Raw genomic sequence first — 275602 nt, 5'->3', positions numbered from 1 at the left:
TCTGAGGGAGGAGGGGCTGGGGGTCTGGATCCTGGGTCTAAGGGAGGAGGGTTGGGGGCTTGTAACCCTTCATTTTGGGGGGACTTGCATTTTGGGGACTGTCTACCCCACTCGCCCAGCACTGTGTTCTAGTCTGAGGTGGGCACACGTGGTCTCTGACTTCTCTTCCTTTACCCTGACACATGCTACCTGTATGGGACCATGCCTCCAGACCCAGAGAAGCAAACATCACCTCCTCCCTGAAGCCTTCCCTGACCTGCACCCCTGCCCCAACAACATGATCCCCCCACCCTCAGCCTCAAGCACCTCCCTGTCTCCCAGCCTTGGTCACTCTGGGTTAGGCTAATGTCTGTCTCCTCCATCAGGCTGTGAATTCCTCAGGGGTCGCAGGGGATGTTTGTGATGATGTAGGAATGAGTGAGTCAAAGACCTGACTGACAAACTGACAGGGAGACAGAGCCTCCCAGAGAGGCAGTTACTCATGGGATGCAGAAAAACAGACACACCCGGTGTGGACAGATGCAAATCTAGACAGACAAATCAGCCCAGACCTGATGAACCAGACGTGCCCACAGAAGGTATTTGATAGATTTTTATTAGATTGTTTTAACTATTTTATTGATTTGGCAGTGTTGGATCTTAGTTGCATCACGTGGGATCTTTGGTTGTGGTGCACGGACCCTCTAGTCACAGCACAACTGCTCTGTGGGATGTAGGATCTTAGTTCCTGGCCTGGGATTGAACCCATGTCCCCTGAATTGCAAGTCGGATTCTTTTTTTTTTCCTAATTTGGCTGTGCTGGGTCTTAGTTGTGGTACACAGGATCTTTAATGACTGCATATGGGGTCTAATTCCCTGACCAGGGATCAAACCCAGGCCCTCTGCATTGAGATAGTGGAGTCTGAGCCAGTGAAAGTCCCTAGATTGTTTAGTGAATGAATTTAAAAACACTGGAGGGGACACACAGACAGATGATTGGAAACATACACTGTCGCCCAAGGATGCAGACACACCCACGTGGACGCTCAGACATTGGGCAGATGGGGACTTCCAGATGGGCAGTGGGGCCTGTGATAGAGACCCCAGGTCCTCACCGCCTGATCTGCCTTGCTTCTTGCTGCTTGAAGGCACTGCTTGCTGGGGTCATACCCACTCACTGTGCCATACGGGGTGGGTACCAAGCACATGCAGAGACCTAGGGTCATGAGCCCACAGATGGATGGGCAGAGGCAGTGACCAGGACAGCCTTAATGGTTTCCTGAACTTGACTAAACTTGACACAGGGTTTCTTCCTGACTACAGGAAACCCCAGCCTCCCTTTTCTTAGAGCATTTACTTTAGAAAACTTGTCATTGCCGATTCTTTCCTTGTCCCTTTGAAATGTAGGTAGATCCTCTCCCAGCTGCTTGCCAGTTTTACAGCCCAGGAATGTCTTTCTCAAGGACCTGGGTGCCGTCACTTCGAAATGTCATCATTAAGGAAGATAGTACCCCTGTCCCGCAGGCTCTGTGTATGGCGGGGCAGGAACCAAATTAGCAAACACAGATGCCTAATCACAGCGAAGAACATTTGCAAACACAGGAGTAAGTCATTGTGCTGGACCAGCCCTTGGACCAACCTCCTCTCTGTCTCTGGCACTTTCCCACTAGTTTGTCCAGCGCTGAAAACCCCTCCCTCGTTTTATTTCAGTGGAACTGAGTTCAGTCTCTCTGCATTGGGAACACAGTCTTAGCCACTGGACCACCAGGGAAGTCCCTGCCATAAATGTTCTTCACATACATTATCAGAACTGTGGAGTTTTCTTCTGGGACTTTAGTCACAGCCTTACCCAAAGCTGAACTGTGTATATTGTGTGCCAATATTTTCTCTTATTTTCACAAAGACTCTGCTTATTTCTTTTTCAGATCAGACCTTAATTTGTTTAAACAGATCAGTAGTGTTAAACATATTTACATTGTTGTGCAGCCAATCTCTAGACCCTTTTTATCCTGCAAAACTGAAAATTCAGGCCCATTAAACAGCATCTTCTCTTACCCTCTCCTCCCAAACCCTGGCATCCGCCATTTAACTTTGTGTTTCTATGAATCTGACTACTTTGTATGAGTGAAATCAAACAGTGTTTATCTTGTTACGACTGGCTTATTTCATGTAGTTCTCAAGGTTCATCCGTGTTGTGGTATGTGTCAGAATTTCCTTTCTTTTTAAGGATGAGTAACAGAAATGGAGTAGCCATCATGGTCAACAAAAGAGTCCGAAATGCAGTACTTGGATGCAATCTTAAAAATGACAGAATGATTTCTGTTTGTTTCCAAGGCAAACCATTCAGTATTACAGTAATCCAGGCCTATGCCCCAACCAGTAACGCTGAAGAAGCCGAAGTTGAACGGTTCTATAAAGACCTACAAGACCTTTTAGAACTAACACCCAAAAAAGATGTCCTTTTCATTATAGGGGACTGGAATGCAAAAGTAGGAAGTCAAGAAACACCTGGAGTAACAGGCAAATTTGGCCTTGGAGCACGGAATGAAGCAGGGCAAAGGCTAATAGAGTTTTGTCAAGAGAACGCACTGGTCATAGCAAACACCCTCTTCCAACAACACAAGAGAAGACTCTACACATGGACATCACCAGATGGTCAACACTGAAATCAGATTGATTATATTCTTTGCAGCCAAAGATGGAGAAGCTGTATACAGTTAGCAAAAACAAGACCAGGAGCTGACTGTGGCTCCGATCATGAACTCCTTATTGCCAAATTCAGACTTAAATTGAAGAAAGTAGGGAAAACCACTAGACCATTCAGATATGACCTAAGTCAAATCCCTTATGATTATACAGTGGAAGTGAGAAATAGATTTAAGGGACTAGATCTGATAGATAGAGTGCCTGATGAACTCTGGACGGAGGTTCGTGACATTGTACAGGAGACAGGGACCAAGACCATCCCCATGGAAAAGAAATGCAAAAAAGCAAAATGGCTGTCTGAGGAGGCCTTACAAATAGCTGTGAAAAGAAGAGAAGCGAAAAGCAAAGGAGAAAAGGAAAGATATAAGCATCTGAATGCAGAGTTCCAAAGAATAGCAAGGAGAGATAAGAAAGCCTTCCTCAGTGATCAATGCAAAGAAATAGAGGAAAACAACAGAATAGGAAAAACAAGAGACCTCTTCAAGAAAATTAGAGATATCAAGGGAACACTTCATGCAAAGATGGGCTCGACAAAGGACAGAAATGGTATGGTCCTAACAGAAGCAGAAGATATTAAGAAGAGGTGGCAAGAATACACAGAAGAACTGTACAAAAAAGATCTTCACGACCAAGATAGTCACGATAACATGATCACTGACCTAGAGCCAGACATCTTGGAATGTGAAGTCAAGTGGGCCTTAGAAAGCATCACTACGAACAAAGGGGGAGGTGATGAAATTCCAGTTGAGCTATTTCAAATCTTGAAAGATGATGCTGTGAAAGTGCTGCACTCAATATGTCAGCAAGTTTGGAAAACTCAGCAGTGGCCACAGGACTAGAAAAGGTCAGTCTTCATTCCAATCCCAAAGAAAGGCAATGCCAAAGAATGCTCGAACTACCGCACAATTGCACTCATCTCACACGCTAGTAAAGTCATGCTCAAAATACTCCAAGCCAGGCTTCAGCAATATGTGAACCGTGAACTCCCAGATGTTCAAGCAGGTTTTAGAAAAGGCAGAGGCACCAGAGATCAAATTGCCAACATCCGCTGGATCATGGAGAAAGCAAGAGAGTTCCAGAAAAACATCTATTTCTGCTTCATTGACTATGCCAAATCCTTTGACTGTGTGGATCACAATAAACTGTGGAACATTCTGAGAGATGGGAATCCCAGACCACCTGACCTGCCTCTTGAGAAACCTGTATGCAGGTCAGGAAGCAACAGTCAGAACTGTACATGGAACAACAGACTGGTTCCAAATAGGAAAAGGAGTATGTCAAGGCTGTATATTGTCACCTTGCTTATTTAACTTATATGCAGAGTACATCATGAGGAACGCTGGGCTGGAAGAAGCACAAGCTGGAATCAAGATTGCCGGGAGAAATATCAATAACCTCAGATATGCAGATGACACCAGCCTTATGGCAGAAAGTGAAGAGGAACTCAAAAGCCTCTTGATGAAAGTAAAAGAGGAGAGTGAAAAGGTTGACTTGAAGCTCAACATTCAGAAAACAAAGATCATGGCATCTGGTCCCATCACTTCATGGGAAATAGATGGGGAAACAGTGGAAACAGTGTCAGACTTTATTTTTTTGGGCTCCAAAATCACTACAGATGCTGATTGCAGCCAGGAAATTAAAAGACACTTACTCCTTGGAAGGAAAGTTATGACCAACAGAGACATTACTTTGCCAACCAAGGTCCGTCTAGTCAAAGCTATGGTTTTTCCCGTGGTCATGTATGGATGTGAGTGTTGGACTGTGAAGAAAGCTGATCGCCAAAGAATTGATGCTTTTGAACTGTGGTGTTGGAGAAGACTCTTGAGAGTCCCTTGTACCGCAAGGAGATCCAACCAGTCCATTCTAAGGGAGATCGATCCTGGGTGTTCATTGGAAGGACTGATGCTAAAGCTGAAACTGCAATACTTTGGCCACCTCATGCGACGAGTTGACTCACTGGAAAAGACTCTGATGCTGGGAAAGGGGAGAAGGGGACGACCGAGAGTGAGATGGCTGGATGGCATCACCGACTCTGTGGACATGAGTTTGAGTGAACTCCGGGAGTTGGTGATGGTCTGGGAGGCCTGGCGTGCTGTGATTCATGGGGTCGCGGAGAGTCGGACACGACTGAGCGACTGAACTGAACTGAACTGAACTGAACAGCCATTGTAGTTATCTGTTTCATTTTGTTTATTCATTCATCCGTTGATGTGCTTCCGCTTACTGGCTGTTGTGAATGCAGCTGCAATGAATATGGTTGTACAAACATCAGTTGGGGACCTTTCTTTCAATTCTTTGGAATTTATACTAAATCCGATCCTAACTTTGAATATTGCAAACTGTTGTGGATTGTTCACCTCCCTCACTTTCTTGTTTTCAAATATGCGATCCAGGCTGTCTGTCAATTTCTGTGTGACTCCTTGAGGGGCAAGTGATCAAGACTGTGGGACTCTACAGCTGTGGAAGGGAAACCAGGGGGGCAGGACTGGGCAGAGGGAGAAGCTGGGCTGTGGTTCAGCCCACGAAGGGCTCAGTCCACCTTGGGGAAGCTCTAGTGTGCGGGTTCTTAGCAGCTTCTTCATGAACCTGCTAAGAGGAGAAGCAAGTTGTTCATCCCTAAAAAGATCTTAGTGATAAATCACAGCAACTACCATCCTCTACTCATTCTCTTTTTAGTATATTTTTTCCATCTCCCAAGCTTGAAATAAAGATGAATTTTAAGAATCTTTGAGATGAAATAAACTCACCTGAATCTGATCATTTATTCCTCAGTGGGAAGGATTTGGTGAGACATTTCTGTCTTTTGGAAGTTAAACGTCCTTATCTTAATTAATTAAGTGACATTATTTTAATTAATTAATTTAGCTGTGATGGGTCTTAGCTGCGGCATGCAGGATCATCGCTGTATCATTCAGGATCTTTCCTTACAGAACACAGGCTTTCTAGTTGTGGCTTGAGGGCTCAGTAGTTGCTGCAAGTGGGCTTAGTTGCTCTGAAGCACGTAGGATCTTAGTTCGCAGGCTAGGAATTGAACCATCATCCCCAGCATTGCAAGTTGAATATACCAGGGAAGTCCCAACATTCTTACTTAAAGCGAATAATTTTTAAGAATTTAAATTTGCATTTAATATCCAAACATTCAAATTTCTAGAGTTCAGATTTGAGTCTAATATTCAAATTACATGGCTAGGTCCTTGGGTTGAATTAAATATGTAAAAAAAGTGAGATGAAAGGATTCTTCATTTTCCTCCTCTTCCAGTTATTTCTTGAAATTTTTCCTTCATAGTTTAAATGGAGGTAGAAGATAAATTCAGATCAGCCATTAATGGATCTGGATTCATCTACATTCACCTGAAATAACACCTGGGACAGTCACTCCCACCCACCACCTTATTTTTCACAAAAATGTATTCAGTGATCCAATTAGTTTTATAATAGCTTTCTGTGTTCTGGTCCTGATTTTTTTTTTTTTTTTGACTTTTCAGGATTTTAGTTTCCTGACCAGTTTGAACCTGAGGCTACAGCAGTGAAAGCACCGAGTCCTAACCACTGGACTGCCAAGGAATTCCCTGTTTTTCCTTCTTGATAGATGTCAGATAGAATTAATTTTTAAAAAAACTTTAACACCTTAAAACAATATGTACATAACAAGTAATTAATTCTTAGAATAGTTTTTACGCTGATGAAATTTCTAAAGCAATAATTAGCAACTAGTGTAATAATATAGTTAACAGACTATTGTGTAATACTCTTTCATTTCCACCCACCTACATTCTTTGTGGATTACTAACACCCTAATCAAATGTTAGTTATTATAAAGTGATTTAGGCCAAGAGAAAGCACATATGGGTTTAAATTCAGAATTCAGTATTTCTAGTCTGGTAGAGTAAATAATTAGCAGAAAATATGAATTGTAATATGAAACAATGAATGTGGCCAAAGCACAGATACCAATAGGGACTTTTTAAAAAGATGCTGTGTGTGTGTGTGTGCTGTGCTCAGTCATGTCCGACTCCTTACAACCCCATGGACTGTAGGCTTCTTTGTCCATGGGATTTCCTAGGCAAGAATACTGGAGTGGGTTGCCGTTTCCTACTCCAGTGGATCTTTCTGACCCAGGGATCGAACCTGTGTCTCCTGCATTGCAGGTGGATTCTTTACCCCTGAGCCACTGGGGAAGACCAATTTATGGTTCAGCTCAGTTCAGTTCAGTCGCTCAGTCGTGTCCGACTCTCCGCGACCCCATGAATCACACAGCACGCCAGGCCTCCCTGTCCATCACCAACTCCCGGAGTTCACTCAAACTCATGTCCACAGAGTCGGCGATGCCATCCAGCCATCTCATTCTCTGTCGTCCCTTTCTCCTCCCACCCCCAACCTTTCCCAGCATCAGAGTCTTTTCCAGTGAGTCAACTCGTCGCATGAGGTGGCCAAAGTATTGCAGTTTCAGCTTCAGCATCAGTCCTTCCAATGAACACCCAGGATCGATCTCCTTTAGAATGGACTGGTTGGATCTCCTTGCAGTACAAGGGACTCTCAAGAGTCTTCTCCAACACCACAGTTCAAAAGCATCAATTCTTCGGCGATCAGCTTTCTTTACAGTCCAACTCTCACATCCATACATGACTATACTTTTGCTCTATTTATCTACTACTGTTGAACCAGTAAAAGCAAGTGGCAGATATCATTTTTGCTTAACTTCTAAATATAAATCCTGGAGTAGGCAGTGGATGTATTCCCGAGTATGACTCTCTCCCTCCCTCTCTAAAGGCTATTTTTTTAATTGAAGTATCGTTGATTCGCGATGTATTGTTAGTTTCAGTTTTTTAACAAAGTAATGCTGTTATACAAACACACACATATTCTGATTTGTATTCTTTTACACTATAGGTTATTACAAGATATTGAATATAGTTCCCTGTGTAATATGGTAGGTCCTTGTTGTTTATCTATTTTATGCATATTAGTGTGTATATTTTAATCCCAAACCCCTGCCTTTTTCTCTTTTCCCTTTGGTAACCATAAGTTTGTTTCTATGTTTGTGAGTCTATTCCTGTTTTGTAAATAAGTTCATTTGTATCTATTTTTAGATTCCATAAATGTGATATCATAAGATATCTGTCTTTCTCTGTCTGACTTACTGCTGTTAGTATGATCATCTCTAGGTCCATCTTGTTGTTGCAAATGGCACTATTTCATTCTTTCTTATGTTTAAGATTACATTGTATATATATATATATATATACACCCCACATCTTCTTTTTTAAAACATTAAAAAAACACTTTTTACTTTATATTGGAGTTTATTCAGTTAACAATGTTGTGATACTTTCAAATGCACAGCAAATCGACTCAGCCATACATATTCATGCATCCATTCTCCCCCAAACTCCCCTCCCATCCAGGCTGCCACATAATATTGAGCAAAGTTCCCTGTGCTATGCAGTCAGCCCTTGTCGATTATCAATTTTATTTATATTATTTTAAAAATATTTATTTATTCATTTGGCTGCACCAGATCTTAGTTACAGCATGTGGGATTTTTAGTTGTAGCTTGTGGGATCTAGTTCCCTGATCAGGGATTGAATCTGGGCTCCCTGAAAGGGGAGTGCCAAGTCTTAGCCACTGGACCATCAAGAAAGTCCCTTGGTTATCCATTTTAAATAAAGCAGTGTGCACACGTCAATCTTAAATTCCCTAACTATCCCTTCCTCCTGCCCTTCCCCCCTGGTAACCATAAGTTTGTTCTCTAAGTCTGTGAGCCCATTTCTGTTTTGTAAATAAGTTCATTTTATACCGCATCTTCTTTATTCATCTGTTGGACACTTAGGTTCTGCAGGCTATTTTTAAAGAGCTAAATGATTTGAAGTTCAGTCATTCATCTCCCATTCACACAATAACTGCAACAATAATGAAGGGCCAATGAAGAGAAATATTCACAAACATGAACTTTTGCCCGCAAAGTTACAGGTTTGAGCCACAACATCCATTAAAACCCTTTGGAGAACCTATTTTATTTGTGTGATCAAGATAAAACTACAACCAGACAGGCCCAGATGCCTTGAGGCAAGAGGTCAGGCATGAGGTCAGGCATGAGGTCGGGCACTAGCATGGGTTGTGCCCATGTAGAATTGACCAGAATTCATGCAGGGACGGGTGCCACAGCAGGGAATCAAGAGAAGCAAGTTTCCAAAGGCCCCCGGCACAGGTGAGGCTGAGAGGCTATGAATAAAGTAGCACCTAAGACCTGTCTGAACGCTCCCCTAATTAAACTCTTGTACACAATTATCCGAGCCTGGTGATGATTAGAGTTTAGATCCTAAACTACTGACACTATTATCATTAGTGATTAACTACCTATTACAAGTTTCTATTTGTTCTTGTCAATTCTTTAAGTTGTATCTTTTTAGGAATTTGTTATGTCATCTGTTACCTTTCTTCCCCCCACCTTGTAAAAAAATTATTTATTTGGCTGTACCAGGTCTTAGCTGTCACCTGTGGGATCTTATTCCCTAATCAGCGATCAAACCCGGCCCCCCTGCATTGGGAGCGTGGAATCTTAGCCGCTAGAACACCAGGGAAGTCCCTTCCTTCCTTCCTTTCAGTGTTTTCTACTTAATCAGTTCATGCTTCATTAATTCATTTGCCTTGCTCCAATTTCTGTTACTCATTCTGGTATTCTGTTTTGAACTTATGTACTCAATATATTTAATACCTAATTTTCTTGGTGTTCTACTTATGTTGTTTGTTGTTTTTGCTACTGTAATGCATAGTGGCTTGTTTCCTTACATTAAATTTGGGGTTGTCTATAAAAGCTCTTCAAAGTATGAATGGAAGTTACAATCCTCCAGAGAATTTCCTTGATGATTTTTCCAAACACCCTGGCACTCCAAGCCCAGGATCAATTTTACACTAATTTCTCAGCCTGACTTTCCCAGAACGTGCTAGCAATATTAATCAAGGTACTAATAAAATATTAAGAGAGGTACACAGTAATTCGGGGTTCCCTGGTGGCTCAGACAGTAAAGAATCTGCTGCCTGCAAAGCAGGAGACACAGGTTTGATCCCTGGGTTGGGAAGATCCCCTGGAGAAGGGAATGGCAACCCACTCCAGTATTCTTGCCTGGGGAATTCCATGGACAGAGGAACCTGGTGGGCTACAGTCCATGGGGTTGCAAAGAGTCAAATACAGCTGATCGACTAACACTTTCACTTACACAGCAATTTACAAAAAGGATCTTATATCATGCCCTCACTTGGCTTATTCCAAAAATGGAAGGTTGGTTTACATTTAAAAAATCAATGTATGCTACCATGTTATCAAAATAAAGAAGAAAAATTTTATGGTCATATTAGTAGACACAGAAAAGACATCTGATTTAACAAGTCAACAGAAAATTATAATAATAATTATGAAGATTTTTTAGCAAACTAATAATTGAAATGAACTTATTTCTTTGGATTAAGAGTGTGTGTTTTTTAAAAAGAAAGTTAGAGCAAACATCATACTAAATAACCCACCCAACAAACAACCCACTCAGCAAACATACACAATGCCCATCACACATAGTCAGAGATATATGCTGACATGTCATATGCATAGATGGTCATACATACACATGTAACACAGAATCATAGAGATATGCCGCAGACCTGTCACTCACCACACAACAGTCACACCCTAGCCCAGTCATGCTACACACAAACACACACTCACTTTCACCACAGTCACAGATTCATCCCAATCCTGTCATCCTGTCTCTTCTCTCTGGTGCACACCCGTGACCTTGTCACACGGTCATAGAAAAACACTCCAGTTCCATCATAAGCAACAGATAAGCTCATACAAAGTTTATGAATGTTGGCTTAAAACTCAACATTCAAAAAACTAAGATTATGGCATCCAGTCCCATCACTTCATGGCAAATAGATGGGATAACAATGGAAACAGTGAGAGACTTTATTTTTTGGGGCTCCAAAATCACTGCAGATGGTGACTGCAGTCACGAAAAAAAAGACACTTCCTCCTTGGAAGAAAAGCTATGATCAACCTAGACAGCATATTAAAAAGCAGAGACATTGCCGACAAAGGTCCATCTCGTCAAAGCTATGGTTTTTCCAGTAGTCATGTATGGATGTGAGAGTTGGATCATAAAGAAAGCTGACTGCCAAAGAATTGATGCTTTTGAATTGTGGTATTGGAGAAGACTCTTGAGAGCCCTTTGGGACTGCAAGGAGATCCAACCAGTCCACCCTAAAGGAAATCAGTCTTGAATATTCATTGGAAGGACTGATGCTGAAGCTGAAGATCCAATGCTTTGGCCACCTGATGTGAATAACTGACTCATTAGAAAAGACCCAGATGCTGGGAGAGATTGAAGGCAGGAGGAGAAGGGGACGACAGAGGATGAGATGGTTGGATGGCATCACCAACTTGACAGACATGAGTTTGAGCAGGCTCCGGGGGTTGGTGAAGGACAGGGAAGCCTGGCATGCCACAGTCCGTGGGGTCAAAAAGAGCCGGACACGACTGAGCGACTGAACTTAATTGAAGCTCATACAATGTATTTTACATGCAGCTACAAAAACAAACTGGCCACTTCGTAGGCACAGATGCCTGCCTACACACACCCACACACCCAATTCCATCTGTCACAGGACATCTCAGCCCTGTCGTGTGCACAGTCATGCAAATACAATATCACTTTTCATACAGTGTGACACACTTTTGGCCCTACCACGCGCACAATGTTCACACACAGCTCTTACACCTCACCTGTCCCTCACCGTCACGGAAGCACACTCCGACCTTGTCCCATATCTGACTCTCCATCACACGCAATCAGGCCATCACCTCCCTCACAGCTCGCGTTCACCTGGACAACTACCCTCCTCTCACCCCCACGGCCGGCTGGGGTCCGAGTTCGCAAAGTCCTCCATTTCACGCCCTACATCGATTTCTGTTTCCACTGCACCGCCTCACAGGCGGAGCACAAGAACCAGAAGACCGCTCTAAGGGGACTTTCGAGACCGCCTGTCATTCGCGTCCTGTGACCTGTGGGAAATGTAGTCCAGAGCCGGGAAAGCAGAAGACACAGGAAGCCCGAGGGCCCTGGGACGACATCCTCGCCGCGGAGTTTTCTGGGAGTTGTAGTCGGGGCTCATAGTGCGCAGGCGCCGGATCTGGCCACCCTTGGTATTGGGTGCCAAGGGTAAGTGTTCCAAAGCCAGCAGGTGCTGGACGATATGAGTGCCTATGCACCTTTGCGCTCCGGAAGGCCCAGTGTAGGCTGAAGGTCCCTCGGGTGCGCCAGCTCCTGGAGGCCCAGCAGGAGTGTGTGAGTGTTTGATTCTGTGTTGCTGTGACAGGCGAGGGACAGATTGAATGGCTTTGGATGGGTGTGGCGGTGTTCTGGAGCTGGTTCCCACAGTCAGATGCTCAGAAAAATTGAAGCGTGTTAACACAACCATTGATCTGGAGTGTCTTGGCCTGCAGTGGCTTGAAGCAAGGCTTCGGTTCCTGGCCAGAGAGCGAGGTCCAGTCCAGGAGGTGAGAGCACTGAATCCCAGCCACTAGACTAATGGTCAGTGACAAGGTTCTGGCCCTTGAGCTTTGCAGAAAAAGAATTCTCACAATGATGGAAAGTAGGGTAACAGAGTATTTATTAGGGGGAAAAAAAGAATACCATATATATGGATAGACACGTGGGCAGACTCAGTTGCTGAGTCTCACCTTCATGAAGTTTGAATTACTTATATGGAGCATTTCTTTTGGTTTTCCTTGTCTAACCACTTTGATTTGTCTGGTTCAGAGTCCATATTTGGTATATCTTAGGATCTTCCCCTCTGTGCATCTCTTAGCCAAGATGGATTCCAGCGAAGAGGCCTATGGGTAGTTAACATCACTTAGCATCATTCCCCTTTTGACCGCCAAGGAGCCTTTCTGTGCATGTGTAGTTGGGGCGGTCTCCTGACTTGGAGAATGAGAAATATGTGGTCTTTTATCTTTTATCTGGGCAGGGCCCAGCCTCCTCTCTCTATCCTGCCGTTCTTGTTTTGAAGTATCTACCCTAGGGAGGCCCGTCTACCTCCTGCCTCACCATTACAGTAGACCCCTCAGTATCTGCTGGGGACCCGCTGTGGATAGTGCTGAGGATGCTGAAATCCCTTTTATAAAATGGCATAGTATTTGCATGTGGCCTATGCGTATCCTTCTCTACACATTGTGATCTGTATTACTTGTATTAGATATTATTACTTGTATTAGATATTATTTACCTAATAACTAATGACACAGTTTTGATCCCTAGGTTGGGAAGATCCTCTGGAGAAGGAAATGGCAGCCCACTTCAGTGTTCTTGCCTGGAAAATCCTGTGGACAGAGGAGCCTGGCTGGCTACAATCCAGGGGGTTGAAAAAGTCTGACATGACTTAGTGACCACATAACAACAACAAAGCAAATCCACGTTTTGCTTTTTGGAACTTTTTGGAATTAAAAAAATTTTTTTTAAATTAATGCTTGGTTAAATCCACGAAAGCTAAACCTGTGATATGGAGGGCTGATTATATTTAAAAGTTACATAGACTTAAAAGAAATATATTTAGAAAACTAAGGAAATAAATACTCAACACATCACTTCTTAACTATGGCTCTTGAGATTATGTCTGTTGTGTCTGTTCAGTTCAGTTCAGTCGCTCAGTCGTGTCCGACTCTCCGCGACCCCATGAATCACAGCACGCCAGGCCTCCCTGTCCATCACCAACTCCCGGAGTTGTGTCTGTAGGGTGGAAATAACTGTATCATGGTGTTCACTGGACATTTCTTTCCAACTCCACCTTCAGTGATACCACCTTGGTAGCTAGAAATTGGCCATCACGGGATACTTAACACCATGGGAATTGGTAATTACTACAAATGAGGACTCGATACACTGTTTCGTTGGTCTGAGGATGAGGGAGCTTCCCAGAGTCCTACCTCCTCCACCTGCAATGTCCTTCTAGTGCCCTCTTTTGGTTAAGCTTACTATTGTGAACTGAGGCAATTATTTAATAATGGGAACAAATGACTTACCACGTCTTCATTTGTTGGTGTTTATCTGCTAAGTCATGTCTGACTCTTTGCAACTCTATGGACTGCAGCACGCCAGCCTCCTCTGTCCTCCACTGTGTTCCAGAGTTTGCTCAAATTCATGTCCATTGAGTCAGTGATGCTATCTAACCATCTCACCCTCTGCCACTCTCGTCTCCTTTTGCCTTCAATCTTTCCCAGCAACAAGGTCTTTTCCAATGAGTTGGCTCTTCGCATAAGGTGGCCAAAGTATTGGAGCCTCAGCTTCAGCATCAGTCCTTCCAAGACTATTCAGGGTTGATTTCCATTAGGATTGACTGGTTTGATCTTGCAGTCAAATGAACTCTCAAGTGTCTTCTCCGGCACCATAATTCAAAAGCATCAATTCTTTGGCACTCAGCCTTCTTTATGGCCCAACTCTCATATCCATACATGACCACTGGAAAAACCATAGCTTTGACTGTACAGACCTTTGTTGGCAAAATGATGTCTCTTAACAAATTTCAAAAACAAATGTAGTATACAGTATTGTTGAGAATGTGGGGGAATGAGAACTCTCATAGGTAATGACTACAGTCTTTTTGCAATTCATTTGGATATAATTATTACAATGTCTGAAAGCAAACCCTAATAAACCAGCATTTTTACATATAAGAATCTAGTTTACAAAAATTCTGACTTGAAAGAATATGTGAATACAGTAAAGCTTACTGAAGCCATGCCTGTAATGCCAAATTAACCTCTGGTTAATCCTTTGAGGAAATGTTAGTCTATGCTGAACAACATGATAACTATTTGTGGCTATTTAAAGTCATTAAAATTAAATAAGATTTAATATTCAGTTCCTTAGTCAAACCAGTCACCTTTCAAATGCTTGTTAGTGTGATTACTGGTTCAGTTCAGTTCAGTCGCTCAGTCGTGTCTGACTCTTTGCCGTTAGTGTATTGGAAATGTTGAAAGCATTAGTTGCTCAGTCATGTTCGACTCTTTGCGACACTGTTGTTTGAATATTTAAAAACTAAAATCAACTCAATATTACTAAGTCCAAATACATGTTTTTACTTGTTTTGAGAGATTTTATGCTGCTTCCTACTCTCTCAGATGCTTACTCTTTCTTGATATACTCAAGCGCTCAACTGAAAGACTTCACTCCTTACTGTTTTATCTCCTCACTGAAAAGCATTAGTAAAAGGAATTGACTAAAAAGTCAAACAGTGAAGAATTGTGGCATCGGAAAATGTGAAATCTGTGAGATCAATTTAAAATCCCAATGGACTTCCCTGGTTGTCCAGTGGTAAAGAATCCATCTGCCAATGCTGGGGACATGGGTTCAATCCCTAATCTGGGAAGATTCCACATGCTGCAGGGCAACTAAACCCATGCACCACAACTACTGAGCCTGTGCTCCACAACAGGAGAAGCCACTGCAGTCGGAAGCCTGCACTCCACAACTAGGGAAAGCCTGCATGCAGCAACGAAGCCCCAGCATGGCCAAAAATAAATAAAATAAAACCACAACAATGAATATTTTTGTAAAATATATTTCTTTTTATTTTGTAATGACAAAAGCAATGGTTGCTCATTAAAATAAGAAGACAATACAAATAAAAGAACAGGAAAAATACCCTTTGCTCCACTGAGCCAAGTGCCAACACTGTCATCACTCTGCAGTAGAGAGTCCCAGGTCATATTTGATGCACCTAATATGGTGTGCTGTGATTCATGGGGTCGCAAAGAGCCGGACACGACTGAGCGACTGAACTGAACTGAACTGAATATGCATCAAATTCACAGGCTTTCCCCCATCATTCAAACATTTTGTACTGCAGTACTTTATTAAACAACGTATCATTGTTTGGATGTTAAAACTGTACCAACAGTTTTCCTTAATGTTGGGCGTTTTAGTTGTTCCTGTTTCCCAATAACCAATCCCAGATGACAGGATGAGGAAGACTACATCAAAATAAAGAAAAGACCTGAAAAATGGGTCTCTGCATTATTTCTTAATGTGGACCAAATCCATGATTTTGACAAGACTATGTCATGGAATCATTTCCCCAGAGATAGCTGCAGGATTCACCCAGGGGTGCTCAGATTTAGAAGCAGGTGCAAGTCTTCAGTCTCAGAGGAATCTGTGCCTAAGGAGTGATGAGTGGGGATAGTAGCTCTAGGGAGCATCGATTCATCTCTTCCTCCTGCAACACAAGGTTCCCGAACTTCTATCCAATATGGCAGCTCCCTCAGTCTTTTTTTCTGGGTAGGGAGTGCTAGAATATAGAGGGGATGTAAGGACAGAGGGGCCTGGTGGGCTTCAGTCCATAGGGTTGCAAAGAGTTGGACATGACTGAGCAACTGAGCACACATGCATGCACACAATTATACATCTGGGAGAAAGTTTCAGTTTTTTTGATACATAGGAAATCTATATATAAAAAAGAAAAAGTTTTTAAGCCAGTGAAAAAGCTGGCTTAAAACTCAACATTCATAAAACTAAGATCATGGCACCTGATCCTGTCACTTCATGGCAAATAGAAGGGATAACAATGGAAACAGTGAGAGACTTTATTTTCTTGGGCTCCAAAACCACTGCAGTGACTGCAGCCTTGAAATTAAAAGATGCTTGCCCCTTGGAAGAAAAGCTATGACAAATCTAGATAGCATACTAAAAAGCGGAGACATTACTTTGCCAACCAAGGTCTGTATAGTCAAAGTTAATGGCTTTTCCAGTAGTCATGTATGGATGTGAGAGTTGGACCATAAAGAAGACTGAGCATCAAAAAAATTGATGCTTTTGAACTATGATGCTGGAGAAGACTCTTGAGAGTCCCTTGGACTGCAAGGAGGTCAAACCAGTCAATCCTAGAGGAAATCAGTCCTGAATATTCATTGGAAGGACCGATGCTGAAGAAGCTGAGGCTCTGATACTTTGGCCATCTGATTAGAAGAACTGACTTATTGGAAAAGTTCCTGATGCTGGGAAAGATTGAAGGCAGGAGGAGACAACAGAGAATAAGATGGTTGGATGGCATCACCGACTCAATGGACATGAGTTTGTGCAAGCTCAGGGAGATGATGAGGGACAGGGAAGCCTGGCATGCTGCAGTCAATGGGGTCAGACATGACTGAGGGACTGAACAGCAACAATAATAGGAAATCACCCCAAAACTGAATGACTCAAAACAAGACTTGGGAATTCCCTGGCAGTCCACTGGTTTTAGGACTCCACACTTCCACTGCAGGAGGCATGGGTTCCTGGTCAGGAAACTAATATTCAGCATGCTGCTTGGCATGACCAAAACAAAGACAAAGCCAGCAGTAATAACAACTGAACCAAACAAAACAAAACTGCAATTCTGTCATCAAAAATGGAAATGGTTATTGGACAGCACATTACCGTTGACTGCCACACTGGGCAAAATAGCCTTCACAATGAAGGTAAAAGAAAGATAATTTTGGTCATGGAGGAGCTCAGCAATCATGTCAGCCAGCTAAACTGTTGGTGGGAACCCTTCAGGGAGATATTTACATGCATGATCAGTTGTGTCCGACTCTTTGCTACTCCATGGACTGTAGCCCACCAGGCTCCTCTGTCCATGGGATTCTCCAGACGAGAATGCTGGAGTTGGTTGCCATTCCCTTCTCCAGGGGATCCTCCTGACCTAGGAATCGAACCTGTGTCTCCTGTCTCTCCTGTTTAGCAGGCAGATTCTTTACCACTAAGCCACCTGGGAAGCCTGTTCAGGGAGGGGATCCAGCCAAACGACACTTACATTAGAACTAAATTTTCATGGAAGGATAGGTGAGGGGCACGCTCAGAAGTGGTGCCCCCACACACCTCTGACCTTTCAGTTCCTCTCAAAATCTCAAAGCACTTTACCCTTGCAAAGTCTCTGCAATGCCAGAAATTCTCTCCTCCATGTCTTCACCTGAAACACTCTTTCTCATCTTTGAAACAGCAGCTTAATCACTAATTTCTCTTTCAGGCCTTCCCTATACTCACATATATATCATGATCACCCATCACAAGTTCTCCAAAAATCCTTTTCTTTTTGTTTTTACAACTCATCACAATGTGTGATTTTATCTTTCTTTATATTTGGATTATTCTATGTCTGTGTTCTTTGGTCAAATAAAGTGTCTATTAGGTCAAACATTGTGACTCTTTGATTTTTCACTGATGTGTGTTAGTTGCTCAGTCATGTCTGACTCTTTCCAACCCTACGGACTGTAGCCAGCCAGGCTCCTCTGTCCATGGGATTCTCCAGGCAAGAATACTGGGGTGGGTTGCCATTTCCTTCTCCATATTCATTGATAGCAAGGGTCAGAAAACCATGGTCCCAGGACTTCCTTGGCAGTCCAGTAAGATTCCATGCTTCCAATGCCAGGGGTATGTGTTCAGTCCCTGATTGGAGAGCTAAGATCCCGCAAACCAGTTGGGATGGCAAAAAACTTTTTTTTTAAAAAAAGACAACAACCCTGGGTCAAGTCTGACCCACCACCTGTTTTGTAGAGCTTATGAGCTAAGAAAAAAAAAAATGGTTGTCATTTTTTTTAAAAAAGAGAGATAAACAGTATTTGTGACAAGTTGAAAATTATTACAATTTGAACTTCACTGTCTTTAAATCAAGTGTGATAGAAGCACAGCTCTGCTGGTTTGTTTAGACCTTGTCTATGGCTGCCGTCCCACTGCAGTGGCCATGTCAAGTAGTTGCAACAGACACGCTGTCTTGAACACTTACTGTCTGGTCCTTTATGGGATAAATGAGCCAATTCCTGCTCTATAGTCAGCACAGAGACAAATATCAGACAGATTTATTTGTCCACATTCAGTGTATCACTTAGATATCAGGCATTTACCTCAAGAGCTAGAATTTTATTTCTATTTTTAAATTTTTATAATCTTATTTATTTATTTTTGGCTTCTGTGGGTTTTTGTTGCTTTGCGTGGGCTTTCTCTAGTTGTGGCAGCCAGCGGCTACTGTCTAGTTGCCATGCGCGGGCTTCTGCTTGCGGTGGCTTCTCTTATTGCAGAGCCCTGGGTTTGAGGCATAAGGGCCACAGTAGTTGCAGCACGCAGGCTTGGTAGTTGGGGCTCTCAGGCTTAGTTGCTCCAAGGCATGTGGAATCTTCCTGGACCAGGGATTAAACCTGTGTCCCCTGTATTGGCAGCTGGATTCTTTACCACTGAACCACCAGGGAAGCCCTTTATTTATCTATTTTTTAAAAATTTTATTAGAGTATAGGTGACTTACAATTAGATTTTTAAAAGCAATCACTTTCTTCCAACAGTGGGAAAACAAGAGGCTCCAATTAGGCATAGGGAATTCCTAGGTGCTGAAAAGTCAGGTTTGCCTCACTGGCTGGTAGGCAATGGACCCAGAGCAGCTCAGTTGGAGGGTTGAAGGGAGAAGATTGTGGAGTTGGATGTGGAGACAAACAACATAGATAAAAGTGTGAGCATGGGGACATGGGAGTTGGTCATTGATTTTGTCCCTGCACAATCTGTGCTCAAGTCGTGCATGTCCCCTCTGCTCCACCCTAGGGACATATCTGTTTCCTTGCATCACAGGAAAGTTTCTCTGCATGGTGCATTGGTCTTCCTGGATTTTTCTCACCAAGCATTAGTAATTTATCATGTTATTATTATTTTTTTAACCAAAGTCAACCATTTCTCAGAGGTATTATCAATTCTCCTGGGAGACAGTGTCACTGCTACCAGTGACATTATAATGACTGCAGTAGTGGGAAATGAGGTCATGGTGTCTCTAACCTATAACCAGGGTGCTCTCTCACACCCCAAGACATGAACCCTGGCAGAGACAGGCTCACCAGACACATATCAGAGGGCTGCTTGGGGAGTATGTTTTTCTTTTCTCTCCTTTTAGAAGAAGTCCCCCGAAGTGACTTTTGGTGTTGGAACTTTATCTTGGAGTCCTACTATGCTTTCTTATTTGGGAAGAAGTGGTGTGTCACCTTAAATATGAAGATTATAGTGAAATCTATGACCTTCATGAGGACTCTACTAGCGCTTGCAGTTTGGTTTTTTTTTTTTTTAGATTTCTTTTTAAAATGTGGACCATTTAAAAAGTCTTCATTGAATTTGTTACGATATTCCTTCTGTTTTATGTTTTGGTTTTATGGCCCCAAGGTATGTGGGATCTTAGTTCCCCACCCAGGAATTGAACCTGAGACCTCCGGCATTGGGACATGACATCTTAGCCACTGGATGGTCAAGGACCTTTTTACTGCATTTACTGTGTTACTCTTCTCTCTCTTTTTTTTTTTTTTTAAGCAAGAGAATAGGATTTATTAGAGAGGAGGAAAGTACAAAGCTCTCAGCATAGACACTGAAAGGTGGTAAAGAGTCCCCATTTTCTTTTCTTTTTTGTTCTTGGCTTCCTGAGACCTCTTTTGTCCATACTTTCTCAATATTAGACTTGCTAGAATTCTCCTTTCCTTCGAACCTTTTAAAACTTTTCTTTAAAACTGGGGACCACAGGACCTCCATTGTAGGAATATTGTGAAGACCCAGGTCTCCCACATTGCAGGCAGATTCTTTACCGTCTGAGCCACCAGGGAAACCAGAGAATACTGGAGCCTGTCCCTTCTCCAGGGGATCTTCTCAACCTAGGAATTGAACCAGGGTCTCCTGCATTGCAAGCAGATTCTTAACCAGCTGACCTATCAGGGAAGCCCATTTTTAAAAAGAAATCAGTAAGTTAAAGTATCGCATAAAGTACTATATTTAAAACATTGCCATCCTCCCTTGTTTTTATGTACTTGGCACACATGCTTGAGTCAGTCGTACCTCCCCCTCCATGACTCCTAGAGTTTATGCTTAGCATGAACAGACAATTTATTTTCCAAACCAGAAAGATTTAGAGTGAAAAGGGACTCTATAATCAAACTCCACGGGTGCATTTTCGCCTTTCTTCTTGCAATATTCCTATTGAATTGCTACTGAATGTGTCTTTTCTACCTCAGTGAGAACGCTGGCTCCCAACATCAACACGTTTATTCATGTTCTTGGTGCAGCAAAATATAGTTTCAGAATTGCTTCAGCCACAGAGAACACACCTACTAAACGGAGTTCCAGATTTGTTTGCAGTTAATTTGCTGTTCTCTTCCACCACCTAACTCACCTGAGACTGGGGGTGTCTATTCAAATACTGTCTTGCTTTCTTTTCATCCTTTCCTCAGTGCGGTTATGGTAGTTATTGAAGCCCAATTGGGTTCACTGGTTTCAGTTTTAGTTTTTTTTAATCCTTTCCCATCCTTTCTGATTTTATTTTATTCTTGGAAAATGTAGAACGTTTTAAACATGGTTTAAAAAAAATCAAAGTGTGTACATTTTTTTTTAAATTAGAGAAGTGTCATTCCCTCCCTTAACTCTTTTAGTCTGTGAACATCTATTTTCCGTTCCTGACTGGTAATCTCTCTTGTAGAAAGGTCACAACAAGGCTCCGGTTTGTGCCCTTGTTGAGTGTAAGCAGAGGAGAGGGGAAGGGCTGTAGACTGAAAAGCCTCAAGTTCCACAGAATGACTGTGGTTCACTCTGGTGGTGGTAGTAGTAGTTTAGTCACTATGTCCTGTCCAACTCTTGCAACCCCGTGGACTGTAGCCCCCCAGGCTTCTCTGTCCAAGGGATTTCCCAGGCAAGAATACAGGAGTGGGTTGTCATTAACTTCTCCAGGGGATCTTCCTGACCCAGGGATAGAACCCAGGTCCCCTGCATTGCAGGCAGATTCCTTACCCACTGAGCCACAAGGAAAGCCCATGGATCACTCTGCTGCTGCTGCTGCTAAGTCACTTCAGTTGTGTCCGACTCTGTGTGACCCCACAGATGGAAGCCCACCAGTCTCCCCCGTCCCTGGGATTCTCCAGGTAAGAACACAGGAGTGGGTTGCCGTTTCCTTCTCCAATGTGTGAAAGTGAAAAGTGAAAGTGAAGTCGCTCAGTCGTGTCCCTTAGCGACCCCACGGACTGCAGCCTACCAGGCTCCTCTATCCATGGGAGTTTCTAGGCAAGAGTACTGGAGTGGCTTGCCATTGCCTTCTCCATGGCTCACTCTATTTATTGCCAATTCCCTGCCAGGGACTCCACTTTACAACCTAAAGAAGCAGAACTTGGTAGGGAGATTTCTTTTTTTTTTTACACTTTTTAAAAGTAACTTTATTGACATAAAATTAATATGCTAATGCAACATAGCCACTTAACATGTATAATGCAATGGTTTTAATATATTCACAGAATTATGCAAAATTCACTAATAATTTTAGAATATTATTAAAAGAAATATACCCATGAGAAGTCATTCCCCATTCTCCTTTTCCCTGAGCTCTCTATTTTCTGTCTCTATACATGAAGCTATTTAACATATTTCTTATAAATGGATTCCTGTATGATTTTTGACTGTTTTCTTTTCCTTAGCATAATAGTTTCATCCATGCTGTAGCACGTGCTACTGCTGCTGCTAAGTTGCTTCAGTTGTGTCTGACTCTGTGCGACCCCATAGACACCAGCCCACCAGGCTCCCCCGTCCCTGGGATTCTCCAGGCAAGAACACTGGAGTGGGTTGCCATTTCCTTCTCCAGGAGATTTTTTTCATGATCTGCCACCCTGGGGTTTTTTGGAGAAAGAAAGGAGTGAGTATCTGGGCAGAGTTGGTAACCCTACATCTGTTTTCATCATTTTCTCAATTCAGCAAGGCTTTTAATTTTCCTGGATCAACCCCTGCAAAGTCATGTCACCTGGGATTGAAAAAATATATTTATTTAATTTGGCTTCCATGGTGGCTCAGTGGTAAAGAATCTGTCTGGCAATGCAGGAGACATGGGTTCAATTCCTGGGTCAGAAAGATCCCCTGGAGTAGGAAATGGCAACCCGCTCCAGTATTCTTGCCTGGGAAATCCCATGGACAGAGAAACATGGAGGGCTTACAGTCCATGGAGTCACAAAAGAATCAGACTCAACTTAGCAACTAAACAACAACAACTTATGTTATTATTTATTTGGCTGCACTGGGTCTTAGCTGTGGCTTGCAGGATCTTTTTTTCTTTTTTATATTATATTTTATTTATTTATTTTAAAAATTAATTTATTTATTATAATTTGAGGCTGATTACTTTACAATATTGTGGTGGTTTTTGCCATACGTTGACATGAATCAGCCATGTTCATGTGTACATGTGTCCCCCTTTCCCGAACTCCCCTCCCACTTCCTTCCCCATTCCATCCCTCTGGGTTGTCCCAGGGCACTGGCTTTTAGTGCCCTGTTTCATGCATCGAACTTGGACTCGTCATCTATTTCACATATGCTAATATAATGTTTTCAGTGCTATTCTCTCAAATCATCCCACCCTCGCTTTCTCTCACAGAGTCCAAAAGTCTGTTCTTTACATCTGTGTCTCTTTTGCTGTCGTGCATATAGGGTCATCATTACCATCTTTCCAAATTCCATATATATTCTATTTAATATACTATATTGGTGTTTTTCTTTCTGACTTACTTCACTCTGTATAATAGGCTCCAGTTTCATCCACCTCATTAGAGCTGACTCAAATGCATTCTTTTTAACAGCTGAGCGACTGAACTGAACTGAACTGAACTTAATGTTCCATTGTGTATATGTACCACAACTTTCTTATCCATTCATCTGCCGATGGACATCTAGGTTGCTTCCATGTCCTAGGTATTGTAAACAGTGCGTACAGGATCTTTTAACTGTAGCATATGAACTCTTAATTACTTTTGGCATGTGAGATGTTGTTTCCTGACCAAGGATGGAATCTGGACTCCCTGCATTGGAAGCTGGAGTCTTAGCCACTGGACCACCAGGGAAATCCCCACCTAGGATATTATTATCTAATATTATGGATATTGGATCAATATATATCCTTGAAATACTATACAGGGGAGCAACAAGTGTAGAATATCAAAGGTCTCTTTCCAAAATTATCATCTTTCTTGACCACATTTACTAATATTAGTCTCATTTACATCTTTTCTACTTTTATAAAGTATAGTTACTTTTATTTCTATTTTATTAATTTATTCTTTTTTCTTCATGCTATGTTCCCTCTACAAAATTAAGCAAAATACGTAAGTTAATTAAATTTTTTTTGCAGTTTAAAATTATTCCTTCCATTCTATCAAATCAGGCAGGCTGAGCATGTTACTCAAATTCTCTATGTTTTGTTTATTTTGGGAACTCGGTGACATTTTTCAGATAGGTATCTGTTAAACTGCATCTTGTGTCCTTCTATTTCCTAAAGCTTTTTACTATAAAAAGGAAATTGTCAGTTCAAAATCCTACAGGGTTAAGGGACTTCCCTGGTGGTCTAGTGGTTAAGACTCTGTGCTTTAATGCAGGGGCCACAGGTTTGATCCCCAGTTGGGGAACTAAGATACCACATGCTGCACAGTGTGGCAAAAAAAAAAAAATCCTACAAGTTTAAGCCATTAACGTGAATAAATAAAGCTTGTTTCATGTAGACTACAATGAATTAGAGGATGCCTTCCCAGTTAATAGAGGTGACATTACCTAGCTCCATTTACCATTTTTCATGGGAAAACACTGGCCATGACTATAGCATTTTCTAATTTTTTAAGAGAAACTAAAAAATCTAGAATGTTCAGAAGTTGGCATTTAATCTAAAATTTATAAACCACAGAATGGGAAAAAGAAGAGACTTATTGGTGCCATAACTGCCCATTTTCTGCCACTGTGTAGCCTATGTTTAAGAAACATCATTCATAAATACATATCCACATTGTTGTTCTTCAATTGCTAAGTTGTGTGCAACTCTGCAATGCCATGGACTGCAGCATGCCAGGCTCCCGTCCTTCACTATCTCCCGGAATTTGCTGAAACTCCTGTCCATTGAGTCAATGATGCCATCCAATCATCTCACCCTCTGCTGCCCCCTTCTCCTTTTGCCTTCAACTTTTCCCAGCATCAGGGTCTTTTCCAGTGAGTCAGCTCTTCACATCAGGTGGCCAAAGTATTGGAGCTTCAGCGTCAGCATCACTCCTTCCAATGACTATTTATGGTTGGTTTCCTTTAGGATTGACTGGTTTGATTGCCTTGCAGGCCAAGGGACTCTCAAGAGTCTTCTCCAACACCACAGTCTGAAAGCATCAATTCTTTGGTGCTCAGCCTTCTTTATGGTCCAACTCTCACATCTGTTCATGACTACTGGAAAAACCACATACCCTACATAAAATGCTAACAAATCATTTACAACTTGGAAAATAGCTAGTTTATTCTTTCAAGATAGTTTTAATCAATGTATGTATACCCAAAAATCTGAAGTAGGATTTTACAAATATGAATCAAGGTAAAATTTGCCACATGAAGGAAAAATAATATACATCTTATCTTTCTCTCTAGACCATCTGGCTTTGAATAAAATAAGCTGCTGGATGTTGACATTATGGCTCCTGGTGAGTTGGTATCGGGGATTCTCTTTCTCTTCCAGACTGGAGTTGGGCTATTAGGGAATTTTTCACCCCTTTATTTTTATATGTTGACTTTGTTCACAAAACACAGTCAGAGGCCCGCAAATGTAATTCTCAAGCAATTGACCTTAGCCAACTCTCTGGTCCTTTTCTCTAGGGGAATCCCTCAGACACTGGATGCTTTTGGTTTGAAATATTTCCTGGGAGAAGCTGAATGTAAGGTTAGCTTTTATACTCAGAGAGTGGTCCGGGGGGTTCCCTCTGTACCACCTGTCTCTTGAGTGGCTTCCAGGCTATCACAATCAGCCCGGGTAATTCCAGGTGGGCAAAACTCAAACTTGAAGCTCCAATATTTGTTCAACCCACCTGTTCCCTCTGTTGGATTGTTCATCGCCTGATAAATGTTATTGTGCCAATGAAACTGACTCACCAGGTAATTACTGAAAATGTAACAGAAAAGCGTTTTGGATTGTGTTCTGCAAAAATGCCTGATTCACTTTTGACCGCAATCTATGCATTCCTGTTTCCTTTCCTTGATATCGTGTGTTTGGTACCCATGGGTTGGGCCAGTGGTTCCATAGTGCTCTTTCTGCAAAGATATAAACAGAGAGTCCAGTATATTTATCATAATAGTGTCTCTCCCAGAGCATCCCAGGAGGCTTCTGCCATTCACACTGTCCTGCTTCTGGTGAGCTCATTTGTTTCCTTTTATTCTCTCTCCTCCATCTTATCACTTTATATGACTTGCTTTGTCAACCCCAACTTGCAACTAGTGAATGTCAGTGCATTCCTGGCTGCTTGTTTTCCAGCTCTCAGTCCCTTTGTGCTCATCAGCTGTGATACTCAAATCTTCAGAACCTACATTGTTATTTGTGGTAAAACAAAAATCTCCAGTCCTTTTACAAATAGCTACCATTCATTCAACACTTTTTAAGCACTCAATATTCAGTGACTGAGTTTAACTGTAGACTCATCTAAAATGTATTATTTTTCAATGTGATTTGTGATTTAGTTTAATATTCTACATGCCTTTGTTATTTTCTATTTGCATATTGTCTTTCAATGCAGCAAATATGTTTTCCTCTACCCAAGAAAAAAGGGACCACTTATATTGACACTTGGCATTATCCTATATGACAGGGAGCTATTAATAATTCCAGTGGAGGACCTACTTGATACTATTCTTGCCCTACTACATATAATTTCATTTAGCTTTTTAAGGCCTCATCCTTAAAATGGATCAGCTAAGGAGCAGAAAGCATTTGAAGAAATATTCTATCCTGAAACAAAGACAAACAGATAAGGAAAAATAATGTTGAAGAAAAAGGATATTAAAGAAGTAAGCTAAAATTTTACAGTTTGTAAGCAATATTGTTGGTGAGATATGAAACTCTATTGCATGCATAAGGCAAGAGTAGTATTCTATCAAAAGAATGATAGAAGACCAAAAAGACTACTGGGACTTAGAAACACGACAGAAGAGGTGAAGTATTCAGTAGAGTGGTTGGAAATTAAAATGGAGGACTCTCTAGGAAATTGGACAAAGGGATAAGAACATTAGAAACCTTAGAAAAGAAACAGAAATGATATATGCACCCCATGTTCACCTTAGTATTATGGAAACAACCTACGCGCCCATTAATGGATGAATGGATAAAGATGTGGGAGATTCATAGATACACAAGAATATTATTGAGCCATAAAAAGGTGAAATCCTGCCCTTTGAGACAGCATGGATGGACCTGGAGGAAATTATGCCAAGTGAAATAAATCAGAGAAAGACAAATAACATACGGCTTCATGCATATTGTGGGATATAAAAAAAAGGAATCAAAAAACAAAATAAATGAACAAGCCAAATCAAACTAAATGTGTAGACATAGAAGACGGAGTGGTGGTTGGCAGAGGGGAAGGAGTAGGTTGGTGGGTGGGAGAAGGTGAAGTGGTTAAAAGGGGTGTCTAGCTTGACCCCACTGACTCCATTTTGTCAGCTCATTCTCAGACCCACAGTCCTACCCTCTTCCCCTCTTGAGTGACTGAACTTTAGCCTCCTCACAAGGAATGCACCCAAGCCAGATAAGTTCTCTATCAATTTTTACCCTTGCCTTCATCTGATAGGCAAATAGACGAATGCTATGCTTGTGCCGATGGTCAGTGGTCATGAGACGCATCAGAGAGAGGAAAAATCCCCCATTCCTGTCAGTGTGGGTGTCCTTTTTACTTGGTAGTCAAATTCTATTTTTAGGTTTGACCCCTTTAAATTACCCCACACCCTTTTTGATGACATGGAGTGCAGCTGTGAATGCTTCTGGATCATCCATCCACCAGATCTTTCCTGCCTGTATGTAAGCTAACCACAATGAACTTTAATATTGCACTTTATGTAATGGCCTGCTTAATATTCCAGTCTCAAAGTTTCTTCTCAGTTCATAGACTATTACTCAATATCTTCACTTCCCCACGGGTGGTCAAATGTAGAGTCATGGATGGAAGCTAAATTTTTGGTGGTAAGGAGGCCTAAGTGCATACAGAAATAGAAATGTAATGTTATACACATGAAACATAATGTTATAAACCAATGTTCCCTGGATTTAAAAAAAAAGAAAGAAAAAAAATAATGGCCCCAAACTTCCCAAATCCAGGAAAATAAATGACATCAAGATTCAAGAAGCCATATAGACTCAAAATAGGATGAATCCAAAGTAATCCACAATGAGATCATGGTAACCTGAAAGAATATGCATATAGAAGATACTCAAAAGAAAATGAGAAGGACAGCAGACCACATCACTACACACACACACACACACAGACAAATCAATGGAACAGAAAGGAAGACAGCAAGAAGGGAAAAGTGACAAAAAAGCTGTAAGACAAACAGAAAACAATTAACAAAATGACAATAGTAAGTCCTTCCCTGTTAATTATTACTTTAGATAACAACGGATTAAACCTCCCTATCAAGAGACAGAGCGGTTGAAAGAATAATCAAAAAAGATCCAAATATATTTTATCTGCTGCTGCTGCTAAGTCACTTCAGTCGTGTCCGACTCTGTGTGACCCCATAGACGGCAGCCCACCAGGCTCCGCCAGATTCAATTTAAATTTAGACACACAGAAGCTGAAAGTGAAAGCATGGAAAAAGACATACCATGCAAATTAAAAATGAAAGCTTGGGTGTTGTTTAGTCACTAAGTTGTGTCCAACTCTTTGCAACCTCGTGGACTCTAGCCTGCCATGTTCCTGTGTCCATGAGATTTCCCAGTCAAGAAATACTGGAGTGAGTTGCCATCTCATTCTCCGGGGGATCTTCCTGACCCAGGGATCAAACCCACATCTCCTGCGTTGACAGGTGGATTCTTTACGGCTGAGCCACCAGGGAAGACCCAAAGCATGGGTGGCAATACTTTAATTACCTAAAATGCTATGCTATGCTATGCTAAGTCACTTCAGTCGTGTCCGACTCTGTGTGACCCCATAGACGGAAGCCCACCAGGCTCCCCCGTCCCTGGGATTCTCCAGGCAAGAACACTGGAGTGGGTTGCCATTTCCTTCTCCAATGTGTGAAAGTAAAGTCGCTCAGTGGTGTCCGACCCATAGCGACCCCACGGACCGCAGCCTACCAGGCTCCTCCATCCATGGGATTTTCTAGGCAAGAGTACTGGATAGATTTTGTCAAAAATTCAAGTAGGGCATAAAAATGTCAAGTGAAAACACCTGGACATCTATTGCCTTGTTGTAATGATTCTTAGTAGCTCTCAGTATCTTCTGACACATGCGTGTGGATGTATGGATTTTACATTTTTAAAAATTTTATTGAATTATTTTTTTTACTTTTGGCTGTGCCCGGTCTTGTTGCTTGCATGGGCTTTCTCTAGTTGTGGAGAGGAGGGGCCTCTCTCCAGGTGTGGTGCACTGGCTTCTCCTCGCGGTGGCCTCTCTTGTTGTGGGGCACGCAGGCGCCGTAGTTGTGGCGCACAGGCTTAGTTGCTCCACAGCATGTGGATTCTCCTCGGGCCAAGTATCGAACCCATGTACCCTGCACTGGCAGGCAGATTCCTATCCACTACACGACCAGGGAAGTCCTGTATTTGACATTTTTAACAGGCATAGAATATTGTTAAAAATCTGGCATACATAACTTTGCCCTTGTTCGTACACTCATACATATACAAACACAGTTGCCTTCAACGTCTATATCAAAAGTTTAAAATTTCAGCACAAATTCTTTGTAACTAATGAATATATATTTAAAAGTATATAATTGTGTAAGTACAACCCAAGAAATAGAAAACACAAAGTAATTTTAACTTATCTCTTCATCTTCCTGTTTTCCTGTAGTTTCCACATTCCTGAATTTATCATGTTTGTTTTTTATTATGTACCATGTGTGCACAAAATATCACTTGTTTTGCCTCTTTTTAAAGTTTTATGAATGAAATTATATTGTATGTATATAACTCTTTGCTCATCAAATTTGTTAAATTCAGTAATTTTCACTACTGTGCACTGTCCCACTGTATAGGTACTCCATACCTAATTATTCATTCCTCTTCTGATGGGCATGTTTCATTTCTGGATTTGTCATTGCAGTGAAATGAAAACAGTGAAAGCAATGTAGTAAAATCAATGCTGTTGATTTTGATGATAGTGAAAATTTTGATGAAACCAATTAGGGTGAAGCAAAAGAGAGACTTTTGGAAGAGAAACAAACCAAACAACAAAAAAACGTCAGAAAAGAAAATCCTTCTTTTTGTCAGGAATGCTTAGAATTTTATTCTGAAATTATAATAAGGGAGGATTTTTATCTTCTCCCCTAATACTATACCCATTAACTGTTTATCTATTTTTATCTACCATTTCAGATAAGGAAAAAAAGTCTGACAGAATAAACTATAGATATTTTGGTTCAGCATTGCAACTGGCACAGGTCCTGCCTAAGAAATGAAAACCTGATTTTGTATATTTAGAATATTTTAAAATGCAATGATCATTTTTGGAAATAAAACAAGTAGTTTTCTGACTAATTACATCATCCCAAACAGATTCCATCCCTTATCTGACCCTATCCCTTATAAGATAGGACGTCTGATTCCCTAATTCTGGGCTCTGCTCTAATCTACCTGCCCCTACCAGTGGGAATTTACTTCTTTAGTCCAGAGTTTTCAAAGTCATTTGCTCAAGTTCCCTTAACATCATAGAAGAGTGGAAGCCAACCTCAGCCATTCCGTGACTGGCTGTTACTTTGATTTCTTTTTTCTTTTTCAAGGTTATGCTGATTTGCATTCTTTCCCATAAAACATCTTTGATTCATTATAAAATATCCAAATCTTTTGGCAGATAAATTTCAAGTCTTTTTCTGCATGTTAAATTTGATTCTCCGACAAGATGAAATAACACTATTCTATTTTCAAGGTAATGAATCTGGATTATTTTCCTGTGTGCTCAGACACACAGTCACGATTTCCCAGGCACATGTAGTGGTTGGTAGATAATAAAACTAAAAACCTAACATGCCAAGTTAGATAAAATTGTACTGTTTTTCAATTCCAGCTGGACAGTGTCCCATTTTCACAATCACCATGGTACACACACAGAAGAAAAACCTATCAGAGAAAACATCTCACAAATACTGTCATGTTCAGTTACTGGCATTAATAGAAATACACAAAGACACAGACCTCAAGTCTCTGTCCTTCTCATAGGTCCCCATGGTCACAATATCCATTCATGACCATTTATTGTTGCTTCTCAACAGTGGCATATAATCTCTAATACAATCACCTTGAAAGTGAAAGTTGCTCAGTCATGTCCAACCCTTTGTGACCCCATGGACTATACAGTCCATGGAATTCTCCAGGCAAGAATACTGGAGTGGGTAGCCATTCCCTTCTCCAGGAGATCTTCCCAACCCAGGGATCAAACCCAGGTTTCCAGCATTGCAGAGAGATTCTTACCAGCTGAGCCACCAGGGAAGCCCAGGAAACAGAGATTCGCATTTGCAGAAACTATCCCATCAATATAAACAACTCTACACAGTGTTCCAGACATCGAATCGCATCCACAAGCTCACCTAAGGCAATATACACTCATCTTTTCAACTGCCAGACCGTACTCCAGTTTCTCATACCCAGGGAAGCTCTTCGTGGCCCAGCTCAGGGTCATTTCCATGACTTTTACCCCAGATGCCTCAGATCACTGAGGCCTAAGTACCCTAACTGAGAGAATCAATTTCTAGGTAGATTGACAAGAAGTCTAGGGTTCCAGAGGAGGAGAGAGGGGTCTGGGGCTCCTGAGGAGGAGATAGGGATCTGGAGTTCTCAAGGAGGAGAAAAGGACAAACATTTTGTTCTTTAAGCACAGAGCTGATGATTGCACAACAAAATAACTCATCTTGCTCAAGGATATGTTTTCCCTTAAACTCTGTACCAATGATAATATAACAACAATGTATCCTTCTTATGGACATATTTCTCCTTCTTGATAACCTTCTGACTAATCCTGTCATCTTAAAATATGTATCTCTGTTCATTTCCAAGGTAATCCATTCAATATCAGTAATCCAAGTCTATGCCCTGACCAATAATGCTGAAGAAGCTGAAGTTGAACGGTTCTATGAAGACCTACAAGACCTTCTAGAACTAACACCCAAAATAGATGTCCTTTTCATTATAGGGGACTGGAATGCAAAAGTAGGAAGTCAAGAAATACCTAATTCAGTTCAGTTCAGTTCAGTCGCTCAGTCGTGTCCGACTCTCCGCGACCCCATGAATCACAGCACGCCAGGCCTCCCTATCCATCGCCAACTCCCGGAGTTCACTCAAACTCATGTCCACAGAGTTGGTGATGCCATCCAGCCATCTCATTCTCGGTCGTCCCCTTCTCCTCCCACCCCCAACCTTTCCCAACATCAGAGTCTTTTCCAGTGAGTCAACTCGTCGCATGAGATGGCCAAAGTATTGCAGTTTCAGCTTTAGCATCAGTCCTTCCAATGAACACCCAGGATTGATCTCCCTTAGAATGGACTGGTTGGATCTCTTTGCGGTACAAGGGACTCTCAAGAGTCTTCTCCAACACCACAGTTCAAAAGCATCAATTCTTTGGCGATCAGCTTTCTTCACAGTCGAACTCTCACATCCATACATGACCACAGGAAAAACCATAGCCTTGACTAGACAGACCTTGGTTGGCAAAGTAATGTCTCTGCTTTTTAATATATTATCAAGGTTGGTCATAACTTTCCTTCCAAGGAGCAAGCATCTTTTAATTTCATGGCTGCAATCAGCATCCGCAATGATTTTGGAGCACCCAAAAATAAAGTCTGACACTGCTTCCACTGTTTTTCCATCTATTTCCCATGAAGTGATGGGACCAGATGCCATGATCTTTGTTTTCTGAATGTTGAGCTTCAAGCCAACCTTTTCACTTTCCTCTTTCACTTTCCTCAAGAGGCTTTTGAGTTCCTCTTCACTTTCTGCCATAAGGGTGGTGTCATCTGCATATCTGAGATTATTGATATTTCTCCCGGCAATCTTGATTCCAGCTTGTGCTTCTTCCAGCCCAGCGTTCCTCATGATGTACTCTGCATATAAGTTAAATAAGCAGGGAGACAATATACAGCCTTGACGCACTCCTTTTCCTATTTGGAACCAGTCGGTTGTTCCATGTCCAGTTCTGACTGCTGCTTCCTGACCTGCATACAGGTTTCTCAAGAGGCAGGTCAGGTGGTCTGGTATTCCCATCTCTTTCAGAATGTTCCACAGTTTATTGTGATCCACACAGTCAAAGGCTTTGGCATAGTCAATGAAGCAGAAATAGATGTTTTTCTGGAACTCTCTTGCTTTCTCCATGATCCAGCGGATGTTGGCAATTTGATCTCTGGTGCCTCTGCCTTTTCTAAAACCTGCTTGAACATCTGGGAGTTCACGGTTCACATATTGCTGAAGCCTGGCTTGGAGAATTTTGAGCATGACTTTACTAGCGTGTGAGATGAGTGCAATTGTGCGGTAGTTTGAGCATTCTTTGGCATTGCCTTTCTTTGGGGTTGGAATGAAGACTGACCTTTTCCAGTCCTGTGGCCACTGCTGAGTTTTCCAAATTTGCTGGCATATTGAGTGCAGCACTTTCACAGCATCATCTTTCAAGATTTGAAATAGCTCAACTGGAATTCCATCACCACCACTAGCTTTGTTCGTAGTGATGCTTTCTAAGGCCCACTTGACTTCACATTCCAAGATGTCTGGCTCTAGGTCAGTGATCACGTTATCGTGACTATCTTGCTTGTGAAGATCTTTTTTGTACAGTTCTTCTGTGTATTCTTGCCACCTCTTCTTAATATCTTCTGCTTCTGTTAGGTCCCTACCATCTCTGTCCTTTATCGAGCCCATCTTTGCATGAAATGTTCCCTTGATATCTCTAATTTTCTTGAAGAGCTCTCTTGTTTTTCCTATTCTGTTGTTTTCCTCTATTTCTTTGCATTGATTGCTGAGGAAGGCTTTCTTATCTCTCCTTGCTATTCTTTGGAACTCTGCATTCAGATGCTTATATCTTTCCTTTTCTCCTTTGCTTTTCACTTCTCTTCTTTTCACAGCTATTTGTAAGGCCTCCTCAGACAGCCATTTTGCTTTTTTGCATTTCTTTTCCATGGGGATGGTCTTGGTCCCTGTCTCCTGTACAATGTCACGAACCTCCGTCCAGAGTTCATCAGGCACTCTATCTATCAGATCTAGTCCCTTAAATCTATTCCTCACTTCCACTGTATAATCATAAGGGATTTGATTGAGGTCATATCTGAATGGTCTAGTGGTTTTCCCTACTTTCTTCAATTTCAGTCTGAATTTGGCAATAAGGAGTTCATGATCTGAGCCACAGTCAGCTCCTGGTCTTGTTTTTGCTAACTGTATACAGCTTCTCCATCTTTGGCTGCAAAGAATATAATCAATCTGATTTCGGTGTTGACCATCTGGTGATGTCCACGTGTAGAGTCTTCTCTTGTGTTGTTGGAAGAGAGTGTTTGCTATGACCAGCGCGTTCTCTTGACAAAACTCTATTAGCCTTTGCCCTGCTTCATTCCGTGCTCCAAGGCCAAATTTGCCTGTTACTCCAGGTGTTTCTTGACTTCCTACTTTTGCATTCCAGTCCCCTATAATGAAAAGGACATCTTTTTTGGGTGTTAGTTCTAAAAGGTCTTGTAGGTCTTCATAGAACCGTTCAACTTCGGCTTCTTCAGTGTTACTGGTTGGGGCATAGGCCTGGATTACTGTAATATTGAATGGTTTGCCTTGGAAACGAACAGAAATCATTCTGTCGTTTTTAAGATTGCATCCAAGTACTGCATTTCGGACTCTTTTGTTGACCATGATGGCTACTCCATTTCTTCTAAGGGATTCCTGCCCACAGTAGTAGATATAATGGTCATCTGAGTTAAATTCACCCATTCCAGTCCATTTTAATTCACTGATTCCTAGAATGTCTACGTTCACTCTTGCCATCTCCTGTTTGACCACTTCCAATTTGCCTTGATTCATGGACCTAACATTTCAGGTTCCTATGCAATACTGCTCTTTACAGCACTGGACCTTGCTTCTATCATCGGTCACATCCACAACTGGGTATTGGTTTTGCTTTTGCTCCATCCCTTTATTCCTTCTAGAGTTACTTCTCCACTGATCTCCAGTAGCATACTGGGCACCTACTGACCTGGGGAAGTCCTCATTCAGCGAAAGACACCAGCCCCGGCGGTGCAGACGCGAGATGCCGGCCCAACCGACCAGGCAAAGAGGCGCAGCCGAGAGGAGCTACCCCACGCCTGAGGCCAGGCCCAGCCGCCGAGAGGAGCTGCCCCATGTCCAACAGGGGGTGGCTGCGTGGGCGCAGGAGGGCCGAGAGGATCTACTCCACGTTCAAGGTCAGGAGGGGCGGCCTTGAGGAGATACCCCTCATCCAAGGTAAGGTACAGCGGCTGCACTTTGCTGGAGTGGCTGTGAAGAGATTTTCAACCACCAAGGTAAGAGAAATCCAAATAAGACGGTAGGTATTGCGAGGGGGCATCAGAGGGCAGACACACTGAAATCATAATCACAGGAAACTAGTTGATCTGATCACATGGACCACAGCCGAATGTGGTCCACTGGAGAAGGGAATGGCAAACCACTTCAGTATACTTGCCTCGAGAACCCCATGAACAATATCAAAGAAATACCTAGAGTAACAGGCAAATTTGGTCTTGAAGTACTGAAGGAAGCAGGGCAAAAGCTAATAGAGTTTTGCCAAGAGAACGCACTGGTCATAGCACACAGCCTCTTCCAACAACACAAGAGAAGACTCAACACATGGACATCACCAGATGGTCAATACTGAAATCAGACTGATTATATTCTTTGCAGCCAAAGATGGAGAAGCTCTATACAGTCATCAAAAACAAGACCGGGAGCTGACTGTGGCTCAGATCATGAACTGCTTATTGCCAAATTCAGACTTAAGTTGAAGAAAGTAGGGAAAACCACTAGACCATTCAAGTACGACCTAAATCAAATCCCTTATGATTATACAGTTGAAGTGACAGATTCAAGGGATTCGATCTGATAGAGTGCCTGGAGAACTATGGATGGAGGTTTGTGACATTGTACAGGAGGCAGAGATCAAGACCATCTCCAAGAAAAAGAAATGCAAGCAGGCAAAATGTTTGTCTGAGGAGGCCTTACAAATAGCTGTGAAAAGAAGAGAAGTGAAAGGCAAAGGAGAAAAGGAAAGATATACCCATCTAAATGCAGAGTTCCAAAGAATAGCAAGGAGAGAAAAGAAAGCCTTCCTCAATGATCAATGCAAATAAATAGAGGAACACAATAGAATGGGAAGACTAGAGATATCTTCAGGAAAATTAGAGATGCCAAGGGAACATATTATGCAAAGATGGGCACAACAAAGGACAGAAATGATAAAGACCTAACAGAAGCAGAAGATATGAAGTAGAGGTGGCAAGAATACACAGAAGAACTGGACAAAAAAAAGAGCTTCACGACCCAGATAATCACGATGGTGTGATCCCTCACCTAGAGCCAGACATCCTGGAATGCTAAGTCAAGTGGGCCTTAGGAGGGCTAGTGGAGGTGATGGAATTCCAGTTGAGCTATTTCAAATCCTAAAAGATGATGCTGTGAAAGTGCTGCACTCAATATGCCAGCAAATTTGGAAAACTCAGCAGTGGACACAGGACTGGAAAAGGTCAGTTTTCATTCCAATCCCAAAGAAAGGCAATGCTCAAACTACCACACGAGTGCACTCATCTCACACGCTAGCAAAGTAATGCTCAAAATTCTCCAAGCCAGGCTTCAATAGTACGTGAACCATAAATTTTCAGATGTTCAAGATGGTTTTAGAAAAGGCAGGGAAACCAGAGATCAAATTGCGAACATCTGTTGGATCATCCAAAAAGCAAGAGAGTACCAGAAAAACATCTGTTTCTGCTTCATTGACTATGCCAAAGCCTTTGACTGTGTGGGTCACAACAAACTGTGGAAAATTCTTAAAGAGATGGGAATACCAGACCACTTGACCTGCCTCTTGAGAAATCTGTATTCAGGTCAGGAAGCAACAGTTAGAACTGGATATGGAACAATAGACTGGTTCCACATTGAGAAAGGAATGTGTCAAGGTTGTATATTGTCACTCTGCTTGTTTAACTTATATGCTGAGTACCTCATGAAAAATGCTGGACTGGGTGAAGCACAGGCTGGAATCAAGGTTGCCAGGAGAAATATCAATAACCTTAGATATGCAGATGACACCACCCTTATGGCAGAAAGCAAAGAAGAACCAAAGAGCCTCTTGATGAAAGTGAAAGAGGAGAGTGAAAAAGTTGACTTGAAGCTCAACATTCAGAAAACAAAGATCATGGTATCTGGTCCCATCACTTCATGGGAAATAGATGGGGAAACAGTGGAAACAGTGTCAGACTTTATTTTTCTGGGCTGTAAAATCACTGCAGATGCTGACTGCAGCCATGAAATTAAAAGATGCTTGCTCCTTGGAAGGAAAGTTATGACCAACCTAGATAGCATATTAAAAAGCAGAGACATTACTTTGCTAACAAAGGTCCGTCTAGTCAAGGCTATGGTTTTTCCTGTGGTCATGTATGGATGTGAGAGTTGGACTGTGAAGAAAGCTGATCGCCGAAGAATTGATGCTTTTGAACTGTGGTGTTGGAGAAGACTCTTGAGAGTCCCTTGGACTGCAAGGAGATCCAACCAGTCTATACTAAAGGAAATCAGTCCTGAATATTCATTGGAAGGACTGATGTTGAAGCTGAAACTCCAACACTTTGGCCACCTGATGCAAAGAACTGACTCATTTGAAAAGACCCTGATGCTGGGAAAGATTGAAGGCAGGAGGAGAAGGGAACAACAGAGGATGAGATGATTGGGTGTTATCACCAACTCAATGGACATGAGTTTGAGTAAACTCTGGGAGTCGGTGATGGACAGGGAAGCCTGGTGTGTTGCAGTCCATGGGTTTGCAATAAGTCAGACACGACTGAGCGACTGAACTGAACTGAACTAATTCTGTCATCTTAAAATGTAAATTGTGGGCGTGGGCCTAGTAAGACCGTTACAACCTTGAGACATTCTTTTGATTTATTGTAATAACCAATTTAAAAAGTATATATCTCCCTTGCTAAGACTAGCAAGGGGGGCACTCTCCGTCCCCCCTTCTGATGTCTATGTCAGAAGCTTTTTCTGTCCCTTTTCATACTTTAATAAAACTCTGCTACACAAAAGCTCTTGAGTGATCAAGCCTGGTCCCTGGTCCTGAAACTAAATCTTTTTCAGCGATCACAAATCCGACATCGTTCAAGGTAAGCTATCATAACCCCCATCTCCACCTGCCCTGGACTTGAGAATGCCTTCCTCGACCTTCGCTGACAACTTTTTAACTCTCCCTCAGCCACGCCAAAGACAACGAAGCCACTAGGTTCGGCCAATACTCGGAACTTCTCTCTCCGGCAGAGATCAGAAATTCAGATTGGCTCTAGAAAAGGCGCCTGTGACAGGCGGAGCCAAGTTGCATGCTGGGATGAAGGTCCAGGTTCCCATCTTCCGGGGAATTCGCTGGCCCCGGACTACATTTCCCAGAAGTCTTTCGGCACAAATCCTCTCCGGGCGGGGCGAGTTTGCGGGAGAGCGCTTCGAAGTGCTGGGCTAGATAGAGCCTCTGAGGTTTTTCCGGCTCTTATTTCCCATGAACCTCTGGGCGTAAACTAAGCTCAGTCTCTGGGTCCCTTTCCGGTGTCTTCGAGATTTTTGGACTCTGCGAGGTGAGTTGGACGCGTTGGAGGAAGTGGTCAGCCCCCGGTGAGGGTGGGAGAGCTCTGTGGACTTCTCCAGCGCCCTGTCGGAAACGGCAGTGAGGGAGGGAGGCGCTCGAGATGAGAAGGCCCGGCGGCTGACAGGTTGTGTGGTGCCCGGAGCCTCAAGCCTGATATGTGAGCGAGAGTCTGAGAAAAATGCTGTGTGACAGACGGCGTGACAGGGCCAGAGTGTGTCTCCCTAACGTTGTGCGAGATTGGGACTGTGTGACAAAGTGACGAGGTGCGTGGTCTTGTTAATACGTGTGATTTGCTTTGGCGGGACGCTCTAGGTTCCCTCTAGACTATCTTAGTCGCTGCCTGAGTTAAGTGACAACAAGAAAAGAAGCCCTGTATTAAGCACTAGAATGTGTGTTTCCGGCAAGAAGACACAGATCGAGTCTTGAGATGAGGATTTTACAGTTTTACATCTGGAAGCGTCCTCATCACAGTCTCCTGGGAAGATGTGTAGGATTCCCCTTTGCGGGGCCAGCTTCATGTGTCAGCACCACTGCAACCAGACCTCTGTCCCCAAGAATTGCTCTTAGCTGAGTTGCAGCTTCCCCTTTAATTCCGTTTGTTTGTATGTGGACGACGGCAGATGTGACCCCGGAGAGTGTTTTGTTTGTTTTTAGTTAGGTCTGTGTTCCAAGGAATTCTGGTGTCTCACGATTTCTTCTCATCCCTTCCCGCCGCCCCTACCGACCCCCTCACCCTCGCCTCCTCCCCCACCCCTGGTGCCGCTGGGTTTCTGAGATGACCCTGAGAAGTAGGAAAGAATTGTTGCATATTTAGAAATCAAGGTTCAGGTGAATTTGTCTTTCTTTTTTTAATTCAGAGTTACGTTTGTTTCTTATCTCTCTCTGCGTCTCTTTTATAAGTCTTTATTGAATTTGTTACAATGTTGCTCCTGTTACATGTTTTGGTTTTTTGGCCGGAGGGATTGAGCTTGCACTCCCTAGGTTGGAAGGCGAAGTCCTAATCACTGGACTGCCAGGGAAGTCCCACCTTTGTTTTTAAATCATGATAATTTTTGTTTTCCTTGACCTTAAATATCTCCATTAGCAGTGTCTGTCCTGGGCCTTCTGGTGAATGACCCACCACGCTGATGCAGCCCTCTCCCCAGAGACTTGTCCTTCTCAGTTAGTAGCCATCTGTTCCTATGGCAAATTATTCAAATCCTCCGATGCATTGGAAGACATTTTTCAAGGATTGTATCCAAATGTTTTAAATTGACCATTCAGTGAAGAATGAGAATGGTGTAGCCACACTTGTTAAGTATCTACTCTGCAGGAAACGTTCTGTTTATATGCGTATATTTCCTTGCTCTGACTTTGAAGGAAAAAAATAATTTGTGTTCATTCACAGGAGAATCTTGACAGTGAAAGTGTCTCACTGTAGTGAGCTACAACTACAAGATGTTGAGGAGCTGGTAGGTGTCATTTGTTTCAGACCCACTGATTTTCAGTTTTGGGCCTGTTGGTTCAGTTTTCTTCATGACTGAATTCCCTGTCACTCAATTTTTCACATTTGGAAATCTCTTTATTTTTCTGACTGGGCTTCCCTGGTAGCTCAGCTGGTAAAGAATTCACCTGCAATTCGGGAGACCCCAGTTTGACTCCTGGGTCAGGAAACTTCCTGGAGAAGGGATAGGCTACTCACTGCAGTATTCTTGGGCTTCCCTGGTGGCTCAGATGGAAAAGAATCTGCCTGCAATTTGGGAGACCTAGGTTCGATCCCTGGGTTGGGAAGAACCCCTGGAGAATGGAACAGCTACCCATTCCAGTATTCATGCCTGGAGAATTCCATGGACAGAGGAGCCTGGCAGACTACAGTCCATGGGGTCGCAAAGAATTGGGATGGACTGAGCAACTTTCACTTTTATTTTTCTGATTACAGAGTTAACGCAGGTTTGTTGCAAAATATTCACCAATCCGGGAAATGTATAGAGAAGGAAGTTAAAAATTATATCCCGTAGAGTTAATCATTCTTATTATTTTGATATCTTTTTATTCAGTTGTTTAAGTCAGGACAGGCTAACGTCAGCACACCTGGACTAAAGCTTCCTTTTCCTTCTGCAGCTCTGGCTTTTCTGGACTCTGCTTCACCAATAGAGGAACCCTATGGAGCACTAATTAGTTCCTTGGATTCTAGAACCATGACTGACGTAAGTTGGTCTTTCTCCTTGACATGTGATGTTTAGGTCGTGTGGATCTTTCCCTGAATTACCCTAAAGCTTTCTGCTTAACAGAACCCCCTCCTTGAACCTCCTTCTCAGTTTTTCCTGTTCAGTAAAGGGTGATGCCAAATAGCCCAGCCTCTGCCCTCTGTGCCATTTCCAATCAGCACCATCGTATTCATCAACCACATGACTCAACATCTCCTGTGGCTCAGTCTTCCATCAAAAGCAGTGAAGGGATGGAGTCCTCTAAGGGAAATATTTGAACATTTGTCCAAGAATAACACAAAGCAATATACTGAACAATCATTTTGCTTTTATTTATATACTAGGAAAACCAACAGTAGGTTGAGTTCATCATCTTTCAAAGGCACGAAGAAGATTCATATATGAGGAGGAAAAAGGAGAGAATGAAGACTTCAGACCTTTGGAAAGCAACAGTTTTCCTTTTGCAAGCCAAGATGCTGATTAATTCATATTCTGTCTAGAAAAAAATAAGGATAAAGTTCCCCCAGTAGTTTTCCTTTTTCAGGCTACTATGCAGCTGTCAAAGAAGTGGGTCGGGATGCTCTGCCTTTAGCCAGTTGAATGGTCACCCATGGGAAGAGTTTCAATTGTGTATTCTCTGGTAGAGCTTTGGTGTTTTACTGGCACAGATCCATATCAGGCTGTCGTATGTCTTGCCTTTTGTTATTACTTCCGTCTTTGTTCAGCCAGGGCTGCCCCGTTTCCCTTATTAGGGTTTCTCATTCCCATGACAAGTCTGTGGTGTGATGAGTTAGTGATGAGGGTTTCTTTGGATCACACAGGAAAACTTGGAACTTCTACACTGACCTGAGTTTTCCAGAAAGATAACATAGAATTTAGGATTTCTTAGTTTCAGCTTCAGTTTGTATGAGATCACATGTTTTGCAAACTTTCAGGATTAGAGTGGGAAGTGAGTGGCTCTTTCCAGGGATTCCCTTATCAATAAACACCAGTGTCAAAGTCCATTTTGTTATTGACCAGGTTGTGACATGTGTGTCATGTCTGATCTTCTGTCCGTATCTTCCAGCTCAAGAATAAGGAATGTGTTAAGCGATGGATGGTTGATGGTACCACATAAGAAGAGGATCCAGATTCTTAAATACTGGATAATAACAGACTCCTGGAATTAAGAAAATCTTTAAAAGTTTTGTTCACCCTAAATGTATAATAGTTATTAATCTTGTACATTCATATGATGAACTGAATTGCATCTAATAAAAATGTTTTATGTATTCAATTAATCACAATAAGAAAAAAATGCTATCCACAGGGAACTATACTCAATATTTTATAATTACCTATAAGGTAAAAGAATCTGAAATCCCTGTGCTATACCTGAAACTAGCACATTATAAATCAACTATACTTCAGTAAAAAATTAATACAAGTTATAAGAAGAAAAAGGAAAATGCCTGTGATATAATCTAACAATGACTCACTTGAAGTTTAATGGTAATTCTTAACTTAATGAAAATCATTTTTCTAAAATAAGAGATTTTATAGTACATTTGGGAAAAGTGGTTTTTTTTCATATTTTTTTAAAGGGATAAGATGTAGTAATTCCTATATATAAAGAATTTATGAAGTGGGCACACAGCAGGTTGTATGTATGTATACACACCCATAAATACCCCTGTCCCTTCCCCCAACACACTTTTTATTTAATAGAGGAGAAACTGGGATTATTTTATGCATATCAGACAGATATGGACAGCTGAGTTATCTCACAGTATACAGGAAGTTCTTTCTGCGATAACAGGTTTCTTCTTGAACATGTAGACACTCTGCTTTAATCATACTAATTTCCTTACTTTTTCCTACCCATCTGTTTCACAGCTGACTTGGCTGCTATATTTTTCTCTTCTTATAGGTTATCCTTCATACTCCTCTCTTTTTTCCTCTTGGAATATTTTTTCAATTTCTTTAATTTCACAAGTAATGAGTGGGTTTTTGGTTTTAGGGCTTGGTGACATTCAGGGATGTGGCCATTGACTTCTCTCAGGAGGAGTGGGAATTCCTGGACCCTGCTCAGAGGGACTTGTATGTGGATGTGATGTTGGAGAACTACAGCAACTTGGTCTCACTGGGTAAGGTCATATGCCTGAAATAATTTACTTTTCTATCTGCAACATCAGCTTTCTCCGCTGGGAATTACAGGGCTGTTTTTTAAGAAACCAGGTGAATTTCTCCTTCATGTTCTCAAAATAATGCTTTGGTATTCATTGGCTTAGAAATGGGTTCATTGAGCACCTTGATCATCCCATCCCTCAGGGAGCTTCAACCCTCCTCTGGCCTTTTCTGCAGTGGCCTCTCTTCAGTGACCAAGGAGCTGGATTTGTATTATGGGGCATATGTTTATTTCACAACTACTGTCAGAGAAACCAGATTTCATACTGTGTTTAACATCAGCATTTCTACAGGTGATCTCTGTCCTTGCTAGTCATAGTGTGGTTCTTTTGTGTGAGGGACCATAGAAAGGCCAGAACAGAATTAGTGATAGAGAGACTATCCAGAAGTGAGTGAGGGAGGCAGGAAGAGCCCAGGTGACAGGCTGTGGTGTTGGTTTCGGGGAATAATGTGGATTGTTCTCTCAGTGATTAGAAGCCATGATTTAGTTTATGTGGGGTTTTAACTTTTTAAGTGTTACACAAACACCTATCATCAGCTTCTTCCAGGGTTTGTTAGAAATTGCAGCTTGTCACGTCCTACTTCAGCATCTGTATTTACTCATGGTCCCTGGTGATTTTTATTCACCTTAAAGAATTGCTCCCCTTTGTTATATTCTGACACATATATGGGAAGTACAGCTAGAAACAAAATCCTGATACACCGTGGCTTTCAGAAGAACCTCTACTTTAATAGAGTGGTGGATTGAATCAACAGAAGTTCATTGCATACTAAGTGAACATGTTCCTTTACTTCCAACATATTTGAAGTTGAAAATTACAATCTGAACTTTGCACTTTACAAAGTTAAATCCTACACTGAGTTAAATCCTAGAAATGTCTCACAAAACTTGTTTTCACCTTAGCAAAATAACAACAGTAACAATAATAACATTAATAGTTAACATTATGCTTACTAAAAACCAGGCCCTGTACTAAGCAGAGCAAATACATGAACGTTTTTAACTTTTACAACATCCCCATGAGGTAGGTACTATTTTTAACCCTTTTTATAGATGAGATTACTGAGGCACATACACAATTTAAGTGACCTCCCAAGGTCACACAGCTGGTGGGGACACAGTGGCAACAGTTGAACCTAAGAAGTCTGGCTCTAGAATCTGTGTTTTAAAACTACCATTATGTGTTCTGTTTGCTCAAAAGAGGTAGAACCTGAATGAGCCTAAAACAAGGTCATTTTTCTACTTTATATGATCTTATGTTCTTCATTCCCACTGTTTCTCTCTTCTCTGGAGTCTTTATCAATATTATTTTTACCTTTATTGCAAATTTAACCAAATGTTTTGCACTTATAATTAAAAAAACAAAAAGCAAATTTCTGCACCATTTGAGATTTCTTTTCCTGCAAGCAGACACTCCATTTCTAAGCCAGATATAGCAGCATTATTGGAGCAAGGAGAAGAGCCCTGGGTAATTGTTGGGGATGTGAGGAGGCGCAATAAGTTAGATCCCAGGAAGGCAAAGGCAGGAGGGAGCCATCAGCCCAGGAACAACCTCACAGGTGACACAGGAGGAGAAAGGGAACAGCTGGGATGGTGTTTGGAAGTTCCTTATGAAGGACCAACGCCTGTGGAGTGATGGCCTGACACCTGGGAGAAGATAGAGATCTAGTTTGAGCTACCAGAGGAACTTCATCTTGATCTCATTTCTGAGACACCTTATTTCTCTTCTATTTCCTTCCCATTTCAGTGAGGAATTCTTTTTTGTTCATATTGGAACCATTTTACTTATATGTTGGATATAGCTATTTTCCAGCTGTTTTGCATTTGTGTATGTGAATGAATATACATACTCGTTCATCAATTCACCACATATTTGGAGTTCCTACTCCTAGCCAGGCTGCATACTGGGCACTATTAATACCATCAGGAGCAAGATTGATAACTTGCTTATTCTTGTGTACTTTGTGTCATTGGGGAGAAACATAAATAAGTAAATAAACAGATAAATAGTATCATGTAATGAAACATGTTGTTTATGAGAGGCAGGCAGCATAAGAGAACAGAAAATGATGGGAACTGATACAGCTAATTCAAATAAGGGGGTCAGGGAAAGCTTTTTTGAATAGAAATGTGAAGTCTAGGATCAGGTTATATGAATACCTGGGGGAGGACCATTTCAGTCACAATGAACTGAAGGGCAAAGGCCCTGAAGGTGGTAAGGAACTTTATTGGAAGAACTCTAAGAAGGGTAGAGTTAATAAAGGAGTGTGTACTGGTCCCGGAGATAAGCCCGGGTTAGATAATATACAGTTGTGTTGTTGTTTTCTTAGGAATTTGGATTGTTTAGTTTCAGTCGGAAACAATTCATTCATCTTTTTTTGATTTACATTCCTTATTTCTTGAATAAAAATTTATATTATGTTTCAAGTATATGGCAAAGTGATTCAGTTATACATATATATGTGTATATATACATATATTTCAGACTGTATTCCATTATAGGTTATTACAAGATATTGACTATAGTTCCCTGTGCTATACAGTAAATGCTTATTGTTTTTCTGTTTTGTGTATAGTAGTTTTGTTAATCCCATACTCTTAATTTCTTCCTCCCCTGACTTTCCCCTTTGGTAACCATAAGTTTCTTTCCTATGTCTCTGAGTCTGTTTCCATTTTGTATATAGATTCATTTGTATTTTGTATATAGATTCATTTGTATTATTTCTTAGATTCCACATATAAGTGATTTCATATATTTGTCTTCCTCTGTTTGACTTAGTATGATATTCTCTAGAGCCATCCATGTTGCTGCAAATAGCAATATTTCATCCTTTTTATGGCTGAGCAATATTCCATTGTGTGTATATATATCATATTCCCTTAAACCAGTTGTCTGTTGATGGGCATTTGGGTTGTTTCCATGTCTTGGCTATTATAAATAATGCTGCTATGAACATGGGTGCATGTATCTTTTTGAATTAGTTTTTGTCTTTTCAAGATATATGCCCAGGAGTGGGATTACTGAATAATAATAATTGCTCTATTTTTATTTTTTTAAGGCACCTCTGTTTTTGTTCTCCATAGTGACTGTACCATTTTACATTCCCACCAACAGTGTATGAGGGTTCCCTTTTCTCCACACTCTCTCCAGCATTTATTACTTACAGACTTTTATGATGGCCATTCTGACTGGTATGAAGGGGTGCCTCAGTGCAGTTTTGTTGTGCATTTCTGTAGTAATTAGTGATGTAGAGCACTTTTTCATGTGCTTGTTGGCTATCTGTATGTGTTCTTTGGAGAAATGTCTATTTAGGTCTTGTGCCCATTTTTTAATTGGGTTGTTTGTCTTTACTGATATTGAGTTGTATGAGCTGTTTGTATATTTTGGAAATTAACCCCTTTAATGAGGCTTTTATGAGGAGGAACTTTGAGACTATTAAATGTTGTTTTCCTCTTCAAACTTTCAGTTTATTCATATGTTGGATTTCTAGTCAGCAGGTTGTAATTTGTTCTTCCCATTATTTATTTTGAAGCTCAAAATATATGAGCTGGTCCCAGATGTGATCCATGGGAACCCTCTAAATAGTAGCTTCTGTGTCCTTTGGCATGTCTCCATCACACTTACAGCACCTCCTTATTTTCTGACATAACTCCATGTTCCAGCCCTAAAGTCAGCCTTTTCTTCAAGGTGCCCTGGTTCCTTTTAGTTGAGTATGGTATTTAGAAGCCAGAATCTGAGTGCTAGATTTGCTCATTGCTGCTGGGGAATGGCTGTCCCTAGGCCCTCTCAGTTAACAGAGTAGGGAGAGAATATGTTTATATGCACGCATGCATATGTGTACACACATTTACATCTATACCATGAGTTCACACAGATGTCTCCAGTTCCTTTTCAACACTACAGGTTTCATTTCAGCTTATTCACCTTCCATATTTCTAACTCCCTTTTCTGACAATGAAAAACCTGGGTTACATTATTCTTAATATATTTATAGTTGACCTTTGAACAACATGGGTTTGAACCATGCAGGTCCACTTATATGCAGATTTTTTTCAAGAAATATACAGTAGACTCTCCATTTCCACAGGTTCTACATCCATGGAAAAGGAGGGTCAACTATGGGACTTTGCATCCTTGGGTACCTGAGGTGGGTTCTGGAACCAGTCCCCCAAGATACCAAGAGATGACTGTACTTACTTGATCAAACTGTCTGTGACTAACCAGTCTTCTGTTACCACTACCACCACCATCTTGATCGTGTGATTGCCTTTCTTATCCCACTTGTACTGTGACAACCCATGCCAGGTCACTCAGCAACATGAACACTTGTCCTTACCTTGCTTGCATTCTGACTCCTGACGTGAGACAACCCTTTTATATTGTGACCGTCCTCATGCTGGCTGACCTTCCGATCCTGCTCTGGGCCTCATTTTATTAAATTCTGATCCTTGAGGATGCGTTTTGAAAATATTCTGTGTGATGAGATGGAAAGTCTTCATTAAGCTCGTCTGCTGTATACTGAAGTGTAGTGGTTATCTTGCAGGAAACTGGCTGTATCATTGTTTGAATTATGAGTTAAACTAGCTGCTTTTTTCATGGAATACCCCCCCTTTTTTTTGCCCTGAAAGAATGACTGACAGGCAAACTAAGGTTGAAGGCTTGAGTAGTTGGAAAACATTTTCTTCTAAATGAGCATGTCACTTTAAGAACAACTAAGAGTATTTATTGCCGATGATAAAATTTAAACTTTCAAGTAAATATTAGAATTGTGTGAAGCTTATATCCATTATTTTGAGCTTTACAGCTTCCCAGTAAATATTTTTCTGACGAGGTAGATGTATTTTTAACTTATGGTTTTCTTCGATATTATGTAATGAAATATATTAGCATTTCAAATATCTGCAGAATTCAGTGAACCAGTATTTTTCAAATGGCCAGTGCATGATATTACAGAATTAAGCATGGATAAAAAAAATCATCCAAAGTGCAATGGATTCTGTAATGTAATATGAAAAGTTCATGGGTATAGTTGCATACTCTACCTAGGAACTAACCTTTTAAGAAACCATCACTTCTCATGTTTTACTGTATCAAAGAATAGCATCCACTATTACCTAAAGAAGCTCATAGAATATTCTGCTATTTTATAATTATATGTCTGTTAGAGGCTGGATTTTCTTCATATGCTGTTTTCTTCAGTGCTATTTCTTCAACCAAAATAGCATTGCCACAGTTTGAATGCAAAAGAATCCAGTTGTCTTCTGTTAAGCCAGAGATTAAAGAGACTTACAAAATATTTTAAGAAGTTATTCATTAATTTTTTGTTTTGGAATTTTTCTTCCAAATATGATTACTTTTCATAAAATATGTTATTTAACATTAATGATTTATCATTTTTAAATAAATTAATAACTTTAAATTTCTCAGTTTTAATTTCTAACATGGTTAATTTCAAAAGCTATAACCTACATAAACAAAAGCTCTTTTGGGTCCTCAATGCTTTTTTTAAAAAACATCTAAAAAGAAGTTAAACTTCTGTTCATTTACTATCACTGTTGAGCCTTAAACAAAAACATTCAAATACCAAGTAATTATAATGCAAGCTCAGTTCAAATTTGTTGAACTACTTATTGAAGCTAAGTTGTACATAAGTGCACTCCTTTTAGTTTACATTTGGTCATCTCAAAGTAATTGTAATATTAGGTTGGTCAGTTTAAATACTGGCTTCCTTTTGGATATACACACAGTCTTCACATCCAAATGTTATTGTATACAAAACAATAAGAAATTATTAAATAAAATAGCAATATTCAGAGCAGTTTAGGTCTGTGCCCAGTTATTCTTGATTAAAATTACATCCCACAATCATTCCCACAGTACTCATCCAGCATTTATTAGCTTACCAAGGTATTATACAATCACCAATAGGCAAAAACACTAGATTTGTATACTTTGTGTTGCAGATATACTTACACATGTGCAAGCAAGGAATTTACCAATATTGAAGAGTATAAGAGTCTACTGAGACCAAAAAGTTTGAGAACTATTCCTCTAGGGTATGGTTCTTACTTTCAATATATGGTCTTTGAGAGGTCTCAAAGTAAATGCTTGGGAGTGTGCATTGAGTTCTTTCCATTTGAATTGGGTTGACTTCCAGTGTGCAACCTCTAGAATCTGATTGTAGTCAATACCCGAGGCACCTTGTGAATACATAACATTTGGTTACAGATCCAAGGGAGAACCCCTGCATAGGTTCCTGGGTCTCCTTTGCATGGCTTCTCCTTTGATAAACCTTGAACCACAAATTCCACTCACCTTAGCAGCCCTGAATTCAGATCCTAATATCCTTTGCCCAGTGAGTTGATTGGTGGAAGGGCACATTTTAGTTTAAGAGACTGTTTACAAAGGAAGATGATGAGGAACTTGTTGAAATGACCTTTGTGGAATCCTCCAGAAAACTGTCAAATCAGAACATGATGATGACAGAAAACAACAAAATTCTGTAAAGCAATTATCCTTTAATAAAAAATAAATTTTAAAAAAGGCCAAAAAAAGAAAAAAAAGAACATGATGAGATCACAAGAGCTGAAAAATCACGACTGAATTTGTTGTTGGATAGGAGAGAGGCTTGTGCTTAGGAATTTACTAAGTCTCCTGGTTCAGTTCACTTATGAGTATTATTTTCAGTTTGTCTTTACTTCTAGTATAAAGGGCATTTTTTTCTGGTAAAGGGAATAAAATCTTGTGGTTTTCTTGTTTTCTTTCAGATTTGGAGTCTACATACGAGAAGAAAAATACATTTTCAAAAAAGAACATTTTTGAAATAAATTTTTCCCAGTGGAAGATAAAGGAAAGAAGTAAAACCATTGAGCTCGAGGCATCCATTTTCAAAAATAACTGGAAGTGTAAGAGCAGATTCAAGGGGCTCCAGGGACACCAAGAGAGAGTCTTCAGTCAAGTGATAATCAGCTATGAAAAAATGCCCACTTACAAAAAGCATGAATCTCTTATTACACATCAAAGAACTCCTAGTCAAGAAAAACCCTACATTTGTAAAGAATGTGGGAAGGCTTACAGTCATGGCTCAAAACTTGTTCAACATGAGAGAATTCATATGACTAAAAAACAGTTTGAATGTAAAGAATGTGGGAAGGACTTTTTAAGTGCCTATCAACTCACGGTGCATCAGAGATTTCATACTGGTGAGAAACCTTATGAATGTAAGGAATGTGGGAAGACCTTTAGTTGGGGATCAAGCCTTGTTAAACATGAGAGAATTCATACTGGTGAGAAACCCTATGAATGCAAAGAATGTGGGAAGGCCTTTAGTCGTGGCTATCACCTTACTCAACATCAGAAAATTCATATTGGCGTGAAATCTTATGAATGTAAAGAATGTGGGAAGGCCTTTTTTTGGGGCTCAAGCCTTGCTAAACATGAGATAATTCATACAGGTGAGAAACCTTATAAATGTAAAGAATGTGGGAAGGCCTTCAGTCGTGGCTATCAACTTACTCAGCATCATAAAATCCATACTGGTAAGAAACCTTATGTATGTAAAATTTGTGGAAGGGCTTTTTGTTGGGGCTATCAACTTACTCGACATCAAATATTTCATACTGGCAAGAAACCCTACGAATGTAAGGAATGTGGGAAGACCTTTAATTGTGGCTCGAGTCTGGTTCAACATGAGCGAATCCATACTGGTGAGAAACCCTATGAATGTAAAGAATGTGGAAAGGCCTTTAGTCGTGGCTATCACCTTACTCAACATCAGAAAATCCATACTGGTGAGAAACCTTTTGAATGTAAGGAATGTGGGAAGGCCTTCAGTTGGGGTTCAAGCCTCGTTAAACACGAGAGAGTTCATTCTGGTGAGAAATCTTATGGATGTAAAGAATGTGGAAAAACCTTTGGTAGTGGCTATCAACTTACTCGACATCAGATATTTCATACTGGTGAGAAACCCTATAAATGTAAGGCATGTGGGAAGGCCTTTAATTGTGGTTCGAGTCTGGTTCAACATGAGAGAATCCATACTGGTGAGAAACCCTATGAATGTAAAGAATGTGGAAAGACATTTAGTCGTGGCTATCACCTTACTCAGCATCAGAAAATCCATACTGGTGAGAAACCTTTTAAATGTAAGGAATGTGGGAAGGCCTTTAGTTGGGGTTCAAGCCTTGTTAAACATGAAAGAGTTCATACTGGTGAGAAATACTGTGAATGTAGAAACTGTGGGAAGGTCTTTGATAGTGACTATCAACTTAGTGTTCATCAGAGATTTCATACTGCTGAGAAACCTTATCAATGTAAGGAATTTGGGAAGACCTTTACTTGTGGCGCAAGCCATGTTCAACATGAAAGAATTAATAATAAGGATAAATCCTACAAATATAAAGAGTGTGGGGAAGTCTTTATATGGACAGCCTATTCAAATGAGGCAGTTGATTCTGGTGAAACTTTATGACTGAAGAAATATGAGAGAATGTGTTTTTGTCTGTGTATAGACAATTTAATGTGAGAAGTCTTACTCTTGAGAAACCTTTTGAATGTAGGGAATGTGCAAAACCCTAAACTGTGTATGGATAACTGATACCAGAAAATTCATATTAGTGAGGAATATTTTGAAAATGAGGACTATGAAAAGGCCTTTTGACTTCTGTATGATCTTGAACATCTATACTGATGTGAATCCATTTAAATGTAGGAAATGTGTAAAGATCTTTAATTCATAATACAAAGTGTCACAAGTGTTGGAAAAATTATGCTCATCAAAAACTCTTTAAGGGATATGGGAAGAATTTAAATTTAGTTTGGTTCTTACATATCAGAGAATTCATACTGCTGTGAAATCCTGTGAATTTAAGGAGTATGGGAAGACTTGAAATCATGGTAAACATCTTAACATACATCAGGGAATTCATCCTAATGAGAATCCATTTGAATTAGGATTGTAGGAAGGCCTTTAGATAAGTGCTACTCCAACTATTGTCCAGAGACATTTTGCCGGTCTATAAAGTCATTGCCTGTCAATCATGAGATAAATGCAGACAGTGAGAGAAAATGTTTGGAAACTTTTATAGAAATTTGATGTTGCCATAACATTATCATTATATTTTATAAAAGTATCAGTCAATGAATGATTGGAAATTAAAAATGAAAAGTTTGTCCTTCCCTCTATAAGTTGAGAGACAACATTCATACTTTAAAACAGGAGACAAGTCACAAAGTAACTTAAGTAGAATAAGAAATTCTTCACTTGTCAGACAATGATTAGAGTAGCAGAATAGTTAATACTTCATAAGATATATATGATGTATACTTCATCAGACTTTGGTAAATCTGAATAAGGAAAAGTCAAGAAAATTGGCAACATAATTAGAGATATGGAGTTTTTTTTTTTTTAATTTAAGGCAACACAATGTATTTAAACATATTTGGATCAATAAGCAAAGAAAAAGACTGAAAAAAATTGCTCCAAGGTCTCTTTTTTAGAAACAATAGTTGGAAATTGTCATCTTCTTAGGTATCAATTTCAAGAGGAAAAAATTTTTTTTGCTATCTCATCTGGATAACATATATATCTAGTAACAAAATTAAATGGAGATAGCCTCTAAAAAGCAAAAGCTAGATTAACTGAATTTACGTGCATGCCTGTTCAGTGGCTTCAGTCATGTCCGACTCTTTGTGAACTCGTGGACTGTAGCCCAACAGGCCCCTCTGTCAATGGAGATGCTCCTCTGTCCAGGCAAGAATACTGGAATGGGTTGCCATGCCTTCCTCCAGGGGAACTTCCTGACCCAGGTAAATGCAAAATTTTTAATTAAAATACCAGTAAGCCAGAATCCAGATGTAAGATTACACAATAGAAAATAATTTTTATGAAATATCCAAGCCCCAAATTTTCTTGTTTAAATGGAAATATGGGCTAACTGACCAAAAAAAAAAAAAAGAATCAGTATAATTTTAATTCATTCTGATAGTTCATCTTAGATTTGTGTGACTTTTAGAGTAGGAAATTACACACAATGACTTAATTCTAAGAAGAATTTAATATTTGTAAATCAGAATGCATCTCAAAATTGGTGACTTTTCATTTTCATCTGGGTGGCTGTTATGATTTAGTGCCAGCATGAAAGCATATTAGTTATGATGAAATAAAAGAATGTTGCTGCTACTGCTGCTGCTAAGTCACTTCAGTCGTGTCCGACTCTGTGTGACCCCATAGACGTAAGCCCACCAGGCTCCCCCGTCCCTGGGATTCTCCAGGCAAGAACACTGGAGTGGGTTGCCATTTCCTTCTCCAATGTGTGAAAGTGAAAGTGAAGTTGCTCAGTCGTGTCCGACCCTTAGCGACCCCATGGACTACAGCCTACCAGGCTCCTCCATCCATGGGATTTTCTAGGCAATAGTACTGGAGTGGCTTGCCATTGCCTTCTCCGAAAAGAATGTTATATACTCAGAATTTGACCCTTTAAAAATGACTGATTTCCAAAAATCAGTTACATCAGAACTGCACTGACAAATGTCTGTGGTTCATCTTGGTCATTGTTTTAATCTGCACCTCACCTCCATGTCCATTTTTGCAGATAGGCCATCCATGGTATCTCTGTTCAGTCATTTATGGTCTAGTGGTTGACAGCATTATTCCACATAATTGTAATAATCAAACGTAACACAAAGCAGAATACTTTGAGTGTTTTAATAGAATATATCATCACCAGTTACTATTTTACTCCTCCTGGGTACCATATTTACATGTTAACTAGGAGATATGGTGATAGAACCTTATCCTACCATTTCTGAAATTGTAGGTCTCGGAAGTCACCAATGCTTAATAGTATTTGAGGAACAAAGGAAATTAATTCTCTGATTAAAGAAGCTTATGAAGCAGCATCTTCTAAAATACCCTCTTAAGGAACTACCTAAAGTACCTTATCAGCTTATCAAAAGACTAAAGAGTAGTGAAGAAAATTGTTCAAATATTTTCAAATATTTAAATACAATTGTTCAAATTGTATTTAAGTTGGCGTATCTCAAACTTCACTATGGAAATATCAATTCTCATGACTTATTAACATCTTGAGGGTGTGAAACTGCATTGGGAGGTGCAATCATAACTAAAAGATGATAAAGTTGGAAATTTCAGTCACCAAGTATGATTGTTTAGCTGCGACAGGATGACAGTATCATACTTTCAGTTGCCTTCTAATGTTTTCTCTTACTTATGAGTAAATATCTTTGTTGTGTCTAAGTAGGCATGGCTCCTGAGTTTTGTCAAATGCTATTTTATCATCTTTTCCTGCAGTTGTATTTAATTTGTTATACTGTGGTACTTTTTTATACTGACAGACTCTTTGACTTCTTCCTGTTTCTAGGTATACTCAGGTTAGCCATTGGGGTGTGTGTGTGTGTTTTGGATGCACTACTTGATTTCACTTATTACTATTTAATTTAGAATTTTTACATCTTGTGAGTGAGACTATATGATGATTTTCTTTTAGAATGTATTTTTTGTTTTTGTATTGTGATTACCTGTTCTTTAAAATTGCATGACATATTGGGTTGTTTTGTTTTGAATTGGAGGTCCTTAATCATTTTTCTAGTTTAATCTGCTGATTTTCTTGTCTTTGAATTTCTACTTAGGACACAACAATTTAACTGAATATCCAGCACAGTTCCTTTAAGGAATCTTCATAGTACCAGCCAAGATCCACATAAAATGAGCATTCCAACATAATCCCTAATTGAAACTCTTTCAGTATGTGTTCTGGAAGATATTATGTTGGGAAGTCAGAGTGCCTTATCAGTTCAGTTCAGTTCAGTTCAGTCGCTCAGTCGTGTCCGACTCTCCGCGACCTCATGAATCATAGCACGCCAGGCCTCCCTGTCCATCACCAACTCCCGGAGTACACTCAAACTCATGTCCACAGAGTCGGTGATGCCATCCAGCCATCTCATTCTCCGTCGTCCCCTTCTCCTCCCACCCCCAACCTTTCCCAGCATCAGAGTCTTATAGGACTGTTAAAATTAGCCGTGTCTTTCAGAGTATACACATTTCTTTCTGTGTGTACTGGGAAGTAGAATTGCTTGAATTTGTTTATGGGTATGTCCATGTTCAGCCTTAATAAATTTAGTTCTCCTATATATTAATAGATTTCCAAACAAATATACCAGCTGACACTCCCAACAGCAGTGTGTGTTCATATCCTTGACAATATGTGGCATCATCAGTTTAAAAATATATGTACATATTTTGCTACTGTGGTAGGTATACACTGGTGGTACCTGATTGTAATGATTGTGGTTCACATTTACAGTTTTCTGATTGTCTGTCGGCTATTTGAATTTTTCAGTATCTCTTCACTCCTTGCTCATACATCATTGGATGCATTAGGTGTGTACAGTTTCACAAAGTATCTGCACAATTTCTAGGACAGGATTTAACACCTAGGCCATCGTGTGTGCATTTATCCTCCACTAGACAGGGAGCTGGTTGATGGCTATGATGGAATCAGCTTTGTCTTTGCATCTCCAGCTCCCAGTATGATCCATGCGTTTTAGCTGTTGAACACAGTTAGGATACACTCATCAGAAATTAAAAGAACCAAAATGACTAAAGCAATGAGGAAGTATATTGCATCATATAATATGATCCAATCTAGGCTGGTTGCCCTTTGTGCCTGACATGAGAGATACTGTGATCTCCACCACCATCACATTAGAGTTTCTTTATATTGAGTTTCTAGTTCTCTGCTCGCTCCCCAGGTGGAAAACCTCCAGTTGCTTTCTTAGAAGGGGGTGATTTTTGAAATAACTCACGTGGTTAAAAAGGTTATTCTCCCCTTCTGTTTCTGATGTCTCATTTTGGCCAGCAGATTCTTGGGCATGTTTTTCATGGTCCATGGCAGAATAACAAAATGCTGAGCCAAAGCATCTTTAAAGTCTGTACACCCATCCTGATCAGCTCACATTCTGTTGATTAGACAGGTCAAGTGGACAAGCTCAACATTAATAGAGGCAGGGTGAGCCATGCCAAGGGCAGATGGTAAAGGAAGAATTATGGGAAAATAGTATAAGCTACCAGGCTCATAACAACATAGGTCGGTCAGTCAGTTCAGTCACTCAGTCGTGTCCGACTCTTTGCGACCCCATGAATCACAGCACGCCAGGCCTCCCTGTCCATCACCAACTCCCGGAGTTCACTCAAACTCACCTCCATCGAGTCGGTGATGCCATCCAGCCATCTCATCCTCTGTCGTCTCCTTCTCCTCCTGCCCCTAGTCCTTCCCAGCATCAGGGTCTTTTCCAATGAGTCAACCCTTCACATGAGGTAGCCAAAGTATTGGAGTTTCAGCCTCAGTATCAGTCCTTCCAATGAACACCCAGGACTGATCCCTTTTAGGATGGACTGGTTGGATCTCCTTGCAGTCCAAGGGACTCTCAAGAGTCTTCTCCAACACCACAGTTCAAAAGCATCAATTCTTCGGTGCTCAGCTTTCTTTACAGTCCAACTCTCACATCCATACATGACCACTGGAAAAACCATAGCCTTGGCTAGATGGACCTTTGTTGGTAAAGTAATATCTCTGCTTCTTGATATGCTGTCTAGGTTGGTCATAACTTTCCTTCCAAGGAGTAAGCACCTTTTAATTTCATGGCTGCAGTCACCATCTGCAGTGATTTTGGAGCCCCCCAAAATAGTCTGACACTGTTTCCCCATCTATTTCCCATGAAGTGATGGGACCAGATGCCATGATATTAGTTTTCTGAATGTTGAGCTTTAAGCCAACTTTTTCTCTCTCGTCTTTCACTTTCATCAAGAGGTTTTTTAGTTCCTCTTCACTTTCTGCCATAAGGGTGGTGTCATCTGCATATCTGAGGTTATTGATATTTCTCCCGGCAGTCTTGATTCCAGCTTGTGCTTCTTCCAGCCCAGCGTTTCTCATGATGTACTCTTCATATAAGTTAAATAAGCAACAACATAGGTGGCTTCCCTATATTACCTTATGGGGGTAGCTGGGCAATAGTTAATCATTTCAAAGATAATATATCTCCATGATGTCAGCCAACAGAAAAATAGAGGAGCATGGCAGGCTACAGCCCATGGGGTCGCAAAAGAATTAAAGACACAACTTAGTGACTAAACAACAAATTGAGTTTTATGATGACTTGTGGCAGAATGATTGTCACTAATATGTCTGTTTATGAATCAGTTCAGTCACTCAGTTGTGTCTGACTCTTTGTGACCCCATGGGCTGCAACACGCAGTCCATGAATAGTTATGAATAGTTGTGGAGAAAATTACAAGAAAAAGGGAGAAAATGTGTCAGAATTCTGTATGTTAAGATGCTTTGTAATATCCAAAGTTAAAGAAATTTCTCCTTCATACAGACTTGCTGAAAATGTGACCCCCACCATGTGAGCACAATTTGACAAAAAAATAAAAGGTATGGGCAGATAAACAGATGTTCTTACTTTGTGGGGTTGTCTCACAACATGGAACTCCTCCAAATGAGTATTATTTGGACCTTAGTGCTGGACTTGGAGGTGCTCTAACGAAAGGCTGTGCAGGGTCCCACTGACAGCCTTTTAAAAGATGGAGGCTATTGGAAGAGGTCCTCAAAAGGAGGTGACCACTGGTTGACCTGAAAGCTGGACCCTGGCAATTGGAGACTCCTCCCTGCCTCCTTCCTTTGAATGTGCAGTCTTCCCAATGTTCTCACACTAGGAGCCATTTCAAGGATGCAGCCTTGAGATGCTAATGTGTTGTGGAGACAGTCTGGACAGTAAATGTAACTGAACTTAGTTAAGGCTTCTCTGTAAACAACTTGCAGCTGCCCAACATAAGCCTCCTACATAAGTTCCCTTGCTTATTTACACTGCCACCTACCAATCTGGAGTGGTTTGCCTATTCTGTTGCCCTCCATGTACATGGGTCAGTTTTGAATTTCACCTGGAAACTCCTGAGTTTGCGAACCAACACCAAGAAGGGAAAGTGCTTGGAGACTTTGAGAGGAACTGGAAGGTCAGAGGTGCGGGAGCATCACTCCTGAATGTGCACTTCATTTCCCTTTCCCTGAAAGCTTGTGATTTAAGTATCATTTGGCTGGATCCCCTCCCCTAAGAGTTCCTTCAAACAACTTCCGTAGGTTACATTCAGTGGATGGCGTAATTGATGAGCCCCATCATAGCTGAGATTTTTTTTTCTTTTTTGTGTGCGTTAGTCTGGGTTCTCCAGAGAAACAGAAGTAATAGGTGATGATACATATACACTTTGCCAACAAAGGTCTGTATAGTCAAAGCTGTGGTTTTTCCAGTAATCATTTATGGATGTGAAAGTTGGACCATAAAGACTAAGCGCCAAAGAATTGATGCCTTTGAACTTTGGTACTGGAGAAGACTCTTGAGAGTCTCTTGGACAACAAGGAGATCCAGCCACTCAATCTTAAAGGAAATCAACCCTGTTAATCCAAAAAGGATTAACACAAAGAAAACCATACTGAGGCACATTATACTTAAACAGCTGAAAACTGAAGGTAATGAGAAAATCTTGGAAGCATGAAGACAAAAATGACTTGTCTTCAGAAATGAAGCAGAAAAATATAAAACAAGATCCAGAATTCAGTAGCAAAGAAAAGAATCCATAAAGAACAAAGGCATTTCAATAAAAAAAAAACAATGAAAATTTGTCATTAGCAGGCATGTACTCCAAGAAATTAAGTTCTTCAAGCTGAAGGGAATTGATAATGGAAATTTAGATCATTGGGAAGGAACGAAGACCATGTGAAAAGGTAAATATATGAGTAAATAAAAAAGAGTTTTTTGGTCTTAATTTCTTTAAAATACAAAAGACTGTTTAAATTTCCAGTGGAGTGCTGATGTGACTTTATGGATTACTACTTAACTGCAAAAAAAGGGAAAAAAAGTACTGATGGAATGGAGAGAGCTGGTGGTCAATACATGAATCAGGAGATTAAACATAGCTTCACTTACGTGCCCCCTGTTATTAGACAAAATATTGAGTCCACAGTATTGTCTATGAAGTTATCTTGTCAAAAATGTTTAATCTGATACCTAATCAAGCCTCTAGACATAATGTTCACAGTAAATGCAAAGGTTAGAGAAACAAGTTAAGCCTATCTGAAGAAAAATTAGCACAAATCTAGAATGGGCAACATTATATGGGTTACTTCTCCTGAGTCTTCAAAGAGTTTGACTCACAAAATAGGTGGACGATTCTTGAGAAACTGAGGAAGAGGTGCCTGAGGAGGCCTCACCAGAGGCCTTGGCGGAGGGCTGGCCTCGCTTAGCACATCTCCAACGTTTTCGAAAACATCTTGCCCTTTGAAGCTGTTTCATTCGGCCCTTAACAACCCTCGGCATGCAGCGCAAGAAACACTCCCTAGCCCAAGTAACACTTTCTTTGTTCTTCTTTATTTAGTGTTAGGAATACTCCCTTCGCACGTAGTCCTTGAGTTAATTGGAAGCCATGCCGGTAACCTTGATTGATATCTGACTTGAAGCTCAGGAACCTGATTAATGTTTAGAAGTGGAGCCAGCATGTCTGGCAAAGCTATGTAAATCTAAGTTTATCAACACTCCACAGGTGTCCTGGTTTTTGTCATGCTGATGTAGCTGTTAAAGTCTTCAGTTCAGTTCAGTCACTCAGTCGTGTCCAACTTGTCCGACTCTCCGCGACCCCATGAATCACAGCACGCCAGGCCTCCCTGTCCATCACCAACTCCCGGAGTTCACTCAAACTCATGTCCACAGAGTCGGTGATGCCATCCAGCCATCTCATTCTCTGTCGTCCCCTTCTCCTCCCGCCCCCAACCTTTCCCAGCATCAGAGTCTTTTCCAGTGAGTCAACTCGTCGCATGAGGTGGCCAAAGTATTGCAGTTTCAGCTTTAGCATCAGTCCTTCCAATGAACACCCAGGATTGATCTCCCTTAGAATGGACTGGTTGGATCTCCTTGCAGTACAAGGGACTCTCAAGAGTCGAGAACACCACAGTTCAAAAGCATCAATTCTTCGGCGATCAGCTTTCTTCACAGTCCAACTCTCACATCCATACATGACCACGGGAAAAACCATAGCCTTGACTAGACGGACCTTGGTTGGCAAAGTAATGTCTCTGCTTTTTAATATATTATCAAGGTTGGTCATAACTTTCCTTCCAAGGAGTAAGCGTCTTTTAATTTCATGGCTGCAATCAGCATCTGCAGTGATTTTGGAGCCCAAAAAAATAAAGTCTGACACTGTTTCCACTGTTTTTCCATCTATTTCCCATGAAGTGATGGGACCAGATGCCATGATCTTTGTTTTCTGAATGTTGAGCTTCAAGCCAACCTTTTCACTCTCCTCTTTCACTTTCATCAAGAGGCTTTTGAGTTCCTCTTCACTTTCTGCCATAAGGGTAGTATCATCTGCATATCTGAGATTATTGATATTTCTCCCAGCAATCTTGATTCCAGCTTGTGCTTCTTCCAGCCCAGCGTTCCTCATGATGTACTCTGCATATAAGTTAAATAAGCAGGGTGACAATATACAGCCTTGACGCACTCCTTTTCCTATTTGGAACCAGTCTGTTGTTTCATGTACAGTTCTGACTGTTGCTTCCTGACCCACATACAGGTTTCTCAAGAGGCAGGTCAGGTGGTCTGGGATTCCCATCTCTTTCAGAATGTTCCACAGTTTATTGTGATCCACACAGTCAAAGGCTTTGGCATAGTCAATGAAGCAGAAATAGATGTTTTTCTGGAACTCTCTTGCTTTCTCCATGATCCAGTGTATGTTGGCAATTTGATCTCTGGTGCCTCTGCCTTTTCTAAAACCTGCTTGAACATCTGGGAGTTCACGGTTCACATATTGCTGAAGCCTGGCTTGGAGAATTTTGAGCATGACTTCACTAGCGTCTTACTCCTTCGTAAAACTATATAATAGCGCTTGTAAAATAAAGCAAATTGTCAGTCTCCTAGAAGGCTGTCTTTGTCCCTTTTTCAGAGGCATCTCCGCCGAGCTCTACAGATGATAAGTTCTTGACCAAAACAGACTCAATTGCCATAATAATAAAATATATGACCTTAGTTTGTTTTCAGCTTTTAGAAAAACCACTTTTGAAAGATGTTTCTTAAATAATTGGAGAAATCTGTAAATGGACTGATTATAGAACATTATAGGTCTAGTATTAATGTCTTTTAGGTGACAGTGGCCTAATAGTCATGTAGAAGATAATCTTTAAAAAATCTAGGAGTTGTATTTTTGAGTTGTATGTTGATTTTTTTTTAGAGGTGAGGTGATACCTGAAACATTTACTCAAAAAACACAGCACTATGATATACTATAGTATATAACATATATATGAATATATGTTCAATATGTTATAAATATGATAGCTGTGAATATATATACATTCTTAGAGACAGAGCTGCAATACACTGAATCTAGGTGGAAGGCAAACAAACCTTCATTATACCATTGTACCATTCATGTAAATGTGAAATTTTTCAAATATTTGAGGAAAACTTTGCCAAGTCAATACCTCTCTTTTGGCTACCCAACTGTTAATCTCTAATTTCCATGAATTGTAGAGAATGTGAATTGTCTTGTCACCTGTATTACAGAAATTAAGAAAATTTCTTCAAGCCATTTTGTAATTTTTCAACAGCTATACACTCAACATTCAACAAAGGCAGAGGGTTTCTTCCCATTATTCATCTTCAGGGGGATGAGCTCTGAATAAAAAAATTTCCTGTTTGGTGATGGACAGGGAGGCCTGGCATGCTGTGATTCATGGGGTCACAAAGAGTTGGACACAACTGAGCGACTGAACTGAACTGAATACATTCTATGGGATTTTGTGCAAAATTAATGCTGTGATGTGAAATATGGATGAGTGATGATAGATTTTTTTAAATGCTCATAGGGTCTTCCTTCCAGGTGAATTTATAACAATACTAGTAATTATCATTAAAAAATGATTATTCAGTTCAGTTCAGTTCAGTCGCTCAGTCGTGTCTGACTCTTTGCGACCCCATGAACCACAGCACGCCAGGCCTCCCTGTCCATCACCAACTCCCGGAGTTCACTCAAACTCATGTCCATCGAGTCGGTGATGCCTTCCAGCCATCTCATTCTCTGTCGTCCCCATCTCCTCCTGCCCCCAATCCCTCCCAGCATCAGACTCTTTTCCAGTGAGTCAACTCGTCGCATGAGGTGGCCAAAGTATTGGAGTTTCAGCTTTAGCATAAGTCCTTCCAATGAAAACCCAGGATTGATCTCCTTTAGAATGGACTGGTTGGATCTCCTTGCAGTCCAAGGGACTCTCAAGAGTCTTCTCCAACACCACAGTTCAAAAGCATCAATTCTTCGGTGATCAGATTATTAATAGTAAGCAAATACTCTGAGCCAGACACCCTTCCAAGCATTTATGTTTATGTTAAATAATACTCTTTAGCATAACATAGTTAGGTGGTAGAAAAGTGATAATATTAAAGGATGTGCCAAGGCTAAAGGCTTTCTCACTTTCATTACATTAAGAGTTTCTTGCCAATGTGAAATCTTTGACGCCGAGTAAGTTGAGAGCAACGAGTAAAGGCCTTCCCACGTTCCTTACGTTTGTGTGGCTTCACGCCAGTATGAATTCTCTGATGCTGAATAAGTCGCTCGCTACGATTAAAGGCCTTACAGCATTCCTTACATTCATAAGGTTTTTCACCAGTATGAATTCTCTTATGTTGAGAAAGACCTGATATAGAACGGAAGGCCTTCTTACATTCTTTACATATATATGGTTTCAAGCCAGTATGGACTGTCTGGTGATAAATTAGTTGAGAATTAAGTCTAAAGGTTTTTCCACATTCCTTACATTCATAAGGTTTCTCCCCAGCATGAATTGACTCGTGTGTTTTAAGGTCTCCGACGCGACTGAAGGCTTTCCCACATTGTTTACATTCATATGGTTTCAAGTCACTGTGAATGACCTGATGCTGAATAAGGTAAGAATGGAGCTTAAAAGTCTTCCCACATTCTTTGCATTCATGGGGCTTCTCACCAGTATGAATTCTCTGATGTTGTGTAAGTTGCGAGCCTCTACAGAAGGCCTTCCCACATTCCTTACAATCATAGTGTTTCTCACTACTATGAATCCTTTTATGTTTAAGAAGGCTTGAGGCCCTACTAAAGGCCTTTCCACATTCCTTACATTCATGAGGCTTTTCACCAGTATGACTTCTCTGATGTTCAGTAAGTAGATAGCTGCGAACAAAGGCCTTTCCACACTGTTTACATTTATATGGTTTCTCACCAGAATGAATTTTCTTGTGTTGATAGAGACTTGAACGATGACCAAAGGCCTTTCCACATTCCTTACAGATATAAGGTTTCACACCATGATGAATTTTCTGATGGAGACACATATGTCAGTACAACCTAAAAGTTTCCCCACATTCCCTACATTCGTAGGGTTTCACACCAACGTGAATTTTCTGATGTTCAGTAAGGTGAGAATGACGTCTAAAGGTCTTTCCACATTGCTTACATTTGTAGGGTTTCACACCAGTATGAATTATCTGATGTTGACTAAGCTGTGAATAAAATCTAAAGGCTTTCTCACATCCATTACATTCATAGAGCTTCAAATCAGTGTGACTTTTTTTATGTCTAATAAAATGCTGGAGAACTAGGAAGGCCTTTCCACATTCTCTACATTCATAGGGTCTCACACCACTATGGTCTCTCACATTTTCAGTAACATGTGAATATTTCCTAAAGCCCTTCCTACATTCCTTACATTCATATGACTTCTCTTTAGTGTGAATTCTCTGATGCAGAGGAAGAGATATATGTTTTTGGAATATCATTTGACTAAAATGTCCCGCTTGAGATGCCTGTTGTCCTTCAAGTTCATTTCTGCTCTGTGAGTCATTTCTGAAAATAAACCCCATAAGGTTGAAGGTTTTACTTTTCATTGTCTCCCAATGGTATGAATTTACTTCAAAACTGCTTTTTTCTGAAGATAATTTGTTGTTCTCAGTTGTGAAATCAAAGTCTGAAAGAAAACGAGAACATGAACAAATGCTATTTTTCCAGTACAGGGGGAAATATAGTAAGAATAATGATAAAACTGACAAGTAAATCCATTAGAAGTAAAAGGCCATAAAATTCTAAATTACTGTGATAAAGTTTTTTTTTATTATCCAATTAATTTCCATTTTAATCTCTTTATGAGCCTGCTGCTGCTAAGTCACTTCAGTCATGTCCGACTCTGTGTGACCCCATAGACGGAAGCCCACCAGGCTCCCCTGTCCCTGGGATTCTCCAGACAAGAACACTGGAGTGGGTTGCCATTTCCTTCTCCAATGTGTGAAAGTGAAAAGTGAAAGTGAAGTTGCTCAGTCGTGTCCGACCCTTAGAGACCCCGTGGATTGCAGCCTACCAGGCTCCTCCATCCACGGGATTTTCTAGGCAAGAGTACTGGAGTGGGGTGCCATTGCCTTCTCCGTGTGATAAAGTTTTTTAAAGGCATGACAGACTCAGAAAATTATGATAAGTTCACATGAGAATGTAACGTTTGTGAGTAGGCAAAGAGAAAAATCAGTAGTTCTCAATTAGTTGTGGATCAGAATTACCACAGGAATTTCTTACATATACTACCCTCCCCCCTTTTTATTTTATTCTTTATTTATTATAAAGAATAGCTTTATTGCTTTGCCAGGCAAAAGGAGCTACAGTGGGCTAAAACCCTCAGGGCTATGTACCAACCTGGAGGAGGCAGTGAGAAGTTTTATAGTAATGGTTCCAAGAAGGCATGATCAGCTTGTGGATATACTGTGGATATATAGTCTTAGATATCCACTGAGACTGAGTGAATCAAAATCTATGAGTAGGTCTTGATCAATTACATTTTAATATTTTCTATCAGATGGTTTTTCCAGTAGTCATGTATGGATGTGAGTTGGACTATAAAGAAGGCTGAACTCCAAATAATTGAGAGTTCCTTGGACTGCAAGGAGATCAAACCAGTCAATCCTAAAGGAAATTAACCCTGAATATTCATTGGAAGGACTGATTCTGAAGCTGAAGCTCCAATACTTGGGCCACCTGATTCGAAGAGCTGACTCATTGGAAAAGACCCTGATGCTGGGAAAGGTTGAGGGCAGGAGGAGAAGAGGGCAGCAGAGGGTGAGATGGTTAGATAGCATCACCAACTCAATGGATATGAGCAAGCTCCAGGAGATAGTGGAGGACAGAGGAGCCTGATGTGCTGTGGTCCATGGGGTCACAAAGAGTCAGACATGACTTAGTGACTAAACAACAACACAACCAGGTGTATCTCTATGTAAGTTTTCTAAAGGTCTGTCTTAGGATGAAACCCAAGCATATAACCATGAATAAGAAGAATCTGTCTTATTTCTACAAATTAATTTCAAGCCCTTGACATCTTTGTTCCCCTATATCTGACCACATTGCTTCTTTTCAGCTACTAGAACATATTGTGATGTTTCCCATTGCCTGTGGCTTCACATGAATGCTCTGCCTTTCAGGAATCCTCTTAGGTGGCTTCTATAAAGGACTATCTCCAGGTGTGGCAGGTTAGAAATCACTTCCCCAGAAAGGCTGGCCCTGCTAAATGTAAGTATATTCATATCCTTTATTCTATATCCCAACACCTAATTCCAGTACTCTTGCCTGGAAAATCCCATGGATGGAGGAGCCTGGTAGGCTGCAATCCGTGGGGTCGCTAAGGGTCGGACACGACTGAGCGACTTCACTTTCACTTTTCACTTTCACACATTGGAGAGGGAAATGGCAACCCACTCCAGTGTTCTTGCCTGGAGAATCCCAGGGACAGGGGAGCCTGGTGGGCTGCCGTCTATGGGGTCACACAGAGTCGGACACGACTGAAGTGACTTAGCAGCAGCAGCAACACCTAATTCTGTCTTCATGATGCTTTTTTCTAATACATATTGTCTTATTTATTTTACTTATTTTCATACTCTGAAACTCACATATGCATTCAAAATTTCTTCTAACTACTACTGAAAAACAAGTTGTATCATAAGGTATTACATAATTAAATGTAGAATAAAATACTGAATTAAAAAAGGTAATGGATGAAAATAACAGTAAGTAAGGATTAAAGTCAAGGTCACTGGAGAAGGCAGCTGAGTAAAATACTGATCTAGTTTATGAAAATTATGCGGCAATCACCAACTATCTCTCTCTGACTCTTAATCTCTCACATCTTATTGACTCAGTGGGTGCGTGCATGCTAAGTTGCTTCATTCGTGTCCGATTCTTTGTGACTCTATGGACTACTGTAGCCTGCCAGACTCCTCTGTCCATGGGATGCTCCAGACGAGAATACTAGAGTGGGTTGCCATGCCTTCCTCCAGGGGCTCTTCCTGACTAGGGATCAAACCCATGTCTCTTATGTCTCCTGCATTTGCAGGTGAGTTCTTTGCCACTAGCGCCACCTGCGAAGCCCTTTATTGACTCAGAACTGTGAGATAAGTTCTCAAAAGATCTAACTTAAGTATAATTAGAATCTCAGAAGAGAGGAGAGAATGATCTAGTTTTTTCTAAAAACTGAACAAAGACACTTCTGAGTAGAATCTATCAAATCACTGAAAGTCAACATTTCCACTGCTATAAATTTTTTAAAAATACTCAAAAAGTTAATAAGCTTGATTCACCCTACCATTGTAAAAAATTACAAAGGCTCATTTGTAGTAAAGAGAAAACCAGACTCTTTGTTACCTGTTCTCTATACAGGTGAATCAGCAATTAAAATATAATATTTATAGATATTCTGAACATATATATAATATGAAATTTGCTTTCTTTGCCAGTAGTTATGCAGAAAAATCCCAGGATTCAATCCTTTGGTCATTTAGAAAAGGAAGCAACTACAGGATGGATCAGAAGGAGGTAAGAAGGTAAATAAAGGATAGGGGAGATGTATGTGCTGAATGGAGGAGCCCATTTCCATCCAACAAAGCCCAAAATAGTCCTTTGAGAATATGGAGCAGAAATTTTGCGAGTGTCCTGGCACAGAGCATAAAATATACAGTAAAGAAAGTGGATATTCAAGACAGCAGATTCTACATTATTCCAGGCAGATGTCCTTACCCAGTGATACCAAGTTAGTGTAAGTCTCCAACATCACATCTCTGTACAAATTCTTCTGATCTGAATTTAGGCATTCCCACTCCTCCTGAGAGAAGTCTATGGACACATCACTGAATGTAAGAGGCACCTGAAATGACAGATCCATGTATTATTTGTAAAAATGGGAAAAAAATTCAAGATGAAATATTGAGTTGTAGCAGGGGGCAATATATCATAAAAACAAGTAAGTTGTAGTTAAAGATCATGACATGGTTAGATGAGAATAAATAAATTAGTGTATCTGAAATACAGTGCCTCAGTTCAGTTGCTCAATCATGTCTGACTCTGTGCCACCCCATGGACTGCAGCACGCCAGGCTTCCCTGTCCATCACCAACTCCCAGAGCTTGCTCAAACTCATGTCAATCGAGTTGGTGATGCCATCCAACCATCTTATCCTCTGTTGTCCCCTTCTCCTCCTGCCTTCAATCTTTCCCAGCATTAAGGTCTTTTCCAATGAGTCAGTTCTTTGCATCAGATGGCCAAAGTATTGGAGCTTCAGCTTCAGCATCAATCCTCCCAATGAATATTCAGGACTGATTTCCTTTAGGATTGACTGGTTGGATCTCCTTCAGACTCTCAAGAGTCTTCTCCAACACCACAGTTCAAAAGTGTTCAGCTATCTTTATGGTCCAACTCTCACATCCATACATGACTACCGGAAAAACCATAGCCTTGACTAGATGGACCTTTGTCGACAAAGTAATGTCTCTGCTTTTTAATATGCTATCTAGGTTGGTCATAACTTTCCTTCCAAGGAGTAAGTGTCTTTTAATTTCATGGCTGCAGTCACCATATGCAGTGATTTTGGAGCCCAAGAAAATAAAATCTCTCACTATTTCCATTGTTTTTCCCCATCTATTTGCCATGAAGTGATGGGACCGAATGCCATAGTCTTAGTTTTTCTTGTTTTTTTTTAAAATTAATTAATTTTAATTTGAGGCTAATTACAATACTGTGGTGGTTTTTGCCATACATTGCAGCCATGGGTGTACATGTGTCCCCCATCCTGAACCACCCTCCCACCTCCCTCCCCATCCCATCCCTCAGGGTTGTCCCAGTGCACCGGGTTTGAGTGCCCTATTTCATGCATCGAACTTGGACTGTTGATAATCTTAGTTTTCTGAATGTTGAGTTTTAAGCCAGCTTTTTTCACTCTCCTCTTTCATCAAGAAGCTCTTCAGTTCCTCTTTGCTTTCTGCCATAAGGGTGGTATCATCTGCATATCTGAGGTTATTGATATTTCTCCCAGCAGTCTTGATTCTAGCTTGTGCTTCATCTAGCCTGGCATTTCGCATGATGTACTCTGCATAGAAGTTAAATAAGCAGGGTAAAAATATACAGCCTTGAAGCACTCCTTTCCCAATTTGGAACCAGTCCATTTTTCCATGTCTGGTTCTAACTGTTGCTTCTTGATCCGCATACAGATTTCTCAGGAGGCAGGTCAGATTGTCTGGAATTCCCATCTCTTTAAGAATTTTCCACAGTTTGTTGTGATCCACACAGTCAAAGGCTTTGGCATACTCAATAAATCAGAAGTAGATGTTTTTCTGGAACTCCCTTGCTTTTTCGATGATCCAACGGATGTTGGCAATTTGATCTCCTGTTCCTCTGCCTTTTCTAAATCCAGCTTGAACATCTGGAAGTCTCAGTTCATGTTCTGTTGAAGCTTCACTTGGAGAATTTTGAGCATTACTTTGCTAACATGTGAGATGAGTGCAATTGTGCGGTAGTTTGAGCATTCTTTGGCATTGCCTTTCTTTGGGACTGGAATGAAAACTGACCTTTTCCAGTTCTGTAGCCACTGCTAAGTTTTCCAAAACCATCAATCTCTATTTCACTTTTAAACAGAGATCAATAACTAAATTTAAACAACTTTCCAGATATACCAATATTTATAGCTAGTAAGATAATATATAATTTATACTATAGCCCAAATTATTTCCACATGCTGACACTTGGGGATTCTTTCTTTAAATGTTTTTATTTTTTAATTTTTGGCTGTGCCATTCAGCATATGGGATTTTAGTTCCCCAACCAGGGATGGAAGCCCTGCCCCCTGCAGTGAAGCACGGAGTCTTAACCATTGGACCAGCAGGGAAGAATCAACGTGGGGATTCTTGACTAAAGAAGAATTCAAACAATTTTATCTAATTGGAGAAGGGCATCCATTATTGTCAAGGCACAAGTATATTATATGTCAGATATCATAAGTATTTCCCTTATTCTGACAAATTTACATTTTCATAAACATCAGGTTTTTCATAGACATCAGGTTTAATCTTTCTTAAAGTGTTAGGTTATTAATAATAACATATATACTATTATAGTATTTAGGCTGGACAAAAATCCTAACCTCTTCCCAAAGTTTAGTATTATCCAGCAGATGTGGTTCCCAGTGATCTTCGTTTTTACAATCTCTTATTGAACTTCTGGTTCTTGAGTTAGAACACACTAATATAGAATGATCCAGAACAATACTGAATCACTCAAGACCAACAATTTCTCTTCCACTACAAAATGGACCTCAGAACCCTATTTTATTTCTCAGTGATTCCTTAGCCAGAACCCCACCTCTCTCTCTTTCTAGGAAGGGACCAACTCCATTTCAACTCAAACCTAAAATCTTTTCAAAGCTGAGGTCTCATCCCACACTGAGACTGAGACCATTTATAACCAAATTCACCCTTTGTTGTTGTTCAGTCCCTAAGTCATATCTGACTCTGTGATCCCCATGGACTACAGCATGTCAGGCTTCCCTGTCTTTCACTATCTCCTGGAGTTTTGCTCAAACTCATGTCCATTGAGTCAGTGATGCCATCCAACCATCGCATCCGCTGTCGGCCCCTTCTACTGCCCTCAACCTCTCTCCCTTATCTACCTGGAAAACAGTGGAGAAAGTTCTCCCTCTTCTGGTCAGAGGACCACCATTTTTATATAACTGAACTACAAACCCAACAAAAGAAGCTCAAATATTTCCTTCAAGGTACTCTACCCCTTCACTGCCCCTAAGAGAAAACTGAACTCATACAAGATACATAAATTATTTGATGAAAAACTGAAAAACCAGTTCAAAAAATGGGAGCAGAGAGGACACAATCTCTGTAAAGGGAAAAAGTGAAAATTGGCTCAGAGATACAGCTTCTCTAAGAAGAAGATTTTGGGCTAAAGAATGAAAATATTACCTGAATTAAAAACTATAATATTTCAGGAAGGAAATAGAGACATCTACTTACTGGAGCCATGATTTTAGAACTGCCAATCATTCTCAGAAGCTGAGTCCAGAGAAGCCAGAGCTGAAGCCAGAGCTGAGGGAGGAAAAAGAAGCTTTGAGACCCAGCGTAGCTCAGAACTCCAAAAATTAAGGTATGAGAGCCTTTATTTATTCTTCTTTATTCCTGCTTCCCATCGTCCTTGCCACTCTTCCCCCTCCCAAACACATAAACACATGTCAGGGGATATGAGTAGGAGTCCAGACAATATCGGCTTCCCTGATAGCTCAGCCGGTAAAGAATTTGCCTGCAATGCATGAGACGGGTTCATTCCTGGGTTGGGAAGATCTCCTGGGGAAGGAAATGGCAACCCACTCAGTAGTCTTGCCTGGGAAATCCCAGGGACAGAGGAGCCTGGCAGTCTACAGACCGTGGGATCACAAACAGTTGAACACAGCTGAGTGACTAACTCACATACACCCGCCAGACAAATCCAAGCACCCTTTTTTATGCCTAGGAAACAAGCCACACAAGCTTGGATACACAGCAGGGGCTCTCTGAAGCAAAGCCAGTTCCAGACACACCCCTCTGGGCTATTTCTAATTCTGATCACACCACATGTACCCAGCCTGGGTTGTCCAGTCACAATGAGTAGATCCTCCCCAATCCAGCCCTCCCTGCCAGGGTTGAGACCAGGCCATACAACGAAAACTTCAATAAGCTCATGTCCTCCCAGTGGATCTGGACTCTGCTAGACAAAAGGCAGAAAACAGTAGAGACTAATCTGAAAAACTTAACTACTGTAAAACTGCCTGCCCATGTGAAGCCTGAACTTGACTCTCAAGGTCCCCTTGGGTGACCAACCTGGGTTTTTCCCATCAGGATCCACTTTGCTTTCTGACATGAATTATTTCCTGTGCTCCCTCATATCCCCTGCTCTCAACCCACCCAGTACCCACAAGAGAGGTGAATTTATGCTCACTATAGCTGTATAGCAAAACATAGATTTTTGCAACCTTCTATGTGATAGCTGCTCTATACACGTTAACTTTTAATCCTGCTGCTGCTGCTGCTAAGTCACTTCAGTCGTGTCCGACTCTGTGTGACCCCATAGACGGAAGCCCACCAGGCTCCCCCATCCCTGGGATTCTCCAGGCAAGAACACTGGAATGGGTTGCCATTTCCTTCTCCAATGTGTGAAAGTGAAAAGGGAAAGTGAAGTTGCTCAGTCGTGTCCAACCCTTAGTGACCCCACGGACCGAAGCCTACCAGGCTCCTCCATCCATGGGATTTTCTAGGCAATAGTACTGGAGTGGCTTGCCATTGCCTACTTTTAATCCTAAAATGTAATTATTAACTCATTTCAACAGATGGGGAAATAGCTCAAAGAAGTAAAGATATTTCCCCATATAATAAACAATAAGTAGAAGTGATGTGTTTTGAAACACATTCCTATAATTATAAACTCAACTTTCTTTTAACTGTTGTCTCTGACACCCAGTTTTTTTTGTTGTTCCACTGTATGAAATCTGAGCACAGGTAATTAAGATATCACCTGCCAAAAGACCTACTAAAGATGTTTTGAAGCAATAAAGAGTACCATTTCACAGGTATTCTACTGTCAGATTGTAAAAGTTAATGATGCACCACGTATTAATAAGGTTGTAGGAAAACAAGAACCTTATGCTAATGCTGTCCTATAGACTGATGAAAACCTACTGCAACTGAGACTTGTACAAAAAAATATGCATAAGAATAATTTAATGATGGAAAGCCATTTTAGAGACTTCATCAAAAAAATAATGGTAAAATGTGCCTAGAAATGTATAAAGGAATATGATGACAGACACTAGTTAAAATGAAAAAAAAAAGCTGGAGAAAAGTCTAAAGGTACTTAGATGGGTAATTAATTAAATAAAGTATATTCATTCATATAATAGAAATGAAGAAAAGGGAATTACCTGGTGGTCCAGCAGTTAAAAACCCACCTTCCAATGCAGGGAACACAGGTTCATCCCATAGGAAACTATGGCTCCACATGCTGCAGGGCAACTAACCCCTTGCACCACAACTAGAGAGACTTGTGCTGCTATGAAGATCCAGCACAGCCAAAATTAAAAAAAGAAAATGAAGTAGATATTTAAAATGATTGGGCAGATCACTGGTTCTCAATTGGGGGTGATCCTGCTCCTCAGGGCACACGTGGCAATGTCTGGAGACATACTAGGTTGTCAAAATGTGTGGAGGGAAGCTGCTATCTAGTGCATAGAGAGCAGGAATGCTACTAGCCACCCTAAATGCACAGGAAAGCCCCCCACAATAAAGAATTTTCTAGTCAAAAATATCAACAGTGCTAAGGCTGAGAAACCCTGATTATAGGCTTGTTAAAGGAAGATAACATAATCCAGAGTGTCGATAATATGTTATTCACAATGCCAGTATATGATAAAACTTAATGAAAATGCAAAGAAACAGGAAAATGTTACTGATAATCAAGAAAGAAAAGTCTCAATAGAAATAAACCCAAAGATAATCCAGTCAGCAGAGCTAACAGACAAGGATTTGAAGATATTATGATTAACATGCGAAAGAAAAGAGAGGAAAAGATGAACAAAATGGAATGCAAAATGGAGTATATCAATAGAGGTTAAGACTCTTAAAAAAAGAATCACATGGATATTTTATAATTATAAAAATATATTACTGAAAATTAAAACTGTACAGGATGATTTAACAGCAGAAAACTGTTTTAATTAACATAAAGTTAAATTAACAATAATCTTATACTGAGAGAAAAAAAGAACAGAGCTGAACATAAGAGAAATACAAGAAACTGCCAAAATGTAGAACTGAACACCTAAAACAAAATAGAACAGAAAATTTATTTGAAGAAATAATGGACAAAAACAGTGCAACTGTCATGAACTGTCTTGATATATAAATGAAAAAGCTCAGCAAACCTAACCAGTTGAAATAATGGAATCCATACATAGGCACATCTTGGCCAAACTGTTGAGAAACAAAGCTAAAAAACATATATTAAAAGTATGTAGTTTTAAAAAAAGACATCTGTTATAAATAAATAAGAAAAATAGTCCATATCTCAACAGAATCTTTAGCAGCCTGAAAAATGGAATCATGTCTTTAAAAAGTGCTAAAAGGAAAAACCCTGAGAACTCTGACTCTTATACCCAGAGAAGATATCTTTCAGAAAGGAAGGTGAAATAATGATTTTTTTTTAACAAAAGCTGAGAGAATTTCTTATCAACAGACCCATAATACAAGAAATATTAAAGAACAGAAGTCAGACAGAAGGAAAATAATCCTAGATGGAAGCATGAATGTGCAAAAAAGCTAGGAAATATTTCGAGCTAAATGATAATGAAAGTATGGCATAACAAAGCTTGTGAGATGCAATCACACCAATGCTTACAAAGACATTTTTAGGACTTCCCTGGTGGCCCACTGGATAGGAATCTGCTTACCAAAGCAGGGGACATGGTTTCGATCCCTGGTCTGGGAAGGTTCCACATGCCACTGGGCAACTGAGCCTGTGCACCACAACTACTGAACCTGTGCTCTAGACCCGCAAGCTGCAACCACTGAGCCCAGGTGTCTAGAGCCTGTGCTCTGCAACAAGAGAAGCCACTGCAATGAGAAGCCCTGACTTGTTGAAAGTAGAAAAAGCCCACTCAAAACAATGAAGACCCAGGGCAGCCAAAAGAATAAGTCAGTAAATTATAAAAAACAAAACAATAAAAAACCAAAAGATATTTTTAGCTTTAAATGTGTATTTTTGTTTTTGTTTTGTATTCACAAATGATGTAGATAAATACCATTCATTATCTCATCACCATTGATAATTCTAGGTGTACTGAAGTCATAGCAAATCAATTGGTAGTGAAATTATTATGAAAATACTTTGTCAAATTACTGCAATGCCAAGTAAATCCATAATTTATTTTCTCCCATAGATATCATGAGCATTTATAATGACTGCCCACTTATGTTTTCCCTTTCTTTTTATCCTTTGATCCCCTTCACCTAAACATAAATGTATGTTTTATAAAGCAGAATGGTTAAAAAACAATGATCTATCTTTGGAAGCTAGAAAAGGAAAAACAAATTAAGTCTACAGAAAGTAAAACATACTAAAAGAAACAAATGGCATTAAAAAAAACCCAGACATATAACAGAGAAAAATCAGTAAAGCCAAAAGCTATTTCATTGAAAAGATAAGATTAATAAATCTCTTGGTATACTGTCAAGAAAAACATTGCCCATATCAGGAATATAAAAGGAGATATCACTACATATATTATAGACATAATTTTGATAACAGATACATTTTATGAACTCTATAACAATAAACTTGAAAATGTAGATGCAATTTAAAAATTTCTTGAAAACACAATTTATCAAAACTGATATAAAAAATGGGAAATCTGAATATAGTTAGATTTATTAAATAAATCTGTATTAAGGACCTTCCCATAAAATGTCAGGCCCAGAGGCTTCAGTGGCAAATTCTCCAAAAACTTAAGGAATTAAAAATGCCAACCAAACTATCTTTTCTAGAAAACAAACCCCCAAAATGGACCATGTCATGAGGTCCAAAATTATGATATCAAAACCTGACAAGGACATTATAGGAAAGGAAAACTACAGTATATATCTCTCATGAATGTAGATGCAAGGATATTAAATAAAATATTAGCAAGAAGAGACCACTGGTATGTATGAGCAAGAGATTTATTCTAGAAATGCAAAGTCACTTAATTTTCAAAAAGCAATCAATGTAATCTTCCAACTTTAAATAAGACAGAGTTTCCCTAGTGGATCAGTCAGTGGTAAAGAATCCATCCACCTGTCAATACAGGAGGCACAGGTTCCATCCCTGATACAGGAAGATCCCACAGGTTGCGAAGCAGGTAAGCCAGTATGCCACAACTATTGAGCTTGTGCTCTAGAGCCTGGAAGCCAAAACTATTGAGCCCCAGTGCCCTAGAGCCCTGTGAAAGTGAAAGTTGCTCAGTCATGTCCGACTCTATGACCCCATGAACTTCTCCAGGCCAGAATACTGAAGTGGGTAGCCTTTCCCTTCTCCAGGGGATTGTCCCAACCCAGGGATTGATCCCAGGTCTCCTGCATTGTGGGCAGATTATCAGCTGAGCCACAAGGGAAGCCCAAGAATACTGAGGTGGATAGCCTATCCCTTCTCCAGGGAATCGAACCGACCCAGGAATCAAACCAGGGACTCCTGCATTGCAGGCAGATTCTTTAACAACTGAGCTATCAGGGAAGCCCGTGCTCCACAAGAGAAGCCACCACAGTGAGAAGCCCGTGCACCACAACAAAGAGTAGCCCCCACTTGCAGCAACTAGAGAAAAGCCTGTGCAGCCCGTGAAGACCTAGAGTAGCCAAAAATAAAAATACATAAATTATTTTTAAAAATAATAAAGGAGAAAAACTATTCAATCATCTCATTAAATGCAGAAAAAACATTTTATAATATTCAACATCAGTTCATGATAAAAATCCTTCAAACTAGGAATAGAAGAGAACTTCTTTAATTTGATAAAAGGGATCTGGAAGAATAAAACTGGGAGGTGAAATACGGACCACTGCCGTGAGCTCAGGAACAAGGCAAGGGTATCCACTTTTACCACTTCTATTTAACTTTCTACTAGAAGACCTCTCTAATACCATAAGAGAAAAAAGTGAAATGAAAGTTATGAAGATTGGAAGGAAAGAGGTAAAGCCATCTTTATTTGCAGATAACATGATTTTGTACATAGAAAAAAATGTTTTCAATTCTACACACTATTAGAATTAATACATGAATTTATTAGCAAGTTTATTGAATAAAAGGTCACAGTATAAAACAATTATATTAAAACAAAGTTATTGAAAATTAAAATTTTAAAATCCCAACAGTATAAAAAATAAGAAAAATATGAAACACTTTGAAATGAACCTAACAAAAGAAGTGTTTTCAACTTATAGACTGAAAGCAAAACATTAAGGAAAGAAAGAAGAATTAAACAAATGGAAACTTATTTCATGTTTATGAACTGGAAGAATCAATTTTAAGATGATCAATTTTCTGTAAATTGATCTATTGATTCAATGTATCTCTAAACAATATTAGGAGCTTTTTTTTAGAACATTAATAAAACTCATTCTAAATTTGTATGGAAATGGCTCTGATGGTAAAGAATCCGCCTACAATGTGGGAAACCTGGTTTGATCCCTGGGTTGGAAAGATCCCCTGGAGGAGGACATGGCAACCCACTCCAGTATTCTTGCCTGGAGAATGCACATGGACAAAGGAGCCTGGTGGGCTATAGTCCATGGGGTCGCAAAGAGTTGGACATGACTGAGTGACTAAGCACAGCACACAGATAAGAATCCAGAACAGTCAGGGTAAGTTCTAAGAACAAAGTTGTTGAATATACATTACCAGTCATCAAGACATATGTATTATGTGATTACTATAATTAAAACAGTGGGACTGACACAGGATTGACAAACAGACCAACAGAATAGAGTCCAGAAACAGACTTCACATATATAACCACTTTTATTTTTACAATAAAAGTCTAACTGCAAATTAGAACAGAAAGGATAGTCTTTTCAACAAATGGTACCAAAGCAATTGGCTAGCTGTATGGAAAAAATGGTTTTAACCCTGATCCTACCACACACACATATAAATTCAAGATAGATCATATGCCTAAATGTGAAAACTAAAGCTATAAAGTTTCTGGAAGAAGAAACAGGAAAGTATCTCCATGATCTTGGGATAGCCAAAATTTTCCTCTTTTTTTTGGTTTAATTTTTATTTCCACTTATTTTAGACTTAGAGAAAATTTGCAAGGGTAGTACAGAAGGTTTCCTGTATATCCCTCAACTTACTGTTGATATATTAGGATGACTATCAAAACCATGAAATTAACACTGGTATAGTAGATACTATCAATGGCATATCTTACTCAAATATCACCAGTTTCCCTCCATTCATGTCCTTTTTCTTTTCCAGGATCCTATACATGATCCCACATTGCATTTGGCTATTCTCTCTTCCCACCCCACAATATTTATTTATTTGGCTGCACTGGGTCTTAGTTGCGGCATGTGGGAGCTTTTTAGTTGTGGCATGCTAACACTTAGTTGTGGCATGTGGGATCTAGTTCACTGACTCGGAATCGAACCTGGGCCTCCTGTATTGGGAACAGAGTCCTAGCAACTGGACCATCAGGCTGTTTGTTATTTCTCCTCTGTCTCTTCCAGTCTGCACAGTCTTTCCTGTGGTAATGGTTTTCAATTGCTGCCATAACAAATTAACCATAAATGTATCTTAACACGACACACATTTGTTATCTCACAGTGTTTTGTGGACTTCGAGTCTGGACACAGTTTCACTGGGTGCTCTCCTCAGGCTTGTCTTGAAGTTACAAACAGGTGTCAGCTGGGCTGTGTTCTCATTCAGAGGCTCAACTGGGGAAGAATTCAATTGCAAGTTCATTCAGATTGTTGGCAGAATTCATATCCTTGTGGCTAGATAACTGAGGGCCCCAAATTTTTTATGGCTGTCAGCTGGAGGACACCCACAGGTCCTAGAAGCTGCCTGCAGTTTCTTGCAACAGGAACTTCTTCAACATTGCCACTTACTTCATCAAGCCCACAAGGCGAGTCTCTAGCTCCAGTCTGCTATAATGGAGTCTTATATGATAAAACGGAACCACAGTAGTGACATCCCATCACTTTTTCCACAAAAACTAACATGATCACAGGACTGATATTAGGCCACAGGTTAAATAGAGACAGAAGGGCTTGGGGACCCTAAAAAGGGTGATTAATCTGCACTGCCCTATGACTTACAGATATATTACAATCAGACAGTATATTTCATCCCCGGGGAAGAAGGATAATATGCCTTTAAAATTAAAGTGTTTTACCAATGAGGAAACACAAACTCACCTTAACTTAAACTTTTAGTTGTTTAACAAAAATTCTTTCCTCTCTCAGGATCCTATTTTTTAGAGACATGCAGCACTAGGAAAAGAGAAAGTGAACATGAGACATCAGCATTTTCTTGGAGAGCACATTCATTTACAAAACACGCCCCCTTCCACGAGTGCACCTTCTCATCCAGTCCACCATAAACAACCAGATGGGAGTAGGAAGGAGGCTGGAACAGCGCTGAGAACGTTTCCCAGTGTGAGAGGTTGGGGTGAGTGATGTCGAGGGTGCAATCTGTGGAAATGACAGCAGGCTTCTAGGGCCAGAGTTTTGCAAATGCTGTGACTGTGAAACATAGCTGGTCCCTCGAAACTTTCAAAGGGGACCCTCCCAGGAGGAAACCCACTCCTAGGACGTCATTGCTGCTGCTGCTAAGTCGCTTCAGTCGTGTCCGACTCTGTGCGATCCCATAGATGGAAGCCCACCAGGCTCCCCCGTCCTTGAGATTCTCCAGGCAAGAAAACTGGAGTAGGTTGCCATTTCCTTCTCCAGGACGTCATTAGGTCTTCCCAAATACCTGTTTGGGGCCGTATTCAGCTTCAGGAAATCTCATCTCGTGATCCAATCTGTGTCTTCTTACTGGGATCCTCCAATCTTCCATTCTAAAGCTGAGATTCTGGCTTCCCTCCTGTATCTGCCACAGACCCCAAGTGGCTGTGAGGGGAGAGGTACGAGGAATTGGCAGAGACAAGAGCCAAGAGTTCCAGTGACAATCCACACAGCCACACAACTGTCGCTCATCCAAAAGCCACGCATCATTTAAGTAAGCACCATCACCCAGTTAAATAATGACACACAAACGCACACTTCATGGAGACACGTCTACACACATACGAGTTTCTCAATAGGTACATAAATCTGCTGCTCACGCAGACACGAGCCTTACTACACTCGAGGACTGACACGTCTTGTCCGCGCCCGGAGCGTCCTCGCCTTGAGCGCCTGTCACCAGAGGGGGTTCCAGTCCGGCTACCGAAAGAGACTATGGAAGCGTGTGCCGTTTTTATTTTTGGATGGGATCTACTTAACACGTAGGGACTACAGCTTCTCCGCCACCGGAAGAGCACCCAGGGCCCGAGGCTGATGCGAGCCCGGTGGCTTCTGGGAAATGCAGTCCATCCGGAACATTTCTGGCGCTGCGAGAGCTCGGCGCTCCGAATGCGCAGATGTCAGGACTGTGTCGGCGCGCGGTGGAGAACGGTTAGACCTCGGAAGGAAGATGGTTGCTGGTGAGGCTAGCGTACGTGGAAAAAGCGAGTGGAATCTGAGTCCAGTCTGTAGAAGGCGGGGTGGGATCCTGGGGATTTCAGAGCCCCAAACCTGCGGCAGGAGGAGGAGACTGCGGGCTCTTGGGTACGGCGGTTTCTTGGGTATGAGCTCTGAGGATTGGGACTTCAGCCTTTTGGCCCCCATTCCCGCTCAGGTAGCATCAGCATCCCGAGTAGCGCCAGAAGCACACCTGGCATTAAGTGTGCATTTGTTTTTAAAGAAAGAACCCCTGGGGTTGTGTGTATTTGCGTTTTCATTGTGTTTTTGTGGGACCGCAATGTGTGTGTGTAACCATGTATGGCGGCTTCCCTGGTGGCTCAGCAGTAAAGAATCCGCCAGTCAATGCGGAAGATGGGGATTCTATCCCTGGGTGGGAAAGATCCCCTGAAGAAGGAAATGGCAACCTCCTTCAGTTTTCTTGCCTGGGAGATCCCATGGACAGAGAAGCCTGGCAGGCTGCAGTCCTTGAGGACACAGAGTCAGACACGACTTAGCGACTAAACCACCACCGTATATGGGATTGTATTTCTGTTTGGTTTGTTTCCTAGAGTGTAAATGTGAAAATGGTTTGTTTCAGGCTTTGAGATATTATAAAACTTGTTAAGCACACTTCCATCCCTCTCCTCCATCCCCACCCTGAAATTCCTCCTGCCCAGTATCTTGCGTTTCTTTCCGTTAAAGGCTACGTCTGGCTGACTTTTGCCAGAGACATACACTAGCAGGGCCAACTCATCCATTAGACATAGTATGCAAAATGCTTAGAGCCCACAATACTCTTTGTTGTTGTTGTTGAGTTGCTTTTTCCCGTCTCTTTGTGACACCATGAACTGCAGCACCTCAGGCTTCCCTGTCCTTCACTATTGCCCAGAGTTTGCTCAAATGCATGTTCATTGAGTCCGTGATGCCATCCAACCATCCCTTCCTCTGTCACCCCCTTCTCCTGCCCTCAATCTTTCCCAACATCAGTGTCTTTTGCAGTCAGTCGGCTCTTCACATCAAAATATTGGAACTTCAGCATCAGTCTTTCCAGTGAATATTCAAGGTTGATTTTAGGGGCCTACCAAAAAGTCTTTTAAACTCAGAAATAAACATTAATTTTTGATCAAAGGAAATGTTTAATTCAAGAAACTCAACTTATTATTATTACTATACCTAAAGAATCACAAAACACTGTTATTTTTATTTTCTGTTTATTGATGAAGGTCCCCACAGAAGTTCTAATACAGCCCTGCATCTTACCCAAATCAAATCAGAGTTCAATCCAGCCTTTTCCTCTTCAGTGGGACTTGTGAAAACAGCACTGTACCTGCTGACCTTAGGTGAAACTGCAGTATAATCTGACCTTCCCTCATGTGAGTTTTCCATGACCCCAGGATGAAGTGGAACATTTCCTTCCCCAGCTGTCTGGGCACCTTGAAAATGAAGTTTGAACACATATTTTGGTCTCCCAATAAAACTTCCCTTCCCAGACTCTTTGTAAATAAGCATTAAAAAGTTTGAGTGCTTTTGTGACTGTGTGTGGAATTATATGATGTACATTTTGAGGCCTGTGAGATTATGGCTTTAGTTATGAGATTGTGTGTTTTTATCTGTGAGTGTGACTTAAAATGTATATGATGCCTTGAAAGACATGCTTTTATTATGTGGGCATTTTATGGATTTTGTGAATATGGATTACTTATAACACCGCCCCCAACCTTTCCCAGCATCAGAGACTTTTCCAGTGAGTCAACTCGTCGCATGAGGTGGCCAAAGTATTGCAGTTTCAGCTTTAGCATCAGTCCTTCCATAGCCTTAAAAAGAAGAAATTCTGACACATGCTATAACACAGATGTATCTAGAGAACATTGTACTAAGTGAAACAAGCCCATCACAAAAAGATGAGTACAAGAAAACTGCAGTATAATATCTCTGAAAAACATAGATGCAAAAATTCTCAACAAAATATCAACAAATTGAACTCAACAGAGTATTAAAAGGATCATATACTAGGATCAGGACTTCCCTGGTGGCTCAATGGTAAAGAATATGACTGCCAATGCAGGAGACATGGGTTTGATCCCTGGGTTGGGAAAATCCCTTGCAGAAAGAAATGGCAACCCACTCCAGTATTCTTGCCCAGGAAATCCCAGGGACAGAGGAGCCTGGTGGGCTACAGGCCATGGTGTCGCAAAAGAGTCAGACATGACTTCGTGACTAAACAACACTAGGACCAAGTGTGATTTATCCGTCTGATACAAGGATGATTCAACATATGCAATATGTACCACTGTACATCACTTTAACAGGATGAAAGACAAAAATCATAGGACCAGCTCAATAGATACAGAAAAAGCATTTGACAGCACAATATCCTTTGATGATAAAAACTCTCAACAAATTGGTATAGATGGAACATAACTCAACATAATAGAAGCCATATACAGCAAACTCAGAGCTAACGTCATACTCAGTGGTGAAACGTTGAAAGCTTTTCCTTTACAAACAGAAACAAAACAAAGGTGCCCACTCTCACCACTTCTATTCCACAGAGAACTGGAAGTCCTAGATGAGCAATCAAAATATAAAGAAATTAAAAGGCATCCAAGTCAGAGAGGAAGAAATAAAATTGCCTTTGCAGATGCAAACAAAAGAGATATATAAATTGTTGGGGTCCTTTGTGGACGGAGACGACAATAAGAGAGAAAGAGGCTGATATTCCTTAGTTTATGCAGAAAACCAATAAAGTCCTTGGCACAGGAGTTGCATCTCCCACGAAGGCACCAGGCGCCCTCTCGAGGGGGAGTGAAGGCACAGGGCGCCTTCTCGAGAGAGAGTCTTAGAAGCCTGGGCAGGAGAGTGGGCAAGACGGGTCTCTACACTCTAAGGAATCAGCTGAGGAGAGAGAAAAACAGAGAAAGAAGGAAAGAAAGAAAGACACAGGGACCCAAGCTCTGATCGTGCAAAGGTGCTTTAATGATTTCTCTGTAAGTATATAAAGGTTGTGGTACAAGAAATTTCTTTCAACAATGATAAAGATCAGAAAACCAAATGTATAGTAACCGTTACCAAGGGAACCAGGGGTTAATAATGGTCATAAGGTCAGGAGACAATCCATATCTCAAGGAAAAGGGGGAAGAGACTAAGCAGTTTTGTCATAAAGAGAATGTTTAGTAGAGGAGATCCAAGCCTGTCTTACACAATGACCCCGGTTCCTGGGAGAAGCTTGCTTACTCTACTTGAAAAGGAACAAAGGACTTGTGAGAAACAGCACGTAGGAATCCTCCTGTTAAACACTCCCTGACAATAAATATATATTTTCTAAACACTATACATCAAAACTGTTAGAACTCATCAGTGCCTTCTGTCAAGTTGAATAATACAAAGTTAACATACAAAAACCAGTTGCTATTTTTATACAGTAACTATATATGTAAAATAATTCCATTCACTATATCACTAAAGATAATATAAATACTTAGGAATAAATTTAAATAAGGAGATGAAAGACCTGTATACCAAAAATGATAAGACTTTGATGGAAGAAATTGAAGACACAAATAAGCAGAAAAATACCCTGTGTACTTGGATCAGAGGGATTAATATCATTAAAATGTCCCTACTACCCAAAAGCCATCTATAGATTCAGTGCAACTTCTATCAAAATTCCAATGGCATATTTCACATAAATAGAAAAAAAATTCTAAAATTTTGTATGGAGCCACAAAAACCTGTAATAGCCAAAGCAATCAGAAGAAAGAAGAACAAAGCCAGATACATCCCACTTCCTAATTCCAAACTCTACTACAAAGATGGCCTTCCCAGTAGCTCAGGTGGTAAACAATCTGCTTCCAATGCAGGAGACCCAGTTCGAATTCCTGGGTTGCGAAGATCCCCTGGAGAAGGGAATGGCTATCCACTCCAGTATTCTTCCCTGAAAAATTCCACGGACAGAGGAGCCTGGTAGGCTGCAGTCCATGGGATCACAAAGAGTTGGACATGACTGAGCAACTAACATAGCAATTCTACTTCTGCTTGTATATTCAAAATAAATGAAAATAGTTATTTGAAGAGGTATGTGCACTCCCATGTTTCTTTCAGCACTATTCACAATATGGAAACAACCTAAGTGTTGAAGTTGTGGCATATATACAATGGAATTTATTCAGCCATAAGAAAGGAAAGAGACCCATTTGCAACAGCAAAGGTGGGTATTATGCTAAAGTGAGATTAAATCAGACAGAGAGATACTGTTTATTATCATTTATATGTGGAATCTTAAAAAAGGCGAGTTCATAAATACAGAGTAGAATGATAGCTATTACAGGTTGGGGGGCTGGGGACTTTTTTAAGGGTACAAATTTGGACTAGGAGATACGTCCTGGAGAGCTAATGGGCAGCATAGTGATATGATCAATAATACTGTATTATAAACTTCAAAGTTTCTAAGGGACTAGATCCTAATTGTTCTGAAACCCAAAAAAGTCATGAAAACTAGTTCAGGTGATAGAAGTGTTCAGTTCAGTTCAGTTCAGTCGCTCAGTCGTGTCCGACTCTTAGCGACCCCATGAATCACAGCACGTCAGGCCTCCCTGTCCATCACCAACTCCCGGAGTTCACCCAAACTCATGTCCATCGAGTCGGTGATGCCATCCAGCCATCTCATTCTCTGTCGTCCCTAATGATCATATTGCAATACATTAATGCATCAAATCAACATATGTTGTACCTTGATTACACGTCAATTAACCGGTTTAAAAGGAATAAGAATTACATGGTGTGATTTCTTAATTGGAAGACGAATAACTTTTTCGAAATACAAGTAATATTTCAGTTCCCTAACGATGTAAGAAAACCAAAGCAAAGAAAAGCGGAGCATTTTTCTGCTTCTGTTTCACTCACATTCAATGGTTGCATCTTATTTTCTTGGCCAAGGTTGAATACAGGGCCAGGTAGTAAAGGAGATGGTTCATTATAGCTCAGCCCGTCCCTTTTACGATCTCTATTTTTCCTTCACACATACCACGCCTTTACAATTATTTTCCATTTACTTTTCCATACATATTTCCAATTTCTGTCAGGAAACAGCGAGAGAAATAAAAACCACCCAAGTTCTACAAGCGCCCGACGGCTTACACATACTCCACCTGCTAATTCAAAAGTAGAATTGCAGACAGGTGGGAAGCTCACCGGTAGAGAGCATTCTGGGACGTGTAGTCTCGGAGGCTTCCTGTGATACGGGCTTGCGCACCGCGAAAGCGCGGAGGGTTATTCGCTCCGCTGGGGAAATAAAAAAAGCATAATCCAGCGCTGAGCGTCTCTGGTGGTATTTCACCCACCGGAGGGCAAGAATACGAACCTCGCTGCTTTCGTGGATTCTGGGAAATTCGATTCAGGCCGACGATGTCAAACGTCACTTCCGATAAGGGGGCGGGGCAATGGCTCCTGCCCCTCTCGGGGATCCTGGGAAATGTAGTCCTGGAGGTCCGAATGGTTGGAGGTATTTCCGCTTTAGGAGGTTGGGATTGCGGCCTTTGGTTCTCACAGGTAGTTGAGTGATTCCCTAGGAGCCTGAGTTCTCTTTTAACTTCTCTGATCCGGTCCTGGGATCAGCTGGACTCGGTCTTCGGTCGCAGAGCAGAAAAGACGCGACTTGCGACAGAGGGCGGGATGGAAGGGCGAGGGCGGCCGCTTGCCTTCCTTTTACCGGCAGGATTCTCTGCGTTTGGCGGGGTTCACAAGTCCTGGGGTCGTAGACGGACTGAAATCGGCAGTTTGACTGTCTCCAGGTCTCTCTGCTGTCCAATCCGCCTCCTCCAGCACCTTCCACACAGTTAGTTACTTCCTAGCGAGGTAACGTTGGATGCGACTTTAATCTTTCTGTTCCTTAAATTCCTTTTCTATAAAAAGATATTAAAAGAGTATAAGGCAGGTACTCACTTGCCTTTCGGAGACAGAAAAGCGGTCTATCGAAATAGTCAACCATTAGGAAACTAGCTGCAGAGGAGACTTTTGGGATCAGTTTGTCTAGGTAGGTTGAAATTTTATTGTGGAGGATTTGAAAGCAGGGTTAGTGAGTTTGGCCGTCTTTGTAAAAATTAGAAAGCATTCTCATTTAATCTTATTTTAAATATTATTTAAAGCGTGTATACTAATTAAAGAAGAAATGCGCATTCATTGTAGAGAATTCAGAAAATGTAGAGCTATGACATAGTCAAAACCATTAAGAATTACCCATGTAGATATGTATAAGATGTATATGACGTATTTAGGACACAGACCTATAGGATATAGACGATTATCAACATTTAAGTGCATTTCTGTTTAGCAGCTTTTCTATATGTGTTTATCTGTATTACATACAATTGTTATCAGATTACTCATATCCTTAACTCTTAATTCTGGAAATTTCCAGACAATCTGCCAGGTTCCTCTGTCCGTGGAATTCTCCAGGCAAGAATACCGGAGTGGGTTGCCCTTCCCTTGCCAGGGGATCTTTCCGACCCAGGAATAGAACCCTGGTTTCCCTCATTGCTGGCAGATTCTTTACCATCTGAGCCACCGGAGAAGCCCTACAAAGTATAATATAATGATTCCTGTGTAACAGTCATCCTGCTGATCTTGTTGCATCGCTCTCTCCCCATGCACAGGTTTTTCCCATTGAATATTTTAAAGCAAACCCAGATGTTGAGTCAATAGAACTTAAACATTACTTATTATACCGAGACTGTATTAGTTTGCTAAAACTTGTTGTTGTTCTGTTGTTCAGTTGGGTCCAACTCTTTGCAACCCCATGTACTGCAGCATGCCACATCACTGACACATCAGTGAATGTAAGAGGCACCTGAAATGACAGACCCATGTATTATTTGTAAAAGTGGAAAAAAAATTCAAGATGGAATATTGAGTTGCAGCAGGGCGCAATATATCATAAAAACAAGTAAGCTGAATTTAAAGATCATAAGATTAGATGAGAATAAATAAGTTGGTGTATCTGAAGTACAGTGCCTCGGTTCAGTCGCTCAGTCATGTACGACTCTTTGTGACCCCATGGACTGCAGCATGCCAGGCTTCCCTGTCCATCACCAACTCCCAGAGCTTGCTCAAACTTATGTCCATCCAGTCGGTGATGCCATCAACCATCTTATTCTCTGTTGTTCCCTTCTCCTCCTGCCTTCAGTCTTTTCCAGCATCAGAGTCTTTTCCAGTGAGTCAGCTGTTCGCATCAGATGGCCAAAGTATTGGAGCTTCAGCTTCTACTGGTACAAAATATCACAGCCTGGCTGGCATAGACAACAGACATAAATTTTCTCACAGTTCTGGAGCTAGGAGTCTGTCAGCAGATTTGGTTTCTTCTGAGGCCTATCTCCTTGGCTTGCAGATGGCTGCCTTCTTGTCATGTCCTCACAGGGTCTTTCCTTTGTGTGTGTGCATGCCCCTACTATCCCTGTTTATGTCCAATTTCTTCATAGAAGGACACCAGTAAGATTGATTTAGGGCCCACCCTAATGACCTCATTTTAACTTCATCACCCCTTTAAATGCTTTGTCTGTCAATGCAGTCACACTCTGAGGTTCTGGTGATTAGGACTTCCATGTATGAGTTTAGGGGTGGGGCTCACAATTCAGTCCATAACAGGTATTAGCAGCAACTCTTAAGATTTTTCACACTTGGCCACTAGAAGAATGTTTTTTATATAAGAAAATGATGAATTTCCTGTGCTTCTTTGGAGTTGCATTTGCCACAGGCATGTAACTCTCAGTTTCATCTTTCTCTCCTGTTAGCCTACAGGGACCTCTGATTCATGGACCTGGTCCTATTCTTTTTGGAGAGTCCAGCACAGGGTCAGCAGGGAGGAGTTACGTAGTAAGTGTGATGCAAACAGTAGCCCAGAGGGGCTATAGCCTGGCATTAGAGAACAAAATAGAAAGGCAATCTATAGGCATATGCCTTGTCTGGTGCCTCACTTTCCTTTGGCGAGCTGTAGAATCCACCAACTTTTTCCGAGCGTTCAAAGGTTGATGTATCATCAACTCTCTCGCCTTCTGGGATGGCCCACACTCTGTGAAGTGTATTTCTCTCTAAATAAATCCACTTTTTACCTTAAAAAAAAAAGTTGATGTATCATAGTGCCTAATATTGTCATGCTCTAAAACAGATTTCCTTGGAAGAAAATCAATTTTTTTAAAAAATGGAAGCATAGTTAATTTACAATGTTATGTTAGTTTCGAGCTTCCCGGATAACTCAGTTGGTAAAGAATCCTCCTGCAATGCAGGAGACCCTGGTTCAATTCCTGGGTCGGGAAGATCTGCTGAAGAAGGGATAGGCTACTCACTCTAGTATTCTTGGACTTCCCTTGTGGCCCAGCTGGTAAAGAATCCACCTGCAATGTGGGAGACCTGGTGTTTGATCCCTGGGTTGGGAAGATCCCCTGGAGAAGAGAAAGGCTACCCACTCCAATAGAGTGACTTTTACTTTCATGTTAGTTTCAGGTATGCAGCACAGTGATTCAGTTATTTATATATATGTGCATATATATATTCAGTGTATATGTTTATATACCCTTTTCAGATTATTTTCCCTAATAGGTTATTATAAAATACTGAGTATAGTTCCCTGTGCTGTACAGTGAGTCCTTGTTGATTATCTGTTTTGTGTATAGAACTGTGTATATTTTAATCCCAAACTCCTAATTTGTCCCTCTGCCTTCCCCTGGTAACCATAAGATTTTTGTTAAATCGATGTTAGTGTTCAGTTTTTTGTTTGTTATGTCAGGATTGTGATGGGGATGCTGAGAAGAGCTAACATTTGTTGGGCACCTCTTCTGTTTCAGTGAATTTCCAGTGCTCTGTGTGCAATAATTATTATTGTCATTTTTAAAATGAAGAAACAGTCGAAGACAGTTGAGTAAGTGACCTGGTGACCCAAGAAGGGGCAGAGCCAGAGTCAAACCTCAGCAGCTGGCTTTAAAACCTCCTTGTTCCAGCACTTTGTGACCAGCACAGCTTACTTAACTTCTCTGTGCCTCAGTTTTCTCACATCAGGTAACCACAGAATTAAAGTTTTGGGGGCTTCACTAGTGGCTCAGATGGTAAAGAATCTGCCTTCAATGCAGGAGATCCAGGTTCGATCCCTGGGTCAGGAAGATCCTCTGGAGAAGGAAATGGTACCCCACTCCAGTATTCTTGCCTGGAGAATTCCATGGACAGAGGAGCCTGGCGGTCTACAGCCGAGGGGGGCACAAAGAGTTGGACACATGATGATTAAAAGAAATACAATGTGGAAAGTGCTTGAAATGGTGCCTAGCACATAGTACATCCTATATGTATTATAGACTACAGTTGTACTTTTTTTTCCTATTACAGAAGAGTGTGCAATATGAAAAATGCAGTGAGTTATTAAGAGTGCAAAGAATATTTTAGGGTTTTCTTTTCACCCCCATTTTATTCTTTTAATACTTCAATTTGACTGTACAGTTGAGCAAAAATGAATCGTTTCCATAATAACCTTTGTTGAAACTGATAACTAACAGAATTGGTTGTCTTTTGAACCTAGTCAGTTCCTGGGGGCGGAGAAGGCAATGGCATCCCACTCCAGTACTCTTGCCTGGAAAATCCCATGGACAGAGGAGCCTGGTAGGCTGCAGTCCATGGGGTCGCTAAGAATTGGACACGACTGAGTGACTTCACTTTCACTTTTCAGTTTCATGCATTGGAGAAGGAAATGGCAACCCACTCCAGTGTTCTTGCCTGGAGAATCCCAGGGATGGGGGAGCCTGGTGCGCTGCTGTCTATGGGGTTGCACAGTGTCGGACACGACTGAAGCAACTTAGCAGCAGCAGCAGTTCCTGGAGGATAATCATATGGTCTCTATTGCTTTAAAAAGGCCTGAGTCTGCACCATTCACTGTGGTAGCCATTGGCCACGTGAGACTGTTGTTCTTCAGATGTGGCTGGTGCCAGCTGAAATGTGCTGTTAAGTGTAGGACACACAAGAGATTTCAAACACTGAAAAAGAATGTAAAATATCTCTGTTTCAGGCTGAGGTAGTATTTTGGATATGTTGCATTAAATAAAATATATTGTTAAAATAAAGGCCACTTCTTTTTACATTTTTCAGCGTGTCTGCTAGAAACATTTAAATTACCCATGTAACTTGCATTATGTTTCAGCTGGGCACCACTGGTGTAAATGGAAGCCTTCATTTTTCCTCTGAGAATTTGCCTCCCAGGATATTTAAATATTACTCTTACCTCTTTAGACCTTTGAGGGCATCTTACAACAGAAAGAAGCAGGGGCTAGTCATCAGGAGGCCTGAGTGACAGTTCTAGCCCTGCCCTGGGCTTCCTGGCTATACTTAGGCATTTAAGATAACACCTTGAGGGGCAGAATAGAATACTGCAGTGGTTCCCAAACTTGGGTCATATTAGAATCACCTAAGGAAGTTGGTAAAAACGGTAAAGACGCAGTCCTTTTACTATTTCAATGAGTCTGGGCTTCTGTGGGGTTTTTTGTTTGTTTATTGAAATTTTTTTTTTTTTACAGTATTGTTTCTGTTTTATGTTTTGGCTTTTTGCCTATGAGGCATGTGGAATCTCCCTGACCAGGGATTGAACCCACACCCCCTGGACTGGAAGGCAAAATCTTAACCATTGGACCACCAGGGAAGTCCCTGGACTAATGTGTTCTCTTTTAGCTTTCTGGATGATTGTGATGGTGTTCCAATTCACCTGATTTAGGAAGGTGGAATCCCTGTCCTAAACAGTATGAGATGTTTGGGCAGATGAGGTTGGCAGCAGTTTGTTTATCACATATAGCCATGCAAGACCACATTAGAATGGGACTAGAATGAAGCAGCAGTGGCTCTGGGAGGCAGACGCTGTAGTAAACAGAGGGTAGGGTAACCCTTGGTTCTGGCAGGAGAATGTGGTTGGCTTGCTTGAACAATTTTGAAGCTGGCACAGAGGCGAAACCTGTTAGGTTGAGGACTAGGTGGGCTACATCTGATCATTTGATGGGGTGAATTGTGTCAGGTCTTCATTTATAAAGGTGATCGAATGACAGCCTGGGGAGGTTACCAAGAAAGAAGGTTTTCTGTACTTACAGTTTGCCCAAAAAAGAGACACAGCATGCCACCCAGGGCCATACAAGGCCTGTCACACACAGGAGTCGTGGAGCAGAGCAAGAGAACTATGTCTTTATGACTACAGTGGTGGGAAATAAGTAGGTGGTGACATCCCCCTTTGGGGAACTAAGAACAGGAGAGCAGGGGACAGTGGTTGGGTGGGTTATATTACATTGACTAAAAAGTTTGAATTTTTTCCATAACATGTTATAGACCCTTGTGACCCTCACATGCCTTGGAAAGCTGACTTGCGGGGAATGTGTTACTAACTGGTTGACAGTCTGTGATTCAGCAGACTGAGGAAGAAGTCAGGAATCACAGATGTTAAGTAGCTAGAATCTAAAAACATGGTTAAGGGATGGGACTTCTTGGCTGTCCAGTGGTTAGGACTCTGCACTTCCACTGCAGGGGACATGGGTTTGATCCCTGGTCAGGGAACTAAGATTCCACATGCCATGTGGTGCTGGCAAATAAATTAGTTAATTAATGAATTAAAATAAAACATGGTTAAGGGAATTCCCTGGCAGTCCAGTCTTTAGGCCCAGCACTATCATTTCAGGGGCCAAGATTCGATCCCTAGTTGGGGAACTAAGATCCCACAAGCCACGAGATACAACCAATAAATGAATAAATAAAAATAAAAACATGGTTAACCCATAGGTGAACTAGCTGAATGGGGAGTCTTCCCCAGGGAAAGGGTCATGTCTGGAGAGAGCAGAGGAGCTAAGAGCTAGGCCTTCTGGGCTCTGTGAGACTCAAAGGTGTCAGGGTAGAACTGGGAATTTTAGGCCTTACAATAGAGCTGACTGGAGCTTGGAAACTACTGCACATTGATCATGGTTACAACCCTGTGTCATATTACCTTGGGTTCATTTCCTGGTGCAGTGTCCTGACTGGACAATGAAATCATAGGCTAGGGTGTTAGGAGAGGGGTAAGAATGCAGATGTTAGCAACCCTCCTCCAAGTTTCTGATTTAATTAGTTGTGAATAAGTTCTGAGCATTTCTTTGTCTTTGTTTTGTTTTAAAAAAAACAATTTTTTAAATATAGCTTTTAAAAGTTGCTTTCCATTTAAGGTCTGACCATTTTTTTTTTTTTAACAGTGTATTGCTTTATTGAGGGGGTTTGGATGGGAGGGGAGACACCATGGTAATGGAAGGAATCAAAGTAATACAAGTACAGGAAGCAGTGTTAAAATATAAATACACAGAATGTATAGTTCCAATTGTTTTCTTAGAGGACTCGACTAGTGGAAGAGAAATTTTAATTGCTGTTGCAAAATCATCTGTATGAAGTAGAAATTGGTTTCAATAACGTTAGTAGCTAATATGTTCTAGAAAGTGGAGGTAACTGGATGTAAAATCCTGGCAGCAATTATAGAACAGTCCCAGATGGCGAGGCCTAATGAGGACGAAAGCCTTGTCTGTGGGGAATTTTGGGTGACACCTGGAGAAATATTACGCTGTGCGTAAACCAAATTGAATTGTTTTCACAAGTGTTGTAAAGTTTCATATAGGAAAAGGCTTTTTCTACATGCACTTCAATTTCACAGCAAGAGTGGCATAGGATACCTAAACACAGAAGAGAGCATTCATGCAAGATATCTAACTCCTTGATATAATAATGCATACAATTCAAAATGATTACACTATCATTACATCTAGGGCTTTCTGCAGCTACGAGGTGGTGGTTATGGAAAGCATGGCCCTTGGTATCAATATCTAAAAAGCAGCCACCACCTTCTTCTATGTGTGTTCTCTTTTTGCGTTTTTTCTTCATGTTTCTTAATCAACTCTGCTGTTGTTGCTGCTTCTTAGCAAAACTGGTAAAAACAAAATTGTAATCATTGAACAAAGCGCTCTGGCAATCAAGACGTTTAAAACCTTCAATCTTCTGGGGCAAGGAAAGCACTGTGCGACATTTAGAACTCTGATTTACAAACAGGGTGGGGTCTGACCATTTTTTAAAAAACTTCCCTGTAAGTTTGTTGTGCTATTAGATTAGGCTCTGGGTGAAAATCTTGACTGTTCTGTTGGTCACTGGTTAATCATAACCAAGTTAATTCCTAATTTACAGATCAGACCTTGGCACTAAGTAGTAGGAAGTTTGAGATGCCTGTATTTAAATACCAGTGGTCTGATTTCAAAACCTCCACCCTTCCTGACTGTTCTTTTCTCCTTAAAGCAGATCCTCTGACTTCAGAGTCCTTTCTAGTTGCCATGTCTGTCTTCTGTCCCCAGCTCTCAAGCTCTCATTTCTCTTTGCATGAGACCTCAGACTTCCATGTGTATTTTTTTTCCCTAGAAACAGCAGAGATACAAGATCTAGGTGACTAGCTCCTTTGTGAGAGTGGATTCAGGTTCCACCCCTGAAGCCTCAGCTTCCTCGTCTATTACATGGGAACAACAGTCGTGACCATCATCATTTATTGAGAACTTTCTAAAATGCCAGATACAGTGCTAAGGGAATTTACCTCATACATCCCTCACAATAACCATAGGACTGACATTGTCTTTTTTTCTCTCCTGTTGTAGCCGAGGAGAGGCACAGAGGTGGAGGTGATCAGATCACACCGCTTGTACGACACTAGATTCTGCACAGGTGTATGGGAGGTACCTAATGGAGCAATGTGTGCCAAGTGCTTCTCAAGGTCCCGAGCACATACTTAGTGCTTGTGCAGTATTAAGCGTTGCCATGTGTATTGTTTTTGTCATTACTATGATTAGCTTGTTTATTTAAATGGCATACTGATTAACTTACTGTTAAATAACAGGATTCTGTTAATTTTTCTTCAGCTCAATGATATGAGTTTTTTTAAGGTCCTACTGTTCAGTTCAGTTGCTCAGTCGTGTCCGACTCTTTGTGACCCCATGAATCACAGCACACCAGGCCTCCCTGTCCTTCACCAACTCCCAGAGTTCACTCAAACTCATGTCCATCGAGCTGGTGATGCCATCCAGCCATCTCATTCTCTGTCGTCCCCTTCTCCTCCCGCCCCCAATCCCTCCCAGCATCAGAGTCTTTTCCAGTGAGTCAACTCGTCGCATGAGATGGCCAAAGTATTGGAGTTTCAGTTTTAGCATCAGTCCTTCCAATGAACACCCAGGATTGATCTCTAGAATGGACTGGTTGGATCTCCTTGCAGTCCAAGGGACTCTCAAGAGTCTTCTCCAGCACCACAGTTCAAAAACATCAATTCTTTGGCGATCAGCTTTCTTCACAGTCCAACTCTCACATCCATACATGACCACAGGAAAAACCATAGCCTTGACTAGACGGACCTTGGTTGGCAAAGTAATGTCTCTGCTTTTTAATATGCTATCTAGGTTGGTCATAGCTTTCCTTCCAAGGAGTAAGCATCTTTTAATTTTCTGGCTGCAATCAGCATCTGCAGTGATTTTGGAGCCCCCCAAAATAAAGTCTGACACTGTTTCCACTGTTTCCCCATCTATTTCCCATGAAGTGATGGGACCAGATGCCATGATCTTTGTTTTCTGAATGTTGAGCTTCAAGCCAACCTTTTCACTCTCCTCTTTCATTTTCATCAAGAGGCTTTTGAGTTCCTCTTCACTATCTGCCATAAGGTTGGTGTCATCTGCATATCTGAGGTTATTGATATTTCTCCCGGCAGTCTTGATTCCAGCTTGTGCTTCTTCCAGCCCAGGGTTTCTCATGAGGTACTCTGCATATAAGTTAAATAAGCAGGGTGACAATATACAGTCTTGACGTACTCCTTTTCCTATTTGGAACCAGTCTGTTGTTCCATGTCCAGTTCTAACTGTTTATTCCTGACCTGCATACAGGTTTCTCAAGAGGCAGGTCAGGTGGTCTGGTATTCCCATCTCTTTCAGAATGTTCCACAGTTTATTGTGATCCACACAGTCAAAGGCTTTGGCATAGTCAATGAAGCAGAAATAGATGTTTTTAGACATCTCTAAACTCTCTGGCTTTCTCCATGATCCAGCGGATGTTGGCAATTTGATCTCTGGTGCCTCTGCCTTTTCTAAAACCTGTTTGAACATCTGGAAGTTCACGGTTCACATATTGCTGAAGCCTGGCTTGGAGAATTTTGAGCATGACTATACTAGCGTGTGAGATGAGTGCAGTTGTGCGGTAGGAAGTCCCTATAACACAACCTTAAAGTGTTTTTATCACAGTACAATGTAGATTTCCAAACGTGCAGCTTCTTGAGTCTTCACTTTGGGCGATGTTCTTTCAGAGAACCTGAAGTTCAACACTGGAATTTGAACTAAACTTTCAAATTAAACAACATACTATAGTCTCTTCTCTCGGATTTAGGAGAGGGTAACAGTCGTCCCTTGGAGAAGGCAATGGCAAGCCACTCCAGTACTCTTGCCTAGAAAATCCCATGGATGGAGGAGCCTGGTAGGCTGCAGTCCATGGGGTCGCTAAGGGTCGGACGCGACTGGGCAACTTCACTTTCGCTTTTTGCTTTCACACATTGGAGAAGGAAATGGCAGCCCACTCCAGTGTTCTTGCCTGGAGAATCCTGGGAACGGGGGAGCCTGGTGGGCTTCTGTCTGTGGGGTCGCACAGAGCCGGACACGACTGAAGTGACTTAGCAACACTCGCCCCTAGTAGGAGTCCACCTACTGCCCAGGAATTTGACTGCATAAACTTCACCTGCAAGGGCATTGTGGAAACTATAGTGCACATCTGTGAAGGGTCTTTAATACTTAGAGTGGAAACAATGAAGTGTTAGTCGCTCAGTCGTGTTGGATTTTTTCCGACCCCAAGGACTGCAACCGGCCAGATTCCTGTGTCTATAGAATACTCCAGGCAGTAATACTGGAGTGCGCTGTCATTTCCTTCTCCAGACAATCTTCCCGACCCAAGGAGAGAACGTGGGTCTCCTGCACTGCAGGCCTCAGATTGCAGGCCTTCTGAGAATTCGGGCGGTATGCCCACTTGGCTTTCTGGGAAGTGTAGTCAACAAGTTCGGTAGGCTCTCGGACACTTCCGCGTGGGCGCAACCCAGACAAGGGAATTGTGGGAAGTGTGTCTCCAAAGCATTCTTTGGCATTCCCTTTCTTTGGGATTGGAATGAAGACTGACCTTTTCCAGTCCTGTGCCCACTGCTGAGTTTTCCAAATTTGCTGGCATATTGAGTGCAGCACTTTCACAGCATCATCTTTCAAGATTTGAAATAGCTCAACTGGAATTCCATCACCTCCACTAGCTTTGTTCGTAGTGATGCTTTCTAAGGCCCACTTGACTTCACATTCCAAGATGTCTGGCTCTAGGTCAGTGATCAAGTTATCGTGACTATCTTGGTCGTGAAGATCTTTTTTGTACCGTTCTTCTGTGTATTCTTGCCACCTCTTCTTAATATCTTCTGCTTCTGTTAGGTCCATACCATTTCTGTCCTTTATCGAGCCCATCTTTGCATGAAATGTTCCCTTGGAATCTCTAATTTTCTTGAAGAGATCTCTTGTTTTTCCTATTCTGTTGTTTTCCTCTATTTCTTTGCATTGATTGCTGAGGAAGGCTTTCTTATCTCTCCTTGTTATTCTTTGGAACTCTGCATTCAGATGCTTATATCTTTCCTTTTCTCCTTCGCTTTTCACTTCTCTTCTTTTCACAGCTATTTGTAAGGCCTCCTCAGACAGCCATTTTGCTTTTTTGCATTTCTTTTCCATGGGGATGGTCTTGGTCCCTGTCTCCTGTACAATGTCACGAACCTCCGTCCAGAGTTTATCAGGCACTCTATCTATCAGATCTAGTCCCTTAAATGTATTTCTCACTTCCACTATATAATCATAAGGGATTTGACTTAGGTCATATCTGAATGGTCTAGTGGTTTTCCCTACTTTCTTCAATTTAAGTCTGAATTTGGCAATAAGGAGTTCATATTCTGAGCCACAGTCAGCTTCTGGTCTTGTTTTTGCTAACTGTATACAGCTTCTCCATCTTTGGCTGCAAAGAATATAATCAATCTGATTTCGGTGTTGACCATCTGGTGATGTCCATGTGTAGAGTCTTCTCTTGTGTTGTTGGAAGAGAATTCCCAAAGAAAGGGAATGCCAAAGAATGCTCAAACTACCGCACAATTGCACTCATCTCACACGCTAGTAAAGTCATGCTCAAAGTTCTCCAAGCCAGGCTTCAGCAATATGTGAACCGTGAACTCCCAGATGTTCAAACAGGTTTTAGAAAAGGCAGAGGCACCAGAGATCAAATTGCCAACATCCGCTGGATCATGGAGAAAGCAAGAGAGTTCCAGAAGAGCATCTATTTCTGCTTCATTGACTATGCCAAAGCCTTTGACTCTGTGGATCACAATAAACTGTGGAAAATTCTGAAAGAGATGGGAATCCCAGACCACCTGACCTGCCTCTTGAGAAACCTGTATGCAGGTCAGGAAGCAACAGTCAGAACTGTATATGGAACAACAGACTGGTTCCAAATAGGAAAAGGAGTGCGTCAAGGCTGTATATTGTCACCTTGCTTATTTAACTTTTATGCAGAGTACATCATGAGGAATGCTGGACTGGAAGAAGCACAAGCTGGAATCAAGATTGCTGGGAGAAATATCAATAACCTCAGATATGCAGATGACACTACCCTTATGGCAGAAAGTGAAGAGGAACTCAAAAGCCTCTTGATGAAAGTGAAAGAGGAGAGTCAAAAGGTTGGCTTGAAGCTCAACATTCAGAAAACAAAGATCATGGCATCTGGTCCCATCACTTCATGGGAAATAGATGGAAAAACAGTGGAAACAGTGTCAGACTTTATTTTGGGGGGCTCCAAAGTCACTGCAAATGCTGATTGCAGCCTTGAAATTAAAAGATGCTTACTCCTTGGAAGGAAAGTTATGACCAACCTTGATAATATATTAAAAAGCAGAGACATTACTTTGCCAACAAAGGTCCGTCTAGTCAGTCCAGTTCAGTCGCTCAGTTGTGTCCGACTCTCCGTGACCCCATGAATCACAGCACGCCAGGCTTCCCTGTCCATCACCAGCTACCGGAGTTCACTCAAACTCATGTCCACAGAGTCAGTGATGCCATCCAGCCATCTCATTCTCGGTCGTCCCCTTCTCCTCCCGCCCCCAACCTTTCCCAGCATCAGAGTCTTTTCCAGTGAGTCAACTCGTCGCATGAGGTGGCCAAAGTATTGCAGTTTCAGCTTCAGCATCAGTCCTTCACCAGTGAACACCCAGGATCGATCTCCCTTAGAATGGACTGGTTGGACCTCCTTGCGGTACAAGGGACTCTCAAGAGTCTTCTCCAACACCACAGTTCAGAAGCATCAATTCTTCAGCGATCAGCCTTCTTCACAGTCCAACTCTCACATCCATACATGACCAAGGGAAAAACCATAGCCTTGACTAGACAGACCTTTGTTGGCAAAGTAATGTCTCTGCTTTTTAATATATTATCAAGGTTGGTCATAACTTTCCTTCCAAGGAGTAAGCGTCTTTTAATTTCATGGCTGCAATCAGCATCTGCAGTGACTTTGGAGCCCCCCAAAATAAAGTCTGACACTGTTTCCACTGTTTTTCCATCTATTTCCCATGAAGTGATGGGACCAGATGCCATGATCTTTGTTTTCTGAATGTTGAGCTTCAAGCCAACCTTGTCACTCTCTTCTTTCACTTTCATCAAGAGGCTTTTGAGTTCCTCTTCACTTTCTGCCATAAGGGTAGTGTCATCTGCATATCTGAGGTTATTGGTATTTCTCCCAGCAATCTTGATTACAGCTTGTGCTTCTTCCAGCCCAGCGTTCCTCATAATGTACTCTGCATATAAGTTAAATAAGCAAGGTGACAATAAACATCCTTGACGCACTCCTTTTCCTATTTGGAACCAGTCTGTTGTTCCATGTACAGTTCCCGTGGTCATGTATGGATGTGAGAGTTGGACTGTGAAGAAAGCTGATCGCCGAAGAATTGATGCTTTTGAACTGTGGTGTTGGAGAAGACTCTTGAGAGTCCCTTGTACCGCAAGGAGATCTAACTAGTCCATTCTAGGGGAGAGCGATCCTGGGTGTTCATTGGAAGGACTGATGCTAAAGCTGAAACTGCAATACTTTGGCCACCTCATGCAACGAGTTGACTCACTGGAAAAGACTCTGATGCTGGGAAAGGTTGGGGGCAGGAGGAGAAGGGGACGACCGAGAATGAGATGGCTGGATGGCATCACCGACTCTGTGGACATGAGTTTGAGTGAACTCCAGGAGTTGGTGATGGACAGGGAGGCCTGGCGTGCTGTGATTCATGGGGTCGTGGAGAGTCGGACACGACTGAGTGAACTGAACTGAACTGTCTCCAAAGCAGCCTGTGGGTGGAACTTCCGCTCTGGGGGAAACTTATGCTTTGGGCGGTCCTGTTATACCCCTCTCCTACCTGGCAACGATGAGTGGTTTCCGCATTTTGCAACCGGTGGGAACTTCTTTGGGAACCTGTCTAACCCAGTCATCAATTTGGGGGAAAGAGCTGCTTCAGAGAGCAGTGGTTTGAGGGATGGGGCATGGAAGGTGGTTCCTTTGGGCTGAGGCCTCTCTGTTCCCGGAGGTGGATGGGATCAGTTCTGGCCTAGTTGGAGGGTCTCCAGATCTCTCCCTGAGAGGACCCTCCTCCCCGGTTGCTCCCATCCATCTTACTCTGTCACTTGCCTCAGTAGAACATTGGGTGAATTAAATTTCTCCTCTCTGATGGCTTTCCATAAGTTTGGGATGAGGTTGCTACTCAAAAAAAAAATTCAAGAAATTCCCTGTTGGTCCAGTGGTTAGGACTCCGCACTTTCACTGCCAAGGACCTGGGCAGGATTCCTGGTCAGGGGGGTAAGATCCCACAAGCTGCTCGTGGCGCGGCCAAACCCCCACCCTCCCCCCAAATTCCAGTGAGTAAATTAAAGGTCTAATTTGGCTTTATGAACCAGTTTGTGAACTGGTCATCATTGAAGGGTTATAGAAAATGGATAGTTTTTCTCAGGCAGAATACTAGGGCAAAGGAATTGTTAGTTAAAGAAAAGAAAGGATAATTTTAAGTCTGGACATCTTTTTTGGGGGGGATGCGAATGGCAAGGGCTTTATTGTGCAGGTACCTGTTCTCTGGGGGATGGAGATGGGCTTTGTAATAGATTGCCTCCTTCAGTTCAGTTCAGTTTAGTCACTCAGTCGTGTCCGACTCTTTGCGACCCCATGAATCACGGCACACCAGACCTCCCTGTCCATCACCAACTCCCGGAGTTCCCTCAAACTAATGTCCGTTGAGTCGCTGATGCCATCCAGCCATCTCATTCTCTGTCGTCCGCTTCTCCTCCTGCCCCCAATCCCTCCCAGCATCAAGGTCTTTTCCAAAAAGATAAAAGATTACATATCTATGAAAGATGAAAACTGAAATAAAGTCTTGATTTGCTGCCATGGTGTATGTGTGATGAATGACTCCACTTTAGGCCTTAAAAAAAAAAAAAGTACTACCATAGAGTGTGGGCAGAAGAAAAAAAACAAGCCTGTGTGTTGATACAAGTTAAGTATATTTATAGGGAGAAAAAAAATCTGGTTATCTTCAAGGGGACAGAATCAAAGTATCATCCCTCCCCATTATGCCTTATACTGTTTTAATTAGCTTCGAGTATCATATGTTTTAAAATTACTATCTATATTAAATATTCTAGCCAGAAAATATTAATATTTAATATAATAAATACAATATTTCATATTAATATAAACATCCACCCTCACCAATAGACCCCTCCTCAGTGCTCTGGCATTAAATCATAGGTTTTGGGAATCACAGTGACTCCAGTGCCAAGCTCTTCAGCAATTACGCTTGCATTGAGATAGCAGATAATTTCTTAACTTTCTGAAATTTGGTGTTTTCACATCCAATGTAGGGATCATATCAACTTCAATGAAAAGTTTAGGTGAGGGAAGAGCACTTTTCCATGAGGACAAGCTTCCATTTTGGCCCTCGAAAGATTGCTTTTCGTGCCAAAGCAGTGGTACCACAGGGTCTGGAGTTGGCACTGCTACATCCTTCCTTCCTCATTGCCCCGTCCGACTCATTCCTCCTTGCCTATTCTTTGACCTCACAGCTTTAGCTTGGTAACATCAGATTACACTAAAATGAGCCTACATTCAATCACCTTGTGTCCCCTAAGCAGTTAATATCTTGAAGATTGTATCTCCCTACTTGTTCCCTTTCCAACAACACTCCTGCCATAATCGGGAGACATTTTGATTTCAGAAAGTCGTGTCTGTGGAATATTTTCACGGAGGAACTCAAGGAAAAGCAACAGACTCCGTGCAGGAGACTTCATTACCACCCCGGGTGTCGGGACTGTGGGGTTCTTGCCGCTGTGGAATTTTGGGAAGTGTAGTCAAGGAGCTCCCCGTAGTTCCAACACCTCTTCCTGGAAAGTGAGACTCCGGTTAGTGTCCCTTGGCATTCGGGGAAGTGTAGTTCTGACGCTGTTAGTTACTTGCACTGCCGCTGAGGAAGGGGAAGTCCGATGAATTCTGGGAAGTGTAGTCCAGACGCCCCGCGAACTCCTAGGACTTCCGTCCAGGGAGAGTGAGGTTGCTGGTGTCTCTTCCGTGGGGCGGGCTTGTCAATTCCGTGACTTGCTGACCCTTCCAGATTTCTGGATCCATGCATGGGATGCGCAATTACCTGGCAGTCGACTTAGGGAAAAGAATCCTCGGCGGAGAGTGCAGGTGCGGAGGAGCAAAGGCGGCGGTGTGCGTTCCCCTCGGCGGCGCGGTTGGGGTATTCTGGAGACCCTGAGAGAGGACCACTTCCCCTCGCCTATCTCCTAGATTGAGAGTTTCCGTGGCTTTGGGCTAGCCGGTTCCGCCTCTCAGCTTTCCACGCGCGCTTCTACTTCTTCGCATGGGGAGTTAATCTCCCTGTGCCTCCCGTTGTGTGTGTGTGCGCGTGCTTAGTCGCTCAGTCGTGTCCGACTCTGCCATCCCATGAACTGTACCCCGCCAGGCTCCTCTGTCCATGGGATCCTCCAGGCAAGAATACTGTTACCGCGCCCTCCTCCAGAGGATCTTCCCAACCCAGGCATCGGACCCAGATCTCCCTCTTTGCAGGAGGATTCTTTATCGCCTGAGCCACCCATTACTTTTCTTTACAATACTGTGACCTTCTTAGTAAAGTTGTTTGGGAAGAGGTGATACAAATAAAAGTCTTAGCCAGTTCCCGCAAATAGCGAATGGTGATTTCTCCTTGCTGTTAATTTCTCAAAGAGTGGTCAGGTACCCGAGTTAGCATCAGAGATCCACTTTCAGTGACCCTTACCCTTCTTTCTATGTCTGAGCGACACTGGGTCATCTTGCACCCCTTCTGACTTGGAAGAGAAGGTTCCGGACTGCTTGGAGGGAAGGGAGGCTTTAACTTTTAACGAGGACGAGGGCTTGGGCCTGGCATTTCCTAGCATTCTTTCTTTCCCCAGCGTGACCTCAAAAAGAACTACAGGAGGTAAGAGTGATTCCTGGGCTGCTAACTGTAAAGTTCGATTCCTGGGCTGCTAACTGCAAAGCTCCACGTGAGTAGGACTTGATATTTTTCTCTTACAGTGATGGTTACATCAATCAGAGAATGTGTCCGATGTGTAACTGGACATGGGCATTGATAATAATTAACCCTTAATCGTTAACTTCAATGAGTGAAAGTGTTAGTCGCTCAGTCCTGTTCAACTCTTTGCGACCCCATGGACTGTAGCCCTTCTGCCTCCCGTCCATGAAAATTTCCAGGCAAGAATACTGGAATGGGTAGCTTTTCTCTTCTCTCCAAGGTTTCTTCCTGACCCAGGAATCCGATTCTGTTCTTCTGCATTACCGGCAGATTGTTTACCCTCCAGGGAAGTCTCCGTGATGAGGGCTTTACACAAATAAATATATTGTGCCACACCATGACTCTGAAAAGAAATGTTGCTTTTTTCCCCCTTCTGTAAAATGAGATTGGTACTCAGAGTGCTGTAAATTATATGCCCGTAGTCACCCACCAAGTCAGGGGCTCAATTGAGGTTGAAATTCAGCCAGGCAGTCCAGAGCTTGAGTTCATAGTCTTTTAGTCCTTAAGGCTTAGCAACTAGGTGGAATCAGGCATTATATTTAGGAACTGATCGTGAAGGGCCTTAAATCAAATAAGATGGGCCTGGACTTTCCTGTGAGTTTTTTAAGTCATTGTCAACTATTTTGTTTCCCTTGTTGTGAATAATGTTTCTTATTCTTATTGTGGAGCATTCAGCAATTAAGAAATTGGAGAGAAAAAATTTCTTAATTACTCATTAATCCAGGGTGTAATGATAGCAATTGTCAAGCTTCTAATACGTTTTTGCTTAGTGGCTGTTTCTGTATATTTGTCTATAAACATTTTACAGATTAAAAAAGAAAAATGACGCCTTTCTCAGTGGTTTTCCCCTTGTGTGTTTTAACTATGGGAATTTCCAAACACTGATGAGAAAGAATAAACTAATGAACTTCCATATAATTTCATAATTAGTCTTACTATTTTCCTTATTGCCATATGACTGTTTTCTGATTTTTAAGGCTCTTTTATCTTTATGTAGTGTTAAACCTATGGAAAAGTTGCAAATATAGTATAAGGAGCTCTCATATACCTGTTACCCAAATTGACCAATTGTTTACATTTTGCCTATCTGCTCTGTTCCTCCATCAGCCAAATAACACCAGGAAGTTACCTGTATTCAATGACAGCTTATCTTAACTTTCTGCGTGAAGGAAGCCCACATGCCATGCAATCAGGAGGTGTCTTGGTAAGAGGGATTTCAGAAAGACTGTAGAATTTTAGCATCACATACTTGGTAATCTTAGATATTATACTAAAGAATAGTGTTTTATCTAGTAGATATCTATTAAGTTAATCATAAGTAAGTAATGCCAGATAGCATATTGGAAAACATACTATTAAATAATTCACAGTCTTGTGTTTATTTTGTTTTTTAACTAAAAGTCTTCATAACTGGTTTTCCCCCCAGTTCAAAGTCCAATTTTATGCTTTATGTTGTATTTTTTGTTTATAAACGTTTAACAGAATTTTTCTCATCCTTTTCTTAATGTTCTTCTTTAATGTGGAATGATTCTACAACCTTTGTCTTTTTTGTTCTTGATATTTTGGGGGAGTATCAGTTCAGTCGCTCAGTCGTGTCCCACTTTATGACCCCCCGGACAGCATGCCAGGCTTCCCTGTCCATCACCAACTCCTGGAGCTTGCTCACACTCAATTCCATCAAGGCAGTGATGCCATCCAACCATCTCATCCTCTGTTGTCCTCTTCTGCCTTCCATCTTTCCCAGTATCAGGGTCTTTTCCAATGAGTCAGTTCTTCGCATCAGGTGGCCAAAGTATTGGAGCCTCAACTTCAGCATCAGTCCTTCCAATGAACATTCAGGGTTGATTTCCTTTGTGATTGACCGATTTGATCTCCTTGCTGTCCAAGGGACTCTCAAGAGTCTTCTCCAATACCACAGTTAAAAAGCATCAATTCTTTGACACTCAGGTTTCTGTACAGTCCAACTCTCACGTCCATACATGACTGCTGGAAAAACCGTAGCTTTGACTAGACGGACCTTTGTCAGCAACGTAATGTCTCTGCTTTTTAATATGCTGTCTATGTTTTTTGGGGTGTATAGAGGCAAGTTATTTTGGAGAAAGTTCTTCATTTGAGGTTCGTCTGATGTTTTCCATTTTTAAGTTCAGATTATTATTGTTGGCAGGGATTCCACAGAAGTGGTGAGGTGTCCTTGTCAGTGCAACATAGCTGGAGCCAAAGGATATCAGTTTATCCCTATATTAATAAACTCAGCTTTGTTTACTAGGCTCAGGTAATGTTTGATTACTTCATTGTAAAGTAATTTTTTTTAATTTGTAAAGTTTTTTAATAGGGAGATACGTTTATTAATTTACATTCTACTGTAAAGAGAAGCTTCTCCTTTCCTACTTATTAATTAATTCATTCATATATAAATATTAGTATTGACTCAATCCATAAATTCATATTGGAAATCTAAATGACATGAGATTAATAAACATTTTTTTTTACCAGTCTGAAATATGCATATCATAGAATTCACCCATTTCCGGTATACAGATTAATGATTTTTAGTAACTTTGGTGAGCAGCACAACTATCACCATAATAATTTGGAACATTTTCATTTCTGTAGTTGGATTCCTTAGTTAACCCCCCTTCTCTCCCCAGAAACCCAGGGTACCACTCACGTACTTTCTGTCTCCATAGATTTGCCTATTCTGGACATTTCATATAAATAGAATCATACAGTATGTAGTCTTTTGTGTCTGTCTTCTTTTGCTTTCCATAGCATTTGCAGGGTTTACCCATGTTGTGGCATAATCAGTACTGGATTCATTTTCATTGGTGCATAATATTCCATTGTATGAATATACCACAGTTTGTTCATTCACACATAGGCCAACACTCCAGTTCTTTCCAGTTGTAGGTTATTATGAGTAATGCTGCTATGAACGTTTATGCATTCATTCACAGGAAGCATCTGTGTGGATGAGCAGTGCCCCAAGCTACTCTTTCGTGTCTTTTTCTGCCTTCTCAGACTCTCAGAACTCTCTCAGACAATTCTGACCTCCTAGAACCTGTATAACTCAGGACTTGCCCATCCCTAGGCATAGGAGGAAACATGACCACATTCAAGGTGAGTAGTTCCTGCCTTTCTCACTTTAAAGTTCCATCTCATTGCTCAGATTGTTGCACATTTGTTTTGGGATGACTCAAGCAGAACAAGAGACACGGGAGACATTACATTGTCCTTCTTGAGTTTTCTTTGTGTTTGTGTTTATTTTTTATTTTATGTGATTATTATATATTTGATGGAGTAGAAAAATGACTAGAAATAAATAACTCTCCCATTTCATTACTTCCCTACTGGCAAACTAACTGTTTTTATTTTCTTTTTGTCTTTTCTCATGTGCATTTATAACTGTATTTGTGTTTATGGTGTACATCTAACTTTAAATTGTGACTTTATACCTTTAATATTGTATATTTTTTTAAATGGGTACTTCACATTTGCCACTGTATTGATGCACCTTTTTTTTTGTGTGTGTCTTTTTATTTTTGACTACTTCACATCTGTAGACATTTAGGTTGTTTACATATTTGACCGTTCTAGGCAACACTTCAGCGACAGCTTTCTTCCATGATACCTTTTCCCCTCAAATCAGTTCTGTAAACAATGTCAGTTTTTTGTCCTTGATGTACTATGCATTCAATATAGAAAGAGTACATTTGATCTGTAGTTGTGTTGGCTGTTTCTTAGGTAGAATATCCAAATAACAGCATAGCACAGTTCTTCCTTCTTTCTCTCTCTCTTTTTTTTTTTAAATGCACCACACAGCTTGTGGGATTTTAGTTTGTTAAAAAGATTTGGGGAGACTTCCTGGTGGTCCAGTGGCTAAGATTCCATACTCCCAATGCAGGGGGCCTGAGTTCAATCCCTGGTCAGGGAACTAGGTCCCACATACCCCAACTAAAAATTTGCATGCTGCAAGTGAAACCTGGTTCAGCCAAATAAATAAATAAGTTTTTTTTTTTTTTAAATGTTGGTCTAACCCCAGACAGATGTAATGTCCATCTTATAATCAGTGGCTACTTGAAAAGGGAAAGTGCCAAGAAGGTGGAGAGGATGGGTCAGAAGTGAGTCCAGATTCTGAGGGACTTCAGTCAGTCTGTTGCCACTGAGGAAGGAGAATCACCGAGGAAGCCACTGAGGCTGAGGAAAACCAGTGTGTGCCATTGGCAGGCTAGAAGAAGGGCTGGAAGGTCTACAAGTTGACTGATGTCCTTCAGAATCTGAACTCACATCTCGCCCATCCTTTCTTTTCCATAGCCGCACTTCCTGGGAGGCTGAGGAAAGTCAGCGTGTGGTGTTGGCAGGAGAGAAGGAGGGGGGCTGGGAAGTCTACACATTTCCACAGGAGCTGGAGTATCTTCCCATCATCCACCTCCCCTTCTTGGTGTTGTCCCTCTTCTACTGGACACTGGTTGTAAGATTGAGCTGAAATTGTTTATTTTAGGCTGCAGTGACCTTCACGGATGTGGCTGTGACCTTCACAGAGGAGGAGTTGGGGCTACTGGACTCAGCTCAGAAGAAGCTGTACCAGGATGTGATGCTGGAGAACTTCTGGAATCTGGTCTCAGTAGGTGAGGACAGGCACCTTTTCTTTTTTAAAAACTTTGTACTTGGCTGCTCCGAGTCTTAGTCGTGGTATGTGGAATCTAGTTTCCTGACCATGGATCAAACCCAGGCCTCCTGCATTGGGAGTGCAGAGTCTTAGTCACTGGACCACCAGAGAGGTCCCAGGCACCTTTTCTAACAAGGTCATCTCCTTGGTTTGGCTTTGTGTCCTCAGATGTGGAAGGCTTTTGGGGTTTTGAAATGTCATTTGGAGACCTGACTTTCATACCAAAGCTTTTTAATAAAATAAAATAAGGGAGAAAAATAACAGAATTTGTCAGAAAGAATGGAATACGTTGCAGGAAAAACTCTGGCCTTAGGGTGTGGGCCTAAGTTTATAACCTTGGTATCTCTGAGCAAAGCACTCATATTTCCCATCTCTTAATTTTCTTTATCCTCTTAGGAAATCAGAATCTAAATGGCATAGAGACTCTTCAAGAAGAAGTTGAATTAAGGTACCTGCCACACGAAGAATTTTTCTGCTCAGCAGTCTGGCTACAGGTTACAAAGGAATTAACCTGGTGTCGAGATTCCATTGGAATTATTCAAGGAATTGGCTCTCAGTTGGAAAAACAAAGTGACACACTCTATAAAGATGAGTTCAGTAAAGACTTCAGTCAGAGTTCACATCTTCAGGTTCAGCACAGAGACTACACTGGAGGAAAACCGTATAAAGGGGTGGAGTGTGGGAAGTGTTTCATATGGTGCTCTCACCTTCAAATGAACCAGACAGGCTCCATAGGAGAGAAGCCCTATAAATGTGAAAAATGTGAAAACACCTTCCGTCGGTTTTCAAGTCTTCAAGCCCATCAGAGAGTCCACAGTAGAGCAAAATTGAACAATCATGATATGTCGCGTAAAGTGTTTAGTCAGAGGTCATATCTTCACCAACATCAAAGAGTCCCCACTGGAGAGAATCCACACAGGTTAGAGAAGTGTGGGAGGAACATCAGAAAAAGCTCACATTTTCAGGCTCCTCTGATAGCCCACCCATTGGAGAAACCCTATAACTGTGAGGAATGTGGGCTGGGCTTCAGTAAGCGCTCCTATCTCCATGTCCATCAGAGAGTTCACACGGAAAAGAAACCTTATCAATGTGAAGAGTGTGGGAAGGGCTTCAGTTGGCATTCACGCCTGCAGGCTCATCAGCGAATCCACACTGGGGAGAAACCTTACAAATGTGACGCATGTGGCAAGGGCTTCAGTTATAGCTCACACCTGAACATCCATTGTAGAATCCACACAGGTGAGAAACCGTATAAGTGTGAGGAGTGTGGGAAAGGCTTCAGTGTGGGTTCCCACCTCCAAGCCCATCAGATAAGCCACACGGGAGAGAAACCTTACAAATGCGAGGAGTGTGGGAAGGGCTTCTGTCGGGCCTCAAATCTTCTGGACCATCAGAGAGGCCATAGTGGTGAGAAACCCTATCAATGCGATGCATGCGGAAAGGGCTTTAGTCGTAGCTCAGACTTTAACATTCATTTTAGGGTCCATACAGGAGAGAAACCATATAAATGTGAGGAGTGTGGGAAAGGTTTCAGCCAGGCCTCGAATCTTCTGGCCCATCAGAGAGGCCACACTGGAGAAAAACCATACAAATGTGGTACTTGTGGGAAGGGCTTCAGCCGGAGTTCAGATCTTAACGTTCACTGTCGAATCCACACAGGAGAGAAGCCCTATAAATGTGAGAAGTGTGGGAAGGCCTTCAGTCAGTTCTCAAGCCTTCAAGTGCATCAGAGAGTCCACACTGGAGAGAAACCATATCAGTGTGCAGAGTGTGGGAAAGGCTTCAGTGTGGGCTCACAGCTGCAGGCCCATCAGAGGTGCCATACTGGAGAGAAACCCTACCAATGTGAGGAGTGTGGGAAAGGCTTCTGTCGGGCCTCAAATTTTCTGGCTCACCGTGGAGTCCACACAGGAGAGAAACCATATCGATGTGACGTGTGTGGTAAGCGCTTCAGACAGAGATCATACCTTCAAGCCCACCAGAGGGTTCATACCGGAGAGAAACCATACAAGTGTGAGGAGTGTGGTAAGGTCTTTAGTTGGAGCTCATACCTCCAGGCCCATCAGAGAGTCCATACAGGGGAAAAACCATACAAATGTGAGGAGTGTGGGAAAGGCTTCAGTTGGAGCTCCAGTCTTACAATTCATCAGCGAGTCCATGCTGGGGATGAGGGTGACAAGGACTTTGCTTCATCAGAGAATACATACAGCAAAGAATCTCTATAAAATTGCGTGTATTAATACCTCACATGCGTGCTGAACTAGTCCAGTCATTGAAAACAAAACATTTATTTCCTCCAGAACTCGCAAAGTGTCATGGTGGCTGGGTGACCACACAGCAAAGAAACCTCATGAGTGTGGAGACAGACAGCCTTATTCAGAACGTTGACATTTAGCAGATAACTACACAGATGAGAGACGTGGGAAGGATGGGTCTGATCTGTAGGGAACTAAAAGTACTAAGACAGAAATACTCAAATCTCTTCCACTAGAATGGAAGCTTCCTGAAGTTATGGACTTTGTTTACAGCAAGTCCACTCTCTTTCTTCATTGCCTACCACACTGCAGGTGTTCAGCAATGTTAAATTAGAGGGAGAACAGTCACTTCTGAAATTTTTATTCAGTTCCTCTCTAAAATTTTCTATAAACTTGTAAACAGAGGAATTCTCCAACACTCGGCGATCAGATTAGACACTTGGGGTCATCTTCCCAACTCTGCAGGTCTTGTGAACCAGTGCTTATCAAACTGAAGGTCATAACCCATTAGTGGGTCAAGAATCACCAGGTTGTGTGTGGCCATCAATTTTGTATGCTAACTTCCTTATTGAGGTGTAATTTGCATGCAAGCACATGCGTAAATCTCAAGTTTACAGCTTCATGAATTTTGACAAAGGTATCTTGTTGTGTAATCATCATCAAAATCAATATATACCACATTTCTATTAAACCTGAATGTTTCCTGTGTACCGTTCTTGGTAGTTCCAACTCCAGTGGCAGCAAGTATGATGATTTCTATATGGTGTATTAACTAGATCTGTCTGACAATATTTGTGTATCAACATAGGTTTTCTTTATTTTGGTAAATACTTAGGAGTGGGATTGTTGGCTTGTAAGAGTATGTCTAACTGTGGAAAACAGATGTGTCTAAAGTGGATATGCCATTTTGTACTCCCACCACCAATGCATATCAGGGTTTTATTTTTTAGCATTTCGGTAGTTTTATAGTGGTTTCTCATATTGGTCTTAATTTACATTTCCCTTATGACTAGGTTGAGCATCTTTATACATGAATGTTCGATAACCATAGACCTATTTTCTTTGGTGAACTGTTTTCCAATCCCAAAGAAAGGCAATGCCAAAGAATGCTCAAACTACCGCACAATTGCATTCATCTCACACGCTAGTAAAGTCATGCTCAAAATTCTCCAAGCCAGGCTTCAGCAGTATATAAACCGTGAACTCCCAGATGTTCAAGCAGGTTTTAGAAAAGGCAGAGGCACCAGAGATCAAATTGCCAACATCTGCTGGATCATGGAGAAAGCAAGAGAGTTTCAGAAAAACATCTATTTCTGCTTCATTGACTATGCCAAATCCTTTGACTGTGTGGATCACAATAAACTGTGGAACATTCTGAAAGAGATGGGAATCCCAGACCACCTGACCTGCCTCTTGAGAAACCTGTATGCAGGTCAGGAAGCAACTGTTAGAACTGGACATGGAACAACAGACTGGTTCCAAATAGGAAAAGGTGTACGTCAAGGTTGTATATTGTCACCTTGCTTATTTAACTTATATGCAGAGTACATCATGAGGAACGCTGGGCTGGAAGAAGCACAAGCTGGAATCAAGATTGCTGGGAGAAATATCAATAATCTCAGATATGCAGATGACACTACCCTTATGGCAGAAAGTGAAGAGGAACTCAAAAGCCTCTTGATGAAAGTGAAAGAGGAGAGTGAAAAGGTTGGCTTGAAGCTCAACATTCAGAAAACAAAGATCATGGCATCTGGTCCCATCACTTCATGGGAAATAGATGGAAAAACAGTGGAAACAGTGTCAGACTTTGTTTTTTTGGGCTCCAAAATCACCGCAGATGCTGATTGCAGCCATGAAATTAAAAGACGCTTGCTCCTTGGAAGGAAAATTATGACCAACCTTGATAATATATTAAAAAGCAGAGACATTACTTTGCCAACCAAGGTCCGTCTAGTCAAGGCTATGGTTTTTCCCGTGGTCATGTATGGATGTGAGAGTTGGACTGTGAAGAAGGCTGACCGCCGAAGAATCGATGCTTTTGAACTGTGGTGTTGGGGAAGACTCTTGAGAGTCCCTTATACTGCAAGGAGATCCAACCAGTCCATTCTAGAGGAGATCAATCCTGGATGTTCATTGGAGGGACTGATGCTAAAGCTGAAACTGCAATACTTTGGCCACCTCATGCGACGAGTTGACTCACTGGAAAAGACTCTGATGCTGGGAAAGGTTGGGGGCGGGAGGAGAAGGGGACGACGGAGAATGAGATGGCTGGATGGCATCACCGATTCTGTGGACATGAGTTTGAGTGAACTCCGGGAGTTGGTGATGGACAGGGAGGCCTGGCGTGCTGTGATTCATGGGGTCGCGGAGAGTCGGACATGACTGAGCGACTGAACTGAACTGAACTGTTTTCTTCTTGATCTTTGAGTTCTTTATGTGTTCTGGACACTTGTCCTTTGTCATGTGTTTTGCAGATAGTTTGTCACAGTGTGTGGTTTTTGTTTTTGCCGCATTAGTATTTTTCACAGAGCATTTAAGTTTTTAAAATTTTTGATGATGTTCAGTTTTTGTCTTCTGTGATTGTGCTTTGGGTTTCAGATATAAGAACTCTGCCTAATTTAATGTCACAAAGGTTCTTTTGCCCCCACTTTTTTTTCTACTCTAAGAGAACCACAGTTTCAGGTTTTACATTTAGGTCTATGATCCATTTAAATTAATATTTTAAAAATGTTTATTTATTTGGCTGTGCCAAGTCTTATTGGTGGCACGTGGGATCTTTGCGGCATGCAGAATTTTAGTTATGGGCTTCTGGGATCTAGTTTCCTTCAGTTCAGTTCAGTCGCTCAGTCGTGTCTGACTCTTTGCGACCCTATGAATCACAGCACGCCATGCCTCCCTGTCCATTACCAACTCCCGGTACCACAGATCAAAACCAGTCCCCCTGCAATGGAAGCTGGAATGCTAGCCACTGAACTACCATGAGTCTCGACTCATTGACTTTGGTGACTCAGAATCACATGAGAGACAAAGAATCAACCAAATTACTGTATTCTCTTGGGCCCATGAAGTTATAATACACTTTTGAGCTTTGTATGTTTTTAGCCTCGCCACACTTGTAGGATCTCTAATCTCAACCAGGGATTGACCCCAAGCCACTGCAGTGAAAGCCTGAAATTCTTACCAGTGACTCAGCAGGGAAGTCCCTATAATACAACCTTAAAGTGTTTTTATCAATTCTATGTAGATTTCCAAACGTGCAGCCTCTTGAGCCTTCACCTTGTGCGATGTTCTTTCAGAGAATCTGAAGTTCAACACTGGAGTTTGAACTAAACTTTCAAATGATATGTAGTTTTTCTTACAAACGGTAGCTTAAACAACATACTATAGTCTCCGCTCTCGGATTCAGAAGAGGGTAACACTCGCCCCTAGTAGGAGTCCACCTTGCTGCCCAGGAAGTCGATTGCATAAACTTCACCTGCAAGGGCATTGTGGGAACTACAGTCCTACATCTGTGAAGAGTCTTAAATACTTCCAGTGAAAAGAATGAAAAGTGTTAGTCGCTGAGTTGTGTCCAATTCTTTGCGACCCCCAAGCACTGCAGCTCGCCAGATTACTGTCTATCGAATTCTCCAGGCAGTAATACTGGCGTGCGTTGTCATCTCCTCCAGACAATCTTCCTGACCCAAGGAGAGAACCTGGGTCTCCTGCACTGCAGGCCTTCTGAGAATCCGGGCGGTATACCCACTTGGCTTTCTGGGAAGTGCAGTCAGCAAGTTCAGTACGCTCTCGGGCACTTCTGCGCAGGCGCATCCCGGACAAGGGAATTGTGGGAAGTGTGTCTCCAGAGCAGCCTGTGGGTGGAACTTCCACTCTGGGCGAAATTTTATGTTTGGGCGGTCCTGTTATACCCCTCTCCTACCTGGCAACGATGAATGATTTCCGCATTTTGCGACCCGTGGGAACTTCTCTGGGTACCTGTCTAACCCAGTCATCGATTTGGGGAAAAGAGCTGCTCCAGAGAGCAGTGGTTTGAGGGATGGGGCATGGAAGGTGGTTCCTTTGGACTGAGGCCTCTCCGTTCCTGGAGGTGGATGGGATCAGTTCTGGCCTACTTGGAGGGTCTCCAGATCTCTCCCCGTGAGGACCCTCCTCCCAGGCTGCATGCCGTCCATCTTACTCTGTCATTTGCCGCTGTAAAACACTAGATGAATTAAATTTCTCCTCTTCTGACAGGTTTCCGTAAATCTGGGATGAGGTTGCTGCTGCTGCTGCTGCTGCTAAGTCTCTTCAGTGTATCTGACTCCGCGCAACCCCATAGACGGCGGCCCACCAGGCTCCACCATCCAGGCAAGAACACTGCAGTGGGTTGGGTTGAGGTTCAGTTCAGTTCAGTTCATTTCAGTCGCTCAGTCGTGTCCGACTCTCCGCGACCCCATGAATCACAGCACGCCAGGCCTCCCTGTCCATCACCAACTCCCGGAGTACACTCAAACTCATGTCCACAGAGTCGGTGATGCCATCCAGCCATCTCATTCTCCGTCGTCCCCTTCTCCTCCCGCCCCCAACCTTTCCCAGCATCAGAGTCTTTTCCAGTGAGTCAGCTCGTCGCATGAGGTGGCCAAAGTATTGGAGTTTCAGCTTTAGCATCAGTCCTTCCAATGAACACCCAGGATTGATCTCCTTTAGAATGGACTGGTTGGATCTCCTTGCAGTATAAGGGACTCTCAAGAGTCTTCTCCAACACCACAGTTCAAAAGCATTGATTCTTCGGTGATCAGCTTTCTTCACAGTCCAACTCTCACATCCATACATGACCACGGGAAAAACCATAGCCTTGACTAGACGGACCTTGGATTGAGGTTACTACTCTTAATAAACAAAATTCAAGAAATTCCCTGTTGGTCCAGTGGTTATGACTCCGGACTTGCACTGCCAAGGTCCTGGGTAGGATTCCTGGTCAGGAAGATAAGATCCCACAAGCCGCTCGTGGAGCGGGCAACCCCCCCCCCAACACACACACACACCCTGTCCGCGCCCCAAAATTCCAATGAATAAATTTAAAGATCGTGCTGTGATTCATGGGGTCGCAAAGAGTCGGACACGACTGAGCGACTTAACTGAACTGAATGTGGCTTTATGAAGCAGTTTGTGAACTGGTCAGCATAGAAGTGTTATACAAAATGGATAAGTTTTCTCTTAGAAGAGTAGGGCAAAGGAATTGTTAGTTAAAGAAAAGAAAGGAAAATTTTAGGTCAGGACATCTTTTGCTGGGGGGGGGTGGTGGTATGGGAATGGCAAGGGCTTTATAGCACAGATACCTGTTCTCTTTGGGATGGAGATGGTCTTTGTAATAGATTACCTCCTTAGTGCTGACCATAAAATACCAACCTAGTTGATTAAGATTACATTTCTATGAAAGATGAAAACTGAAATAAAGTCTTGATTTGCTGCCATGGTGTGTGTGCGCGACAAATGACTCCACTTTAGTCCTTTTTTTTTTTTTTAAATACTACCTTCGTAGTGTTGCAGAAACCAGGAATCAAGAAACCAAGCATCACACTGGGAGAGTTGGAGAGCTCAGGTTTATTACACCGGTGGGCTCAGAGGAGTTAACACTCCAAGCTCTGAGCCCTGAACAAAGTGGTTACAGAGATTTTATAGACAGACTATATTGGGAAACACTAGCTTCTAATAGGCTGGTTTAAACTAAGGGGTTTCACACACGCAGGAACAGCAGTCAAGATGGGGAGGGGAATGCCATACCTTTACATGGACAGGCATGGTTAAGCAGTTTGCAGGGGCTGGGCAATTGCAAAAAGCAGGACAAGGCGAGTGAGATAAGCTCCAGTTCAGAGTATTGTAAGTCCCCACTTTCTGAGACTATGTGACCTATGCAATCCAGACTTTGCAAGGATGAAGCTGAGTTACAGAGGCAGAACAAGCAGGAAGTTATGTAAAATTTTAACTTTTCCTTTTCAGTAGTACAGTGGTTTGAGAATTAAACCAGTTGTTGAGTGGTCCAGTTGTGTCCAACTCTCTGGGACCCCGTGGACTACAGAATGCCAGGCCTGCCTATCCCTCACCATCTACTGGAGTTTGCCCAAGTTCATGTTCATTGCATCAGTGATGCCCTCCAGCTATCTCATCTTCTGACACCCTCTTTTCCTTCTGCCCTCAATCTTTCCCAGAATCAGGGACTTTTCCAGTGAGACATCTGTTTGCATCAGATGACCAAAACAGTAGAGCTTCAGCATCAGTCCTTCCAGTGAATATTCAGGATTGATCTTCCTTAAGATTGACTGGTTTGATCCCCTTGCTGTCCAGGGGACTTTCAGGAGTCTTCTCCAGCATTGCAGTTTGAATGCATCAAGCTTTTGGCATTCTGCCTTCTTTACTGGTCCATCTCTCACAATCCTATGTGACCACTGGGAAGACCATAGCCTTGACTATATGGACCTTTGTCAGCAGAGTAATGTCTCTTCTTTTCAATACAATTTCTAGGTTTGTCATCGGTTTCCTGCCAAGAAGCAATCGCCTTCTGATTTCATGGCTGCAGTCACTGTGCGCAGTGATTTTGGAGGCCAAGAAGAGGAAATCAGTCACTACATCCACATTTTCCCCTTCCTTTTGCCATGCAGTAATGAGGCCAGATGCCATGATCTTTGTTTTTTTAATATTGAGTCTTATGCCAGTGTGAGTGTGTGTGTGTGAGTGTGTGTGTGTGAGTGTGTGTGTGTGAAACAAATGACCTGTTAGTTCTTTTTTTTTTTTTATAACACTACCTTCATAGTACAGTGGCTTGAGAATTAAACCAGATAGTGTGAATAAAATCTTGTTGGAGAAAGTGTGCATATTTTGAGGTGTAGGGCAATCATTTAAGCTTAGACGTGGTTTGGCCTTGTATGTAGCACTGCTTTTATCAAAAAGCCCCCTGGGGATTGGGTAATTTAGGTGGCAGGCAGGAGTCACTGTTATGGCTTGAATTCTTTGCTTTGAGGTAGCATACTCACTCAGGAGGTGGAGTCATTCTGAGCCAAAAGCAGCCAAAACGTCAGTGCCCACATTGCACTTGCCTATGGAAACCACAGTGACTGGCACCTAAAATGTCCTAAAGCATCGCACCCACAACCACATCAGGCACATAGGCCTCATAAGCACATAAGCACTGTGGGTACCAGGTTCATCCCCAAAGCCCAGTGTCACCAGTTTAATCGTTAGACCTACGGGGGCCTAGAAATACTACCATATGGGGTGCAGTGTCCATGATTCGCAGAGAAGTCTTAATTCCTCTGTTTCTCCCTTTTATCTTGGAGAATAGGGCCACTGTCTCTGGTGAAGACACGGACACCTTGCTCTGTCCCATACTTAGAGTATGTTATTTGGCTGGAGACGTTTGAATCTGCACTGTCCCCTTAAATAAGATGCAGCTACAGTTAGCATGGGATTTTGCTAGCTTCTGTCCTTATCTGTACTTCAATTTTTAAATTTATCCCTCAGGGAGGAGATTACCTGAAAAGTTCCAGTAAAGCCATCAGTCATTTGGTACTGCATGAAAATGAGGGTTGTGAGTGACCGGGACGGGATAGAGCTTCCTGCACAGAACCCTTCTAATTCTCCCAGACACTGGGACCCCTGGGACATCATGGGAGTTGGCGAGTAGCGCTCAAGGGAGTTTGAGCTTGGCCAGAAGCCTGAGTAGGATATAGTCCCCTGCTCTTCTAGGAGTCACCTCTCAGACTGCTGTCCTCACCCACTGCACCAGCTTATCCCTGGTAACAGGATGCTTATCTATATCCTGTTTGTCCCCATGTGGCCAGAGGGTAGCCAGCAGCTCAGTTTTTCACTCAGGGAACTGGTACTGCCAAGGGACAATGGGACTGACAAGCCCTTGCATTTCCACCATGCCATGTGGAAATGTCCCTGCTCAATCTTACAAGATTTGGGCTTTGGTTGGGTGTTTTGGGACAGAGTCTAAGGAAGCAGAGTTACTCTAGGTTGGATGCTGTCAGAAAGCTTTGGGAGAGCAGACTAGAACAAAGATAAAGTCTAAAATGGTAAAGAAGTATTAGTCACTCTTTTAGCCAAGAGGGTTACTTGAGGTATTATGTGGGTGGCACAGTGACCTTATTTCTGTCTGTCTAAACAAAATTATGAAGGGGCCTTGTTTTCTCTTACTTTACCCATAGTCTCAGAGACACCTCATTTGAGGATGGTATTCTGTGATTGGTTTATATCCTAAAGGAGAATAACATTGGCCTACTTGGAGTGCCATGCCAGCTTCCACATGTCAGGGGCTGTTTTGTTTTCACCTCTCAGATCCATTCAATGAATCATTATATAATCATCATTGAAAGGTTTTAGATTTTCAGTGGCTTTTATTAGAAAATGTCTAGCTTATATTGAGTTTAGAGAAATAGAGGCAAAATACAAGACTTGAAAAACAAGTATGTGTGGGGACTTCTTTGGTGGTCCAGTGATTAAGACTCTATGTTTCCATTGCAGGGGGTGTGGGTTCAAACCCTGGGCAAGGAACTATATAAGATCTGCATGCCATAGAGTGTGGGCAAAACAAAAAAACGAAGTCTGTGTGTTGATGGCCGAAGAATTGATGCTTTTGAACTGTGGTGTTGGAGAAGACTTTTGAGAGTCCCTTGGACTGCAAGGATCCAACCAGTCCATTCTAAAGGAGATCAATCCTGAGTGTTCATTGGAAGGACTGATGCTAAAGCTGAAACTGCAATACTTTGGCCACCTCATGCAACGAGTTGACTCACTGGAAAAGACTCTGATGCTGGGAAAGGTTTGGGCGGGAGGAGAAGGGGACGACAGAGAATGAGATGGCTGGATGGCATCACTGACTCTGTGGACATGAGTTTGAGTGAACTCCAGGAGTTGGTGATGGACAGGGAGGCCTGGCGTGCTGTGATTCATGGGGTCGCGGAGAGTCGGACACGACTGAGCGACTGAACTGAGCTGAACTGAACTGTGTGTTGATACATGTTAAGTATGTTCATAGGTAGAAAAAAAATCTGGTTATTTTCAAGGGGACAGAATCTAAGTATAATTACCCCCATTTTGCTTTATACTGTTTTAATTAGCTTCGAGTAACATGTTTTAAAATTAATACCTATAATAAAGACTTAACCAGAAAATATTAATATTTAATATAATAAATACAACATTTCATAATATAAACACCCACCCTCGCCAATAAACCCCTCCTCAGTGCCCTGGCATTAAATCATAGGTTTTGGGAATCACAGTGACTCCAGTGCCAAGTTCTTCAGCAATTACACTTGCATTGAGATAGCAGATAATTTCTTAACTTTCTGAAATTTGGTGTTTTCACATCCAATGTAGGGATCATATCAACTTCAATGAAAAGTTTAGGTGAGGGAAGAGCACTTTTCCATGAGGACAAGCTTCCATTTTGGCCCTCGAAAGATTGTTTTTCGTGCCAAAGCAGTGGTACCACAGGGTCTGGAGTTGGCACTGCTATATCCTTCCTTCCTCATTGCCCCGTCCAACTCATTCCTCCTTGCCTATTCTTTTACCTCACAGATTTAGCTTGGTAACATCAGATTACACTAAAATGAGCCTACATTCAATCACCTTGTGTCCCCTAAGCAGTTAATATCTTGAAGATTGTATCTCCCTACTTGTTCCCTTTCCAACAACACTCCTGCCATAATCGGGAGACATTTTGATTTCAGAAAGTCGTGTCTGTGGAATATTTTCACGGAGGAACTCAAGGAAAGGCAACAGACTCCGTGCAGGAGACTTCATTACCACCCCGGGTGTCGGGACTGTGGGGTTCTTGCCGCTGTGGAATTTTGGGAAGTGTAGTCAAGGAGCTCCCCGCAGTTCCAACACCTCTTCCTGGAAAGTGAGACTCCGGTTAGTGTCCCTTGGCATTCGGGGAAGTGTAGTTCTGACGCTGTCAGTTACTTGCACTGCCGCTGAGGAAGGGGAAGTCCGATGAATTCTGGGAAGTGTAGTCCAGACGCGCGCGAACTCCTAGGACTTCCGTCCAGGGAGAGTGAGGTTGCTGGTGTCTCTTCCGTGGGGCGGGCTTGTCAATTCCGTGACTTGCTGACCCTTCCAGATTTCTGGATCCATGCATGGGATGCGTAATTACCTGGCAATCGACTTAGGGACAAGAATCCTCGGCGGAGAGTGCAGGTGCGGAGGAGCAAAGGCGGCTGTGTGCGTTCCCCTCGGCGGAGCGGTTGGGGTATTCTGGAGACCCTGAGAGAGGACCACTTCCCCTCGCCTATCTCCTAGATTAAGAGTTTCCGTGGCTTTGGGCTAGCCGGTTCCGCCTCTCAGCTTTCCACGCGCGCTTCTGCTTCCTCGCATGGGGAGTTAATCTTGTGCCTCCCGTTGTGTGTGTGTGCGCGTGCTTAGTCGCTCAGTCGTGTCCGACTCTGCCATCCCATGAACTGTACCCCGCCAGGCTCCTCTGTCCATGGGATCCTCCAGGCAAGAATACTGTTACCGCGCCCTCCTCCAGAGGATCTTCCCAACCCAGGCATCGGACCCAGATCTCCCTCTTTGCAGGAGGATTCTTTATCGCCTGAGCCACCCATTACTTTTCTTTACAATACTGTGACCTTCTTAGTAAAGTTGTTTGGGAAGAGGTGATACAAATAAAAGTCTTAGCCGGTTCCCGCAAATAGCGAATGGTGATTTCTCCTTGCTGTTAATTTCTCAAAGAGTGGTCAGGTACTCGAGTTAGCATCAGAGATCCACTTTCAGTGACCCTTACCCTTCTTTCTATGTCTGAGCGACACTGGGTCATCTTGCACCCCTTCTGACTTGGAAGAGAAGGTTCCGGACTGCTTGGAGGGAAGGGAGGCTTTAACTTTTAACGAGGACGAGGGCTTGGGCCTGGCATTTCCTAGCATTCTTTCTTTCCCCAGCGTGACCTCAAAAAGAACTGCAGGAGGTAGGAGTTACTCCTGGGCTGCTAACTGCAAAGCTCCATGTGAGTAGGACTTGATATTTTTCTCTTACAGTGACGGTTACATCAATCAGAGAATGTGTCCGATGTGTAATTGGACATGGGCATTGATAATAATTAACCCTTAATAGTTAACTTCCGGAGAAGGCAATGGCAAGCCACTCCAGTACTCTTGCCTAGAAAATCCCATGGATGGAGGAGCCTGGTAGGCTGCAGTCCGTGGGGTCGCTAGGGGTCGGACACGACTGAGCGACTTTACTTTCACTTTTCCCTTTCACACATTGGAGAAGGAAATGGCAACCCACTCCAGTGTTCTTGCCTGGAGAATCCCAGGGACGGGGGAGCCTGGTGGGCCTCCGTCTATGGGGTCACACAGAGTCGGACACGACTGAAGTGACTTAGCAGCAGCAGCAGCAGCAGCAATCGTTAACTTCAATGAGTGAAAGTGTTAGTCGCTCAGTCCTGTTCAACTCTTTGCGACCCCATGGACTGTAGCCCTTCTGCCTCCCGTCCATGAAATTTTCCAGGCAAGAATACTGGAATGGGTAGCTTTTCTCTTCTCTCCAGGGTTTCTTCCTGACCCAGGGATCCGATTCTGTTCTTCTGCATTACAGGCAGATTGTTTACCCTCTGAGACACCAGGGACGCCTCCGTGATGAGGGCTTTACACAGATAAATACATTGTGCCACACCATGACTCTGAAAGAAATGTGGCTTTTTTCCCCCTTCTGTAAAATGAGATTGGTACTCAGAGTGCTGTAAATTATGTGCCCATAGTCACCCACCAAGTCAGGGGCTCAATTGAGGTTGAAATTCAGCCAGGCAGTCCAGAGCTTGAGTTCATAGTCTTTTAGTCCTTAAGGCTTAGCAACTAGGTGGAATCAGGCATCATATTTAAGAACTGATCGTGAAGGGCTTTAAATCAAATAAGATGGGCTTGGACTTTCCTGTGAGTTTTTAAAGTCATTGTCAACTATTTTGTTTCCCTTGTTGTGAATAATGTTTCTTATTCTTATTGTGGAGCATTCAGCAATTAAGACATTGGAGAGAAAAAATTTCTTAATTACTCACTAATCCAGGGTGTAATGATAGCAGTTGTTAAGCTTCTAATACGTTTTTGCTTAGTGGCTGTTTCTGTATATTTGTCTATAAACATTTTACAGATTAAAAAAGAAAAATGACGCCTTTCTCAGTGGTTTTCCCCTTGTGTGTTTTAACTATGGGAATTTCCAAACACTGATGAGAAAGAATAAACTAATGAACTTCCATATAATTTCATAATTAGTCTTACTATTTTCCTTATTGCCATATGACTGTTTTCTGATTTTTAAGGCTCTTTTATCTTTATGTAGTGTTAAACCTATGGAAAAGTTGCAAATATAGTATAAGGAGCTCTCATATACCTGTTACCCAAATTGACCAATTGTTTACATTTTGCCTATCTGCTCTGTACCTCCATCAGCCAAACACCAGGTAACACCAGGAAGTCACCTGTATTCAATGACAGCTTATCTTAACTTTCTTCGTAAAGGAAGCTCACATACCATGCAATCAGGAGGTGTCTTGGTAAGAGGGATTTCAGAAAAACTGTAGAATTTTAGCATCACATACTTGGTAATCTTAGATATTATACTAAAGAATAGTGTTTTATCTAGTAGATATCTATTAAGTTAATCATAAAGTAATGCCAGATAGCATATTGGATAACATACTATTAAATAATTCACAGTCTTGTGTTTATTTTGTTTTTTAACTAAAAGTCTTCATAACTGGTTTTCCCCCCAGTTCAAAGTCCAATTTTATGCTTTATGTCGTATTTTTTGTTTATAAACGTTTAACAGAATTTTTCTCATCCTTTTCTTAATGTTCTTCTTTAATGTGGAATGATTCTACAACAACCTTTGTCTTTTTTGTTCTTGATATTTCGGGGGAGTATCAGTTCACTCAGTCGTGTCCCACTTTATGACCCCCCGGACAGCATGCCAGGCTTCCCTGTCCATCACCAACTCCTGAAGCTTGCTCAAACTCAGTTCCATCAAGGCAGTGATCCCATCCAACCATCTTATTCTCTGTTGTCCTCTTCTGCCTTCCATCTTTCCCAGTATCAGGGTCTTTTCCAATGAATCAGTTCTTCGCATCAGGTGGCCAAAGTATTGGAGCCTCAACTTCAGCATCAGTCCTTCCAATGAACATTCAGGGTTGATTTCCTTTGTGATTGACCGATTTGATCTCCTTGCTGTCCAAGGGACTCTCAAGAGTCTTCTCCAACACCACAGTTAAAAAGCATCAATTATTTGACACTCAGGTTTCTGTACAGTCCAACTCTCACGTCCATACATGACTGCTGGGAAAACCGTAGCTTTGACTAGACAGACCTTTGTCAGCAACGTAATGTCTCTGCTTTTTAATATGCTGTCTATGTTTTTAGGGGTGTATAGAGGCAAGTTATTTTGGAGAAAGTTCTTCATTTGAGGTTCATCTGATGTTTTCCATTTTTAAGTTCAGATTATTATTGTTGGCAGGGATTCCACAGAAGTGGTGAGGTGTCCTTGTCAGTGCAACATAGCTGGAGCCAAAGGATATCAGTTTATCCCTATATTAGTAAACTCAGCTTTGTTTACTAGGCTCAGGTAATGTCTGTCAGATTTCTTCACTGTAAAGTAATTTTTTTTAATTAGTAAAGTTTTTTAATAGGGAGATACGTTTATTAATTTACATTCTACTGTAAAGAGAAGCTTCTCCTTTCCTACTTATTTATTTATTCATTCATATATGAATATTAGTATTGACTCAATCCATAAATTCATATTGGAAATCTAAAGACATGTAGATTAATAAACATTTTTTTAAAAGCCTGAAATATATGTATCATAGAATTCACCCATTTCTAGTATACAGATTAATGATTTTTAGTAACTTTGCTGAACAGTACAACTATCACCATAATAATTTGGAACATTTTCATTTCTGCAATTGGATTCCTTAGTTAATCCCCATTCTCTCCCCAGAAACCTGGGGTACCACTCATTTGCAGGGTTTACCCATGTTGTGGCATAATCAGTACTGGATTCATTTTCATTGGTTCATAATATTCCATTGTATGAATATACCACAGTTTGTTCATTCACACATAGGCCAACATTCCAGTTGTTTCCAGTTGTAGGTTATTATGAGTAATGCTGCTATGAACGTTTATGCATTCATTCACAAGAAGCATCTGTGTGGATGAGCAGTGCCCCAAGCTACTCTTTCATGTCTTTTTCTGCCTTCTCAGACTCTCAGAACTCTCTCAGACAATTCTGACCTCCTAGAACCTGTATAACTCAGGACTGTGCCCATCCCTAGGCATAGGAGGAAACATGACCACATTCAAGGTGAGTAGTTCCTGCCTTTCTCACTTTAAAGTTCCATCTCATTGCTCAGATTGTTGCACATTTGTTTTAGGATGACTCAAGCAGAACAAGAGACACAGGAGACATTACATTGTCCTTCTTGAGTTTTCTTTGTGTTTGTGTTTATTTTTTATTTTATGTGATTATTGTATATTTGATGGAGTAGAAAAATGACTAGAAATGAATAACTCTCCAATTTCATTACTTCCCTACTGGCAAACTAACTGTTTTTATTTTCTCTTTGTCTTTTCCTCGTGCATTTATAACTATATTTGTATTTATGGTATACATCTAACTTTAAATTGTGACTTTGTTCCTTTAATATTGTATATATTTTTAAATGGGTACTTCACATTTGCTACTGTATTGATACACCTTTTTTTTTTTTTTTGCTGCCTTTTTATTTTTGACTACTTCCTACCTGTAGACATTTAGGTGTTTTACAAATTTGACTGTTCTAGGCAACACTTCAGCGACAGCTTTCTTCCATGATACTTTTCCCCTCAAATCAGTTCTGAAAACAATGTCGGTTTTTTGTCCTTGATGTACTATGCATTCAATATAGAAAGAGTACATTTGATCTGTGTTGTGTTGGCTGTTTCTTAGGTAGAATATCCAAATAACAGCATAGCACAGTTCTTCCTTCTTTCTTTCTCGTTCTCTCTCTCTTTTTTTTTTTTATGCACCACACGGCTTGTGGGATTTTAGTTTGTTAAAAAGATTTGGGGAGACTTCCTGGTGGTCCAGTGGCTAAGATTCCATACTCCCAATGCAGGGGGCCTGAGTTCAATCCCTGGTCAGGGAACTAGGTCCCACATACCCTAACTAAAAATTTGCATGCTGCAAGTGAAACCTGGTTCAGCCAAATAAATAAATAAGTTTTTTTTTTTTTAATGTTGGTCTAACCCCAGACAGATGTAATGTCCATCTTATAATCAGTGGCTACTTGAAAAGGGAAAGTGCCAAGAAGGTGGAGAAGATGGGTCAGAAGTGAGTCCAGATTCTGAGGGACTTCAGTCAGTCTGTTGCCACTGAGGAAGGAGAATCACCGAGGAAGCCACTGAGGCTGAAGAAAACCAGTGTGTGCCATTGGCAGGCTAGAAGAAGGGCTGGAAGGTCTACAAGTTGACTGATGTCCTTCAGAATCTGAACTCACATCTCGCCCATCCTTTCTTTTCCATAGCCGCACTTCCTGGGAGGCTGAGGAAAGTCAGCGTGTGGTGTTGGCAGGAGAGAAGGAGGGGGGCTGGGAAGTCTACACATTTCCACAGGAGCTGGAGTATCTTCCCATCATCCACCTCTTCTTCTTGGTGTTGTCCCTTTTCTACTGGACACTGGTTGTAAGATTGAGCTGAGATTGTTTGTTGTAGGAGGCAGTGACCTTCACGGATGTGGCTGTGACCTTCACGGAGGAGGAGTTGGGGCTACTGGACTTGGCCCAGAAGAAGCTGTACCAGGATGTGATGCTGGAGAACTTCTGGAATCTGGTCTCAGTGGGTGAGGACAGCTGCCCTTTCTTTTTTTTTCGATTTAATAAAGTTTTATTTTTCAAAATGTACAGCTGGTCGAACCTGTTCATGCCTCTTCACCAGCAGCTGGGGCATCTCCACCCTTGGTGTTTCTGGTGTAAATCACTTGAGCTCTGTGCTTTGAAACCAGTTTAATAAGTCCTTTACTAAGGAGTTCCTGAAGGGCTGCTCTGGCCAGGGAACCACGAATCTTCAGTCTCTCAGAGACGACAGCTGGAGTTATAAGCTTATAGTTGGGAACTTCTTTACAGAGTTTGTCATATGTTGCTTTGTCAAACAAGACTAGGTTATTGAGCTTGTCCCGAACTTTGCCTTTGGACCACTTCTTCTTTTTGGCCTTGCCCCCAGATTTGTTCACTGGATCTTTGCCTTTCTTGGCTGACTTTCCGGCATCTTTCTTTTTCTTGTCGTCCTTGGGCGGCATAGCGAAGCCGGGAGAGAAGCTGCGACCACTGCTGCCTTGCTAGGATGTTGGAAAAAAAGGGGCGCCCTTTCTTTTTTGAAAAATATGTACTTGGCTGCTCCGAGTCTTAGTCGTGGTATGTGGAATCTAGTTTCCTGACCGTGGATCAAACCCAGGCCACCTGCATTGGGAGTGCAGAGTCTTAGTCACTGGACCACCAGAGAGGTCCCAGGCACCTTTTCTAACAAGGTCATTTCCTTGGTTTGGCTTTGTGTCCTCAGATGTGGAAGGCTTTTGGGGTATTGAAATGGCATTTGGGGACCCGACTTTCATACCAAAGCTTTTTAATAAAATAAAATAAGGGAGAAAAATATTAGAGTTTGTCAGGAAGAATGGAATACAATGCAGGAAAATTTCTGGCCAATTGTGTGAGTCATATAAGAACCAGTGAGGGGAGATTTAATGAAAATAGACACTGGTGAGAAATTGTTGTCTGTAATACTTACTGTATTTATGTGTCCAGGTCTTGAAACATTGGTATTTTGGGATTTTTTTGTGTGTTTTCCTTTTAACTTTTTGACTGCACCTTGGGCCATGAGGGATCTTAGTTCCCTGATCAGAGATCAAACCTGTGCCTCCTGCACAGAAACTCAGAGTCTTAACTGCTAGACTATCAGAGAAGTTCCAATATTTTTTCGAATAGGTCATGTTTTCTTAAAAATATTTTAATTACATTCATTTTGACTCATTGATCAACATTAAATACAGGAATCTTAATTTCCAGTAAATTGTACTGTTTGTGTATTCATTTTCTTTTTTTCTGATTTTAAATTTATTTATTTTTAACTGAAGGATAATTGTTTTACAGTATTGTGTTGGCTTCTACCAAACGTCAACATGAATCAGCCATAGAGTGTGTTCATTTTAAATATGTTCCTCTGCATGTTCACAGGGTGTCACCCCTTCAGACATGATATATTTCACTTAGAAAAGGAAAAAAGGCTTTGGGTGGTGAAGACAGCAACCCAAAGAGAAGGAAAGTCAGGTAAGAACCAGGCAGATGGGGGTCCTTAGAGAAGCCCTCGCATGTGTTTTTTCTTCTCTCCAACCCTTTGGCCCTCATCTCGTCCAAACTGCCAGACTGCTTCTTTAACCCACCTTTGTACTGGCTACCCCGCCCCTCCTAACTGCCAGACTGCTTCTTTAACACAGCTTTGTACTGGCTGCCCTGCCCCTCCTGTGTTCTGTTTTCCAGGTAGCAGCCAAGAGCCATGCCTAGGAAAGACTGCTATTCCCCTCTTCCAAACCTTTTATAGCTTCTTATTTTTAACCTCCTCTTATATTTAAACCTCTTAAAGTGGCTTCTGGAGTCCTCCAGGATCTGCTCATGGTCCCCCACTGTCTCTCGGATTCCTTTCCTCCCGCTCCTTGTCTCCCACGCATGCTGTACACCTCGCCAGGCTCAGACTCGCCAGGGATGCTGTTTCACCTGCGGCTGCTTGAACAAATCACTGCAAACACCATAGCTTAACACAACACACGTTGAACATCTTCCACTTCCAGAGGTCAGAGGTGTGGCGTGGTTTCACTTTGGAGGTTCTGGGGGAGTATCTGTGTCTTTGCCTTTCCAGCGGTTCTTGGCCACCTTCCTCAAGCTTCACAGCTAGCAGCATCGCTTCTCTCTGCCCTATCCTCCCTTGTCACGTGTCCCTCTTCCGCTTTTTTCCTGCATCACGCTTCTGCTTCCTAGGAGACTTTTGATTGCATTGAGCCTCCCACTCTACCCCAAAGTAGAGGGTGGACTTACATTTTAAGGTCAGCTAATCGGCAACCTCAATCCTGTCTGCAATCTTAATTCCCCTTTGCCACATAATCTGACATAGTCTTGGCTCCAAAAATCAGGATGTGAGTTCTTTAGGGGACAGTTACTGTGATCACAGCAGTTACTTCCACCTCTGAGTCCTTAACTCTGCCAGACCTACTCTTCTACCTCTAGTCTTCCAGCTCCCTCCCTTTCTCCCTGCAGGTCTCCGCTCAGTTCCAACATCATGAGAGAGGCCTTCTCTGACCACCCTGTGTAAAATTCCATCCTCCTTTTTCTCTCCTCATTCTTCATCTTACTAGATCTCACAGACTTTGCTTGTTTATCACCCCTCTCTCTGCACTGGAGTGTGATCACCAGGAGTGTGGAGTTTTGTCTGTCTTGAGTACCCGGAGCAGCCCAGTATGTGGCTGCTGCTGCTAAGTCACTTAAGTCGTGTCCGACTCTGTGTGACCCCATAGACGGCAGCCCATCAGGCTCCCCCATCCCTGGGATTCTCCAGGCAAGAACACTGGAGTGGGTTGCCATTTCCTTCTCCAATGTGTGAAAGTGAAAAGGGAAAGTGAAGTCGCTCAGTCATGTCTGACTCGTAGCGACCCCATGGACTGCAGCCTACCAGGCTCCTCCGTCCATGGGATTTTCTAGGCAAGAGTACTGGAGTGGCTTGCCATTGCCTTCTCCGCCAGTATGTGGCAGGCATCTGTAAATATTTGTTGACTCCATGTGAGTTTGATGGGTGGGTTGGGAAACCTCTGTTTCTCTCAGTGTGAAGGCGATAATTATAGGTCATGTAAAAACCAGAGTGAAGGAAAGGGGTTGCAGAGCATTTTTGTCTTTTGATGATTGCCTATCTGATTACTTTCTTTTTTTTCTTCCTTTTAGTTTTTAAAATTTAGTTAATTTTCCCAGTTCCTTTCTATTTTAATTTCTTTTCTTTTTTTCTTTAATTTAAATGGAAGAATAGTTGATTTACAATGTTGTGCTAATTTCTGCTGTGCAGCAAAGTAACTCAAGAAGTTAGACTCAGTTTTTGAGGTTTGTTTTTTTTTGTAAAACGTGAGCCATGGTAAGAAATGAATGCTTTCTCATAACCAAAACCTGCATTTCAGGTGTTGGAGATTTATATGGATCACTTTCATAGGTATTTCATGTGATGACCCCTTTCCTGTTGATGATGATGCTGGTTCTTTTTCCTTTTTAAATATTAATTTTTATTTACTTTATTTTATTTGGCTGCACTTGGTTTTCCAGAATGTCATATAGTTGGAATTATACAATATGTATGCTTGTCAGATTGGCTTACATATAGAAACTTAGAAATACGCATTTACATTTCCTCCACATCTTTTCCTGGCTTGATAGTACATTTCTTGTTAGCACTGAGTAATATTCCATTGTGTGGAAGTACCATACTTTTTATACATTCACCTGCTGAAGGGCATCTTAGTTGCTTCCAAGTTTTGTTTACAAAAAAAGTTATTGCTTTCTCTTAAAGTTCTAGTTGATTCATATTTTATTATCTATATAACTTTTTTGTCTGCATCAATAAAGTTTACTATCTGAGATTCTACACTTCCTTTGAATCCATAGAAAGTGTCTATAGGTGAACAGTTTGAATCTAATGATCAATTTTTCAAGTTAAATTTTTGACATCTAACTTGCACCTCATGTAGGAAGCTCACACCAATGGGTTTTGTTACGCTTAGTGGTAGTGGGTAGGAGCGGCCTGGACCACCACTTGGTTTCCATTGGCATGCAAACCAGAGCACATGACACACAATGGAAGAGACAAACTGAACATTCTCTGGATTCATTCACGTCTCATACTCTCTCCTAAATGTGAAACCTTGAAAACAGCGAACAGAACCTTCAGTTGTCCACATCTCTGAATTTTATGTCTTTGCAGAAGAAAAGATCCAAAGTGAGATGGTGACTATTTCAGAAGTAGGACCACATGAAGAGCTTTCCTCCTGGCAGATCTGGCGACACATTGCAAGTGACTTAACCAGGTGTCAAGACTCCAGGATAAAACATTCTGAATTCCACCAACAATGTGAGTCACCTGGCCAGAATGGGGCAGGACTGTCTATAATTCACACAGGCCAGACACCTTCTCAGTGTAATGGATGTACAAAATCTTTTGGTGATCTCTCCGACTTTGATCTTCATCAACAAACACACTCAGGAGAGAAGTCTCATACATGTTGTGAGTGTGGAAAAAGCTTCTGTTACAGCTCAGCACTTCGCATTCATCAGAGAGTTCACTCGGGAGAGAAACGCTATAAATGTGATGAGTGTGGCAAGGAATTCAGCCAGAGTTCACAGCTGCAAATTCATCAGAAAGTCCACACTGTAGAGAAGCCATTCAAATGTGAGCAGTGTGGGAAAGGCTTCAGTCGTAGATCAACACTTACTGTTCATTGTAAATTACACACAGGAGAGAAACCTTACAATTGTGACAAATGTGGAAGGGCCTTCATTCATGCTTCACATCTTCAGGAACATCAGAGAATCCACACTGGGGAGAAACCATTCAAATGTGATATATGTGGTAAGAACTTCCGCCGCAGATCAGCACTTAACAGTCATTGTATGGTCCACACTGGAGAGAAACCATACAAATGTGAGGAGTGTGGGAAGTGTTTCACTTGTAGCTCAAATCTGCATATCCACCAGAGGGTCCACACAGGAGAGAAACCTTATAAATGTGAGGAGTGCGGTAAATGCTTCATTCAACCTTCACAATTTCAGGCCCATCGGAGAATTCACACGGGAGAGAAACCATATGTATGTAAAGTGTGTGGTAAGGGCTTCATTTACAGTTCAAGTTTTCAAGCCCATCAGGGAGTCCACACAGGAGAGAAACCATACAGATGTGATGAGTGTGGGAAGAACTTCAGGATGAAAATCCATTATCAAGTTCATCTGGTCATCCACACAGGAGAAAAACCCTATAAATGTGAGGTATGTGGGAAAGGCTTTCGTCAGAGTTCATATCTTAAAATCCATCAGAAGGCACACAGCATAGAGAAACCCTATAAGTGTGAGGAGTGTGGGCAGGGCTTCAATCAGAACTCACGACTTCAGATCCACCAGCTGATCCATTCTGGTGAGAAACCATACAAATGCGAAGAGTGTGGGAAGGGATTCAGTCGTAGAGCAGATCTTAAAATTCACTGCAGAATCCACACTGGAGAGAAACCGTATAATTGTGAGGAGTGTGGAAAAGTCTTTAGTCAGGCATCTCATCTTCTGACCCATCAGAGAGTCCACAGTGGAGAAAAGCCATTCAAATGTGAAGAGTGTGGCAAGAACTTCAGTCGGAGTTCACACCTTCAAGCCCACCAAAAAGTCCACACTGGAGAAAAGCCATACAAATGTGAGGAGTGTGGGAAGGGCTTCAAGTGGAGCCTGAACCTCGACATGCATCAGAGGGTCCACACAGGAGAGAAACCATATAAGTGTGGGGAGTGTGGGAAGCACTTCAGTCAGGCCTCAAGTCTTCAGCTTCATCAGAGTGTCCACACTGGAGAGAAGCCCTACAGATGTGATGTGTGTGGTAAAGTCTTCAGTCGGTCTTCACAGCTTCAGTATCACAGGCGAGTTCACACAGGAGAGAAACCTTACAAGTGTGAGACGTGTGGTAAGAGCTTCAGTTGGCGCTCCAATCTTGTAAGTCATCACAAAATTCATACTGGAGATATATAAAAGTGATGAGAGTGCTAAGAACATCAGGGAACTGTCAGAGGAAAGAAGTTCCACAAAATGATTGTTTCAAAAAACTCATGTGCAACCCTGAATTCTTGAAAGTGTCAGGTCTCATAGGAGGGAAGGTATTGAGTGTCGAAGCAGTAGCTGAACATATCCCAGTGTTCACCAGACCACACAGCAGAAACTCCTCTGAGTGGTGCAGAAAGGGTTACATTCAGAACTTTGACATTTGTCAGATATCACTTAGGGAGATAGCACTTAGAGAGGAAGAGTTTGGTCTTGCCTTTAATGAAAGTGTAAGGATTGGCTTGTCAAAACTGATGTCCAGGAGAATGTGAGCTCCATGAGGGCAGGGACTTGGATGCTGAATCTACACAATCTTAACATCGACTTGCTTGTAGGTGTGCTCAGCTCATGTATGTTAAATTAACCAAAAGGGGGAAATGTACACTATATGAAAATTGTTTCAGAGGAGGAACCCTACCAAGTAAAATTAATTCAGGAAGTGATCATTTGTTGAAGTACAGAAAACCACTTGATATTATAATCTGCAGTATTAATATGATATGAGCCTATTGCAACTGGCTCCTTGCCTCCCACAACCTCTGTTCTCAAGTAGTTATTTTCTGAGGCCCTGTCTAGTTTTCCAAGGATTGTGTCTAATATAAATGGAATTGTCTTGTGATTTTTTTTCTGACAGTACAAACTGAAAATGTTACTAACTTTGCAACAACAGGTAACTGCATACTTTACAGCTGATTTTTTGTGAGTCACTCAATGTTAAGGCAGGATTTACTGTAACATTTTGAAAATGTCACAAAAATTGTCACTAGAAAAAATTTTATTGGTCGACCTTGAACTTACTGATTTCTAATTCCCTACATTTTTATCCAGACTTTCAATTGTTTGCTTACTAAGAACTGTAGCATTTCTTCTGTCAAAACTTCTCAGGTAGAGGCTATGCCATATTCTTCACATACATCCATGAGGAAAATTCCCAGGAAACTTGTAGGAATTTGATAAAATTATTAAATGTATTATTGAGGCAAGACTGACATTTATGTCCTTTGACCTATTGGTAGCAGTAAAGCATGGTTTTCAGAAAGGAGTACTTATCAGTATATAGTTTATATATCTCTTTGATCTCAAAATCATATAATTGAATGCTTTTGATTATGAGGTTAAAATATGAAAAAGATAAGCACCACATCAATGATGTCACTGAATTTTTTTAATGGAAATAAGTGTACAGCTGTAGGAATTTGAGTTTGCTATATTTGTATCTGAAGCCATTAAAATTATGGCAAATATAATGGCAAGAGATACACAGTATGGGCTTCAAGAGATCACAGATTGTAACCTTCAGAGTATAATCGAATCTTTGTGTGTGTGTGTGTGCATGTATGCACACATACATCTGTATGTAGACATATATAAGATCATGTGTAAAGGGATACTCTTCCATAATGGTTTTCCTTAGTTAGGAGCATTTGTGGTATTTTTTCATTTTATAATTTCATGTTATGTTTTTTTCATTGACTAGTGCTATCAAAGCAGGAAATTACAATAGAATTTGTAAAAATTACTAAATATCCCTTGTAGTTAACACCTAATAATATGATTGTTCTATATTGTCTAAGGCATATAAAGACCAAAATTATGGTAGGATCCCAGAAGCCAATTTCAAAGTTAAAAAAAAAACAAACTCTTGATTGTTTTGCATACACAGATAAATTGATGTTTCAACCATTGAATTTTTATGCTGTACTTTAAATACGTAACATGGAGAGGGCCAATTCAGTAGATGGAAATGAAGTAGATGTACGTACAGTGTGCTCAGTTGTTTCAGTGGTATCTGACTCTTTGCGACCCTGTGGACTGTGTCCTGACAGGCTCCCCTGTCCATGGAATTCTCCAGGCAAGAATCCTTAAGTGTGTTGCCATGCCTTCTTCTAGGGGATTTTCCCGACCCAGGTATTGACCCCGTCTCCTGCATCGCTGGCAGATTCTTTACATGTGTAGCTCAGCTGGTAAAGAATCCGCCTGCAATGTGGGAAACCTGGGTTGGGAAGATCCCCTGGAGAAGGGAAAGGCTACCCACTCCAGTATTCTGGCCTGGAGAATTCCACGGACTGTATAGTCCATGGGGTCGCAAAGAGTCGGACACGGTTGAGCGACTTTCACTTTTCCTGTTGATAAGATGTGCGGAGGAGGGAACACAGAGTTACAACAGAGGACCTCTCGATGTGGAACCAGTAAGGACAAAGCATGTTTGGTCACATTTCAGGGATTGAGGTATTTTGACTTAAGCCCTTTGCAAAGAAAGTCCAGTTTCCTTCTCTTATTTCAACAGTAAAACTCTGGGGTTTACCAGGAAGCTTCTGTGGCTGGTAATGCATTTATGTCACTTAGGCCCTTGGACATGTCCAAAGTGCTTATCAGCTTGTAACCCTGTTCTAAGGCTGACGCGGTAGACTGGCAAGACATTTGCCTGAGACCTTAGGGGTTAAGGGAAGTGAAAACCAGGGGAACTGGCCACTTCCTCATCAGGGGGCGAGGCTTTGATGGTTTTCCGCTCGGACCTTCGCGGGAAATGTAGTCCAAGGGGGCGGTAGTGTGGAGGACCCGCACTCACTCCCTTTGCATTCTGGGATGTGTAGTCCAACGCTCCGAGGCTCGCATACTGCAGCTATAGTAAGGCTGGACTGCGAATGTCTCCCCGCGGGGTTCTGGGAAGTGTAGTCCAGGAGCTCCGGGTAGTCGCAGTCCCTTCGGCCCCAGGAGGACGACGTAGCAGCCATCTTTCGCTTGATGATGGTGTTTCAGGTCCGCTTTTCACGATCCATTCAAACTACCCCGAAATGCGCTTGGGGCCAGCATCTCCTGACCTTTCATTTGGAGAGAAAGAGAAGCAGCGGCTAGAAGCAGAGGTTTGACGGCCAAGGGTGATGATGTTCGTGCACCTGGGCGGAGCGTTTGGTAGCGTCCCGGGATGGGGCGGGCTCAGGTCGTGCTTCTTGTGATTTGAGGGTCCCCCCGGCTTTCTGCACCCCTAACCTGATCTCCCACTTATGAAGCTAACTCTTTGGCTTCATTCTCTGTCACACTGGGTGAGTTGCTTAACCCTTTTGTGCCTCCGTGCTGTTCTGTAAAAGAGAAATAAAAGCAATGCTTTCTTAATACAATATTGGAGAAAAAAGAGATAGCAAAAGGTAAACAATTGCCTGATACATGATTGTTATTAATGCTACTGTAATTCGGAAGCACCCGGGTGCTCACAGTGAGATTCTGAGAGCCCAGGAAACTGAATTGTCCTGGACTGCGGACTTGTTTAGAAAAGGGAGCGTTTCTTCTAGCTGGCACAAGAGGGTGTGAAATACAGGGGATGCAAACACAATCCTGGGATTTCACAATCTCCTTTTCTTCCCCAGCCTTGACTTCTCAAAAAGAAGAAAGAAGAGGCAACAGAGACCCACGGGAGTAGAACTTGGCATTCGTCTATTTAAGATACATAAACTGTAGAACGTATGGGGCATGGGTAATGATTGTAACTATGCCTTGGTCATTTAAGTTTCATTTCAAAAGCTTTATACCGATGAACACGTTTCCATCACACTGGCTCTGTGCATCTGTACTGCTGTTTTCTCTGCTTTAGAGATAAGGAGATGGAGCCAGGGAGCACAACCCTGTTGGCCCATCCTCACCTGAATAGTAAGAAGCAGAGCTGCGGTTGTAACCCCAGGCAGGCTGTGTCCAACACCTGAATTTGCTAATCTCTTTGATATATTCTTCTTGAGCATAGGGAACTGACTAGAATCTCTTCATGAAAGTAGGTTGGGACTTAACTGTGAGGACCTTGAGAGCAAGATTTAGGTTATTCTATGAAGTTTTTTTGTTTGTTGTGTTTTGTGTGTGTGGTTTCTTTGGCCTCACCACACAGCTTGCTGGATCTTAGTTCCCTGATCAGGGATTAAACCAGGGCCCATGGCAGTGAAAGTACCGAGTCCTAACCAGGGACCACCAGGGAATTCCCTGTTCTATCAATTTTAAGATAGTTTTCTCAACTGGGTCCTTTATTTTATTTCAAATAATATTTATATTACAGAAGTAACAATCATTACGGTAAATGCAGATGTAAAGAAAAATTTTAATTACCCATAAGTTTAGGATGTAAAGATAACAGTTGTTAATGTTTTAGTGCCTTTTTGTCTGGTTACTCTTTGTTTATGTGTCTGTTTAGTGGAGGCTGTTTTCTTTGGGACTGAGGTTATACTGCCTTGCTACTCAAATTGTGGTCCACAGACCAGCAGCATTGGCATCACTTGGGTAGGAAGGCCCAGCCTTGAGCCCCATTCAAGACCTGATTTAGAATTTCTGCATAGGGGGCCCAGAAGTCTGCATTCCAACAAGATCCTGTAGTAACTCCCCTGCACGTGAAAATACGAGAAGCTCAGGAAAGGATCTTGTCTGCAAACTGAGGCCGAGGAAATTGCTGGATGTCACAGATAAAGCTGAGCTGGATAAAGCAGAGCTTTAGTTAGTCGGAGGATTTTACTACCCCACTACTGATTGTCACTTGTCAGGGATCCTTGCAAAAAATCCTGACTTGAGCAAAAGGTAGCTAGCAAGTGTAGAATCAAAATGTAATAGTATTAGATGTGAAGATATATCCCTTCCAGGCTTTTGGGCATAGATTCATTGCTGTCTTTTAAACTAGAGTGCTGTTGCTGCTGTTTAGTTGCTAAATTGTGTCCGACTCTTTGGGACCCCATGAACTGTAGCCCACCAGGCGGCTCTGTCCATGAGATTTTCCAAGCAAGAGTACTGGAGTGGGTTGCCTTTTCCTTCTCCAGGGGATCTTTCTCACCCACGGATCAAACCCAAGTCTCCTGCTTGGTAGGCGGATTCTTTACCACTGAGCCGCCTGTAAAGTTTACCACTCGTAAACTAGAGTTCTTGTGCCTAAAGTGGGAAGAGCAACTAGTAGTTATTATTAATTAGTACTAAATATTTTTGCCACAGTCATCACTGAACCACTACTATTATTACTATTGTTATTACTATGACGTTTTCTTAGCTTCTCATTGTAAATTTTATTTCTTAAAATATTTATTGGAGTATAATCGATATGCTGTGTTATATGTTTTCTATAACTTTATTTTCATTAAAATATTAGGAAATAATATAAAAATAATTTCAAACAGAGAAAAGTGGCAAAAATAGTATAAAGAGTTCTCATAACTCTTTATGGGGAGTCACCAATTATTTCTGTTTTGCTCAGTTGCTCATTTGTGACCGCCAGGCAGCAGCCACCAGGAACATACCTGGTGTTCTTACTTTGATTAAAGTAATCAAAGAGCTCAGTTTGTTTTAGCTTACTGCAGCAAGGACACCTATGCAGCGCTGGTGTCCTGGTAAGGAGGCAGTGAGGTATGGCTGCTTCTACGGTTTCGGTTTGTGTTAACTGAGTTGGAGAGAGCTTTAGTCAGTGAGGGTTTGTTCTGGATTGGATAGTGTCAAGAAGGAGATGCAATCTGACTACTGAATATCATAATGATTTGCATCTAGTGGATGAGAGAAACAAAATGGGACTGGAGTCATTATTGATGAAGTGGTCCATCACTCATGTTTGCTGAGAGGACAGTTCTTTGGTTTTTTTTTTAATATTATTTACTTGTGACTGCATCAGATCTTAGTTGCGACAAGGAGGCTTAGTGGCTCCACAGCATGTGGGATCTTAGTTCCCCAACCAGGAGTCCAACCCACATCCCCTAAATTGGAAGGTGGATTCTCAACCCCTGGACTACCAGGGAAATCCCAGTTCTTTGGTTATTTTTGTCTGTGTTATGGAGCAGCTTGTCTTTTTCTCATTTCAACACGATTCTTGTTGATCAGTTGAAAGCACCAAGTTCGAGCCGTTTCTGTTGCTAGTTCTCAGTGCAGTGTGATTTTTCACGGCTTTATCATACTTCGTTTGCAGAGCCAGTTGATCAAAAGGAGGTTAATGATATTGATAACACACTACTATCTAATGCACAGCCCATATTTACATTTTTTATTAGCCCTTTCTTTAAGATCTTGTTTAAAATTGAAATCCAGTTGATTTATAATATCATGTTTATTTCACAGCACAGTGATTCATTTATTTTTCAGATTCTTTTCCCTTACAGTTTACTACTAAATGTCGAGTATAATTTCCCTGTGCTATACAGTAGGTTCTAATAAAGTCTTGGTGAGCCAGTTTTCTTCTTCAAGGTGTAGTCCAGCTGTATGCGTTGCACTTAGTTTTTGTTTCGTTAGTCTTCTTTAGCCTAGAATGATTGCTCAGACTTTTTGACTTTTGATGTTTTTGAAGAGTATTGATAAATTATGTTGTGGAAGGGCCCTTGTTTTTGGCTGTGCTGGGTCTTCGTTGCTGCACAGGCTTTTCTCTAGTTACGGCGAGCAGGGTCTGCACTATAGTTGCGGTGCACGGGCTTCTCATTGTGCTGGCTTCTCTTGTTGTGGAGCACAGGCTCTAGGCCATGTGGGCTTCAGTAGTTGCAGCTTGAGGGCTCAGTAGTTGCAGCTCACGGGCTCTAGAGCACAGACAGGCTCAGTAGTTGGGACACAAGGGTTTAGTTGCTTCATAGCATGTGGGATCTTCCTGGACCAGGGATCAAACTCATCTCCTGCATTGGCAGGTGGATTATTTACCACTGAGCCACCAGGGAAGCCCTGGTTTATCTGATATTTGTTCATAATTGGATTCAGGTTATCCATCATTAATAGTGATGCCCCAGAAGTGGTGAGGCAGCCCTCTAAGGCATCATATCAATCAAATGTCAATTTGTGGGTTTGTTCCAGCTGGTGATTTCAGCTTTGTGTGCTTGATTAAGGTGTCTACGAAGTAACTGTTGTCCTTTTTGCAATTAATATTTTGAAACAATCTGGCTATCTTACTCCGCACTAAACTTTTCCAAATTTTAGCACCCACTGATGATTTTCTGTCTTTCATTCTACAGTTATTAGTTTGTGTTCTGCCATGGAGGGGGAGCTCTCTCTTCTCATCCATTTATTTCTTAAACATTTCTTTGTTTATAAGTCAGATTCCTGAATGGAATTTTTCGGTATGGACTGTTGAGGTGTTTTTTATTATTGTCGCAGAATCCAGACTTTTATTAGTTCTCTTTACATCTGTGCATAATTGTCAAAATGGTACTTCCTGCTTAAAAAGAAACAATGTATTTTTATATCTTTTATAAAAAGTTGCCTATTTCAGTTTAAATATTAATGTTGTGGTAACAAAATTATGAGGAATACAAGCAGAGATTTGCAGAACTCTAAAAACTCCCATTTTGGGACAACCACCTGGCACCTGTCCGTATTTGACAGTGTTCTGTTGTTAGAAATCACATCTATAAGGATCATTTCAAATTGTACAATATCATCTGCTTTACCACAGTTGCTGAGAAATACGAAATCCTGACAGGGTTCTCAGAGCTTTCTGTCTTACACCAGTCTCCCCCACTTGCTGATGACAGAATTGAGGCAGAGAGGTGTTAATAATTTGCTGAAGATGACACTGCTAGTGAGTGGTATAGCCCGGATTTCAGCCCATGCGTGTTGACTCCAAAGCCTGCTCTTGCTCACATGGTCTCTGATTACATCTTGGAATAAGAATGACCACTGTGGAAGCCGCAGCACACTGATGGGTGGGTGGGCATGTTGCTCCCTGAACAGCTAATCAGAGGGGTCTTGGGGGCATTTGGTATCAGTGCAGGATCCCTCTCAAGCCCACTCGGCTGCAGCCACTTGGAGGACTGAGTGCCTTGCTGATTCACAGTGAGCCCCACCTGGGTTAGTCACGTTTTTGTAAACCAGTTTTCATTGACTTCTTCTTTCCCCCTCTGTCTTCCTAGGACTCTGCACTTCCCTGGAAGGAGAGAGAAGATGAACATGTTCATGGTGAGTAGAGTTTGTCTCTCTTGCTGTTAAAAATACCATTTTCGTACTCAGAGATTTTACATGGATTTTTCTTTCTTTGTTTTTAATTGAAGTATAGCTTCCCCAATAGCTCAATTGGTAAAGAATCCGGCTGCAATGCAGGAGACCCCAGTTCAATTCCTGGGTCGGGAAGATCCACTGGAGAAGGAATAGGCTACCCACTCCAGTATTCTTGGGTTTCCCTTGTGTCTCAGCTGGTAAAGAATCCACCTGCATTGTGGGAAACCTGGGTTGGGAAGATCCCCTGGAGAAGGGAAAGGCTACCCACTACACTATTCTGGCTTAGAGAATTCCCTGGACTGTACAGTCCATGGAGTCGCAAAGAGTCGGACAGGACTGAGTGACTTTCACTTTCACTTTTCACTTTCATAGTTGATTTACAATGTTGTGTTAGTTTCAGGTACAGAAAAATGATTCAATTATATATATGTGTGTATATATATATATATACTCAGATTATTTTCCCTTACAGAGAAATATTTTCTAATAACAAAATACTGACTGTAGTTCCCTGTGGGTTTTTCTTTTTCAAGGAGAGTCTAAGCCTGTGAGGACCTTCGTGAGCCATGTGTGCTTTTTAAAAAAATTCCTGTCTTATGTAATTAGTTTTGGTTTTATTTCGTCATTTTTTATTTCACAAGTAAAAGAAAAATTAAGGGACATGAAGAACATCTTCCACTTTAATATTTCCCAGCTTGCAAATTAGCTGCTTTTATATTTCTGTAATCTCTTCATCATATGTATTCTGTGTATTTGTATTTATAACATAGTAGTAGTTTTATTAGTCGCTCAGTCATGTCTGATTCTTGGTGACCCCACGGACTGCCAGGCCCCTCTGTCCATGGATTCTCCTGGCAAGAATACTGGAGTGGGTAGTCATTCCTTTTGCCAGAGGATCTTCCCAACCCAGGAATCAAACCCGGGTCTCCTGCATTTCAGGCAGATTCTTTACCATCTGGGCTATAGGGAAGTTCATTTATAACATAGATACAGTTTAAAAACTTTTCTCATTTAATACTACCTAACTATGGGAGTTGGTGATGGATAGGGAGGCCTGGCGTGCTGTGATTCATGGGGTTGCGGAGAGTCGGACATGACTGAGCGACTGAACTGAACTGAACATTCACTTTTCAGCTGAGCACCGAAGAATTGATGCTTTTGAACTGTGGTGTTGGAGAAGACTCTTGAGAGTCCCTTGGACTGCAAGGAGATCCAACCAATCCATTCTAAAGGAGATCAGTACTGGGTGTTCATTGGAAGGACTGATGCTAAAGCTGAAACTCCAATACTTTGGCCACCTCATGCAAAGTTGACTCACTGGAAAAGACTCTAATGCTGGGAGGGATTGGGGGCAGGAGGAGAAGGGGATGACAGAGGATGAGATGGCTGGATGGCATCACCGACTCGATGGAGGTGAGTTTGAGTGAACTCCGGGAGTTGGTGATGGACAGGGAGTCCTGGCGTGCTGTGATTCATGGGGTCGCAAAGAGTCGGACACGACTGAGCGACTGAACTGAACTGAACATTCACTTTTAATTGCTTTATCATGTTCCCAAAAACTTCAGTTCAGTCACTTAGTCATGTCTCTTTGCGATCCCATGGACTACAGCACGCCAGGCCTCCCTGTCCATCACCAACACCTGGAGCTTGCTCAGACTCATGTCCATCGAGTTGGTGATGCCATCAACCATCTCATCCTCTGTCGTCCCCTTCTCCTCCTGCCTTCAGTCTTTCCCGCATCAGGGTCTTTTCCAGTGAATGAGTTCTTCACATCAGGCGGCCATAGTATTGGAGCTTCAGTTTCAGCATCAATCCTTCCAATGAATATTCAGGACAGATTTCCTTTAGGATTGACTTGTTGGATCTCCTTGCAGTCCAAAGGACTCTCAAGAGTCTTCTCCAACACCACAGTTCAAAAGCATCAATTCTTCGGTGATCAGCTTTCTTACATACCTATTTTTAAACTATTCTTTATTCATAGATCTTTAGTTTAGGACTTTTTTAAGAATGTTACAGTGACGATGTTCCTGATTTAACTTTTTTCTCAAAAAATATATTCTGAAAAATATTGCCTCTTTTTGCCCTTGACATGCTAGATATGCAAAGTTGAAGTGGTATATTTTATAAGTGGTGCCTTGGATGTTTTTTTGGTAAAATAGCCAAATATGGCACAGCAGGGTCAAACTGCCACTTCGCAAAGAAAAAATAACTTGTTAGTTTTCTCATGACAAGAGTGAGATTCTGTCTTCCTGTGCTTGAATCAGACCCTGTGTGTATTTTTTTTACTGGTTTGTTTTTTTATCTTGTACTAGGTTGGCCAAAATGTTTGTTCAGATATTTCTGTATGGTGGTATGGAAAAGCTGGAATGAACTTTTTGGCTAACCCAGTATTTTTTTTTCTTTTGATCGAAATAATCCATGACCTTAATTTTAAAAGTCAGGTGATACTTCACTTGTTACTGCGTTGACTCCTCAGAACAATTGTCTAAAGAGATTGGTTTTATCTTTGTTTTAAATAAAAGGGTTGTGAAAAATGAGGAACCAATTCAGATTTATCCAGAAAACCAAGACTCTGGAGTCAGAGTATACCATTAGATAAGAGAAAGACAAACAGGGAAAGAAAGAGGGGTTTCATCTGAGGCCTGGCATGGCCTTTTGGTTAATTCCCTCATATGACCCTCCTCCTCACCTGGTTCCTACTTCAGTGAGAGGCAGGTGCCACCATATACTGCAGGGCCCAAATTAGTAAATATTTCTGGGACAATTGACGATTGTAACTAAAAAGTGAAATGTTTTGGGGAATTCCTTTTATGGCTCAGCTGGTAAAGAATCCACCTGCAATGCAGGAGACCTGGGTTCAATCCCTGGGTTGCGAAGATCCCCTGGAGAAGGGAAAGGCTACCCACTCCAGTATTCTGGCCTAGAGAATTTCATGGACTGTATAGTCCACGGGGTCACAAAGAATCAAACACAACTGAGCGACTCTCACTTGGTGGTCCAGTGGTTAAGACTCTGCACTTCCACTGCCATGGCCTGGGTTCAATCCCTGGTGAGGGATTAAGATCCCACAAGCTGCAAGGCATGGCCAGAAATAAAAAGTGAAGCCTTTTTAGTTCAGGATGCAGCAGTTAGAATTCCAGGGAGTTTATTTATGAGTTCACTGAGAAAACTAGGTAAATACACAAAGCTTCCTTCTTCATAGCTGCACTTGCAGTGAGGCTAAGGAAAGTCAGTGTGTGATGTTGGCAGGATGGAAGGAGCAGGACTGGGAAGTCTACACATTGCACAGGAGCCAGAGCAACTTCTTATCATACTCCTCTCCTTCCTGGTGCTGCCCCTCTTCCACTGGACACTGGCTATAAGATTGAGCTGGTATTGTTTGTTGTAGGAGGCAGTGACCTTCAAGGATGTGGCTGTGGCCTTCACAGAGGAGGAGCTGGGGTTACTCGACTCAGCCCAGAGAAAGCTGTACCAGGATGTGATGGTGGAGAACTTCCGGAACCTGGTCTCAGTAGGTGAGGACAGCCTTTCTCTGCAAGTGTCTTGTGACTTTGGTGTTTTAAGGCTCTGGGGTTCTTGAAATGGTTCCCTGAGTTTGGAGACCAGACTTTTCCAATTCCAATGAGACTTGAGAGGCTATCTCTGGTCTTTCTAAACTGTGTGTTTCAGGTCTTTTTCTTTTTTGATCAAAGAACAGTAAATGAACAATATCCTGCTGAACCTTGTCTGTTCTTTTTCAGATTTCACTCATGTCCCATTAGTGGCAGTCCCATTAGTGGATTATAAAGCCAACTTATCGAGCCTTACATGCCGTTTTTAATTGAAATCAAATACTAAAGAAAATATCAAGAGCTTCTTAGGAAGAGTAGATCACTTTGCAGCGAAAACCCTGGTTAATGCATGAGTAATGTGAGAGCCAATGGGAACAGATTTTAGGAAAAATATTGGTCAGAAATAGGTCATTCAGCCTTCGTTTTAATAATACATATTCCTATATATGTGTCTGAGTCATGAAGTAAATGCTACTTCTTCAGTGGGTCATGATACAAAGTTTGAAAAACAGGGCCTTCAGTATCTTTTTTTGAAACATAAAGTATTTGTTTATTATTGTTATAATCAAGGCAAAACTCTTAAAACAATTAGCCTTGATAATGGAAATATAATCAGAACCATTAGTCCCCAGTTTCCAGTTTTTTCTTCTCTGCTGTTCAGACTTCACTCCAGTATCTTAAATATGCAGTTGGAAACTCAAATTTCCAGTAAACTTTAGCTGTGACCTGTTCATTTTAACTTGCACCTCTGCATGTTTTCATTCTTCAAAAGAGATACAAAACATATAGAAAGTTGGATGATGAATTCAGTGACCCAGATAGAAATTTAGGTAAGCACCAAGCAGCTGTTCATTCTCGTGGTTAACTCTCTATACGTTGTGCTTCTCACCAGCCCTGTGCTGTCCATCACCTGGTCCCAATGGGACATCTCTTTCCCAGGTTATTGCACAGTCTCTATACTGGTCACCTGCTCCCACCTTTCCCCTCCTACAGTTCGTTCTTGAAGTGATGAAGGGACCCTTTGTAACTTTTAAGTCAGATTATGTCAGTTGTCTGTTCAAAATTCTCTTATGACTTGTTTTACTTAGAATTAAAACCACCTAAAGCAACTTCTGCAATCCTCTATGGTCTGCTTTTCAACCCCACCACCTCCCTGAATACATCTCCTCTCCTCCTTCTGACTCTGTCTTTTCCATCTCATCATCCTCCCTACTGTTTCTCAGACCTGCAAAGGATGTTTCTCCTTGTCCTCTCTATGTGGAATACTCTTTCACCTGTAATCCTTCAGGCCTATGTACTTACCTCAGGTCACTCACCTTCAAGAGGAAGAGAGGACTGTCCTTGGACCACACTATAGAAAATCTAGTCCTCTCTTTCTTTCTCTGCTCTTCCTTGTTTGATCTCTGAGCACTGATCATACATCTCTGAGCACGTACATACATTTTGGTTCACCTGTTTCTCACTTCTCTCTCTTCCTCTGGAGGGTATCCCAGGAATGGAGGAATTTGTCACAGTTGGTTTTTAATATTGATTTCTTTATTTGGCTGTGCCAGTCTTAGTTGAGGCATGCTAGATTTTCATTCTTCATTGCCCATGCGAGATCTAGTTTCCTGACTAGGGATCAAACCCAGGCCACCTGCATTGGGAGTGTGGAGTCTTAGCCACTGAACCATTAGGGAAGTCCCCAGCGTGGAGGAATTTGGTCTGTTCCTTTTATTGCTCACAAGCCTAAGTGCTTAGAATAGTCTTGGTACATGACAAGGACTCTAAATATTTGTTGACTAAATGGATGAGTCAATGGATAGAGAAATTTGCCTACCATTTAAATAGCCAGTGACTGATGAACAAATCCAAGTGAATAGGAATATTGCAAAATCTTTTTGTATCTTCAAATGAATTCCTAGCCTAATTCTAACTTCTCAGGTCCCATGGTGTATATGTGGGTGTTTGCCTTTCCGAACAAGTTGACCCTCATCAACTTGAGCAGACACATGCATAAACGCTGTAATTATAACCAAACTGAGTGAAATGCGTTCCCTGTGACTTTTCTTTAGCCGTTAGTAGCAAGCATATTCATTTGGGGAGAAAATATTTTTTTGAATCAAGAATTTTTATGTCTACTTCTTAGGTAGCTCTTCATAGAAGGAAAAAAATTCCATTTCCTTATCCATCATATCCAGGGAGAAAAGTTCTCAGAAAATAGCTAACTGGTGAGTTAGTCTTGCCCTGAAAAGATTTTCCCAGCTCTGTTCCATCTCCTTCCTCCAAAGCCCACCTCAATAACAAGAAATGGATCTTAGGTTGTTACCTCTACAAACATTTTGTTTGTGTGGGGATTTGTACATATCCTTTAGAAGGGATTTCAGATCATATTCGCCTTGACTGCTTTGATGATTCTTTGATAGTGTCTAGTCTTCTTCTAAGTACTTATCATAAGCTGTGAAATTTATTCCCACCTCACTTATACACTGCCTTCTTCACTTTGGAACTCATTCTTGTTAAAGGCCAGTGTATTTATGTCCAAAATTTTTCCATGCTGTGGTTATTTTTTTTTCTTAAATAAGCAGCCAGTTTGTTTGTTTTCTTAATATTTATTTATGTATTTGGCTGTGCCAGGTCTTAGCTGTGGCATATGGCATCTCTAAGTTGCAACAGGTAAACTTTTAGTTACAGCATGTGAGATCTAGTTCCCAAACAGGGATCAAACCTGGAACCCTTGCATTGGGAACTGGACCACCAGTTTTAGCGACTGGACCACCAGGGAAGTCCTTTTCATGCTGAGACATCATTCTTTCCTAGCCTGTAAATGTTGATTCCTACTTTATGGGGATGTGGAGCCATATTAGGCTATACAGCTAACTCAGAAGGATCCAGTGTATAGGTTTCAGATTATGATACTGACGTGCTGCCTACTGTACTAAGAAGCCAGAATAGTGTATAGGTTTTCATGCTTTTTTTCGCCCCCACTGATTCTTAGCACCTTGAATCTTCTCAGCACTACTCCCTTGGTGTACTGCTGCCTGTGGTGCAGCATTTCAGCTTTTCAGCATGCTGTACTTTCCAGTGCTTTTCCTCTTTCAGACACCTCCTTTCTGAAAGCTCTTTTGCTTCTCTGACTTGATTCAGAGATAATCTGAAATTCAAAATTGTTGAGCATCCTGGAAATCAAACTGGGGTTCACCTGTACATGCCTTTCTTGAGCCCTGACTAAGTAACTGCCAGACATTGTAAAACCTGTGAGCACAGCAAAATGCTTGTCTGTCTTGATATTGTACTGTGACAGGAGCAACATGTAATTTGTGAAAGATGCTGTAAATAGTATGTCAGCATTTTGTTTTAAATGGGTTTCATTACTGCTGAGTATTTGGGAGTTTAATGGACCTTCCCTTGGTTGCTGTCAGTATATAAACCTGAGAACTTTATTTGTGGGGAAAAAGATAAGTCAAACCATGCTGGGGTTCATTAAAGTCTCATACTGTGTCTTAAGTGTGAAATCTTGACTCTTTGAACAAAGCTTTCACCTGTCCACATCTCTCAATTCTCTGTCATTTTAGAAGAAAACAATCAAAGCGAGTTGAGGGCCGTTCAAGAGAGAGGACTACATGAAAAGCTTTCCTGCTGGCAAATCTGGCAACAAATCGCAAATGACTTAACCAGATGTCAAGACTCCATGATAAATAGTTGTCAGCTCCACAAACAAGGTTATTCCCCCCACCAGGTTGGGGCAGGACTGTCTATTCAAATTTCTGAAGATGAGAACTATATATTAAATGAGAAAGCAGGTGGTCCCAGTGATAGTGGAAATCCAAGGTTTGCATCTTTGAGAGCCCGGGATTCTTGGAGAAAAAGTTCCTTGACTGAGTCACAGAATTATCAGAATAGATACCAGGAAATTTCCACACAAAGTAAACTGTGTCGGTGTAAAGAGGACGTTGACAGCATTGGTTGGATCTCATACCACCTTGATGATCGAGGAGTACGCAAGAATGAAAAGTCTTGTTGCCACAATGATTATAGAAAAGACAGCACGAAGGTTTTCACACTGGATCAGAATAGTATGATTCACACAGGACAAAAATCTTACCAGTGTAACGAATGTAAAAGAACCTTTACCAGCCTTTCTACCCTTGATCTTCACCAGCAGTTACACTCAAAAGAGACGTCTCACATGTGCAATAAGTGTGGAAAAGGCTTCCGTTATAGCTCAGTTCTTCATATTCATCAGAGAATTCACATAGGAGAAAAATGCAGTGTGTGTGATGAGTATGGAAAGGAATTCCGTCAGAGCTCACAACTGCAAACTCATCAGAAAGTCCACAGCATAAAGAAACTATTCACATGTGAGGAATGTGGGAAAGGCTTCAGTCGTCGATCCGCACTTATTGTTCATTGTAAAGTCCACACGGGAGAGAAACCTTACACTTGTGAGGAGTGTGGCAGGGCCTTCAGTCAGGCCTCCCACCTTCAAGACCATCAGAGAGTCCACACCGGGGAGAAACCATTCATATGTGATGCATGTGGTAAGAGCTTCAGTCGGAATTCACACCTTCAGTCCCATCAGCGAGTCCATACGGGAGAGAAACCGTACAAATGTGAGGAATGTGGGAAGGGCTTCATTTGTAGCTCAAATCTATACATTCACCAGAGAGTCCACACAGGGGAAAAACCCTACAAATGTGAGGAATGCGGGAAAGGCTTTAGTCGGCCTTCAAGTCTTCAGGCACATCAGGGAATCCACACTGGAGAGAAGTCATACGTATGTAATGTGTGTGGTAAAGGCTTTACTCTGAGTTCAAACCTTCAGGCACATCAAAGAGTCCACACAGGGGAGAAACCATACAAATGTGAGGAGTGCGGGAAGAACTTCAGGAGGAACTCCCATTATCAAGTTCATCTGGTTGTCCACACAGGAGAGAAACCCTATAAATGTGAAGTGTGTGGGAAGGGCTTCAGTCAGAGTTCGTATCTTCAAATACATCAGAAGGCCCACAGCATAGAGAAACCCTACAAGTGTGAGGAGTGTGGGCAGGGCTTCAATCAGAGTTCACGACTTCAGATCCATCAGCTGATCCATACTGGTGAGAAACCATACAAATGCGAAGAGTGTGGGAAGGGATTCAGTCGTAGAGCAGATCTTAAAATTCATTGCAGAATCCATACTGGAGAGAAACCATACAATTGTGAGGAGTGTGGAAAAGTCTTCAGGCAGGCCTCAAATCTCCTGGCCCATCAGAGAGTCCACAGTGGAGAAAAGCCATTCAAATGTGAAGAATGTGGCAAGAGCTTCGGCCGGAGTTCACACCTTCAAGCCCACCAAAAAGTCCACACTGGAGAAAAGCCATACAAATGTGAGGAGTGTGGGAAGGGCTTCAAGTGGAGCCTGAACCTCGACATGCATCAGAGGGTCCACACAGGAGAGAAACCATATAAGTGTGGGGAGTGTGGGAAGCACTTCAGTCAGGCCTCAAGTCTTCAGCTTCATCAGAGTGTCCACACTGGAGAGAAGCCCTACAGATGTGATGTGTGTGGTAAAGTCTTCAGTCGGTCTTCACAACTGCAGTCTCATCAGAGAGTCCACACAGGGGAGAAACCTTACAAGTGTGAGACGTGTGGTAAGAGCTTCAGTTGGCGCTCCAATCTAACAATTCATCAAAGAATCCATGCTGCTGATAAATCCTATAAAAGTCATAGGGGTGGTAAGATCATCAGAGAGTCAACTTAGGAAAAAAGTTCTATAAAATGATTTTTTAAAAACTCAAGTGTCATGTGAATTCTTCCAGTTGTCAAGTTCAAAAGAAAAAAAAATCATTTGTTTCTTTAAAAAGTCAGCGTTTTAACCATAGCTCAACATGTCCTAGTAGTTAGAAGGCCACATAACAGAGATCCCTTATAAGGGGTATAGTAAGGACTTCAGTTCAACTTTGACCTTATTATTAAATACTACTCAGGGGAGAAGACTTAGTATGATTTTATCAGGCCTTGTACAAAAGTATAATGGATGGGTCAAAACTAATGCCCATTAGAACTCTCAATGCCCAATAGTCTCTCCAGAATGCAGAGACTTTGTTCTGAATATGTATAATCTGACCATGGCCAAGTAATACTTCATGTGAAAGTTGCTCAGTCATGTCTGACTCTTTGCGACCCCCTGGACTATAAAGGCCATGGAATTCTCCAGGCCAGGGTACTGGAGTGGGTAGCCTTTCCCTTCTCCAAGATACCTTCCCAACCCAGAAATCAAACCCAGACCTCCCGCATTGCAGGTGGATTCTTTACCAGCTGAGCCACAAGGGAAACCTGTAATACTTCATAGGTGCTCAATACTTGTTAAATTAGTAAATGAAAAATGTTTTATAAATTATATTGCAATCACCTCAAAATTTCATAGAAAGTTTTATTCAGGACAGGTAATTAAATGTGGCCTTAAAAGTAATTCAGAGAGACAAAGAGTTAAAAGTATAAGTAAACCACTCAGTACTGCAGTCTGTGGTATTAATTTGACATTGTCCCATTTTGATTAGCTCCTCTTGTCCGCCTAGCCTTGTTTCCAGTTGGATCTTACCATCTTGGAGTTTGTCTAGTATTCTGTCAGATTTATACAGTACACAATCAGTTACTTTTTGTGACAGTATGAAGTGAAGTGAAAGTTGCTCAGTCATGTCCAACTCTTTGCAATTCTGTAGGCCAGAATACTGTGGGTAGCCTTTCCCTTCTCCAGGAGATCTTCCCAACCCAGGGATTGAACCCAGGTCTCCTACATTGCAGGAGGATTCTGTACCAGCTGAGCCACAAAGGAAGCTCTTGTGACAGTATAGACTTACTGAAAAATGGATTATTAATCTTGCAGTACAGAAAACATACTATTGATTCTTTTTTCAAGTCAGAATTACTAGTGACAGTGACAAAGGACAAACATTTCTTAGTAAATGAATCGACTGTTGGTTTTTTATTCTCTGCCTTTCCATCTAGGCTTTGATGTGTGATAATCTTCCAAAGGTTTTAGTGTTAACTTTCATCAAGACTTCCAAAGTTAAGAAGAGACACTGTTTATAAAGTAGATTACTTTCACTAAGTTCTCTACCCCATTACTATTACTTCCTGGCCTGAAATAAAAGGAAAAAAATTGTTGGAAGTTGGTCATTTCATCAAATACATTGATTCAGTGACTGACTTGAACACTTTTCCTAGGGATGGATTGAAAAATTGCTTTTTGAAGAGAAGTTGGTGAGTGTATATCAAAATACAGGATGTGACTTCTATGACACAGAAATCATAGAAGCAGAACTTACAATTAAGAGATTTAAGTAGAAAAGGTGAGTAGCACATCAAGTATTTAGCTAAATTTTATTAAAGTGAAATATTTAGTAGGAGCTTATTTAAATATATTTTGGTATATGAAACCAGATCTAGAAAAATGATATCCAAGACTCAGGACTAAAGCATGTAACAGGCTGATGTAGTTTAGGGGAATCACACAGTTTAAACGTGTGTTTGGTAATACATTCTGTCATCTGTAAAAGGAATATTCACCCTCATGTAAACAGTGACAGGATTTTCAGAGAGTTTCCCCATTTTAGATTCCATATTTTAAATTTTTCATTAAGCATCAATTTTACAGTAAAATACTGTGATATTTATAGTACTGTAGATAGTAAAACTATGTAAAACAGAAAATTACTAAACATACTAATCCCTCACAGTAAGAAAATGTATATATAGCCCAAGTTAAGGAATAGAACTCTGGGAATCAATTATAGAAAGAAATTTATATGGTTGTTCAAAGATACAGAATATCAGCTAGTATAACTATATATTTTTGTAACTAATGAAGTTTAGGCATAAATCCATACAGCCCAGAAGATTATTTTAATTCCAACAGTAGAAATTTATACATCTTAGTTCTGTTCCTTACTAGGCTGATGGATGGATAATCCAGAGTACTGGCTTGTCCTTTCAAGTGCTTGGTCTGGTTGGGAAAGTTAACTGGTTCATTCCAGGTACTGTAACCCAAAGAACCTTGAGCTATGGGGGGAAAGGAGTTTAGAAAATGAGTGTTTTAATTGTTTACCAAGGTAACACTGATTGGGCAAACCTGAAGATAGAGAGTCAATATATGTAAGTCTTGGAGGTAAAATTTATCAAAGATTCCCTAAGGAAAAGAACATAGCATGATGGGAACCTGTTGAGGTTTGAATACCATTTCCTAGTTCATTTTTCACTGATGTTTAACACTTGTTTGGTTAAAGAACTTTACTCAGCAAAAATGAGTATGTATATAATGTGAGAGGCAGGTTTCTCAGATTCATCTCCTAGACCACACGTTTATATGAGGATGAAAGTTCATGCCACCTCAAATTGCATTAGATGTTATATTTTGTTTTGAGTAGATATCAAAGTAGCCCACCAACTCTCAAGGTAATTTGTATAGTTTAGTGAATTAAGTCAAGGACTGGAAAACTACTGCCTTTTAAGTTTTGGGTTTTTTTTTTTTGCCACATCTCTCTGCATATGGTATCTTCGTTGGTATCTTCGTTCCCATTCCAGGGAAGTCCTTGTTTTCTATTTCATCTATCTCTTCATTTGCTTCCATCTACTTACTGTATTTTTTGTTATTTTTTAAATTACGGAGGGGCAATTTTTTCATTTTAATAATTAGCTTATTATTAAGCTAATAGTATCCCACATTTCTTCCTAATTATGTATTACAAATTCCCATTCTGATAGTGAACTTTCCTCCTTGTGGTTCTGTCAGTTTTGCTTTTCCAAGTTTGCTTTATATTTTATGTGAACCCATTCTTGGTAGTTTGAAATTTATAAACTTTCTTTGTATATTTTATAATGCTTTTTTCTTCAGGGACAACTTTGCCCTATATTAATTATTTTTAAATTATAGGAATAATTTGAAACCTTGGATAATGCTGTCTTCCCTAGAGAGAATTGTCATTTGTTCCCTTGAAGTGCTTGAGTGTCAGTAGCTCACTCGTGTCCGACTCTTTGCGACCCCATGGACTGACTGACTGTAGCCCGCCAGGCTCCTCTGTCTATGGAATTCTTTAGGCAAGAGTACTGGAGTCGGTTGCCATTTCCTTCTGCAGGGGATCTTCCCAATCCAGGGATCGAACCTGGCTCTCCCGCATTGCGGGCAGATTCTTTACCATCTGAGCCACCAGGGAAGCCGGGACTTAAGTGCTTGAAGATACTAACAGAAAAGATTCATGCTAAGAATCGCTAAGATTCCGATTTCAAGTAATTGAGGTGATTTAGAGTTTGGTTTTGGTCTCCACCAAAGGTGACCCATTACCCTAGGTACTTATTCCTACAGGGGAGCTCTTCAAGGTTTTACTACCCACTTCTCTTCCCTACCTCGACCTCCTCTCAAGCCCCTTGAATGTGGCTAAAGTGATGCTCAGCTTTCAATACTAGAATGATTGGGATTCTCAAGAAAGACAGTAGCAGCCCCAAACGGAACAACTTCGCCAAACTCCGCGCTGGCATTCTAGAATTCAGTACCTAGAAGTTTAGGGTATTCGGAAGTATTTCCACTTCAGGGGCGGGGCCGTGGCCGTCTCTTCTCTAGGGCATTCTGGGACGTGTAGTCTGAGGTGCGTGTAGCACAGAGCACTTCCGTTATGGACGGCTGGAGCATTCTGGGAAGTGGTCCACAGGCTGTCTCTAGTAGATAGGCGGTGCTTTCGCTGTAGGAGGGACTGGTTACCTCCCACTTTCTCTTTGGGTAAAAGTGTCTTCAGTTCCCAGGGCCCGTCTAATCCTGGTGGTGGAGCCAGCAAGTCTCTGACCCTCGTCCACAGAGAGAATAAGAGAAACCGTGGCCGGCTGCAGAGTTTGTGTTCCCCTCCCCTGAGCCTCCAGTTCAGAGAAGTTCCTGTAGCCCCAACTTGGGGACTGCCCAGTCGCTGGTCGTCAGGTTTGAAGGTCTCCCGGAGCTTCAACTGGCCTCCCTCAACTACAGTCAGTTTGCCACTTACTAGGGTATAATTTTGTGGTAGTTACTCTCTCTGCCCTGGCCTCATTATCCGCATTATTAAAGAAGTGTCATTCAGTTCAGTCGCTCAGTCGTTGTCCAGCTCTTTGCGACCCCGTTGACTGCAGCATGCCAGGCTTTCCTGTCCATCACCAACTCCCGGAGCCTGCTGAAACTCATGTGCTTTATCCAGCCTGGCATTTTGTATGATGTACTCTGCATATAAGTTAAATAATCAGAGTGACAATATATACAGCCTTGACTACTCCTTTCCCAATTTTGAGCCAGTCCGTTGTTCCATGTCCAGTTCTAACTGTTGCTTCTTAACCTGCATACAGGTTTCTCAGAAGGCAGGTAAGATGGTCTGGTATTCCCAGCTCTTTAAGAAATTTACAGTTTGTTGTGATCTACAGAGCTTACTTAGCATCTTACAAAATTTTCATGCCTATCGGAAGATTAGAGAAAGGATCCAAAAGCACTGGTTTTTTTGTGAAATTGCTGTAAGAAGAAGGACAATAAAAGTTCAAATTCAGTAACTTTCTGATTACAATGGCCCTGATTGCATCGAAAAATTGATAACACAGTCTAAGAAATTTGTCTTTCCACTCCATGTCTAGTTGTCCTTTGAACAAGGAAAATTCTTCTTTCAGTTTTTTAAAAATTTGCTTTTAGTGAGTTTATCTTATTTGTCCAAGACTTAACAGCTAGGAGCTTCCCTGGTGGCTCAGATGGTAAAGAATCTGCCTTCAATGCAAGAAAACCAGGTTTGAGTCCTGGGTGGTGGAAAAGTCCCTGGAGAAGGGAATGGCAACTAACTCCAATATTCTTGCCTGTGAGATCCCCTTGACAGGGGAGCCTGGTGGGCTGCAGTCCGTAGGGTCGCCAAGGGTTGGACACGACTGAGGCCACTAAACAGCTAATTAACAATAATGTTTTCATCTTTCAAATTCAGTAACTCTGAGGATTGAGTACAAAGGCCCTGATTGCATTGAGAAATTGATCACACAGGCTACAAAACTTGTCTTTCCACTTCATGTCTAGTTGTCCTCAGTAGCCAAGTTCTGAATTATTTGATTTTTCTGTTAACAATAGTAGAAATCGATGATCTTCCCCCATTGCATTTTGGGGTCTTTCACTCATATCTAAAAACATTAAAACTACATTTTAAAGCTGTCATCCTCCCTGCCCCCCCCGCCCCGCCCCATTTGTTTTTTCTGGTAGAGCGGTTACAATCCTGCTGCATTGATATATTTCTTACAGTTCTTTTTATTAAGATTCTGACTCTTCAAATATTTGTTATGTTTTATCAATGAGATAAAGCAAAGCTCTACTGGCGTCAGAGAACTGCTTTAGGTTGGCAGTAACAGGACGGCATGAAGGAGTTTCTGGAAATCTTTGGCCGAGAACTCCCGAGAGTCTGGGGTTAAAGCTCCAAGTTGGCGGGCATGGCCCTTCCTCCACTTAGGGTCCTGGGAAATGTATTTCGCCGCCCTACGCCCCGCTCCCCGCAACTCTATCCGGAAATGAGGGGCTGCTGCTCGTGTTCTCCAGGGCTTTTGGGAAGTGTAGTTCCTGAGCTCTGTGTAGTCAGAGGCTCTTCCGCTCCGGGAAAGCGCAGCATCCACCATTTATTTCGGTCTGGGAGGTGAGTTATCCCTGCGCCCCCTCGACCCCTCCGGACTTTTCTGGCTTGAGCGTGGTACTAGTCACTACCTGGCCGGCTGTCTTAGTATGGAGAGGTTGTGGCCGCTGGCGGAAGCCAAGAAGCGGAGAGCAGAAGTGCGGAATCCCTCTGCTCGCCTCCCTGGCGAGCTGTTGATTATCCGTGCCCTTACTTTCATCCTCTGTAAGATTGCGAGAGATGTGGTCACTACTAGTTAGGGTTGTGATTAGAGTCAAGTGAGATCACACGTGTCAGCGGCTTCGAATACTGGCGGCACCACGGGTTGGCTTTTGCTATTGATGCAGTTAATTTTCGCAGGAGCACCGTTTTGACTGGATGCCCCAGAGAAGAGCGATGGCGTGGCCTTTGTGTCCGGAGACAGCTCCTTCCGAGCTTTGACTGATCTCTTTCTTTAGGAAGCACTGAGTCACCCCGCGCTAGTGCCTCGGAATGTCCGCTGCAGTTGATAGAGGAAACGTGAGACGGACACAGTCATTCTGTCCCACCGCACCGTTTTCTTCGCCTGTCCTGAATCCGGAAAGGGGGGAAAGGAAGGACTTCCTGCCTCCTCAGAGTGTAGCCGCAGGTACATACTAATGAAAGGTCTTTCTTGGTCTGTCATCTGTTTTCAGTTAATTAGGTTTCCTTCACTCAATAAATTACCACTAGGAAAACGTTCAGTTATCTGTTGAATACATATGAGAATGTTTAATATGCTTGTTAATATGTGCGTGTGTATTGCTACCATAAATACATATGTTTTTGAAATAAATGAATATTTTAAAAATATAAAACTTTATTTACTTTAGGTTTTAAATATTTAAAAAAAATTTTTGAAGTATAGTTGATTTACAAGGTTGTGTTAATTTCTGCTGTATAGCACGGTGACTCAGTTCTATTATTTTTATTATGATTATCACCGAATATTGAATACAGTTCCCCGTGCTACACAGTGGGACCTTGTTTACCCATTCTGTACATAATAGTTTGCATCTACTAATCCCAAACTCCCAGTCCTCCCCTCCCCCAGTGTCCCCCCCTACCCCCAACAACAGTTTGTTCTTTGTATCTGTGAGTCTGTTTCTGTTTCATGGATGTGTGTTATACTTTAGATTCCACATATAAGTAACGTCATATAGTATTTGCCTTTTTCTTTTTGGCTTTCTTTTTGGCTTCATTTAGTATAATCATCTCTAGACCCATCCATGTTGCTGCAAATGGCATCATTTTGTTCTTTTTGATGGCCGAGTAATATTCCTTAGCATATGTATAGACAACATGTACTTTATCCATTTATCTATCAGCGGCTATTTAGGTTGTTTCCATGTCTTGGCTGTTGTGGATAGTGCTGCTGCGAACATGGGCATGCATGTATCTTTTCGAATTATGGTTTTATCTGAGTGTATGCCCAGGAGTGGAATTGCTGGATTATATGGCAACTCTGCTTTTAGTTTTTTGAGGAATCTGCATATTGTTTTCCATAGTGGCTTCACTAGTTTACATTGCCACCAGTAGTGTAAGTGGGTTTCCTTTTCTCTACACCCTCTCCAGCATTTATTATTTGTAGACTTTTTAATGATGGACATTCTGACCAGTGTGAGGTGGTACCTTATTGTAGTTTTGATTTGCATTTCTCTAATAGTGATGATGAGCATCTTATCATGTGCCTTTTGGCCACCTGAATGTCTTTGGAGATGTCTGTTTAGGTCTTCTGCCCATTTTTTGATTGGGTTGTTTGCTTTTATGAAATTTATTTTTATTTTATTTTGTATTTTGGGCTGCACCTCACAGCTTGCAGGGATCTTGGTTTCCCAACCAGGGATTGAACCTGGGTCACAGAAGTGAGAGCCTGGAATCCTAGCCACTGGACCTCCAGGGAAGTCCCCCTGTTGTTTGCAATTTGATATTAAGCTGTATGAGCTGTTTGTATATTTTGGAAATTGATTCCTCATCGGTCACATCATTTGCAGACATTTCCTCCCATTGCATAGGTTGTCTTTTCGTTTTGTGTGCAGTAGGGTCAGAAATCTTCACAGTAGGGTACTGTGGTTGTGCAGGTTGTTCTTTGTCCAGTGGCTGCTGGCTGACAGTCTTGTTACTAGCTGCAGTCTACTCCAAGCTCTGCTTACCAAGCTATGTGGGCGTATCTGCCTTGGAGCATGCGTGTTCGTGCATAATTTCTGCAAAGATCCACATGGGGTCATGAAAGCCGTGGCCTGCATCTCATGGCTTCTTTGTCCTTCCCCAGTTATGCCATCTCAGGATTCTGACTTTCCCCAGAAGGAACATGAGAAAAAGACCGAGTTTCAGGTAAGTAAGGCATTGCTTTCTGTCTTCTAAGGATTTTATTTCTCAGAGGTTAGGGATTTGTCCCTAATCTTTCTCGGAAAGCTTCATGAACACAACACATCTTGCGTGCACGTTGTGTGCTAGGCTGTGTGTTTTGTTTATTTTATCATCTTCTTTGTTTCACAAAGCAATCTTTGAAAAAATTAGGGAAACTTAAAATAGACAAACATAATTTACATTGCTACCCTCCTTTCAAACTAGCTGTTTTCACTTTCTCATTTTCCTTTTTCATAGGCAGTCACGACTATATATTTGCAGTATTAGAACTGATGGGATGTACTGACTTATTTATTTACTCAGAATTTTAGTGTTACTGATTTTTTGGCTGTGCTAGGTCATTGTTGCTACACACTGGCTTTCTCTAGTTGTGGCGAGAGGGGGCTACTCTCTACTTGTGGTGTGCGGGCTTCGTTGCCCCACGGTATGTGGAATCTTCCCAGACCAGGGATCGAACCCATGTGCCCTGCACTGGGAGGCAGATTCCTAACCACTGGACCACCAGGGAAGTCCAGTGAGGTGTATGTGTAAGCATTAGATAAAGGTTTAATATCTCTAATTCTTATCAATATTAGCAATACAAACTAAGACCCAATTGAAATATGAGTAAAAGAAATATTATAATAGACGTGTCAAAAAAAAAGGAAAGTAGATTTATGAAGAAAATAATGATCATTAATAACTAAATGTGTGAAAATGTTAATAAATCTATTTATTTATTTCACTTAGATTGTCGAATTTTTTTTTTGTTTCGTTTTTTAAGGCTTTCAGTTCAGTTCAGTCGCTCAGTTGTGTCTGATTCTTTACGACCCCATGAAGCGCAACACGCCAGGCCTTCCTGTCCATCACCAACTCCTGGAGTTTATCCAAACTCATGTCCATTGAGTCGGTGATGCCGTCTAACCATCTCATCCTCTGTCGTCCCCTTCTCCTCCTGCGTTCAATCTTTTCCAACAAGGCTTTAGGTCCTAATTAACCTGTACTCCTTCATGTGAAAGGTGAATCAGGAAAACCTTTTGAGAGGGAAACCTGCCATTACACTTTCAAATATTTTAAAGTGCATATTCTTTGACTTTGCAATTGCTACTTCTTGGCTAGGGTCTCTGAAAAAGGATCTTTACAGCATTGACGGTAAGTAAATATCTGTAATACTTTGGCCACCTCATGCGACGAGTTGACTCACTGGAAAAGACTGTGATGCTGGGAAAGGTTGGGGGCGGGAGGAGAAGGGGACGACAGAGAATGAGATGGCTGGATGGCATCACCGACTCTGTGGACATGAGTTTGAGTGTACTCCGGGGGTTGGTGATGGACAGGGAGGCCTGGCGTGCTGTGATTCATGGGGTCGCGGAGAGTCGGACACGACTGAGCGACTGAACTGAACTGAACTGAACTGAAATATCTGTAACTAATTGTACTTTATTTGAATTGATTAAAGCTAAATCACCAGTTCAAAGGAATACTGTACTGTATGGTCACAAAATGAAATGAAAGAGATTATAATAAAACTGCTTGTTCAAATTTACTGAGCACTTATTATGTTCCAGGCACCAGTGTAAGTGATTTACATGTATTCATTAATGTGATCCTTTCAGACACCTTGTGATTTAGATACCATTATAGAGAAGAAATTAAGATAGTGAGAAGTGAGGGAATTTGCCCAGTGTGCTGTAATTAAAGCCTTGAAATGTGAACTTAGCCTGTGCCTTCATCAGCTGTGTGTGCAGCAGTTTCCGGATGTGGCTCGTGCCTTTAAAGCACAGACCAGAAGCTGTGCATGTGTCCTGGAGGGTTACTGATGGCCTGTGACCTTTGCAGACATTAAAAACAGTGGTGGAGTGGGACAGTAGGGAGGTGACAACACTGTCGCTTAGAGAGACAAGTGTTGGGACTGAAAACTGCCTGGAGTCCCTCCAAATCAGTAACCTTTTTGGGGTTCATCTTCTTTATCCTGCTTGATGCTGTCCTTCCAGTGGAGCTTGCGAGATTGAGTCGACACGTGTTTGATGTTGTAGGAGGCCGTGACCTTCAAGGATGTGGCTGTGGTCTTCACTGAGGAGGAGCTAGGGTTGCTGAACTCGGCCCAGAGGAAGCTGTACCAGGATGTGATGGTGGAGAACTTCCAGAACCTGGTCTCAGTGGGTGAGGACGGGCGCCCTCTGACCCTGAACCTCATCCCCTTTGAGAGTCTCTGATCCTTCTTTGAAGGGTTGGACCTTTTAGCCAATTTGTTTTCTTAATTGAAGGTTAGTTTTATAGTTACTATTTTGTTGTTGCTGCGGTTTAGTTGCTAAGTCGTGTCCAACTCTTTTGTGACCCCCACAAACTATAGCCCACCAGGCTCCTCTGTCCATGGGATTTCCCAGGCAAGAATACTGGAGTGGATTGTCATTTCCTTGTCCGCCTTGGCCCTTTTGAAATGGTTCCCCAACCTGGAAGACAGAGATGTTTCTAATTCACAGGTTTCTCTGGTCCCTGTCTACTTGGGCAAAATTCTGTCCAGGGGTGATTTTGCCTCCCTGAGGATGTTTAGTGATGTCTGGAGATAGTTTCGATTATCACAGCTGAGGGAGGGGTGCTATTGGCATCTAGTGGCTGGCGATGCGGTTAAACCTCCTCCAATGCACAGCACAACCCCCACCACACAGAAGAGCCAGTCCAGACTATCAGTAGTGCCTCAGTTGAAAAACCCTGTTTTAGATGAACTAGAAATGTGCAGCTTAGCTTCTATACTTTGTCAAATATTTTGGTGGATCATGGAGTCACCTTAGTTCATTGTACTGGGATTATTTTTTTTTCAACAAAATAGAATAAGAATAGAAACCGTCAAAGTTCCTTTCAAGGCTTTAGGTCCAGATCCATTCACATTGCAGCAAAACCCATGACTGTTTGCATTAAGTAGTGTGAGAATGTGGGAAATATGATAAAAAACAGACATTGGCTAAATCTGATTTTATCTATATATACTCATGAACTAGGTTAGGACATTTCTTATTTGAAGTACAGTTGATCCATTAATACAATGTTGTGTTATTTTCAGGTGTATAGCAAAGTGATACAGTTGTATATACATATTCTTTTTCAGTTCCTTTTCTCGTATAGATTTTTACAAAACATTGAGTGTAATTCCCTAAATTTATTTCTTATTACAGTTCGTAATCATAAAGTTTTTGAAATAACACTCAAGGGTTATAGAATTTGGACAAAGATCTCTTTTAGCTGTGTGTTCACCTTAAATATATAAATCTGGCTTTTCCTAGGACATCTTCCCTTCAAAGCAGATATGGTATCCCAGTTGGAGACAAAAGAAAAACTGTGGACAGTGGAGAGGGAAACCCAAAGAAATGGGCATTCCAGTGAGATCCACTCAGCTGTTACTTCAGGTACTAGTTAGTCTGCTTCTCTCCACATCCGTGCCGTCGTCTCTTGCCTGTGACAGCAGCCTCCACACTGGTCTCCATGCTTCCACCCTTGCACTCCTGTAATCTCACATGGTAGCCAGACTGGTTCTTTAGAAAGCAGGTAAGAGTATGCCATTCCTCTGCTTGAAACCCTCCCAAGGCCTCCCATCTCACTCCGAGACCTTCCAGTGGACTGCAGGACCCTACCTGACCTGGCCTCCTCACCAAGTTCCTCTTTGATCACCTGGCCTTTTACCCTTGCTTACATCATCCCTGCCATCCTGGCCCTTTTGTCATGTCAGCAATTTGAAGGATTCTGCTACAGTGGGGATAAAGCAGTGAAGAAAGCAAAGTGCATGTATTCCTTGTGATTTATTCTGGTGGGTCTAAGAGGGGAGAAAATACTAGGGAGTATTAGTAAATCAGTAAGTGCTGTGGGGGAACATAAAGCGAGTAAGGCAGATGGGAAGAATGGAAAAGTGGGGAATGGGGAGGAATTATTTTTACATTGGGTGATAGGAAGGCCTCACCCAACAGAGTGACATTCAAGCAGAGGACCCAAAGGGAATAAATGAAAAGGTAAGCTTCACAGCTTCCTGGACAAAACTTTCTAAGCCGAATAGAACACCCTCTCTCCTGTTCGGGGTTGCCTTTGAGAGTCTGCACTCTGCTCTCTTTCTTTCTTCCGCCCAAGTTCTTTCTCAGCTGTCCAAGGTTAGTTTTCCCTTTTCCTGCTTCTTTTCAGAGACCTGAATCACTCCCAGGTTTAAAACAATGAATGCTATTATCCCAACTGCTTCCCAAATTTGCTCTTGGAAGACCGTTTCTACCAGGACCTAAAATACTGTTCTGTGCCTGGACTCTGAGCTTTTGTAACCTAACTGGGTAGAAGCCCACTCGTCATAAGGCTGCTGAGGAAAAGTCAAGGGGACTTTTAATTGATGCTGCTTTTGTCTGGAGTGTGGGTTGTCCTGCAGCCATCTGGTTTCAAACCTGCCACCCTCCTATTAAACTGTTGGACATACAGTTCTAAATGGGTCACGTTTCCATAAGAGTCTGCTGACCCCAGTCTTTGCTTCAGAAAGAATAACAAAAGGATAAACGGTGTGGTACAGACATGACCCTTGCCCTGGATTATCAAGGCCTCATCCCATGGCCCAGGTGTGAAATCCTGATATTTCTGAACAAAGCATTCACCTCTGAATATCGCCTTTTCTTTAGGCATCAAGAACCCAAGTGAGATGGAGACTCTTGGGAAAGTCATGTTAAAATACCTCTCGTGTGAAGAGCTGTCCTGCTGGCAATTTTGGAAACAGGCTGCAAATAATTTAACTCTGCAAAGGAAGAGTTCCTGGTTTGTGCAAGGTGATTCTCTTCAAGTTTCTGAAGATGAGAACCACATAATGAATCATAAAGGAGATCACTTCGGTTGCCTTGAGAATCAGGAGTTGATTCTGAGAGCCCAGGCTTCCTGTGGTCATAGGTGTCTGAGCAAGTCAGAGAATCCGAGTGTTGATGAACAGATGAACGTGAAAAATCACCTGCGTGTATGTGAAGGCTTCACAAAGAATTCACCACTGAGCGATCCTGGTAAAACTGATGCAGAGCATACACCCTGCAAAGGAGAGAGACTGCGTCCCTTTAGAGTGTGTGGGGAGGGCTTCAGTCATGGTGCGGTGCTCCCAGTTCATCAGAAGGTTGACCCTGGAGAAAAATGCTTCTATCTGCAGACTCATCAGAGAATTCACCTGGGAGGGACTGTCAATAAATGTCCTGAATCTGGTGATGGTTTCCATCAGAACTCCTTTCACCCCCATCACTCTAACCCTGCAGGAGAGAAGTCCTACAGGTGTGACAGCTGTGGCAAGGCCTTTGGTAGCAGCACAGGCCTCATCATCCATTACCGGACGCACACGGGGGAGAAACCTTACAGATGCGAGGAGTGTGGTAAATGCTTCAGCCAGAGTTCCAATTTTCAGTGCCATCAGAGAGTCCACACGGAAGAGAAGCCCTATAAGTGTGAAGAGTGTGGGAAGGGCTTCGGCTGGAGCGTCAACCTCCGTGTTCACCAGCGGGTCCACAGGGGTGAGAAACCCTACAAGTGTGAGGAGTGCGGGAAGGGCTTCACGCAGGCCGCCCATTACCACATACACCAGAGGGTCCATACCGGGGAGAAGCCCTACAAGTGCGACGTCTGCGGCAAGGGGTTCAGTCACAACTCGCCTCTGATTTGCCACCGGCGGGTCCACACCGGAGAGAAGCCCTACCGGTGCGAGGCCTGTGGCAAAGGCTTCACCCGGAACACGGACCTCCACATCCACTTCCGCGTCCATACGGGGGAGAAGCCCTACACCTGCAAGGAATGCGGGAAGGGCTTCAGTCAGGCTTCAAATCTCCAAGTCCACCAGAACGTCCACACCGGGGAGAAGCGGTTCAAGTGCGAGACGTGCGGGAAGGGCTTCAGCCAGTCGTCCAAGCTCCAGACCCACCAGCGAGTCCACACCGGGGAGAAGCCCTACAGGTGCGACGTGTGCGGCAAGGACTTCAGTTATAGTTCCAACCTGAAACTGCACCAGGTCATTCACACCGGAGAGAAACCATACACCTGCGAGGCATGCGGGAAGGGCTTCAGCTGGAGGTCCAACCTTCATGCTCATCAGCGAGTCCACTCCGGAGAGAAGCCCTACAAATGTGAGGCGTGTGACAAGAGCTTCAGTCAGGCCATAGACTTCCGGGTCCATCAGCGGGTCCACACAGGCGAGAAACCCTACAAGTGTGGTGCCTGCGGGAAGGGCTTCAGCCAGTCCTCGGGTCTTCAGTCCCATCAGAGGGTCCACACCGGGGAGAAGCCCTACAAATGCGACGTGTGTGGGAAGGGCTTCCGATACAGTTCCCAGTTTATTTACCATCAGAGGGGCCACACTGGCGAAAAGCCTTACAAGTGTGAGGAGTGTGGGAAAGGCTTCGGGCGGAGCCTGAACCTTCGCCACCACCAGAGGGTCCACACAGGAGAGAAACCCCACAAGTGTGACGAGTGCGGGAAGGCCTTCAGCCTCCCCTCCAATCTTCGAGTCCATCTGAGCGTCCACACCCGGGAGAAACTGTTTAAATGCGAGGAGTGTGGGAAGGGCTTCAGTCAGAGTTCTCGGCTTCAAGCCCACCAGAGGGTCCACACAGGAGAAAAACCCTACAAGTGCAACGTATGTGGTAAGGACTTCAGTCACCGTTCACGGCTGACATACCATCAGAAAGTCCACACTGGCAAGAATCTTTGAAAATGAGAAACGTGTTGACGGCTTCAGTCAGGATACACATGTTCAGGGTTTTGGAGAGTCCATGCTGGTGATAAACGATAAAGCAGGGGTCCCCAACCTCTAAGAGCATGCCTGATGATCTGAGGTGGAGCTAAGGATGTGCTTGAATCACCCAAAAACCATTCCCCCTACCTCTGGTCCTTTGAAAAATTGTCTTCCACAGAACCAGTCTCTGGTGCCAATAAGGTTGGGGTCCGCTGGTATAAAATATTGAGATGGAAAGGGATTCCTTCAGGTAGCTCTTTCTAGCAAATCCATTAAAATGGTTGGTGATATAGAACCATAGATAGGAACAGGGAAAAAATAGATTGTAACCCTCTTGGTAAGATCCACTTGATTTAAATGATCTCTCACAGTGAATATTGGAGAAGGAAATGGCAACCCACTCCAGTAATCTTGCCTGGAAAACACCATGGACAGAGGAGCCTGGCAGGCTACAATCTGTGGAATCACAAGAGTCAGACACGACTTAGCGACTAAACCATCCACCACTACAAAGTGAATATATGCCTAAGGATAATGTGTGAAAAGGATATTTGCCTTATACTAGCTAGTTTTTTGGTGGGAGGGTGGGAGTCAAGGAAGACTTGGGGTTATTTTTTCATCAACTTCCATTTTATACTTATTTATAATGACCATTATTTTTACTAATACTGTAAAACTATGAAAATGAATAAAATACTAAAAGTTTCATATAGCCAAGAATTCATAATATGATGACTTTATTTTATATGATAATATGAATTAAAACATGTATCTGCCACAGATGTGTATGAAGGAATGTTCATTGCATTGTTGTTTATAATAGCAAACATAGAAATAATCAGTTGGGTTGCCAAAGTATTTTATGATTTATTTATCTAGTGCAAATTGTTGTTAACGGATGTTGGAGGATATCCAGAAAACGTTCACTTGGAGAAACAAAGCATGGGATTTTTGTGTGATCTCATTAAAAAGAAAAGGTAGGTATTTATTTTTACTGGTCTCTAAATGATTGGAATTTTGCTTCATGTAAATTTTTTTACGTTTCTTTAAACTTCTTGTTTTGAAATAATTTAACACATGCCAGAAATTGTAAAAACTGTCTGAAATCTTTCAGGTACCCTTTACTCAGATTCACCAGTTAACATATTACATATTCTCTTAATGTATGTGTGTGTGTGCGCACACATATTGACATACTTGTTAAAACAGTTTTTAATTGGAGGATAACTGCTTTACAATATTGTGCTGGTTTCTGCCATATATCAGCATGAATCAGCTATAGGTGTACACATGTCCCCTCCCTCTTGAACCTCCCACCCACCTCCAACCCCATCCTACCCCTCTAGGTTGTCAGCAGAACACTGGACTTGAGCTCCTGTGTCATACAGCAAATTTCCACTGGCTATCTGATTTTACACCTGGTAATGCATATGTTTGTGATTCATGGAGTCACGGAGAGTCGGACACGACTGAGCGACTGAACTGAACTGAACTGAACTGAATGCATATGTTTCAGTGCTACTCTGTCAGTTTTTCCCACCTTCTTCCCACACTGTGTCCAAGTCTGTCCTCTATGTCTGCATCTCCATTGCTGCCTTTCAGATTGGTTCATCAGTGCTATCTTTCTAGACTCCATATACACGTGTTAATATACAATATTTGTCTTTCTCTTTCTGACTTACTTCACTCTATATAATAGGCTTTAGGTTCTTCCACCTTATTAGAACTGACAAATGCATTCCTTTTTATGGCTGAGTAATATTACATTGACATGTAATTTTTCTTAACCATGAGTATGTTCCAGTCCTTTACCCTTTGCATCTAAATACTTAAGTATTTAGATGTATTGATATATTGTAAGAACAAGGAAATTTACTTACATATCTACAAGTATAGCACTCAGAAAATTGAATATTGATATATAACATTGTTTTACCTCCAGACCTTATTCAAATTTATCAGTTCTCTCTTTCCCTTTTCTCCCTCCCTCTCCTTTTTATTAATTTTTTGATAGGTGACAGAACTAAAATTAACTTATGGAATCTTTAAAGAAAGGTCTATATTGCCTCCCATATCACTGAATTATTCACCATTTGAATATTCATTTGTTGCTATACCAGTTACTGAAAATTTCCCTTATTCCCCACTACTTTGCAGTGCCACTTTTGAAGACAATCAGTGATTTAAATATGATTAGATAGATGTCTTGACTCTCAATTCCCTTTGATTGGTCTGCTGCTGCTGCTAAGTCGCTTCAGTTGTGTCCAACTCTGTTCGACCCCATAGATGGCAGCCCACCAGACTTCCCCCATCCCTGGGATTCTCCAGGCAAGAACATTGGAGTGGGTTGCCATTTCCTTCTCCAATGCATGAAAGTGAAACGTGAAAGTGAAGTTGTTCAGTCATGTCTGACTCTTAGCGACTCCATGGACTGCAGCCCACCAGGCTCCTCCGTCCATGGGATTTTCCAGGCAAGAGTACTGGAGTGGGGTGCCATTGCCTTCTCCGTTGATTGGTCTACTTTTCAGCAATTTTACTAATACCACACTACTTCAGCATAGCTTTGCAATGAGTCTTGGTATTTGGTAAAAGACATTTTCTCATCTTGTTCTTTTTAAGGGTGTCATGGCAGCTTCCAGTTAGGATAATAGGAGATACAAACAGAACCCCTATGAAGTATTGTTTCTTAAAAAAATAAAATAAACTGAATCAAACTGTTCTAACCATTGGTTCACAGGAAAAATACGGAGAAATATTTGTGACAACATGAATGAAACTGTAGGACATAAACAGTGAAACAAGACAGAAAGACACTGCATGGTATCATTTTATCTGATGTGAAATCTACAGGGGAAAAAGTGTCAGACTTCCTAGAGACAGTGAGTTTAATGATGGCTGCCTGGGAATGGGGGGAGGTTATAAAAAGCGTACAAACTTTCAGCTTTAAAATGAGTAAGATCTAAGGATCTAATCTATAGCTTGGTGACTAGTTGATAATGCAGTATTGTATAGTTGAAATTTGCTAAGAATAGATATTAAAGGATCTCCCTCTCTGCCCCCCAAAGAGTTAGCTATGTGATGATGTGTTAAGTAATTCATTTGTGGGAATCCTTTCACAATATATATCAATTCACATATATTAAAATTTTACTTATCAATTATACCTCATAAAGTTGAAAAAAAGGAGTTGAATTTGTTACGGTTATCTGACCAGGATACCCCACTTTCACACCAACTTTTTGAATAATCATCATGGCTCAATGATTTAGAGCAACCTGGAGAAAAAACATTCTGTAGTAGTTATGATGGTTTTGTTTGTTATGATGATTTTACAAATTGAAGGTTCGTGGCAAACCCGTGTCAAGAAAGTCTTCTGGTACCATTTTTCCAACAGCATTTTAAAATTAAGGTACATACGTTATTTTTTAATATGTAATCGCATACCTTGACTACTATAGTGTAATCGTAACATATGCACTAGGAAACTAGAACATTCATGGGGCTCACGTTATTTCATAATTTGATCTATTGCAGTGGTCTGGAATCTAACTTAAAATATCTCCGAGGTATGCCTGTATTCTAGGCCTTTCTTTTTCAAATTACAGTATTTTCTTCCCTTCTTGCTAATGCATCTTTCATTTGCTAAAAACTCCAACTTCCAAAAGGAGCAATTAAAGCCAACCAAAGTGGGAAACTTTTGTTATTTGTTTTGTGCCTTGATCAAAGGTTACTTTTCCTTCTGGTAAGTCTAACATATTGGAATGACTAGGTCATGCCAAGTAAACATTGTCAGTGGTCTAAATGCATCCAGGTACAAGTAAAAGCTATAAACCAAGTTTGAGATTCTCTCTTTGCCCTTCCTTTCTCATGTAGCCACATTTACTTTTCAGTCACACTAGTAATGTAATGAAAATACAACACCCAAAACCCTCCAGAAGACAGGAAGGAAAAGAAAGATCAAGCTAAAACAGTACCTCAGTGAACTGAACGAGCTTTTTTTAGTTTCACTACTTTTGCCGAAATTAAAAAACGCTTACTCCTTGGAAGGAAAGTTATGACCAGCCTAGATAGCATATTCAAAAGCAGAGACATTACTCTGCCAACCAAGGTCCGTCTAGTCAAGGCTATGGTTTTTCCCGTGGTCATGTATGGATGTGAGAGTTGGACTGTGAAGAAAGCTGATGGCCGAAGAATTGATGCTTTTGAACTGTGGTGCTGGAGAAGACTCTTGAGAGTCCCTTGGACTGCAAGGAGATCCAACCAGTCCATTCTAGAGGAGATCAGTCCTGGGTGTTCATTGGAAGGACTTATGCTAAAGCTGAAACTCCAATACTTTGGCCACCTCATGCGACGAGTTGACTCACTGGAAAAGATTCTGATGCTGGGAAAGGTTGGGGGTGGGAGGAGAAGGGGACGACAGAGAATGAGATGGCTGGATGGCATCACCGACTCGATGGATATGAGTTTGAGTGAACTCCGGGAGTTGGTGATGGACAGGGAGGCCTGGCGTGCTGTGGTTCATGGGGTCGCTAAGAGTCGGACACGACTGAGCGACTGAACTGAACTGAACTGAACTTTTGCCGAGGATTCTGGGAAGTGTAGTCCAGTATGTCGGGTATTCAGCGTCACTTCCGTCTCCGAGGGTGAGGGGCCGAAGCCCTTGTTCTGGTGGGGGGTTCTGGGAAGTGTAGTCCGAGAGTAGCGTGCAGTCCGGGCACTTCGGCTATAGAAGTGAGAGGCTTCAGTATCTTCTGAGACACTGAGGTGAGTCAGTACCTAGAGTCTGGGTCTATTCTGATCTTGTATGGATGTGAAATACGCAGCTTCCGCCCTCGCCCTCCCCCCCGCCCCCGCCCTCGGGAAACAGAAGCAATGGAGGGGAGGGATGACTGTTTTTGTGTCTGGCGTTTGGAGAGATTCTCGGGTCCCCTGGTTGGGGGTGAGGCGGGGTAGCGCTCTCCGAGTTTGAGAGTCTCTCTGCCCCTCAGTTTTCCTCGCCTCCCCTACTTTGTGCACGCTCTGCCATCTCTTAGGGATATACTCTTCGTAAAATTATCAGATTGCTGCGATTCACTTCTGTAAAGAGGAGTTAATAGTGGTACCCCCTTAGTAGGCGTGTGATGGGATTCACGTGAAGCAAATATGAAACTGCTTAGAACCTATGGCTGGCACCTGCTAAAAGCGGTCAACTGTCCAGTTTCTTCTTTCCGCGATGCTTTCAGTCCCTGAAAGCCTCTGTGAGCCCCGGGTGTTCTGAGCTCTAGCTGCAGAGCCACTGGCTCTTCTCTAACCTCTTCAGAAAGAGGGCTTTTCCGTGGATTCCTTTGACACCCACAGCCCCGATCTTTTTTAAAGGAAGAAGGGGGGTCTCACCTGGGGATGTCCGCTTTAAGTTATCCTGGGCCTGAGACACACGACTGTGTCTTTTTATTCTTCCATATCTTCCTATCTTTCCATTCCTGACCCTGATTTCTCAAAGAGGACTCACAGAGACGAGAGAGTGAGTGACCCACGAATCCTGGTACATTTTCCCAATGTGAGGGAATTTTATCTTGCCGTGTTATTTCTGCCAGGTGGGCAACAAGTTTCCTTCACTCATGAGCAGATCTTTTCTACCGCACAAATGCTCCAATGTCTATAGAATAAATGGGAGGTTGGATGAGACCTGTTGATGAATGAGTAATGATCTGTTCCCTGGTGGCTCAGAGGTTAAAGCGTCTGCCTCCAATGCGGGAGACCCGGGTTCGATCCCTGGGTCGGGAAGATCCCCTGGTGAAGGAAACGATAACCCACTCCAGTATTCTTGCCTGGAGAATCCCATGGACGGAGAAGCCTGGTAGGCTACAGTCCACGGGGTCGCAAAGAGTCGGACGCGACTGAACGACGGAACGGAACATAGTGAATGCCATATACTCTTCTACAGGCTTTAAATGCAATGTGAAGTGAAGTGAAAGTTGCTCAGTCGTGTCCGAATCTTTGCGATCCCTTGGACTGCAGCATGCTAGGCTTCCCCATCCTTCACCATCTCCTGGAGTTTGCTCAAACTCATGTCCATTGAGTCAGTAATGACATCCAACCATCTTGTCCTCTGTCGTCCCTTTCTCCTCCTGCCTTCAATCTTTCCCAGCATCAGGGTCTTTTCTAATGAGTCAGGTCTTCGCATCAAGTGGCCAAAAGATTCGAGTTTCAGCATCAATCCTTCCAATGAATATTCAGGATTGATTTCCTTTAGGATTGACTGGATTGATCTTGCTGTCCAAGAGACTCTCAAAAGAGTCTTCTCCAACACCACCATTCAACAGCGTCAGTTCTTTGGCACTCAGCCTTCTTTAAGTCTGTGATGCTGGGAAACATTGAGGGCAGGAGGAGAAAGGGACGACAGAGTATGAGATGGTTGGATGGCATCATCGACTCGATGGACATGGGTTTGGGTAGACCCTGGGAGTTGGTGATTGACAGGGAGGACTGATATACTGTGGTTCATGGGGTCGCAAAGAGTCGGACACGACTGAGCAGCCGAACTGAACTGAACTTCTTTATGATCCAACTCTCATATCCGTACATGACTACATGGAAAAACCATGGCTTTGACTATACAGACCTTTGTTGGGAATCTCATTCATCAACCTGATTCCAACCCATCTGAGGTCTACATGCGTGTTAGCCACTGTCACGTAGAACCTGGATGGGTTGGAACCAGGTTGATGACTGAGGTTCCCAAAACCCAGAGGAAAAAACTGAAAGATGCAATTTATCCTCTCTCCTCCCAATCATGAACAGCCTCAGGATTTTACAGCTCAGAGGAACCTCTGAGACGGTCCAGCCCAATCCTTGCCTGAGAAAATGTGTCTTCAGTCATCCTTTGATTCCATGTGCAGAGTCTATATTCTCCAACTCCCCTTTCATTTCTCCCCAAGGACACCCTTCTGTGTGATTAGAGACCTTTAAACTAGGCCTGGAATCAGAGTTGGATTCATGTCAGTAAGGTCTCATGAGCTCTGTGATTATCAGTAAAGTAATTGCATGAATCTTCAGCTTTCTCTTCCATTATATGGGGAAAATAATCATCATATCATCACTTATTGAGAGCTTGTGTTATGTGCCAGGCACTGAACCAAGGCTGTTTTTTTTCCCCTATTTAAAAAAATTTTTTATTAAAAAAATATTTTTTAGGCTGCTCCTTGTGACTTGTGGGGTTATAGTTTCCTGACCAGGGTTTGAACCTATGCCCTCTGCAGTGAAAGCACAGAGTCTTAACCACTGGACCACCAGGGAAGTCCTTTCTTCTATTTTTTAACTTGAGATGTAATTCACATATAAGATTCACATATACTTTTTCTTACAAAATATACAACTCACTGGTTTTTAGTATATCCACAGGATTGTACAACCATCACCACCGTCTAGTTCCAGAACATTTTCATCACCCCTAGAAGAAACCCCATGCCCCTGAGCCATCACCTCTCACTTGTCCCCTCCCAGCCCCTGGCAACCACTAATTGACTTTCTGTCTGGATGCACTTGCCTGTTGAGGGCTATTGGACTTGCTCACTTAATCCCCAGTTCAGTTCAGTTCAGTTCAGTCGCTCAGTCGTGTCTGACTCTCCGCGACCCCATGAATCACAGCACGCCAGGCCTCCCTGTCCATCACCAACTCCCGGAGTTCACTCAAACTCATGTCCACAGAGTCGGTGATGCCATCCAGCCATCTCATTCTCTGTTGTCCCCTTCTCCTCCCGCCCCCAACCTTTCCCAGCATCAGAGTCTTTTCCAGTGAGTCAACTCGTCGCATGAGAAGTAAAGAAGTTCTTTATATTTTCTGAGTTCAAGTCCTTTGTTATATATACATTTTGGGAGTAATTTTTTCCATTCTGTGGTTTGTCTATTTGCTTTGTTAATTGTGTCTTTTTATAATCATTTTGAGGTGAAATTTACATGTAATTTACATATAATTGTATTTGATCAATTCTGACAAACATACCCGTGTGACCACTACCTCAGTCTAGATGTAGACCATTTTCATCACCAAAAAGATTCCCTTATCCCCGGTTAATCCCTATCCCACATGCCTGACTATAGGCAGCAACTGATTTACTTTATATCACTACAGACTAGATTGATCATTTCTTGAGTTTCATGTTAATGGAATTACACAGTATGTGTTCTTTTTGTGTCTGGTATCATTTGTTCATTTTGAACATAAGTCAATAGTTTGCTCCTTTTTATTGCTTCATTGTATTTCATTGCCTGGATATACCACAATTGGGTTATTCATCCACCTCCTGATGTGCTTTTTTATTGTGATAAAAAAATAGCATAAAATTTACCATTTTAACCATTTTTAAATTTTCAGTTCAGTACTTTTAAGTACATTCACACTGTTGAACACATCTCCAGAACTTTTTTCTTCTTCTCAAAGTGAAATTCCATACCCATTAAACAGTGACTTCCTACCCACTACACTCTATTGATCATAAGGTTGAGGCTACATGTGTTTGATGTTGTAGGAGGCTGCAACCTTCACCAAGGAGGAGCTGGGACTGCTAGACTTGGCCCAGAGGAAGCTGTACCATGACATGATGCTGGAGAACTTCTGGAACCGGTCTCCATGGGTGAGGGCTCAGGGACTCTAAACCCTCAAGAGTGTCTTGGTGTCAACATGTTTAAGAGTTTGGGGCTCTTGAAATGCTTCCTTGCAGGTGGGGGCCTGAATTTTCTCCTTTTCATGGACATCTTATTTATTCCTTGTCTGTTTTCTCAAATTGCCGTTGTAACATCTTGGTGTGGTTTAAAATCAGTTAGTGAATTGTATCATTATTGGATTTAATGAAATAGGATGGAAGTAGCATAGCTTGTCAGAAACTGCATATAGTGCAACAGAAACTGTGAGTAAAAAACAGGAAAAGAGATATGATAAAACTAGTTAATCAGGAACTTCCCTGGTGGTTCAGTGGGTAAAAGACTCCATACTTCCAGTACATGGGGCACAGGTTCAAGCCCCTGGTCAGGGAACTAAGATCCCACATGCTGCAGGACACAGCCAAAAAAAAAAAAGGCAACAAAGTTAACTGGCAGTTGAAATAAGCTAATCTATTTAATCATGTAAAGTAAAATTTCTGTTCAGTTCAGTTCAGTTCAGTCGCTCAGTCGTGTCCGACTTGCCATTTCCTACTCCAGGGAATTTTCCGGACCCAGGGATCAAACCCACATCTCTTGCATCTCCTACACTGGCAGGAGGATTCATTACCACTGTGCCACCTGGGAGGCCCAGCTTATGTATTAACATGTGCATTTAGTGGCTAAATTAAGGAAAATAAAGTTATCTCATGGGTTCCTTATCACGACAGAGGCTATGTCTCCCTTTGCAAATATATTCTTTTCACTTTTGCTGAGAACATCCCATGCGCTGTAGCACTGTATTTCTCATTTTGACCTCATGTATAAGTCTCGGCATATTAGTTCCTTTTATAAAATTTAATTTTATTCATTCATTTATTTATTTTTAGGCCATGTCATGCAGCATGTGGGATCTTAGTTCCCCAACCAATGGACTGAACTGATACCCACTGCATTGAGAATGAAGAGTTTTAACCACTCAACCACCAGTGAAGTCCCATCAGTATACTTCTAAATGAGTCTCATTATTACTTCTTTGTTTCCATAGGCATGATAAAACTAAGAATCCAGCTGAACACTCCACTGGTTGAATAGGATTTCCCAACACAGTCGACCTGTAAAATATCTTATATCCCGGAACTTGTCCTCACTTTCATCTCTGAATTTTTTATCCTTCTAGGACACAAAAATCAAAATGAAATAGAGACTCTTCGAGAAGTAGGACTAAGACATATTTTGCATGAAGGCCTTATGTGCAGGCAGATATGGGAACAATTTACAAATAAATTAACCAGAACTCAGGACTCACTAATAGGTCTGCAAAGCAACAAGTCCAAATTACTAAAACAAGTTGATTCCTCCTGTCGGATGTGGGCAGGAGAATCTGCTGAGATGCTGAAGATGAGAACTGTGTAGGAAAGCTTCAGGGGAAGAGTTCCAATAGTGTCAACAATCAAGAGCCTCAAATTCAGACCTCCTGAGATTTCCGTAGGAAAATGAATCTGAGAAAGTCAGAATTATCAGAGTAGGTATCAGCAAATTGACATAAAAAATAAACTGTAGCCTTGTGATCATTGAGTCATGAGAATGATCTCTCATCACCATGGAGATCAGGAAGTACACAAAAGCAAGATGGCATTTGGCCACAATAATTGTGGAGAAGACTTTGTGAGGAACACATCCCAGCATAGCATCATCCACTTAGAAGGTCAGACCTCTGATGAGAATGCAAAAGGCATAAACCTTGGCTCTGATCTTGAACTTCAGCAGCAGCTGCAAGTAGGAGAGGAGCCCCATATGTGTAGTGAGTGTGGGAAGGGCTTAAGTCAGAGCTCACATATGCAAACCCACCAGAGAGCCAACCCAGGGGAGAAACCCTACAGATGTCAGGTGTGTGCTGAGTGCTTCAATCAGAACTCTTCCCTTCCTGCTGATGAGCCCATTCACCCCAGGGTGGATCTGTATAGATGTGGTCAGTATAGGAAGGGCTTCAGTCATGTCTTAGACCTCAACAGTTGCTGTGTGGACAACACTGAAGAGAAATCTTGGAAATGTGAGCTGTGTGGTAAAGGCTTCAATAAAATATCACAGCTTCAAGCCCATCAAACAGCCTACCCTCAAGACAAAACATCCAAATGGAAGACATGTGACAGGATGTTCAGCCAGAGCTCTGGTCCTCTTCAAAAAGTTCATACTGGAGAGAAACCGTGTAAATGTGAGGTATGTGGGAAAGACCAGTAAGACCTCAAACCTTTAAGCCCATCAGAATCCACACCGGGGAGAAACCCTACAAATGTGTGTGATAAGAACTTCAGCTGGAATTTCCATCTTCAGGCCCATCAGAGAGTCCACACAGGAGAGAAACCCTACAAATGTGATATGTGTGGCAAGGACTTCAGTCAGATTTCCCATCTTCAGGCCCATCAGAGAGTCCACATAAGGGAGAAACTCTACAGATGTGATACGTGTGGGAAAGGCTTCAGTCAGAGCTCACGTATTCAAGACCACCAGTGGGTCCACACCTGACAGAAACCCTACGTGTGCGATGTGTTTGGGAAAGGTTTCAGTTGGAGCTCACATCTTCAAGCCCATTAGAGAGAGTCCATACAGAGGAGAAACCCTTCAAATGTGAAGAATGTGGGAAAGGCTTCATCTGGAACTGATAACTTCATGTTCATCTGAGTATCCACACAGGAGAGAAACCCTGTAAGTGCAGCATGTGTGGGAAGAGCTTCATTCAGACCTCCCATCTTCATTGGAGGGTCTATACAGGAGAGAAACCCTACAAACATTTTTGACTGTGGTAAGGGCTTTAGCAAGAGTTCTTGTCTCAGGTTCATCAGAGAGTCCATAGTAGTGATCAGTGACAAGTGTGATAAAAATTTCTTCAGAACCTAAACATGACATTTTCATCAGAAAACCTACATAGCAGGGGCTATTTATAAAATGTTGTATTTTAAGAATTCAAGAGGGAGCTGTATTTTTTACAGTCATCTGAATTCCAATGAGGAGACCTACTTGTTGTATGAGTATGGCTAGTGTGTCCAACATAGACCAAAATGTCACAATTTTCCAGAAAATATACAGCAGAGAAACGCTATAAGGATGGTGTAGTGGGTTTCAATCAGAACTTTCACGTTCAATAGAATCTACACAGGGGAGGCTTTACAATTAGAAGTACTCTCAGGACTTTAGCAAAGTATAATGATAGACACAACAAAATCCATGTCCACTAGAATGTAGGTTCCATAGGGGCAGGAAATCTGTTTGCTGGTATACAGCTATGACCTGGCACCAGTGCCAAACATAGCAGGTGCCCTGGAATTTGTATCACTCGAAGGATAGGGAAACCTACTATAAATGGGACAAACATTTGAAAGTTTTAGTGCACTCAATCCCAGGTAATCACAATAAATTGTACTAGGAAAAGGATTCTTAGAAGAGGCCTTAAAGATTATATCAAAGAAATGATCATTTAATAATAAAGATACGTAAAATCATGCAATCTGCAATTTGAATGTTAGATTTTTTCCATTGCATTCTGTCCTGCTTAGCTTCACTTTACTGGCAAAAATGGAACCAAGGTTTTTTTTTTTTTTTCCGTAGCCATTTTCTTTATTGCTTTGGGTTCAAGTTTATACACTCTTTCTGTGTTTCCTGTCTATAGAAGATCCTTTAGCATTTGTTGGAGAGCTGGTTTGGTGATGCTGAATTCCCTCAGCTTTTGCTTGTCTGTAAAGCTTTTGATTTCTCCTTCATATTTGAATGAGATCCTTGCTGGGTATAGTAATCTGGGCTGTAGGGTATTTTCTTTCATCACTTTAAGTATGTCTTGCCACTCCCTTCTGGCCTGAGGAGTTTCTGTTGAAAGATCAGCTGTTATCCTTATGGGAATCCCCTTATGTGTTATTTGCTGCTTTTCCCTTGCTGCTTTTAATATTTGTTCTTTGTGTTTGATCTTTGTTAATCTGATTAATATGTGTCTTGGAGTATTTCGCCTTGGGTTTATCCTGTTGGGGACTCTCTGGGTTTCTTGGACTTGGGTGATTATTTCTTTCCCCATTTTAGGGAAGTTTTCAACTATCTCCTCAAGTATTCTCTCATGGTCTTTCTTTTTGTCTTCTTCTTCTGGGACTCCTATGATTCGAATGTTGGAGCGTTTAACATTGTCCCAGAGGTCTCTAATATTGTCCTCATTTCTTTTAATTCGTTTTTCTTTTTTCCTCTCTGTTTCATTTATTTCTACAATTCTATCTTCTAGTTCGCTTATCCTGTCTTCTGCCTCTGTTATTCTACTGTTTGTTCCCTCCAGAGTGTTTCTGATCTCATCTATTGCATTATTCATTGTATATTGACTCTTTTTTATTTCTTCTAAGTCCTTATTAAATCTTTCTTCCATCTTCTCAATCCTTTTCTCCAGGTTATTTATCTGTAACTCCATTTTGCTTTCAAGATTTTGAATCATTTTCACCATCAAAATTTGAAATTCTTTATCAGGTAAATTCCCTATATCTTCTTCTTTTGTTTGTGTTGGTGGGCAATTATCTTGTTTCTTTACTTGCTGGGTATTTCTCTGCCTCTTCATCTTGCTTATATTGCTTTGCTTGGGGTGGCCTTTCCCTCTTCTTGCAGTTTGTGGAGTTCTCTTTATTACGTAGTTTCTTCACTGTGTGTGGAGTTGGACGGGTGACTTGTCTGGGTTCCCTGGTTAGGGAAGCATGTGTCGGTGTTCTGGTGGGTGGAGCTGGATTTCTTCTCTCTCCCTTAGAAGACAATGGGCTGCTTTTCTGGGAGCCTGATGTCCTCTGCCAGTATTCCGTTCCGTTCTGTCGCTCAGTCGTGACCGACTCTTTGCGACCCCGTGGACTGTAGCCTACCAGGCTTCTCCGTCCATGGGATTCTCCAGGCAAGAATACTGGAGTGGGTTACCGTTTCCTTCTCCATCTGCCAGTATTAAGAAGTTGTTTTGTGGACTTTACTCCGCGTTCAAATGTTCTTTTGATGAATTTGTGGGGGAGAAAGTGGTCTTGCCATCTTATCCCTCCGCCATCTTGTTCCTTCCTCCCCAGAACACTGGATTCTTATATTCCACTTGGTCGTGGAGTATCTCTTCCCAGCTGCTCCAGCAAGGCGCAGCCGCTGTACCTTACCTTGGACGAGGGGTATCTCCTCAAGGCCGCGCCTCCTGCTTTGCATGTAGATCAGCTCCTCTCGGCCCTCCGGTGCCCAAGCAGCCACCGCCTCCTGAACGTGGTACAGCTCCTCTCGGCCACCGCCCTAACCCTGGGTGCGGGGTAGCTCATCTCAGCCACGATTCTACACGTGGTCGGTTGTGCCTGCGCTGCCGGAGCCGGGCGTTTCCCGCGCCTGCGCCGCCGGAGCCGGGCGTCTCCCGCGTCTGCGCCTGCGCCGCCGGAGCCCTGGAACCAAGTTTTTATCTTACCAGTTAAGACTTTCTCTGGACAGTGTACCATCAGTCATATGTAGTGTAAGTTTCATTATTTTTCTTTTATTGTGTCCTTGGTCACCAGACTGAATGAAACAGAAAGTTGGCTTTCCTTCCATAAAATTTTGTGGCAAAGAGTGTACAAAAGGGGGAAACATTAAAACATGCGGTCTAGATGCTGCACTAAGCTATTAAGGCAAAGAGTTTTGAACACCACTCTGTACTTCTCAGATGCTTTCATGTTTGCTTGATTGAATGGTTTACTCGGGTGTACATTTACTGGAGGCTTTCCACTATTGTTTTATTGAAGTATAGTTAATTTACAATGTTGCATTACTCTCAAGTGTTCAGCAGATTGATTCATGTATACATTGGTATATTCTTTTTCAGATTATTTTCCCTTATAGGTTATTATAAGATATTGAGTAGAGTTCCCTGTGCTATACAGTAGAACCTTGTTGTTCTCACAGTTTCTTCTGGGCCTTACCTTCCAGGACACTGGATACTTTAATTCTATTCTATCTCAAGTTTCATGTTACTGAAGAAATCCAGGGCCAACACCAGACCCTGGGGTGGGCTACTCAGAGCTCCTGGTGGTTTATAACCATTAGGATGTTCTCAATTGCAAGAAACAGGAAATTCAACTCAAACTAGCTGAGACAAAAAGGAGGATTATGTGTACTTAATCAAAATCTTTTTCAGATAATCCCAACATCTGAATTGGTATTGATGTCTGTTAATTGTTTTTTCTCATTGAAGTTCTGATTGTTCTGGTTCTTGGTATGATGAGTGATTTTTTTTTGTTTGTATACTGGATATTTGGGGTATAATGCTGTAAGACTTTTGATACTATTTGATCTTTTGTGGCAGGAAGTCACCTGTTTAGGTGTAGTACACAGGTCTAAGGGCTTCCCAGGTGGCTCAGCAGTAAAGAATCCACCTGCAGTGCAGGAGCCACATGAGATGTGGGTTCAATCCCTGGGTCAGGAAGATCCCCTGGAGGAGGGAATGGCAACCCATCCCAGTATTCTTCCCTGAGAAATGCCACGGACAGAGGAGCCTGCTGGGCTATATTCCCTTGGGTCTCAAAGAGTCAGACATGACCGAAGCAACTTAGCACACACGCACACATGCCAGGTTTTAGTTGTAGCATGTGGGATCTACTTCCCTGACCAGGGCCCTTGCATTGGAAGTGTGGAGTCTTAGCCACTGGAGCACCAGGGAAGTATTTCCCCAAATTCAGTTTAGGTGATATTCCTCAAGTCTACTTAGTTTACACCCAGGATGGAGGATTTACTGTGAATAGGGGTGGAAAGAGCTCCAGAGAGATCAAATACCTTCATATCCACTGGAGTCCATGAGGAGGAGGAGCCCTACAAGTGCTGTGTGTGTGGAAAGGATATTGCATAGAGCTGAGTTTTCACACTCCACTCATTTGAGGGTTCTTTCAGTAGATGAATCCTGTAAGTGTAATGAATGAAACAGCCATGAAGGTGATGAGTGGAGTAAGGGTTGATTTGGAATTTAGATCTTTGTGTCCATCTCAGAACCCACGAGCTTCCCCGGTGGCACGAGTGGTAAAGAACCCACCTGCCAATGCAGGAGATGCAAGAGAAGTGGGTTCAATCCCTGAGTCAGGGAGATTCCCTGGAGGAGGGCGTGGCAACCTGCTCAAGTACTCTTGCCTGGAGAATCCCATGAACAGAGGAACTTGGGGGCTACAGTCCATGGGATCTTGAAAGAGTCCAACACAACTGAAGCAACTTAGCACATATACATGCACAGAACCCATGACAGGCTCCATGCATATGAAAAAGATTAAGGACTTCAAGTGAAACTCATACCTTTTTATTCATCAGAGGTACATGAGGAAAAGAAAACCACATAAATGTGAAGAGTTTATTGCTTTTAATAACAGTTCAGACCTCACTCATCAGAGCCTGCACACAAGGACAGAAATTCTATGCATATGTTTAGTACTTGACTTGTCAGGGTTCAATAGAGAAACAGATGCCACTCTGTATATTCTAGGCATGAATGCTTTGTGTGTGTGGGGGGGAGGTAGTAGGGGTTTTTTGGCCCTGCCATGCGGCATGTGGGGTCTTAGTTCCCTGACCGGGGTCAAACCTGTGCCCCCTGCAGTGGAAGCTCAGAGTCCTAACCACTGGACTGCCAGAAAATTCCCATGGAGTGATCATTTTGTTTGGAGTATAGTTGATTTACAGTGCTGTGGTAGTTTCTGAAGGCACAGATGCTTTTAATGCAAGCGATAAGAGGCATACACACTTTTGGCAGAGTTGAGGGAATAGTGGTCAGGCAAGTCAACAGCAGCCTGCAGCACCAAGTGAGGTTCTCAAGAGCTTTCCCTCTCTTTTTAAAAATTTTTATTTATTTATTTTTGGCTGTGCTGGCTCTTCGTTGTTGGGCGGGCTTTCACTAGTTGCTGGGTGGGGGCTAATCTCTAGTTGTGGTGCTTGGACTTCTCATTGTAGTGGCTTCTCTTGTTTGCGGAGCACGGGCTCTAGAGCACAGGCTCAATAGTTGTGGCATATGGGCTTAGTTGCTCTTTGGCATGTGGGATCTTTCCAGATAATTTTTGCATCAGGTGTACGTTTAGGTTAAGGCTCATCCTTTTTGTGCACTGGAGGTCAGCGTTAAGACACCATTTGGTGAAAGACTGTCCTTTCTCCACTGAATTGCTTTTGCCTCTTTGTCAGTTTGCCAGATTTATATGCGTCCATTTCTGAACTTTCTGTTTTCCACTAATCTGTGTGTCTGCCCCTTCACTATCACAACATTCTTGATTACTGTAGCTTTAGAGTATCTCTCAACATCAGGTGGTATGTTTCTTCTAGTTTATTCTTTTAAAATAAAAATGTGTCTGTTTCTTTGCTTTTCCATATAAATTTCATTTATTTTTAGTTGGAATATAATTGCTTGACAGTATCATGTTAGTTTCTGCTGTGCAGGAATGTGAATCAGTTATAAGTATACGTATGTCTCCTCCCCCTTGAGCCTCCCTCCCAGCCCTCTAGGTCATCGCAGAGCACCGAGCTGAGCTCCCTGTGCTGCACAGCAGCTCCTACCATCAGTTTTACACACGGCAGTGTATATATGTCGGTGCTGCTCTCTCAGTTCGTCCCGCCCTCTCCTTCCCTGGCTGTGTCCACATGTCTGTTCTCTCACCTGTGTCCATTCCTGCTCTGCAACTATTAATATTTGTTGTTCATCAGTACCATTTTTCTAGATTGCATATATATGCGTTAATAGGTGATATTTGTTTTTCTGACTTCACTCTGTATAACAGACTCTAGGTTCATCTATATCACTACAAATGACCCGATTCCATTCCTTTTTATGGCCGAGTAATATTCTGTTGTGTACATGTGCCACCGCTTCTTCATCCGTTCGTCTGTCAGTGGACGTTTAGATTGCTTCCATGTCCTGGCTGTTGTCAGTAGCGTTGCAGTGAACAGGGGTGCATGTGTCTTTTTCAGTTATGGTTTTCTCAGAGTATATGCCCAGTAGCGGTTTTGCTGGGTCATATGATAGTTTGATTTTTAAATGAACCTCCGTACCATTCTCCATAGTGGCTTTATCAGTTTACAGTCCCACGAACAGTGCAAGAGGGTTCCCTTTTCTCCACGTCCTCTCCAACATTTATTTGTAGATTTTTTGATGACAGCCATTCTGACCGGTATGAGCTGATACCTTGTTGTAGTTATGGTTTACATTTCTCTAATAGCGATGTTGAGCTTCCCTAATACTGAGTGATGTTGAGCATCTTTTCATGTGTTTATTGGCCATCTGTATGTTTTCTTTGGAGAAAAGTCTGTTTAGGTAGCTTCTGCCCATTTTTGATTGGTTGTTTGTCTTTTTGATATTGAGTTGCACGAACTGCTTGTATATTTTGAAGATTAATCCTTTGTCAGTTGCTTCACTTGCAAATATTTTCTCCCCATTCTGAGGATTGTCTTTTCATCTTGTCTATGGCTTTCTTTGCTGTACAAACGCTTTAGAGCTAATCCATATCTACGGGCTTCTGTGATGACTCAATGGAATCCACCTGCAATGCAGAAGACACAGGAGATGGGGGTTCAATCCTAGGTCAGGAAGATCCCCTGGAGAAGGGGATGGCAACCCACTGCAATATTCTTGTCTGGAGAATCCCATGGACAGAGAGGAGCCTGGTGGGCTACAGTCCATGGGGTCACAAAGAGTCAGACCCCACTGAGCAACGACACACACACGCACACAATCTGTATTTAAAAAATGCTACTGTGGGACTTTCTTGGAGGTCCAGTGGTTAAGACTCTGAGCTTCCACTGCAGGGGGTGGGGGTTCAATCTCTGGTTGGGGAACTAAGGTGCTGCATGCCTTGTGTTGATGAAAAAAAAATGCTGCTAGAAATTTGATTAATGTTGCATTAAATCTGTAAATCAATTTGGGGATAATTGGTATGTTTACTGTGTTGAGTATTCTAATTCATGAACACTGTATATCTCTTCAACTATTTAGGGGATTTTTGGTTTCTATCAGTACTTTGTAATGTTTAGCACGCAAATTCTCTACATGTTGTTAGATTTAACCTAATATATAATTCTTTGGAGAGATTGTAAATGGCATTATTTAAAATTTTTTTATATTGCTAGGGCATAGAAATATACATTACTAGGGAAGTGAAAATTGGACTCTTTGAGACCCCATGGACTATAGCCCACCAGGCTCCTCTGTCCCTGGGATTCTCCAGGCAAAAAGCTGTTGTTCAGTCATTCAGTCATGCCTGACTCTTTGCAATCCCATGGACTGCAGCATGCCAGGCTTCCCTCTCCTTCACTATCTCTTGGAGTTTGGTAGGATATTGAAATATAATTGATTTGCATTTTTGTATTTATTGGCCTTATATCAAATGACCTTGATATACAGTTTCTAAATTCTAGGTGTTTGTAGATTCCTTAGAATTGTCTTGGGTAGATAATTATTTCTTCCTTGTCAATCTGTATACCTTTCTTTCCCTTCCTTTGGTGTACTGGCTAAGACTTCCAGTACAATTTTGAATAGAAGTGGTGAGAGTGAATGTTCTTGCTTTGTTCTGCCACGTGGGAAAAGCCTTCAGTCTTTACTAAGTATGTTGTCACCTGTTGGGTTTTCTACATGTCTTTTATCAAGTTGAAGTTCTTTTCCTAGTTTGCTCAGAGATTTTTAGCATTACTGGATGTTTTATTTTGTCAGATGCCTTTTCTGTATCAATTGAAATGATACAATGAAATGTTTTTTCTTCCTGAGACCAATATTGGTAAACATTTTCTGAAAAGGTGTGTGTGTTTGCATGCTCAGTGGTGTCTGACTCTTTGCAACCCCACGGACTGTAGCCCACCAGGTTTCTCTGTTCCTGGGATTCTCCAGGCAAGAGTACTGGAGTGGGTTGCCATTTCCTCCTTCAGGGGATCTTCCCGACGCAGGGATCGAACCGGCATCTCTTGCAGCTCCTGCATTGGCAGGCAGATTCTTTACCACTGAGCCACCTGAAGATAAGAGAGTAAACGTTTTAGACTTTGTGGGCCAAGAGGAAAATTGAAGATATGTGTGCATTTAAATCAGCGGTCCCCAACCTGTTTTGGCACCAGCGACTAGATTCACGGAAGACAGTTTCTTCATAGACAGGGATAGAGGAGGGTGAATAGTTTCAGTATCATTCAAGCACTTTACATGTATTATGCATCAGCTACTCCTCAGACCATCAGATTCCAGAGGCTTGGGACCCCTGACTTAAATAACAAGAAAATTCTTGCCCTAACTCACTCTGTTTGCCCTGGTGGGCTTCTGAGGTGGTGGGCACGCTTTGTGTCTAGCTGCCATCACTTGGAGTCATTCTTAGACTATAGAGCATCTGGCCTGAGGAGGAAGGGCCTGAAGGGCGGAGTCTCTTTAACATAAACAGTGGCACAGAAAATCGACATCAGACAAGGCCACTTTGTTACCATGATACATCAGTTCAGTTCAGTTCAGTTCAGTCACTCAGTCGTGTCCGACTCTCCACGACCCCATGAATCACAGCACGCCAGGCCTCCCTGTCCATCACCAACTCCCGGAGTTCACTCAAACTCATGTCCACAGAGTCGGTGATGCCATCCAGCCATCTCATTCTTTGTCGTCCCCTTCTCCTCCCGCCCCCAACCTTTCCTAGCATCAGAGTCTTTTCCAGTGAGTCAACTCGTCGCATGAGGTGGCCAAAGTATTGCAGTTTCATCATCAAGGCAAAACCAAGCCGATTGTGCAAAACAGGCCTCAACAGGTGCAAAAATAGCACCCAAACAAAAATGATCAACTAGCCCCCTCTCCTGGTTGATCTGAGTAACTGCTTTTTTAAAAAAGTCAATCATTAAAAAGCCTTGGTCTTGTTTTCTCTATTGCTGTTCAGTTGGCTAAATTGTGTCCAGCTCTTTGTGACCCCATGAACTGCAGCGCACCAGGCTTAAGATTTATTAATTAAACTCAAACATAATTATGTCCTTTGAGTGAGTCTATGTCTGAATCTTTTTCCTACATCTAAACTTTCTTCCCTCTCCTCCCAGAGGGAACGCTGTTAGCCTTTTACAGTATAATCACATGATTGTCTGAAGTTGGATTCCTCTCTTTTTTTTTTTTTTGTTTTACTTCCTCTTTTTTCCTTCCTCTTGTGAAACTTTTGAGATTCATTATCCAAAAAATCATTCTGCTGTTATTCTAGGAATATCTAGTCAAGATAAACCATCAAAAATGGTTTAAAAGAAAGAAACGTTATCCAACTACAAGTTATTACGTCTTACCAAAGGGATGTAGATTTGGTCTTTATGTAAAATGACTAAGTTAATTCATGCCCAGATTAATAGTTTTCTTTTTTTGTCGCCAAATTATTCTGTTAAAATCCCAGTTGACAGTCACTGGTATTCTGCTGTTCTGTGTGCAGGCTCGGTCACTAAGTTGTGTCCAACTCTTCTGCCACCCCATGGACTGTAGCTCACCAGGCTCTTCTGTCCATGGAATTTCCCAGACAAGAATACTGGAGAAGGCTGCCATTTCCTTTTTTTTTTTTTTTCCCCGTCATTCTCTTCTCCAGGGGATCTTCCTGACCCAGGGACCGAACCTGTGTCTCCTATAATGGCAGGTGGGTTCTTTACCACCGAGCCACCTGGGAAGCCCGGTTCTTGGTTATCGTGTTCTATAAATATCAATTTAGATCGAAGTGGTTAATATTGTTAATATCTGTCTCAACTGATTTTTGTCTAGTTGTACTAATTTTCTGGGAGAGAGGTTAAAATCTTTACCTCTGTGTTTTCTGGACTGTTTTCTTAGTTTTTAAAGTTTTGCTTCATGTATTTTAAAACTTTGTGATTTGTTCCATAATCATTAAAAAAATTTGTTACTCATGTATTAACCCTTATATTGTTGTAAAAAAATTCCCTGTTTTAGTTCTATAAGAATCTTTGAAAAGAAATCTACTTCATCTAATATTAACATATGCTCCAGCCTTCTCACACTTATGAGCAAAGTCATATGGATTTTTGGATGCCAAGCGGGAGGGGAGTGGAGAACGGATGGAGTGGGAGGTTGGAATTAGCAGGTAAAAACTATTATATGTACTTTCAATCTGTCTGTCTTTTGATGTTTCAGGTACATTTCTAGAAGAGAGCATATAGTTCCTTTTTAACACATTCAGTCCTTGCCTGTGTGTACTTAAGATTTAATATATTTCAATTATTTCTTGGTTTTCGGCTGTACTTCTGCATCATTTAACAGGGAATTTAGTGATTACAAAATTCTTCCTAGCTTTTCACAGTTGTCTTAGAGTGACTGTTGTGTCATTTCATCTAAAGCAAATAGTATATTTGTACATGTATTACACCAATTTACACTATATATTTTACATCAACGGTCATATATATATTAATTAATAAAAATATTATATTTTATATTTATTCACATTCTTGCCATTCCTGGTGTCCTCCTGCACTTCCTGGAGATGTTTTCCCAGCATCATTTCTGTTCATCCTGAAAAAAACTCCTCGAGCATTTCTTATGGTGTGGTTCTGCTGGCAGTGAATTCTGTTTGCCGTTATCTGAATGTCTTTACTTTGTCTTTATTCTGAAAGAAAGCTTTCTTTGAAGGTAGGATTGGGTTGATTTTTTTTCTCTTGCAGCAGTTTAAAGATAGTGCTCCTCTTTTTCCTGCCCTAGATTTCTTTTCTGTGTGGCACTTATTTTTTTTTTTTTCAAATGTCAGCTGCCGTTTAAATCATTGTTTTCCTCTGCAATATCATTTTTTTCTTTAGCTGCTTTCATGATTTGACTTTTATCTTTTCATCAGTTTGACTACAATGTATATAGGTCAGTTTTTCCTATTTAGAGTACACTGAGCTTCTCTTTTTAAAAAAATATTGAAGTCGAGTTGATTTATAATGTGTTAATTTCTGCTATGATTCAGTTATACATACATACATACATATATATATATATGCTGTACATTCTTTTCCATGTTCTTTTCTATTATGGTTTATCACAGGATATTGCATGTAATTCCCTGTGCCGCACAGCAGGACCTTGTTGTCTATCCATCCTATGTCTAATAGTTTGCATCTGCTAATCCCAACCTCCCACACCATCCCTCCCGCACCCCCCTCCCCCTTGGCACCCACAAGTCTGTTTCTGTTTCATAGAGAAGTTCATTTCACCCTGGGTTTCTTGAATCTGTAAAGTTACATCCTTCACCAAATTGGGCAACATTTTGGTCTTTATTTTTTCAAATTCCTTTGTGCCTCAATTGCCGTCCCCCTCCTTCTTGGAATGTAAATACATGCGCATTATACCTTTGTATTACAGATTTCAGAGGTTCTCTCCAATTTTTCTGTGATATTTTTTCTTGCGCTCTTCAGATTTGATCATCTATTAATCCATCTTCAAGACCACGGATCATCTTTTTCCATTCTGCTGTTTTAGTAATCTGGCAAACTCACTTCAGTTATTATATTTTTAATTGGTAGATTTTGTGGATTTTTTAAAAGAGAAGTTTTATGTTTACCAAAGAAAAAGAGGCAGAGAGTAGAGTCCCCATGAACCCTGTCTTCCTGTCCTTCTCCCTTCTCCTCTCCCATTTCCCTCTTTATTAACATCTTGGATTAGTGTAGTATACTTGTACAACTGGTGGACCGATATTAAACATTAAACACTCTATTATGGTATAAATTCTTTTCATACATTGTTGGATTTGTTTTGCTAGTATTTTGTTGAGAATTTTTGCACTTTGTCCATGAGAGAGATTTGCATATAGTTTTCTTTCTTCTAATATCTTTACCTGGCTTTGATATTAGGGCAATACTGCCCTCATAGAATATCCCTCTGTTCTATTTTCTGGAACAAATAATATTAATTTTTTATAATTTCTTCCTTAAATGTTTGGTAACTTCACTGATGAAACCCTCTGGGCCTCACTTTTTATAAGTTTATTACCACTGGTTCAATTTCTTTAATAGACACAGGCCTTGTCAGATTACCTATTTTATTCTTGATTCTGTCTTTCAAAGAATAAGTCCATTTCATCTAAGTTATTTTTCAAGTTCACTGAGATACTTTTCTCTGCCATTTTCATTTCTGTTACAGTGATCTAGTAAATTTAACTTAGGATATATATATATATACATATTTAGTTCTTGAATTTTTATTTTGTTCTTTTAGGATAGATCCAATTTCTCAGCTGAGATTTCTTATCTCTTCCTTCATAGTGAGTATATATCCCTTTACATGTTAAGTATAGGTATCAGTTCAGTCAGTTCAGTTCAGTCCCTCAGTCGTGTCCGACTCTTCGCGACCCCATGAATCACAGCACGCCAGGCCTCCCTGTCCATCACCAACTCCCGGAGTACACCCAAACTCATGTCCACAGAGTCACTGATGCCATCCAGCCATCTCACTCTCCGTCGTCCCCTCCTCCTCCTGCCCCCAACCTTTCCCAGCATCAGAGTCTTTTCCAGTGAATCAACTCGTTGCATGAGGTGGCCAAAGTATTGCAGTTTCAGCTTTAGCATAGGTATAATAGCTTTTAATTCATTATCTAATTGCGATATCTGGATCATCTCATGGCTGATCTCTATTGATCTCTTTTCTCTTGAGAATGAGTCATGTTTTCCAATTTCTTTCATCTGTCTAGTAATTTTGGATTATTTCCTAGATATTGTCATTAATACATTGAAGAAACTGGATTTCATTGTGTTCCTCCAAAGAGAATTGATTTTCTTTAAGAAAAAAACAAAAACATATTTTTATTTGGCACTTAATTTAGCTGGATTCAAACTGAAAATTCTTTCCTGTGAGTAACAGCTCAAATTTCAATTCAGTTCTCTCTGTATTGAGTTGGTAGCATTAAGTCTCCTCCGCCTTTTAGAGTTGAGTTTGGGATTTTCTCTCTCTGGCTTGCTTTTTTCCAGGCTGTCCTACCCATGTCATTTTCCAGCAACAGTTATACAGGCCTTGAACTCTTTTATAGTTTTCCAAATGGTAATGTACAAGATACAATCTAAAATTTTAGTTGCCCTAGATTTGACTGGGACTTGCTCTCAGGGTGAAAGCCATAAAAAGTTGAAAACTGATCCTGTCATTTCCTTCTCAGTATTGACCTAGTCCCAAGATAGGATAAGTAGGATGTACCTACTTTTGTTCACTTGCCATTGCTTTTGTATCGCTTAAAATTTTTAATTTAAAATATTTGGTATAGAATTAATGGGCTCCCTGGTGGCTCAGACGGTAAAACATCTGCCTACAATGTGGGAGACCCAGGTCCAATCCCTGGGTCAGGAAGATTCCCTGGAGAAGAAATGGCAATCCACTCGAGTATTCTTGCCTGGAAAATCCCATGGATGGAGGAGTCTGGTAGGCTACAGTCCACAGGGTCGCAAAGAGTTGGGCATGACTGAGTGACTTCACTTCCATAGAATTAATACCTGCTATCCATTGGAGTTTTGGTACAATAAGAACTTCCCTTGAACTTCAGCATATTTAAAATCTTCTCTCATCTCATCACATCCTTCATATATGGTTACTCGTTTACATGTATGTCTATCCCAGTAAGTGGTGTATCCGTCAAGTGTTTTCCAGCTATATCATGACGGCTCGTGAGATGCTTCACAGATAACTTGTTCTGACAATTGCTCAGTCTCCAAACTCAGAAATTACTTTTTTAAAAATCCCAAGGGTGTTGGTGTTATAACTATAATAGCCCTGTTCTCACTAGAACAGCAATGTTCTTTAAGTGGAAGACAAAAATGGAGCTAGTATGCTTAGAATTCATTTCAGTCACAGCCTGTCTGAACCACACACTACAGACAGCTTCATCCCCCACGTATTCCTAACCCAAATTCCTAGCTCTTGCTTGTGTCTTCTATAACAAACAGTTGGAGAAAAGAAACTCAGTGTTCCCTGGTGCTAGAGGCTGACTTGAGACCCAGCTCTGGACGGTGGGACACAAACAGAAGTCCACTCTTTTCTAGACACAGGAGCAAATACCTTGAATGGCAAAGGAGACAAGAAGTGATCAAGGAGAGTGAAAAAGCTGAGAGCAGTGGGGTTTAGGCCCTTGTGCACTCAGTTCTTAAAGTGAGGACAAGGAGGGAATAAGCTGGAAAGCAAGAGTTGGGGATTGCAGAGTGGAGCATTTGAACTTGAGATGATAGAGGGGTTGCAGGTGATGGGTAGTGAGGTGTTACCGTGGAGGCAGGGGCAGAGGCGCTGTGGAAAAAAAGACCCCTGGAAGCAGAAGGGTGGAGGAACTGAGGGTTTTGGAAGTGGGTGTGTTAATCTTCAAATAGTGTGGCTGGAGGAGTGAAACTGGTCCTGGAGATAAAACCTTCAAGGAATAAGGAAGAATGAACAGGTTGGTAGGTGGCTGTATGGAAAAGGCGTGTTGGGTAGTTTGACATGAAAATTAATGCTGGAGGCGTGGGAACTAGAATTTCAGAAGACAGTTTGGAAGGCGAAATGAATAAGACACCCACCCCATGTCCAAGCCTATGGGACAAGGACTGTGAGAGAGAACACAGGAAGCCACTTGAAAGAGATAAAGAGGCGAGTCCTTAGGGGCGGGGGGAATAACTTCACTGAAATTCCGAATATTAAGAATACCTCATTTATAGGCAGAAATATATAGTATAAATAAGGTTACATATTATTACTATACATTAATATGGGTTTCCTGGGTAACTCAGCTGATAAAGAATCTGCCTGCAATGCAGGAGACCCTGGTTTGATTCCTGGGTCAGGAAGTTCCCTTGAAGAAGGGATAGGTTACCCACTCCAGTATTTATGGACTTCCCGGGTGGCGCTGATTTAACGAATCTGCCTGCAATGCAGGAGACCTGGGTTCAATCCCTGGGTCAGGAAGATCCCCTGGTGGAGGGCATGGCAACCCATTCCAGTGTTCTTGCTTGGAGAGTCCCACGGACAGAGGAGTCCATGGGGTCGCAAAGAATTGGACACAACTGAGCAACTAAGCACAGCACACACATTAATATACATATTATTAGTATACATTAATATACATATAAGTATTTATAGCTATAATACATATATCATAATTAGTAGATTGTCCAAGTCTTAAAGCAACCACATCAACTACAGAGCTCTGCTATAAACTTTCTGACCCTAAATGTCTATACTCACTAGCTCTTTCTATATAATTCCTGGCATATTTTTGATATAAAGAAAAAACAAGAATGAAACAAATATCCCTTTATAAGCCATCCAGCTTTTGTTGCTGTTCAGTCACTAAATTGTGTCCAACTCTTTGTGACCCCATGGACGGCAGCACGCTGGGCTCCCCTGTTCTTCGCTATCTCCAGAGTTTGCTCAGATTCAGGAGTATTGAGTCAGTGATGCTCTCTAACCATCTCATCCTCTGCCACCCTCTTCTCCTTTTGCCTTCAGTCTTTCCCAGCATCAGGGTCTTTTCCAGCTTTTGTAAATCCGCTCAGTTTCTACCATGTATTATAGTCTCTCCATCCCTATGGTTTACCTACCCAAAGGAATATAACGCACTCATTATAGATGAATTTCATGAAGAATATGGAACACTGAAAAGCATTTACTGTGTAATTCCAAGGAGGTAAATAACCCACTTTAAATATCTGAAGAGGGGCTTCCCTGGTGGTCCAGTGGTTGAGAATCTGCCTTGCTACACAATCAGGTGTGTTTTTTTTTACAGTAACATTGTTTAGGAACTCTAAAGATACTTGTGTTTTGGAAAGTGAAAGTCGCTCAGTCGTGTCTGACTCTCTGCGACCCTATGGACTATACTGTCCATGAAATTCTCCAGGACAGAATACTGGAGTGGGTAGCCTTTCCCTTCTCCAGAGGATGTTCCCAACCCTGGGATCGAACCCAGGTCTCCTGCATTGCAGGAGGATTCTTTACCAGCTGAGCCACAAGGGAAGCCCAAGAATACTGGAGTGGGTAGCCTATCCCTTCTCCAGCAAAGCTGCATTTTGAAGGACTGATCAAATGAGTAAACAGACTGATGACTGGGAGCCAATTTCTGACTATTGGAGAAAGAAGTCAGTATGGGATAGGGAGACTGGAAAGACTTACTTGAAATGAAAGGTGTCAGCATTTACACACATATACACGAAGGACTGCTACCCCAGTAACAATGAGAACAATGAGTGGTTTCCCCACTCCGAGGACTCAGGGCTCTGTAGAGTCTGTGGCTCCAGCACACAGTAAGATCAACCCAGGATCCTACTGTGGCAGAAAACAAGGATTCATACCGAGGGAGAGACATGGGGGAGAAGGGAAAACTCTTCTAATGGCAGAGAGCCAACTGCTAAATATAAAAGGGATGATGGAGTAAGAAAGTCATCCTCTTGCCGTCATCACAGTAATAATTGATTCCAAGAATATTCATGAATGCAAAGATTAGCTGGTGAAGGTTATGATGAGGTAGTTGTTACACAGTCCCAAAGATTTCCCCACAGATTAGTTATTAATTTCAAAGGCAAATAGCAATTTCACAGCTGGAGAAATCTAGTAGTTATCAGTGTATCCAAGTGACCGAAGTCACCATCATTAATGTAACAGACACATCGTGTCTCCTGTTCTACCACACTGGGAACTGTGCATCATTCAGAACACTCAGGTGACAAATGTTTAACGTGAACCTAAACCTAATTATGAGGAGTCAAAGCCCCAGTTAGGAACATCCTACAAAATAACTAGCCTGTGCTCTTCAAAAAGACGAGTTTCATGGAAGACAAAGGCTGTGGAACTGATCCAGACTTAAAGCCAAAAGAACGTGAGAATCAAATGCAGGTTATGACACATCTTAAGGCTACATTCAGAAATAGGGGGAAAATGTTATACATACATATATATGTGTGTGTGTATATATATATCCATGTATATATATAGGGGTAACTTGGAATTTGTTTATTAGAAAGTGTTGTAGCAATGTATGATAGTCTTATTATGTTTGGTAAATCTTTGACATTCCTCACCTCAGGTGGGGTCCATATCCCCTCCCCTTGATCCTGGCAGGATTTTGTGACAATTTCTACAGACTGACTAACATTGTGACTTCCACAGTCAGATCAGCAAAGGTCATAGTGCTTCTGCTGGTTTTTCTCAGCAGACTCTGAGCCCCTTGTCCTGTTCAGTTACCTGGATGTGGTCCTGCTGGAGGCCATGCAGATTTGTAAAGACAGGCCAAGGCTCCCTGGGTTCTCAGTTCAGCTATTAGATAAATAGGTTTGCTTGTAATCACATTACTCAAAAAGTATATATGAGATTTCTATTGTTCTTCTGAGTGTTTAGAATGAACTAAAACGCTCTAAAACACTTTAATTTCAAAAAATTAAAAAATTTATAATAATGCCCTTAGGTATCTGTGATGTATCTCTATTATGGCATATACGTATGATATTATGCATATATGGTCTAGTTACCTTTAAAAGGAGGGCATTATGGGAAACATTTCATACAGAATTCTTTGTCTCTGCCCACTTTCCTCAGGATATTAATGTCAGTAACCCTGAACCTACCTTTTCGCATTTGATGCTGTATCATATTCCGCCGAATGGATAAGCCAAAGATTGTTTTGTCGGATCCAGCTGATGATGCAGCGTGTGCTGCTACCAGTGATGCGAACGGTGAACCCCTTCTATGTACTCCATGACACAGGTTTACATGCTGTCAGATAAAGCAGTTAAGATTCAGCTGTAAGGGATTTTCATTCAGTAATTTTGCTGCCCCACTTTTACTGCTTTTGTAAAATGGGTAATGGTCACTGTAAAATAATTTTTCCAAAAGGTAAAGAAACTCCATCCCAACCTCTGCTGGAGTAACCGGGCAGCATATTACTCAGTATCTCCCCACCTGTCATCTCCGTGCCCATGATCACACGGTTGGGCACACCTCCGTGCACATGATCGCATCAATCGGTATATACATCCTTTGATGACCTGGACTACACCGGGAAGACTCTCGCCTCGTTTTCTCATGAACATTTCTTTTCCTGTCATCACAACCTGTAACATATTTTCCATGGCTGTATATTATCAGAATATATTTATGTAAGTATTTTGTGCTCCCCCCCTTTTAAAATCAGTATAAGCATTTTTATGTACAATTTTCCTTGTATGCTCAGTCGCATCCGACTCTGTGACCCCATCTCCTCTGTCCCTGGGATTTCCCAGGCAAGAATACTAGAGTGGGTTGCCATTTTCTTCTCCAGGAGATCTTCCTGACCCAGAGATTGAACCTGCATCTCCTGTGTCGGCAGGTGGATTCTGGACCACTGAGCCACCGGGGAAGCCCCTTAAACGAGTGAGACAATCTTCCTTTGTGTAAGCAAAACTCCTACTGCAAGGATTTGCCAGGTCAGAGTATTTTGATATATATTAACCAATGAATGTTACTTTTACTAAGACATTCAGTCCTTGAACACAGAATGCTGTGTACATGAAATCTCAAAATCCAAAAGCATTCTTGTCTGTCCCACCCCATTTTTAGGGAAGGAACAACTGGGTGGAATGTGACAAACAATATCCTTGGTTTCTGCCAAACCCACTGCCTAAAGAAGTGTGGATGAAGGATCATGCGTAGAAAAGACACTGTGACCAGGACCTGAATGGAAACCTGCAAAGAAACCAATTATTAACAATCAAGTTTACTAAGAAACTTTTTGTCACTAGTAACTACTTTTAACACTTTCAGTTACAATAAAACCCTACCATAACAAGTTAGGGTACAAAATTTCCAATCATATAAACTGTAATATGTTATTAGACTAATAAAAAGTCTTTTTCGCTGATGATACTAAATATTACACTGCACACAATGGGCAATTCCATACATATGGCTGAAGCTGGATGGAGGCTGGTGGCCATTCACAAGCCTTGTCCAAATCTGTTCTGTTGTGGGTGGCAGTATTACTGTGATTCTCTGTGTATCAATGGATGTTTCCTGAAATTAATTTTATTAAGGCGACTTGCAGGATTCCTCTTGAGTATGTTGTTACAAATTTAGGGGAAGGGACGGACTAGAATTTTCAAATATTTGGCCTAATTAGAGGGTTTTTCTCCACTTGGTTCAGTAATCACCAGGGACCTATTATTAGAAGCCACACACAGTTCTACATGGTAGAGACAGAGTGGTGACAAACAGCCTGCCCTGTGTGGAGGGCACTCTGCAGTTGACATTGACTGTCTGCACTATACTTTTGTTAGTTCAAGCCCTGCCCATAAAACCTTCATGTATAAGCCTTCTCTCCTGGGAAAATGGCAATGATTCTTCTTGTGTCACATCTTGAGAGGGCATTCAGGGCTCTGGTGTAACCACTGACCATATTTATAGAATACATTCTTACAAAGAGGTCACTTTCCAGCTGAAACTTGCAAACACTGTCTTTTCTACAACTTCTTTCCCATGAAGATGCCTCGGAGCTTCCGAGGCCCACAGGAACCTCCCATGACCCGTGGGACAGGGCTTTTCCAATAGAGATGAAGAGGTGGGTTCTCACTGAGGCCAGTTCCACATCCCCCACCCCTACAGATTTCCTCCCGCGTGGACCCTCTGGTGGTAGACAAGATGCGACCTCTGGCTGAAGCCCTTACAACATATGTCACATATGTAGGGCCTCTCCCCCGTGTGGACCCTCTGGTGGGTGTGGAAGTGCGAGGCCTGGCTGAAGCCCTTGCCACACTGCTGGCACGTGTAGGGCTTCTCTCCCGTGTGCACCCGCTGGTGGGCGCTGAGCCCTGCGCTCCAACTGAACTCCTTCCCGCACTCCTCGCACTTGAAGGGCTTCTCGCCCGTGTGGATTATCTGATGGACTTGAAGGTTCGACCTCTGGCTGAAGGCCTTGCCGCAGGTGCCGCACTTAAAGGGTTTCTCCCCGGTGTGGACTCTCTGATGCGCCTGCAGGTGCGAGGCCTGGCTGAACCGCTTCTGACACGCGGCGCACTTGAATGGCTTCTCCCCGGTGTGGACGCTCTGGTGGGCCTGGAGGTTGGAGGCCTGGCTGAAGCCCTTGCCGCACTCTTCGCACTTGTAGGGCTTTTCGCCCGTGTGCACGCGCTGGTGGTTGTGGAGGTTCAGGCTCCAGTTGAAGCGCTTGCCGCACACCTCGCACTTGTAGGGCTTCTCCCCGGTGTGCACGCGCTGGTGGGCCTGGAAGTAGGAGCTCTGGCTGAAGCCCTTCCCGCACTCGCTGCAGCGGAAGGGCTTCTCGCCCGTGTGCACCCGCTGGTGGCTCTGGAAGCTGGAGGCGGAGCTGAAGCCCTTGCCGCACTCCTGGCACTTGTAGGGCTTCTCGCCTGTGTGCACGCGCCGGTGACTGTGCAGGTTGAAGCTCAGGCTGAAGCGCTTGCCGCACTCCTCGCACTTGTAGGGTTTCTCTTCCGTGTGCACCCGCTGGTGTGTGTGAAGGTTGGAGCTGCAGCTGAAGCGCTTCCCGCAGTCCGCGCACCTGTAGGGCTTCTCGCCGGTGTGGATCCTCTCGTGGGCCTGCAGGTGGGACCTCTGCGTGAAGCCCTTGCCACACGCCTCGCACTTGTAGGGCTTCTCGCCAGTGTGGACCCTGCAGTGGATGTTGAGGTCGGTGCTCCGGCTGAAGCCCTTGCCGCAGCTCTCGCAGCGGTAGGGCTTCTCCCCGGTGTGAATGGGCAGGTGGGCGTACAGGTGCGAGGTCTGGTTGAAGCTCTTCCCGCACTCGTGGCACGAGTAAGGCTTCTCCCCGGTATGGACTCGCTGGTGGGTCTGCAGGTTGGAGCTCTGGCTGAAGCCCTTCCCACACTCACGGCACCAGTAGCGCTTAGTCCCCGGGAAGGTGCCCGGCGGAGTGGGGCGCGCTGAGCCGTGACTTGGGTCCTTCTTGGGCGTCCTATGGGTCGGGGACTTCCCGCCCAAGTGTAGCCGCTGATGAAGCTCCAGGCTGGCGCGGTCACCGAGTCCTCTCTTACCCTCATTACACGGGTAGGCTTTCGGTCCAGCCTCAAGGATGCTTCGCTGGGCTAGCAGTGATGCCTTGAGGAGGTCTTTACCACACTCTCTGGTGCCCTGAACCTTCTCTCTTTGGGGCACTGTGTGGTCATCGTGCTGGGGGGAGATACTTGGGAAAAAGTCAACACATGGAGCAAACATACAGATCTTGTTCTTCATGGAAGTCAGCTGACAACCCTTCTGGTAATTCTGTGTCTCGCTCAGACAGAGTTTACTCCAGGAATTCGGAGCTCTCCCAGCTGGAAATTCTTGATTTTCAATAATATCAGAATGATCTATAAGAGTCACGAAACAGCTGCCTTCCATGGAAGCCTGAGCAGACACTTCTGCAGGGGAATTATGTTGTTTGGGGGACTGAGAACTCTTCTCTTGAGCATTTATCACAGAGTCTTGACTTTTGGCTGATTTGCTCACAACATGTCTCCTGATTTGCCAGCACAAAAGCTTTCCCCGTGAAAGGCACCTCACTCCTGTGTCCTGAACAGTTCCCATCTCGTGATTCCTGCCTCCTGAAAGGGAAAGAATAAGGAATTAAGGAAGGCGAGGGTGGCATCAGCAAGATGGTGGGCCAGGCAGCACCAAGCCCTTGCTCCCGCCATGGAAACATTCTGTAAGCAACTAGAGACTAGCGAAAATGCCTTCATCAGAGTTCCGAAAAACAAAGGTCTATAGAAACCAAGAGAACATCCAATGAAGAAAAAGCCAAATTTAAAAAAGTATGGCAGGGGAGTAGAAAAAAATTAAATTAAAAAAAAAATGTGCTATTTGGGATCAGTTGAGAGTGAGGTGTGCCCATATCCTTGGTGGATGCAGACAAGGAAGAGATGAAGAGTCTGGACCGAAGAACAGTCACTAGACGCCAAGACAGACATGGAAGCGTGACACCAACACACGTGATTTACCCAAAAGAATGAGGACAAAGACGGAAAAAATAGAGAACCCCACCCCCAACAGAAGCGGTTGTTAATATACCTGTTTCAGTAACCGTATTGTGTGGACGCAGACTCCCCTAAACTCTCTACCTGCATTCAGGCAGCAGGAAGCAAGCAGCACACAGATTGGAAAGGAAAGCAAAGCAATATATTTGCAAAGGTTATGAATCTACTTAAAGAAAAGTCTTTAGGAATATACAAAAATGCGTTTAGAATAGGTGACTAGAGGAAAGTCGCAGGCTACAAGATGGTATGAAAATCTGGGGCACTCTTTCCGCTCCCTTCTGAGGTCAGTGTCAGAAGTTTTCTCTATCCATTTTCACTTAAATAAAACTTTTGCTGCACAAGAAAAAAAAATTATACAAAAATATATTCAGATGTAATAGAAGTAATTGGAAAATGGAATTAACTCCAATTATATAGCATCAAAAAAACCACTTCTGAAAAAGCGGACATACAATTCCTATACACTATATGCTATGAAGGTGAGTTGTGATTTGTAACAGATGTTTCATTGTCTTCCATGGTTCCTGGCTCACGGCTCCTAAGGGGAAAGAGCAGTGGGAGTGTCTTTTGTTCTAATATTTGGCTTTTTACTTTGTTCTAATATTTTGGTCTCTGTTCCTGAAATGGCTTCAGAGCCCTAAGGGTGAAATGGGTGTCTTATTACTCATAACAAGCCCAGGATGCTTCATGAATTGATGAATAAGTCCACTTAGATCTTCACATTTACTCCATTGAATTCTGTCTCGTATCAGATCAGTAGCAGCAGCAAGATCCCCAAGCAGAACTTCCGAGGGTGTTCTGGGTCAAGAAGAAACACACGCACGGCATCGGGAGAACCATTCTGAGTTCACTATCTTTCTCGCCGTTTCTGGGGGCTGGTGGTACATGTTGAAAGTGTTCCTGAAATTGTGTTGTGTCCTGGCATGCAATGTTATAAACACTGTCATCAAAACTGAGGCTCAGACTAAAAGGACTGAACCCGAGTCTCAGGGAAGTGCCCTCGCTGACCTACACAAAGGCGGCGGCATCCGTATAGTGTGGTGTGTGTGGATGAAGTCCATCCCTTAGTGCCAGACTGCTGCCACCCTGACGTCACCTGGCAACAGTCAGCTCCTGAATGAGACTGCAATGCGCGAACAATGGCTGTAAACTCAAGGGATGGTCAGGGCTCCAGGAAAAACCCCAGCTGGCTGCTTGATCTCTCCAGCTCCCTGGAAAACCCCATGGTTGGGGTCTGCATTCCTTCACCCACCACAGCGTGTTTTAAAACCTGTAAGTCAAACTCTGTACAGCCTGGTGACTACAGTTATATTACTGTACTGCACGTTTGACAGTTGCTGAGAGGAGACCTTAAGATAGGAGACCTTCAAAGTTTTCATCACAAGAAAAAAATTCTATGTGGTGATGGATGTTAACTAGACTCATGGTGATCATTCTATCATGTATACAAATGTTGATTCATTATGTTGTACACCTGAAATTAATGTTAATTACCTCAATTTAAAAAAATTTAAAAGAAAAAGTAAAACCATCTTTGTCCTTAGAGGCCTCAGACCTGCTCTTTGTGGATCCTCTGAACACTCAGGCAGCAGCAGGGACTCATTCAAGGGCCCCTTGCTGTGGGTCACTAGGCGGGATGTCTTCTAGGTGGTAAAGCCTTTCCCAGCCACAAGACCAGAGCCCTCATGGCGGCAAAAAAACTGTTAAAGACTGTGTTTCCTGCTTGGGGTGCACCTTGCACTCTCTAATGACCGAGGCACCCACATCAACTGGGCAAATCACATGAAAACACTATGAACTTCTTGGAAGGATCACTGCCCTGTTGACCTCAATCATCAGGCAAGGTTGAAAGAATTAATGAAAAAACAAATTCAAGCAGAATTAAGTGTTAATTATGGGACAACAGAGGCTGGGGAGGATGCTCTGATGTTTAAAATATACTTTTGTTAGCAAAGAGGAGACATCTACTTAAAAAAAAAAAATTTACTCATTTCTTTGGTTGCACCAGGTCTTCTATGCAGCATGTGGGATCTAGTTCCCTGATCAGGGATTGAACTCAGGCCCCCTGCATGGAGAGGAGTCTTAGCCATTGGACATCTAGCCCCGAGACATCTATTTTTTATCCTTAACTGATCCTTCCAGAATTCAGGAAGTCTCAGTATCCTTATTTTCCAGACAGTATATCTGTTCACATAAATTCAGTAAGAATCTGTTCTCCTTGTGACAGGACACAAATTGAAACAACACTGTTTACCCAGGCTTGACTGGAATGTCATATTTGAGAGACGGGTGTAGACTCGGACGTGCCCACACAGCTTCAAGGAACTGCTTGGAGCAACTGAGCTGGTACCTGGCTTTCAGGCTTCCAGGAAAGAAATCTTCGAAAAGATTTAACATGATCAGCCACCTTTCCTGCTGTGCTTATATAAACAATCAGGCCAAGTTTAACACAAACAAATGAGCTTTACTGCAATCATCTTTGGTTAAAGAAAAAAGGGCAAGGGAGTAATTATAAAGAAAAAATGGTTTTACCTTTGTGGCTATTAGATTCTACTCCTGCTAACTGTCTTGGAGCTTTTTTCACATATCTGTAAACTGGCCTGGATCCTGAATTTTTCTAGTTTCCTCAAATATCTAACTCTGACTCAAATTAACGCTTCCAATTTTCTCCCACCTTCTGATTTGGAATCAGGAAGAAGAAAGGCAGCCCTCAAGCCCCTTCAGAAAGGGCCTCACCAAGTGCGCCTGTCCACTGACACTTCGGGCAAACTAGAAGGTACGCTGGGGACCTCCCGACCACAGTGACACAGGTGAGAGGCAGCTGACACCAGGGTAGACAACTGCCTCAGCCCAAGATGCCGGATCCAGGCTTTAACTAAGCGTGAACCCTGTTCTTTACTCCGGCGTTGACGTGGGGAGATTATACCCTCACTTGCATCCCCCAGGCCACAGCTAAGCGGGTAATGCCTGGAATTCAGAACCAATTTTCTCCTAGTCTTAAATAAAAGTGAACAGACCGCTGGTTTGAATGATAACAAACAAATAACAGTTCTTACAAATGAATCCACTAACAGTGCCATCTTCACAGAAGTAGTTTGTGCCCTGACAAGGCCTCTCTTTCTCTGGGGTGATTATGCTTCTCCTTGGGCCTGTGGATGCCTCAATGGTGGCACACAGCTGGGTAATGCCGGTCAGTCACATAACCATGCCCCCTACCTGCTCTAGAAAGGGCCTGCTGCTGCTGCTAAGTCGCTTCAGTCGTGTCTGACTCTGTGCGACCCCATAGACGGCAGCCCACCAGGTTCCCCCAGCCCTGGGATTCTCCAGGCAAGAACACTGGAGTGGGTTGCCATTTCCTTCTCCAATGCATGAAAGGAAAAATGAAAGTGAAGTCGCTCAGTCATGTCCGACTCTTAGCGACCCCATGGACTGCAGCCTACCAGGCTCCTCCGTCCATGGGATTTTCCAGGCAAGAGTACTGGAGTGGGGTGCCATTGCCTTCTCCAGAAAGGGCCTACCGGGAGGCTTTTCCTGATTCAGGATCCGCTTCCTCTGGCGGGCCCTACTTCCCTGATTAAGAGTAGATATAAGTGAGGCTGTGATCAGAAACCTTAATTCTTGAAGAGACTTCAGATTCTGTTGCTATGACACTAGCTACCCAGAGAAATATGTGGACCTTCTGGTCAAGGCTGTTGCTAATAGGATTGTTCTTGTTTAGTCGCTTAATCGTGTCTGACTCTTTGCAACCCCATGGACTGTAGCCTGGCCAGGCTCCTCTGTCCATGGGATTTCCCAGGCAAGAATATTGGAGTGGGTTGCCATTTCCTCTTCCAGGGGATCTTCCCAACCCAAGAATTGAACCCGCATCTCCTGCTTAGCAGGCAGATTCTTTACCACTGAGCCCCCTGGGAAGCCCGCCTAACAGGATGGCCCTTGATTATCTTCCAGCTGAGTGAGGTGGTGTCTGTGCTGTGGCCAGCACCGCCTGCTGCACCTGGGTTAACACTTCCGGAGAAGCTGAAACGCAGGTACAGAAGATCACCAAGAAGGCCACCTGGCTTAAGATGACTCCATGCTATACACAGAAAATCCTAAAGATGTTACCAGAAAACTACTAGAGTTCGTCAATGAATTTGGTAAAGCTGCTTAATACAACAAATCTCTTGCATTCCTACTACACTGACAACAAAAGATTGGAAAGAGAAATTAAGGGGAAAATCCCATTTACCACTGCATCAAAAAGAATAAAATTCCTAGGAATAAAAAATGAGGAGGAAAAAGATCTGTACTCTGAAAACTGTAAGACACTGATGAAAGAAATCAAATAGAAGACATGATGGTGGAGAGTCTCTGGTGGGATTAAAAAAAAAAAAGATGGGTGTTAAAACTGGACTCATTTTTATCATGTGTACCCTCAGGCTGGTACTTCTGTGTACGACTGTCTTAATCACATTCACAACTCTAGAACTGACTGATTTTCTGCATTACAAGTCTGAGATTCCTCCACTTCTGCAGCAGATGCTGCACTTGCCAGAAGATGGCAAACAGGCAGCTTAGGGATCCACGGAAATGCTAACAGGTTTTACGTCAGTGCCTCTACTGAGAGCAAACAGGCTTTAAGCCTTGCCTCACCCACTGACAAGCTATGTGACATTTTCTAAGGCATAAGTTTCACCCCATAAAGAACAGATAACCACCCAGGGGGTCAGGACTATTCCAAGGACTGAATGCAGAAGGTGCTTTTTTCTCCTGTCGCACTGTGAGGTTTGTGGGCTCTTAGTTCCCGGACCAGGGAGTGAACCCGGGCCCTTGGCAGTGAAAGCACGCGGCCCTAACTACTGGACCACGAGGGAACTCACAAGGCACTTCTTATAATACTAAAGACAAATTAAAAGTATTACCAAATTATACAAATTAAACTTACTCAGAATGGCAGAAGGTTCATTTCTGTATCTCTGTTCCTACACAGAGCCTCCTTGTCGACCCAGCTGCAAAATCTGTTACCTCTATAAACGTCACATTTGAAATGTAGAAAACGTCACTGAGGCCGCGTGATTGTTTAAGTACACACACGAGAGAAGGGCAGAGAGGGTGAGATGACTGACTGCCTGGCTGGGAATAAGGATTCCACACAGAAAAAACTGCTAAAACCAACACATGAATTCAGCAGAGTAGCAGGGTATCATGTTAACATACAAAGATTAGGTTGCATTTCTAGCCACTGTAGAAAACAGCATGGAGGTTTCTCAGAAAACTGAAAATGGGATTACCATATGCTCCAGCAATCCCATTCCTGGGCATATATTCAGCCAAAACGATAATTCAAAAAGATACACGCACCCCTATCTTCACAGCAGAACTATTCACAATAGTCAAGACATGGAAACAACCTAAATAGCCATCGACAGATGACAGATAAAGAAGATGTGGTGTGTACGCATGTATGTATAACAGAATACTACTCAGCCATAAAAAGAATGAAGTAGGTTTAGGTTGTTGCAGCAACATGGATGCAACTCGAGATTATCATACTAAGTGAAGTAAGAGAAAGCAAACACCACAGGATGTCATTTATATGTGAAATCTGAAATTCGACACAAACGCACTGATCTATGAAAACAGCAACATGGACACAGAACAGACTGGTGGCTGTGAAGGGACATGGGGGTGATGGAGGGATGAACTGGGAGTCGGGTTAGTAGAAAAAGCTTTTATATACAGAGTAGATAAATAAGGTCCTACTATATAGCACCGGGAACTGTATTTAATATACTGTGATAAACCATGGAAAAGAATTATGTAAAAAAGAATGTGCGTATGTATATCTGAATCACTTTGTTTACAACAGAAAATACAACATTGTGACTTAACTATACTGCAATTAAAAAAACCCAAATTAGCTGCATTTCTATACTCAAGGAACAATTTGAAAACAAAGAAAAAATTTCCATTTAATAGCATCAAAAAGAATAAAATACTTAGGAATGAACCAAGGAGGTGAAAGGCTTGTACACTGAAAGCTACAAAACACTGGTCCACAGATGGGGAGATTTAATACTGCTTTGCCAGTACTACCCAGAGGGATCTACAGATTCAACGCCATCCTTGTCAAAAATCCCAACAAAGAAATAGGAAAACTCATCCGAAAACTCATACAGAATCTTGGGATTCCCCTGGTGGTCCAGTGGTTAAGATCCTCTGCTTCCACTGCAGGGAGCTCGGGTTCCATCGCTGGTCAGAAAACTAAGACCCCAAAGGCTGCACAGCGCAGCCAAAAAAACCCCATATGAATTAAAAGTAAAAGGAGGGGCCAGGGAAGGCCGTGGGTGAGACAACTTCTGAGTAGAGGAGAGGGGTCGGAGGTTTGCAGGCTAGCAGCCTTCCGGCCAGAGGAAAGAGGAAACGGTCCTCATGTAGAAACCTAAAACCTCGGGCGTGAGAACAGAGGACGGGACGGGGATGCGACAGGAGGGAAGATGGCTGGGCGAACGGGCCCTCAAACACATCGGACTTTATTCCGAGTGGAGTGGGGGGCCGGGGGCGCCCGACTGTGAGGTGACTGAGCCTCTCAAAGGACCTCTCTGGCTGCTGGTACGTGGAGAAGACACAGATGCTCCAGACAGACGCTGGGTAACAGGCCCCGCCGCGCGGTTCTCACCTGAAAGCCCTCCTCTCTGGGGCTGGATTTCTGTCATCCAGAGCTTCTCCTCTCTCTCCAACTGGGATATCATGTCTGGCTTGGTAGACTGGTGCCCTGAGAAAAAAAAGGGGGAAAAAGCACTGAACAATCCTAGTCCCAATCCCATGATGAACATTTTTCGTCAGCCCCACTGTGAGAAATACACATAGTCTCCTAGTGACTCCCCCACAGAAGCTTCTGAAAGAAAAGCGAGAACGACCTGGGTCTCCCTGTGGCCGTCACAGCCTTTGTAGACTCCCACACTCCTTACTGCAAGCGCCGCAGTTACTGCTACAACTGCACCATTCTGGCTGAGCGGCTCTGATGGTGCCGCTGTATTCCACATTATTGTAAGAATGCTAACGCAGTTTACTAATGTCATGACGCACCAATGGATCAGGACCCACAAGTTTACAAAAGATATAACATGAAAGGTTTTTTTTTTTTTTCTTTTTTTTGGCTGCAAGGCATGCAGGATCTTAGCTCCCCAACCATGGACCAAACCCACACCCCCTGCATTGGAAGGCAAATTCTTAACCACTGGACCACCTGGGGAAGTTTCAAGGAGAGGGTTAAATTTGGGATTAAAAAAAAGCAAGCTATAATATGAAATAAGGAGCCAGGTGCAGTCAGGCTCAACTGTTCACACAATTCATTTACAAGACTAATGTTTACCTTGGAACAAAGACTAGGAACATTGTGTCTCTGTGTTTTTCAAAGGGACTGGAAAACTGGTCTCTGAGGAGTCCCAAAGTCTTGAAGTAGCAGGCAGAGGGCCAGGGACGCTACTAAACATCCTAAAATGCTCAGTACAGTCTCCACGACAGATCACCTGGCCCCAAAAGTCACTAGTGCTGACATAAGGAACCCTATGGGGGTGATGCCAAGTCACAGGGTGCCATCCTCACCCACGGACAGCAGGTTCCGGAAGTTCTCCAGCATCACGTCTCGATACAGCTTCCTCTGGGCCAAGTCCAGCAGCCTCAGCTCCTCCTCGGTAAAGGTCACAGCCACATCCTTGAAGGTCAATGCCTCCTACGACACCAAACACATGTAGCCTCAGTCCTATGACCAGCGTCCTTTGAGGGAAGGGCAGCACGGAGACGGTGAAGGAGACACGTGGGAAGCTGTTCCAGATTCTAAGTGACCTGAACCTCCTTTTAGGAGACGGTCTCCTCTTCCCCTTCCACAGTCACACCACAGACGCAGGGATGGTAGGAGGATGGTGGAGGAAGGAACAAAAAGGAAAATTCTAAAGCCTCCCGTACAGGCAACATGGAGCCCTTTGTATAGTCGTGTCTCTAGAATTGTCGTCCTTCAATCATGGTATACATGCATTTTACAATTTGAAAGTGCCACATTTTGTAAGAAATGTTGAGTTCATTGGCTCCCGACAGTATTTAACAGTGCCCATCTCCTTCTCTTAGTGGGGAGTACCACAATTTTGTCAATGCCTGCCCTTCTAACCAGCCTTCAGCGCCTCGAGTGGCGGCAGGTATGTAGTTCATTCCGTCTCAGGAACGTGCCGGACCTGTCAGAGCAGCAGCATTCGGTGCCAAGGTGAAGAACACAGGTTTTGGAGCCTGAGTGCCTCAGTTCACACTCTGTGGCTCCACTTCTAACTTTACGATCTTGGACAAGTCACCTAACTTTTCAATCCCTCAGTCTCCTCATCTGCACAAAAGCACATCATCAGGGACTTCCCCGGGGGTCCAGTGGCTAAGTCAGACTCCCAGTAGAGGGGGCTCAGGTTCAGTCCCTGGTCAGGGAGCTAGATCCCACATGCTGCAACTAAGACCCAATATGCAACTCACCATAGGGTACTTGAAGGGATTAAATCAGAATATGCAAAAGATTTAGGATAGTATCTGACACGTGTCACTAAATAAATATTCAACAAATGCCAGCCACCACTATTCCTATTATCATTATTTGTGTCTGCCTGGTACTTCATACAAGTGAAAAATACATTTAATCATTCCAAATAAATGACACAAACATTTAAGAATTTAAACCTATTAAAGATGCTGCAAAAACAAACAGTCATATTTTCTTATAGATCTCAGCCAACCTGTCTGGTTATTTCTTTAGGTTAAGTTCCAAGAAGTGGCAACTACACTATCAAAAAATATGCACCTCTGGGAACTTCCCTGGTGGTCCAGTGGTTAAGAGTCACCTGACAAATTAAATACTCTAAAGCAATTATCCTTCAGTTAAAACAAACAAAAAAAAAAAGGATCCACCTGCCACGGTAGGGGAAAGGAGCTCCATCCCTGGTCCGAGAGGATCCCACATGCTGCGGGGCAACTGAGGCCGTGTCCCATAACTGCTGAGCCCACGTGCCCAGAGCCCCTGCGCTGTGATAAGAGGTGTCACCGTGGTGAGAAGCCCGTGCACACAGACTAGGGAGGAGCCCCAAACACAGCAAAGACCCAGCACAGCAGAGGCCAGTAAATAAAGTAAAATACCACAGGGCCACAAAGAGTCAGACATGACTGAGTGATTTAGCACAGCACAAAATATTTTTTAAAAAAGAAAAAAAGAATTTGCCTGCCAATGCAGGGGACCGTTTCTTGTTCCAGGAAGATTCCACATGCTGTGGGGCAGCTAAGCCCTGGCACCATAACTGCTTAGCCCGAGCTCCAGAGGCTATGCTCCACAACAAGAGAAGCCACAGCAATGAGAAGCACATTCACCGCCCGCAGGCAGCAACAAAAAAGACTCAGCAGAGCCATAAACAAACAAATGAGACTATTTCCCTAAAGGCTTCGCTCGTCTCTGCATTTGTTCTGACTGGAGTCCTGAGCACTGATGTATTAAACAACTAGTTGACACATATGGCAAAGAAGAGGCAGGCACTAAGAAAAGGCAGGACATGAAGGGAGTGTTATTTTTGGAGTCCTCCGGCCACTGGCCCTGCCAGGTGTCTACCCGACTCGGCCTTAGGGCCCAGAATAGAGCAGTCTATTCTCCCGGCTCTCTCCATTTACCCTCATCCAACTCCTGAAAAGACCTAGCCCAGGCAATGGAAACTCTAGTGTCAGCTGGGGACCGAGCAGATTTTAATAGGAAACTGAAAGCTCACAAATCTGTTTGTTAAAATGCAGCTGTATCTTTATACAGGGCATCTATGGTAAAGAACCCGTCTGCCAATGCAGGAGACTCGGGTTCAATCTCTGGGTCAGGAAGATCCTCTGGAGAAGAAAATGGCAACCCACTCCAATATTCTTGCCTGGAAAAATTCATGGACAGAGGAGCCTGGGGGGCTGCAGTCCATGGGGTCGCAAAGAGTCAGACACGACTGAGCACACATACATATCCAGTTGCTCCATAGAGTAAATGCCTGGAAAGTCCCTGCTGCTACTAGACTTTCCAAACTCAAGTGTGTCCCTCTAAAATATACTCACATGGCAATGAATGAAACAGACACTTAACTATAATACAGACACGTGTAACTTAGAATTATAGAATCTAGTACTTCTTGGAACTTCCTTGGTGGTTCAGTGGCTAAGACTCCACTGAGTGGCTAAGCTCCCAATGCAGGGGGCTGGAGTTTGATCCCTGGTCAGGAAATTAGATCCCACATGCTGCAACTAAGACCCAGCACAGCCAAATAAATAAATTACTCAAAGGAAAAAAACAAACAAAAAAACTCTAGTTCTTTTTGTCTGAAAACAAAACTATTTTCTCTGAGTTCAGTCTCAGTTGGATTCTGTTACACCAAACCATATTTTAGACATTTTAGCCACAAAACTTGAGGCTCCCCATGAGAAAAATGAGCTCTGAAACTTTTAGAAAGAAAATGGCAGAGCACTCAGAATTCCTGTTTGGGAAGAAAGGTTATATATAGGAAAACTGTCACTGCAAACATTTTGAAATGGTAAAATTCATTGCTGTTGTTTAGTTGCTAAGTCGTGTCCAGCTCTTTGCAACCCCATGGACTGTTGCTCGCCAGGCTCCTCTGTCCATGGGATTCTTCAGGCAAGAATTCTGGGGTGGGTTGCTGTTTCCTTCTCCAGGGGATCCTCCCGACCCAAGAATCAGACCCAAGTCTCCTGCCTTCATGTGGGTTCTTTATCACTGAGTCACCAGGGAAGCCCAGTAAAATTCATTAACCACATAAATAAGGACAATAGGGAAAAATATTAGGTAAATTATGGAAAGTGATTGACCATTTAAGTTGCAGGTGGTATACAATCAAATTTTAAAATCCAAAATGGTACTGAAACTATAAACACAAATCTATACACATAAATACAAATGAAAAGGAATGTGGGAAGATGAAAACTGGTTTGTAAACATGTTTATAATGTAGGAGCTATTTTTTATTTTTTAAAAATATTAATTTTGGGGACATCTCTAGTGGTCCAGTGGTTAAGAATCTACCTTGCAACGCAAGGGACTCCAGTTTGATCCCTGCTGGGGGTACTAAAGTCCCACATGTCATGGTGCAATTAGTTAGGCCTATGGGTCACAAGTACTTAACCCCGGGAGCCAAGACTAGAGATTGTCCTGCAACAAAATATCCCACGTGATGCAACCAAGACCTGATGCAGCCAAATAAGTATTTTTTTTAAAAAATATTTTCACACCATTATTTGGAAATAAAAAACAAGGGCCCGTCACACAGTTCCTCAGGTAGCTTTGGTTCCCGCTTACCTTTCCTGAGCAGGAAAAAACATGTCCAGTCTTTGTGAAATGAGACGTCATTTTAAGCAACAGAAAGGCATGTCCGACTTACCTGGAATTTGGTCATTTTTTTCTCCCTCTTCCTTCTGGGGAAAGGCCGAGTTCTGGGAAGGCAAAACTGGGGAAGGGAAAGAAAGCCACGGTGAGACAGCTGCTGCGATGGCTGGTGCACATGGACTAAATGTGATCAGGAAGAGGGTGCCCTTTCTCTTGGCAATCGCAGTGACGCCATAACCCCGTGAGAACGGAGCCGGATTTCAGCACCCCTGGGCCCCCCTGGCCAGCCTGAGTTCATGAACAATCCAGAAACAGCCCTACCCTAAGTGTTTCTTATAAGCTCCCAGGGTATTCCTGAGGCTGGCTATCAGAGGAAATGAGATGCAGACAGGCAGCGCCAACAACGTAATGCGGCCAAAGTGCCTGGGATCCAATTCCGGCATTTCTACTTGTTTTCTGCTTACCAGTCACATAAACCTTGAGCAGGTTGTTAATCTCTCTGGACCTCAATCCAGTCTACTTGTAAATAAATGGGCATAACAGTGCCCTAATTCCCTGTTTCCTGCAGCTTCCGACAAGGAGGTCCTCTTAAGACTCATAAAACTTCCTTTGTAAATCTGCTTCACAGAAGACAGATCTTAGGAAACACAGACTTCACAGATGATGGCTCTTGAGTTTCCCTCACTTTCAGAAAAAAGTCTAATTCGGACAAGTGGTCTCACAGGTGATTTGTGCTTTTGTTCAGTTCAGTTCAGTTCAGTTGCTCAGTTGTGTCCAACTCTCCGCGACCCCATGAATCACAGCACGCCAGGCCTCCCTGTCCATCACCAACTCCTGGAGTTCACTCAAACTCATGTCCATCGAGTCGGTGATGCCATCCAGCCATCTCATTCTCTGTCGTCCCCTTCTCCTCCCGCCCCCAACCTTTCCTAGCATCAGACTCTTTTCCAGTGAGTCAACTCGTCGCATGAGGTGGCCAAAGTATTGCAGTTTCAGCTTTAGCATTCAGTTCAGTTCAGTCACTCAGTCGTGTCCGACTCTCTGCGACCCCATGAATCACAGCAAATGGTCAAGGAATTTTCCTCCTTAATAAGCTTAACTCCTTGCGTGTGTTGTTAAGCTGGAGGCACGCAACTAAGTTTCTTCTAGAATATGCAAGAAGATAAACAACGACTAATAAAAACTAAGAAATCAAGTTTCTTTTAAATTAATGACACAGGGTTGTTACACAGTACTAGGCATTTTTTAAAAGTAAGGCCCAGCTAGGCTGCAGGTACTGTGCTAAGCTGTGAGCAGGATCATTTTGAAATGAAGCAGGACCCTGTGGTCCCTCCCCCACATAGTCTCAGCCTGCCTTTTGGCTGTGGAAAAACTTTAGCCAAAGAATAAATTTAATCAGAGAAGTGAGAACATGCAAGAAAAAAGGGAAAACAGTCCAAGGAGACCAAATGATAATAGTTTGGTCATGAAGCACAGGCAAAGACCTTTAAGCTCCTTCTCAGCAGCTGTAGATAATAGCATCCTGTGAGCTGTCTTCTAGCTACTGAAACCTCCACCAGGCGGAAGAAGTTAACTACGTGATGCCCAGACTGTGGCCGTGACACAAGCTGCCATCCCAAGAACTGGCCTCAAAGAAATGGGAACAAACCAACCCTGGAACTGAAGATTAGCTGTACCTAAAACAACTAAGATGATGCTAGTCAGACCACTGATGACCAATTTCAAGATGACTGTCACTGCTGACTGTGCTGTTACTGCAGGTCATCCCCTCCTTCCTCTGTCTATAAAAGCTCTTGCCCACTGACTGGCGGGGGGAGGGGTACTCAGTCTTTGGACAGGTGTTCCCCTCCTTGTCAGCATCCAAAATAAAGCAAACTTTCCTTTCCACCAACCTGGTCTCTTTACTGGCTTTTAAGAAATAATCAGCCAGACTCCGCTGTTGTTATAATTTCTCTGTCTGGGATAAACCACAGAGGACTTTCCCCTGAATCCAGCTGAAAACAACTTTCCTTCCTAAACAGGTGTCCAGAAAGAGTCCAGGAATCCAGGACCAAGCCCACGGTCAGTGACGAGGGAAAGGACAGCGGGGCTGCAGCTGGAGCTCCGACCCCATCCCGGCTCGCAGGAACTTCCCAAACAACAGGGCGCCTGAGTGTTTAGTGGGCTTTATAGTAACATCCTCGGAGAAGGCAATGGCAAGCCACTCCAGTACTCTTGCCTAGAAAATCGCATGGATGGAGGAGCCTGGTGGGCTGTGGTCCATGGGGTCGCTACTAGTCGGACACGACTGAGCGACTTCACTTTCACACATTGGAGAAGGAAATGGCAACCCACTCCAGTGTTCTTGCCTGGAGAATCCCAGCGACGGCGGAGCCTGGTCGGCTGCCGTCTATGGGGTCGCACAGAGTCGGACACAACTGAAGCGACTTAGCAGCAGCAGCATGGTAACATCCAACATCTTACCGTACACTCAGCACTGTTATTAATCTTTTCAAATATAATCTCAATCCTCAAAAGACCACCACTGCGAAGGAACTAACCCGAGGAAACAGGCAGAGTTTAAACAAGCCCAAGTAATTTGCCCAAGAAAGCGACAGAGCTGGCCCCTGGTTCCCCGAGGAGGGCTGGGGGAGCAGAGAGCACGGGAGACCCTCAAACTCGACGCAGGACGCGAGCCCGCCCCCAACTCGCGACTCCAGGGGAGCGCCGCGGCCCCTCCCGCTCCCCGCCGATCGCCGAGGATTCCCTGCCCCAGGAGCGAGGACCGGGTCTCTGCTGGCCCCCCGCAGAGGCCGGCAAGGATTGCAGGGACGCTGGGTTAACTCACCTCCCGGGCAGCAAACTCGGCCCCTACCTGGCCTTCCCAAAGCGGAAGTGCCTTGGGCTATACACAGTTCCCGGACTACACTTCCCAGAATCCCCACGAAGCGCCTCAGATTTCACGCAACTCCTGGACTACATTTCCTAGAATGAAATTCGCCCCTGCTTCCCACCAGCTGTCTTGGGTTTTGACAGTAGAGGGTTCGGATTTAAAGTCGCAGGTGCTGCTGCTGCTGCTGCTAAGTCACTTCAGTCGTGTCCGACTCTGTGTGCTGGACCTGTCAAATTCCTTTCTGTTTTATTCAGTTCTTAAAACTCATGAGAAAATAATGCAAGCAGGTAGATTTTTGAGTAACTGTAAATGCGAATTTTTAAAAAATACGGCAGTATAAGAGAAAAGCGAGGCTTGGGCTACCAAAATAAATTTAAAAACTTTTTTTTTTTTAGGGAAGACAAAAGGTAGACTAAGAAATGGGAAATATAAAAGTAACCTAGGCTGGGCTGCCTAACACAGAACTTATGGAACACTGGATTTCTCACTTGCTTCGAATTCTGGCTCCCCAAATATCAGCAACAAAATTTGTTAATGAGACAAAAACGTAGTTGATTGCTTACCGCGGTAAGGGAGAACACCTCCACAGAGCTTCAGCACCTTGACAGTGTGCACAGAGCCTGGAAGACAAGGTTGAAATTTACTGATAATTGGAAGTTCTATTTAAGGAGGGTTTTTCAATGCAAAAGAGGAATGGGATTGCTTGACAGTCATGATGCTGTAGTCCAGGACTGGTGGGAGCAGCAACGATTTTTGTAAGGTGAGGAAACTACAGCTGAAATTGTTGATGCCCTCTTTAAACGAGATGGAAGAGCTGATGGGTGCTTGTGGAAGTTTCTCTAAAACTCAAGCCATTTGGGAGAAGGAAATGGCAACCCACCCCACTGTTCTTGCCTGGAGAATCCCAGGGACAGGGGAGCCTGGTGGGCTTCCATCTGTGGGGTCGCACAGAATCGGACACGACTGAAGCAACTTAGCAGCAGCAGCAAGCCATTTACTTGGGCAGGAATCTTTTGGAATAATAAAGGCATGCCAATAAAACTTACTAGTTATGTTAATATAAACAGTAAATTGTAGGAGGGAAGGTAGGGGACACCAACCAGCTGGGGGTTGGTATTGTTAGGGGAACCATTGACTGAAACCACCCACCCTGGCCAGGTATCAGAGTAACCACTTGCATGAGTTATCTTAAACAGGAGGTCCTGGTAAGGAGTGCAGAACTAACAAGCTGCCACCAATCAGAAGACTTCGAGAAAGGTCAAGAGGAGAGAGAAGACTCCAGTCCACATGTCCTACCTACCTCCCAGAATCCTTCTGGTTGGAATCCATCTTGGCTGAGTGATGTGAGCACCACCAGGAAGGATCCTGAGTCGGAATGATTGGCCAGAGACAACCTGGAAACTAACCCAATTACTATAAAACCCGAGGCTGAGAGCCATGCGGCAGTGCAGTCCTCCTGGGTTCCCTTAGCTGCCTACTCTCCACCTGGGTGCCCCTTCCCAAGAAAGTCTCTTGCTTTGTCAGCATGTGTGTCTTCTTCACATCCTGATGAAAGCTGAATGTGCTGGTCAAGAGCCCGGCAATACAACCAGGCTGCTGCCCGGCAATACAACCAGGCTGCTGAGACTTACTCCTGGCTCTGCCATTTCCTGGCTGTGTGACCCTCACTACAAGCCATTGTCCAAGGAACCTCTCTGTGCCTCTATTCCCTCACCTGTAATGGATGGGTCATAAGAGGATAATGCAAGCTGATACGTGCAAAGCGTTAGAGTCTCTGCCTATTAATAAGTGCTTCATAGCTGCTAATAATTATCATCATTATGATTAAAGTCACCATGTGATACATACAGGAGCCACACATTTAGTGCTGGTTTGTTTCTAAAGAAACGTGTCTTAGATCATGAAAGTATTATCAATAATTATATGTCTACAACTCGATAGCAAACAAAACAACCAATTGAAAAATGAGCAGACCTAAAGAGATATTTCTCCAGAAGAGAAATACAGATGGCCAACAGGCATGTGAAAAATATGCTCAACATCACTAATTATTAGAGAAATGCAAATCAAAACTACAATGAGTTACCACCTCGTGCTGGTCAGAATGGCCATCATTAAAAAGTCTACAAATAACGAATGCTGGAGAGGGTGTGGAGAAAAGGGAATCCTCCTACACTTTTGGTGGGAATGTAAGTTGGTGCTGCTGCTGCTGCTGCTGCTAAGTCACTTCAGTCGTGTCCGACTCTGTGTGACCCCATAGACAGAAGCCCACCAGGCTCCCCCATCCCTGGGATTCTCCAGGCAAGAACACTGGCGTGGGTTGCCATGTCCTTCTCCAATGTGTGAAAGTGAAAAGTGAAAGTGAAGGCGCTCAGTCGTGTCCGACCCTTAGCGACCCCATGGACTGCAGCCTACCAGGCTCCTCCATCCATGGGATTTTCTAGGCAATAGTACTGGAGTGGCTTGCCATTGCCTTCTCCGGTAAGTTGGTGCAGCCACTATGAAAAACAGTATGGAGGTTCCTTAGAAAGAATGTCGACTTACCATATGATCCAGCAACTCCACTTCTGGACATATACCCAGACAGAACTATAATTAAAAAAAGATACATACACCCCTATGTTCATAGCAACACTATTCACAACAGCCAAAACAGAAACAAATGCCTATCAACAGATCAATGGATAAAGCTGATATAATACATGTATATATACAGTGGAATACTACTCAGCCATAAAAAAATAATGTCTTATGCAACAACATGGATGCAATTAGAGATCATACTAAGTAAGTCAGAAAGAGAAAGACAAATACCATATGATATCACTTACCTGTGGAGTCTAAACTATGGCACATATGAACCTATCTACGAAACACAGACTCATAGGACAGATTTGTGGTTCCTGGGCTGAGGCTGGGCAGTGGGAGGGGGATGGACTGGGAGTTTGGGGCTGGTAGATGCATACTATTACATTTAGAATGGATAGATAAGAATGTTGGTTAAAGTTTCTAGCCCCTTGGTCATAAAACAGTGGTACCAAATATGTAAGCAGTTACTATATTCTTTTCTTTTTAAACTCTGCTGCATGGCTTGCAGGATGTTAGTTCCCCAACCAGGGACTGAATCTAAGCTCAGCAGTGAAAGCACGGAGGCCTACCTAGTGGACCACCAGGTCCCAGTTATTGTATTCTTAATTGCCATTTACTCACAGAAAAAAACAGTGATAGTTTTGCTTAAGAATGTACTTGATGAAACAGTGAAAGTTATTAATTTTACCTGGAAACTCAGGTAAATTAGGCATTTGTTTACGGACAACACCCTTTTCTTGAAAGAACAACTGAGAAACTACAGTTGGTTACATCTAGGTATTTGGCAGAACTTTTGGAAGTAAGCACTGTCACTTCAAAGAAAGTTACTGTCAGCATCTGTTGCCAATGACAAAACTTACGCTTTCAAGAAACTATAAGGGACTTCCCTGATGATCCAGTGGGTAAGACACCACACTTCCACTGTAGGGTGCATGGTTCAATCCCTGGTAATCCCACATGCCATGCATTGTGTCCAAAAGAAAAAGAAAAAAAAAAGTATCAGAATTTTGGAAAATTTTTATCACTAGGAGCTTGACAGGTTCCCAGTGCTTAAACACTTCAGGTCTTTAAAGATAGAACTTTTCTGATGAGATGGGTGATGGTATTGACAAATGTGATTTTTAAAGGTATTGTGAAATCAAGGTATTTGAAAGACCTACAAAACTCAGTCATTTAGTATTTTCCAAACGAGGGATGCATAATTTCACAAAACCACGAATAGATAAAAGACTCAAAAAAGTACAGGACAAACTGAAGAATTTTAATGGAATAGAGTAAGAAGGTACTCTGAGATGGTTTCAGGTGGTACACTGCAATAACCTTAAGAAACCATCACATACGGAACTTGGGTGCAGTATCAAAGGTGAACATTACCTGAAAAGTCTATTAATCTTTTCTTTCTTAATTATAACTGTGGGGCTGGGTTTTCATCATTACTTCAACCAAAATAATATACCACCACAGGTAACAGAAGATATGAAAATCCAGCTATTTTTCTCATAAAAAATAAAGAGATTTGCAAAAATGTAAAACATTGCTATTCTTCCTGTTAAATTTGTTTTTGGAAATACAGTTTTCTCATAAAAGCTAGTTCTGTTATTGGTTTATTTTAAAAATGATTAATAAAAGTTTTAAAGTAATTTTTAAAAAGTATTACTATTCCTAAACAGTAAATAACACTTTTCATTGGGTTACCCTAAATGTAATTTGTGTAAAGCCTTTAGACTGGAACTTAACAACTAAGGTGTAACTACTGGCATCCCTCACGACCAAATAAATAGTGTGAGTATCTTTACAGGAGAAGAATGCCAAGTCCTACTCACATGCGGCCCTGGGCCAGGACCAAAGGGGTCAGTCACTCCCTCCAGTTCAGTTCAGTCCAGTCCGACTCTTTGCAACTCCATGGACTGCAGCATGCCAGGCTTCCCTGTCCATCACCAATTCGCAGAGCTTGCTCAAACTCATGTCCATCGAGTTGGTGATGCCATCCAACCATCTCATCCTCTGTTGTCCCCTTCTCCTACTGCCTTCAATCTTTCCCAGCATCAGGGTCTTTTCAAATGAGTCAGTTCTTCGATTCAAGTGGCCAAAGTATTGCAACGAAGTGGCCACTCCCTTCATGTCGGTGCAAGTCCTTCTTATGAAGTCAGGGCTGGGGAAGGAAAGGAGTTTGTGAAATATCACCATGGCCCAAATGAACCACAGAGGGGCTTCCAACGCTATTAGGAAAGAATTGCTATTAATCCATTTTACAGATGTGCAAACAGAGGCATAGATTATAAAATTTGCCCAATATTACACTGCTAGAAAATGGCCGACAGATGGGGGAGGAGAGCTGGGAGACCTGAGCATGGAAGGGACTGCAACCCAGGCCCCGTGCCCAACTCCGGGTGAGGATATCTCAGAAACTCTAGCCGACTCTGTCTAATTGAACTAAAAATGTCGACCTTACACCTCAAACATCCTCTTTCCTCCTTAAATCCACAACCGGGTTGCTGCAGCTTGCAAAGCAACTCTTAAGTTCGGAAAAGTTGTCGGAAGCGAAACTGACAACCACTAAGGAAGAGTTAGTCACAACCTCTTCCGCCTGGGCCGGAAGTGCCTGCAACTACCAGGTACCTAGATCAATGTTTCCCAGAATTCCCCATCACGGCTCTTTGGGAACAGAAGTGCTTGGGACACCACGGAGTTCCAGGACTACACTTCCCAGAATGCGGGAGGAGACAACATCCACTGCCCTGGCCCTCTGGGCAGAAGTGCCTGAGAGTATTCTGAACTCGAGAGGTGCTTCCCAGAATGCCGCGGGAGACCGCTGTCATGGTCCTGTCAAGTGCTCGTGGCTAAGGGGAGCGCCTGGACAACACTTTCTACGGTGACCTAGGGCAACGAAGACTACAGCCCAGTTTTCTAGGACGGAAACGTAGAATACTACCCTAAGTATCTGGATTAAATTTCCCAGAGTCCTAAAGGGGAAAATATTCGATAGACATGGTTCTGGAGCCCAAATGGCGCCAAAAAAAAAAAAAAGAGCTCTAGCGGACAGAGCACCACTGACATCCTGCCTGGCCAGAAGTTTTTTTTTTCCAGTTTCTAGAGTGACTGCAAGGTAGTGCTTACTGTCATGAAGCCCTTGGATGTTATGAATAAGTGGGTTCAATTTGGATGAATTCTGTGCCGCCGACTGAGCCCAGTTTTCCCTTTTATCACTCCCCCTCTTTTTTCATGTAACTATACTAATAAGCTATTGTCAAGGAAATACCTTGTATAGGAGAGAAAAGTGAAGCTTGAACTATGGAAAGAAAATAAAAATTGTTAAAGAATGTGAGCAACGTGTGAGTTCAAAATAGAGATCTTGAAAGAGGATTGGCCTGAACTGCACTGAAAAATTTAAGGGACACAAGATCTCAGTCTTACCTCGGGCCTTCTTTGTTCCATGTATACCTGGATGCATCTGAAACTCCTACCAGTGTCAGATGGTGTAGACTGTTCATTCAGCAGTATTCGGTTAAGTTCAGTCACTGTCATGCCGACTCCTTGCGACCCCGTGGACTGCAGCATGCCAGGCTTCCCTGTCCATCACCAGCTCCCTGAGCTTGTTCAAACACATGTCCATCGAGTTGGTGATGCCATCCAACCATCACAAGTACTAAGAAATCACAAAAAGGCAAATGTTCATCAGGTCATAATGCAGAAGTATTTAAAACTTTCAGCATTTCCTTAGTCTTAATTTCTCACTTTAAAAGTGAATGAAAGCTACACTGGCAGGCAACTGGAGTAAACACTGCAATATTTAAAAGGGTAAATCCTATATAAAATCTTGAGAATATTTCTTCTTTATCTTGAGATATCACATCTACTACTAACCTGCTCTTGCCACAGTAAATCCAATAAATTAATGATATTCCTTATTATTCCACAAGCCAGTTGAAATCAGAGAGGCCATGATTTATCCTGTGAAATAGGGCTCAAGTCTAGAAAAACTATAGAACAACAAAACTGATTACCACCAAAACGGAAATATCCCACAAAATCCAAAAAGGCTGTCCTGTCTACTTCTCAATGGCATAACAATGAAATAATCTATAGTGAAAACTTAAAAAAACACTGGAGAAAAAAGTTAAATGTGCATAAATGCATCTTACAAATAAAACATTATCGACATGCTTCCCCACATGCTTCATCTAACTTTTTTCCTTCCATTTTTTACAACTGAAATAAGTACAAATCCATGACATTTTGTCACTTCTTCCTAAAATATTTTCATATATTTCTCAAAAACCTAAGGACATTTATTTGCATAACCACAATCTAGGTGACTCAGTTCAGTTCAGTTCAGTCGCTCAGTCATGTCTGACTCTTTGTGACCCCATGAATCGCAGCACACCAGGTCTTCCTGTCTATCGCCAACTCCTAGAATTCACCCAAACTCATGTGCATCGAGTTGGTGATGCCATCCAGCCATTTCATCCTCTGTCGTCCCCTTCCCCTCCTTCCCCCAATCCCTCCCAGCATCAGGGTCTTTTCCAATGAGTCAACTCTTCACATGAAGTGGCGAAAGTATTGGAGTTTCAGCCTCAGCATCAGTCCTTCCAATGAACACCCAGGATTGATCTCCTTTAGAATGGACTGGTTGGATCTCCTTGCAGTCCAAGGGACTTGCAAGAGTCTTCTCCAACACCACAGTTCAAAAGCATCAATTCCTCTGCGCTCAGCTTTCTTCACAGTCCAACTCTCACATCCATACATGACCCCTGGAAAAACCATAGCCTTGACTAGACGGACCTTTGTTGGCAAAGTAATGTCTCTGCTTTTTATTTATTTATTTTTTGGTAATTTATTTTTTATTGGAGGCAAATTATTTTACAATATTATATTGGTTGGTTTTGCCATACATTGACATGAATTCGCCCCGGGTTTACGTAAGTTCCCCCTCCTGAACCCCCCTCCCACCTCCCTCCTCCCTTTATCCTCCCTCTGGGTCATCCCCGCATGCCAGCCCTGAGCATCCTATAACATGCATCAACCCTGAACTAGTGATTCATTTCACATATGACAACATACGTGTTTCAATTCCATTCTCCCAAATCATCCCACCCTCACCCTCTCCCACAGAGTCCCAAAGACTGTTCTATACATCTGTGTCTCTTTTGCTGTCTCGTATACAGGGTTATCATTTGCATCTTTCTAAATTCCATATATATGCGTTAGTATACTGTATTGGTGTTTTTCTTTCTGGCTTACTTCACTCTGTATAATAGGCTCCAGTTTCATCCACCTCATTAGAACTGATTCAAATGTATTCTTTTTAATGGCTGAATAATACTCCATTGTGTATATGTACCAAAGCTTTCTTATCCATTCGTCTGCAGATGGACATCTAGGTTGCTTCCATGTCCTGGCTATTATAAACAGTGCTGCAATGAACACTGGAGTACACGTGTCTCTTACAATTCTGGTTTCCTCGGTGTGTATGCCCAGGAGTGCGATTGCTGGATCATATGGCAGTTCTATTTCCAGTTTTTTGAGGAATCTCCACACTGTTCTCCATAGTGGCTGTACTAGTTTGCATTCCCACCAGCAGTGTAAGAGGGTTCCTTTCTCTCCACATCCTCTCCAGCATTTACTGCATGTAGACTTTTGGATAGCAGCCATTCTGACTGGTGTGAAATGGTATCTCATTGTGGTTTTGATTTGCATCTCTCTGATTATGAGGGATGTTGAGCATTTTTTCATGTGTTTGTTAGCCATGTTTATGTCTTCTTTGGAGAAATGTCTGTTTAGTTCTTTGGCCCATTTTTTGATTGGGTCATTTAAAAAATATGGAACGCTTCACGAATTTGTGTGTCATCCTTGCGCAGGGGCCATGCTAATCTTCTCTGTATCGTTCCAATTTTAGTATATGTGCTGCCGAAGCGAGCACTGTCTCTGCTTTTTAATATGCTATCTAGGTTGGTCATAACTTTCCTTCCTAGGTGGCTCAGTGGTAAATAATCTGTCTACAGGAGAAGCTGGAGACACGGGTTCAATCCCTGGGTCGGGAAGTGCCCCTGGAGCAGGAAACAGCAACCTGCTCTAGTATTCTTGCCTGGGAAATAGCCTGGAGGACTACAGTCCATGGGGTTGCAAAGAGTGGGACACAACTGAACATGCACTCATGCACATACTCATGTAGTACCAGTATCACACTGAACAAAATTAAGTCTCCTTAATGTTAATTTACTCTATCCTTATTTGAAGTTCCAAATTCTTTCAAGTGTTTTACACTTGTCTTTTTAATCAATATCAAAACATGTTCATTTAATGCTTGATTTTTGCATAAGTCTTGTGACCCTCCTGCATCTTTGTATTGTTCACTTTTTTTTTCACTAGAAAAATATTTCATTCTAGGAAGTGTGTAGTTCCATCTCACTGGGGTTTTAACTTGAATTCCCTTGATGATAGTGACGTTGATTCTAATATCATGTCCTTAATTCAGTCATATATATTCTTTGGTGAAGTGTCTGTTCAAAACTTTTGCTTATATACTTTAATGGGTTATTTTCTTGGTGTTGAACACAAGTCCTTTTTTAATGTTATGTTTCACAAATATTTTCTCCCAGTCTGTAGCTTCTCTTTGTATTTTTAAAAATGTCTTTTGAAAAGCTGAGGTTTAAAATTTTGATGAAGACCAACTTATCAAATTTTCTTGTATGGATCAAACTAAAACTCCTTTCCTATTCAGGCTGACAGGTGATAGAAAAAACTGTCCAGTTTCTTCAAGAACTTTTTATTATTCAGGATTAAATGTTTGATTGAAGATCCATTTTGAGTAAACGTTTTATATGGCATGGTGTATAGGTTGAGATTCACTCTTTTGCACATAGATGTTTAATTATTCCTGCACACTTCAATGAAATACTATTTCTTTCATTGAATTTCCTTGGCATGTTTTTAAAAATATCAATTGACCACATATGTGGGTCTATTTTTGGACTCTATTTAACATCCTACTGTTCTATATGTTTATCAATTTACACACTGTCTCGATTTACAGTAACTGTAACTTTACGGTAAGTCTTGAGATCAGATATTATGAGTCTTCAAACATTGTTCTTCATTTTTTATATTTTTAAGGCTATTCTTGTTTCCTTGCTTTTTGCATAGATTTTTAAAATAGCTTATCAATTTCTGCAACAACTCCTGCTGGGATATTGGGCAGGACCATGGGCTTCCCTTGTGGCTCAGCTGGTAAAGAACCTGCCTGCAACGTGGGAGGTTCGATTCCTGGGTTGGGAAGATCCCCTGGAGAAGGGAAAGGCTACCCACTCCAGTATTCTGGCCTGGAGAATTTCATGGACTGTGTAGTCCATGGGGTTGCAAGTCGGACACAACTGAGCGACTTTCATGCTCACGTTCATGTTGCACTTACAGATCAGTTTAGGGTAAATGGCTTACCAATACTGACTCTTCCAGTCTATGGAACAAGCTCTTTGTTTGAGTAGTCTTTTAATTCTTTCCTCAGTAATTTTACTGTGCAGCATAGAGATCTCACACACACCCCCATCCCAACCACCAAATTATATATTTGGCACTACTGTAGTTGGTACTATGCTGTGTGCTTAATCGATCAGCGATACCCGACTCTCTGTGGCCCACGGACCGTAGTCCACCAGGCTCCTCTGTCCATGGGATTTCCCAGGCAAGAATACAGGAGCAGATTGCCATTTCCTACTCTAGGGGGGGTCTTCCTCACCCAGGGATCAAATCGCATCTCTTGGCATGCCCTGCATTCGCAGCCAGATTCTTTACCACTAGTGCCACCTAGGAAGCCCATAACTGGTAATGCCTTTTTGGGTGTGCCAGTCTCTTAGTTGTAGTATGAGGGATCTTTCATTGCAGCACATGGGCTTCTCTCTAGTTGTGGCTGGTGGGCTTCAGAGCCCATGGGCTCAGCAGTTGTGCCAGGCAAGCTTAGTTGCCATGCAGCATGTGAGATCTTAGTACCCCCACCAGGGATCGACTCTGTGTTTTCTACCTTGGAAGGCAGATTCTTAACCAGATGATCAGCGAAGTCCGTGCTTTTTTCTTTCTTAATTTCAGTTTCCAATAGTTCAAGTATAGTGATTTTATATTTTGTTTTTTGTCAACAGATGTTAGTCCTCCGCCCAAGTTTTGAACCCAAGCCCCCTGCAGTGCAAGCAAGGAGTCTTAACTACTGGACCACCAAGGAAGTTCTGATTTTGTGTCTTTTTGTATATTGACCTGTGATTTTGCTAAACTCACTACTTCTACTAGTTTTTCTGTTGATTCTTAGGACTTTTCTACATAGAGAATTTTTGTCTTCTGAAATCAGAGTTTTATTTCTTCCTTTTCTATCTGTGTATCTTTTCTTTTTCTCACTTTAGTGCACTGGCTTTTAGTTCCTATATAGTGTTGACATGGGTGGTGAAAGTAGAAATCTTTCACTTCTTTCCAAACTTTGGGTGAAAACTTCAGTCAGTTCAGTCGCTCAGTCATGTCCAGCTCTTTGTGACCCCATGAACTGCATCACACTAGGCTTCCCTCTCCCATCACCAACTCCCAGAGCCTGCTCAAAACTCATTTCCATAGAGTCCAGGATGCCATCCAACCATCTCATCCTCTGTCGTCCCCTTCTCCTCCTGCCTTCAATCTTTCCCAGCATCAGGGTCTTTTCTAAGGAGTCAGTTCTTCTCATCAGGTGGCCAAAGTATTGGAGCTTCAGCAACAGTCCTTCCAATGAATATTCAGGGTTGATTTCCTTTAGGATTGACTGGTTTGATCTCCTTGCAGTCCAAGGGACTCTCAAGAGTCTTCTCCAACACCACAGTTCAGAAGCATCAATTCTTTCGTGCCCTTTATGACCATAAAGCTTTCTTTATGGTCCAGCTCTCACATCCATACATGACTACTGGGAAAATCATAAAAATCATAGCTTTGACTAGATGGGCCTTTGTTGGCAAAGTAATGTCTCTGCTTTTTAATATGTTGTCTAGGTTGGCCATAGCTTTTCTTCCGAGGAAGCATCTTTTATTCATGGCTGCAGTCACCATCTGGAGTAATTCTGGAGTCCAAGGAAATTAAGTCTGTCACTGTTTCCATTGCTTCTCCATCTATTTGCCATGAAGTGATGGGACCAGATGCCATGATCTTAGTTTTTTGAATGTTGAGTTTTAAGCCAGTTTCTTCACTTTTTTAAAGCCACTTTTTTCACTGAAAGCTTCACTCATTCACCATTAAAAATAATGCAATCCAGGGCCTTCCCTGACTTTTCAATGGCTAAGACTTCTCATGCCCAATGCAGGAGGCTCAGGTTCAATCCCTGGTCAGGGAACTAGATCCCACATGCATGCTGCAACTAAGAGTACAAACATTGCAACAAAGATCCTGTGTGCCACAGCTAAGACCCAGCCCAGCCAAACAGATAAATATTTTTAAAATGATGTTGTCCAATGTTGTAAATCAACTATACCATGAGAAAAGACAAAAAATCAATATTATCAGTATTCTGCCAACATCCTTTATCAATTCAATGAAGTTTCCCTTATATTCTTAGTTTTTTCTTTTTCTTCTGAGTCATGAATGGATGTTTAAATGCTTTTCCTACATCTCTTGTTTTCTGTGGATATAATGAACTAGACAGACCAATTTCTATATACTGAAACAATCTGAATTTCCAGAAGCTACATAACTTTGTCATGATGCATTGTCCTTTTTTATTAATTGTTGAACATCGCAATATCTTGTTGAGGATTCTGTGTCTACGTTCATGAAGGATACTAATCAATAATTTTCCATTCTTATAATGTGACTGTTGAATTTACTTATCAGTATAACCCTAGTTTCACCATAAAATCACTTAGAAATGTTTCACTTCTAATTTTTTTGAAGATTTTTGGGTAGAATTAGTGTCATTTTTTCCCTTATATGTTGGCTAAAATTTGCCAGTAAAGCCATCTGCCCCTAGATGGTCTTTGTTACGTTTTTAATCTGTAAATTCAACTTCTTTAGGCAAAAAAGGACTATTCCTGTTTGTCCACTTCTTGTGTGTCTATAAGTAATTTGTGTCTTTCAAGGATCCTGTACATTTTGCTTAAACTGTCAAATTTTGGGGAACAAAAGTGCTCCTAATGTTTTCATAAATGGATTCCTAACATTCATGGAGACCTCAACACTGACAAACCGTGCAGTGGGTGGACACTCAGGGACTGATGCTCCTTGTGGGAGGCAACAGGTATCACTAGCTTAACACAGTTTAATTCCATTTGGGTTAGAGAATGTATAGTTTTACTTTTTAAAAATGAGGCATGTCTTATTTTATGGCCCAGCATAGAATTTATCTTGGTGAATGCTCCAAATGCACTTGAAAGGAATGTGTGTTTGATCACTGTTGGATGAAGTGTCCTCTAACTGCTAATTAAGTCAAGTTGTGTAAAAAGTAGTGCTGTTCAAGTCCTCTGTGTCTTTATTGACGTTCTCTCACTTTGTTTCTATCCATTACCAAGATAACTACTGAGGTCTCCAACTATACTGTGGCTTCTTATCAGGTTTTGCTTCATGAAACTCTGTTGCTAGAGGCATACACATTTAGCATTGCATGTCTTCTTGAAGTATCCCTAGTAATATCCTTTGTACAAATTCTTTGTTGATATTAACATAGCTAGTCCAGATTTCTTTTGATTAGTTTTAGCACAGCATAACTTTTTCCATCTTAGTCTTTTAACCTGCTGCTGCTAAGTCACTTCAGTCGTATCCGACTCTGTGCGACCTCATAGACGCAGCCCACAAGGCTCCCCCATCGCTGAGATTCTCCAGGCAAGAACACTGGAGTGTGTTGTCATTTCCTTCTCCAGTGCATGGAATTGAAAAGTGAAAGCGAAGTCGCTCAGTCGTGTCTGACTCTTAGCAACCCCATGGACTGCAGCCTACCAGGCTCCTCCACCCATGGGATTTTCCAGGCAAGAATACTGGAGTGGGTTGCCATTGCCTTCTCCACCTTAACCTACTTATCTCTTATTATAATAATATGCATGTATAATTTTTCAGTCTACCTTCTAATATTATGCCAATTCATACGGTACAACAGCTATTTCCAATTTCTTTCTGTCCTGTTTTGTGGTATTGTTATAGTAAGTTTTACTTTTATACTATTAACTCTCAAAATCTTGCTATGTCTTAGTGAATCATATTTTCTAGTATTTAGAAATAAGAAAAATTGTTTTTACTTCCTTTTAAAGTCTTCTTCAAACTTATTTCTTCTGGTAGAATCAAGTCTAATTCTGGTATGATATTCTTCCAGCCTATAGAAAATTCCTTTTTCACTTCTTGCAGTGTAGATATGCTAGCAGTATATTCCATATGAAAATGTCTTTATTTGGTACACTTCTCTGGAGGATTTTTTAAATCAGACTTGGAATATTTGATTCACAGCATTTTGTTTCAGAATGTTAAAGATGTTACTCCGCTGTCTTTGGGCATGCATGGTTTTTGATGAAGTCTCCTCTTTTCCTCATCTCTGTTCTTTGTATGCATTGTGGCTTTTTTCTGTCAGTATTTCCTCTGCATTGTTCATTTTCAATATGAACACTAGCAATAATGCACCTACTTTTAGGGGTTTGTTTGTTTTTAAATTCTTGTGTATTGTAGAGTTCTTGGATTGGGTAAAGTCTTTCATTATTTAAGAAAAAATTCTCAACCGCTATCTCTTAAAATATTTTTCTTCTCATTCTCTCCCTCCTTTCCCCCTGGGTTTCCAATTACACATAAATTAAACCACAAAAAAGTTTTCCCACAGTTCTTGGATACTTTATTCTGTTTTCTTCACTTTTTTTTTTTTGTTTCAGTTTGGGTGATTTTGATTGGCCTTTATTCAAGTTTCTTGACATTTTTCTCAGCTGTTTCTAGCCTACTTACATGTTCTTCAAAATCATCCCTTGTTATAACACTTCTTTACTAGCATTTCCCATTTGATTACTTATTAATTTCCACTGAAATTCCCCCATCTGTTCATATACACTGTCTGCCCCTTTCATGAAAACATTTAACACATCAACCAGAAATATATAAAATTCTTTATCTGGTATTTCTAAAGTATGGTCATCTCTTAAGTGAAGTTCTGATTGGTCTGCTGTTTCTTAGCAGAGGGTTGTATGTTCTTTTTTTAAAAAAAAATCTTGTAATTCTTGATTGAATGCCAGGTGCTGCTACCGCTACTGCTGCTAAGTCACTTCAGTCGTGTCCAACTGTGTGACCCCATAGACGGAAGCCCACCAGGCTCCCCCGTCCCTGGGATTCTCCAGGCAAGAACACTGGAGTGGGTTGCCATTTCCTTCTCCAATGTGTGAAAGTGAAAAGTGAAGTCGCTCAGTCGTGTCGACCCTTAGCGACCCCACGGACTGCAGCCTACCAGGCTCCTCCATCCATGGGATTTTCTAGGCAAGAGTACTGCCATTGCCTTCTCCGAATGCCAGGTACCATGCATCAAACAGCAGAGACTTAAGTAAATAGTATTTTTGCTGGAACTGGGCACACCTGTTTTGCTGGGATGCTAGAGTGGGATGTTGAATCAGTCTCACTGAGAATTAAGTTGAAATTGGATTCTGTTTTTACAATAGTGACCTTCCATATACTGCTTCAAAATTTTCTAACGTTACCTTGTTTTAGGATGGGTGCTGGAGGATTTTCCTCAATGTTCCTTGTCCACCTTCAGCTTCTGGCTATCCCTGTGCACCTGTGCCACAGAAGGATTCTCCATCCACATTCTTCTCCTTCTTCTTACAAAGTCTGCTATTGCTTGTCACTAGCAGAAAGCTAGTCTGTTTATTGAGTTAGTTTAGTCTTACTCTTGAGTGGGGATTGCAGCGATCAGAGACTTTATATGTTTTGGGGAGCTAGGGCTACATAACAATAACGAGACAAACTCTTCTCTGGGCTATGAACAAAAAAAGCAGGTGATACCGCCTCTTTGTGAGGGAACTAAGGGCCAGAGGAAAGAGAATTAAAGAAGAGCAACATAAAGCCCTTTTGAGTGACCCAGACCCAAGTCTTACCTTACCAGTTATCTTTTCACTTAAATGAACTGAGAAACATTTTTGGTTTAAGCAACTCTGTAGGTTAAGTTTGTTAAGCTACAACTAAAAGCATCCTGAGTGAAAAAACCACCATGAGCTCTCATGATCTTCCTTGCAAGTGAGAGTACTAAACACATTAAAGCCCTGAATTTCTGATGATACCGTGAAACTTGAAACTTGAACTAGCACCTTGGAAGCCAGGTTAAGCCTGTGCCTTGGTCACCCCATTCACCTAACAGGTTGATATGTGATAGAAAAACTATGGAGCAACAATTTATACTATGTCTGAATCGTACCAGGTTATTTAAGGCTGCATGGGCTTTGAGACCTAAAGAAATTTTACAGGAAGTTAAAGTTGCTGACGCCTAATCTGTATCCTCTACAGACCTCTGAACATTACCTTCGGGAGTTTTGTTCTTTAATTTTGGCTATAATGCCATCTAAAGAAATAGAGCAGTCACATTATGAGTTCTGAACTATAAGGGACAATGTCTCAGTACTTTATTACTTTGGTAAAATGTTAACTGTGAATTTTATAAAGTACAAAAAAGACTAAACTAAAATTCTGCTTGCCACAGAAAACCACTGTATACATTATAGAGAGTAATCTTTCATAGATTATCTGTTAAGCATGTATTTGAACATACATGTATACAGACCAAAGGTAACTGGATATTATGAAGGTACAATCTGCATTTTTTACTAAACAATATGCATGAGCTTTCTCTGTCATTTTACATTGATCCTATACTTCCCATAGCACCATATTATAGGAACATTGAGAAATTTATCTTTATTAACTTGCAGTTTTAATAATTACCCTTATGTACACAGCCTGTTTAAAACCACTTTATCATAAACTATTATTCTATGATTTCCAGGTAATGACTGTTTCATAATTGGGAAAGGAGGACGATAGACTACATACTGTCACCCTGCTTATTTAACTTATATGCAGAGTACATAATGCGAAATGCCAGGCTGGATGAATCACAAGCTGGAATAAAGATTGCCAGAAGTATCAGCAACCTCAGATATGTAGATGATACCACTCTAATGACAGAAAGTGAAGAGGAACTAAAGAGTCTCTTGATGAGGGTGAAAGAGGAGAGTAAAAGAGCTGACTTGAAATTCAACATTAAAAAAACTAAGATCATGGCATCTGGTCCCATCACTTTATGACAAATAGGTGGAGAAGCAATGGAAACAGTGAGAGACTTTATTTTGGGGGGTTCCAAAATCACTGCAGATGGTGACTGTAGCCATGAAATTAAAAGACACTTGCTCCTTGGAAGGAAAGCTATGATAAACCTAGACAGCATATTAAAAACCAGAGAGATCATTTTGCTGACAAAGGTCCATCCAGTCAAAGTTATGATTTTCCCAAGAGTCATGTACAGATGTGAGAGCTGGACCATAAAGAAGGCTGTGTGTGTGTGCACAGTACTGCAGTGTGTTGCCAAACAAGGCTCTGCACTGAAGAATTGATGCTTTCAAACTGCAGTGCTGGAGAAGACTCTTGAGAGTACTTTGGATTGCAGGGAAATCAAACCAGTCAATCCTAAAAGAAATCAACCCTGAATATTCATTGGAAGGACTGCTGCTGAAGCTCCAATACTTTGGCCACCTAATGTGAAGTCAATCCTCTGGAAAAGATCCTAATGCTGGGAAAAACCGAAAGCAAAGGGAGAAGGGGACAGCAGAAGATGAGATAGTTAGCATCACCAACTCAATGGACATGAATTTGAACAAACTCTGGGAGATAGTGGAGGAAAGAGGAGACTGGCTGCAGTCTATGGGGTCGCAGAGAGTTGGACATGACTTAGAAACTGAACAACAACAAAAATGTACACTTTACATTTTGATACATGTTGTACAACTCTGACAAATTTGTATTTTTTCACTTCCTCCAATAAAATGCATTGTTCTTGAAGATATAGATTAGCAAGTAAAAGGAAAGCTTATCCTCATAATCAATACATTTGAAAAAATGTCTAGAAAAATTCAATATTTTTCCTTTCCTTACTAAAAATAAAATTACCCACCAATCCCACTCCTGGCCATACATCTGGACAAAACTATAATTCAGAGAGATATATGCACTCCTATGTTCATAGCAGCACCATTCACAACAACCAAGAAATGGAAAACAACCTAAATGTCCACTGACAGATGAATGGATAAAGAAGATACAGCACATATATAGTGGAATATTACTCAGCCATAGAAAAGAATGAAATAATGCCATTTGCAACAACATGAATGCAACTAGAAAGTATTACACTAAATGAAATAAGTCAGGAAGAGAAAGACGAATACCATATGATATCACTTACATGTGGAATCTCAAATATGACACAAATGAACATATCTATGAAACAGAAAGAGAATCATGGACATAGAGAACAGACTGGTGGTTGCCAAGGGGTTGGGAGAGGGATGGAGTAGGAGGTTGGGTTAGCAGATATAAGCATTTATATATACAATGGATAAGCAACAAGGTCCTACTGGATAGCACAGAGAACTATATTCAATATCCTACGATAAACCACAATGGAAAAGAATTTTCTAAAAGAAATTTTTAATTGATTTACTTTGCTGTACAGAAGTAATTAACACAACACTGTAAATCAACTATACTTCAATTTTTTTTTCCTTTCTTTGTAGGAGTGGGAAAAGTATGGTGACATAAAATTTGACAAAACTAAAGTCCTCCAAATTTGTCACAGATCCTGCTTAAGAGGTCTGAATTGGACCTCTTTGGCTATATGGGCTTCCCTAGTGGCTCAGAGGTTAAAGCGTCTGCCTCCAATGCGGGAGACACGGGTTTGATCCCTGGGTCGGGAAGATCCCCTGGAGAAGGAAACGGTAACCCACTCCAGTATTCTTGCCTGGAGAATCCCATGGATGGAGAAGCCTGGTAGGCTACAGTCCACGGGGTCGCAAAGAGTCAGACACGACAGCGATGGGACGGGATGGGACGGCTATATAGAAACCAGTCAGATCAAAAGGATTTTAATGGAAATATGGAAGCTAGAAAACCAAATATTATAATTTGAAATTTTATTAAGAAAGTATTTACTGTTAGTAACCATTTCTGACACTTTCCAAATATGGTAAAACTGTCTTAACACACAGGGCAGGAGTAAAAATTCAGTTATGTAAAATGCAGCATTCCATTTTTGCCAAGTTAACCAGAAACACTGTTTTATCGGTTTGTACTGTCCTTTTAAAGTGCACATAGGTATACACACGTACACACACACATAGAGCTAAACTTAACCAAATAGTACACTGTAGAGAAAGAGACCAAATGCTAAGAAATTCAGCCCATCCCTGCTGACGAGGGACAAATGGGGAGGACCAATCCCAGGGGGGTTAAACCAAATTCATGTCATTTAAGATTGCGATACTGCCCATGTTCTACATTTCAAATAATGTTTATGTTTCCTTATTTGCTTACATTAAGTTGACTTGCAGGATTCCTCCTCCAAATACATTTTAAATTATTTTTTTGGGAAAATCAGCTCAATAAAAATTTCAAACATGACACCTTTACATACTTTTAGTCATTTAGCAAAAAAGTACTGAGCACCTACACTGAGTTGGAGACTTGGCAATGTATGAAACCCCTTCTCTTAATAAGCTTCCATTCCAGTGGACGTGAATTTAGGCATGCTCATCATTGCATTAATACTTCTGTTAAAATCCTGACCATACTCATGCCTTTCTAAGCCCTAGTACAAGAGCTGATTAAAGTCACTTGCAGTGACTGATATTCAAGTTCTCATGAAATTCCATATGGAACCCCTCTCATTGGATAAGTCTCTGCTGTGTGGACTACTGTGAATGTTGATGTTGAGCAGAAACATTACATTTTCATGAAAGAAATTATTTTTCTACTATGAGAACTCGAGTGAGTGGAAAATTTCAGCTCATGTTTGAAGATTTCAGAACAAAATGGAACACCACATTACAGAACTTCGCTTCTGTACAGATTCTCTGATGAAGGATAACCCTTACTATACTCTTCACTTGTATAGAATTTATCACCACTGTGGACTCTTTGATGAATTAGAAGACCTGAACTCCAACGGAAACCCTTACCGCACGCGTCACATTTGTAGGGTTTCTCTCCTGTGTGGACTCTCTGATGAGCCTGGAGGTTTGATCTCTGACTGAAGCCCTTTCCACACACTTCACATTTGTATGGTTTTTCCCCAGTGTGGACTCTGTGATGGGCTTGAAGACTTGAAAACCCACTGAAGCCCTTGCCGCACTGTTCACATTTATAGGGCCTCCCTTCTGTGTGGATCCTCTGATGGGCTTGGAGGCGGGAACTCTCACTAAAACCCTTTGTGCACACCGCACATTTGTAAGGTTTCCCTCCAGTGTGGACCCTCTGATGTGCTTCAAGGCGTGAGCTCTGACTAAAGCCCTTCCCACACATCTCACATTTATATGGCTTCACTCTGGTGTGGACTCTCTGGTGGCCTTGAAGATATGCTCTCTGACTGAAGCCCTTCCCACAAACCTCACAGATGTATGGTCTCTCTCCGGTGTGGACACTCTGATGGCTCTGAAGGTAAGACCTCTGACTGAAGCTCTTACCACACTCATCACACTGGTAGGGTTTCTCTCCTGTGTGGACCCTCTGATGGGCCAAAAGAGTTGAGGCCTTGCTGAAGCCCTTCTCACATTCTCCACATTTATAGGGTTTCTCGCCTGTGTGAACCCTCTGATGAATTTGAAGATTAAAGCTCCAACTGAAGCCCTTTCCACACTCCTCACACTTGAATGGCTTTTCTCCCGTGTGGACCCTTTGGTGGCCTTGAAGGTGTGAACTCCGACTGAAGCCCTTCCCACACTCCTCACACTTGTATGGTTTCTCGCCAGTGTGGACTCTCTGATGCCCTTGAAGGTATGAATTACGACTGAAGCCCTTCCCACATGCCTCACATTTGTATGGTTTTTCTCCCGTGTGGACTCTCTGATGGGCTTGAAGGTATGAACTCCGACTGAAACCCTTATCACACTCCTCACACTTATAAGGTTTCTCTCCTGTGTGGACTCTCTGATGAACATTAAGAACAGATCTATGACTGAAGCCTTTACCACACGCACTGCATTTGTACGGCTTCTCGCCAGTGTGGACTCTCTGATTATCTTTAAGTTTTGAATTCCAGTTGAAGCCATTCCCACACACCTTGTAAGGTTTCTCTCCAATGTGAATTTTCTGATGGCCTTGAAGATACGAACTTTGGCTGAAGCTGTTACCACATGTGTAACGTTTATAGGGTTGTTCCCTAGTGTGGACTATCTGAAGGTCTTGAAAATGTGAGGCCAAACTGAAGCCATTAGCACATGCCTCAGAATTATAGGGAATCTCTTCCATGTGAACTCTGTGCTGAATGTTGAGATCTGAGTTACAAGTGAAACCCTTCTCACACTCCACGTTTGTGCATCGTTTCTCTTCAGTGTGGATTTTCTGATGGGCTTGAAGACAAGAATTCTCATTAAAGACATTCCCATTCTCCTCAGATTCATGGGATTCCTCCTCGATGTAGACCCTAACAATACTACTAAGGTCTAAGCTATGACTGAAGCCTTTCTCAAACATGCTGCACCTATCAGACGTCTCTCCTCTGGGTATAAGTTCATATGTGTTATGAGAGGAGCACTGATTGACGCTCTCACTGTATTCACATTTAAATGGCTTCTCTTTTGTGTGTCTTTTCTGACGCGACTGCAGATGTGAATTCTCAAAAACACAATGATTTCCTCTACAAATACTCTGATGAATATGAAGAACTGACCTGTAACTAGAGTCCTTTTCACATGGACTACATGTACGGGGCTTTCCTTCTAAGTCTAACTGCTGATGAACTTCAGAGCTGGAGTGATCGCTGAAGGCTTTTCTGTACTCATTACCAGGATAGGGCTTTTGCCCTGTTTGAATATGATTAAGCAATGAAACCTTCATGACATCTTCTCCACAGTCATGGCAGCTAGAGTTTTGTCCTGTTCTGTGTACACCCAGATTATCACCGTGATGAGAGATCCAACTGATGCTGTCAGATTTACAGAAATCATTTTCCATGGAAACTTGCTGACATCGACACTGATAATTACGTGACTCTGTAAGGTACATTTTCCTCCAAGAATGCTGGGCTCGCCAAGAGGGAAATTCTTGACTTTTTATGTCATTGGAACCGTCTCCTATGTGAGTTAAGACATAGTTCTCATCTTCAGAAAGCTGAATTGGTATTCCTGCCCAAACCTGGCAGGGGGAATCACCTTGTTTTTGCAACTTAGAAATATTCTCTTGGAAGTTTCTCATGGAATCTTGACACCAAGTTAACCTGCCTGCACCTTGTTGCCAGGACTGCCAGGTGGAAAGCTCTTTGGGGGAAAAGCAGCTTAATCCCACTTCTTGGATACTTTCCATATTATGTGGACTCTTGGTTCCTATAAGAATAAAGAGATTTTAGACATGTGCGCAATGAATGCTTTTATTCAGAGATTTCAAGATTCTGCACTTAGATCATGACATGAAACTTCAATAAACTGGAGGAAAGTTTGTTACTACCTCTGACAATACGTAGAATATTGTTTACCTTTGGCTACACCAGGAATAGAAGTAGGATCCACAGAATTCGGGCTACGCATATGCCTCAAAATCAGGTCTATGCAATGCAACCTGGACATCAAAGATGGTGGCTCTGTTCAAAAGGCCTAGTTAAACCATGCACACCATTATCATGGGCTGCCTGGAGATTCCAATGGAAAAAAAGAAGGGGGTAGTCTCAAACTGGAAAGAATATAGTTTCAAGTGGACAAATGTGTTTTGCCACACACAAGATTGTGTGTGAAATGCTATGCAGATGAAGGTAAACAGAGACCTTTAATCGATTCTTGAGGTCTTGTATGGCCTATCTCTAATGAGTTCATTTTCATGAGAATAATGAGTTCTCCTATGTTACTGTAAGCCATAATCAGTTTTAACTCCTTTTAAAAGATATTTTGGAATTAGCAAGGGCCATGGGGCAGGTGAAACGTGAAATACTGTGACAGAATTGCACAGGCAAGATGGGAATTTGCTCTATGACTCAAGAAACTCAAACCAGGGCTCTGTAACAACCTAGAGGGGTGGGATGAGAAGGGAGGTGGGAGGGAGGGTCAAGAGGGAAGGGACACAGGTATACCTGTGGCTGATTCATGTTGATGTTTGGCAGAAACCAACACAATACTGTAAAGCAAGTATCTTTCAATTAAAAATAAATAAATTTAACTCAAAAAAGAATTGCACAGGCAAGTTTCATGGTCCTTTGAGGCAACTTAACAAGCAAAACTCAATGAACACTGACTTTGTCATTTTGCTGGAAAAGTACTTTAATGTTCAGGGAATCTGAGGCCCTGGAAGACCTGAAGATGGGTGTGTCTGGGTGGAAATGGCTTGTCTGTTAGTTACCAAAGCTCAGGTTATCAGCAGGCAGCATATCATTCACATCCTAGTGAGAAGTATACTTATTCCCGGAGAACAAGTGGTCCAACAGGGCTGACACAATAACACGCACTCTCCTAATACTCGGCAAAATATTAATTCTCTTTCAGTATCCCAGGTGAGGGGAAAAAGGCAGTAAAAGGGGATTTTTTCTCATAATGTGAATATTATCTTCAAATGCGGTAATTCTTCCTTAGTTACTTGTGTTTTCCTGTCTCTAAATGCTGGAGTGTATTACACACAAGGAAGAGAACTTGGCTGTGTGCACTGTCTCACCCTTACTGCCTATTTAACACTCCTAGTGAACAGCAGTTGCTCAATAAGCATATAATGACTAGATCACAGCCTGAGTCATTCTCAGTCATAGAACTGAAAGGGCATGCATATATAAGTTACTTTTTATGGGAAAGAAGCCGGTGATGGCAATTTTACTGCACAGCTGAAAGGCTATATGAGAGGCAGGGTTACACTCAGTTATCACTTGCCAGTGAGAAAAGCAAAGGTCACAAGAATCTTGTGGACTGTGTCTTTTTAATTTTGAAAGTAACCTTTGAAATGGTGTAGTTTTTCTCACACAAAATCTTACTCTTAGCCCCACCCTATCACCAACTTTTAAAAAAAGGAAAAGAATAAAGGGCAACACTGACGACCGTGTGGCAGCAGGCTCTGGGGCAATGCGTTGGCTGCAGGGCCTACCACACGTCCACAAGTACCCATCTCAGTGCTTAAAAACAAGAATGTTTAGCGATGTCTTTGGTTTCTCAAAAGCAAGGCTTTCAGTTATTATACTATTTGTCACCTAAAGATGAAATGGAGTTCGCTGGTGGTCCAGTGGCTATGACTCCACGCTCCCAATGCTGGGGGACCCGGGTTCCATCCTGGTGAGGGAACAAGATCCCACATGCTGCAACTAAGACCCGGTACAGTCCCCCCCAAAAAAATATACAGCTAAAGGCTGCATGTTATAGCCACATAGTGGATTATGTAGCAATGATATTTTTAAAAAAAGAGTTATAATCTCAGATTGGAAGGGATTTCCCCAAGGTACCATGAAGGAGAAAAATTAGTACTTTAAAAATAAGAATATATTTTTTCAAAATTTTGCATGACTATAAGGTATAAGCATGTTAATATATGGAAATACTAAATAAAAAGGTACATTACATTCCTACTGATATTATCAGGCAGGGGGACTAGCACACTACGGCCCTAGCTCTGTTTTTGTATAGCCTAGGAACAAGAATAGATTTTACATTTTTTACACTGGTGTAAGAAAAAACATTTGGTCTCTTTGACAGAGATCAAATATGGTCACCAAAACCTAAAATATTTACCACCTTCAGAGAAAAAGTTTGCTGACACTTTCTCTAAAGAGTATATTGCCTGTATGACCTTGAACCTGAACTGAGATGACAACAGAAAAATCATAGACGTGAAGTAATTTGTTTCGAAATTTTCAATTGACTCTCATTCCTACCCAGGAGCATTTCCGGCTGCACCGTTGTGACCACGGCTTTTGACATCAGAGTCTGAGGACTCAAGAAACATTACTAAAATGTTTGGACTCACATAAATGTCTAGTTTGGAAGTTCTACTTTGAAAAGAAAATTACAGTCCAGTACTTCCCAGTGAACACAATGCAAAAATCCTCAAAATATTCTGAATTCAACAGCACATTAAAAGATCGTATAAGACAATCACATGGGACTTATTCTAGGAAGGCAAGGATGGTTCAACATCTTCAAATCACTACATGTGACACCCAATATTAGTAAAATGAAGGATAAAAATCATATGATCAAAAGCAAAAATAAACAAGTGGGATTACATCAAACTAAGAAGCTTCTGCACAGCAAAGGAAACCAACAGCAAGATGAAAAGGCAAACTGACTGAATGGGAGAAGATATTTGTAAATCATATATTTGATAAGGGGTTAATATCCAAACTACATAGAGAACTCGTACAATTCAACAGCAAAAAGCAAACTATTCAATTAAAAAAAAGTGCGCAGAAGACCTGAATAGACATTTTCCCAAAGAAGACACACAGCTGGCCAATAGGTTCATAAAAAGTTGCTCAACAACATTAATCACCAGGGAAATGCAAATCAAAATTACACTGAGCTCCCAACTCCCATCTGTTAGAATGGCTATTATCAAAAAGATGTGCGTGTGTGCTCAGTCGCTTCAGTTGTGTCTGACTCTTTGTGACCCAATGGACAGTGGCTCACCAGGCTCTAAGACAAGAATGACAGATGCTGGCAAGGATGTAGAGAAAAGAGAAGTCCTATACACTGTCGGTGGGAATATAAGTTGGTGCAGCCACTATGGAAGTCGTTATGGAGCTTCCTCAAAAAATTAAAAATAGAATTATCATATGATTCAGCAATTCTACTTCTAGGTATTTATCTGCAGAAAAAGAAAACACTAACTTGAAAAGATACAGCCCATAGGGTTGCAAAGAATCAGACATGACTAAACAACAACAAATGTACACTGTACATGTACACTGCAGAATTATTTACAACAGTCAAGATAAGGGAACAATCTTAATGTGCACTGATGGACAAACGGATAAAGAAAATTCAACCATAAATAAAAACGAAATCTTGCCATTTGCAACAATACAGGTAGACCTTGGAGGTATTTAAAGACAAATACTCCTCGATCTCTATTATATGTGGAATCTAAAACCACTCCCCAACACACACACACACCAACCAAGCTCACAGATAACAGAAAACAAACGGTTGGTTGCAAGAGGCAGCAGTTTGGGGATGGGAGAAATAGGTGAACTGATTTTTAATTTAAACAAACTGAATAAAATTTAAAAAAAAAGAAAACTGTAGCTAGGTCAAGAGACTGTTACTTATTAGAGGATGGGAGAGTAAGAAGTGAGAACAGAAGGAGGAGATAAAGAACTGGGCATTTGAATGAGGAGGTTAATGCAAGAGTGTCTCACTGAAACTGCTGCATGGGAGAGCAGATTATCCCTTAGCACTGATCATTTCTGATGTTTCTTTAGTTGCCTGGCTGTTCTTAACCTTTAGGAATACTGAGTACCTATCCACGAACACTAAAGGACACCTACACAGAATTAGGACAGGCGTTCATCTGACGACAAACGACACTCTGGAGTATCTCTCTATCACGTGGTTTACTCTGTACCTGCTAGCTGCCTCAGGGAGGACTGAAGACAGTGAAGACCATGCGCGTATTAACCGACTCACTCATTCAAGGCACACAGCAAAGTGAGCCAGGCAGCCTGAAGCAGAAGCTTCACTGAGACACGTCTGATGGGCAGCAACTGGGCCCGTGCAGCTGGGCCAGAAGGAATGAGCTAGAATAGGAGAAGCTAGAACAGTGAGGGTACAGACGCCTCGGGGCCTGACCCCTTCTGACTCGTGTTCTGGGAGGGGCTCTCTGGCTGCTGGGTGACTGCAGGATGGTTCTCACCTGAACACCCATCTCTCTGGGTCTCCATCGTCAAACACTCTTCTTTCTCCAGCTGGAATATAAGCTCTGGTTTGAAGGGCTGATTTCCTGTAAAAAAAAAGGACAGAAGAGCAGAAGTTTTCAATTTTGACCAAGTCTAACTTGGGCTTTTTTGTTTTTTTCCCCTCCTGAATCATATTTTCATTTTTTGGGGTTTTTTTCCTTCTTCTTTTTGGCATCATATCTAAGAAATCTTTGCCTAATCTAAGGTCATGAAAATTTTCTCCTGTGTTTCCATTTACAAGTTTCACACTTCTACATTTTACATTAGGCCCTTCATCCACTTTGAGTTAAACTTTCATTTTGTAGGTGTGAGGCATGCAAATATATGCATACAGAAGTCCAAGTGTTTCAGCTCCATCTGTTGAAAAAATACTTTCTCGAGTGAATTGCCTTGGACCCTGCACTACATATAAAATAGTCTCAGAGTTGCTCATTCCGTTCACTGAAGTAAACAAATCCATTAAGAAGTGTTGAGGATTGCAATTCATTCTCCCATCCTCCTCCCACGAGACCTAACACTAAAGGTATATAGAGTTATATACTGTATTTCTTAGCTACTTCCATGAATCCTTTCTTTTCTCTGTTCACCGTGCTTAAGGTATTCCTTTCAAACACAATTCATTTTTCTTTTCGATGATCATCCCTTCACATTCTTATTTGATTTACTTTTTAGAATGTGTTGAACTAAATATTTTCTTAAAAGACTTTTTTGAAGTGGATCATTTTTTTAAAGTCTTTATTGAATTTGTTACAGTATTGCTTCTGTTTTCTGTTTTGTTTTTTTTTGGCTGCGAGGTATGTGGGATCTTAGTTCCCCAACCAGGGATTGAACCTGCACCTTCTGCATTAGAAGATGGAGTCTTAACCACTGGACCACCAGGGAAGTCCCCTAACATATTTTCAAAAGTCCAAACTAGACAAAAAGGTGTTATTCAAACAAGTGTGACTCTCTCAAACATCCCTTCCTTCCACGCCATCACAAACTCATCATCGACAAGAAACTAAATTCATGATTTCCTGATTAATCCTTGTATTGCTTACATATATTTATTTATTTTCCCTTTTTTTCCTTACACAAACTAGTATACTATTAATGTTCTTTTGTACTTGGTTATCTTCAGGGAAAATTCCTACAAGTGAGTTGCTGAGAAAGGGTAAATCCCTAGTTCTGTTCAGTTCAGTTGCTCAGTCGTGTCCGACTCTCCGCGACCCCATGAATCACAGCACGCCAGGCCTCCCTGTCCATCACCAACTCCCGGAGTACACTCAAACTCATGTCCACTGTCAAATTCTTCTCCATAGGGGTGGTGTCATGTTGCATTCCCACTTTCAAAACATGAAACTGCTTTATTCCCCACATCTTTGCCCCCCAAAAATAGTGTTAAGTTTCTGAATTCTGGGGGACTTCCCTAGTGGTCCAGTGGTTAAGACTCGGTGCTTTCAGCTGGGGCCTGGGTTCAATCCCTGGTTGGGGAATGAAGATCCCATAACCTTCATGATAGAGCCAAAAAAAAAGTTTCTGAATTTTTGCTAACCTCATGAATGAAAAATGGCGTTTCAGTATAATATGAACTAGCACCTCTCTTACTATGAATGAAACTGAATGAATATTCATATGTATACATATTTTTATATGTGTGTATATGTGTATGTATATGTATATGAATACAGGTGTGCACATCCAGACACAACCCTAACCCTAGCTCTAACCCCTGAGACCAGGAAACAAAGACGCCACAGTGGACAATTCCTAGCATCCAAGTCCTATTCTGTAACCTTTCCGTGAAACAGTGTAGCCATGAGTATAACAGCTTTCAGTGAGTTCTGAGAGTCCTCCAGCAAATTATTGGAGGCTCTGGGGACCCCTCAGCTTGCCACTGGTGTCACAGTGTAGTCTTGGGGATTCCTGGGCTCTGCCTACACACAGAAGCATTTAGGGATATTAGGTCCATAGTGTGAGTAAATTAACCTCAAATGGCTCAGATATAAATCATGCATATGGGAAAAGAGCTGGGATATGAATGATAAAATAAATGGGGTGAAATGTTACTCTAGGTGTGTGTATGCTCAGTCATGTCTGACTCTCTGTGACCCATGGACTGTAGCCTGCCAGGTTCCTCTGTCCATGGGATTTTTCAGGCAAGAATACAGGAGTGGGTTGCCATTTCCTCCTCCAGGAGATCTTCCCAACTCAGGGATCAAACTTGAATCTCCTGTGTCTCCTGCATTACAGGCAGATACTTTACCACTGAGCCATACATAAAAGCTATAGGGGTATTCTTGTCCTCTACTTTAGTAAATTTTCTCTATGTTTGAAGCTATTTACAGCTATGTCATTAAAGCAGAAAAAACAAAATACCTCTGAAAAATCACAGCTAGTTACTGGCACCCTGAAAATCCAAAAAGCTGCAGTAACTCACTAACCTGACTTTATGCGACAGGACCACAAGCTCCCCATTTATATTAATAGTTCAAGGGACAGATTTTTTTCCTGGACAGAAACACGTTGTTTCTGTCTCTGGGATTACTAGGACTTGTAGGGACCCAAGCTGAGAGGACGATTTTAGGAGTTCCAGAGCTTCAAATGACTGTGCCCACAAAGGTACCCCAGGAGGCTGACACTGAGTCCCCGAGGGCGCTGTGCTCACCCACTGAGAGCAGATTCCGGAAGTTCTCCAGCATCACTTCCTGGTACAGCTTCCTCTGAGCCAAGTCCAGCAGCCCCAGCTCCTCCTCGGTGAAGATCACGGCCACATCCTTGAAGGACAGTGGCTCCTATGACAACAAACACACATACACAATGTTTACAGAAGAGGGACAGTCCCGAGAAAGTGTCAAAGACAGGAGGTGGTTCCGGATTCCCAAAGACCGAGTCACATTTCAGCAGCTGCCTTCTGTTTGCCTTTCACACTGCTGATTCCATCCACCAGAAAGGCTGCAGGAAAAGGAATCCAGGCACCTTAAACTGCTGCCTTTTGTTAGCACCCCTGTAGGTAAGTCCCTGGAGCGCTGCTGCATTTCATGGGCTGCTATAAAAGCTTTAGTTCCAACAGAGTGTGATGGAGTCTGTTTTCCCTCTTTTTATACACATATGGCACCCCACTCCAGTACTCTTACCTAGAAAATCCCATGGACGGAGGAGCCTGGTAGGCTACAGTCCATGGGGTCACTAAGAGTCGGACACGACTGAGCGACTTCACTTTCCCTATTCACTTTCATGCACTGGAGAAGGAAATGGCAACCCACTCCAGTGTTCTTGCCTGGAGAATCCCAGGGACAGGGAAGCCTGGTGGGCTGCCTTCTGTGGGGTCGCAGAGTCGGACACAACTGAAGCGGCTCAGCAGCAGCAGCAACAGCATACACATATACCGCTTATTTGATGTGCCAGATAATTACAGGGCATGAGTCACCCTTCCTACTCAAGTATGGAGCCCCTCCTCTGTGCCCGCATCCAGATGTGCAGTATTTATGGACACAGCTCTGGGGCCTCACTTCCTGTGTTCACATTAGAATGCTGCTGTGGGGCCCTGGACCCAGTCCTCATCCTCTCTTCATTTGTAGGCTGGTAACTGTACCTTAGGGTACTAGTAAAAATAAAATGAGTGACTATAGGTAAAACACATAGAACAGTGCCTGGTACATAGTATGTACCTACCCAGTGTGTGCATACTAAGTCGCTTCAGCTGTGTCCGACTATTTGTGACACTATGGACTGTAGCCCACTAGGCTTTTCTGTCTGTGGAATTCTCCAGGCGAGAATACTGGAGTGGGTAGCCATGACCTCCAGATCTTCCCAACCCAGGGGTCGAAACCGTATCTCTTTACATCTCCTACATTAGCAGGCAGATGGGTTCTTTACCACTAGAGCCACCTGGGGAGCCCAAGTATCTAATAAATGCTATTATTGTGATTACTATTACCATCATCATTGCTGACATTCCACTTCAGGGCTGCACAGTAATTCAAGGAATTGATGGTTGAGAATATAATGAACTGATATAAATAATGCACGCTTACTGGAGAAGGAAATGGCAACCCACTCCAGTATTCTTGCCTGAAGAATCCCACGGATGGAGGAGCCTGGTAGGCTACAGTCATGGGGTCGCAAAGAGTCGGACATGATTGAGCATAGCCTACTTAGTTTTAGAGTATATATTATTAACAATGTTGCAAGATTGTTTCCATATAGACTTTAGCCCCTAGAACTCTGCTGGTTATCTCCTGAAGATAAATTACAAAAAGTAGAAAAGGTAATGTTGAGGAATAACAAACTTTAAAGTTTTGAGACCACAATGGCAGGTGTTTCCTCCAAAAAGATTTTTCTTAATTTATTCTGCTTCCAAGAAACTATAAATTCCTAAACCCCCATACCTTGGCCAACAATGGACATGAATACTTAAAAGCAAAAACCAAAAAACTTTGATAATATCAGAATTCAATTTGCGAAGCCAAAACTAGTTATCTCAAAAAATTTTCACAAAATTGGTAAGTGATAAAGATTACTCTCTTTTCATATGTTTGCTGGTCATCTCTGTTTCTTGTTTTGTAATAACATTCATTCACTTGGGGACAGTAAGGCCTTTTTTTTCCATTTATGATATAAAGACTTTCCTTCCTAACTTGTTATCCGTCTTTTAATTTTTTTGCTAAAGGGAAATTTAAAATTTCTATATGAAGACCTGCTCAACACTGCATTTGTTCTGGCTGGAGCTTCAAACATCACAGCTTCAAGTCTTGGTCTCTGAATGAGAACTCTGGTTTGGTTTGTTTTTTTGTTTTTGTTTTGTGTCTCTTTCCACCCCAACAGTATGCTTGATACTCTTGGTCCAGAAAGACTTTGGAATTGACCAGACACGTGCCTACTGTAGAAACCTGAACAGGACCTGAACTAGCATGAACCTCTTATTTTCGTGCTGATGGTGAAGATGATTCAGTCCCTCTCAGAGCAGTGAACAGAGTTACAGATGGAAAGTGCCGGTGTCTTTTTTTTGGAGTATAGTTGCTTTACAAGTGATAGTTTCTGCTGTACAGTGTGCATGACTTACAGTATGACTAAAATTTTAAAATTAATAAATAAATTGTATATAAATTTATTTTTATTTAATTTTAAAAATTAAATATAGGGGAAATGATTCTGTTGTATAAAACTGCGAGAATCATTAAGACGTTAAAGGTTGTGAATGAGGAATACATTTTTAAAAAGGAGGAGAGTGTATAATAGTTCATTAAAATAATATTAGATGACAAAAATTGAGTGCTATAATCGTAAGCGAAAAAAGACAATTCAAAATTGTATCTATTATGGCAAGTCTAGTTATGAATGCACATGAAAAATAAACATAAAAAAACAAGTGATTTGTAGACAGGGTAATAATGTGTGGGCCTTCCCATTTAAAAAATTTCTATTCTCTTTTACACTATCAGCTGTGAAACAAAATGGTAATATATAAAAACTGAGAAAGGAAATTTTTAAAAAACTGAACCAAGAGATCATGACACATGAATGGTATTAAATGTCTGCTGTCATTCTTTACTCTTGGCAAGGAAGAGAAATAAGGTATCCACTGAGAAATGAGATTACCTGTTAAGTGACAGAAATAAAAAATCCAACTCACCTGGAACTTCATCATCTTCTTGTCCTTTTCCTGAGGAAAGGCAAAGACCTGAAGAGACACAAAACAAGAAAGAAGCCATGAGAGAGGGGGAAACGCATCCCTGTGCAAATCAGAAAAAGGTGTCCCTTCTCCTGGGCAGATGCAGCCACACACACCTTCACAGGCAGGGTGTGGGCTGGGGTCTAACCACCCTTAGGCTAACCTGGCAGGATGCCCATGAACAAGGGGCAGCCTGTACCGCCACACCTTGCAGTCCTCACACAGCTCGAGCCTCCCCGGATATGCACTGTGAACCTGGGGAACATGGGAAAGGAGACACAGTTAAGTGGGAGAGGAGAGGTGCTTGTTACAAGTACCTCTGGGGACAGTTAGCTTTTAAAACCTCTAATTGCTATATATTTGCTGCACATTTGCTCTATATTCCTTGTGTGTGTGCTAAGTCATGTCTGACTCCTGGTGACCCAGTGGACTGTAGCCCACCAGGCTCCTCTGTCCATGGAATTTTCCAGGCAAGAACACTGGAGTGGGTTGCTATTTCCTTCTCCAGGGGATCTTCCCAACCCAGGGATGGAACCCACAGCTCTTGCATCTCCAGCATTGGCAGGTGGATTCTTTACTGCTGCACCACCTGGGAATTGCTCTATATTGGCACTGTTAAAGAGCTGCTGTAGATTTTTTAACCATGGTTAAGTTAAATTAACCTCTCTAGGCTTACTTCTGCAAGCTGCAACACCAGGACTGTGATCGTACAAAGACCGTGAGATTGCTGTTAGGACCCATGGGGGTAGTGGAAAGCTGTGTAACTATGCCAGTGTTTTAGACTAACATCTGGCAGCTTCAGAGAAGCAGGCGCTATTCTGCAATATAAAACAGTCCTTACAAACGGGGGTTGTAAGAAATCTGGGCAGCAGAGATTATGGCTTTTCACTTAATAATTTGTTGCCCTGATAACATTGCGGGTGGCCAAAAGGTTCATTTGGCTTTTCCGTACCATATTAGGGGAGAACCCAAAATAACTTTTTCATCAACCCAATAACGTTCGTTTAGACTTTGAGACCACCCCTCTGAGAAGTTTAATGGCTGGTGAATATTCCTCCTGAAGCCGGAGGAGATTCCAGTGGTACATCCCTCTTCCCATGTGGTTTTGATAAAGATTATAGAAGCCCGTGATGATACTGTATCTATGTGAAGCACTGGCTTCATGCTTGACCCATGGGAGGATCTGGAGACCACGAGTCTGACTTCTTGGGTTCTTCCTCAAGGTTATTTACCATTCTCAACAGTCATTCACTGTTATTTATCTTACTATTCCCAAGCAACTTCCAAGTCATCTGTGGAAGAAAAAGAACTCAAAAGAAGGGGGTGGGGGCCAATCACAGGCTTTGTGGCTGCATAGTGTCTCTGTGGAATAAGGTTCCTTTTACAACCTATAAATGTAAAAACCATTCTCAGCTGGGGAGGGAGAGGAGCTTTACAAAAATAAGCCATGGGCAGTAGTTTGCCCACCTGCATTCTCCACCCTCTTAGGTTTTTTTAAAGTCTTTATTGAATTTGTTACAATACTGCTTCTGTTTTGTATTTTCTTGGCCCGTGAGGCACGTGGGATCTCAGTTCCTCCACCGGATCTCAGTTCCTCCACCAGCGATTGAACCCACACCCCCTGCATTGGAAGAAGTCTTAACACTGGACTGCCAGGGAAGTCCTAGCCCTCTTAGCTTTTAACATTCAGCTGCTCCAAGATACCTTTTAACAAGTTTGGCTGCAGTCTTATTAATTCCTAAAACCCGCTTTGCCAGTCTAATAGAAGCAATGCTTTGTCCAAGCAGGCAATGAAGGGGGGTATGGGAGAGGCGTCAGACCCTGGGTTGGGAAAATGCCCTGGAGGAGGCATGGCAACCCACTCCAGTATTCTTGAATGGAGAATCCCACAGACAGAGGAGCCTGGTGGGCTACAGTCCATAGGGTCACAAAGAGTCAAACAAGACTGAACATGTATGTAGCAAAGTAAACTTTTGCAAGTTAATTAACCCCTCAATGCCTCTGTTTCTTCATCAGTAAAATGTAAATAAAAACAGGATTCTGTAGTGGTCCAGTGGTTAGGAATCCGCACTTTCACTGTCCAGGGTGCTGGTTCAATCCCTTGTTGAAGAACTAAGAATGCACGGGCAGCATGATGTGGCCCAAAATAAATTTTTCTAATGGAAATAAAAATAGGTTTATCATGAAGAATACATCAGTTAATGCATCAAAGCATCAGAAAGCCAATGAGGTTCATAATAAGCACCCAATAAAGATTAGCTATTATTAGTGTCATCCTCATTGTCACCATGAAATATACAGAAGCCACACATTAGCCCTGGTTTGTTTCTAAGTATATTTATTTTAGGTAGTAATTATCAGTAGGCATATATCACCTCTTGAATATTCCTAAAAAGCTGGTGGCTTCAGCATCCCACCAAAACTGATGGCAATATGAAACATGTATGAAAGTAAAGTCATTTCAGTGACAACTAACTTTGTTGGAGTCACAAGTAGTTCCAAGTGATTTGATAAATTTCCACTTCTGTCGAAAGTTAAACCAAGGAATATCTTCATTCCTGCACAATCTTTTAGTGTTATGCGATGGCCAAAACTCACAGGATTCACACTAAAAGTAATTCTACTGTATATAGGTTAAACAATAAATGTTAAAAAATTGAATGAAGTTGTTCAGCAAGCACTTTTCCAACCTTAAATAAAGATCACCTGGGGCTCCTTTTAAAAGAAAGCACCTTGATCCCACCCCTACCTACAAAATTCTAGCTAAATTGGTATGAAACTGGATCCTAGGACTTGCCTCCATACAGAGCTCCCAGGCGATAATGGTGCTTGAAAGACACCAGAGAAAAACAATGCATTGCCTACAGGGGTCCGTCCATCGCTCAGTCGTGTCCGACTCTATGCGACCCCGTGAACTGCAGCCTACCAGGCTTCTCCGTCCATGGGACTCTCCAGGCAAGAATACTGGAGTGGGTTACCGTTTCCTTCTCCAGGGGATCTTCCCGACCCAGGGATCGAACCCGGGTCTCCCGCATTGGAGACAGACGCTTTAACCTCTGAGCCACCAGGGAAGCCTACAGGGGTACAGTGATTCAAATCGCTCCAGATTTTTCACTAGAAATCACAAGGCCAGAAGGAAGTAGCACAATACTTTTAAAGAAGTGAAAGAAAAGAACTGTCAAAGCAGAGTTATAAAGACAACAGTTTAGAAAAATATTTAGGGATGAAGTTTTGTGAAAATGTTCTCTGATAAACTCAGAATTCATAGGGAGCCTACTTGCCTTAAAAGGATTGGTAAAGGAAAACTTTCAAAGGCAACAAGGGGAAAAAAAATTGTATCATCAGGAAGGAGTCACAGAACAGTATATATCCGGGAAAACATGATAGATGACTTATCTCTTGAGTTCTTTAAAATATATTTTGCCATTGGAAGCAAAAATTATAACACTGACAGTTTTCAAAGTATATTTTGGGTTGGCCAAAAAGTTCTGACTTGTCTGTAAGAGTTTTTTATATGACAACTAGAACATAAACATAATGCATTATTTTTTCTCTGGGTAATGCTTTTTATTTTCTTTCTTTGTCTTTAGTTTTGAGTTTATCCTGTTTGGATGTGCTCAACTTTTTAAAAGAAAATCTCTAGGTTACACATAAGATGCTAGAAATAAAATAGAGAAGCAAAATAACCCAAGTCAAACAAAAGGAAAAAATAAAGGTAAATGCAGAAATCAATGAAATTGAAAACAGATGTGTAATAAAGCCAAGTCAATGAAACCAAAAGTATTCTTTTTTTTTTCTTACCATAACAAAAACTCTAGCAAGAATGGTAAAGACTATGAGAGATTTTTTTTTAAAGTTACCAATATTAGGAATGAAAGAGTACATATCATGACTTCCAGAAGAAAACACAAGAGAAACTCTGCCTGACTTCGAGTTAGGCACAGTTCTTAGACGTGAAAAGCACAACTCATAAAACACTGATAAATCAGACTTTATCAAAATTAAAACTTTTGCTCCGCAAAATACACTGTTCAGAGGATGAAAAGACAAGTCAGTCTGAGAAAAAATATTTGCAAATGACATCTGACAAAGAACTTATATTTAGAATACATGAATAACTCCCAAACATCAATAGTAAGGAAAATACAACTCAGTTACTCAATTTAAAATTTAGCAAAACATATAAACATTTTAGTAAAGAAGATAAAGAAGCTGAAGAAAAGATGTATCTGCTGAACATTATTAGTCATTAGAGAACTGTAAATTAAAGTCACAATAAGACAACAACACAGTTATATCATAATAAAGTTTTTTTAAAAACCAACAGAAAATATGAAGTGCCAACAGGATGTGAAGCACCTGGAACTCTCGTATATCATTAATGGGAATGCAAAACAGCAGATATCCTGGAGAACAGTTTGGCTGGTTCTTACAAAGTTACACATACATTTTCTGTATGACCCACCAATCCCATTCCTGGTTATAAATTCTAGAGAAATAAGCAAACAAAACAAAACAAAACCTTGCACACAAGTGTTTATAACAGCTTATTCGTTACTGCCAAAAGGTAGATAGCTCAGCTGGTTAAAAAATCCGCCTGCAATGCAGGAGACCTCGGTTCAATTCCTGGGTCAAAAGTTCCCCTGGAGAAGGGACAGGCTACCCACACCAGTATTCTTGGGCTTCCCTGGTAGCTCAGACAGTAAAGAATCCACCTGTAATGTGGGCAGACCTGGGTTTGATCCCCGGGTTGGGAAGATTCCCTGGAAGAGGGAATGACAACCCACTCCAGTATTCTTGCCTGGAGAATCCCCATGGACAGAGGGGCCTGGTGAGCTACTAGTCAACTGGGTCACAAAAAATCAGACATAACTGAGCGACTAAGCACAGCACAAAAACATTCCAAATTTTCTTCAACGGGTGAATAAACTAGTATAACCATACACGTAATATTAACCAGCAACAAAAACAAAGTACTGATACACAGGACTTGGATGAATGTAAAAGGCATTATGCTGGGAATGGTTCTCGGAACTCTCTGAGATGCTGTTCCTGGGTTATAACCCTCAACCTGGCACAAAGTTTCCATAAAAAAAAACGCATTATCTGAGTGAAAGATACTAACCTTAAAGGGTTACTCATGGTACAAGTTCATTTTCAAAAAGATGAAACTATACGGTTATAGTGGTTTCCAGTGCTTACAGACAACAGTGAGGGGTGATTATAAAGGAAATATAGAAGAATTTTTTGGAGGTGATGGCACTGTTCTGTAGTTGATGATGGGGGTGATTATATCAATCTATACCTGTGGCAAAATTAATAGAATTGTACCCCTTAAAGGGAAAAATAGACAACTTTACTGTATGATGACTATTTTTAAAAAACCTGCCTTTCATCTGTAAAATGAGGGTAACTGTTAAGACATAAGGTAATATCTGTAAGTCACTGGAAACACTGCCTAGTCATAAAACACAATCTATAAATGTTTGCTATCATCATTTCTATCAATGTGCTTCTTAGGAAGCTTGTTTTATATCATGAAAAGAATTGTTCAGAAACATTTCAATACCTGAAATAAATGGTGGACTCTATAATTTGCCAATATTAAAGGTGACTAAGGAGTATCCCCATGGGTTACTTCTTTTGTTTCTGTTTTTACCTAATTCCAATTTCAGGAATTTTGCACTGCAAACCCTTGGTGCTAACAGTCTGTTGAGTGGCTACTCTAACTTCAAACCCTTGCCAATCTTGTGCTGGGCACACAGAGAAAAATACGACATGGTCCCAGGAACAGAAGAATTTTCAGTGTATGGAAAAGAGACAAGAAACAAAGAGTGGTCCAATAGCTATGACTCCGCATTTCCAATGCATGTGACCCAGGTTTGATCTCTAGTGGAAGAACTAAGGTCCCAAACACTGTGGGGCAACTACTGAGCCTGTGCACTCTGGAGCCCATGTGCCACAGCTAGAGAACCTCTGCCCCACAACAAAAGATCCTGCGTGTTGCAGTGAAGATCCTGAGTGTCACAATTAGGACCCAATGCAGCCAAACAAATAAATATTAAAAAAAAAGAAACAAAGAGCCCTAAGACATAGGCAAGTCAAATTGTACAGCAGAAAACAAATATCATCACCATCACTCTCCAAAGTGCAATGCTCTCACACCCCCTCGCTTTCTCAAATGAGTGTCATTTTCCAAGCTGCAAAAATAAAAACCTTAAAGTAGCTGCTAACATCTCCCTTTCTTGGTTTCGCATATAAACAATACGTCATAATCAATTTGGGGCAGTTATAATCATAAATCGATCACTATCGTACTGACTCAGTGTTGGAGACTTGCTTTAAAATACTCAACAACAACAAAATTGGGAGGGAAGATGTGTTGATACAAGACCGACAAATGATAGCAAGGGTTGAATTTGGGTGATGGTTCTCCAGGGGTTCATTATTTTATTCTTATTACATTTGGCTCTGCTTATAAATTTCCAATGTAAAAATTTAACAGGAAAATAAAACCTATCATACCTATTTTGTAAAACTTAAGTAAAAATCCAAAAATAAATCTACAGAACAGGAAAACATTAAAATATTACTACTGTTATCTCTATATCCTGTATTATATCCTTATTTTTCGTGTATTTTCTTAATTCTCTATAATATGCAAGTATTATTTTATAATCAAAATATGAGCTACAATATTATTTCAAATAAAACACAAATAAACTGCAGATGTGGAGAAGGCAATGGCACCCCACTCCAGTACTCTTGCCTGGAAAATCCCATGGACGGAGGAGCCTGATGGGCTACAGTCCATGGGGTCACGAAGAGTCGGACATGACTGAGCGACTTCACTTTCACTTTTCACTTTCATGCATTGGAGAAGGAAACGGCAACCCACTCCAGTGTTCTTGCCTGGAGAATCCCAGGGACGGGGGAGCCTGGTGGGCCTGCCGTCTATGGTCTTGCACAGAATCAGACACAACTGACATGACTTAGCAGCAGCAAACCACAGAGGACTGAAAAGCTGTCATGAAAAACTCAAAATTTTCATGGCCCCCTACAAAAATCCAAACATGCCATCTCAACGTGACAAAACACATTAAGAACCAAAGCAGCATACTGAAACTTCTTGCTGCTGTTCAGTTGCTCAGTCATGTCCAACTCTCTGCAACCCCACGGGCTGCAGCATGCCAGACTTCCCTGTCCTTCATTATCTCCTGGAATTTGCTCAAACTCATGTCCACTGAGCTGATGATGCCATCCAAACATCTCATATTCTGTCGCCCCCTTCTTCTCCTGCCCTCAATCTTTCCCAGCATCTGGGTTTTTGAAACTACCTAAGAGACCACCTGACCTGCCTCTTGAGAAACCTGTATGCAGGTCAGGAAGCAACAGTTAGAACTGGACATGGAACAACAGACTGGTTCCAAATAGGAAAAGGAGTACGTCAAGGTTGTATATTGTCACCCTGCTTATTTAACTTATATGCAGAGCACATCATGAGGAACGCTGGGCTGGAAGAAGCACAAGTTGGAATCAAGATTGCCGGGAGAAATATCAATAACCTCAGATATGCAGATGACACCACCCTTAGGGCAGAAAGTGAAGAGGAACTCAAAAGCCTCTTGATGAAAGTGAAAGAGGAGAGTGAAGAGGTTGGCTTGAAGCTCAACACTCAGAAAACAAAGATCATGGCATCTGGTCCCATCACTTCAAGGGAAATAGATGGGGAAACAGTGGAAGTAGTGTCAGACTTTATTTTTTGGGGCTCCAAAATCACTGCGGATGCTGATTGCAGCCAGGAAATTAAAAGACACTTACTCCTTGGAAGGAAAGTTATGACCAACCTAGATAGCATATTAAAAAGCAGAAACATTACTTTGCCAACCAAGGTCCATCTAGTCAAGGCTATGGTTTTTCCTGTGGTCATGTATGGATGTGAGAGTTGGACTGTGAAGAAAGCTGATCGCCAAAGAATTGATGCTTTTGAACTGTGGTGCTGGAGAAGACTCTTGAGAGTCCTTTGGACTGCAAGGAAATCCAACCAGTCCATTCTAGAGGAGATCAGTCCTGGGTGTTCATTGGAAGGACTGATGCTAAAGCTGAAACTCCAATACTTTGGCCACCTCATGTGACGAGTTGACTCACCAGAAAAGACTCTGATGCTGGGAGGGATTGGGGGTGGGAGGAGATGGGGATGACAGAGAGTGAGATGGATGGATGGCATCACCGACTCTGTGGACATGAGTTTGAGTGAACTCCGGGAGTTGGTGATGGACAGGGAGGCCTGGCGTGCTGTGATTCATGGGGTCGCAAAGAGTCGGACACGACTGAACGACTGAACTGAACTGAAGTTCTAATCCCAGTTAAGCCTCTTACTGTGTGGTCTAGAATAAACAGCTCATGCTCAGAACCTCCCTGGTAGCCCAGGGCTAAGACTCTGTGCTTCCAACACAGAGGGCAAGGATTCAATCCCTGAACAGGGACCTAAATCCCACATGCCACAACTAAGCCCGGCGCAACCAAATTAACAAAATTAAAAAGCATCATATTCTCTGTGTCTGTTTCCTCATCTTTAACAAGGGAATAATAGTATCCACTCTTGTAAGGATTAAGTACATTCATTCATAGCAAACTCTGAGAATAATGTTTAAATACTGTCATTATTAGCTTCCCAGGTGATTCAGTGGTCAAGAATCCCCCTGCCAATGCAGGAGACACAGGAGATGGGGTTTCGATCCTTGGGTTGGGAAGATCCCCTGGAGGAGGAAATGGCAACCCACTCCAATATTCTTGCCTGAAAAATTGCATGGACAGAGCAGACTGGCGGATTACAGGCTTTGGGATTGCAAAGCATCAGACACGACTGAGCATGCAAGTACAGGCTGTAATTATTAACTATGCCCAAGCACTCCGCCATCCCTTCTAGCATTTATTCAACAAATATCAGGGCATCTTTGTAGCAGAAGAATTTGTCCATGAGTGACATGAATTCTTCTCCCCTGTGAAGAGATGACATAAGAAGAAGAAGGAAGCTAAGTCCCACTCGGGTGAGGCTCTGCTGTCTGGGGCCAAAGGGGCATTCCCTTCTCACTGTGGCCTTTTTCAAGAAGTCAAGGCTGCGAAGCAGAAAGGAACCTGAGAGAAATCGGAACTCTATCAGCATTCCCGCATAAATCTCAGTGCACATTCCAGACTATGGGCAAAAGTGACCCTCTCCAAAAATTTAAATTTAAAAATCATTAGGAATCCGGGTACAGCCCTGACTCCTTCAGGGATCAGAGAATGGCCAGGAACACTGCTGCAAGAGCTCTGACCCCAAGCCGGGTTCACAGAAGCCTTAGGAAACCAAGCACTCCTCGGGAAATTAAAAAATACTAGTAACAAGAAACGGGAGGGATTAGGGGCAGGAGGAGAAGGGGACGACAGAGAATGAGATGGCTGGATGGCATCACCGACTCGATGGACATGAGTTTGGGTGAACTCGGAGTTGGTGATGGACAGGGAGGCCTGGCAGTGCTGTGATTCATGGGGTCCCAAAGAGTCCGACACAACTGAACTGAACAAGAGACCTTGTGATTTTTAACCACAGGTTAGCCTCTGTTCTTCCCCTATACATTCTCATTTAACTCTCAAACTACCCCTATTAGGTTGACACTGCGGCTTCCCATATGGCTCAGTGGTAAAGAATCCGCCAGCCAAGGCAGGAGACGCAAGAGACGCGGGTTAGATCCCAAGGTCTGGAAGATCCCCTGGAGGACGTATTCTCACCTGGAAAACTCCATGGACAGGGAAGGCTGGCGGGCTGTAGTTCATGGGGTCGCAAAGAGTTGGACACGACTGAGCACACGTACACAGGTAGACACTAATACCAACTTTAAAAAGAGGAAACACAGGCAGAGACGTTAAGATTCTCGTGGAATATACTGTTAGGAAGCGTCATCACGGGCTGGTGGTCAGGAAACGGGTCGGGAAAGTATAGAACCCAGGAGGCAAGCCAAACCCTGAGACACAGGGCCCTGGCCGGGGCCGCTAAACGGGGCATACACCGACAGTCCCGCGCTCCAGGAGCCTTAGTCAAAGGGAGCACCATCCCCGCTGCGCCGCAGGGGGTTCCTTCCACCAGACCGAGGACCAGGTCGCTCCTGGCCCACAAAAAGCGAAGAAAGGTCAGTGTAGACGCGGAGAGAGGGGGCCGGCAAACGGAGGGCTCACCTTTCCGAGAGGAACGAAGGCCGCGGCCTCGCGTACCTGAGCCGGAAGTGACTCTGCCTACGGAGACCTCCCGGACTACGCTTCCCAGAATTCCCGACAGGAGCACCGACACAACCACCGCCTGGAACGGAATTTATTCAGCGACGGAATTCCCGTACTTCACTAACCAGAACTTCCAGGCACGTCCTAGCCTTCAAAAGGGCTGGTTGCTCTACTGAGCTTGTAGATTGTATTTTCACAGCATCCCCGCTAGGAACGAATTTCGTAACCCCGCCTCCCTGGAGCCGAAACGTTTCCAAACCTAGAGCGCTCTACTACACAATTCTGTATTTTCTCCAGCAGACAATGCATTAACATCGCCTTTTCAGAGAGTAATTGTCTCTGGGATTATTAAGAATTCAATATTTTCTTTATGCTTTATAAAGTCTCTTAATTATCTACAACGTTTCATTATTCAGTTATCCAACCATTATTTCAGTAAAGTATCAACAACTATTACTTGAGATAAAATACAATAAAAAGCTGAAGACGCATGAGAAAGCTCACTGAAAACACAATCATTTACATAGTTTTCTTGGTCTTTTACAAACTATTCCTTCCAGATTAGACAACAAACAAATCAAAATGAGGTGGGGACTGCAAATATGTTGGTTCAATTCCCAACTCAGGTTCTTAGTAGTTGGATGACAACTCAGCTAGGAAAATTTTGCTCTGTGTCTCAATGTCCTCCTTTTAAAATGGGCATAACCCACCTCCCTGGGCTTTTGTGAGAATTAAATGTGGTGATTGGTATCAAGCCCTTAAAATGGCTATTATCAGTATTATTTATGCCCAAGTATTCCTGCTACCCACTCCTATTTTATTCAACAAATATTTAAACATGTAGCAGAATGTGTAATAATTATTAAAAGAAACTTCTCCACTGAGAAGAGAGATGATATGGCAAAAAGAAAGATGCTAAATCCTACTCAGGCTAAGGTTCTGCTGCTAGGACCTGGAGTCATTCAATTTTCCTTCCTACAGCCCTCTTCAAGTCAGGGCTAAGAAAGGAAAGGAAGCAGGGAGAAATCAGAACTCTGTCTCCCTTGTACACACACACTATCCTGGAGACACACACACACATACCAACTCCACTTCTGAGGCAGAAAATGAATCCAGAAGGAATCAAGGAATAGCCCAGATTCCTGCAGGGATCAGCGGGCTAGTAGTACTGCAGGTGGAAATCTGATCTCTTCCTGGACTCATACAAGTTTGCAAGTAACTGAACATCTGGAATCAAGATTGCTAGGAGAAGTATCAATAATCTCAGATAGGCAGATGATACCATCCTCATGGCAGAAAGCAAAGAAGAACTAAAGAGCCTCTTGATGAAAGTGAAAGAGAGTGAAAAAGCTGGCTTAAAACTCAACATTCAAAAAACTAAAATCATGGCATCCAGTCCCAACATTTCATAGCAAATAAATGGGGAAACAATGGAAACAGTGAAAGACTATTTCCTTGGGCTCTAAAATCACAGCAGATGGTAATTGCAACCATAAAATTAAAAGATGCTTGTTCCTTGGAAGAAAAGCTATGACCAACCTTGACAACATATTAAAAAGCAGACACATTACTTTGCTGATAAAGGTCTGTCTAGAAGAAATGGCAACCCACTCCAGTGTTCTTGCCTGGAGAATCCCAGGGACGGGGAGCCTGGTGGGCTTCCATCTATGGGGTTGCACAGAGTCGGACACGACTGAAGCGACTTAGCAGCAGCAGTCAAAGCTATGGTTTTTCCAGTAGTCATGTATGGATATGAGAGTTGGACCATAAAGAAAGCTGAGCACCGAAGAATTGATGCTTTTGAACTGTGGTGGTGGAGAACACTCTTGAGAGTCCCTTGGACTGCAAGGAGACCCAACCAGTCCATCCTAAAGGAAATCAGTCCTGAATATTCACTGGAAGGACTGACACTTAAGTTTCAATACTTTGACCACCTGATATGAAGATCTGACTCATTGGAAAAGACTCTGATGCTGGGAAAGATTGAAGGCAGGAGAAGGGGACAACAGAGGATGAGATGATTGGATGGCATCACTGACTCTATGGTCATGTTTGAGCACGCTCCAGGAGTTGGTGATGTACAGGGGAGCCTGGTGTGCTGCAGTCCATGGGTATGCAAAGAGTTGGACACGACTGAATGACTGAACTAAACTGAACATTCCTCAGGAAATACATTAACTAAAGTAACCTTTCAACCTTTTATTTGTGACTATCTCATTTAACTCTCCAAACAATTTTACTAGGTAGATAATGTCATGCCCCTTATTTTACAGAAAACGAATCCCACCTCTTTTAGGTTGTCACAGAGCACCAGGTTGAGTTCCCTGTGTACCCACAATTCTTGATTATACTCCCAGAATTCCCCAGGAGATAATGGTCACACCATGCCCCTCTGCAGAGGCAGTTGGCCACCTATACAGAGCTGTTGGACTACACTTTCCAGAACCCCCATGTCATTGCCTTCCTAGAACAGAAGGTCAGCTACTACCCTTACAGCCTGGATACATTTCATACGACTCCAGAGCACAGTCAAGCAACTTGATTAAACATGTTCATTTATTGGTTAATCTAATTTTTCATGTATTTACTTGCTATAGCAATTGCTTCTTTTAAAAACTTGACTATTCATATCCTTTCTATTCATATCCATATTCCTATTGGGGTTTCATTCTCTTAAGACTCATGTTAAGGATTTTAATCCATTTTCTAGCATATATGCCAGTATATGTCAAATAAATTAATATATGTCAAATAGGTCAATATTTTCAGCCCAGCTGACTCTCTTTTACTTTTACATATATGCTGCCTTTTAAACACAGGGAAATTAAAATTGTTTCATACATAACTGATTATTGTTGGCTGGAGCTTTGTGCATCCATAACGAGCAGCTTTTTCTGTGCGCCATTACTATTCCACGTGTTTTAAAATTATTAACTTCATTTAACTTCCACAATCCCACCGAGTAAGTACTATGTGATTATACCCCAGCGACTGATTCAGAGATTAACTTGCCCAAAGTTATAACACTAGCAAGTGGCCGTGCTGATTGCGAATCAAGGATGGGGGAATACAGAACCCAGTGAAATGAAATGAAAGTGTTAATTGTTCAGTCCTGTCTGTTTGCGACCCCACGAACTGTAGCCCACCAGGCTTCTGTCCATGGGATTCTCTAGGCAAGAATACTGCCATTCTCTTCTCCAGGGGATTGAACCATGGTCTCCTGCATTGCAGGCCGATTCTTTACCCTTGCTGCTGCTGCTGCTAAGTCACTTCAGTCGTGTCCGACTCTATGTGACCCCATAGACGGCAGCCCACCAGGCTCCCATCCCTGGGATTCTCCAGGCAAGAACACTGGAGTGGGTTGCCATTTCCTTCTCCAATGTATGAAAGTGAAAAGTGGAAGTGAAGTCGCTCAGTCGTGTCCAACTCTTAGCGACCCCATGAACTGCAGCCTACCGGCTCCTCCGCCCAAGGGATTTTCCAGGCAAGAGTACTGGAGTGGGGTGCCATTGCCTTCTCCGCTTTACCTTTGAACTACGGGGAAATCCAAAATTTTGCTAGTGGTCACTAGTGCGTGCTCAGTCGCTTCAATCAAGTCCGACTCTGTGCAACCGCATGCACTGTAGCCTGCCAGGCTCCTCAGTCCACGAAATTTTCCAGGCAAGAATACTGGAGTGGGTTGCCACGTCCTCCTGCAGGGGATCTTCCCGACCCAGGTATCCAACCCGTGTCTCTTCTGGGTCTCCTGCACTGCAGGCGGTTTCACCGGGGAAGCCCATCCACCAAAAAAGCCATGTACTATACCCGCCCATCCCAACCAACTGCTCTGCAAACGCTAGGATTTTCTGCCGAGAAGGAAACGCAAATGCTTCTAACCCTTGTCACCCACCGACCATTGCTTCTCTTCCGGGACCACTGTTGGCCCCTTGCCTAGACTGAGGAAGCGCGGGGCTGTTACTAGGATTCAAGTCACCACTGCACAAAGAGAGTGATGGCCGCAACCTCCTGTGAAACGGAAGTTCTTGCGAGTTACTTCGCAGGTTCCGGAGACTCTCCGAGAGGGCAACACCCTGCACTCCTGAAGAGGAAGTGTTGTTGATTGCACGAAAGTTCTGGACTACAGTTCCCAGAAATGCCAAAGGGGTATGGGACTACAGCCCTGCCTGTCTGGGGTGGAACTGCTTCCGACTACACCTCCCAGAATCCTCTGCATGGTAGTGCTTCCGCCTTCCCTCCACTATCTCTTTGGGTTAAACTCAACCTGAGTCATTTAAGCACGGTTAGCATTTGGCCTTTTTCTTTTTTGCAATTTTTTTTTTTTCAAGAAGAAAACTAGAACGTGGGGATTTAAAGGAAATATAGATATTTAGGGGGGAAAAAGAGAAGCTTCTCACATGTAAAGAAAATGAACACATTTTAGCAGGAAAGCTATGCCTATGACAAGATTTGCTCTGTGCTGCACTGGACATCGACCTTAAGGGACATGGAATCTCCGACTTGGTTTGACTCCATTGTCTCTTTATATATGCCTATATTCATCTACTTCTGACTTTGCTGTCTAGCATATACTATTTACTCCAAGATGCCAAGCACAAGGAGTTCCAAGCACAGGCCATAAAACAAACTGCTTCCTTGTTTCTGACAAATGAGAAGAGCTGCATGGGCAAAGAACTGGAGAAAATACTGTAATAAGGAAAAAGTCTCTTTCCTTGGAATTTTTAATGTTCAAAGTCAAGCTTTCCTTTGACTACTCCTATATTGTTCTTTTTGATACCATATATTTGCTATGAATCTTTTTAGACAAGGTGTTGCTGCTGCTACTGCTACTGCTAAGTCACTTCAGTCGTGTCCGACTCTGTGTGACCCCACAGATGGAAGCCCATCAGGCTCCCCCTTCCCTGGGATTCTCCAGGCAAGAACACTGGAGTGGGTTGCCATTTCCTTCTCCAATGTGTGAAAGTGAAAAGTGAAAGTGAAGTCACTCAGTCGTGTCTGACCCTTAGCGACCCCATGGACTGCAGCCTACCAGGCTCCTCCATCCATGGGATTTTCCAGGCAAGAGTACTGGAGTGGCTTGCCATTGCCTTCTCTGTTAGACAAGGTGAGGTCATTATTATTTAGGGCTGGGGGCTACGTAAGTTGATGTGGGAGATGGAGTCCATATAACTACAACAAGTGAAACTACTGGAAATATGTACTTAGCACTTTCCTCTGGGCAGGAAATAATTTAAAAAGTGAAACTTCTAAAAATAGTACATAAGTATTGAGAATAGTAACATGAAGTACTAAATACATATAGATTAAATTCAACATTTTTATCAACGTTATGCCACACTGGCTTCATGTATCATTTAAAAATTTTGTTACTAAAGAATTTTAAGGACTTCCCAGGTGGTGCAGTGGTAAAGAATCTGCCTGCCAATGCAGGAAACGCAAGATGCAAGATATGCAGTTCGATCCCAGGGGCAGGAAGATCCCCTGGAGCAGGAAATGGCAACCCATTCCAGTCTTCTTGTCTGGGAAATCCCATGGCAAGAGGATTTCTGAAGGAAATCCTGGCGGGATTTCAGTCCATGCCAGGAGCCTGGCATGGCTACAGTCCATGGGGTTAGGAAGAGTCAGACGCAACTAAGCACACTTAGAAAGAATTTTAAAGCAGTCTTTAACATTATCTTTCAAATATCATATTGCTTAAAAATAATAATATTTTACAGCTGGTTTACTCTGGTCAGTATCCAAATAGATGAATTCATTGTATTTGACTGTTATCTCACCTTAGGCTCATTTATTCTAAAACTATATCCTACACCATTTACAGCCACCACCATCTCTCATGTCCTTGAACTGTTGGAGAAACAAAGATGTCAAATTACATGTCTTCTTCCTGTGAGGCGCGAGCCGAGCGAGGCAGGAACTTGGCCGTCGCGTCTCTCGTTTCCACCGCGAAGACACCTCTACTGCAAAGATGGTCAATGTACCTAAAACCCGAAGAACTTTCTGTAAGAAGTGTGGAAAGCATCAGCCTCACAAAGTGACCCAGTATAAGAAGGGCAAAGATTCGCTGTATGCCCAGGGAAAGAGGCGCTATGATCGGAAGCAGAGTGGCTATGGTGGGCAAACCAAGCCAATTTTCCGGAAGAAGGCTAAAACCACAAAGAAGATCGTGCTGAGGCTTGAATGCGTTGAGCCCAATTGCAGATCCAAGAGGATGCTGGCCATTAAGAGGTGCAAGCATTTTGAACTCGGAGGAGATAAGAAGAGAAAGGGCCAAGTGATCCAGTTCTAAGCTTTGGGATTCTTTTGTTCTTACGTTTTGAGAGGAAAATGTTGAAGTTACAGAAAAATTGCCTGAATGAGAATAAATATAGTGATACTCTTACTAAAAAAAAAAAAACAAATTACATGTCTGAGTTCTGGATTTGTCTATTGGCTTCTTGTACTTTCTCCTCAAAACTTCTAAATGTCCTATAAGCAGAATTTTAATTTAAAGGCTATCTTAGATACAGGTTCTTTTTTTTTTCCTTTTGGCAAAAACATGTCATAGAAAGGAATGGACATATTTGAACATGAAACATATTCTGTTCAAACAAAGCCAATGCAAAGCCTGGGCAAGTTTCTGAAGAGAAAAACCAAAATAAATAACAGCAAATATGTTAAAAACACCTAACTTAAAATGAGGAGACCATTACCACAAGTCACATCTCATGATTCTCTATATTACAGATTCTATCTTTGTGAAAGGAAAGAGAATATTTGGTAATCTCAGTTTTGAAGTTTCACATATATTAAACAGGATAAGATAAAAGCAAAGATTTTTCAGAAGAGGAAAATAATTTGGAGAAAACATTTCCTGTTAGACATATCCCCACTTGTTTTAAATCCCCCAAGCAAAGCTTGCCACAACACTGAAAAGTGAAATGCAGAGCAGTGGTGGAGGATTGGTCCCAGGGCTGCTCTGCATCCTACTCTTGTCTATTATAGATCATACTTGATCTTTTATAACTTGCTGTTTTCTCCAAACAATATGTGAAAACTTATAGGTCTAAATCATTTTAATGGTTGATATTATTCCTTTCTGTGGGCTTCCCAGGTGGTACAGTGGTAAACAATGCACCTACCAATGCAGGAGACTCAAGAGTTGATCCCTGGGTCAGGAACATCTCCTAAGAGAAGGGAATGGCAACCCACTTCAGTATTCTTGCCTGGAAAATTCCATGGACAGAGGAGCCAGGTGGGCCATAGTCTATGGGGTTGCAAAGAGTCAGACACACCCACACATTATTCCATTATATGAGGATGACATAATTTGCTCAATCTCTTATTCATGGAACTTTAGGTTGTCTACAATTTTTATTATTGCAAATATTCTTAGAATATGCTCCCTTCTTTAAACCATCTTTTCCAACCTATGCAATCATGTCTTAAAGACAAATTCTGAGCAATTGCATTAGTGGTTGAAAGATAATGCTCCTTATACACTTAGATACATGTATATAAAATCCTCTTCAGAAGTATTACACCTGTTTTCTTTTTTTTCACTAACATATGGGAAGGATGCTAACTTCTTTCTACTCCCTTACTGACACTGAGTTTAGTTAATCTTTCACTATTGCCGACCTGAATTGGTAAGAATGTAATACTTCAGGGATGGTTTTATTTGCATTTGAATGGCTGTTTCATATACAAACAATAACTAGTACGAAAATGTAATGTAAAAAAAAAAAAAAAACAACTAAAGGGACTTCCCTGGTGGTCCAGAAGTTAAGAATTCACTTTGCAATGCAGGGGTTTCAGGTTCAATCCCTGGTCAGGGAACTAAGATCCCATGGGCCACAACTAAGACCTGATACAGCCAAATAAATATTCTTTAAAAAAGGAAAGAAAACTAGGGATAAAATATGATCAAAATAACAAACAAAATAAACAAACAGATACAAAAATACATTGTTATTGAAGATAAAGATACTGTAAAAGTACGTCCTCCTCCAAAATCCAACTATAATCCCAAACTGAATCACAGTTTTGATAGGAACTTGACAAAACGAGCACCTTCTAAAAACCCATTACTAAACAAGATGCTGAGAAAGAGTAGTGTCTGCTTCTGACAATGAACACTTTGGCTTGGAAAACAGAACCAGTAGGCATATGAATACACATCAGTGTCTCTGCCGCACCCTTAAAATATCACTTCTGTAGAGCTTCTCGACTGTATGAAGAATCATGCATTTGAAAACCTGAGTATGGCCTAATTCTTACCACACTAATAACACAGCTTTCATCTCTGAGCACTATTTTGAATGTTCTTAGCAGAGAATACATTTCTAGAGGAGATTCTAAAAACAAGCAAAGACACCTACAGGTTTTGGCTGGACTGAAGTTCTTGCTGGCCCCATCCCAATTAGAATTTCCTTCCTGGGCACACCCATTAATGGAAATTTGACCTCTAACTACTGTCATTGCCATAAACAACCCATTTGTCAAGAATCACTTTTTGGCCTATGACAGCTGATGGGTGTTTCAAGAAAGGTGTTGAGATTCACAGTAGTTTCCCGGAATGCCCTTAAGAAACGTGCTTTAGTGCTGCATGCTGACATCATGGGTGGCAGCGTCCCTGTTCTTTGCTCCTCCAGCCCTCCCAATGACTAAGTGTCTATCATCTGGAACACCTAGAGTGGCTTCTGTTTTCCTCATTGAGCCCAGACTAGCTACATTTATAATGTTTCTGTCCTCTTGTGCAGTCTTGGCTGAGTAAGAAGGTCCAAGCTATATATTTCCTGAGCTTTGTTGTGCTCATGACATGCATAGTCTATCTCATCCCTATGAACTCTCTAATGGGCAAGAAGATATGAGTTACAACTGATGCGCTTCCCAACTGATGCGCTCCTTACACTTATAGGGCCTCTCTCCTGTGTGGACTCAGAGATGAACATGAAGATCTGACTTCCAACTGAAGCCCTTCCCACAACTGTCGCATTTATATGGCTTCTTTTGGGTGTGATCTCTCTGATGTAAGTGAAAATAGGAGCGGTAACTGAAGCCCTTATCACACACTTGGCACGTGTAAGGTTTTTCTCCTGTGTGAACTCTGATGACTGAGCTCTAGGTGAAAGCCTTCCTGCACACATCACATATGTAGGGTTTCTCCCCCGTGTGCACCCTCTAGTGAACGTGCAGGTGTGTGCTTTGGCTGAAGCTCTTCCCACCCTCGTCACACCTGTAAGGCTTCTCCCCCGTGTGCAGCTTCTGGTGAACTTGGAGAACAGAGCTGGAAGTGACGCGTTTGCCGCACTCGCTGCATTTGTAGGGTTTCTCCCCCGTGTGGACCCTCTGATGGACAAGAAGGTTGGAGCTCTGATCGAAGTCCTTCCCACACTCGGCGCACTTATACGGCCTTTTCTCACTGTGGACCCTCTGATGGAAATGACCCAAATCCGAACCCCTTCCCACACACATCACAGGTGTAGGGCATCTCCCCTGTGTGGATTCGGCGATGGTTGTGAAGAAAGGAATCGCAACTGAAGCCTTTGCCACAGTCCATGCATTTACAGGGCTTGTCTCCTGGAGGGCCATTGGGATTCCTCAGAAGGTCTGAGTTCTGTTTGCAGCCCTGAGCCCACTCTTGACCTTTACAAGTTTCCTCACCTGAATGAGTTTTATTGTGAACAGTACGTTCTGAGCTCTGGCTAAAGTCCCTTCCATACTGATGGTGTTGGTAAGATCTTCCTCCCCTGTGAGCACTGTGATGAACATGAGCATCATCTGTGAAGCCCATTCCAGAGTTATTACATCTGAAAGCGTGCCACACTGCATGGACCGTGACTGTGTTTGACTGTTGACTTTATAACCAAGTGTTTCCCACAGCTGGTGTATCTACAAAGTTCCTCTCCTTTACATTCTTGGGAATCATCATAATCATGCAAGGTCTGAAGGAAGCTGTCATCACACCGAGCACATCCATCCAATTTCTCTTCTATCTGCTTTCTCTGCAAATTATGGGGCTCAGTCATTAGGTTGGCTTTCTTCCAGGATTCTAGGGTAACAGCCTGTGTCAGGCTTTTCCAAGCTGTGATGTCTTGACTTTCTAAATTAATGGCATTTATTACATGGTTTTCATTTTCAGAAATCTGCAGAGACCCTCCTGTCCACTCTTCACAGAGGGAAATGTCTCCTAAATACTGGGGACAATCTCCTTGAAGATTCATAATACCATAATCATGACTCACGGTCAATTCACTGATCCTTTGGTTCCAAATCTGCCAAAAGTAGAGCACTTCTGGGGAGAGGTAACTCAAGCCTTTTTCCTGAAGGTACATAAGGTTGTTTTTAATACTGTCTTCTATGAGGAGAAATAGAATTTGGCTAAGTAAACAAGTAGATCATCTATCCAAAGACTCTGAGGATATGAAGCTGGGTGGGATAAGAAGTTGCCACTGGATCCTAGTTGTGGATGAAACAATTAGAAACCTAATCATTCTAATCTGTGAGCTGCCAATCAAAAACCACTGACTGCAGATGCATCAAAAGAAATACTGGAAACAATTTATAAAGGAAGAAATTCACCTCTCTGCTATGAGACTACTCCATAGAAAGACTTCAGTCATTTTGCTCATTTGTTTTTCAGTAATGGATTTGATATCCATGACCTCTAAAGCCCATAGTTTTTTCAGCAATATTTAAAAATAAATTTATCTAGAATAACCTTGCTTCCAAAATACAAAAACTTTTATAGTTTTTAAGCACATATTCCCCTGTGAGACAACTTTAAAACTTAATAAATCTCTGTGTGGGTACTTTTGTAAGAATTATGTACATCTGTGAGGCTTTAAAGGGAGATGCACTTTTAAACACTGTACCTATTGGACCACACTGAAATGGAATGCACCATACTTAAAATTTGTTGTTCACTGTGAATTCATTTTCAACATATTCCTGATTATTGCTGACTGAAGGGGTGAGTATACATCAGAAAGAATCATCATAGCTACTATACCATGTGACTATTTATTACATGATATGAAGTTAGAAGAACAAAAATATGTAAAAAACAAAACAAAAACCCCCAAACATAAGGGGATGGCTCCCATATGATTCATATAATATATATAATAATGGAGTTCTGGACATGGTGAGAGATATAAAGGATCACAGAGACCTTCCAGGATCCTGTAGAAGGTTGTAGAAACAAGCAACAAGTCCTCTCTCCTAACCAAGTCCTTTCCTTTATATCAACGATTAAATGTGATAGAACTATCATGTATATTTGTGTACAACCTGCACAACTGTACACAGCGGGCCTACAGCTGTAGTGGGGATTGAAATGGGGATAATATTGTGAAATATGAGACATCCTTTTTATTTTCCCTGAGGTTCTCTGGCATTGTGAAGAGGCAAAATCCATCAAGACCCTTTAGTCCAATTCCCAACTTCTCCCCTTTGAGGTTATTGCAGAATCTCTAACAGCAACGGCTAGAAGAATGGGCAGCATGGAACTATTCACAGCCTGGCACCCAGGAAAGCAAGATTGTATGAAAGGTTCATAAGAAATAGAGGGTTGAAGATGATCACAACACCTTGGCACCCAAAAATAGGCTTCACAAAATGTCACAAATATGATCTGGACACTGCTTCTAGTTTAAGGTAATTTTCTGATTCATTTTATTGAGTGACTTTGGTTCATAAAGTGGTCTCAGAGGAAACAGGAACAGGCTTAAAGCAGTAGTTTTCCAACTGTTTGAACTATACCCATAGCAAGAAAAGCATTTACACTGTACCCAGTACCTACACAGAGACACAGACCAGAAACTAAAATACTGTGATCAGTTGAGACTTACCTTACCAGGTGCAAATGATAAATCCTTTTGTGTTCTAGTCCATGGATTTGTTTTGCTTTTTCAAAACTGCTAGTGATGACATCGGAGAAGGCAATGGCAAGCCACTCCAGTACTCTTGCCTAGAAAATCCCATGGATGGAGGAGCCTGGTAGGCTGCAGTCCGTGGGATCGCTATGAGTCGGACATGACTGAGCGACTTCACTTTCACTTTTCACTTTCACACATTGGAGAAGGAAATGGCAACCCACTCCAGTGTTCTTGCCTGGAGAATCCTAGGGACGGGGGAGCCTGGTGGGCTGCCGTCTATGGGGTCGCACAGAGTCGGACACGACTTAAGTGACTTAGCAGCAGCAGCTATGACATGGTCACTTGATTTCAGGACTCACCAATGGGGTCAGTCCTGCACATTTAGGCCAAGGAGCCCTGTTTACAATCTATGGACATGGCAGTACTTCATGTCACCTGGTTATTACAAGCACAGGGCTGAGGGTCAGACTGGGAGGTTCAAATCCTAGTTCCTCTGACAAGCTGGGTGATCCTGGGCAAGTTACTCGTTCACTCTGAGCCTCAGTTGTTTACTCTGTAGAAGGGGGACAATAAGAGCAACTATCTCATAAACTAAACTGAGGTCACAGATACCTGTATACAGGGCTCTGAGAAATTGAAGCTAGGATAGATATTGATCAGCAGGAGAGCAAATAAGTGGACACTCATAGTATACTGACTACCAACCAGATCCTAACTTGGTTCCTTTAATACCAGTTTGTCCAAAACATTGGTTAAAAAAAAAGGAAACTGAAAAAAAAAAAACAAACCACATTAGTTTTATTCTAGAGGCAACCAAGGGACCAAGGCCTTGGTAATGTGTGAACTTCCTCAGTCTTGTTCTGGAAAATATGAGGGAATAAGATCCTAAACATGTGGTGAGATCAGTATAGGCTTACCAACTGCATCAGATGCCCACAGGCAGGGGGCACAGGCCAGGGGAGAGCTCCCTCACCCACCCACAACTCACAAGGGACCACCTGCTCACAGTTATTAAAACTCATTAACTGCAGGTTGTCATCTGCATGTGTATTTCTTAGGAGGTTTCCCTTTGTGCTCCAGCTGGAATATTCTATCCAGTTTGAAGCTGACCACTTGAGAAAATGGGACCAGTGGTTTGATGCTTAGTTATAGGGGCTTGTTGTCCTCACCCACGGAGACCAGGTTCCTGAAGTTCTCCAGCATCACGTCTTGGTACAGGTTTATCTGGGCAGAGTCCAAGAGTGCCAGCTCTTCTTGGAGAAGACCATGGCCACGTCCTTGAAGGTCAAGGTTTCCTAAAACATCAAGCACATGCCACATTCATCATCTGCACCAATGACTCTTGGAAGAAGAGCTACATTGGAAGCTTCTGTATCAGTCATTAAGTTTTTATCTTTTTGCTCCAAATCCTCTTAGTTCCCTGACCAGGAATTGAACCTGGAGCCACAGCTGTGAAAGCATGGAGTTCTAACCCCACCAAGCAATTCTCCAAACCCTTGTTTTGTTTTCTTTTTAAAAAATATTTATGTATTTGGCTGCCTTTCTGCATGCTGGTTGTGCCACAGCATGTGGGATCTTAGTTCCCAGACCAGGGATCGAACCCATGTCCCCTGCATTGCAAGGTAGATTCTTAACCACTGGATCACAAGGGAAGTCCCTTACTCTTGATTTCTGTACTTAACTCTCATGGACCAGGGACAAGCAGCTCATTGACTGGCACTGGTAAGCAAACTGAACTGGGGAGCAGCCCTGAACCAGACAGCCTGACACTTCTGAGCCTGTTTCTTAATTTCTCCAAAGGGAATAATACCACTACCTCTCCCAGCTGTTATAAATAAGGTAAAGTGCCTACCACACAGCAGTCACTCAAAAATTGCTGACTTCCTTTTGGAAAATAGAGATATCCAGCTCCTCAGAATGGACATGGCATTTAAGAGAAAGAAAGGAAACTTCAGTTTACCTGGAGCTTAATCACACTGTCTTCCTCTCAGACAGAGCAGGAGCCAGAGAAACCAGAACTGCAAAGAAGAGAGAATCCATGAAACCGGGGGTTTAACAAGTTGTGAAAGAATATTGGTTCCTTCTGGACTGGACAGTTTTCTCACACATTCTTCTTTTTCCAAGATGTCTTTTCCTCTCCTCTCACACTCACCAGACCAAATCCCCACCTCCTCAAGCCCCCCGCCTACCAATCCCATCCCAGACACCTGTATAACTCCTATCTCTTTCCTCAAGCTTTTGGGTCAAACTGTCACATTTTCTTTTAATATATTTATTTTTTTGGCTGTGCTGGGCCTTAGTTGCGGCACACGGGATCTTTAGTCTTGATTGCAGCATAATTGTGGCGTGTGGGAATCTAGTTCCCTGACAAGGAATAGAAATGGGCCCCCTGTACTGGGAGCGTGGAGCCTTAGTTACTGGACGCCAGGGAAATCCTGCCATTAGGTTTTCAACATAATGAATTTGAGGGGGACACAAACATTCAGACTACAGCAGGTACCACTTTCTCCTATGACAGCATTATACTGCAGTGGCTTAATTGCCTTCCGCCTCCATCTCTAAGCTCAGAGAGGACAGGGACTGCATTCCCTCTTGTAGAGCTTGGCGGAGATGCCTCTGAAAAATGGACACGGACAGCCTTCTAGGAGACTGACAATTTGCTTTATTTTACAAGCGCTATTATATAGTTTTATAAGGAAGACTTTAACAGCTACATCAGCATGACAAAAACCAGGACACCTGTGAAGCGTTGATAAACTTAGATTTACATAGCTTTACCAGACATGCTGGCTCCACTTCTAAACATTAATCAGTTTCCTAAGCTTCAAGTCAGCTATCAATCAAGGTTACCGGCATGGCTTCCAATTAACTCAAGGACTACGTGCGAAGGGAGTATTCCTAACACTAAATAAAGAAGAACAAAGAACGTGTTACTTGGGCTACGGAGTGTTTCTTGCGCTGCATGCTGAGGGTTGTTAAGGGCTGAATGAAACAGCTTCAAAGGGCAAGATGTTTGTGAAAGCGAGGCGGGCCCTCCGCCAAGGCCTCTGGTGAGGACCTTCTCCTCAGACACCTCTACCTCAGTTTCTCAACACCCTCATGTAACACATATTTATTAAGTGCCTACTGGGTGCCAGGCAGTGATCTGGACACTGAAGATACCACAGTGATCAATGCTATGGAGCAAAAAATTAAAAAAGCAGGGAAGGGGGACTGGGAGTGAAACAGGGTGGTCAGGAAATGTCTCACTGAGGTGATACTTAAAGAAGTAAGGGAGTGGGCAATGCAAGTGTGTGTACAGAGCATTCTAGACAGAGGAAATAGCAAGTGCAAAGACCCTGGGGTGGCAGTATGCACATGGCTCAAGTGGAGTGCGTGTGGGAATGAGCAAGAGGCAATGGAATGCAGGAAAAGGGAGCCAGGTGGTAGATGCTGTAAGAACACTTGAAGGTTTGGGCTGCTAGTCTCATTAGTTAGAAGTAATGGGAGGATTCTGAACAGAGGAGTGACATGATTTAACTGAGGTATTAATAGGATCATGCTAGTCGCTGTGATGAACAGACTGCCAATTGGGGTTGACTTATATATACTATTGATGCTATGTATGAAATGGATAACTACTGAAAACCTACTGTACAGCACAGGGAATTCTATTCAATGCTCTGTGTTGACCTAAATGGGAAGGAAATCCAAAAAACAGGGGATATATGTATAGCTGATGCAGGGCTTCCTTGCTGGCTCAGGCAGTAAAGAATCAGCCTTCTTTGTAGGAGACCCAGGTTTGATCCCTCAGTTGGGAAGATCCCCTGGAGGAGGGAATGGTTACCTACTCCAGTACTCTTGCCTGGAGAATTCCATGGACAAAGGAGCCTGGAGGGCTACAGTCCATAGGGTCACAAAGAGCCAGACACGACTGAGCTACACACACACACATAGCTGATTCATTTTGCTGTACAGTAGAAACTAACACAATATTGTAAAGTAACTATACTCCAATAAAAATTAACTTTAAATCCCCACAAAATCAGAATAGACATACATACAAAGAATGGACTACCAATGGTAAGAAGGGGAGCAGGAAGACTAGTTAGGTGGTTTTCAGGAAATCCCAGTCAGAGATGACAGTGCCTTGGATCAGGGAAGCAGAGGTGGAGGTAGTGAGAAATGGCAGGGATCAGGATTTATACCAATGATCTGGTCAACAGGATCTGTTGATGGTTTGCATGTGGGCAGAGAAAGACAGGAGAGGAAACTTCGGCCTCATTTACTGCAAAGACGGAGTTGTCCTTGACAGAGATGGGGAAGTCCATAGGAGGGACAGGTTTTGTGAGGAGGATCAGAAGTTCAGTTTTGGAAATAATAGGTTTGAGATGCTGAAAAACACAATGATACTCACAGAGATAGAACTGAAAAATCGTCCCATTTACAAGGGACAAAAGACATAAATGACCTCAACTTCACTAAGAAAGGAGGAAAACTACAGAATTTTATTGAAAGGCCTGAAACTCTGATTACACCTTGGAGCTCACAGGGACTCCCAGAGCATTGGGGTCTAACCGAGGGGGGATTTCCAAGGTCTGGCCCCACATACTATGTGCAACTAAGAGGAAAATCCAAATGCTTCAGGCATTTCCTAGCTAGTTAACTGGAAAATTGTTCTGAAAATATTGTATTACGGAAATTTCTAACATATACAAAGGCAGACAGAATAACACAGTGAACCCCCATGTACCAGTCACTTGGTTTAAACAATTATTAACATGTGGTCACTCTTGTTTCAACTACACCTCTACCCATTCCCCACATATTCACAGACTATTTTGAAGCAATTCCCTGACATATTATTTTGTCCATACATATTTCAGTAAGTAGCTCTAAAAGATATGAAATCATCTTTAAAATGTTAATATTACACCTCAATAATTCTCTAATATTATCAAATGTAGAGTCAGTGTTCATATTTGTTGACTGCAGTTTAACAGTTTACAATTTGCTATGTGTCTTATAATCCTCAAAGATAGCACTCTCTGTCTTCATACTGTATTCAGAGACATACTCCCGCCCCGGACATACAGAGAAGGGATGCACAGTTTGAGTTGCCCCCCTATTTCCAGAGGCCAGAACTTCTGCCCTAAAGCCAAGATTGCCCCGCTGGAGTCAAGAGCTGCCACACCCCAAACGCAGAAGCTTTCAGAAACTAAGAGTCCAAGGATGTAGGCCGCTGAGCCGGAATCGCCCCTCCGCCGAAACCAGGAATGAACAGACCAAGCTGTCCTTTCTATCGGAGATAACCCAACTGCTTGGGTCAATTCCTCTCCCCATCAGGGAGGGTGGGTGTGTGTGTTGCTTAGTCCTGTCCGTCTCTTTGCGACCCCATGGACTGTAGCCCGCCATGCTCCTCTGTCTCTCTAGGCATGAATACTGGAGTGGGTTGCCATTCCCTACTCCAGAGGATCTTCCTGACCCGGGGAATCGAACCGGGTGTCCCGCATTAGGGGCAGATTCTTTGCTGACTGAGCTACCAGGAAAACCCTCCCCATCAGGGGCGCGTGGCCCAAATCAGCATCTCCAACACTTGAGGCTACGTCTCCTGTCCCCCGCCTGGGTTCAGAGATGAACGTGCCAAGACTGACACCAACTCTGACCCGGAGTTGCACATCCTACAAACCTGCAGGGGCACCACCTCGCAAACCAGTCCAAGCTCCCCACTCCGGATCCCATTCCAGGGAGGTCGGGCCGGAGCCCCTCACCACTCCACATCGCCAAGGAAGTCACTGACACGACTGAAGCGACTTAGCAGTAGCAGCAGCAGTCCATACTTCCAACGCCTCCCATTCCAGTTCACAAGGTCGGGTTACAGTTTCACAACCTCTACCCCTCATGCACAGTGACACCTCGGAAGGGGGCGCGGTCCGAGCCACACTCACTACAGCGCCCCAAACAATGTCGCCCACAGCATCCGTCCCGGACCATGGCGCATGCGCGAGGTAGCCCGTGGACTACAATCCCCAGAAGCCCTTGCGCGGCACCAGGGGGGCCGCGCCAGGTTACTCGTGGTTTACGGTGCTGCAGGGACCACCGCGACTCTATCTTTATAAAATAATAACAACAATCACAGTAACGATAAAATGACAACGAAATGTTAATAGTAATTTAAAAAAAAATCTCTACCCAAGGTAAAAAAAAAGAGTGAAGAGTCAATGTCTTACCACCTAAAAATGAGCACTTGTATTTTAGTGAAAATCTTTAAAGGTACTTATTCCGTAGACATATCCTTTACTTTTTCTTTTCTTTTTGTTTGTTTTTGCTTCAATTGTTTGTTAACTAACCAGATTACAAAAATAATCCTGCTAGATACCTTAGCTCATCCTTCTAATAAGCCTGTTGATCTGGTCTTCCCTGTTGCCAGCATCTCCACCTTATATAAAATGGGTGGTCTTTTTCTTCATTCCACCTCGTGGAGAAGACAATTTAAAGGGCCAAAGGAAGCTGTTTGTTTCTTTGAAACGTTTTCCAACGGTATAGATCTCATGAATCAGATCCTCCATGCAGATGATGCCGTATTTCCCAAGAGGTGGAGCAATCAATGCGTTGACTATCAGGGCAATTCGCTTCTTGTTGATTTTGCCATAACCACGCTTGTAGATCAATTCATTCACGAACTTCAGATTTGAGTACCCCCATGCAATGTATGGCTCCACAATTCTCAGCATGTTAATTGAAGCCTTTTTCAACTTCACAAAGGTGCCATTGAAGATCTGCCGGAGGCGAAGGAGCTGCAGCATCTTTCGATCCTTCAGGCTCACACCGTTGATACCTCTGATCCTGATGACAAATGCCAATTTGGGTTCCGTGGGTATATAGAAGTTGCCGGCTTTTCGTGCCATTCTAGTCATTGGAATTTCAGTTCTGTACGTCTGCCTGTATTCCTTATGGTAATGCTTAGCTTTTTCATAGATAAGCTTCCTCCTTGCCTTTCGAAGCATCTTTTAGGCAACTTCCTTCGCAGGCGCTTGATCCTAAGCTCTGCGAAATTCTTTTGGTTTTTCTTAAGGGTTTCTGGCACAGCAGGAACCTTCTTTTTCTTCTCTTCTGCTCCCTCCATGGTTCCAGCTGGGAAAGAGGCTATCTTTTACTTTTATAACACACAACTTTTCAATTAAAATTGACTTCCCTTTTTTTCAGGGTTTGTCTCCATTTAAGGAGACTCTGGGAAATCTTCCACAGGACATCTGACAGAACTCTGCACTTTTCCCCTTAGGAGAAACAGAAAGACATATGAACTAGTCAGTAGGTCCTTTATCAGGGAATTGTAGGAGTTTGGGGTTCTCTTTAAAGAGATACATTTCAACAAATTATGAAAACATGGAAAGCTTTCACATTCTCTTTGAAATCTCCCTTGTTGGGACTTAATGCTTTTTCTCATTTTAAGATTTCTATTAAACATCTTCATTTTTCAATGCCTTAAATTTGAATTGGGATTGAATTGGGCCTTAAAATTAAATAAGGATTATATTAGAGCCTATAATTCTGACCTATAGAGAGTCAAAAACAAACAAAACACCCCAAAAATGGATGAGAACTATCTCTGTTAGCTCTAATTCTAGCTTAGACAGTTGATGATTGGCAGAAGCTGAAAGGATAACATTCAACAATAGCTTAACATTGAAACTTGGGGCACACAAAGAGAACGGTGAAATAAATGCTTTGGGCCTGCCTCTTGTTATTTGATGTCTTGACACTTCAGTTTCACTGTGACTTTTTTAAAAATCTAGTAAAATCTGCCACAGAGATGAGAGTCACCCTTAATTTTGGCAGAGTCTAACAGTCTTTTGTTATCAGATAGAGAGGAGGATGGTTTCTACAATACACCTCAGTAATGATAAATAGGTAGATCCTCCATTTCTGAATTAATTTATCCTTTTTAGCCCCTCCTCTCTGACCTCATCTTCCATTACTTCCTCACTTGCCCATTCCGGTCCAACTATGTTGGGCTTTGTGCTGTCCCTCAAACCTGGTCACTGTTTCTCTGCTGGTATGTTCTTTATCTCAGTGGCCACAAAGTTTGCTTCACCTTCTTTATTCTTTGCTCAAATATTACTCTCAGTGAGGTTTACTATTTAAAAGTGCAACAGCCCTGGGCACTTCATCACCTGCATCACTCCACTTTTCTTTTCCTTTCTTGGTACTTCAGTTCAGTTCAGTCGCTCAGTCATGTCCGACTCTTTGCGACCCCATGAATCACAGCACGCCAGGCTTCCCTGTCCATCACCAACTCCCGGAGTTCACTCAAACTCATGTCCACAGAGTCGGTGATGCCATCCAGCCATCTCATTCTCTGTCGTCCCCTTCTCCTCCTGCCCCCAATCCTTCCCAGCATCAGAGTCTTTTCCAGTGAGTCAACTCGTCGCATGAGGTGGCCAAAGTATTGCAGTTTCAGCTTTAGCATCAGTCCTTCCAATGAACACCCAGGATTGATCTCCTTTAGAATGGACTGATTGGATCTCCTTGCAGTACAAGAAACTCTCAAGAGTCTTCTCCAGCACCACAGTTCAAAAACATCAATTCTTCGGCGATCAGCTTTCTTCACAGTCCAACTCTCACATCCATACATGACCACAGGAAAAACCATAGCCTTGACTAGACGGACCTTGGTTGGCAAAGTGATGTCTCTGCTTTTTAATATGCTATCTAGGTTGGTCATAACTTTCCTTCTAAGGAGTAAGCGTCTTTTAATTTCATGGCTGCAATCAGCATCTGCAGTGATTTTGGAGCCCAAAAAAATAAAGTCTGACACTGTTTCCACTGTTTTTCCATCTATTTCCCATGAAGTGATGGGACCAGATGCCATGATCTTTTTTTCTGAATGTTGAGCTTCAAGCCAACCTCTTCACTCTCCTCTTTCATTTTCATCAAGAGGCTTTTGAGTTCCTCTTCACTTTCTGCCATAAGGGTAGTGTCATCTGCATATCTGAGGTTATTGATATTTCTCCTGGCAATCTTGATTCCAGCTTGTGCTTCTTCCAGCCCAGCGTTCCTCACGATGTACTCTGCATATAAGTTAAATAAGCAGGGTGACAATATACAGCCTTGACATACTCCTTTTCCTATTTGGAACCAGTCTGTTGTTCCATGTACAGTTCTGACTGTTGCTTCCTGACCTACATACAGGTTTCTCAAGAGGCAGGTAAGGTGGTCTGGTATTGCCATCTCTTTCAGAATTTTCCACAGTTTATTGTGATCCACACAGTCAAAGGCTTTGGCATAGTCAATGAAGCAGAAATAGATGTTTTTCTGGAACTCTCGTGCTTCCTCCATGATCCAGCGGATGTTGGCAATTTGATCTCTGGTGCCTCTGCCTTTTCTAAAACCTGCTTGAACATCTGGGAGTTCACAGTTCACATATTGCTGAAGCCTGGCTTGGAGAATTTTGAGCATGACTTTACTAGCGTGTGAGATGAGTGCAATTGTGTGGTAGTTTGAGCATTTCTTTGGGATTGGAATGAAGACTGACCTTTTCCAGCCCTGTGGCCACTGCTGAGTTTTCCAAATTTGCTGGCATATTGAGTGCAGCACTTTCACAGCATCTTGGTACTTATCACCTTCTAAAATGCAGGCAAGCATACCTTGTTTTATTGAACTCCACAGATACTGCACTTTTACAAAGTGAAAGTTTGTGGCAAGCCTGTGGCAAGCAAGTGTATCAGCACCATTTTTTCAACAGCATTTGCTCACTTTGTATCTCTGTGTCACACTTTGGCAATTCTTGCAATATTTCAAACTTTTTCATTATTGCTGTATTTGTTAGGGTGATCTATGATCACTGATCTTAAAAAAAATTTTTTTTCTTTTGTTTGTTAAAAACCTTTTATTGTGATCAGTGATTTCCGATGTTAACTGTTGCAAAAAGATTACAACTCACTGAAGATTCAGGTGATGGTTAGCATTTTTTAGCAAGAGTATTTTATTTATTATTTCCTGCGTGGCTTGCAGGATCTTAGTTCCCCAACCAGAGGTTGGGTCCACAGCAGTGAAAGCACCCAATTCTAACCACTGGACCCCCAGGGAATTCCCCAGGGAAAAAGTATTTTTAAATTGTGTATTTATTATTTTTAGATACAATGCTACTGCATACTTGCAAGACTACAATATACAGTACTACAGACATAAGTTTTATGTACACTGGGAAACCAAAAAATTCATGTGACCTGCTTTACTGCAGTATT

At 42.1% G+C, this 275602-nt stretch overlaps 8 protein-coding genes, 1 long non-coding RNA gene, 1 other non-coding gene and 4 pseudogenes across 28 annotated transcripts; 6 read left to right on the top strand and 8 right to left on the bottom strand.

Moving 5' to 3' along the window:
• The first annotated feature begins 34842 nt into the window (after positions 1-34842).
• Positions 34843-52848, top strand: ZNF283 (zinc finger protein 283). Of its 8 annotated transcripts, XM_088830513.1 has the most exons (6): positions 34843-38525; positions 39924-39987; positions 40637-40722; positions 41067-41923; positions 42722-42848; positions 49658-52848. In XM_088830513.1, exons 5-6 carry the CDS (start codon positions 42815-42817, stop codon positions 51358-51360), a joined length of 1737 nt encoding a protein of 578 aa, XP_088686639.1. In that variant the 5' UTR covers positions 34843-38525; positions 39924-39987; positions 40637-40722; positions 41067-41923; positions 42722-42814; the 3' UTR covers positions 51361-52848. The 8 variants fall into 8 exon arrangements, with proteins under 8 accessions (XP_088686639.1, XP_055267942.1, XP_088686638.1 ...); XM_055411967.2 differs by lacking the exon at positions 41067-41923 and having other exon boundaries at positions 34844-38525; XM_088830512.1 differs by having other exon boundaries at positions 34844-38525; positions 41789-42848.
• Positions 52849-61904: 9056 nt separating this feature from the next.
• On the bottom strand, positions 61905-80037 carry ZNF404 (zinc finger protein 404). The gene is given in 7 exon segments (XM_055411985.2): positions 61905-63946; positions 67030-67156; positions 70304-70375; positions 77668-77779; positions 78263-78337; positions 78822-78938; positions 79191-80037. Coding segments are annotated over 3 exon segments (1677 nt in total). The 5' UTR covers positions 70334-70375; positions 77668-77779; positions 78263-78337; positions 78822-78938; positions 79191-80037; the 3' UTR covers positions 61905-62426.
• A 3213-nt stretch (positions 80038-83250) lies between these two features.
• On the bottom strand, positions 83251-84943 carry LOC129546744 (uncharacterized). The gene is made up of 3 exons (XR_008683931.2): positions 84743-84943; positions 84455-84626; positions 83251-84230 (listed from the first exon to the last, which is right to left on the bottom strand). It is a non-coding gene; the product is annotated as an uncharacterized LOC129546744 (long non-coding RNA).
• A 16275-nt stretch (positions 84944-101218) lies between these two features.
• LOC129546724 (uncharacterized) lies at positions 101219-131023 on the top strand. The gene is given in 10 exon segments (XM_055411979.2): positions 101219-101359; positions 102103-102195; positions 103332-103428; positions 106723-106849; positions 107287-109112; positions 123420-123482; positions 124871-124997; positions 126385-126477; positions 129161-130955; positions 130957-131023. Coding segments are annotated over 8 exon segments (4164 nt in total). The 5' UTR covers positions 101219-101359; positions 102103-102195; positions 103332-103362.
• On the bottom strand, positions 125061-125453 carry LOC129546743 (small ribosomal subunit protein eS25 pseudogene; annotated as a pseudogene).
• A 1989-nt stretch (positions 131024-133012) lies between the features above and the next one.
• Positions 133013-149986, top strand: LOC129546716 (uncharacterized). The gene is made up of 5 exons (XM_088830505.1): positions 133013-134075; positions 134397-134503; positions 138867-138912; positions 142340-142466; positions 146057-149986. The coding sequence occupies exons 2-5, from the start codon at positions 134493-134495 to the stop codon at positions 148222-148224; spliced, it is 2352 nt and encodes a 783-aa protein (XP_088686631.1). The 5' UTR covers positions 133013-134075; positions 134397-134492; the 3' UTR covers positions 148225-149986.
• A 4055-nt stretch (positions 149987-154041) lies between these two features.
• ZNF227 (zinc finger protein 227) lies at positions 154042-202104 on the top strand. Of its 7 annotated transcripts, XR_016035890.1 has the most exons (10): positions 154042-154129; positions 154564-154733; positions 156396-156457; positions 158509-158635; positions 159754-159876; positions 161116-163101; positions 164073-164170; positions 171701-171805; positions 199405-199488; positions 200661-202104. XR_016035890.1 is itself a non-coding variant. In XM_088830501.1 (8 exons), the coding sequence occupies exons 2-7, from the start codon at positions 154598-154600 to the stop codon at positions 164150-164152; spliced, it is 2514 nt and encodes an 837-aa protein (XP_088686627.1). In that variant the 5' UTR covers positions 154042-154129; positions 154564-154597; the 3' UTR covers positions 164153-164170; positions 164540-167536. The 7 variants fall into 7 exon arrangements, 6 of the variants coding, with proteins under 6 accessions (XP_088686627.1, XP_055267920.2, XP_055267918.2 ...); XM_088830501.1 differs by lacking the exons at positions 171701-171805; positions 199405-199488; positions 200661-202104 and adding an exon at positions 164540-167536; XM_055411945.2 differs by lacking the exons at positions 171701-171805; positions 199405-199488; positions 200661-202104 and adding an exon at positions 165931-167532.
• On the top strand, positions 171795-179209 carry LOC129546723 (uncharacterized; annotated as a pseudogene). Its single transcript, XR_016035895.1, has 3 exons — positions 171795-171892; positions 172858-175393; positions 177241-179209. The product of XR_016035895.1 is annotated as an uncharacterized LOC129546723 (transcript).
• ZNF235 (zinc finger protein 235) lies at positions 179390-215895 on the bottom strand. 5 transcript variants are annotated; one of them, XR_016035892.1, is made up of 7 exons: positions 210905-210969; positions 208133-208198; positions 204300-204426; positions 203371-203466; positions 192649-196283; positions 192315-192462; positions 179390-181321 (listed from the first exon to the last, which is right to left on the bottom strand). XR_016035892.1 is itself a non-coding variant. In XM_088830506.1 (5 exons), exons 2-5 carry the CDS (start codon positions 208145-208147, stop codon positions 194320-194322), a joined length of 2202 nt encoding a protein of 733 aa, XP_088686632.1. In that variant the 5' UTR covers positions 208148-208198; positions 210905-210969; the 3' UTR covers positions 187439-194319. The 5 variants fall into 5 exon arrangements, 1 of the variants encoding a protein (XP_088686632.1); XR_016035893.1 differs by lacking the exons at positions 179390-181321; positions 210905-210969 and adding exons at positions 211513-211569; positions 215362-215895 and having other exon boundaries at positions 187439-192462; XR_016035894.1 differs by lacking the exons at positions 179390-181321; positions 204300-204426; positions 210905-210969 and adding exons at positions 211513-211569; positions 215362-215895 and having other exon boundaries at positions 187439-192462.
• Positions 215896-219351: 3456 nt separating this feature from the next.
• On the bottom strand, positions 219352-219458 carry LOC129547394 (U6 spliceosomal RNA). Its single transcript, XR_008684068.1, has one exon. It is a non-coding gene; the product is annotated as a U6 spliceosomal RNA (small nuclear RNA).
• A 9550-nt stretch (positions 219459-229008) lies between these two features.
• On the bottom strand, positions 229009-253817 carry ZNF112 (zinc finger protein 112). Its single transcript, XM_088830500.1, has 6 exons — positions 253477-253817; positions 253033-253136; positions 243223-243270; positions 240256-240382; positions 237566-237652; positions 229009-233073 (listed from the first exon to the last, which is right to left on the bottom strand). The coding sequence occupies exons 2-6, from the start codon at positions 253075-253077 to the stop codon at positions 230579-230581; spliced, it is 2802 nt and encodes a 933-aa protein (XP_088686626.1). The 5' UTR covers positions 253078-253136; positions 253477-253817; the 3' UTR covers positions 229009-230578.
• A 5568-nt stretch (positions 253818-259385) lies between these two features.
• Positions 259386-259916, top strand: LOC148774337 (large ribosomal subunit protein eL42). The gene has a single exon (XM_088830014.1). It carries the CDS (start codon positions 259484-259486, stop codon positions 259802-259804), a length of 321 nt encoding a protein of 106 aa, XP_088686140.1. The 5' UTR covers positions 259386-259483; the 3' UTR covers positions 259805-259916.
• A 2313-nt stretch (positions 259917-262229) lies between these two features.
• On the bottom strand, positions 262230-266659 carry ZNF285 (zinc finger protein 285; annotated as a pseudogene).
• Positions 266660-271735: 5076 nt separating this feature from the next.
• LOC129546701 (large ribosomal subunit protein uL30 pseudogene) lies at positions 271736-272493 on the bottom strand (annotated as a pseudogene).
• Positions 272494-275602: the final 3109 nt, after the last annotated feature.

The sequence above is a fragment of the Moschus berezovskii genome, chromosome 22 (genome assembly GCF_049115385.1).
Source record: "Moschus berezovskii isolate FMDL1 chromosome 22, NW_MosBer_1.0, whole genome shotgun sequence".
Lineage (NCBI taxonomy): Eukaryota > Metazoa > Chordata > Mammalia > Artiodactyla > Moschidae > Moschus > Moschus berezovskii.
Note: the sequence above shows the minus strand (reverse complement) of the source record. Positions and strands in the feature narration are given on the sequence as shown.

Excerpts from the sequence above, each read along its gene's own strand:
- ZNF283 (XM_088830507.1), top strand. Across the intron at positions 42,849-49,657 it reads CAGCAACTTGGTCTCACTGG|ATTTGGAGTCTACATACGAG; the intron begins GTAAGGTCATAT and ends GTTTTCTTTCAG.
- LOC129546716 (XM_088830505.1), top strand. Across the intron at positions 138,913-142,339 it reads AGAAGATGAACATGTTCATG|GAGGCAGTGACCTTCAAGGA; the intron begins GTGAGTAGAGTT and ends TGTTTGTTGTAG. Across the intron at positions 142,467-146,056 it reads CCGGAACCTGGTCTCAGTAG|AAGAAAACAATCAAAGCGAG; the intron begins GTGAGGACAGCC and ends CTGTCATTTTAG.
- ZNF227 (XM_088830501.1), top strand. The coding sequence starts at position 154,598 with ATGTCCGCTGCAGTTGATAGAGGAAACGTGAGACGGACACAGTCATTC. Across the intron at positions 159,877-161,115 it reads CCACTCAGCTGTTACTTCAG|GCATCAAGAACCCAAGTGAG; the intron begins GTACTAGTTAGT and ends CCTTTTCTTTAG. Across the intron at positions 163,102-164,072 it reads CTACAAGTGCAACGTATGTG|TGCAAATTGTTGTTAACGGA; the intron begins GTAAGGACTTCA and ends TTATTTATCTAG.
- ZNF235 (XM_088830506.1), bottom strand. Across the intron at positions 203,467-204,299 it reads CCGGAACCTGCTGTCCGTGG|GGCACCAGTCTACCAAGCCA; the intron begins GTGAGGATGGCA and ends TTTTTTTCTCAG. Across the intron at positions 196,284-203,370 it reads CCAGAGAGGAGGGCTTTCAG|GAGGCAGGAATCACGAGATG; the intron begins GTGAGAACCGCG and ends TTTCCCTTTCAG.
- ZNF112 (XM_088830500.1), bottom strand. The coding sequence starts at position 253,077 with ATGAACTACAGCCCGCCAGCCTTCCCTGTCCATGGAGTTTTCCAG. Across the intron at positions 237,653-240,255 it reads CCGGAATCTGCTCTCAGTGG|GAAATCAGCCCTTCAAACCA; the intron begins GTGAGCACAGCG and ends TTTTTTTTACAG. Across the intron at positions 233,074-237,565 it reads CCAGAGAGATGGGTGTTCAG|GAACCAAGAGTCCACATAAT; the intron begins GTGAGAACCATC and ends TTATTCTTATAG.
- LOC148774337 (XM_088830014.1), top strand. The coding sequence starts at position 259,484 with ATGGTCAATGTACCTAAAACCCGAAGAACTTTCTGTAAGAAGTGTGGA.